General features: G+C 38.6%; 1 protein-coding gene across 11 annotated transcripts; it reads left to right on the top strand.

Moving 5' to 3' along the window:
* Positions 1–7,734: 7,734 nt before the first annotated feature.
* On the top strand, positions 7,735–222,876 carry LDB2 (LIM domain binding 2). Of its 11 annotated transcripts, none has more exons than XM_054065805.1 (9): positions 7,735–8,178; positions 83,861–83,963; positions 170,737–170,909; positions 176,066–176,188; positions 177,855–177,938; positions 211,438–211,561; positions 212,698–212,849; positions 218,791–218,936; positions 221,576–221,690. In XM_054065805.1, exons 1-8 carry the CDS (start codon positions 8,047–8,049, stop codon positions 218,896–218,898), a joined length of 999 nt encoding a protein of 332 aa, XP_053921780.1. In that variant the 5' UTR covers positions 7,735–8,046; the 3' UTR covers positions 218,899–218,936; positions 221,576–221,690. The 11 variants fall into 11 exon arrangements, with proteins under 11 accessions (XP_053921780.1, XP_053921779.1, XP_053921782.1 ...); XM_054065804.1 differs by having other exon boundaries at positions 7,737–8,178; positions 221,611–221,745; XM_054065807.1 differs by having other exon boundaries at positions 7,739–8,178; positions 212,701–212,849; positions 218,794–218,936; positions 221,611–221,745.
* Positions 222,877–243,793: the final 20,917 nt, after the last annotated feature.

The raw sequence follows: 243,793 nt of genomic DNA, 5'->3' as shown, positions 1-243,793 counted from the left end.
GCAGCCGTACAAGGCCTTGGCAAAATTCAAGTACGGCAGAGCGTGGTAACATTATAAATTATAAAATTTAAATCAGTAACATAGACTTAAATTTTAAAGGCCAAATTAAAAGAATATATTGTGACTACAAAATATGCGTACAGGTAACTGATTGCATTTTTTATGTTTTGAGTATACAGGCTACAACGGTGTAGAGAATACTTGCCATGGTAATATCCAGAATCTCAATGGATCATATTCAGCATGCTTTCATTTCCTGACAAGTTTTGGATTGTGTATTGTAACTGCAAAGGTTTATGCTTAAGATCAAATTCTTATAAACAATGAAGAATGAGTGAGAAACATGAGATAAAAGACACTGGAAAAACCTGTGTAGGAAATATTATTTTCCAACATACATTTCTTTCTGCTATCATTTGGGACTTGGTGTTAAAATCACTGAATGAATAAACCAGAGTGGCACTGCATGTTCTGTTGTAAGGCAAAACTTTAGTTCAAAGCAACAAGGTAAACACAGTGTAGGTTTTGGTAGGAACTTGGCTTAGTTATATGATAAAGACCTAAGTACAAGATCCAAATTACTGCCAAATTATTCTTACCTTGGCACCTGGCACAGAATTTCACCAGGCATCATTCCCTTTCACACCAGTTCTCCTATGTATGTGTCCATCACTTATTCTGCTTAATATGTAATGTCTATGCCATGCGGGATCCAAATATAAATCTGTAAGCCCTAATTTCCAGAGGTATAACTATATTTCTGCCATTGACTTCCCCATTCACTCATCTCTCTCTTACCTTCTCCACTGGTAAAACGGTGAGAGAGACCCATATGCAGGAAGTTGCACACTTTTGTGGTAGTGCTAATCACCATGGTCTCTATGAATGTTTAGAAAGTGCTTTGAAGATGAAAATCGCAAAAGAAGTGCAAGGGATGATTATTATAAGTTAATGAATATATTTCAACATGTATTTGATTGCCAGGTAATTCAGAAGGGAATCACCAACCCTCCCCTCTCTTCGATAAAGAAAAGTTGACAGTCAGCTAGTTGCTAATTAGCACTCAACTGAAATGCCTCCAAAGCTGAGTGCTCCCAGTTGAGTCCTTTAAAAAGTAAGCTTTCAACTAATTGAAATATGCTGAAAGTTGAGCAGTAGGTGAGGTGTGTAACAGGTAATTCAGTATGATGGAGGTGGGAATGTAGAAGGAATAGTAAGTTTTTCCAGGTAGGAACTAGAACTTTTAGCAGCAACTCTAGCCAAGATGAGAGGCTCTTTTTCATATTCACACATTTGTTCCCTTTCTGAGGCCCAGTTTGTAATCTGTCACAGGCAGGTTATGCAGCCATATATTTGTGAGGGCAATTGAGGGAGGAATTATTGCTTAAGGATTGTGTTGAACTCCAGTGTTGTTTATTTCTTACTATATTGAGAGGTGGTTATAATGATTCTTGCTTTGGTCTGGGATAGACTTAAAACTATTTGAACACATTGCTTAATATGTTAGAGCTGAGTGACTGTGCCACCTGCATTTAATTCAAGTTTTGCTCATCTGTAGGGGAAACCAGCGTATCAGAAAGCAGCTCAGACTCTTCAGATATTTACCTCTCTGCTGGTCTATCTGATTGTTTTCTGGAGTGTCAGTCTCTCGGACCACAGTCTGCTTCTACAGCCTCCTCCCACATTTCTTCGGATTTTTGTTTTCTGTGTCTCCCAAGGCTATAAACTGCAGTACGTCTTCTTTGCTGCTGAAGGCTGTTTTCTCCTTAGCCACTGGGAGATGGCTGCAAGAGGCAAGTGACAGGAATTTTATCCCTTTCTTTTCCCTGCTTCCCCACTCTGGATTCACCATCCTCAGCATCAGCTCTACAAGTAAAGAGGAAAACACACTTAGCTAAACTTGTTGAGCACTTTGGGTGAGGAATCTCAGTTGCTTCAAATAGCATGTATCAGCATCAGCCTCCAGTGATAATCCACCTCAAACTTCAGCAGCTTATGAGGGGTGAGGAGTGACACACGACACCACAGGTATGGATGATATGATGGAAAATAGGATATACAGAGTGGACGTTGAAATAACAAGACAGAAGTGTTCTTGAAGCTGCTGGATTCTGGAGAGCAGCCTTTGTGGTGTCCTCAGAGAAGCAGCAAAACCAAGTTATATAAAATCTCTTTGGCAGTTTACTAGTCTGGAAGATGATGTAGTTCTGTCAACGGGCAGGTGTTCTTTGGTATCCTAAAGCTATTGCAGCCCAGGGAGGCTCACCCTCAAGCTCTCATCCCAGCACCTCTGGAGCTATTTGCCTTGACAAGAGTTCTCTCTGGCATGGTCACAATACACTTTGTAGTTACACTGCACAGGTGTGGTGCAGGGTAGATGGAGGCCTCCCAAGTATACTGTCCACTCTGGGTGCCACAGCACAGCAAGGAGCAAAATGAAGCCTCTAGTACTTAAAGCGTAAGTCCTTTTTGAGCTGAAAAGGCAGACTCAGCTGCTGAGAGCTCCTCCAGACCAGTATCCCCCATGCATTAGGCAGAAAGGGAGGACACTTAAAAGACACTGAACACTGTTTTCTCATAGCTTAATCAGAGAGATTATAAGTCAGTTTGTCTGCTATATCTTGGCATGTTTACAGGGCTCGTGACTGTAACACCAAGATACGATTTGCACTGCTTTGGGTTTGTCTCATGTTTTCTTCCCCAGCTCCGTCTGCTGCAGGTGCTGTGCATCTACTGTATGGGTAAAACAGACAGTCTGTGTGGTCAGAGACGGGCAGGCTCCTCAAAGACAGCATTCAACTGATCACTCATAAAGTTACAAGGCAAAATCTAATATCCATTTTGATTGCAGACAAAGACATTGTGTACTCTGCAGAACTAAAAAAAAATTTAAAATCCCTTTTGTGTTATTATTTATTCAGAGGTACTTCTAGCATCACTGGTGAGTGCTGGAGCTGTAACTCCAATATACTAGCATTAAAAAGGTGAAGAGAATTCTTAGAATTGTCATATTTATAGAATTATCCTTATATGTAATTTATGCAGGGTAGATTTGAGTTTGCAAAACGCTTGAAGCATGTAAAAGATGTGAATCTTTCTTGTTCCACTGGCAACTCTGAAACAGAGTAGTTTTGATGGGCCCCACTAACAGATTTTTAAAAACTTTCCTGATAGAAATAATCATGCCAATTCTTAGTGAGAGAAAAGGACAATTATCCCAACAAAAAAAAGTAGCCTACATGGAAAAAGCCTGGGAGTCTGTACTGAGACTAGCAAATATTTTAAACAATGGATTCAACAGATTTGTTTAGCATTCTGTCCACAAATTGTCTGTGAAAGGACAGTGTTTTCTGGAATATGTTTTTTATTTCAATATATTAATATTTAATGCAAACATATTACCGCTTTTAGTTTTCTTATAAATTGCAAGCATCTGGTACAGTCTAGTCTATAGCTGTATTCAGCTCTGCAACCTGTCAAAGATCTGTGTTTGAGCTCAGCAACTGAGCGTATATTACAGATGATGGGGCTTTGCTGGTGGTTCTTCATTGTGCATCCCAACTTTTGATAAGAAAATTTAATTCAGTCACTCATGAGCATCCATGGGAAGATAGTTTTTTTCTTCTACCTGCAATCACTCCATCAAAAATCTTCTATGCTATCTGGCTTTCGTATAAATGAAGGACAGTTTGAAAAGGCAGCTTTGGGTTTTTTTAATCAAGAAATTAATGTTTACTTGAGTACTCTCAAGAAATCTCATTTCAAGAACCTCTTGTTTTTAGCTCTTCACTTGCTCTGTACCTTTAACTAAGATCAGTCTCTCCTTTCCTGTCTTTTCAACAGCCACAAACCACCTTAAATCTATCCCTATAAACCTGATTACTGACAGAGACTGAACAGTCAATGCATACCAGGGATAAATACAGCAATTATACCTATTTAGAGCTGTATCTCTCTTCTGCATTATTATTATTGTTATTATTACTATTATTACTAAGGGGTTATTAAAAATAGTGCAGCCTTCAGAGCTGCTTCGATTGTCAGCTTGGCCAATCGAGGACTGCCGTGGCGGTGCACACGCGGTGCTGTGTCACCGGGCTGTCAGTGCTGCGTGGTCGGGGTGGCAGTGGGCAGGCTGGGTGCTCTGCCACTGCAGTCCGCCTGAGAGCCCCTCTGCAGGGGCTACAGTAATAGTCACAACCAGAAGGCAGCACCCAACTGGGTGTGAGAGCATAAGAAGCAGAGACAGACAAATAAAATGCTCTGGTTCATCCATTCCCACTCCCTGCTTGTGTCCTGGAGGAAGTTTTGCTGTTGGTTTTTAGTCCTTCTGTCATAAGAACATCTCGACTGACTGTAGGCACTATGGGTTTCGTGCCGGTGGGCGCAGAGGAAGGGGACCCACTCTCTCCTGCTCCACCGAATCCACGGTTTCCCCTGAAATAAAGGGGAACTGCCCTCTGGAGCAGTCAAGAGCGGAGTCTTTGACTTAGATGGGTCCTTCTGTTTCTGCCCAGGAGGGGGCAATCCGGCACCCAGACATCAGCCGGCTCATTGCACCGAGTCTTGAGGCTCCGTGGGGCACCGGGGGCCGGTGTGGGTAGTGCCTGGCCAGAAGGACACGGAACAGGGCTCTGCCTCCGCTGCTGGCACACTTCTACCCATCTCCCCTTCAGTTCGGAATCACAGGCCCATGTCCTGGTGCCTCTCTGCTCTGGTCCGTCACCTCCGCTAACACCCGGGGGCAGCCCCCAGGGCTGGGGCCAGCTGAGCCTGGGTGGGTGATGCAGAGGTTTGAGGACTGGGTGACCCATGTGGTCTCACAGTCCTTCCTTCCTGGGCTCTGAAGGGTGGGGAAAGGTGCTCTGCTTCAAGACATGTTGGGATTCACACGTGTATGCCGTGTAAATGCAACTTGGCACACTGTTGTCTCATCTGCCTGCATGCATTCACAGGCACAGGGATATACTTGGTTTTAGATTTGGGAAGACTAAGTAGTCTCATCCTTTTGTCTTCCTCCACCTCTTTTCTCCTCTGCTCACATTAAATTCATTATCCAGACTAAGGAATTTATTGATTGTCCTAAGTCTTGTGCCAGTGTTTGCCTTTGACCCCAGAACTGCTTTGAGTCGCAGTGTGATGCTGGTGGTGCTGGTGGTGCAGGGGTTTGGAGCACCCTGGGCGGCAGGGCTGGCTGCACACCCCCTAATCATCACTCTTGGAGAGCATATGGAACTTTAAAGGCAGCAGATCCAAGTGGGAATCGAGATGACACTGTCAGGATCCCTGTAACTTTATTTTCCTTTGATTCTGCCTTCTGTTTTACTGTTCCGCACATCACACTGATATAGATGAAAACAGCAACTGGAAGTGCTGCCGGAGCCTGTAATTAGCAGGTTCCTACCCTGGGACTCAGTTCTTGCTGGTGGGCTCTAGGTGTGCGATAATTTGCCAGTTAATCAATGGGAATTATTAAAATATTACTGCATACTTTTGCTTTGCACTACACCCATACACAGAAGCTCTTATATGGGGTGTGAGGGGAGTATTGCGGCTTCCCAACCATGAAAGCAAATCTTACTGCTTGTTCACTTTCAGTACTCCGAGTTTGTATTTCTTTATTTTTAAAGCCACCTCTTCCTTTCTCCCCACCAAAATAAATAAATAAATAAAAAATATTATCACCATGTTTAGTTTCTTGAAACAGTGAATTTTAGCCTGGTCAAAAAGTACTTAAAACAGATATAGTTTTAAAGCTATGCAAAATTCCACCATTTTAATTACAAAAAGCAGCGTGTCCCTTCTTGGCTGAATGTTTTACTTTGGACTTGCTTTGTAAACAAAGTAAAATCCACAGTCTAGTGGGTCGATTTTCTTTTTTTTTTTTTTTTTAATTTAAGTAGGTGATACTTCAGCCATAAAATTGTGTGTATTAGTGCTGTAAATCTGTTATTTTTCTAGTTGTTTTCATTTTAGGCTTTAAGGTAGCCTTGCTGTAAGAGTACAAGGTAGACGTAGGGAAGTTTTCTCCTAGGTATGTACCCATTTTAGAAGCTTCTTGTAGAAGAAGCTGGTAGACCAGTGTCAATGTTAGCGCAGCACTATTGAGCCAAACATTGTACATGCTATTTATGAACTCAGCACCTCCTGTGATGATACTGGAGCAACAATCTAGCATTGCTACATAGCTGAGAAGCATTTAAAGAGAGAAGTGAAATACCCCATGTATTATCTGTTGGCTTTCTCTTTAGTGACAGAAGCTGTGAAAGTCCACAAAACAGCTCAATATGTCAGTTTTTATGGTAACTCTTATTCCATAAGAGCATACAGAAACAGTTTTGCTAAACAGAGACTGGTACATCAAGTTAATGATCCCAATCAGTGGTCAGCAGAATCCAATGACAAACTTTTGTGTCTTATCCTGAAAAGAGAACTCAGATTTTCCAGATTAAGACAAATGCCAGTGAAAAGTAGAATTTTTCAAATTTCTCTTGAGGTATTCCTACATTCAGTCATATCTGAATTAATTTTTTGGCAGCGGGTGAAGCCATATCATGCTTAGATATTTTTCGAGATTATTGCATGAATTTAGAGAACGTAATGGGGCGTGCCTTAATTTCCCCATCCATGAAATGGGCGATCCCGCAGCGTTCCTGCGAAGCACCCTGGCTGAGAACTGCTGTGGCTGCAGCTGATTGTTATTCTCCTAATCATGTTAGTTAACTAAATCTGCTCCTAGAGTGGTTCCATTTGCTTGAATGAATTTACATGAGAGATTAATTTAGTGCTGTTTATTGTTGGTTTTACATTTATTCTGTACTGTAAATAATGCCTGATACTTTACAGCTGTGTATAAAACCACAGCCTGTGCTTCAAGGGTGGGTTTTTTGGTACAGGTAACTGGGAGGCTCTCCTCTCAAACCTTGCCCTTTCCCTGGCACTGGACGAGCCCATTTTGTTTCCTCTCTATTTTTGAGGACTTTTCGTTCACGTGGTATCTGCTCCCAGCACTTTCCCGAGAGTACGGTTCAACAGATAAAGTTCATCCTTCACCTCCGAAGGGCGACTGCCTCCCCTCCTCCCTCGGACAGACCCTCTCCCCCCAGTTTTAGGTGTCTTTGCTGTGCAGCCTCCTCCGGCCGCTCCCGGATTTGTGCACAAGAATGATCCTGCACGCAGGGAGCTGCTCCCTACCTAGCTGGCGCCACCTTTAAGCCGGATAGCCGCTCGCCAACCGATCCGTTTGTTTATTCCTAACCCCAGCGGCTATTCGGGGGGTCTCCTTCTCCCACCCGGCTCTTTGTGTTTCTCCATTTCCCCGGGAGGTTTCCGTTCCCAGCATCTGCCCGCTCTCTATTGTGCGGGGATGCTTTCTTTGTGCAGGCTCCCGGCCATCCCGCCGCGGGGGCAGCGGAGATCCCCCCCAGTCGCTCCCTCCTCTCTCTCCCGTCCCCCCAAACTGTTGCTGCGGACCCCCTCAGCCCGGCAGGAGCGCTCGGAGCGGGCAGAGCTCGCCGGGGGCAGCCCCCGCTGCAAAGAGCCGGGCACGGCCGTGGCCTGTGTTTATGTATTTTGTAGTAATCACATTTCTGACATTGCCCCGGCGTGCTCCTCGCAGAGGGTGATTGGCTCAGGCAGCTTTTAAACCACCTATATGCTAACAAGCCTTGCTGCCAGGTTCCTGAGGGGTCCTGGCTGGGAAAAATTAAACCCAAACCTCAGACCTCTGTCAGGCAGAGAGGAAAATTATATTTTTTTGAACTGGCCCGCAGCGCGGACAGGAAATGACCCCTCCAGAAACTGCTGCTTTAAAAAGGAGCGGCGGTGCCTGAAGCTCCTCTCTCTCTCCGGAGCCCGAGCGCTCCCCCCCCTTCCCGCCCGTCTCCGCTATAGAGGCTCCCACGGCAGTTCCCAGCCAGTGCGGGCAGCCTGGATGTGTGTGTGTGTGCGCGCTGCTACTTTGTACTGTGAAGAACACACAGCCCATGTGCTCTGTATGGATGTTGATGATACTCTGTGTAGCTTGAATCTCTGCAAGCAGGCAAGATGTCCAGCACACCACATGACCCTTTCTATTCTTCTCCTTTTGGCCCATTTTATAGGAGACACACACCATACATGGTGCAACCAGAGTACCGAATATATGAAATGAACAAGAGGCTGCAGTCGCGGACAGAGGTAAGTCCCTCAGCCTTGTTTTCCTGTGCATGGACCGTGCTAGGTTTCAGCCCGAATTCCAGCTGAAGCGTCCCATTAGGCAGTACAGTATATGCAGGCATGAACCCTAATTAATTTAGTAGTTTAATTGGGTAATCCCTCATTACGTTTCCATGCAGAGCAACTCTTTGAGGAGATACCGGCTTAGGCTGAAATATTGAAATTACAGTGCTGCACTTCGGAATCGGTTATAATGCTGGTGTCAGGGAATTTCTTTGCCTTAGTGTGTTGTTTGCTCGGGGTCTGTCCTGCTGGCGTTTGCAGCTATAATATTGCAAGGTATCGCTTGAGCTTTTGCACAAAACTAATTCAGAAATGTTGCATTTTGAGGGGAAGAGATGGACCGTTCTCTGGTTTTGTTTTGTAAACTCATTAAAATGAAAAATAAATGATAACAGAAAACAGGAGCGAGTTTTAAAAACTTATTCCTAGGCTGCGCTTAAAGAACACATGTTCAAGACAGCCGACAAGAGAAATTAATGCTTACATTTAGAACACAGTCGCTTTTAGTGAGAGAGATGATCGGTTCACTACTTTATCATATAGCTGTCAAAAGTACCCGGTTAACGTAAACTACATGTACTGTTGGTTATTCTTTGTACAATGTTAGTGGTTAACACACCCTGGCTTCTACAACCAGATCAGCCATCACAAAGAATATGCTGAATGGGAAGGGGAAATAATTTTGTCACTTATAGGAAAAAAAAAATAGTGGAGTCTGTTGTTATTTACATGGTTAAGTAAAGCACGCTTCTTACTTTGCTAAAGTGAAAAGTGTGTGGACTGAGTCAAGCTGCATTTCTGCCCATGTGTCTGTGTTTGTGCTGCAAACATTCTTGGTGCTGCATTTTTTCATAGTAGTTTATTCGTGGTGCCCTGAAAACACTTTTTAAAGAGTATTGATCTTTTGCAATGAACACCTTCACATAGAGGTAAATTTCTGCCAAATGCATGCTATTAAATACGGTAAAGGATATCTGACTGATCCGTTTGTTGTATTATAATTCTTTAAGAGAACATGAGCTTATCATAAAATAAACCAAACATGCCTGAATTGTCAGCTAAGCCATGGAAAATCTATGACGTTTAATGTATATGGTACAGCTAACAAGATGTGACCTGCTTTCTGATTGGGTGATGGCTACGGGGTAACTGCTTTTCTAACACTGTTATCACTGCTAGTCTTAAAACATTTCTGTGGAGTAATTGGTAAATACACTTCGAGCTGGCTAAAAACTCTAGGCAGCTCACTGGTCCCAAAATCATGGCAACTGTTTGTCAGTTTTGCCCCAAGTTGGTCGTCGGAAAGGATCATTGTCTTTTGGGTAGAATGAGGAGGTTTGGGGCTTTATTCGCTACTCTTGTTTGTCAGTGTCTTGTTACTCAGTTCCTTACATTCCTGTACACACTAATGTGATAATTTCTAGACTTTTTCAAGTTAATTTTCAAGGAATCATTAAGTGATTCCTTCAGGTTTTCATTCACAAGCTGTTCTGAAAAGCTGTCAGCACTAATTTAGCCTTTTCAAGTATTATTTTTGTGGTACTTCTAATAATTGACCAGTTTCTCATTGCAGCTCCATTTCAAATGTTGCCTTAGGAAAGTTTTTGAGGCGCTTGGGAAAGAACTTCCTCCTCCTGTGTTGCTGAGGTGTGCTGAGCTAGACTTCTGCGCATTTAATTGCAGTTTTTGCTGTGCACATTCACGTGGATTGTTGTGGGCAAAAAGCAATAACCTACTCTTCCTCACTAGTACTGCCATAGATTCCAGCAGCTTTTTATTTTGACACACAGAGCTTAGTTAATGAAGGCCCTTATGCTCCAGCATTTCTTTTGTTTGCTTGGAGTAAAAAATACTTTTGCCTTGTGATAGTTCTCTTTTTTAATTTCCGAGCTGTGTGCGCTAAGTGTCATTGTTGGCTGAAATTTATTTTCTAGCTAGCTTCAGCTCATCTAATTTAATCTTTAATTAAAATGCATTCCTTAATAATAAAAAAAAATAGTTTCCTGGGACACTTGCAGTGACTATGCGTGGACAGCCTGCAAAGGGTCATGCTGGGCTTCTGGGGCGGGTTGGGAGTGGAAGTTTCACATTAATTTTACGCACTTCCAAACGTGTTTGGGATTGGTAGCTGAAGGCTTCTGGAGCATGTGTAGCTCGCTCTGAATATTTTGAATCCAGACCACTGGAGCCCTGTATATCATAGAAGGAATGTGCTTGTGCTGTGGGTCATACAGGCTTACTGCATGAACATTTCTCTTTAGGCAGTCTTTGGAATAACGTAGGCACTGGTCTCTGAAGGAGGCTGCTTGTACTCTGTGAGCCCCAGGGGTTAGGTGAGCACAAGCAGAGCAGCTTAAGAGGAAAGGAATTACAAAGAAACTCTCCGAAAGACTAGGGGTAACAAACTGGCAGATTCCACTTGGATCCCACTTCTGGAGAGAGCCAGTGGCAAGTGAGGGTGTGTTAAAAAAAGGGAACCTACAGCTCTGATCCCAAATATATCCTTGGAAAGCCTTTGGGATTTTTCTGTTACCCTACAAAAGAAAAATGTTCTTAATAATCCTTTAGAGCCTGATTCTCTGCTGTCCCTTGTAGCGGAGGAAGTTCCAAGGCAGAGCAAAACATACATAATTTAATTAACTTGTACAGAGGATGGATGGAGAGCCTATGAAGGGACTATGTGTGTGTCATGTCTATCTGTTTTCTCCCCTCCATCTGTACAGTCTGCTTTTATTATGAATTCTTGTAGCTGCTCTCCAGAGCTTGCAGGTAGGTGAGAAGTTATTCAAAGAAAAAAAGCAGTGAGCTGGTAGAGACTATTAGGGAATCCACCAGTAAATGTCATTTCTACTCCTCTCTCAGCAGCAGGGTCTATGGTATGGTGGGGGAGGTAGAAGTGTCCTTAAAGTGGCTCTGCTGTTGGGGTCCCTCCCTAAGAAATCTATGACTTCCGCTGTGGTTTGTGTCAGTGTTGGGTGGAAGGGAAAATAGTAGTTGGTGTGAAGGATGTGCTCAGTGTATTAAGCAGGCCAAATACAAAGTGATAAATAAAGATCATTTAGATGCAGTGTGGCTATTTTGTTCTTGTTTTCTTTTGGAAGGAATGGTAGTCACGAAAGTAGAGAATTAGCAGCTCTAGCCTGTGCTAGATCTGAAAACTTTTGCTCTCCAAACTTCTTTCAACTTTATGGGCTCCTCACGTAGAACCTACAACTGCCTTTTTAAATTCAGGGTCAGTCTTAGGCGAAGAATTCCAATCGCACCCAGGCAGGGGGTGGTTTTATGATGTAAGTACTGGCAGAAGTCCACCATCTAGCTAATTCTTATGTGATCTAAAGTAAATTAGGGAGTCTGAGTTACTAACTGGTGTTACAGGAACACCTTACCTTCCTTAAAAGTTGTTTAAAAAATTCTAATCTGGTAATACATTTTTCTAAATGGAAATTAATACATGCTTTCTTAATAATACTTTGGGAGTGTCTAGTGCCATTTTGTAATGCGTCAACAATCCTGATTTAAAGAATTAAAATGAGCATTTAAGCGTTTAATAATCTATGGCAGATATATAGATAAATCTTACTTCTATCATGGTTGATTAACTTTCTGGTTAAACAAAATGCAGCTGTTTCCTTGCTCTGTGTGTGGTTTTAAGGATTTCATTATCATTCACTCAAACTCAGTTTATCTTAATATTGTTATATCTGTGTTAGTTTAATGTTTCAAGAAAGCAATCCTATTGTGGCAGAATCAGCAGTTTCTAAAGTTCCAAGTAGCAATACATAACATAGGTAAATATTTTCTTGCTTTTTTCATAAAAATTTATGTTTTAAAAAAGTCTCTTTTCCTCTTGGATGTTGTAAATCCTTTTCTGTTCTAATTTTTAATAATTTGAAATTACACTTAAAAGAAAACAAAAGGTGATTATATCTTGTATATAATTATTTTCCGCTAAGATTACAGCGCGCTGTGGATAGATCACTTAGAGTTGTTGACAGTTTAAAGTTTGAGGCATTGCTTTATTGCCATTAATCAAATCTTTCACCTGTTTATTTAGTCACCTATATTGTTAGAACTTTTGCACAATATATTCACCTGTATCTCTTTCTGTCACTTAAAAAGATTATGCTTTACATCATCATTGTATGCAAAACACAGCTTTCCTTCTGGCTAAGACAGCAGTGTTTTAAGAGTGACTAGAGCAATTGATTAGTATTTGTTTTGAAGACAATCAGCTTAATCAAATCATATTAAACTCCTATTAAGCTATATAGTGAATTTAACAGAAGTAGAGATTTCATGATGGAAGAAAATGTAAAGAAAACTAAAAAGAAAATAGAGGAGAATGTTATGGTTGTTTAAAAGCTGCTAAGTCAACTGGAAGCTTACACAGATATTCATACTCACCTAAATATTTAAAGCAAATCAAAGCAAAACAAAATTTCAGTGGTTGAATGGAAGTCTCTTATTTTACTTCCTCACATTGCTATCAGATGAAATAATCTTTTCTTCTTCTTCTTCCTGATGCATTTTTAGTAGATTAGTCATAAAAATCTATGTTGTGACATCACATTTGTTCACATAGCAACTTAGTATCACAAACAGATCTCTCATATTGTGTACATAAGTCTTGAGTTTGTCCAATGATTTTGTTTTGTTGAGGGGAAAACATAGAAACTTCTGTCTTGAAATATTTTTAAGGAAATATTCTTTCACCCACAAATATACTAATACTGAGCAATTCTAGAAACACGATTAAAGGATTTTAAGAATGCTTATAAACAGTGCTTTGCTGAAACGAATAGGTCATTTTTAAAAGAAAATCCATGAACTTATTTAGTTAAACACTGATTTCAGAATGGATTCAAGGCTCTTTTCACTGATTGTCTTTTATTTCATCCCTTTAAAATATTTCAGTTGCAGCTGTTTTCAATTAAAATTGTTACAAACTAACAATTCTTACAAAGGGGGGGGGGGAGGCTACTTCCTTTCCGTGCTGATCCTTAGCTAATAATCAGGGATGTCTTGCTGCTTTGCCCCCTCTCCACCCCCCAAGTTATAACACAGAATGTAAACTGCACATTTACGGAACAGGGAGCTTTTGGGGGCAGGGGCTGGTGAAGGTAGAGAAAAGAGTCAGTGTGAAAGTGTAAAACTGGATCTTGTCTGCAAATCTCTGATGCTCACTAGATCATTTTCTATAAAGAAATCTTTTCAACCCTTCTTTTTTCTTTTTCATTCTTTACTCTTTGAAACATAAATTCACTTGAAAAAACCCTTGAACTCAGTCTTTCTCTGATGTAAACAAGATTTCCTATGCAGATCCAGTCTCAAAAATAGAAGCTTCTGGATGGTGAGAAGGAACAAAACAGAGATCCTAACAAGGTCCCAGTCCTGTGTTCTTTTTTAAGCTGGAGTTCTGCCTGCAGTAGGATTGCAAGATCAGATAAAAATTAAATCATTTGTTTTTGGTGTATACACTTTCTTTGTTTACAGAAAAAGAGTATGGGTAGATTGCTAAACTCATTGCAATATTTTTAGTTGGACTCCTCATTTCAAATGGTATTTTTTATGTATCATTTTGCCAAAAGTTGCATATCTGCTGTAAACAGGCATTCCAACTGTGCCGATACTTTGTTCGTTCTTTTCCTCCCCGAGAATAGCTTTCTTTCCTGCACTGTACTGTGTAAACAGGCCAGCATATATCCTCAGTTTTTCTGAGTGCTTTTTTAAAAAAGTTGTTTTGAAGCTCCTTGAAGCCTCAGAGGGGTTATCCTGGAGGAACGAGGTTGCCCCAAAGTGTCTGATGATTAGTCTCCAGAAAAGACTGTGATAGGGCAGGACAGGTTGGCCAGGTCTCAAGGGACTTATTTATTAGACAGAAATAACAGTGAAAGAAATCTCTCCAAACCTAGGGGAAATCTTCTCCATAGGTTTTTGTCTGTCTTTTCCCCAACACATTCTTTCTGTGTTTGGTTACTATTAGAAGTTAAGAGACAAAGTACTTTATGGTCAGAATACTGTTTCCATTTCTCTTACCTTGTGGTGGACAGCCATATCCTTCTAAACTAGGGCCTGTAAATTACTGATCTAAGCCAAACAGTACATTTGCTACTCCTGAGATAACGGGATCAACTGGAACCACCTGTGGACCTTAAGCCTCAGTATGAAAACAGTTGATGATTCTGAAGACAACTGTAGCAGTTTTCTGCCTTTTGAGGCTAGTGAAAACTCACTGGCCTGGAAAAATGAAGCCTCTGAAGAACTAAACGTGACCTAGGACTTCGTAGCTTTCTAAGCCTGTCACCTCTTCAGGACTCAAGAGTGTCGATTGTGTAGAGTCTTTGCAAGACCCGTAAGCTTTATAGTAGCAGTCTGTCCTCTCCATGAGACTTAAGTTGCCCTGGCACCACCTTGCTGTTTAAATACAGCATTGTCAAGGAGACATCATGATGAAGCTCTTGGCTGAGGTGGTGTGTTCTGTCTGCATCATACAGACTTGAAGCATGAAACTTGGGTGTAGCAGACATCTTATTTATGAATAATTCTGGTAACTGTAGCCAAAATATAAGTAGCAAACTAGAACTTCTTCCTAAGATCTTTCTGTTGTCAATATTCACATCCAGGTACCGGGCCAGGGTAGAGTCACAAACTCACAACTGACATTAGAAAGCTGTAACTTTTTGTAGGTATCTAAATGTACTTAAAATCTACCGCCTGGTTACCTGCAAACTATATAGATCTTTGCATCCTTCCAAGCAACTAATGAACTCAAACATTGCTGTACTATCTATCACGTGATCTGCAATACCTGCTAATAACCATCTTTCCTGATTCTAAGCGACAGAGTCGGCTTGCCAAGCCTAGGTAGCTGAGCAGACAGATTCAAATCTGTCTGTACCATTTGTGTATGTGTTGAAAAAGGGAAGAGGGAAATCTAATCCCTGGATATAGTTTTTCCATCACTTAGTCACGTACATCAGATTCAATATCTGTCCAGATCATGTCCATTTTACACAACTTCTAGCTGCAGACTAAAGCATCCTTCATGATCCAGAAGAATTGCATGGACTAGTTGGACAACCTAATCTGTTGCCTTCAGAAGGCAAGTGAAACACTGTTTATATAAAAGTGATCATATGTGCAACCCCATGATTAAGGCAGACCCAAGAACAGACCTAATCATAGATCCACTGTACTTATTATTCAAAAACTAAACACTTGGAAAAAACAACTGTGCCTGTTTGAATATTGCAATCTTATATCACCTGTGTGGGCAGTGGACTGTTTTTACTTCTCTTTTGGACTTGCAAAGATTTGGCTTTTCTAAATACATTTTTATTAGATTATCTCCTAAAGTATTAAATTGAGAAAATTGACTTCCATTACATTGTGCATTTAAGTTATTTCATGTCCAGTTGTGTAGTCATTAGCAGAAGACTGTATCCAATAAAGAGTTGCCGTCTGTCCTAGAGCAGGTTACAAAGAGATTTCTGAACTATTAATGACCACATAATACAAAATAAAAAGAAAAAAATCCTCAGAAAACAATAAACTTTTTTTGTTTACTGTTGTTTTACCTGAAGCACCCTTAGAATGCTTCATCACTGAGGAAGGTAGTCAGCAGCACCAGCATTCCTAACCATCTCCTCTTTTACGGACAGGCTAGAGATCCTCCAGGTTGTGATTGGCAAGGCAGGCATGAAACCTGCTTTGCCACTAGGCTTGCATCTAGCATAGTATTTTACAGTTGGAAGAAGGGAATATGAAATGTTTTGCATCTAGAATGCTGTTTTCTTCATGCAGTTTATTAAAGTCTCATTTGTGGAGGCAGTAGAGGAAGGACTTGCAACTGTCTGTTTTACTCTGTCCTTTAGACTAGACATATGGAGGAATTTCTTCACTGTGAGAGTGGTGAGGCATTGGAACAGGTTGCCCAGGGAGGTTGTGGATGCCCCATCCCTGGCGATGTTCAAGGCCAGGCTGGATGGGGCCTTGGGCAGCCTGACCTAGTGGGACATGTCCCTGCCCATAGCAGGGGCATTGGAACTGGATGATCTTTAAGGTCCCTTCCAATCCGAGTTATTCTGTGACTCATACTCTGATACTAACTCACCCTTTCAGTTGGTCTTTGTCTTCCTTAATTCTTGTATCCATTTTAAGTACCAAAAATGTTTCCATGTTACTCCATTTCACATCAGGATAATGTTATTGTGACTAGAAAGAGTAAGAACTGCTGTGAAATAGTTCCTTTAGAGTAAATGAAATTTCTTCTTGTTGAAGTTGTTCAGCTTCTTGGAGAGGGACACTCTTCCTTTTGGTACTCAGCTAGGATTTCTCTACCTTTCTTCTTTTCCATACGAAGATGTTAAAACATTGACAGGAGATAGATTCTGTAAATGCACTTGCAACAATGCCAATACAATAGCACTATCACTTCTACCTAGTCTTAATCACTGGAGTATCAGTTAACCCTTAGGGTAATTAGCTAATAATGTTGTTGATGTGATTTGAAGTATCATTTTAAGCAATTAGAAGTTCAGGTATAATGTGATGCAATTATGCGTTATATAGCGCATCTATCCATTTTACAGAGCAAAAAATTACCATATGTTTTGTGGGAAGCTTGGCACTTTGCACTGACTGGAGTCCTGCCTGTATTTCCGAACAGCATGCCTGTAAACTATGGTAATAACTCTTTGAAGGCCACACCTATGCATATTGCTGATTATATTAAAAAGCATAGGCCCATTTTAATGAATGTGTTGGCATGAGTAATGGGACATGAAAAGCCAATACACTGGGTAAAGGTTCATTACCTGAGTGCAACAAATACTACACACAAAAATTCTATGACTATTCACTTGTGTTTAGGCACAGCAAATTTGCTGTTATGCTCATGCTCTTTACGTGTTTCTGTGAATGTTAGATCAATGGAGTTTTATTCTTAAAAATAGTTGCAGAATGCAAATTTCAATTTGTTAAGCATTCTGGAAAGAAGTTGCTTATTTTATATGGGCTAAGCTGAGAGGCAGTGTTTTCTGGTCTGAGTTTCCAAAAACCTCACAGACAGAACCAGAACCTCTGATTGTTTTGTAGTGAGGACTGACTGGTGTATGAATGTAAAGCAAATTAATGGCAATGACTGGTGGCAGTAGGGAGAATTACATGTCAGTAAATATGGTGTAAATGCATATTTTTTTTCATGGAACAAAACCCTGCTTACCATACAGTTACTTTAGAAAGATGTAGTAAGAAGGACTTGGTGAAAAAATTCAAAGCTTCCTGGCATTTCAAGCTCTGGCTCTATCTGTACTCATCCAGTCAAGGATGTGAAATATTAACACACAATGTATGACCAGTCACAGCATATATTTTTAGGAGAATACTACATGCTTTCATGCTGCTTGTTGTGAAAGAGGAGCAAAAAATATATCCTAAATTTGAAACAACATCCATTCAAATAAGTTATTAATTTCTAGCAACTCTGTGCAAAACAAAGTGGAATTAATGAAATTTATTATTTGATGTGAATGATTAGCTCAGCTCTTTTCAATACCTCTTAACACTCTGTCAGGGTTAAAAATTCCAAGTAAAAAGATAGGTAAAGATGCTAGCACGTCAAGTACATCTCTTCTCTGACTATGCACTAATATTATTTAACAGCCACATCAAAAGCATCCTGAAGCAACTGAGTTACACCTTGACTGATTGTTTCATCCAAAGGGCCACACTCCTAAATAAGCAGGGTAGCAGGGAATTCTTCCTACGGTGTGGTGATAGCATTAGTATATAACCTGAAGCCAAAACCTGCATGTCTAGACTGACAAGAATCCTACTGATTGAGCCACTGTGACACTTTGTGGCTTATGAAGCAGCACAAGTGTCTTTTGAAAACTAACAGATAAAATCCAGAGGTTAATGGGTGTTGATAAATGCCCTCTCATATGACTATCAACAGAAATTTCTTTGCTGATGACTTTACTACCTTTTCAAGATACAGTTAGATTAAGTGGTAGTGTGCTTATTTCTGTTTCTGGTCCTTATATTATGTATTTTACTGTGAAGTGTCATAAGGTGGGGCATCCTTTTACGAAGTCTGAGCTGCTGCTTTTATCTCCAGTGCTCTGGTGTTTGCTCATCATTCAGATTACATAAAGAAGCACTGTTTTGGCTGCAATACAGAGTAAATATTTTATTTGCAACCATTAATTTGGTTAACCAAAAGAATGTTTGAAGAGGGTAAAGTATGTTTTGGTGCTGAGTATGTTCAATGAGTAGCAGAATTAAAAGTAACTAAGATGTGGTAAGCATTTGGCAATGGGCATGCAAGTCCATAAACTCCTGAATTTGGGGTTGAGTAGATCAGTGTTTCAGCTGTGGTTAAGTCATTAACTACAATGAAGCTTTGTTCTATTGAGAAATTATCAATAAACTTAAAACTGGGCCAATAATGCATGAAGTACAGAAGGAACTCTGCATCTGTAAAGGCTCAGGACCTCAGAGTACCTGACACTAGTCTCTTTATTGTCATTTGTTATGTCTTCAAACAGACGTGTCCATGTTTTCTTCCACGATTATCCTAAGCATTCGAAAGGAGTTTCCCATAAACTCATACATAATGTCCTGTTACACTTTCCTTGGTTCTGATACTTTCAAAAAGCTGGTAATAACTGAGCTGAAAAGATTGCCTTCTGTTGACAGATACTAACTTATTGCTGAATACACCCAGCTTACAATGCAAGGCGTCTGCATTCCTCTATTGTCCGTTATCTTTGGGTACATCCACAGTGTTGTCACTTAACATAATACGTGGACATACATTGAACTTGCTGGTATGGAAAGTAGTAACAGCACAGGACTCAGGGCATGCAACCTTATTTCATGCTAAGCTTTATGTTCTTAAAGTCGTGCTCATTCACAACTCTGCCTTCATGATGTGTACCACTATATTAAATATAAGATTCTTGGGGTTGGGACCACCTTCTCTGTTCTTGCACAGTGCTTGTACAGTGGGGTTCTGGTCTGCGTCTGCAGTTTATTTTTAATACTGTGCTGTGTATTGTAACTAATAAAGGTCTAAAAGTAGATAGTAATATTTAAAATACTTTCAAAACCAAACCTAAATATACCACATTAATTTTGATTTTGCAAATAAAAATGTTTTAACTGATATTACATTATTTACACACTACAAAGAATTATCTGACTAGAAAGTACCACAATACTGTAGGTTCTTGGAAGATGACTGTTTAATGTTATTAACACATTTTGTTACTTCTCAAATAATTCAGCACACCCATGCAAACCTACTGGCTTTGCCAAGAGAGAATAAATATATTTTAGGACAGCATTCTGCTGATTGATTTCTACATCTGATATTGTTATTGAGTCTATTACTTTTTTAGTGTGATTCTTCAGTAGTTTCACGTCAATCAAACAAGCTTATTCCAAGTCCGTCTTCTCTTAACAGTGGAAAAACTATCTTATCTTTAATTCCATAGGAAAAGCATATTCATCTCGATGGGAACTGGCACTGTGGAATATGTATCTTATTTCATGAGGATTTGAAGAGGGAATATTGTAAAGTCTTGTAATAAATAAGTTCTTGTAATAAATAAGTAGAGGTGAACCAGAGAGGTTGTTCGAGGGGAGAAAGGCAACACTTATTTTTATTTTCTTTCATTGTTTTCACTCTATTGATTTAATTAGCCAGTGAGAACAGACCCACTTTGAATATTAAAAAGACAAAATCAACTTCTCCCTCCCCCCTCCCCACGTCTGTTGCCTTTTGGAGACTACTTACAGTACCAGTACTACCCAGTGTGTAATGGATTTTGCTTTCTAAGAGACCTTGCCTGTATTTGCTTGCAATTAAACAAGATAGTTATAAATATTTTATTCTGTTTCTGAGGGAAAGGCAGTGTTTAAATCATAGATTTGAAAGAAACTGAACTACCTTAAGCAAAACTAAACCATTTTTGGTGTTTAGGTAGTCATGGTCTTGATACATTTCTGAATGATGATATAATAGCAATGTAGTAATGACTACCATATTCTAGAAATGTAAGTTGTTCCTGAACACTGCCTGGAGTGGGAAAGAGTGAAGTCCTGTGCAAGGTTGTGCATAGGTCTAGGAGCAGGAGAGCATAGATGGGCAAAACTACTGAAATGATCTCTGCTCTATTTCGTTACACTACTGCATTCTGCAGTATCAATTAGATGGGCTGAATTTCAATAAGGAAGTGAAGCAGTTCACTGCACCTCTGTTGGGTTAGGGCCACCCCTGACAGAAGCTAGAGCCTTCTTTCTTGATCATGGTCTAGAACATGAATATTAATGTCTCATTCACATCGCAGTATTGCAGGACTGAGGGATCCTCAGAGCCCATCCTGATTTGGGACCTTTCATCATCTGTGGACCCCAGAATTCCCATAGCTTTGTTTAATGTGACATCTAAACACAGCATCAAAAAAAGTGTGGATTTTTTCAATAGTGTTTTTCTCAGCATTTTTTTATAGGTATACACTTGCTACTTTATTAAAATATTTTTCCTGTTGAGAAGGAAGAAGTCTCCTAATTTTGATGAAGGTAGCTTTTTAGAAACACAATTTCCTATGTAATTGTCAATATCAATATTAAGAAATATATGAAACTATTAGGACCATGGGAACTTTGATAAACCCACCTGGTGTGCAAATTTTGTTATCAGAATAGCTGCACTAAGCTTGAGAACACTGAGTCTGATTATAAGAGTCAACTGAGAAACATAAATTAAGAGCTTAGCCCAGCAGTCTTTCCTTTCTTTAGAGATTGATGGCACACAGATGCACAATTGCAAATAACATAGTTTGTGGGCCAATGGTGCTGTTGTGGTTTAAAGAAAAAAATACAACTTTTTCCCTATCACAAGCTTCCTATGTTTATTTCAGCTTGATCAGGTAACTGCAGCTCCTCATCCTGGGGAAAGCTTTCCTGTCTATGTTAATGACGTGAGCATTTGGTCCTCTAGTTGAAGGTGACAGAGAAGGTGTAGAAGCTGATATGGCAAAAATTTGTACTGTGAAACCTACCTATCCTAATGGACCTAGCAATTTTAGGTGACTTCATTCTTAGAGATGAATTTCAGGCACCTTAAAAGGACTAGAAGGGCATATTTAGCTTCTAAGTGTTGTCCATGGTTGGCTATGTGATAAAACTGCATGTTCAGAGGCTTAGATTATGTTTGCACTTACTTCACAAATGCCAAAGGTGTAATAGAAAGCATTGTTAAGAACAAGCAGCACTCACTGTTAAGGAATATTGTGTAGCAAAACAAATAACAGAAAAGGGATGAAGTTATTCTCAGTCAGAAATTTAGCTGGAGAGAAATATATGGCCTATAAATTAACAGAACAGTAATATGATGTGTGAAGTACATCGTTTAGCTGAGCTTATCCACACACTTCTTGAAAGTGGACTCGGAAGCCTGCATTGTTAGCTGTATTAATAAATAACAAATTTTGCAAGATTTGTTGTTCGGTTTATTCATCATTTGGTTTTAATACCAATCAAAGCCAAATCCTAGACATTCATAGGTAGCATTTTTCAACGTTTTTCTACAGCAGCTGCTAGCCTCTACTGCTTTACTGGGAAGAGGAAAGGAGATGATTAAATGAAATTCATAGCCTTTTAGTGTCTGCTCAGCCTGCGACTGGCAGCATGTGAGGTTTGTGGCTGCTGACCCGGCAGGCTCACAGTATTTTTATGACGTCAAGTGCACATGTCGTGGGTTTGTGCAAGCTAAATATGGGCTTCAAGCTCTCCCCTCCCCAGCTGATTTCATTTAGGAGACTAAAGACTTCTCCAAGTAAAAATCAGAGTGAACGAACCAAGCCGCTCATTACAGTTACGAACTCGTGTGCTTGGCAGCATGGCCTCAGTTACTGGGCCCAGCAGATTTTTTTTTTAATTTTTTTTTTTTAATAGACCTGCTTTCTGTAGAGTGCTTTATTTGTTTGGTATAGTAAAAGATAACTTGCTGCTTTAGTAACTGAAAAATGGATATAGCTAGCAAATCCAAGTTCTGCTAAAATAAATAGCAAATTCTTCATTAGTTTCAACAGCACCAGCAAGTGTATATCAACCTCAAAGTATGGATTCCTTTAGTTATTTATTTGTATGAACCTTTGGAGTTCTTTTGCTAAGAAAGTGAGATTGAAATAATTATCTCTATAATGTTTTATATATATTGACAAAACTTTACTCTGTTACACACTCGGTTGTATTTAAAACTTGTGGGTGCATTTCAGGCCATAAAATAAGTTTTCAGAATAACAGCCACTTGTATTCATAGTTGTGTCCCATTCATCTACTTAATAATTTATTTATTTCTAGGAAATGCATTTGAAATTCCCAGACATCCAAAGCTTTTTCAGCATCAAAATGACCACTGATCTTAAAAAACTTCATCTACATCAGCACCAACTCAATCATTGACAAGGGCTAGAGGAAATGAAACATCTGGGATCTATTAAGATTTTTATTTATGCTTTTAAATATTGAAATGTGTATTGCTGCTTGCCTTTTACGCTTTGAGTATGAATCCATTAAAGAAAGCTCTCACAGCTCAGACAGTTGCATGGTGAAGTGTTTTGGGCTAGAAAGCTGGAACCCCACCGTGTAGTCGTAGAGGAATCACAGGGAAGGCGATGGCTGTGGTGAATGTTGGTTTATGTATTTATTTCAGTGATAGAAAGACTTTTCTAGCTTCTTCCCAAAGATAACGGGCTCTTCATTTCTCTTGTGGTTTCTCACTACAATGCTTCACCATTGCATGTAGCCGCTTTCTATGCTCTGCGCCTTTAGGTGCAACCTTGTTGGTGTCTTCAGTGAAAGTATGATGGCCTGAAGTTTTCTCACTACCACACTTTCAAGTAATCCCCTACTTAAAGCCTCATTGAAGGATACTGTTGGTTTGGGTTTTTTTTAATTTTTTTATTAGCTTGCCTTTGTAATCATGTAATATCTTTGGAGGAGGAAGGAGGCTGTTAGGTAAGTAGCCCAGGACTGGTCAGAAGTCATATGTGTTTTCACAAAGTCTGCTAATTCTCTTCAGCTCTTCTGTGCTCCTCCAGAGCCTGTGGAGAAAGCAGGGCAGGGGACAAAGGAATTAAAGCCTCTGAGATGCTCTGTCACCACAGTACTGGGTAGATTGTAAATACAGTGTTAAAAACAGACATTTGGGTAACAGACAGTACTGCTACTGGGCTTTTTGGGAGACCAGTTAAAGAAAGGTTGGAGTTGGAGTGCTGTCAAGTTTTCTGCAAGGCAGCCTCGTGCCAGGAAGGGAATGGTCTTGTCTGAACAAGGCAACTGTTCTGCTAAGGCTTAAATTTTCCACACCGCGATCTTAACGCACTTCTTTGCCTTGCTCCTCTTTCAGCCAATGCTTTTCATTTCTGAGCTAAAGAGTTGTGTTGGCTGGTCTCATTAATCAGGTACTTGAAGATGACTCATAGGGAAGGAGGAGACCCTGAAGGGGATCACGCTGCAGGAGCCTCCAGCAGAGGGGAGGCAGTGTGGCAGGGCTGCAGGTGCACAGATGCCTGGGTCGGCAGATGCACGGCACCTGGGTTTGCATTGGCATCAAAAGTAAAACTCGAAGGAATGGCTGGTTTTAACTATCAGCAGGTAACTATCCTATTCTCACTGGGACCAGTCACTAGAGGGGGTGAGATCTCCTATATTAACCTACAGTATTACAGGCATTTGGAAGGAAGATTGTAAATCCTATTTATAGCGGCTGGTGGAAAGAGGAGCTCGTTACCAAGTAGAGTCCTTCAGCTGAGGCAGAGTCCCTTCCATCCCTCAGAAACCCTCCTGTAGAATGTATTCAGGATTTTGGCTGTGGCTTGCTGATTTTACTGGAGACTGAACAGGATATCTGGGAAGAATGAATTGGAAACCATGTCATTTTAGGGGAAGTGGAAGGAAAAAAGGCTATTATTGCAGATAATCAGTATATTCGGTATATGCTTCCCACAGTGTGTTTTACCATGAATTTCCATTCTTTACTTTCGGGTTCAGGTGAATAATACAGTAAATGGTGAAAGTTAGCTTTAGGAAGGGAAAGGTTTTCGGAAGTGACTTGCCAGCAAATATGCTAGTCTGACTGCCCATGAACAGAATGGATATTTAAATACTATTTTTATAGACAGTACTAACCCAAAGGGAACTGTAAAGGCAGAAGGGTTTGCTGATGCAGCATACAGTGTCTTTAAAAGGACATTTTGAGATTTGTTGTGGTCTAATATGAAAGCTCAGGAATGGATAATACCCTATAGTGAAGATTATTTACTTAACATCTATTGCCTTGATAAGCTAAAATTTACATAGGATGCATGTGAAAACTTATACTGAAGTTAGAACTAGGTGAAGAGCTGATATGTTATTTATTAACAAATGTTCACTAGACTGCAAAGATTTGAATATCGTTCAGGATTTCCCTTTGGGTGTTGTTGCAACATACACATGAAAAAGTCAGACATGTTAGTAAAAACTTAAATACAAATGAAATTAGTTGAAGTTCCACCCAGAACCTCCGTTGCTGGTACAGGGAACTGCAATGAATATAGATGACTCCACCACAGATTATCATTCAAAATAGCAATGCTGTGTTTTTTTTCTTTTAGGTGACATTGCAAGAGATATATTTTTTTAACAAGATTAAATTAATGTATAGAAATGCACAATGTCGTAATAGCTAACAACCTAAACTTATGCTATGAATGAAGAAGCAGATTTATAGAGTCTTGGAGCTAGTTCATAGCATAGCAGTTCTGCAAAAGACTTTGCTCAACAATTAGGTGCAGCACTCTTACTAAATGTGTTTTAATCCACATATTGTCACTGAGGAATCGAGAAATAGCTAGCTTATTAAAGACAACGGCATACTTTTATGCAAATTTAATGCACTTGGCGGGTTTATCATGAAGAATGGTCAGGATGAGATAATTCCTGATGTATCTTTAATCTCTTCTGTGAAGATGTTTGTGTCTTGCAGGAAGTAGCCCCTTGAGAGCTCAAATCTTTAGAAGTATGTGGCAGATGGTGATATCTGCAGAGTCTCATTGTTTGAAGTTCCTCCAAACAATGCCTTCAGTTAGTGTGCCTGAGTTTTTGCAAGTTCTCTTGCTTCATCTTTCCTTTGGTGCACTCTTCTCTCCTCCATCATGTTGTGTCCCTGAACTGCTTCTCGTACTGGGAACATGCACCACGTCCTTACATCTTGTCTCTCTCTCCAATCCTGCCACATCTTTGCCTGTAAAGTTGTTCTTCTGCGAGGCATCTTGCATATTTTAAATGCAGTGGTTCACAACAGGAAAACAATGAAACAGGACAAATCTCTTGGAGAAGCCTATCTAACATTCATGCTTTGTGTTAAGTTTTTGAGTAAATCTTTAGAGCCAATATCAGCATCAGTGTTATGTTAACTATTTAATCAATTTTAATCAATTACCAGTATTAATTAGCCTAACTTCTCTGTAGTAGCAGGAAATGGTTAAGATTTAATCCTGCTGAAGGGAGTCTGAAGGAACTCACAAAATAATAAAAAAAAACCTGCTGCAAAGCTTTTGAAAATTAAAGCTTAATCTTCTGTAATACAGCTAATGACATAGATATAATAGAAAAGCATAAAATAATACAGGCTATAGATCTGAACAGTTGTGTATTTTCAAAACTGAATATTTTCACTTTTTTCAGTTAGCCTTGGTTGCTGAGGTTGAATGGGCTTTTTTGCTGAAATCAAGTACCAAATTTCATGTAAATTTTTATTCCTGTCATATTTTCTTTGTAAGTTCACATTTTAGAATCACTCTTCTTAGGTATTTCTGTTACCATCTTCACTGTATACAACCTTTTGTGTCATCATTGATAATATTTAGTAAGGCATACATAAATTTTTAGTGTCTAAGACTTTTTATCATTACTTCTGTCTCACATGCAATTTCCACAGCTTGATCCCTTTTAAATATCTGTATTTGTAATGGTTTCTCAATCATGGCCTACTGATTCCTACTAAAACAATAATAAATCATGTATTAATATTTCAAGTATTAGTTTCATGATTATTGTGCTCTTCATGAGTCTACTGTATGCTGTGTAACAAAGCATAGCTTCTATTAAGACTAAGACCTAAATATTTCTGCTTTTGTAACACTTTTACTGTTTAAACCATCCTGAAAGGGTTTTTTTCTTCTTATATATGTAGGAGCCATGGCTAACTGTGCTGTGATACTCAGTTGCTTTTAAAGGGTAGGGCCAATGAGCTGTGTATTCTTCAGGTGTTATTCAAGGAATATTCAGAGAAGTAATTATTTTCTCTGAGTAGTCAGGTATAGTGATAGGATGAGGGGTAATAGGTTTAAGCTGAAAGAGGGTACATTTAGATTAGATATTAGGAAGAATTTTTTTACTGTGTGGGTGGTGAGGCAGGTTGTCCAGAAAAGTTGCTCCCCATCCCTGGGGGTGTTCCAGACCAGGTTGGATGAGGCTTTGAGCAACCTGGCCTAGTGGAAGATGTCTGTGTCCAAGGCAGGGGCTTTGGAACTGGGTGATATTTAAGGTCCCTTCCAACTCAAACCATTCTATGATTCTAAAAACTCTTGGTTTTTTAGGTTGTTCTTGGAACTGTCAATTTATGACATTAACTAACCTATCCTTGGACTGTTGGCATTTTTTTATGAGGTGTCAGTAATTAAATGTTGAAGACACATTAGTACATCTTCATCAAAATATGGTTTAGTTCCTTGTTGTTACGATTTGCAAAATATTATTGTTTCGTATCACAATGTAGTTGTTTAAAAAAGTAAACCAGAAAATAAGCCCTGAAAAACAGTATCACTGACCTGACTTAGTTGTCTGTGATCTAGAAAGGGGTACTAAAGAATTGTAAAATCTCCTTGTTAAAATTCTGCTCATGAGTTAAGGAAAAGACGGCAGAGACTTCTCTGTCTCTGACATTCCCTTTGTTTCTGGTTATTGCTATAGCATGTCATTCCGGGGTGATTTATAGAATGACTTGGGATGATTCTAGATTTATAAGAATTCATTTCCAGAGCAACGAGAATTTTTTGCTTTTGGGATGGATAAGAAAGTCTGAAATGATAGTTACAATCTTTGATTTAAAATATATATACATTCTCCTACCTAATTGTTACTTTACAGTCTAGATCTACGAGGCCTGTCAAAAGACTTATTGCCCCTCCACAAATAATTCTTGCAGTTCTAATCAATATCCAATGAGCATTTTAATAATTGTGCCTTGTGCTATATTTTAATAAATTATGTGTCTGAATGTAAAGTTAGATTAACCCTCACTCAGAGTACCTGGCTGAAAAGCCACCTTTATATTTCTTTACCCCCACTGAACTGGAAAACCATTTGGATATACATATGAAATAATAAATATTTACCTGCTTACTGCCCCTCCCTTGAGCGCAGAGTTTTCTGGAGGAGTGTGGGACAGACGTTGCAGTCAGATCAGTGCATGCTTAAACCTTTGGCTCATGTGCTAGGAAGACTGAGCCACTACCTGTGACTTGCTGTGCCCTATTTCAGATAATATTAAAACTTAATGGACAAGACCACTGGAGGCAATTTGGCAATGACCAGTAGATTAGTTTGTTAAAATCTCACCTGTTTTCTGAACCAACTGTTTAAAATATTGCTGGGCCATCTGTGTCCCTCTCAATTGCTATCTTTTTTGTATGAGCCATGCTGCTTGTCTTTCATTTGTTGAGCAGCACTGTTTCTTCCTTATCCTGCTTTTAGACCCAGACCTCTTCAATGCCGTGTTCTAACATAACTCTTCTTGTGCCTGGGCTCTGCGAAGATTGTTAATAATATGATGCTGTGTTTTCACTAGTGATGTTCACTTGTACTATGCATCATTTCCTAGGTTTTCTGGAGCAGGTCCCCAAAGACCACTATACAAATAGTTCTGGATTTTCCAATTTTGTTAATTTTTTTGTAGATTTTTTTTTTTAATAATAGCAAAATAAAAAACTCCTTTTAGTATTATTCTGAAAATCATCATAATCAACATATATCCATACTGCAAATGAATATACAGTACGGTGGTATCAGTCAAGAATGTCCTGAACAGGACGTCCATTGCACACACTGTGAATCATAACCCAAATCTTTCATCTAGAGCATCTATTAACTTAGCTTATGAGTGGATGGCTATATACTGATCTTCAGAGCAGAAAAGCTGCTTAACTGGAGAGAAAAATAAATAGGAAAAAAGAAAAAAAAGTACTATGCTATCAAGGCTAAATGTTTTACTGATAGCTAATAACTGTCCACACAACTGATGCTACTTTTTAATCAATAATATGGACTGATAAAAAAAGAGGTTATGTATTCCATTGTGGAAACCTCAAAATATTTACTCAACTCTCTGTTAGCTTTTATAGTAGCAACCAATTTAGACTTGTATTGGCAAACTGTGAGCAAAGATGAAAGACTAAAATAGCTGTGAAGTTTCCTTTTTTGGTTGAAAAAAAGGAAAATTTTGTTAAAAAAGTAAATGAACACATTTTTAAATTGTAAGCATCATATAAGATAGCTTTATAAACTAGCCAGAGTCACCTCACTTACAGGAATACCAGCAAAGCTCTGAGAACAAAAGTAGATCCTAAAGCTAGCTTTAATTGTCCCGACTGTGTGGGCACAAACATGGAGATATGGTGCCATCTCTCCTGCATTGCCTGGCCAGCCTGTCTGGAAAACAGAGATCAGGAAAGTACAGATTGGCATAAACCCTCATGCTTGCTTCCTGGGAACACCATGAAAAAACAGATTCAAACTCTATAATACTGTGGGCCAGCTAGCAGAGTAAGGAAAATATTGGCAAAGTAACAGCTTTCGTTTTAGAACAGCCCAGAGGCTTTTATTTTTGTTAGGCAGTGAGAGTAAAGACAGTTGAAAGATGCTATTTAGATTAGTCAGCTTTGATGCTCTTTTTCTAATACTAAGGATTGCTTTAAGTAAATTATTTATTCTTTTTTTTTCTGTGGAGGAACCTCCCATAGGACTTAACAGATGGGTTAAGAATGGTCACCTGGTGATGATCAATAGAGTAACTCTTGTTTTTTCAGGAACATAATTAAGTGATGACTGCATACAATTGGCCTGTGTGACCATCAAGTTTATAAGAAGGCCAAGACTGATACACGATTTGAAATACATTATTTTATTGTTTTCCACGAGCTTTTAATACAGAGACGAGAAAGTGAAGGATAGACTCTACAAATGTGTGTGGTATCTTATAGCTGTGAAAGTAGACAATGTTACAGGACACCCTTGCGCCCCTCCAGCATATGAGAAAATAATATAAGTATGAAAGAAAGCAAAACATTGTAAACTTCTAGCATGGTTTGCAGCCAAAAAGTGGTAATTCTGCTTACTGAAATAGAACAGGCAGTGTGTTCTGAACAGGAGAATATTTCCAAAACGAGCAACTGAATACATTCTATAAAAAGTAAGGGTTTAGGTCCTGTGAATTTCTTGCAGTGGAATCCAATATCACTTCCGAGAGTGTAGAGCACTTGAAAATGCACAGTCTCAAAACCCTAGAAAATTCTGTTGTCACTTTTCCATCCACACTCCCCATCTGATTTTGTCTAAGATCTGTATTTTAAGTAAAAATAATACTGTCAGCTATATAAAAATAAAAAAGCAAGGAACCTGATTTCCTTTCCAGTAGCGCTATAAATGCAAGGAAAAAAAAAAGGTCTGATGTACCCGGTGATATACCCAGTGAAAATATATTAATCCTTTTTTTTTTCCCCCAAATCTGTTCATGGCAGATTTCTGGGAGGGAATTTTCTGGGACTGGTTGACCCGCAAGACTACTTCTAAGGGCTTCATAAAAACACGCGTGTGTTGTTTGGTCTTATTGTCATATTTTAAGCACTAGCTCCATTGTGCAGTGTCTGGATTACAAATAAACATTCATTGTTCTCTACTTGTGTCCTAATATGCAGGCTCAGAGTCCTCACCAGAGATCCATCAAAGTCCATTAGCTCTGATTGTAGCTTCTAAGTTTGTTTGCTAATTGATTAAAAAAAAAAAAAAAAAAGGAAAGAAAGAAAAGGAAAAAAAGGCCTGAGCTGAACTGCCAGACATTAATCTGTTTAAATTCTTAACGATAAGGAGTGCAACCTGCATAGAAACTCAGAATGAACATCGATAGACTGAATATATTCTCACATGTTAGCGCTCTCACAGGCTAGCATGTTGGAAGAGGCTTTGCAGTTTTGCACTGAATAAAATTTTATGGAAAAGCTGATCTCCTTAGATAATAAATGAAGGTAGTGGGTAAATTCCCCTGTTCTCCTTCCATCCATCCCCCATTCTGTTCCCATTCAAAAGGTTACATTTAGATGGAAAATTTAGCCCTCAGACATTCTCTTCGTGAATAATTTTTTTTTTTTTTGAATGATCGGTTTGAGATGGGGTTGTGTGCTGTGTTCTCATAAAGCCATGAAATGATTTACCCTTGAGAAGCTCTGCACTCACTCACAAGTCTCTTTTGGTGTCTGACCTTATTGTAAATCTGGGGCCTAAATGTTTGGATTTTTTTTTCTTCAGCCCAAATTGCTGCAGTGAAGATAACCTTTGCTATCGTTTTATTGTACTTCAGTTTTTAGAAGCTTTTCTCCTTTCTCTGCTTTCATGTTCACACAATTCATTGTTTCAGCTGCGATCAGCAAAAATAAGCATTGAGTTGGTTGACTGGATAACTGGAAGGAGCGAAGCTCTCAAAGCTAGCAGTCAGTCTTTGACATATGAATTACATGCTTCTTCCTTTAGCCTGTCCAATTGTTTTGGTGCCCCTCACGAGCTCTTAGATGGGCTGGCAAACCTCCCTCTTACAGTGAAAATTTTGCAGAATATCCTAGTCGAGGATCCTGTATTAACACTAACTACCATTGTATCTGAGCACTTCCCAAGTGTTAGAACAACAATGATATCTTTCTCTTCTTTCCCTGGTGGGGATGGAAACAGTTAGTTTGTTCTTTCCTCATAAGGGAATTTAAAAGGGGTCAGAGAGCCAGGATGGTTAACAATATGGTTTTGTACCTTAGCTGGATGGGTGGATTTCGTATCCATTGTTGCTTTTTTCCTGCTTTGCGATGGTTGCACGCTCACTTGGCAGCTTCTCTTCATAGTTGTTGGCACAACTCAGAAGAGGAAAGAAAGCCTCTAAGCGGCTGGTTTTAAAAGTGAGACTGGGAAGAGATGAGATGTTGCATGAAGCAGACTGATAAGGAAGAGGCTCAATGACATGGTCAGATAGAGGAGTCAGATCTCCTGAAAATAATTTATTGCAGTACCAAGAGGTCATGTATTTTTCTGTTATGAAGCCCCATAGGAACGGGCCGTGGTGCAGAGCACTATGTGAAAAGCCTGATAGCAAGGAAGAGGAGTTAGTTCTCACACAAACCAGTGGGGAGAGAGTCATGCACTGAACTGTATGGGCAAATGTGCATGGTGGAGGTCATATAGTTATAGCCAGACCCCAGATTTGGTTGCAGTTGGTTGCTGTCTCGTAACTACTTCTTCCAAAGACAGCAACTTTTAGTCTTCCTAGTAGGCAGGTCTTGCTGCCAAAAAGTTGCTCTGAAAATATTAATGGGGCAAAAAAATCTAAAAACTCCACTGCTGAGAATATGCTCTTGGCCAAAGGTTTGTTTTATTTATTTATTTAGCTTAAAAACATTTTAGCAGTTACAATGTACCCTTTGCATGAGAGCTCTGAGAGATTTCATCCTTTACTCCCCTAAGAGAGCCTTGATGGCAGAAGGGAAGTAGCAGAGGAAAGGCAGGGTGGTGCTGAGAGGCTCAGAGCCAGAGGACTGCAGGGCACAGGATGGATTTGTCTCATAAAGGCAGGATACGACATTGGCTCAAATGTGCTGATTGCACGGTCAGATCAGAGGAACATCACATTCTCAAGCATTGTTTTGTTAGGCTTTTCAGAGTGTGCGAAATGCAGGGGGGTTGCGTTTCTTCTTTAAGAAGGTATTTCTGTTCACTATGCATCTACCTTGACCCTCCATTCAAAGAGCAAGAGCAGAATGACTTAAGTGTAACAATGCAGCATTAGGCGTGAGGTTTACACAGCGGTCTGTAATTCTGTAGGTTTCTTAGCGCAGTGAGTATTTACAGTATGAGTTGCTGCCAGAACTACAGGTACATTGTTGCTAGAACAGTAGACAGCAGAGAGCTAAAAATACCAAGGGCCAAAATTTGCTATTGGGTTAAATCAGAGAACTGTGTTGTTTTTTTGAGGGACTGTCTTCTGTGTAACTGATTTAGCAGCATATGAGGGCCATGTGAGCCCTTTGTTTTCTCAGTTTTTGTAGTAAAGATTCGTTCAGATCTGCCTTTTTTTTTTTTTTTTTCTGGCCTTCCAGGCACTGGAAGCTCTTTCTTTCCCTCTTGTTTCTCCATTATTTTTTTTTTTTTAATCCTTCCTTGGTTTCTGTCACCTTTGGTTCACAAAAGCTGATGTCCTTAATAGCTGTCAATGCACAGGATGCCCCAGGGCTAGCTGGTGATTGATAGGTCCTTTACTGAACCCATGTTGTCTTCCTACATCCCCTTCCCTTTCCGTGTTTCATTTCCCTTTCCCCTTGACCACACAGGGGCATCCAAACTGGATGTCTTTGGCACTGCTTTGGCGTTAAAAATAATTTACGTGTTTTGGGAGTTCTGGAAAGAGAAAGAGGATGCTTGAGGGCTTTCATGTTCCTCTTATTTTCTGCTATAGTTTGAATTTCCTTGAATTCCCATGGGAAAGAGAACAACTTTCACAAAGAACAGCATTGCCAGACTCACTGAGAGTTAGATCTGGGGAACTTGAACAACTATTCCCCAATACTATGAAAGCAGCGGTCAGAATATCTCCTATAATCTCCTTCATCTTGCAATTCAGAGGTTTTGATTCAGACTGCAAAAGTGGTTAGTTCAATATCAAAAGAGATGAGAAAATGTAGGTATCCACCTCTTACTGGGCTTCTGAAGCTGCTAAAGAATGAAAAGTCTTCCTTCTTGCAGCTGCCCATACAGTGGTGTCATCTGTAACCTTTGCTGAGATTTGCACCATTCTGAAGAGCTCTGTCCAGAGTATGTTAGAGATATTTTTCTGTAGATATCTTCTGTATCAGTTTTGCTAGCTAGACTCAACTCCATTCTCCCATTTTCCTTTTGACTTTGGATTTGGTTCACATATTTGTTCTTCCATAAAGTGTAGCCAGAATGAAAGAGGCAATTCTTTCCACATCACTGTGTTGTCTCCCCTGCAATGACCGTAACAGCCTGGTTGGCTGGCAAAACCCCTCATCTGACAATCATTTGCAATTGTTTGATTTATGTTATTGTAACTGTCTAAACAGTTTCCACACCCCCAGACTTTGGTTATATTTTCTACATTTTCTGTTGAACAGTGCTCCATTTGAACTTGAAACTCCCTGGTGCTGATGAGACACACCTGGGAATGGAGAGTTTTTAAACCAGCCCTTTTCCACCTGCATAACTCTAAGTGATGGCATGAAAGAAATCGAAAACTGATTTATACAGCTTGAGAATACTTTGTTTAGAAATCTGTGTGTGGCTGTGATAGCGGAGAATTCTTATGGGAGTGGGAACTAACCTCTTCAGTATTTTGGGCAAAAGTGCAGAAAAAAAGGAATGTCTCTGTTTTGATGTGGTGGAAAACAGTGTTGGCCATTACTTGCTGACAAAGGTGCTGCCTTGATACTTTTGGCCTTTGGAGACCAAGAACTTAACATGACTTGGTTACGGGCAGTTACTTGCTACACTGAGTAACAAAATCTAGACAGCTTTTTCTTCCTATCTACATATTAGTTTTGGCTTAACAGTTCAGAAGGATGATCCAGAAAATAACTGTCATGCTTTAGTAATTTCAGCAAATGTTTGTTTTTCTTCACAGAATTCAGTGCAGACTGAAGCACATTCAAATAATAAATATAATTCCCTCACACATGCATGTGTTTTCTACAGCCTATTGTATTTATCAGCATGTGTATTTAAAATAACACTACACAGAAATGCTGGTCCAACCTTATTTTTTTGGGCATGATCCAGCTCAATGCATCTCCCTGTGGTGGTCTTTTCCTACACACCATTCCCACAGGACTTTCCTTTCTTGAGAGCTGTCATGTTACCTCCATAAATGTTAGGGTAAATTAGTCTCATAATCACTGAGCATTTTCCAGGTGAAGCAGCACCTGATCATTTGGATGTGGGGAAGATGCAGCAAAACCATTCCTGCTAGCCTGTAAATATTGTTTTATTAATCTTAATATTAATCTCCTAAAGCATACAAAGAACTGACGAAAATTCTGGGTGTATGGCTATTAAACACACCTGTCCTAGTCTGTATCAGAAGTTGATAAATGCTGATGCTACGCTTCATTGATTAAATAGGGAACGCATCGCTGTTCGACTGAAACAAGAAAAAGACCTGCCACACAGAACCACTTTGAATTCAGCTTTCTCCTCTAGGACTGAATGGCAGTTTTAGCAGATGGAGAGCTTAGACCAGCTCATGACTGAGCCTGTATACTCCTAACTCGCACAACATGGAATAACATACATCAGTTTAAATGCTTTGTGTTAGCAGTTTCCCTAATGTGCCTTACCTTGAATTTGTCGTAGGCTAACAGCATGTACCCAGTAAGTCGTCTGAGTGATGCATCATGCTAGATGGTGGTAACTCGTTTTCTGGCTCTGAACCCCAGGTAATGTAGCAAGAATGGCCTGTGCTTACAAGACTGGGTTTTGAAAACGAAGTTCCTTAAAGGCATTTCTTACAGACAATTCTGCTGTAAAAGCTCTCCAAGATGAAGGTTCCCTGGCACTATGATGAACAGAGGTTGGTTGACAAAAAACAAGAAATCATCTTTATGAAAGGTAACAATCTCTTAGATAAAAGCAGTGATTTGAAAACTGGAGAAAGAATAAACACACCTGATAACCATTGTTTTTCTTGTGGCCCTATTTTTCACTCATAAAGTTCAGTCTGAGATTCGTGACTGTAACTGATTTTTCCAAGTCTAACTCTTAGCTCCTCAAATACATATTGCATATACTGTATAAGTGCATATTTTATTCTAACTTTGTCTGGTTTTGGTTTTACCATCCCTTCAAATGAGAGAATGTGAGGGACATGATGTGGCATCCCCCATGTAATCCTGCCATGATCCTTTGTTAAGCAATCCAGAAAGTCAAAGAAAAAGCAGGAGGAAACTATTTTATAGAAATTTTATCCCAGTGGTGAATCTCAGATATCTCTACTTAGGTCTTCAGCCTGTTGATGAGATTTGAAGATGTGTTGCTCTTCATGTGTCTTGGCTTTTACCCTAGCCCTCTAGGCCACCTGTGGATCATGTTAATTGATTTTGTAAGTGTTCTGTTGTGGGTTGCTTTATTTATTTTTTTTTTAATCAGGCTACTTTAATTAAAAATATCTAATTCAGATTTAATAATGAAAGTATCAGCAGTAAGATTTAAATATCAGGGCCATAATATTCATACAGCACTGAAATACGGAATCTGTTCTCACTAACAAGGCAGTTTTTCACACATTAAAGGAGTATGTTGAATGTTGGGTCTGCTATATTCTTAAAAGTATTGGATCTCTCCCCTACTCAGAGCAGTAGTCCTCGTTATATATTACAATTCAACAGTAAAATATTGAAACGTATGTGGATTCTTCACACGCTTCAGTCCTACAAAACACCAAAAAAAATAAAGCTCATTTGGCCCTTTGAGCCTGAGACAATAACTCATCAATGCTGTTAAAAGAGAATGTGTCTTAAAGTGCTAACATATTTTTTTAGCTTTTTATATCGTGTACAAGTAATTGAGGGGAAGAAAAAACCAACACCATGCAAAATAACTGTATGCAACATGCACTGCCTATTCCTTCCCTGAGTGTTCTGAGGTAATGTATGCATCATCTATTTCTCTGCTGAGAGCTTGTGTAAAACCAATATGTCTATTAGGTTTCCATAAACTCTGTTTATACAGTTTCCTGGACTACTATAGGATGCATTTAATTCACTGATAAATACCTTGGCTCTTTCTAGTTAGACAGAACTCTGTGGTTCAGTAAAACTGAGATAATAAGACATATCTTGATTAAAAAGTGGAATAGTTGGTACTTAAAAAAACTATTTAGGAAAAATAAAATTGTATAAAATAGGATTTCTAGTGAAATACTAGGCAATACTGTACCAAAAGTTTCTTTAAAAAGCTGTATTACTGGGTGATTAGACTTTGTTTTTTAGAATTAGCAGTACTAAGTTGCTGGTGTATATTGATGCAGTTTTCAAAGTCAATAAATAGTGCATCAGCTCCTGCATGGAAAGAGGATGTTGCAGAAACAATTATGACATGATGCGATAACTCCTTCTTTAAAAAAAAATACATATATATATATATATAAAAGAAAGGGAAAAAGCAAAGCAGAACAATACTGTAGTGTTCTGGCCATCAGGAAACCGCAACAATGCTCCCACCTTTTTCCTGTGACTTACCCAGAGTTCCTTCCAGGCGACACAGATAACTGATAATGCTGCGGACTGGATCCTGTGCCAAACGAAAATAGAGTAATTATTTTTGTTAAAATTATATCTGATAAAATGGATCTTAACAACACCCATTCCACTCACCCTTTGCACCCTTTCTTTGAAGCTTTGAACACTGCATCGTTTCCTAGTGCAAGTGTTACTTCAGCAGCGGACAAGCACAAAAAATTATTTTACTTTGTAGATTCACATCTTATAAACTAACTGTGATTTAATAAGTTTATTCATCTCTGTTTCTACTGAAAAAAATCTTTGCAGTTACATTTTTATGATTCTCTGCGAATACTATTGAAAGTGGTTTTGACGTAGGGAAACTGTCTTATCTCACGGTATTTGAAATGCATATGTGGTCCTGTACATGTGAACATTTGACGTTGCAAGCATATCTTTATGGGAACCCCTCTATTCTCTATGGAGTGCAGCGTGGCTTAGGAGTTGGTTGCAGCACGAGACTGCAAAGAAGCTCTTTAGCTCCTGCTTTTTGGAGGGATGGGGCCTCTCTGGTGTGGATGAGTGATAGTGGGATCCATGGGGACTTGCTGTGGCTCCCATCAGCACACAGCAACAGATATCTCATACTCTCCTTACAAGTAGGGAACTGTTTATAGTCCCTTGTTTTTACCTTTGCTCACTCAGGGCATTTTGCAGGGTTATTTGTGCTTCAGCCTGTACGTAACAGCCAAGTTATTTTTTTCTGACTGGCTACTAATGAAGAACAAGTCAATTTATCCTCATCTGCTAAATCATAAATATAGAGAAAATAGAATAAAAATGTCACCACATGGAGATAGCTTTGCTTTCTTCCATTCCCTAAATCCTAGTTTATGTAAGCTGAGATAAACATTTATAAAAAATGCCGGGCACAGTAACCTTCTTTTTTAAACTATTTGGATTAGCTTGTGAGATCTAACTATTGACAACACAATTTGGCACCTAAATAGATTTACTCTGTAGAGCTACGTCTTCCACTAAGTTTTAAAACAAATGTGTTTTTTTTTAACTATGTAAGAAACAAACTTGTGAACCACCGAAAAGATAAATGATGTCAGAAGAAGGTTAATTTTCATAGGTATATGTTGTGATTAAAAAAAAAAGAAAACGCCTTACTTACAGGCCAAAACTGGGCCCCAGAAAAAATGGCATTATAGAATCCTAGAATAGTTAGGGTTGGAAGGGACCTTAAGGATCATCTAGTTCCAAACCTCCTGCCATGGGCAGGGACATCCGACTAGATCAGGCTGCCCAAGACCCCATCCAACCTGGCCTTGAACACCTCCAGGGATGGGACATCCACAACTTCCCTGGGCAACCTGTCTCACCACTCTCATGGTGAAGAAGTTCTTCCTATTATCTAGTCTAAATCTGCCCCTCTCCAGTTTATACCCATTCCCCCTCATCCTCTCACCATAAGCTACCCTCTCCAGCTTTCTTGTAGCCCCTTCAGGTACTGGAGGGTCGCTAAGATCTCCTCTGAGCCTTCTCTTCTCCAGGCTGAACAAGCCCAACTCTCTCAGCCTGTCCTAGTAGGGAAGGTGCACCAGCCTTCCGATCATCTTTGTAGCCCTCCTCTGGACCTGTGTTCCAACAGCTCCATCTCCTTCTTACATTGAGGATTCCAGAACTGGACATAGTATTCCATATGATGTCTTACAAGAGAGTAATAGAGGGGCAGAATCCCCTCCCTTGACCTGCTGGCCACGCTTCTTTTGATGCAGCCCAGGGCACAGTTGGCCTTCTGGGCTGTGAGTGCACATTGTCACCTCATGTTGAGCTTCTCATCAACCAGCACCCCCAAGTCCTTCTCTGCAGGGCTGCTCTCAATCACATCATCCCCCATAGTGTACTGAAAACCAGGATTGCCCCAACCCAGGTGCGGGACCTCACACTTGACCTTGTTGAACCTCGTGAGGGGACAGACAGGAGGAACTTCCATGGATTGAGTGGAGGTCTTCTGTGCATTCAAAACATGTGCAGGATGTGAACAGGTATCAATGCAGGTGTGCCTCTCTCAGAGGGGCTGATGCTGGTCACATTGAAATCAATGCCAAGGCTTCCCTGTATTTCAAAGGAAGAGGGTTAAAGCATCTATTATGTGCCTCAGAGCGTGTTCTCTGATGTGAGCGCCTTGTGCCATCTCAACCTCATAGTTGCTACTTCTGCTGTAGAGTGTGCAAATCAGGAGTTTGTATGATTTTTTTTCCCTAAAACAACATTTTATGATGTTTTTAATAATTAATTGTCAAAAACCACAACGAAAATAGATGGAGCAGTAAAGCAAATTTGCAAGCCATTGAAGTAAAGAGCTGCAAAGAGAAGCAACGCCTGTGTTCTACCTTCAGCTATCAGTATAAAACTCATCAAAGTAAACCAGTTTTATTTAGACATCTGGAAAATGTACTTTGACAAACATCCACTTGATGACTGTCAGTGTCTTATAAAGAGACTTTGATATCAAAGTTTCTCAGAAGCTGTCAGGGTAGATTGTATTTTTTTATGACAGAAGGATGTTTCTTAGCCATGATTTGTATTGTCTAGTTGATAGGGTTTTAGTATCTTAAAAAAGATTATTTTTATAAATGTTTTTGTATCTACTTCTGCAAAATAATGTGATATTAAGAACATATCTACACAAGTTAAGCAAACTAGAAAAGCAGAATCTGTGTTCTTGCTCCTTCCAGCACTGTTAATTGTTCTGTCTCTGAGCTTAATGGATAGCAACTTTAAGACTTTGAATTCACAGAGTTTAGGTAATCTATCAAAATCCCTTTTCAGGCAAATGAAGAGAATACGCTGATCAGGTACTTTGATACTGTTTCCTTGTATTTATATTACTAAAGTATATAAGAACAAGATAAAATACACTTGATTCTGCTTCATATTTTAGCCTTCCTACAAGTGGCTTTTCATCGGCCATATCCAGCATAATTCACTTTAAGTACAAGGCTGTTCAGGGGTGTAGGTATGACTGCAGAAATCCAAAGCATTTTTTTCCTCTTGGCTTTTTTTTTTTTTTTCTTAAAAGAAGAACAAACAGAAATGAGGTGTTGCTTGCAGTGTTACTGGAGATGCTGAATACATTAAAACAGGAAGATGAGAGGAATGCCTTGTGGGGACTTCTTGTAAACATGCAGCATGATTGCTTTTTATTGGAGAAGGCATTTCTGCGATGTTCTGTGCGGTGCTGCAGTGCCATAGATACATTAAAAATGATATGAAACCCTTAACTATTTAATTCTCATAGTCCATCTGAAAGCACTAAGTGATTATTTGCAGTTTATCCCAATGTGGAATCTGGTCTTGGGTCTCATGTAAGCGATCCCTGCAAGGGCCTGCTGGAGATGGAAATGCCCATGTTTGATGTGGCTGGCAAAACTTCTCTAGGAGATTAAGAGGAGGGCTGGCAAGGTTCTCCTGGGTAAAGAGAAAGCACTGCAACAGACGAGCAGTTTAAACTGTTTGGGGGAATAGTGGTGTAGTGGCTCCATGGCCACAAGGCTGCTCACACTGATTAATTTTAATCAGTGTGAGCACAAAATCTGGGAGCATAGTTACTTGTCAGCAGGGAATGGAGGATATTCATATAGGTGAATCAGAGCAAGGCACAAACCGAATTTTAGGTTTATATATACATTTCTAGGCTTTCTTTTTCAGCCTTACTTGGATAATTTGGTGTTTGCTTAAGTGTTGGTTTCTGCACCATTCTTTTTGTGGTACCACAAAAAGTAGTGTTTCTCGGTGTCCTCGCCCTGGGAGAGTGCATTGTTTGCAAAGAGACATTTTATAGGCAGACGAAACAAATCCAAGAGTCTTGAAACAGTTTGTTTAGGAAAGCAGGCTGTCTTGGGGTGGATATCCTGTATGGAGTCAGGAAGGTATAGGAGGGGATAGAAGATGCTGTGCTTGCAGGGGCTGTAGATCTAGAAAAGGATAACAAAGGTGGTGAAGGCGGGGGGAGTTAGTCTTTTGCTGTTTCTCACACATAGGCTATTTTTGTCTAACAAATACCAATCCTTCAGTATTATAAAGTCATCCTGCTAAGGAAATACCCTGGTTTCAAGTTTTTGTTTGCTGTAAAGCTTCAGAAAGTTTGGCCAACTCTACCTCATAATAAAGTGATCAGATTATTTCATTATTTACCTTCAGGATGGCTAAACAAGAATTCAATTCACTTGTAAAACACTACGCTGTTTCAGAGGAGTTGCTTGTGATACAGGTAATTACATGATTCCCTCATTTAAGGATGGCAGTTCAAAGCACCACAGGTATAAGACTCCTGGGACACAACTAGGATTGGCTACAGCCTATATATTGGACTAAGTGAATAAAAAGGAGGCTATTTCTGCATTTCTGTTTTTCTCAGATAGTTTTTCAAGTATCCTTCCATGTCAACCTCAGATGGTGCTGCAGGAGAACCAACTTCAGCTCTCAATCTGAGCCAAAGGGCAGCTGGAGTCTGCTTTTTCCTGGAGGCTAAAAGACTGTATGCTTGGTTGTCTCTGCTATTTCTTAGTTTATATGGATTTTTACAGGTTTGCACAATGCTTAGTCTAGGATTGCTTGAGGAAATGAAAAAGAATACTCGGTAAGTTAAAAATTAACTGGAACAAGGCAAAGTTAGGGGCTAGAGAATCACTGGAAATAAGCATATGCTGCTAAACTTTATCCTGAAAAGCAAGACTATGAGCTATTTTGAGTAGCAGGGAAAGTTTTTAAATCTGTAGGTAAGGTTCTGCAAAAATAGCTTGTGTCTTTGTGATATGAGTGTCCTGGATTATATTCTCTGGTTTCTTTCCATGAACACAAATGTTTGAGCTCACCACATTGTATTTCTAGCAAGGACTTCCTTTCAGCTGATTTGGGTAGGTTACTTTTCTTGACCTAGGGATGATGTTTTACCTCCTTATCTCCATGTCTTTCTTGAGGGAAGTGGCTGTCTCTGCTGGTGGTTTTATTTTTATTTAAAATATGACAGAGAGAGAACTAGTATCCTCATTTCCGTGTGTGTGTGTGTGTGTGTTTGTTTGGGTTTTTTCCCCAGAAATGATCTTAAGTTGTTTGTTTTGGCAAATGATTTCTGAGAAAGGATCTGTGAGATCAATTACTACTATTATATTAGCTTCCTCTAATTCATTTCTAGCCTCACTCCCACGTCACCTCCTTTCCCTGCTTTTCCTTGTCTTGACTGTTACCCCTCTGGTTTCCTTCAGGTTGGTTTTTTTTTCTGTTGCCTGTTATCTCTTTGTTGTCTTTTCAGTTATGATTTTTCATCCATCAGGTCATTGCTTTTCTATGCCAAGCCAAGAAACTGCAACAGTTTGCACCTACACTCACTTAGCCACACAGAGATTTAAATCTTTACATCTCTGACTGTTTTTCAGCCAGTTTTCACCTTCCTTTCCCTCTGTATGAACAGCCTATGTCTTTCCAAATTCTGATATTGGGATACTCTTTTTTTTTCCACCCCCACTTTTATGTTTAATTCCTAGGAGATAGGCAGAATTAGTAGAATAAAATGCTGGCTCCGCTGCATGCTCTTTGCTACAGAGCAGTGCCCACACTTTTCATCTCTGTGACTCATAATGTACGAAATTAGCACCTGCTAAGTTCGAAGAGCAGGGGAAATCTGCATTTCCCCAGAAGCACTGTTAGCAGATGTAAGCCACTGCTGTCACGAAAGATGGTGACTTTCTTCTTTGCCCACTCTCCCTTTCTTTTCCTATGCCAGAAGAAGCATTTGTGTAACTTTCCAGATTAGGGAAAGAATTCAGGTAAAGCAACTGGGAAAAACAGAAGGCTAATTTGATGATATTTTTTGTAGCAAATGCAAAGATTCACTTTAGTTGATTTGTTCCTCCTTTCTAAGGAATTTCCATTTTTCTCTTCATGGATTCTGTGATGATAGAGAGCACTTAAATCCCTTGATCACTGCCAGAGAAGATGTGCAAAATTTTGCGTTATAAAACCTGTCCAGGCTTTCCCATAGTAGCCAGAGACCTGCCAAAACATATAGATTCCCAGGGAATTTCCCAGGCCTCCAATGAAATTCCACATCAGCCACAAATCTGCTTTTACCACACACATTAAGAAGCAAACAAACAAAAAAGTTAATATCCCACAGAGGATTCCCAAGTGGAAACTATTTGTCTTAAGTGGAAGGTGAAAAACTTGATGTACCCAGAGTATTATATCTGCAACCGTAGCTTACTATGTAATCTTAAAAATATTTTAAAATGGAGAATAAAATTTACCATTTACCATGGTTGTTTACATCTATATGCAAAGCAATCTCTTTCTTTGAGTAAACTTTGAAAACTGTTATGCTTTCTAATAGTTAGAGATACGAAACAAGTTTGAGCATTATGTGTTTGTCATGCAGAAGATTGAAGCTTTGCAGCTGGTACAACTACAAATACTAAGGAATTCAAAGAGTTAAATTTTCAGTCTTTTGATTGAACTATATATATGCATATGCATGTATGTATATATGCATATGTATACACCCTTTCATAAATATAGCTAACACTATGTTTCTCTGCTAGATAAAGAAAATAACAGTCAAGCAGAGTGTAAGTAGTCTGTAATAATCTAAAATAAATCATCCAAGAAAGCTGAGGTGCCTGTATTTCATTCAAAGCTGCATAATTCTGCCCATTTCAGAATTATGGCATAAGAGAAATTTATATTTATCAGCACAGTTTTTTTTTTTTTAAAATTCAGACATATCTTTTACCATTTGAAACAACACATAATATTCTCCTCTGTTTAGAGATGCTTTCCTGAAAATGTAAGTCTGCTTCTAAATGCTAATTCAAGAGCCAGTTATACTTCAGATGAATTTTAACAAGCGTATGGATGGCATGTTTCTGTGAAATAAAATTCAGTGTAACTTTCCAGGGTACTTGCTCTGCCAAGAAGTATGTAATTTCTCATGCAAACTGTGTTTAATCGTTGGAGAGTGTCTTGTGTTTTCCAGTGGTAGAGATGGAAAAATATGCCAAAATCGGTTAGGATAGGTAATGTTATTTTGAGCTCAATCCCACATAGTGCTGAGTGTCTCCATCACTACTCCTTCCTTGTAGGAGACAGATAGGAGGGAGGCACAATGATGCCCAGTTTTCTTCTGTCCTACCTGTGACTGCAGCTGCAGTTGCAAAGCAAATGGATCACTTCAACCCCAGCTGGAGGTTATGCCGATTCAATCCTCTTTGCTCTCTAACTCCTCTCTGGAAAACCATTGCTCGTCATAAAAAGCATGGGGTTTGGTTTCAGCTGTTAGAAAGTGACCAGACTGACAGTTCAGTTGGCTGTAATGGTTGTGCGATGTCTCTGTGATGCTGAGCGGAGAGAGAGGGGGCTGAGTGAGGACGGGGAGAATGTGAAGAAATGAGAGAGGGCTGAATAGTGGTGCTAACTTGGGTCTGCTAATAGCCGGCTTGCTTGGTCAATTACCACTTAAGATGCCGATTCTTGTCAAAGTGGTCTCCCTACAGCTGTGCCCTCTCTTTAGTTGCAGTGGCAGGTTTTGAACCCCTCTAGGAATTTATTGCTAAAGAAACAGAAAGCTGCCCCAAACCAACCCAACAAATTTCCCCAGTGTTTCACCAAATCTGTCCCACAGAGGAGCCAGATGAACTCAAATGTGGGAGGTGGAAGACCTGCAAAGCCGGGAGAGGATGAGGTAGGAGGGGAAGGAGGCCAAGAGACTGCTCATTTTGACTCTATGAGCTGTTGAACAGGCTCAGCTATGCTGCTCAGCCACACTCTCTAAACGGGGTTTGTGGCACCTGAACACTGTCTAAGGAACCTCCCAGCCTAGCCACCAGGTTATGCAGGAGAAGAACCAGGAGCTGTAAATCCTGCCTGTGCTTTGGTCTGCAGGGAACAACTTCAGTTTGGGACTGTCAGCTTGACTGCTTCCTGGAGTAGCCATGTATCACTTTCTGGCTCCGGCATACTTGCTTATTTTTGTATAAAATGCTGGAGATGAGTTTCCTCAGATCTCTTGCTTACAGTGGGCAAATGGGGACAAAGCACTGCATCCATGCTTACTAAGTGGGGTGGGGTTGGAGGGGAGATTCAAGAGCACACATTGGGAAATAGGGCATTCACCTGGATCCAGCCCTGCTCCCAAGCACACAGTTCTGATTCACCCAAACAAATGTGGATGGCTACCCCTGAAACACATTTCTAGACTCCATTTATAATCACTGGAGAGAAACTCATTTGTATAGGAAAAAAAATTATCTCCTTCCGATGTCAACATCTAAAATAAATCAGATGAATTGCAGCCTCAGAGTATGTCTTTCTCTCCACTAACTAAAAGGACGGTAGAGAAGCAACTAGTGTGGGTGGCTACACCGATGGAGCCTGGTAGAGATAAATCTTACAAAAGGTAACTGAGGAATTCAGGAGTATTTTAAGAACAAAACTTCACAATTCTATTGCCTGGGTTTTCCTTTTGTCATCAAAGTAATTTAGTGGATCTAGGTCATGTTACCTTACAGGCTAGGACCTTTGTTTCCCAGAGTATAATGATTTTCATGTCTAAAAGTGCCCTCCATGTTAGACATTCTGATGGAATTTATAGCATAAAGCCTAGCATGGAGACAACATGAATGTTGGAGAATAATTGACTACAGACTTAAACAGTGAGCAGAATTTGTTTTGTGCAACTTTGTCAGCCTGAGCTTTTTTCATATCATTAAGATGCATACATAATTTAGATTGGGGAAAAAAAGCATATTGTAGCCACAAAGCTGGGAAAATGTTTGCAACATTTACCAAGTAATTTCCTTTGAAATATTGCAGCCTGATCCTGCCAAATTGAAAACTGATTTTAGTTTCCAGGCGGGAAAGATAATGGCTGACCAGAGAGCAGAAGCCTTTCAACCAATGAAATGTAGTCATAGCACACTGGGAGCAAGTTCTTCGCCTCCACACTGGTGTTTTACAGTATATTGGGTCATATACAGGTGGAAAGAGAGGAAGAATGGCTCCCTGCTATGCAAAAGGCTTGGCTGTATCCCTAAAAGGCACAGAACTGTTATTGTGCCGTTTTCTTACATAGTATCTGAATTTGCTTCTCATTTTATTTGCTCACTATATGGAAATTATAAGAGAATTAAAATATTGAAAAAGTGACCTTTGGAAAAAAAAAAAAAAAAAAAGAAAAGAAACATTACATAACTCTGTTCCCTTACCTGGCTGAGCTGCTGCACCCTTCCTAGATGGAAACCATCAAATTTCATAAGCATCAAGATACTTATTTTTCTAAAATTTGTGTAGTGACATGACTCTTAAAAGTCTGTAAGGGTTTCTTTTGACTGGAACATATCGAATAAATGTTAATTTGTCTGTAGAAAGAAACATTTTACTTTGTTAAAAATATATCCATATAATAGGTGTAGCCATGATCCGGAAGGGTTGGTATCAGGGATTGTGGCATATGTGAAAGATCTACATATCCAGATAAGACTGGCAAGTAAAGACTCCTCTCACCTCCACAGATTATCCAGAGGCAAAGGCATCTGCTGTGATGCATGGTGACACTGTGATAGAATCCCATCAATGTTATTCTAAAATTCAGAATTTAGGTCTAAAATAAACATTTTTATTTTTCATTGAAACAGTAATAGCTTAGTAAAAGTGAGCTGGGAGTTTTAAGGAAGAGGGAGATTGTTATTACAAGTATCTGAATACAATCAATACATGAACAACTGATCAAATCTCAATATGCTGTATTTATATATCACAGTGTCATAGACTGCAGTCCCCTTCAATCAAATACGTGTAGCTTTATTGTGACTGATGTACTAACTGTAATGAAACAACAGGTGAAAACTGCAGTAATTTAATTAATTAAACCTCAGGCTTTAATTTTTCCTATATTTGAGTCAAAGTTTCAGAAAAAATAACAGAAAAATGATGTTTGTTATTGGAAGTTGCTCTTGCATAGCAGCTTTGTTTTATTTATCATTTTTTTATTATTATTTTCTAAGCTTCACAAAGTGCTTTGATTCTGATTTAGTTAATGTTCAGCCTATTCATAAGGGTAAAATTACTCGGGTTGCTTTATTGCTGTAACGGAGGTCTAGAGAAATTTAAATTGAGAAGTAGTCTAATGCACCTCTGTAGAATATTAGCTGCCTCACTTCTGAATGCTTTGCTATCGTGTGCAGAACATGGCACTTAAGTGGCTTTTGGGGCTCAATGCATCTATGCAAGTGTTTTTCCTTGCCGTCTTCTAATACAACAAAAGACACTTGAAGCCTCTTCTTGGGGCTTATTTCTATTGCTAACTTAAATATAAAGAGACTGAAGTCCACCACAATGTGCCTGTAGGCTTTTATTCAAAGGTAGACATTGTGATGATTTTCAATGAAAAATTCTGTTGCTGAGGAATTGTTGAAGTGGGAAATTATTGAAGTGGAGGTTTGTAAAAATCTATTGTTCAAGACAGAGGCAAGTTTAAATTAAACGAAATTAATTTTGCAACTTGTTGTAGATTGAAATTGTTTATAAGCATCTATTAGCCAGGCAGGGAAAAAGTTTATGCTGTGCTTTAGCCAGCTGATTCTACGGTGCTAATGTTGAACTGCAGCTAATGAATTATCTAAGGAATATGCTCTATGAACATTTGCAAGCATTATATATTGAGATGCGTTTGATACACTGTTCATTGAGCAACTCTGAAGAGTAATAGTAATACTAATAATAGGAGCCTATTTGCAGACAGTTGTAAGCAGGAGAAATGGCTAAATGCTTCAGTTAAATTATTGCATATTTTTTCTTGTCATACTATGCGGTAACATTTAAAAGTATAATGCATTTTAGTAATGGGTAGGATTGGGGTTTTTTTGTGTATTACTTCCTTTGGCCAGGTTATTCTCTTCCATTAGCCCATTCTCAGTGGTTTATTTTTTTATCAAGTCCATCCAGTGATCGTAGGCTGAATTCAAACTTAGCTTTCCTATGCTGTCCAAGCGATGAAATAGTGTCTTTTTACGGACACTTTTCCAGCAGATCTACCAGTGGAGGATTTTGTTGCTTTTTTATTGAAATTCTTCCTGGAGGTTTGGTAACAGCTGTGCTGAGTATCAAAGCTGGAGATGGATATGAATTTCCTTTATGTGTTTTTCAGAGGATTTCTAACCCTACTTTCTGACTGTTAATATTATAAGATACCTTAACAAATATTCTGATTGTTTCAAAGATTCAATCATACTATGGATAATATTAAGTTCGACTAAAATTACATCAGTTTTGTAGTTTGAATATGAGACTGCACCCCACTAAGCTTTCCTATTTGTATTTAACTTATCTATTACTTTCTGCAGAGAAAGATATTTAAGCTTGTAGAAAACTGTCTTCTCTTAGCTGTTTATAACAAACTGATTAATGTAATATATTACAAATAATGTGGTATTTGGGCTTTTTAAAAAATTAAAGGAGTTCATGTCAGACTTTATAAAAATGCTGAAGACACAAAATATATTCAGATACATTAATCTAAAAGCAGAGGAATATTGTGCGTTAGAGTGAAGCACGAGGAATTTTAGTGTATGCAATGGATATTGCCACTTGCATAACAATTCACCTCCCTCTGTTGGTAGTGAATATTCATATTCCCATAGTAGGGCTCTTTGTATTTACTGTTCTGCTGAAGTGCACAATGGCATCCAAGCCCTCTAGCGTTTTATCAGAGCAGACGTGTCAGTTGCAATGTTATTCTAAGCCTTAGTAAACTGAACAAGCTGAGATGAACTATACTTTTATACCTCTCCTAAAACTCCTTAAAATGTAAATATAACATGATATTGACTCCTATATAACTTTGTCATTTTCTAAAATCATTTATACTGTCTTGACTTGAAACAGTAAGTGAAGGCAGGGAGAAGGGAGAGAAAGTAGTTCTTTGGACCCCGAGCAGAGTATATTTGTAGTCCAGAAAGCAAACTCCAAGAATAGCATGCAAGAAAGAATTATTACACACAAAACATTATTCAAGATGTATGTGGTTCCATTTAAGGGTTCAATTTATTGTATAACTGGAGTACAAACTTTCTAATAGCCATCACTGCCTGCCTGTAGAAGCACAGCATGTAGCTGGGCTATAGACTACTTATAGAATAAGTAATCAGCATGGTTCCTGACAATCTTCTCTGCTCTGGCTACCCTTGTTTTCATGGCCCTTCCCTTGCTACCTATACCATCCTTCCTACCTGTGCTCCCCCTCAGGTCTTCCTGCTCTTCCTGCACTTTTCACGTGCTGCGTTCCTTACAGTTCAGCCCTGGAGCTGCTAAACCCATCCAGGCTGGCAGCTGCATCTTTCCCAGGAGAGCTGCCCTCAACTCCTGCTCTAACAGCCCCTTTTCCCGTGGGTTATAGGTTCTTTCCTTCTCTCCCTCCCTCCCCTCCTTTGCCTTCTCACTCCGGCAGCTCATTGCTGTAGCAGGTTAGGTACCTTGCTTCTGCAGTGTGTGTGTGTGCAAACAGTGCTTTAAAGTGATCAGGCAGTGTAATTACGCAAAACTGTACTTCAGAAGCACCAAGTGAGTTTCCTCTTCATCTTGGTGGGAAAAGAGGAAACGGCCATCAGACCTCACACTTCAGCATGCCAGAGTCGTATGACTCCTCTCGCTGCTCTTCACTGCCTCTCTAATCAAGGTGCTTTTTCCAAATCACAGTTTATGCTTTGGCAAACCCTTATCAGCCTCCAGTGCACTGCAAGGACTGGGAATACAAAGATGGAAATAACAACTTGCGGTTTTGATGGGTTGTTGTGTGCTGTGCTGACAGTGTACCTGCAGGAGCAGGGCTGGTGACTACGAAATCGGAGCCAGGTAATAGAAAGGGGTTTTTTAACAGTGCTGGAAAGGGCTGAGCCTTCCATGTGCTTGAGCAGGAGATGCTCAGTCCCCTGGCAGCAGCTCCATGGCTGTGGGGCTGCCAGCCCAACTTCATGGTTTGCTAAAGGCTCCTCAGGGTGCCTCAGGAGAGGGATTCAGAGCCTGCACACAGACCACACTGGGCAGCATAAGGGAACTACTTGACCGCTTTTGTCTGCTGCCGTTATTATGTGTTAATATTCCCAAATGCACAAAGGCAGAGGTTTTGTTCTCAGATTATAAGGTGACTTTTGTGCACCATCTGTATTGTCCAGAAATAGGCCATCAGCGTGCTCTGACTGCAGCCTTCTTTTACAGGTGGGCCATACTTATCCAGGTAATTTTTTCCTAATGAAAACCTCATTGTCACAGGTTTCTGTCAGGGAAGGGGACATAGGAACGGGACATCGTATTGCAGTTGGATTTCTTTGGTTTTGGGTGTTGCAACTGTGGTCCTGTTGGGTGTCCTTTTTTGCTAGCGTAGTGGTCATACGGGATTTACAGCACTGCCTTTACTTAGCAAGTGTCATCAATAAAGATCATTTTAATAATTCTCTTTTTATGATCTTTTTCGTTTTCAGTGTGATGGGATTATGTTTGCTATTTGATTTTATTGCAGTCTCTATAATTTGAATCTGATATTTGTTACTTTGTTACAGGATTCAGGGGTCACAGTATTTTATAAATATAAATGACTTATGACTTGAAACACTTGAGTGGGACACTGTAACTTTTCATTTTGTATTTTGGAAAACAGATTTTCATTATTTTGTCAGGCAAACTTTAAGCTAAAATGCCTTTGCCAGTAAATGAACTTACCTCAGCTGGAAGATCTAAAGTGCTTTGAGTGAGCCAACTGCAGTGCTTTGCTTTGTGCATCCTACACAGGCAATACTTCCACCACAAATAATGATTCTCAGAACCACCTTTTTGTGGAGGTTTTTCTTTGCCCTAGTTGCGTCAGCAGGTATTATATAAGAACTCATTTTACGGATGTATATGTATGTGTAGACATGGTGTAGGGATGAAGTATGTTTCCCATGGCACCAGCTGCCTCTGATGCAAGAGGAGAGGAATGCAATTATTTCTGTGGAAGTCTGTACATATTTGCCCAAATTTATAAATGTTTACAAGTAACTGGTCTTCACATAAGCAGGGCCCTCAGGGAGTGCTAGGCCCCCATCTGCTGGAGAGTTTTATGTCAATTCTAGTGAGTTTTAGGTTATTTTCCCTGCATTTTTCTCTAAGAATTATCATCACTTGGCTTTCTTACTTAAATGTTGATAGTGCCTGGAGAGGCAAAGGCCTGATTGTTTAGAGTACTCTATGTACATATGGTGAGAGACAGTTCTTCTCCCAACAAGTTTTCTATCTAAATAAACAAGGTTAACAGGGCTGGAAAGAAGCAGTAACTCCCTGTTTCACAGAAGAAGCACCAGAAAGTGAGAGGAGTTGAGCCCTGAGCACCAATCCTGACAGGAACCAAAATGCTTGCTCCTGGCAAGGGCAGAGGTTTTTGGAAAACATTTTCAAGTTGAAAACAGTTGGAAATGTACTTCAAGATACATAAACATTGCAATCTGCTTGTATAGCTACAGAGGAATGGCACAGAACTTGGCATCCCAAAGGTTGTGGGGACTAACGGCTTCTAGCTCCTTTTATGCCCTTTTGAGGATATTCTGTGGCCTCCTGAGTAAGTTCGGTATCTTAATTTGCAGCTCTTCTGTGTTGGAGCACTGCCTAGAGTTGTGCCTTTGACTGGAGTCTCTCAACTGCACTTACACAGCAAAACTCTTGATGTAACCGAACTCTGACTGTAAAGTGGTCCCTTCCTTAGTGGTTTTGAGGAGCCTGAGAAGGTAGTGGAAACTTCTGCCTGGTGTTTGCAGGGAAGGCTTGCTTGAGGAGCTTCTCATGTGGCTGGCAGCAAAACAAATAGGGACTCTTTCTAGGATGCAACTTGTCCTCTATGCGCTGATAATAGGGATGTAGGAAGGTGAGATAGGAGGATGTAACCAAGATGTTGGAAACAGTCAGGCTTATATAGAAATTCCCTCTTTGCCTCATCTTTTCCCCAGCATGGCCACTGCAGAAAGCAGCAGTGGGAGTGCTCCTGGAACCTGCCTTGCAGTTCCTGCCAGCCATCTCATGGCAGTGTGTTCCAGAGACTAGAGTAAGACTAATTGCACACTTGAATTTCTCAACCATCTTTAAGGGCACCTCTAATTATGAATGCATAACAGATTACAGTTAAAAATTGTTAAAAGCATGGGAAAAGAAATTCACACGTGAAATTGTAACATTCATAGTGTTTAAAAACAGACATTTGTCATCAACAGGGAAGTGTTTAAGGAGATGAATCTTTTATTATCATTTCCGCCTCTCCTGGCTAAGAATAGGAATGAATGAAGAGGGAGAGAAGGGTTCTGGTTCTGTAGAGAAAAAGCCTCTATGTCCAGTGAAGACAGCATTCCCAGGGGAAAAGTGTCCAGGTTTTGTGATTCTTTGGGAAATCTGCTGCTTCTCTGTGAGCTCCAAGAAATCCTTGACAGATCTGCCCAAAGAAACTAGTGTGAAGCTGGGCCCAGGTTGTGCCAGCAAAGAGCAGTTAGACTTTATCACACGATGTTATTTGAAGAGACCATCAGGGTTCTAAATACAGATGCGTGGTTATAACACTGGACTGATTTGCAGGAAAAATTAACTGTATTTGGGTAGAATCCCATTTATTGCTGCAAATGGAATTTGAAAGTGAATTCATAGGATTCCTCTGTAGTCCTGCTTTCATTTTGTGACCCGATGTGGTGTAGAAAGGATCAAATAATCTCTATATTAAAAAGCAACAACAACAACCATAGAAAGGTCTTTGGTTTCTTCAAAAGAAGAAAGGCAGTCTTGCCATAAGTTCAGTAAACTGCATTTATAGTGCTTATGCCCACAGATTTAGCTTATGACAGGGAAATGTGCTATGTTTAAATACCCAGAAGGAGTCTGGAAGACAGATTTGTCCTGATAGCTTGTCATTTACCAAAATGGGTTGTGATAATTGGACACAGGAGACACTTGCAGATCAGCTTTTAGTGACAGTGCTGATAGTTACTGAGAACATAAAATATCTCATGGTGGAGCTTCAATGCCTTTTTTCTGATCAGACCAGGTGACTTCCCCAGCAAACACCATATGCAGTATTGCCAACTGCATTTTATCAAGATATTGTCAGTTCAATCCCTTTCCCATTCTTTAAAATATTGTAGAACTACGCACATTAAAATTTGCAGAATATTAATGAAATTGGACAAGTGTAAGTCAGGGATGGATAAACCCATCCTTCTGAGGTTGCTTTTGGCTCTGGTGGCTCTGGCCTCAAGTGCAGCAGGCATATTAATTACCTTCCAGGTCTAAACCTGTTTCCCCAAACATTGCTAATCTTTATCAATGTTTTAGGCACTCTTTTGGTATTTCGTGCCATAGGGCTGAATGCCACTCTGGTGGAGTGGAACAAGATGAAAAAGAAAATATCTTCTTCAGAGAGTGAAAAATCACAATTAATCTTAAACAGAACTTTTTGGTTTGCATTGCTTTTAGGTATCACTTGCTGCAAGTACCTTTTTATTTAGTTTATGCTTTTGAAAAAATGTGTTATCTTTTTCTAGGGCACTGTAGACAACTATGGTATAATGGTAGAAATCTCAGGAAAAGGTTGTATGTAATTCTGACTTCTCCGACTATACTCCTGCCCATCATGCAACTTATAAGGATTGGGCTTTTTTTACTGTTTTTCACATGCTTGAATGCCACATCTTAGATGCAGGATACTTATATCCTTGCTCTGCACTGACTTTCCGGCACTTCTAACTAGTCCCTTTCCTGCTTCTCGCATAGGATACACAAAACTGCCTGCAATGGTTGCCTAGATGGCTTAGTGGTAGTAATTGGCTGCCTGAAGAGCAGCTGAAAATGATATTCAGATGAAGGTAAATTGCCAGCTAAATATTGAATTGAGCAATATATGACGAGACCCCATGTGTTTTTTTATTATTAATCTCATCAGGAGGTTCTAGAGAACAATACCAATAATTAGACAGCCTCCTAACCCCACAAACCAGAACCTATTAGTTATATTACCCTTTTCAGTGTATTTTATTAATAACTTCCTATTGTCCTCATCATAATATATGATATGAGAAGGATTGCTGGATCATAATGAAGGTATTGTATAAATTTAATGGTACAATTTGACTGAGCAGATTAAAAAATTACTTATTCAGACCTAAAACAGTACTCAGTACATAATTGTGTGTGATATGAAAGGTAACTTTCTGTTTCTGAAATGAGACCTTGGATCAATGAATGCTGGAAATACTTGAGAACTTGCTTTGCTGCCCTTCTGTTTATGTTGTTAACCTCGATATAAGATAATCAGGCTTTTATGTTATCTTCACATCTGCTGCTTCCAAGACAAATGACCTGAATGCAGAAAAAATATGATGTTATAATATATTAGAAAGAGTTTATAACGATAAGAAATTAGGGTAGTAGCTAGCCTCCAATGAAGGTTCTTTTTGAGGAAAGGATCACTGCATGGGAGAGCTGTTAAGATCTGCTAAAGCAAATGGAATTTAGGCATGTGCCTAAAGTTAAATATATACCTAGGTGTTAATATTTATCAATATCAGAAAGTTTGTTGACATTTTTGACTGAGTCAAGAGAAAAGCTTTGAGTGTGTGTCATGTGACTTATGGCTTCAGTAAACTGTATGCTGCAATGGCGTCATTTTACCCATAAGTTATTAGGAATAAAAGATCCAAGGATTCAGTAGCACAGACTGCTCAAGTTCTCAAGCAAGCACTGACACTTAATAAATGCAGAGATTTAACTTTAAAGCATATTACTAAAAATGTCTTAATTTAAAATATGTTGCTGTGTGCTAGAAATGATTTCTCTGACTGTACATAGAATTTTAGAATCATTTGGGTTGGAAGGGATCTTAAAGATCATCCACTAGATCAGGCCACCCAAGGCGCCTGTACATTTGTTCTTTGTATCAGTACCAGGTTGGGTCCATGCTTTGAACTGATAAATAATTACATAGAAAGTTGTTGGTTTTTCCTCTAGCTATTAAGCTGATTACTGGCTAGTGTAGGTCTGGTTTGAAGTGAAGTGCCATCTCAAGCAACCGTCCTTAAAGTAGGCTAGACACTGAGACTGTCTGTTTTACTATTGTCCCCTCAAATCCTCACCACAAGCCACAAATTGTCCTTTCAGGAAAGCATAGCAAGCTGAAGACTATGGTAATCTGCAGTGCGTAGGCAAAAGCACTTTTTAGAGGGGCGTGCAAACATTGCTGTCAATACACACAAAGGCAATTAAACCTTCAAACAGAGAAAGTAAACCAAAGAAGGTAATATTGAATGGCTAGTATGATCCGTCAGTATTTAAACTTGAGGTTGAAATCCCATCCCTAGCATTTCTCCTACAGATATGCTTGGGTAAATATGTAAAAGAGAAAACCCTGCTTTCCCTCTTAGTTATGTTCAGTTTTGAATTTCTTCTTCTGTGTTTGCCCCCAAATAATCCAACTCTGATAAGGTTAACATTATCATCTTTTCCAAACTTTTGAGGAGGAAAGGCTATACTGAAGACCAGTTTTTCAAAGCTTTAGGGCTTGCTTTCTTTTCTTGTTTGTTTTCTTTGGGTTGTTGATTTTGCTTACAAAAGTATTGTTTTTCCATGTATCTAAGATGCTGAAAGCCAGGCTAGTGGGTCTCTGAGATATCTGATAGACATTAAAAAAACATTTTAAACTGTATTTATTACTCTGTGTAGGATGCAAGGCTAATGGAATGAATCAATAATAGTCTGCTTACACGCGCTGTTTTGTTTACCTAGTTCTGCATAAGTATGAATGGAAACTTTACTTATTGTTTATCTAATGATTAATTAACCAGCTGTATTAGTTCAGCGTATTGATTTTACTCTAGCAGTAAACTTGATAAATCTATTTAATTGCCTTATTTTTTTTGTTTGTAGATAATAAAATTAAAAGCCATGGCTGAGACATTCAGCTGCCAATGCACACACCTATGCCAGCTCCAAATGCACACACCTATACAAATCCAATAATAATTCTCCAAATAAATACTCCAAATGTCCTAATGAAAAATAGTGCAGGTGAAAGTTGGCAGCCACAATTAACTGTCCTGTAACTACTTTAAATTGAGTTAAAGATGTGCAGAACCACGGGAGGGTAGAGAATGGGGATGAATGATAAGAGCCTATGCAGGCTTTGCCTGAAGTTAGTAAGTCAGAGTTTTGCCATATACTTCTGTGAGTAAGCATTGTTCCTGGGGTGTAAATGGTGAAGAAAAGTGTGTTTGGAACAATGCTGGCTAGGAATGATGTCCTGCTGCTCATTTAGATCATGAAGTGTTTGTCAATATTAACAATTAGTGGGCTAAAGATTCCATTGACCACATGACAGGAGTCAATAGACACACTACTTGTTAGTTATTTACCACTGAGTGTATTAAAGCCTATGGATTCACCATAAATCCTTTAAAGCTATCCTGCTATGATCCTTGCCACAACATGCATTGACACATCAATAAATCCTTTTGACAAGGGCGATATGTGAAAATCAATATGAGTTTATCAGCTATTTCCATGTAGTCTTTTCTACAAAGGTTTAAAGATCTTTTCCCAAAGCTGTGTAACTGACATGTGTAGGGACAGATCTTGTATCAAATAGTGACCTTGATTAATGCCGTTCACTCAAAGAATATTGTAAATCCTGTACGAGGGATCTAAAACCATTTCTGATGAAATCCACTGTTTGGCAAGTACTTTTCAAAGCTTTTACTGAAAGTGTTGGGTTTTTTCATGACAGTGAATGAAGTTTCTGTATGTGCACAGAATGAGTTAGGGTTGGTTATTTTTTCTCAAGGAAAAAGAAGTTTCTTCTGCCTGATAAAAAATTGCCAGGTGTTTCGTTTCCACTCAGCTGTTTTCTGCAATGTAAGGACATCACCAAAGGCTGTGAGGTGTTATTCTGCTATACAAACTTTATTGCATTATAAAAATAGATGTAAAACATATATGTGTGGTGCAAAAGTGTACTATTTAGGCAGAGTACAACATTTTTTTTTTTTAGCTGATTCTTACTTAGTGCTTGAGGAACTTCGAGCTGATCCCATCTGATTTTAACTGTTCAGCAATCTCGTAAAAATCTAGGCTCCTTAGGCTTCTGGTTATCGATTATGTTTCATGTCTAAGTAACAGTTTATTTAGATTTTTACAATGTTTTCTTCTATGTGCATTTTCTTCCAGATGTATGCAATAGTTTTATCCTGGAGTTGTATGCATGGCTTTTTTTACCAGCAAGTTCTGATTGTCCTGGAGGATGTAATAGCCTTGGGGACTAATGGAAAAAAAAGAAATCTCCCTAAGCATATCTGATGCAAAACATAAGCAGAAAATAATATCTACATTAGTGACATTAATTGTTGTTCTTTTTAGATTAAACTTTTGTCCCCCTTTCTTGCACAACAAATGAACAGCTTGAATTCCAAAGTAGGCAAAATATTGAATTAGTTCTGTATCTTGCATTCAGGGGCATGTAAGTCATGCAGCAGCTTAAAAACCATCTCAAACCACACAGCAAGGAAAGGATAAGGAAGCCTATTACATGGCTCTTTGGGAGTACCTCTGCCAAAGTCAGCTTTGATAGAAGCAAACCCAACTCCCACGTCAGTCAGAGGAAGCTGGCGTTGCTAATGTTCTGTCTCTTTCATATAACTTTTCCTGTGAAAGCTGAATGTATTGCATATTACAGTTCAGTGCAAATATTTCCTGTAAAGTTTTCTGCAGATACTGACCCTAAAGGAGGGAATACCTTGTGATGGTTTTAAATGAACTCATGCAAAAAGATAACTGTAACACTCATGGTGGGAGATTCTGTCTCTCAATTTCTCCCTGCCCCATGCTATGCAATATTTTACTGTAAAAATCTTGCCTACGACCTCCACTTTAAAATCTCAATTATTCTGCCATGCATACAATAAAACACTACACATTGTGTTATCTGCCTTTCTTTCTCCCCTTTATTTTCCTCACCTCTCCTTCATTTCTTCTTTATGTTGTTGCCTCTGGTGAATCTCTAAGTACTGATAAATGTAGTGTATTAAATGGCAGTAAAATACGGGGAAAATTGTTTAACCATACCTTTATTACCATACCTTGTTTATGGTAATAAAGATATTTACGTGGCATCCCCTTTCTGGTTTAGATACAAGAACTGTCCTTAAAACTAATTAATGATTTTTTCACTTTTTGTAAAGGATTTGTTAAATGCCTTCTCTCTCTCTGTCTCTGTCTGTCTGTCTGTCTCTCTCTCTCCTTTAAAAAGTAAACTCAGTTTTCACTCAGAACTGCTCTTTCCAATTAGAGTAGTCTAGATTTCTCAGTGCACAAACTGGATGGGCTTCTGGTATGTGCTGCAGGGACTGCAAGCTGAAAAGAGAGTGAAGTATGAAGGAAAGAGTGGAATAAAATCCACATAAACAACTGAAGAACAATGATCCCTGAATGAAAAACAAGGTAGAGTAGCCTCAGGCAACAGACAACCCAAGTTCCAGCTGACCTTGGCAGTGTGACAGGGTCTTTATGTAAGGACAGAATCCTCCAGCAATTTCATTGGTTTTGACCCACTGTCAGCCTTGCATCTATTGTTATTTTACATCTTCTTTTTTTATTTTTTTTGGTTTTTTCTTTTTTTGGTTCTGCTCAAGTATATTTATTGCTTGAGTGTATTTGCTATGGCTGATAGAAGGAAACTCTTGAAGTATGCCTGAGTCTCTCAGATTCCAGTGGACTGATGAAATTCAGGCCCGTTGATTTTTGTTTTGTTTTGTTTTGTTTTGTTTTGTTTCGAAACTCTTGAGCCAGGGTTGAATTTTGAGCATAACAGCGGTCTTACTTTTCATTTTGGCATAGTTGTGGAGTATATCTTTCTCCGTGTCTGCTGTGGATGTGCTGTTAAACTAACAGCAGAGGATAGAAAGGCAGCCACTGCACGCATGTCAGTTGGCAGCAACAAGACCTTAGGCATGAACAGATTTGTTGAGGCAGCTTTCCCAGACTATTCAGTAAAGGCAACCAATTCTGAGCCTTGTGTACTGTGAGCTGATGGGGTCTATTAAATATCCTCACATAAAACATACCAGAGGCCAGTGTACAGGAAAGAAAGGAGCATTCATTTAGAGACTCAAGTCCAAAACTGTCAACAGTTCTATCTCACCAAGGCTGCTTGTTTGACTGTTTGTTTGTAAAAGGCGTGTGAATGCATCTTCCTTTCAAATTGTAGTCTCCATGATTTTTTAATTGTATAATAATTTTGCCATATCTGACTGTAACAAATGACTGTAACCATGCTCCTGCACCCACAGCTGGTACATGTGGGTGAAACTCTGGCTGGCTTAGAGAGGAAGATTGCTTGGTGGTGGGTTTGTTAGAGGCTAGGATGTACCCTCTGCACCTGTCTTGTTGTATGGGAAGAGCTATTAAAAGTGACAATGTATCAATAAGATCCAAAGGCTTGGGAGCTAAGCTGTACAAGATAAAAACGTGTTACCACTGATTGATATTTTAGAAGTTCTAAATGTTAATATTACTTAAGAGAAAGAATTGCAAGTTTTAATTGATGATTGTGAAAGGATCATTTCTACTATTTGAAGCATTTTGTGTATATCTTCATTTAAGACTGATCAACTAATTTCCAATGTTTTTATTTTTAAAATAATGATTTCTGTATCTAAAGCACATTACTAAAAGTAGTGTTAATTTGTAATGCAGCTGACAATAAAATAAAGGGGTCTTCTGGTTGCATAGTTGAAAAAGACTGTGGTCGTATGACTAGAGTGATAAATTATTACATGGACCTCTGTGTGCTGCTTTCAAAAGCAGAAATTTTGTCAGTTTTCTGGTGATTGCACCAGAGGAGGTTTAGTGGAAGAAATCTGTACAAAAAAAAATCCTATAGGAAGTATTGCTGCACGACCATGAGGTCTCCTTGGAAAACAGTTGTCCCTATAGTTGACAATTTGGGTTAGGAGCAAAGTTAGACGTTTGAGCAAACAAACAAATGGCAGGGAGGAAGGGAGAGGATTTCAGAGGTAAGAATTTGGTAGTTAGGAAGATGTTTTTATTCCTTCCTCCAATCTGACCTGATTTCTTTGCTTTAGTCATTTCATTGTTTTACGTGAACAGTGAGGTAGCATGTTTGTTAAATAAGTTTAGCACTGTTTTAGCAAGAAAAGATTTTATTTCAGTAGAAAGAATATATAAATCGTTTTAGAGCATTGTAAATCCATATCCACTTGGAGATACTTGAAGTCTGACTGTTCTGTGTAGATATTTAACTGGATTAATGATAAAATATAAAAGCATACCAAAGTCTGTTAGCTGGGGAAGCAACAAGCACATTTTGGTTTCAGCTTCAGTTGTTGTGTGACAAAATCAAACCATTTATTTTTCAGTTTGTGCCTTGCGTAGTGGCTACAATGGAATATTTTACTTCTTTCCAAGTATATGATGGTAGGGTGCCAAAACACTCAAAGTTTTTTTCTTCTAGAGGTATTATTTCCTCAGCTTCTAAAGAGAATAGATTTATTTTTTTTTTTTAGGAAAAAAACCCAAACCCAACCAACACCAAATGTCTTGCGGAAGCTTAGGCTGTGTAGTCAGCCAACCTATTATATGTGATAGCTCCTGGGAATTTTTGAATTCCTGGGATCCACACATCCTTTCCATACTGTGTCTGAGACCTGGGCCTGTGCTGGAGGTGGGTTGGAAGACAAAGGGCTTGCTTTTAAAGATGTCTCAGCATGCGTTTTGGCCGAGGTCCTCTCAGGAGTCTCAAAGAAACTTGGCAGGTGAAATGCAGCAGTCCTTTGCAAAGTTGTTTCCTCATGTTTGAACAGTTCTGAAGGCCAGTGCTGAGGAGGGACAACTGCCAATCACTCCTAAACTCTTTCCAGCCCTTTTGGGGAGAAACTGATGTCATGATTCATCTTTGCATGAGGCAGTGCTCATATTTCCCTGCTGTTTTATGCCTCAGCACAGGAGGAGGTACTTTGTTTTCTCTCCCCTTGTGCTTGCTCCTTGCAGTCCCATGCAGGGCTAAATACAATTTGGCCCATGGCAGAGAATTGGAATCCATTTGCTTGCTCTTCTACAGCTTTCAAGGCTTGCCAGCAGTACTGTAGGAAGCCTGGAAACAATTAAAGCGTTATTCTATCCTGAAACTTGTCTCTGCAAAAATGCTATTCTAGGCTCCCCCCAAAAAAAGAGGAAAAAAAAAAAAAAAGAGAAATTAAATCCCTGCTTTACCCACCCAGCAGACTCCTCATGCTCTGAGCACCCAACCTGGATTCTCTCTGCAATCTGAGAAAATAAGATTCTTTAAATGTGATTTAGCACTGGTGGTATGCACCATTGGTAAAAGGAGTCAAACCCAGAGAATGGCTCTGCTGTGTTTGAGCTTACAGTTCTTTTCTGCTGAAGAAATTGAAGCTACTTGACAGCAAATTCGCAGTGCAAGACTATTTTTAAAGGTTATTATATTGACTGGTTCACAGGGAAAGCTGAGTACTGTAAATTGGGTTGGGAAATGGGGGTTCCTCCATGCAGAAGTTTCATCACCTGTATTGTAGTGTCATTTATTCAGCCTGCAGAGTAACTTCCTATGTTTCAAATAGAAGTCACAGACCAGTTCTCTTCTAAGCAAGCCCTCTTACGGCTGCTTGTATCACCCCTGCTCTTGGTTCCACAGGAGTAAGCCCCTGGAGAATTGAATGATTTGTCTCTATAAAATTCATTCAAGTTCACTGCAAACTTCCCTTTAGAAGCTTTTGTACACTCAGAGGAAAAGGATATGGCACATAGCTTGGCTTTACCTTTAGGCTAGTGGCAGAGAAGTTGTGCTCTGATGAAAAGGTTGCCGTGCCATAGCAGATGTCCTGATGTGAAGAAGATCTGCAAGAATGCTGGATTAAAACCAGAATGTTTATTAGTGCTCAGATCTTGTAAACTGATGAGTAGCTTTTTCTGTTTACATTTCTGTTGCATTTTAAACTGTCTTTTAAGGTTAGTAAGTCACAATTTAAACACAGCTGTTTTCCCAATTTTTTAAAAATCTATCCTAATATAGCTGTTAAAAAAAAAATTGTGGATAATTGCAAACAAAAAGAATTGGAGGGTTTTATTTGTTACCGTCATTGCCAAAGCCAATGTTCTCATTACTTCTAGTTTTGAAGGTCCTTTAGGCCCATGACAAAAAAGATTTTTTCAATTTGATGACATCTTGCAAAATAAAATAATGCACTTTTAAACTAATGTGCAGTGAAATGATTGCCAAAATCTAGCACAGAAGGCTATGCTTTCATTATATCAGAAGCATCAGTAATCACATCTTTTATACTACATTTTATGATCTTTGGTGGTGTAATAGATGAGTTTTTACATAAAGGTTGCCTAAGATTGTCCACGATAACTCCCTATTTGCACTTGTGACAACTTTGCCAGACTTTAACCATTTGATATCCTCGTGGGGCAAAGCTTTCCGTGCTGAGTTTCTTCTCAATTGAATCTGTTTGGGAAAATTTCAGCAAAAATGATTCAAACATTGCCAGGCATTAGGCAAGGGGAAAATATATTTGTTTTGAACACACTGAAAAGTCCTGGCAAACCTTACTCTGAATTGCTATAGATTCCCTTCCCTCCCTCTATCCCACATCCTTTTGTTTTGGAATAAGGATCTGAAATTTGGCAGGAGGATAATCTTTGTCTTATAGCATTTTTATGAAAAGCATCTCACTGAATGAAGTAATAAATCTTTGAGAAGGTTTAGTGAAAGCAGGCAGAAGAGTAGAATTAGCTGAGGAAATAAATAGTGCTATCTCTGGTTAATGCCATTAGAAAGTAATGGAGGAAAGCAAGGAGGAAAGGGATGTGAACAGCAAAAGAGTTAATCGGGGATGAGACACCAAGATGAAACTGGAAAAAAAAAGAGAGTTATGGGATTTGGTATTTCCTACACAAAAAATCAGGACTTGGAATTACCCTTTGCAGAAGAAAAGATTTATGAGAAGGAGGGGTCAAATGCCCACTATCCTGCCAGAAGCAGCACATGGTTTTAGAGTGAAACTGAGAAAAGACCAAACACTTTTTACTGTTTTATCAGCTCATCGTGAACAGGAGGTTGTGCCTAGAGCACTGCATTCAGGAATTACCGATGCACTGTGCCTCCACTAATGCACCTAATATGTTTTAAAATTTGTTTATGCTTGTGACTTCTGTGAAGCCCAGCAGCAATGCGTTCTGCAGCTTGTGCATTGTATGAAAAATTACTTCCTCTTACTGGGCTTAATTTTATTAGATGTCCCCGGATTTTTTTTTGTAATTTATTTATTACAACAATGATTATTATACTGAATAATCGTTCCCTAATCACAAGCAAAGCCCAGAACTTCTGTAACTTGCAAACCTCTGTTGTACCCATCCCATTTACCTCTTTTCTGAGCTGAAAGCATGTGGTTGGCCTTTTTTATCACTACATATCATTAAACGAATATTTCTGTGGAATTATCCATAATGGTCCCGAGATTTTTGTGCCGGCTGATAATAGCTAGGGTCCATTGTGGTTTAGATCTAATTAGGATTGTTTTTCCTAATATGCATTACTTTGCATTCATCAATACCCTCTGCTGTTTTATTGTTGTTGTTTAGTATTTCAAGCCTCCCACAACTCTTTGCATTCAGATCAGCTAGCCAGAGTGACTCTCCATGCCTGGCTAACTTTTTCATGTTGTTATTCATCTTCTTTTCCAACTCCTACAAGACCATACCTAACATCTTATGTCCTTGGGAGATGGGCTAGTAGGTTTCCTCTTTTGTGGAAGCTCACCAATTATTTCTATCCTTTGTTTGCTATCTTTTAATGATTTATTAACCACGTACTTGGTTTCCCTTTATTAAAACAGAGATAAAAAATGTCTAACTTTTTTGAAAATCATCAGTGCCAACACCGGAGAAGCAGAAAGTCAGTTTGCCTATGAAACTTTAACGAGCATCTTTTAGCTTATAATAAATTCTCTAATTGACTGGTCATGCAGTATTTTATCACCTGATTCCTGCCTTCTTCAGTGCACAGCATGGCCCTCTAATGGGAATGAATCAGGGTAGGATGGGGGGAAAAGACTGTTTTCTGGAGAATATTTGTTCCAGAACTTAGCAACTGTACTGTGAAATAAACAGGGGATAAAACGTCCAGTGGTTAAGGTGATCAAGCTCCAAGCTAAAGAACGGGTTGCATTTTAACTTCATGCATCTTACTTCAATGGTACTCATGGTCAAATAACACACAGATTCGCATAGGCACCAAGGCCTTTGCCTGGCTGTTTAAAGCAGGCTACAATAATTTTGAAAGAGATTGAGCAGTTTTGGCATTCTGTAAGAATAAATTCTGGATGGAAGAAGACACACAGATATATGGACAGATAGATCTATGCCCATAAGATTGTTCTTCTAAGTGTAATTCAGAATTACGTTATTAGTGTTACTGTTAGAAAATATCTTTGTCTTCAGGCAGCAGAAGAACCACTGCCCAGTATGGTACAGAACAATTGCTTGCAAATGATTAGGCTTAAATGTTTGCAAAATAATATCTAAACTCTCAAGACAACTCTGGTGTTTCTAAATCAACACCAGCTGTTCCTGTTTATGCAATACTTTGTAAAAATAAAAGAATAAAATAGAATCTGATATGACAGCTAATATACTAAGATTCAGCTTTCTGTGAAAACAAACCAGGCCATTAAAAAATGTGGGGTTATCTTAGATAGTTTAATAGAGTCAACTGGTCTCATAATAATAAATGTAACCATCTTTCTCAAATGCCTTTAGGCATATGGCAGGTACTTGGCAAAGAGACTGCTAAAGCTGAGGTGTCAGAGAGGTTTGCTTGCTCTCCCCCTGGAAGGAACAAAGAGGAACCTCTCATAGGCAGCACCTGTCAAGAATTTCTGAGCCATGTCAGGCTCAAGTTTGCCTGAAGTGCCAAATTCTGATTTCTGTCACACATATTCTGTCACAGAAATAGAAGAGCTTCTCTGAAGTCACTGGGGTTTGCTTTAGCACAACTGCCCTCAGAACACAGCCCCAGATCTCTCTTATGAGCTGGGTGTGTAGTTGGAGCATTACTCCTTGCATAATAACAAGCTCTTGGGCTGTGTATTTTAGTGATTATTTCTCATGCTCAGAGTGGCCTAGATGATGCAGTTAGTTAAAACCAGTTAAGTGAGAGAAAAAAACCCAAGATTTAGTTATTTCGGAGCAAGGTGTTTGGCACCCAAAACAGAATAAAACCACAGGCTTATTCCATGTAAATTGTAGGGTGAAAGCCAAGGACCTTGGAGTAGTTTCAAACAAGCCATTTGTTAAACTCAAGGTCGAGCTCATGATGGGATGGCCTTTAAAAGGCGAGATTATTCTTTGCTTTGTGGTGAAAGATGAGCACCTCCCCAGAGGCAGGATTCACCCAGATACAGCTGCCCTCCCCAGTCCCTGAGGGTAAGAACCTAAAATTTTCTTAAAAAAACAGGCGCAGAAAACAGTTTTGTTTTCCCTCTTAAATGTGTCTGGAAGAGGTAATAGGAGCTGCATCTCCACCTTTGCTAGTGGTTTTGTTTGTACTTGGTTTGACACTTTTGATGCAAATCATCTGCGTGTCTTCGGTTAATGTATGTTGGGTCATGTCGCAAAGAAGTTCTGGAATGTGTGAACTGGACCTTAAAGTCTGACTGCTTGGCATTCAGCCTGTGAGATTAATCTCAAGCTCATTGAAATTAAACCTTTCTCTCCTCCTCGCTTGCCCCCCCAAATCCATGTATCGCTGTGATTAGATCATCAGCACCAGCTGTTGTGCAGGTTGCTAATGCTGATGTGACTAGAGACCTTCTATGTGAAAAGCTATTGGTTAGCCTCCAGAAATACAAGATCTGTATCTCTTAGAGGCATTTGTTTCCCATAGCTTCAGAGTAGAGTTCCTTCTTGGCCCTGAAAATTTGTGTTCCCTTCTAAAAACAGAGCCTCAAGAGAGCATGTAGAAAGGGATAAATGCTTCTGGAAATTAGAGTACCCTCTGGGTGCTGAAGAAAACAGTTTTGAATCTCTGCAGGCTGCAGATAGACTTGAATTTGGGGCTTCTTGGTAAATACATTATTGATGAGGTTGTCGAGTAGGAATTTTCTCCTCTTTTCCTGTACTGGCCCAGACACTCAGGGGCTTCTGTGCTGTCTGGCACTTGCCAAACCTCATTGTGGCTGTTTAGGGAGGAAAAGTCTTGGGCAGGACAAAGCTGAAATCCAGCTGGTTTAGGATCACTTGGTGTGGACATGGCAGTGTTTTCAGAGAGGGGGATATTGCATTGTGGAGGCTTTTTTATTAAAAGCAAGAATGGGAGTGGACTTCAGGTGACCTAGTCTGTTTTAGGTGATAAAGGCATGCTTTGGTTCTGGCTTCTTATTATTTCTAGATGAGTTTTTCATTCATGGAACGTTGCTCAAAAGCACAGCATATTTTTTCTCATAAATTCATACATTTACTGACCGCTTTTGGAAATTGCTCAAATACATCTTATATCTCTCTGTTTGTTGTTCATGAACTGTTTGTAACAAATTTCCTATCTCTATTCAGTTTTCCTGTTCTTGCTTTATTGTTGATGTGACGGATGGTCACCTTTACTCATCATTTCCTAGTGTTTTTTTAAGCAAACAGAAATCCCAATTGAGTGGCAGACTAAATACTTGCAATAGTGAGTTGTCATGTTGTTTTTTCTATTCTTTAATTCTGCCACTCATTTTTCATAAGCTACCTCTGTCTCTGCTGGAAATGAATTTAATTAAATCAAAAATTGATTTTTCTTTTGATGAGTGCATATATCTTGGCAACCTGCCCCTAAACTCATTGTTCACACACATTTGTATGAACTAAACTTTGGTTGCAGAAATCTACATAAACAAATGAAAATGAGATCAGATTTGTAATCTGAAAAATTGCCTACAGAAAGATTTTTACGTTATTCAGCAATGACTTCCTTTGACTGTTACACCACAGACTGATAGTACTTACCAGTGCAGTGGTAGGACAAGGCATTAAACTGAGTACTTGAGGACTGGGATGTACTCTCTCCAGCTGGATTTTGTGGGCCTTTCCTTGACAGAATTGTTCTCAGAATATTTACTATTCAAAAGCCACTTTTATTTCTAAAGAGTACATAGCAATAAGTGTATACAAAAGACTACCAGAATTTTTTGAGGGTGGGGTTCAGGTAATGTTTGTGGCAGTGATTTAGAGCTAATAAAATGAGCTGGATTAAATAAAAAAAATATGCAATCCTGTTAACAGAAGCTTGGCTCCATCAAGGAGCAGGAGAGCTCACCTCGGAAGGGAGTTTTTACATATTTCTCTGCAAAGAAATACTGTGATCAGTGCTTACCAGAAGCCCAGCACCTTCAGGGTGCCTCTTTCTGAAGAGGCGTACAGATGGCCTTCCTGTTTACCAAGTTTTGTGCAACATTTGGAAAGTAAAGACATGAAACTGAAATTTTAACTTTCCTGTTTGGAGATTTTCTGGGACATGCCATTTCAGTGGCAGAATCCACTAAATACAATACATTATTTCGCAACTCTATTTTTAGCTTATTTATTTATGACTTGGCAGACTCCTAGTCAAGAGGGGATAACCCTGGCCCTAGTGATAAGTTTTAACAACTGCATGTTTATGCACCGGTAAGTATCAGGAGGTCAGTTATAAAAACCTGTCAGTTTCTATTACTTCTCTGCTGACTTTCTATCAAAGCATGAAGAAAGGGGAGCTGCCATCTTTCTCTTTGTACTAGTGGGTGGTATGTCATGAATTAGATAAAGTGAACTTGATTTTTTTCTTATATTGGTACAAAATGCTCTGCCTTTGAGAATTGGATCAAAAAGAAAAAAATTTCCGGCTATTTATTCTATCACTGAAGTAGGTGAAAGCAGTGGAAATAACGTACAAACCATATTTCTTCTGAGCCCTTTTAAAAACGCACTGGCAGTGCTCTCAGATGCTTGAGATATCTAGTGTTGAATTCTGATCAGGTCTCCCCAAAGCAGATCTGTTTGGATATTAATGAACCGTTAATTTTTAAGTCATATGCAACAGGGAATAGTGAAACTTGCATCGTCTTTAATATGTTCAGGTCACTTTCTTTTGATACCAGTACTCAAATCAAAGAAGCTGAATGAGAAAAGATAATATCAAAGATGATCACAGTTTCTTCTGCTCCAAACGACAGATTTGCACTCTGTTTAACACCTTGCTTCGACGTGAGCTTCCAGTTATCTGATATTGATGGCCATGTGAATGAATATACGCAACTGAAGTAGGCAAGTCACTCAGTGCTTCTATGCAAAGCAGTACCGTTCTCTGAAGGATCATGAAGTTGGCTGAAATATCATCCTCTTGAATAAGAAAAAGAGCCTGGAGTTCCTTTTATTCCCTTGCTCATGTGTAAATGTGTTTTGTCACACTCTGGCCTCTTTCTGGAACGTTGGCTACATCAGGATAGGCTCCCGTTCTTAAGAATCATAGAATCATAGAATCACTAGGTTGGAGAGGACCCACTGGATCATCTAGTCCAACCATTCCTAACACTCCCTTAAACCATGTCCCTAAGCACTTCATCTGCCTGTTCCTTAAACACCTCCATGGAAGAAAAAGAAAAAAAAGAAAAAGAAGAAAAAAGAGCACACTTTAATATCTTTCTAGAGGACCTGAAAGCTTTGGTTTCAAGTTAATTTTTTGATAGGACAAGCTACAGAGCGTGCAGTTTACAGCAGAAGGATAGAGGACCTAGTTATCCTAAGCTTGTAGCAAGAAAGTAGATACTGAGGACTGACAATTTCAAATGATAAGCTACAAGATCTGTCTCTCTGCTCCCAGCATTACGCCACAAAGAACAGACACTTCTGCATCTCACCTGGGGTAGACTTTGTAGATCAGGAAGATATCCAGATTTATTTTGATCATTATTTACATGTGAAATATTGTTTTTTAATATTGAAAAATGATGATTAGTAATTTCCTTAGGGGTATTTACAGTAACAGTAGTCACAATGAACAAATTGTATACTTCCTTCTCTTTATTTCATCATGGGGTATGTCACTTTTGGATTTTTATCTCTAACATCAATTCTTAGAGCTGTAGTTACTTCATACAGTACCACCTTTTCACTTTACATTTCTTAGGAGATGTTTATTATGCCTGAGTGCTGTGCTTGTTGTCATAAGAACATTGCGGAACATCATATCTCCTTTGAAGTTTGCAAGACACTGCTGCTGATGGTGCAGTAGGTTAGATATTTCCCTCCAGCTTCTTAATTGGGAGACTTATCCTGTACAATGTAGACACTTCTGTTTTCGCATCTCATCCTGACCACCGGGTTTTGGTGGTATTTGTCAACTGAATACCCTTAGGATTGTATGTTTGCATCACATGGTATAATACAGTTGAAAATATTCAGTATCTGTGCAGTTTCTAGGCTGTTTTCCATGGGCAGTTTGGTATTGCTTCGTTGGTTGCTACTAATGAGTATTTGGAATATCATCAGAGGGATGAGGAAAATATTGACTGCATAATCCTGCTTGTGGCCTCTTCAGATCAAGGTGTGTGAGTATTTTCAGGGGCTTGAGGGGGAAGATGCTTTGATTCTGTACTTGATGAGTCCATTGAGACTTTAGGACGCAAAGACTTGCGATCATCAGCTGTACTGGAGAGTGTTGAATGAAGTCAGCCCAGACCTGACCCCTGCCAGATATTGAGCCTTACTGAACCAGAACATTCACAGGAGTCTGAACAAGGAGATGCATAATACAAAGCATTTTTGATCTTCAGTACACTCTTTCATCCTTGCTGATATGCTGAGAGATACATGGTGGGCTCTGTGCTGACCTGGCAGTTTTTAATGGGCCTCTTGCAGTTTTCAGACCTCACATGTTGTGGAGGTTATGAAAAGTGCGCATTCATTCTAGAGTGCTTCAGACCAGGGATAACTTAATAAACGATTTTAAAAGGCAGATGACCTAATCTAGAAGACACTATTACAGGAGCTGAGAATATCAACAAAAAGTAAGCGTATGCACATCTGTATCAGTGCTTCCGCTTGTAGAAAAAACTCCAAATCACAAAATGGAGCTAAGAAGGCACAAGGGAGTAAAAAGAAGGAATTTGTTCTAGAGCAGAGAGGTGGTCTTTCAGTGTGGCATACAGAAATCAGATATAAAAGTCAAACTGATTTTGGAGGAACTGATTTGGAGAAGGAGAATCCAAAGATGTTTGAACAGTCAGCACCTGAACCCAGTACCCTCAGAAGAGGATCTGTGAGATTTTGATATCTTCTTTATTTGAGGACCTAGAGAGAGATCCAGATGTTTTGTAGGCTCTGAGAAGGCACAAGGGAATAAAAAGAAGTAATTTGTTCTAGAGCAGAGCGGTGATTAAATATAGTGCACAGAAATATGATAACATCTCACAGTGATTGTCACTATTTTGGTAGAAACCAAGCTGCTTGGTGTGGGTCCATATATTCTGGGCTGAGCTTGACATAATCTTCTGCTAGTCTAAAAAGACATTAGCACTGAATCTTTCCTGATTTTCTGTTTCAGTTTCAGATGACAGCTCCTCTGGCAGTCACACATTCCCAGAAATGGAACAGTGTAGTTTCTTGGCTTTGTCAAGGGTACTGCTGCCTTCTCAGGATCTTTAGTAGTCTTAACACAAGTCTTCCCAGAAAGCTCTGAAACTGTAGATGGTCTGGGTTTACGGCACTCTTGAGGAACATACAGTGCGTAAAAAAAAAAATAATCAGAAAAACCCAAGCCAAAACAAAAAAAAAACCAACCAAACAAAAAAGGGTTCTGAGCAAAATCATTCCTTCTTTTAGCTAGAAGTATACAGCTGTAGCCAAACAAACATCCCAAGCCCCCACACTGTATGTTTTTGTTAAGACATGAGGATTTAGGTCTTTGAAAACAAGCCTGAGCTGCCCAAGGAGTGCATTCCTTTACATAGCTTCTTTCAGTTATTTTGCTCTTCAGCAATTTGGTGCATGATTCGTCATGTTATGCAAAAATTTTTTCTTTCTTAAAATAGTTTCCTGTGTGTTTCAGCTTTCTCCCAGACTTCATGTTCTTTGTGGTTTTAGAGGCTGTATCAACACTGATGTTTTTGTTTACGTGATGGATATCTGCTGTGTCTGTAAGTCCTGTTCCTTAAAGAAGTTGGAGGAGAAATAAAGTGCTTCTCCCAAGGCTCTGCTTGCTCTTTGTCAGAAGGTGTTTTCACATGGAAGGAAATGAGGGAAAAAATGTATATCAGCAGTTCTAGGTGTCACTCATTCGGCTCTCAGACCAATGTCAAAGTTAAAAATCAGAACGACCATTAGTCACTTTTCACAATAAAACTTGTCAGCTGGCATGAACACACCAAGAAATTCCATAGAAATTCCAAGCAAGTTTACAAGATTTCCACAAATTTTCAAAATTGTCACATGCATATATACATATTATATTGCTCTATGTCCTACAAATTTAGACTACATTTTGAAAACATTAGAAAATAGAGAAGGCCAAATGCAATCTATCAAAAGGTAAGAAATCTCAAGTGAATCAGTTTTACTGCTGATCTAACAGGTCCATAGAGTCTGAAGTGATAGGTTGTAGTTCATAGAAGGCTACTGCTGTGATGAAAAGATGTTTAAAATTTCATTAGATGTTTATGGACCTACGGCTGAGGCCTCAGTGGATTATCATATACAACAGAAATATTCTTTTTTTCAGAGGATTAAAAGCTGACCTATTATAGTCTTTCGACTAGATCATATCAGGTCTCAGATACGAGGGTGACCTTAGTGGGTGATTTCCCTGATGTACGTAGTTCACACTTGGCCTTGCTTACTTTGTTTAAATTTAGATTTATACATTTTTAATGTTTAAGCAGTAGGGGAGCTAGAAACTAGACATTTTTGGTAAATAATTGCTCATGTTGCTACTAGTTGACTGACAGCAAATGAGATCCTACAAGGATTTTTTATACGTTTTGGTGGTAGTGATACAGCTAAGTGGCCACTTGGTAGGTGAGAGCTTTGTTTGTCTAGCGTTTTAGCATAATCATTAAATCACAGCTTTCTCTAATTGCTTCAACTGGAGCCAAACTCAGTTGGACAGGATTCTGTAGCAAATGGAATTCTGTCACATTCAATATCAGTGTTTGCTTTATTAAATAGCATTTCTCCGGGGACCTGCATAGACTTATGGAGTTTTTAATTTGTTACAGTATGTAATAGCTGGCTTCTGTGAAGGAATTGTTCACCAAACTGCATTCTTATTATCACTACTGATGCCTTTTTACTTTAAATGAAGTTGACAAGATAAGATATGCCGTTTAGAAGAAAGCTGTACTTACTTTGCTCAGTGCAGAACGAGTTTTGAAAGGGAGCTCTTCTTGGCATGCATAAATTCTCCCGTTTCTTTTGAAGTGAAAATTTGAAGTTAATAATTAAAACAAACACACAAACCTACTCTGTTATCACAACCTCTCGGTTTTCCAAATGTGTGCTTCATTCTCTATTTCTTTTGGTGCCTTTAAGGACAGGAATGAAATATCCTTTGATTTACAACCTTAACACCCTTGTCAGTGATCTTTTACGCTGTTATACAATACTATAGCAGCAATAACAGTAAAAGTTTTGGTTCTAAGTTTTTGGGGTTTTTTTTCAATGTAAGCAGGTGATTCATGTATCTCCATTTGAATCAGAATCTTAATTTTTAAATATAAAAAATCAGTTTAAGGAGTTCACTAGTCTGTACTTCTCACCTTCAAAACTTGTAAACCATGGTGTACATTGAGAACCTGTGACTCTCCTAAGCCCAACCCATTCTTGCTTTGTTGGAGCAAAGCAGACTCCTAATTATTGCTCTTTCATTAATAAGTCTTGGCTGTCACATGTCCTTCAGTAAGTGTTGCATGCTTGAAAAGGATAGTCCTACAAAATGGAGACACGGAGCAACCTGTTGATCTGGTGGTAGCTGAAAAATACATGAGAAACGGCAATATTTAATATGTGTTTTCTTGACTAAGAATTTGCTTGTACTTCGGACTTCTGAGGATGTAGGAAAATCCATTTGAACAATTCTTCCTGTAGTTCAATTTTATTTTGTACAGGAATTTTTTCTCCAAATACAGGCTGAGAAAAAATACAAGACCTGAAGACCTTTATTGGCAACTATGGCTAGCTAGGGAGTGAAATTAGGAAGCCAGGCAGATAATCACATCTTCTTCATTTAAAAGATTTCATACTGGCAGAAATCTTTAAGCAGCGCTCCAACTTCTGTCTGCTAGTCGGAGCTTTTTATATGAAACAGCAGGAATCTGGCAGTCTGGAGAGCTTTAAGCGTTGCGAGCAAAAAACTTGAACATCATTTATATGTTTTCCTGCCAAGACTAAAAATCTAGACAAAGTAGATACGGTTGTTTCACCAAGCTTTTCACTTATATTTGTCCTTCACTACATAAGCTCCCAAAACCTCAACCAGTTTTTTTCCTGAATTTTAAATTCTTGGTAGTGCATTGGATAGGATTTATCTTACCTACCTTTATTTCTGTAAAAGTTACATGGCTAGACTGAACCATTCTCTAGGCTTCCTCTACAGTCAGTGAAGAGACAAATATCTTCAGGAGGCTTTTTACCGCATATGAATTTAGACAAGTGTCTTGGGGTGAAATGAATCCCAGCCTTGTTGTCACCCTCCAACTTTGATTCAGCCAATGTAACAAATTCCTTTTCCATGCCGGGATTTGGAGCTTTGATCACAATATTCCAACATCTGATTTCCACTGAATTTAATGGAAAAATAATACCTAAGTCTTTTAATTAGCTTTGAAAATCTCAGCCTTAATGTTTGATTAAGTTTTAATGTACATCAGTTTGTGTATAAAAAATTGCAAGCATTAAATTTAGCTGGACTATTTTCTAACACCTAAGCATCTGACAGTTTCATCTGGTCAGTGGCCCAAATGGCCAATACAGATGACACTAATTATTCTGTAGTGTTGAAAACTGGACCAAGTAAGTAGAGTCTAAAATATGGACTTAATAACTTAGTGTCTCAGTGCTACCTTTTTTTTGTGTCTCTCTCAAGTATGGTTTAGATTCTGAAATACGCATTCAGCACAGATAATATTTGTGGATACAGTGACATTGCCAGTTAACAAAAGTGGCTGTGGTTACTAATCCTAATAAGTACAGAACGTATACAGAAATTAACTTGAAATGTACTTTTGTTGTACTAAAGAAGGAATCCCTTAAAAAACATCACAGGAGTGGGACTTCTGAGATGAATAAAAAAATGTGAACGAAGTTTTAAGGGAAGTAATTTGCAGGTGACTATATCTGTTTTATGAAACAATTTATTAATTCCCACAGTGGTGGTTTTATGTTGTTTATGTAGCAAAGTTCTAATGGTTTTTTTAACTAATAACACATAACAAAGAACTTTCTTTTGTGCTTTACTGTTGCTTCTTACCGAAATTTCTGTGAAGTGCTGTAATAGGCACTTCAAGTGCCGTAGTGTGATACCTCTGCACTATCTGGTATTATATAGTGCTGTTACAATTTTATTTGGGTGATACCTGAACACCCAGAACCAGAGTTATTTTATTAAGCACTTAAATGCTGCCAACAATATGTAATTTAAAGAGTAGATATGCCTGTAAATAGTAACTAAAGAGGGTGATTTCTTTTTGAATATTTTCTCTCTTTCTGACTAGTTATTGCTAAATTAAGCTTTTGTGCATGAGATTACCTGTCATCTAAAGGAGATGGGACATACAGTGCACTGGATCTTTTCCACTTCATGTACCTTCCCAAGAAATAACAGCTCCTTCGTTAGACAGAGCTGTCCAACATTGTGATATGCTCTTACCTGGTTTGCAATGCTTAATAGGAAGTCATAATTTTTAATTAATTTGACTTGCAGGCTAACAAATGTATACTTGGATGCCAGTCCAGCAAAGCATTTTAGCATATCCTTAATTTTAAATTTTAATTTTAAAATTTCTTGCCGAGTCTTAGACTTTTCTCCAAGTCTTGTAGGGTAGAGGATGTGTGTCATATAGAGATCAAACTCCTAACATAAATGTCTTGTCAACCCATATAATCTTAGTTTATGATAAAATCAACTCTTCATTGCTGCATTACTTAGTTCTGTCAGTGTTTGATACTTCCCCAAGGAGCTGGAGCACAAGTAGAATCGTAGAATGGTTTGAGTTGGAAGGGACCATAAACATCATCTAATTCCAATGCCCCTGCCATGGGCAGGGACACCTTCCACTAGATCAGGCTGCCAAGTAGAAGAGTGATTTGTCTCACTTGAGTTTTCCTTCCCTATCTGTGCCACTAGACTGCACTAGACTTGCACAAGAATAAGGTATGAGAGATAAAAGAGTGTGTTTTCTTAACTCACCTGAAGTTTAGATTGTAGCTGTTAGGAGGCAGGAACTCCTGAAGGTCCCCGCTTTGTACTTGTCTCTAATAAGCATTGTGCTTTTGTGAGACTTCAGTGAACAGAGGTGGTGAGTGTCCAATGTGGAATGGAGGTATCAAGGACTGCCTTCATCATGTTCCCATTGTGCTATTTCAATGCTGTCAGTAGTAATTTTAATTTCACTGTAATAAGCGATATCATTTGTGTTCACTAAATTTTAGGGCCTTGGGAGGTGGTGCAGTTGGGTAGATAGACCCAGAGAGACTCTTTTACTAAAATTGCTGGGAAAAAGACTTTTTTCTCTGTGCCCTGGTGAAATACAAGGTTTGATGCTTTATTCACTGATGGCAATACTAGTTAACGCCTTTTCATTGGGATAGATGGCATAGTAGCTTCCATTTACTCATATAGATGGAAGTAAACAAAGTAAGAAAGAAACCAGGTCAAAATGCCAGAATAAAATATGAACATTCACATGACTGATGGTAGTACAATAGATAATAGACACACTTACTATTCCATCTCTATAAACCATTCTCAAAGGCTGAGGCTGTGAGGTATTCTGTGGCAGAACAGAGAAGTGTAACTGTGGTTCATTTTTGATAAACACAGAACTCAAGTCTGTGATTTGTCTGCAATGATCATGGATGGAGAATACTACTAAGGAAATCCGTTACCATTACCAGGCAGCCAGAGACATCCACATGCCTACTGAAAAGAGGGCTCAAATGTAAAACGACTTTGAATATGGATTTATCATGCACTGTATATGTACCAAGTCCAAACAGATACTATGCTGTAGGTTGAAGTATCTATTTCTGTTAACATCTGCAAATGATTTAGTTGTTAATGCCCAGTCTTTTTGTTCGCACAGCCACAGAGAACAAGTGCAATCTTATCCCATATACTTATAAAGGGCAAAGAGCATCTTCTGCTAGTTATTGATAATATTGCTGTGAAATATTAAGGGTGATGCCATGGTGGCTATAAGGAATTGGCTGTGGAACATGTCTTGAGCTCAGATTCATTCCTTCCCCCCCCCTTCCCACTTTATGCTATCCATTCTTGTGCACAGATTCCCAGAGTGGAAATAATGAATTCAAATTAAAGAAGCAGGTGAAATGACACATTTAATAAATTAACTCTTTCTACTCTGTACAGCTTAAAATGCAGCATTAAATTCTGCAATCTGTATGTGCTGCAGGTGAATAGTTAAACATGCAGAGTGAGTATTTAAGGATTCATTTCTCTTTTGTCCACAAGCTGCAGTAAAATTTAAACAACAGCAAATAATAGGTTTGAGACCTGGCATTCTTCTTTGATTCTATTATTAGACTGAAACAGACAGCTTTCTCTCATCCTTTCCTGACAACTTAAGTTAGAAATTCTCTGTAATTTTTAGGACTCCAATTTTTAATGAATATCCAACTTGATATACATGTAGCTTATGTGTAGACAGAAAAATTGGGTGCCTTAGGAGGAACGGAATAACTATACTTTCATAGTTGTGTGTAGACCGGTCTTACTGTTTGTTAGTCTGGTGAGCAGTTTCCACAACTTCTCTAACAAAAACTCTCTAGTTTGGGCATATTATAGTGGTCAAATAACAAGCAAGAGGTCAACCATCCTTCTAACATAAAAAAAATATTTCTGTTCCTCGTGTCAGTGTCAACGCGTTTCAGTAAATCTGAACCCATGGTTTAATTGCCCAGTGTGGACTTGCTGTTTGAGAATCTAAGATGCAATCACAAAGCAGTATATCTGCAAAGCTGAGTTATATGGCCAGTATCATTACAGCATAATTGTTTTGCTGTAGTGATGCTGATTCCCACATCTCTGGGTTCAGAATACATAAGAAAATGGCATGAATCAATTTGCATATTTTACGATGCCTCCTTCTTTTTCTGTTTCTCCTCTCATTTTTGTCTGAAATCAAATATTTAATGATTGATGTTCTCAGTTCTTCATTCACAAAATGAGCTGTTGTTGCTTTTTTTGCCTTTCTGTATTTTTTTGCCTTATATTGTAGTGGTAGCCAAAAGAATAGGATCCTTGATATATTAAGAATTTTTAGTCAGTGTGTAAGAGTAGCATTCCCTGTAATTCCATTGGTTTCTTAAAAGTTACTACAGATTTACTTGAGACGCAGAGATGTTGCCCCTATTTTGCACCTGAGTCGGTCTCTCTGAGGTGGTATTGCTCTGGGGATTTATTGCATGTCTATGTTTTGCCTTTCAATAAAACAGAAACTTGGTGTTGTTTCTTTACTGTACAAACAAAGATAACTTCCAACGTGGAATGAAAACAATAATTTAATTATTAAGTAAGCTGAAGAAACTGATATGTTTTGCACATTGAGCAGAGTTTTGGCAAGAAGTTGCAAGTATATAATGGAACAGAAAACTACTTGTGACCAAAGCCAAGTCTTAAAATCTTCCTGCCAGTTTTACTACATATTGTTTGAGAGATGGCATCCTGCCACACTAGTAAGTGAAATAATAGCAAGCAACACCATTAAAACTGTGGCTGTGTTAAATAACAAATGGAAGGAATAGAGTTGGGCATTCCTGGTAGGAGGAGGGGAGCTAAAGGTTCTGTAAAATCCCATTACCTGCAAGATTAAAGGTATTTTTAGTGCCATGTAAAACACGTCTTATGCTTAAGGTAAAATAAATAAGCTAGAATAACGAATGCAAAAGCAATGGGAATGGTCCTTACAAACCAGCCTTGGGCAACCAGATTGGTCCTCTTTTTCAGGTGGTTTTAATAACTGCATAAGGTACCACATATTTCTAACAAACGTGCTCTGTGTGTAAGATAAGTATGCATCTTCTTGTACTTACATGAGAACAGACAACAATATGACAATATGGTTTCTAACCCATACACTGTATAACAGTTTTCCACTCATTCACTCTTTTCATACCCTTCCCAATGAAATCAATTTAAGACTCAGAATATCATTATTCCATATGGAATTTATATAAATAGCAAAAACCCCTTATCCAGGGTCATAAAATGACTTTTATATTGCAGGGCCAGACCTACAGATCAATACTCAAATGTCCAAATGCATAAAATTAAGATATATGGATCCCTGTTAATTTGTAACCCTTGTGAAATTTATATCAGGACCTTAAATATGTTGGGTAGACACAAGACAAGTCTAATTTAAAGCTAATGGGGAAAGTTACTGGTTTCTTGTATTCAGACTTCTTTTTTAATGTTCTGTCAATGTACTCTGAGTATAAACATTAGTGTCAGAATTTTTTTATACCTATGGGTTTCTTAATTTGCAATGGCTTTGCAGTTTTTACAGGTGTGTTTAACGGCAAAATGTTACACTGAACTGCATTTTAAAAGCCTGAGTGTAGTTTGATGTGCTGGGAAAGGGAGGAGGGGAGGAATACTATTCTTTCCTTGGGGTGACAGCAGTTTTCTCACTTCAAAGAATATGAGAAGCATGTATGTTGCCAACAGGAGTGTGGATGTATAGAGTTCTGAATAGAGTGACAATAGGGAAAGGTTGCAGGTGCCAAAGAAAAATGTTGAGTTCCCAAGGGCGCCATCTCTTTTTAGTTTTTCTTTACCCAATGCCAAACCACATGGGTTGATGTTTAAAATTCAGTTTGTCCCTGATGAATAATTATATATATATATATATATATAAAGGTCCCATTTCAGAATAGATGTTTGCTATGTGTATTCTGAATTCCATTTATTTTTTTCCATTACCCTGTTTTTAATATACTGTTTACACCTCTTATATGTGTGCAGCCAAAAGCAATGTAAGGGTAAAACCAAACATCTGCTTCTGACCAGGTACGAGTTGTGTTGCTGCCAAGATGGGGCAGCTTTGCCTGGGGCTCATAGGCCATGGGACCTCTGCATCCGTTCTTCCTTGGAACACAGTAACCATGCTCTGTGGAATTTCTCCATGGAAGTTCTGCTCCCCTCTGCAGAATACCAGCCTTAGAAATTTGTAACAGGATTTAAACCACATAACCCTCAAAGGCAGCAAACTGAGCTGATTATTGCTTCTATGCTTGGTAGCCACCAAGGACAAGTGAGCACTCTTCTTTATAGTAACCTTTTCATATGTTTGAAAACCTTCATGTTCCCTGTGAGCTGCTTCTGTCTTAGACTAAACATAACTAGATCCTTCTGCCTTGCTTCTAATGAGTCTTTTGTAGTTGCTTGGATTGTTTCTTTGCTTGTGTCTTTAAACTCAAGTGATTCCTATTGTTCTTAGCAAAATTAGAGAATGAGTGGCCCAGACCTGGCCGTAGTACTCCAGAATTGGACCAGCTATTCTAGTTGAAGTTGTTACAGAGGTGTTCTCGCCATCAGCCCAGATGTGCTTGCTGCCCAGAGGGGTCATGCAGCAATCTTGATGGTAGGGAGAGAAGGGGAAGAATGTTACCTCGCACCCTGGAGCCTCTCTAAGCTCCACTGCCCAACTTAGTTCAAGAACTTTCCTAGAAGAAGCACTGCACAGGCCCACTAAAAAACTGTAAATAATACTCTGGAAGAGGGGCCGTTTGCAGTGTGCCTGCCATCCAGAGAAGAAGAGGACCAGAGCCCAAGTGATGTCCTTGCACTTTTCTCTTTCTCTCTCGGTTTTCTCCCTTTTCTATCTTTCTGTCTTTTCCCTTAACACAGACTTAGCAAGCCAATGCCCATCTTATCCCTAAGAATGCTTGTACAAATAAATTCCTTGTTTTGACCAATCGCTTGGCATAATTTTTGAACTCGTCTAGCCTGGTGGGTACTAAGCCCTAAATTTTATGAGGAGACCCAGGGTCTTACCCCAGCGTCCAGGCTGGGTCACGACAGGTGTCTTTCCTGGAGTGGAAGGGAATTTTATTTCAGAAATTTTCCTTATTTGAAAGAGCAACAGGTGGCTGACATATTTGCTTTATGATCTGGAACATTTTCTACAATACTGCTTATCTAGTTATACTCCATTTTGTATTTGTGGATTTGTCACTTCACTTTATTGAATTTCATCTTCATTTCAGATAATTTCTGCAATCTATCAAAACAATTTTGAATTCCAATTCTGCCTTGCAAGGTACCTGCATCCTCTCTTGAGTGTGGTTTCATATACTGACTTTGAACATGAACTCCGTTCTGCCTTCCAAGTCATTAAACAAAAATAAAGGAATCTGGAGAAAATGCCATAGGCTTAGTTGGCCTTGTATTCTAGTTGCAAGATCTATTTAGGTTCAGCAATCACCATCAGAGGCGAGTAGAAAAGCCTCATTTGTCTTGTAGACTCTTAATCATGTAAGTGCGTATGGTGTAAAGAAGAACCCAGCTTGACTCTCACGTCACACAGTGAACGTGTGGGACTATTAGATGGAGGGGGAAAAAGAATATCATTGTACTTAAAATCTGATTACATTTGCCAAAGAAATCAGAGTCAGGAAAAATTACCGAAACCCTAGGATTCCATTTACTTGGAGACCCTATTCAGAGCTGAGCCATGCTTCAAATTGCAAATAATACCAGGGGTGGAGGGAATCAGGGGGAACAATGGCAGTTGTGGCAAAAGGCGTTTGCTGCTTAGGTAGCTGGCTACAGCACCATGGCATCTTCACTTCTGACCCAACTCTGGGCTGTCTCTGCCCTCTTCTTTCCTTTCACCCATTCCTTAAGTTTATTTTAATACAAAATATTTTAAAGTAATTTTTTTTTTTATTATGTTTAGGCCATTATTTCAATATTTGAGTGTGTGAGTGCACTACGTGAAAGGAAGGTTGCCATGGTAATTTCTCATTATTGTTGAATAGAAAAATAATTACTCTGGCAAAATCCCCCGTAACCTGTCAGAGCATAAGTTAAAGATGCCTGGGGGCAGCCTTTCCTTCCACCATCCCCTTTTTTTGCAGGAAAAAGGGGGTGAATTTATTATTTTTTTTCTCCTCATAATAACTGGATCCTTTTTCAGCTTGGCTAGGGGACACCTCATTTTGTTTTCTTCACCATTTGGCTGTTAGAGTAGTTGGGCCCACCTGTGACAAGGGTGGAGCAGAGAATTAATCAGCAGAGTGTATCCAGGCTTGATAGGCTATTTATGTATTCTATTAATGTTTGGGGGGATTTCTGTGGGTGGGGGTGAGGTGTTGCCTTTTCTATTTTTCCTTCTTTATGACATAAAATATGAAATAGCTTATGGTAAGACCTTGGACAGTATTCAAATTGTGACAGAGTCTGGATATTTCATCTGTCCAGGGAGGGAATCCTCAGTAATTCCGTCTCAACATTTTCCTTGCCTTCAGACTTCTTGGAAGCAAGAGTAAGTGCAAATATGTGTGGTTTTGAGGTGAGGCCCTGGAATTTCCCTGTTTTCTTTGTCTTCCCCATGTGCATTTGCATCCTGACTATGTGATGCTCCCCTTCTGTTTCTCATGTCGTCGGATGTTGTGTGGGTAGCTCCAGTGACACTCAACTACTGAGTTAACAAGAGCTGCAGATGTGGTATGTGACATCGCTTAAATCCTTCCCTCTCCTTATCCTTCCCTATCACAAGCATGTCTGGAAGATCCCAGTTGAGCAATACTGCAGCTACTCTTTTGGTAAATGGCAGAGCATGGTAGCTCGTAATTACTTGTTGGGCAACATACTCTTGTGTAGGCTTGTAATATCACTCCCCAGGCTGCCCCAACTGAAAGGTCACTACGCAGAGGTGTGTTCTTAGAAGATGGTTGCTGGGCTTCTGTTGAACACTTGTACACATATTCTGTACTTAACGTTGTGGTTACTTGGCTATTCATTGCAGTGGTGCTTGCGTGTGGAAACACTCCTCAGGTTTATGCCAGCAAAGAGGAAAGAGCAGCAGCTCTCTGTGACAACAGATTTCTAAAACATGAGGATGGTTTTGATACCTCTTTGTGTTGATTGAATTTTGAGCAAGTACTACAGGGCCATGCTGGTTGTTGTCCTGCTGCTGCTGCTGCTGAGCGGGATGCCTCTTGGCAAGGAAGATGAATTACAGGCTCCGACCCATCCAAGAAATCTCTTGGGGGTCTCTGGTAGGAGCTGGAATGCTAAAATTTGTCCTTACCTTGTCCCCATTGGACAGCTGGCAAAAACCAAAGTAAAGTTATAAGGCAGGAAAGGTACCCTGCTCAGCTGTTTGGAGTGAAATCTAATAGTAACATCTTTGGGAAAAAAACGAGCAGAACTAAAAAGCCCAGATGCTTATTTCTCTGCATGTGTACCTATAGTAAATATGATAGGTACATGTTTTGTCTTAAGTTGGCATTTAATCTCGGGGCTTTTTTCCTTGTGCAGGCAACACATGTTTTCTGGCTTAGTTAGATATTGCTTAGGCATTAAGAGATACTCAGAGAGGTGCTATGCTGAATGAACCTGGCCTTGTACACTGGGAAGGCAGCTGCTGCGAGTCGGATAGAGTGGCTCTCAGGAGTGTGGCTGGGGCATCTTCAGAAGTGCATTTCCAGCTTTGTTGCTGATCCTGTGTGCTGCAGGTGATTTAAATTTCAGGGTCTCAATGGAGCAGAAGAGACTATACCAAACATTTCAAATCCAGCTCTTAAATATATCCATAGCTTTTGAATGAAACAATTCGTGGATTCTATTGTTGCCTAACTTCTGTGACAACCCTTGCAAGCTGGACCGCTTGCACGCATGCTAAGCATTGAGGTTTGGTTGCCTGTTGTTGATCATTCAGGTCTGAAAATGCCTAGCTCAATTGCCAAAGCCAACAGACCACCTATAATGGTCTATTGATACATTCTTTACATTATATGCTATATTGATAATTGCTGTGTTCCAGCTCTGTGTGTTACTGCAAGTCAAAGTATGCACAAGTCACCTTAAAATATCGTTTTCACTTGATGTACCACACTAAAAAGTACAAATTTCTCAGAACAATTACATTTAAGTAACTAGCCGGTATTTAAGTAACCAACGGTAGCTTTGTATTTATATTAAATGCATTTGAGTGGAATGGCTATTATATTTAGTTTCTAAATAACTTTCTTGTCATCTCATGCTGATAATCGGGTTATATAGCATTATAGAATAAAGTACTGTGTTTTTTTTTTTTTATTAGGACCAAGCATTTGAGATCCAAAGCCCAGAAAAAGGTGGGGGGAAAGTCATGATAGCTTTATTTGCAACTGATTTAAATAAGCATTTTTAACATTTAAAGTAACATATATATTGATGAGAATGAATTTTTTTAATGTGCTTGAGGAAAGACAGTTTATGGTATAATAAACTAAACATTTTAGTTTTTCCTTAAATTAGAACTAAAACCTTATCTAGGAAAATTAGTTTGAAATATTACATAGACATCTACACCCCAAAATTACAGGTGAAGATGCATGAACTCTGTGATCTTGTCGAATTTCTTTTACAAAGGATGATCATATTTTCATTTTGCCTCCTGTTAAGTGAATGATCTGTTGCTTCCTAGGATAGTGACAACCTCTGGTGGGATGCCTTTGCAACTGAATTTTTTGAAGATGATGCAACCTTAACCCTTTCATTTTGTTTGGAAGATGGACCAAAGCGATACAGTAAGAGATATACTTTTTGTTCTAATTTTAAGCCAGAGTTTCTAAACAGAGTTTATCTGTAAGACACAGGTGCAACCCTGGCGATGAGAGTCACTTGTTTGTATTCAGTGACTAACAAGCTCCATTGAAGAATTGCATGCATTGGGAATCCTTTTTTTTGTGGAATTCCTCTGAATTTTGTTACATGAAAATAAATTATTTCCTAATGGATTAGGGCAAATAATACAATATAATCTTTGGAATTTTTAATTAATTTGCTTTGGCTGTGCTTGCACTCCTTGCTAATTTGATTTCTGCAAATATTCAAGTGTTGAGTCTTGTGGGCAAAAACTGTTCACAGAAAAGGGAACTTTGTAGCAAATTTCAGTATTGTTGCTGGAAGGGCTTCCAGATTTCAATGGGACTAGAATAAAAAGTACCAAAAGCTATACCCTTGTTCGCGTATATAATCATTATTCTGCCACGATTCTGTGTGGATCTATGCTGTTTGCATGCATTAAGGACCTGCCCTGGGTACTGTCTGAACAGCAATAGAAGCTTAGAATATTCTCAATCAAGCACTAAATGTAAGCTTGAATAAAGGTGAAGCAGTGAATAAATCTAGTGGCATTGGTATCCATTGCCCACATACACTAAGCAGGAAAAAAGTGTAAAATACATCGAACAAATAGTTTGAAGTGAATAATTCATTCAGCTTTAGCACTAAGCAACAAAGGGTTGAGTAAGCATTTAACAACTGCATTGCCAATTGTTTCGCTGCATTCGGAGTGACCCCTGCTTGACAGTGACAGCTTGTTGCTCTCTGCTTTATGTTCTAAATCTTACGAGGTTCTTCTTTTTTCCCCTGGGAGTGACTGATTGTCAGCGTATCACTCATATACTTCTAATTCCTTTTATGAATTATCTCAGGTATTTATTTGACAAGTATTGCCTTCTCCTGGAGAAAAAAATAACAGCCGCTTTGAATGTATGTTCTGGGATTAGTGTTGACAGAATTACAGTTTCTTGCCTTTCAAAGCAAGTGATAACTCTGTAAAGGTCCTCAAATTACAGCCTATAGCAATGTTGGTAACAGCTGATCTGTCCTGATTAGGTTGAGTCGACTTGTCAGATATCAGATTTGCTAGTTGTGTTATCAGTCCAGAAGGCACAGATACATCAGCAAAAAAGCAATTAATGTCCAGTTAGATCAGAAGAAGCTGTGTTTCTGGAAAACAGTGCTCTATATGAAAGAATTTGTCAGAGAGTAAAATATTCCTGTTGTCACAAATGCTTGATAATGGTTGTGCTATCTGTAACTGGGACAGTTTGGTATGGTGGAATACTGTGTTAGTGTTGCTGCTGATAAGCGTAATTGAAAGGTCAAATTACAGTTTTTAAAAGCCACTAATAAACTGTTTAATTCCTCTGGTTTTAATTTCTGACCTCTGCACAAACTGTTCTTGCTTTTGATGTTGTTATTCACAGCACCTGGAATTAAAGCTCAGCACACAGGACTCTTCCTGTTCGTTCATTTACATAATCTGAACTACAATACTAGTGATTCTTTCTGATGTGAGCAGTATTCCAGTTTAGTGATACTGTAGAGAGCATGCTTGAGCTGTTCCAATCTGGGACTTCCATTGTCACCTGAGCAGGCTTTTGATTGTCTAAGTCCTTCCTCAGGGATACCTCCAGGGTTTCTTGGGGATGGCACAAAGTGGAGGTTGTGTGTTAAGAGAAACCCTCTCTTCCTGCCAGGGAAGTTTGTGTCCAGAAACACGTCTGCAGTTGAAAACAGTGGTTTGGTCCCCTTTGGGTGCAAGAATTAGCAGAGAACTGGTTCTACCTGCAGCAGATCCAAGCTAAGCAGAGACATCTGATCAAGGTCTCTAGTTTGCCCACCCAAGACGTGTGCTTCCTCCTTTACAACTATGGAGGGTCTTGGCATCTCCCAAAGACCATCATGCATCATGTCACCCATTACTTTTATTCCAAGTGACAAGTGAAATCACTGATCAGTGCGGTAGGGCTCCTGTTAGATGAGCCAGAGCGGCAGCATCAAGCATGGAGTTTTGGAAGAGATGGAACAAGTGTCTGGTCTCCATCTGTACTGTCCCCAGTGAGACACCTGCCTTCTCACTCAGTGTGCGCACTCTTTCATATACAGTAGGCATTAAAAGCATTGGAACTGTCTGACAGGAAAGAGAAAAGACAAATAATTTATTCCTGTTCTTGCAGGCACAAACGGTAATGGAGGGAACCAAGATTAGGCCCTAGAAAAGAGAAACGGGCATCCTTTGAGAAGCCGTTTATAGAGTTGAAAGTGATGAAAGATGCCAACCTCTTACCTTTGCTCCAGGATTCAGCTCAAAATTGCCTGTGTTTGTCTTACTGCAGCCTGTGAGAGGTTTACTTACGTTTCTGACACTGATTGTGGATGCCACTTCGTTTTCTTTCCTTTGGGCAAAGGCTTCCCTCTTTTGGTAACTAGCATATTCTCTTCTAGAGCAAATAAATTCCAGAAAAAGTCTTGAGGTGAGGAGGGAAGGACAATTATTTTTTTGTTGTCCATGGCCACAACTTTTCTCTGGGTTATGGCAATTCCCAGTCCTTTTCCCAAGGGGAACACAGTGTTTTGCCCCAGGTTCCTTCCTCAAACCCCGCAAGAGCATTGTGAAAGGCTACTAGGAATTTGCATATTTTCTTCCACTCTTCTCTAATCTTAACTGCAGTCCCTAAACCCTTCTGGGGACTTCTTTGCCTTGCTTGTTTGAAACTTTTCTTTTCCATAGGTTTCCTATGGCACCCTTTTTTCCAGCTGGCTTTCTTTTACCTGGACAGCCCAATCTCATGGCCAGTGCTAATGTTCAGAGTACATAAATCAGGCATGTAAATCATTGTTTGTGTAAGCATAAGATTTTTTACAAAATACTACTTTTACTTGCCTCCCATTTCTTTTAACTTTCAATATACAATTCTGTCCAAGAAACTGTAAGTGTTGTAAACAATTTTTTTTTTAGACTCAGAATACTAAGCTGCTTATTTAATTTCATGGCCCCAAACTGAAGCTTTATGAAAAATGCCAAATATTTTTAGGTCTGCCTTTCACATTATCATGTTTCACAACATTCCTCTCTGTACTGAGAAAAGCAGTTTTCTTCCCTTTCCTGTTCTCATTGTTGGGTCTGCAAGGTTTCTCCTTGCCTAGCATCTCTGAGATTCTTTAATTTGTAGGGGAAAAATAGATATGGGTCAAAGTGGGATTTTAAGTCACTGGGTTATACATATATCAGTGCTATGTACTGATATTCAAGTTAGCTTGTAATATGCCTGTATATCTGTATGGCGCAGCATGTAAAGATACTTACTTATGCCCTGGGAAGAGTAGAGGTCTGTTAGTTCAGTGATCCACCAGTGCTAATTAATTTGATTGCCAGGTTTGTTAGACCTAGACCAGTTATCTTAGCAGAACATTATTCTACCTTGGACAGATGTGTGTTTGAAAGCTTAGCTCAACTTTTCAGGCAGAGATTCTGTGTCAATTACTGCTGTACCCATCTTTCCAGTTCTTCCTGTCTTTCTTCAGTGTTTTATTTCATCAGTATTTTATTTCTGTAGATGTAAGAACTTTACCTTCTGCAATTCTGTCTCCCTGGTACAGCATTCCAGAAAGAAGATGCTATTCATGAATATTCATGAAATTTCAAATGTCCACTGAAAATGTATCTTTTTCTCCTGCTTGCTTATACCCCTTAGCTAGGGTCTGCTATTACCTATAAGCCCTACCTGTGTTATTAAATTCTATGTTTAAATGAAGTTTTAATGAGAAACAGTAGAGTAAATAAAGATATATTTTAATATAACAAAGGAGTAAACTTCTCATTTTTCTCTAGTCTGATTTTTTGGCTACAGTGAGATGGAGAGAAAGCTCACGAGTTCCAATGCCTAAAGTCAGGGAAAGATCCCTAAACACAGCAGAGATGCTACCTGTTTTAAACTGCTTTGAATTGTATTCAAGCAAAACTTAAGAAGTAAACACGTGAAACTAATTTTGCAGTGAGAGGGAAAAGGAATTAGCTTTAATTTATTATGCCCTGGCTTATTGGGCAAAGAAATAAAGAGGATTTAAACAAAACCAAAAAAAAAAGGAAATATGCCTAATGGAGCAGACTTTTTTTCTTCCTGGTTGTGGATAAAACATATTCGTTTCCTGTTAAGAACCTTCTATCCCTGTAAAAGAGTAAATACTAGACTCTGATCCATTGTTGCCCAGGTTCTTTGTTTCTTAGAGACAAAATATTTCCTGAACAGATAAGAGAAACAAGTTTGATTGACAGGTCTTAGCAGAGTCTCATCAGCTGCTGTGCTGACAGCCTGGTGATGCGCACTGTGCTGATGTGGTAGGGACTGACAGGTGATTGACAGCCCAAGACTGTGGAGACAGGAAAGATGAAGCATGCTCAGTAAGAATAATGTGCAGTGTTTATGCAGTACTGCAGAGAATAGGAGCTAGAAAGTTAACTCTTTCAGAGCAAAGTGCCAATGTGATGCATAATGGATGCCATTGCCAACGTACAGAAAATTAGAGCTTGTGTACATTTCACTAAATGCTTTCTGTTCGTGGAGGAGCTACATACTGTGAGGAAGCGAGAGTATGAGTTATCACATTTCTAGCTATAGAAAAATTTCATATATGGTAGATATGGAGTCCTCAAAATGGATTTATTTAAGCCTATAGATATAGAATGTATTGAGAACTTCAGGGACTTTTTATGGGCGTCCATCACCCAATTTTATATGCCATTGCGTAATGTTATACAGCAGAAATTTCATAAGGAACAAGTTGAGCTTTTTTACTCTGCATATCCCTAGAAAAATATAGTGATTTCAGTTTTATTGTTGCTCTGAATCTGTAGCTGATAATTGAGTATGCATTTGTGCTATAATTGCTATTGCAGTTTGTGTTTGGAATGTACAATATAACTGTATCGTGCTTTGCATTCATGCACTTATTGTTCATTTTCTCTGTTTGGTGCATGAACAGTGCTTGATTTTTCTCCATTTCTTGATTTTTTGATGACTGGAATGTTAGAGGTTCAGTTTTCTGGGCAATATTTTCACAGTACTTTGGACCAAAATGGAAAAATCATCAGCTTTAAAGTACTCTATGTGCCTTTAGAATATATTATATAGGGGTTATCTTGGACTTTCCTACAAATTATTTAGTGAATACACAGGTAGTGAGCTGCAACAGATTTGTTCTGCCTTTGTCCCTGTTGATAGCCTGTGCGATACAAGTAACTTTACAGCCCTTTTATGGGGTAACTTCAACAGGTATAATGGTGAAAAGCTATGGTTGGTGGGTATTTCTTAAAAGCAGGGAACGTAGTTTGGGAATAAATAAGGATATGTCTTTGCCACACATTCCTCACTTGTTAACTATTGTCAAAAAGATGGTTTTGAGAGGCTGGCATGCTTCATTATGACCCCAGGTTTCTGTAAAACTGTTGTCTGGCTTCTCTCACATAACTCTTACAAAGAAAATTAAACTTGCCAAGAGAAATAGATTGTAGTGTTTCCAGGAACATGCTCTTTCCTTTTATTTAATTTTTTTCCATAGAAATCCCAGTCATTAAACATGATTTGAGCATTCAGGTACAACACTGTAAATTGGCCTACCTTAGTGAGAAAGATTATTCTGTCTTCATCCCTATATGCCACTCTCTTAGTTTGGGGTTTTTTTTCAAAGTTTCTTGGCAGTTAATGTTTTATAATTGATAATTACTTCTTAAAGTTGATGTTTTAAAGAGTTCTCAATCCATTTTATATATGCTGTATTAAAACTTTATATTACTAATTTTTAGTAAGAATATCAGCAATGCACTAGTAAGTCAATGCATTACAAGCGTCTTAAGTGTATTACACCTCTGCACTTATCTTTGTCACCCAAACTTCTGTAAGCTCATCAAAGAATAAAATGAGATTTGTTTGACAAGACCTGTTTTACATAAACCTATGTTGACTGGCATTAATTACATCTCTCTCACTTCAGTCTTCATCAGTTAAAGACTGTATAATTTTTTTCACTGTCTGGATTGATATTGAGCAAGTGTATTATGTTATACACTTACCTGACTGTATAGTGTCCCTTCTTAAATACCAGCACAACAGTTGTGTGGGGTTTTTTTTTTTAATTCATTGCTATTTCATAACACCACGTAGAAATGTGCAAAAGAAACTCTTAGAATTGCTAATTTTAAAACATTGACTCCTAATACATGCTATTTAACGTCATTCTTAGCTGCTGATGGATTAAGAAGCACTTGCCATTTCAAGTTCAACATTCTTTCCAAAAGCTGAACAAAAAAGCTTTTTATAAATTGTTGTTAACAAATTTTCTGTTTCCAAATTCTGTTAATTTTTAATAAATTTCAAGGTCTCGCGTATTTTCCCTAGTCCATACAGTCACATTTTTTTCACTGTCACCTTCAGCATCTTGTTCTAGTAGTCTGTGTTTCATAATGAGTTTTTACAGATTTCTTTTTTTCTTTGTTTTTACATTCTGTATTCATCGTAATTATCAGGGTTGGTTTTTTTTTTTTTCCCTTCTGGTTATTGCCTTATTTTTTCTACTAACTTTTTTTGACAATGTTATTTTCTTTCTCACAGTATAGTTGTGGGTTTTGTGTGTCTTATCAAGTCTGTTTAACAGATTCTTGATTTTCATGCATAGTTTTTATCCGTATTTTGTCCCACTCAGTTGAGCTTTGATGAATCGAGCATACTGAAGCACCAGCTCTATCTCTCCTATTGACTGGGATTGCCTTTTATTTGTCTGTACAGAGCGTATATTTTAGATGGCATTTGTACAGAAACATGTGGTCTGACAGTAGAGTGTCCAGAGGAAAGCAAAAGTCTTGAAAATAAGACTTTCTAAGAAAAATGAAAGCGTTTGAGTTAGATTGCAGAAGACAAGACATGGGGAAAAAGGACAGGGAGAAAAGGGACATAATAATAGGATATATCAAGAAAAGACATGTGGTCTGTTTCCGTATCCATGATGAAAAGGAGAGGAGATACTGGCCTTAAATTGCATTCAAAAAGTGCATTGAGAGGTTAGTTCCTACCGATAAGAAATACAAGGTGCTGGAACAGATTCCGGGGGCGGGGGCAGGCTGTGGAGCCTCATACCAGCCAAGGGGCTGTGTCTGACCTGCATCTCTGATTCCCTGGAGTAACAAGTACCAGCTTTCAGCCCTTTGTTCAGTTCAGGCTCGGCCATCACAAGTCCTAGAATGATTTTCTCATCTTGGGTGCTAAACTTTTTGTGATTAAAACCACCTTACTATTTCTCGTTTTTAGCAATATGAATAATGTTTTTCTAGTACTGTTGGCTATGCAAGACTTCCCACATAAATCTTCCACCATTTTCCTTCAGAACCTTCATTTTTCTTTTTTCCATGTTACTGACAGGTACTGAAGGAACAATTCCTTCTAGTTCCTGGTTTGCCATTAGCAGATCGGAATTAGGCCTTCACCTCTACTCGCTGTAGGCTTGTTAGTTAGCATAATCTCCCTGTGCTTATGAGTTATCAACACCTTTAAAAAACAAAAGCTGTATTTCATAATATTGCAGAGTGTCAGATGTGCAACATGTGTGTGCCTGCATATACATACATGCACAACCTTGTGTAGATACTCCATGGAAAGGTTTACTGTGAAAACTGTCCTATGAACCTCTTTTTCAAATATCTTATGAATGAATACAAGATTTCAGATATCTTACCAACGAGTACATCAACTCTTTTCTGCTTGTTACTAAGCGTGTTACACAAATCAATGTCATGCGAGAATCACAGCGATGCGTGGGCTTTTCCCCTGCCCAATAAAATGAGCAAATACAAATGGCTGGCTTTTGTTCACCCATTTTGTCCAAATTATGCAATGATCAATGCTTTCTTTCTGCTGGGGACAATGTTAATAAAATGCTGGAAACTCATGCAAAATAATGGAAGTTAATAGCTTTTATGCCAAAATGTTAAACAACTTTTCACTTTGCATTGTGTGATGGCAGTTGAGAAAAATTGGTCAGTACTTTTCTATTTTGGTGAATAACTTGCAGACAGATCAGTGTTTGGCTTCAAATGGCTTCAGTACATTAAATGTAGATCGTGAAGTTTTTAAAAATTGAGAAATAACAATGTTGCTATAGTGAAAAATATTTCTATTATGAGATACAGTTGTTATTACTTCAGCTTTTAAAATTATCAAGTTATTTTTAAGATGGTCAGTTAATATATATTAGGTTCTTGCAGAAAAGTCTTCTAACATACTTACAGAGTTCCTGTAAGAAACAAGACTCAGTCTGAATATTCATCCAAAACTAGAATTATATGTATCTTTCTCTTAGTAGCTAGGAAATATTTTTCTTCCACATTTTCATTTCTTTTGTTACACTTATATTGTTTCTTTTGCAGAAGTGAAACACCCCACTCTGTGAGTACCTAATCAGTGTCATAAAAAACTGGAAACCTTGTGTCAGAGTATATTTTCATATTGTCACCTCAGTTCTAGACCAAAGAGAGGCATTTAACTAATTTTAGTAGTTTTACATCCAACTAGTATAAACTATAATGCTTTGAAGCGTATGGATTGCCTGAAGGTATGAGTAACTAATTTTCTTTTATAGAGCACTAAATAACTAAACAGTGGACAGGCAGACTTTTTTTTAGGTGAATCAGAATATCAATTCCTAATGGGTCTGGGAGCTTTATGTATAATACTATAACAACAATAATTGGAAAGTTGTATATTGCACATATATGCTTAACACTGCAGGTAATGGTGTTACAGATCTCACAGCTCTAGGACACTGGCAGGACAAGGCTTGCAGATGGTCTCCTTTAAGTTAAGATAGTAAACAAATTTGCTGCAGAATACCTTTACTCACAAATTTAATCTTGCAGATGTGTATGAACATGCATTCTAATATAGTGTTTGCTTTATTACACAAATACACATGTTGTTTACTGCACAAATAAAATTTTAATAAAATTTTGACGTTGTATTGTAGTGATGCAGTAGTGCTGTTCCATATGATGCAGTTTATTTTTAGGCACTAGGTTTTTACTGTAGTGCTATATTTTAAAATGGCTTAGAAGAATACAATATGCGACATTACCAAAATTATGGAATCTTTATAGAAATATATTTAAACTGGGTCAGCTGCAGCACCGTGATTAGTAGAAATAGAGGCAAAAGCTGACTCTGGACACAGAGATACTGTTCCCAATTCCATATTGGAAGTTTCCTTGAATTAATGAAGTCATGATTTTTTTAAAAAATCTGCTGTGTGAGAGAAGGCTAAGATATTATACAGTGGCTATCATTCTTTATCATATTGAATTCAGTGCTCCAAATTATATTGCCTTTAAAATGTTGCTGACATTTTGCTGCTCCACTATTCTGATCCATGCAGGTTTCATACCATATTATTTTAAGTTCATTCTGGTGCATATAGCGGTGTAAGCAGTACCTTGCATTTCTTGTTTCTTCTCTCCTTGTTTTCTCAAAGAAGTGAGTTCTGTGGAGTATTGTTCAGGATTTTTCAAGAAAAATGCAGCCAATATGTTGTTACTGTTAAAAGTTTAAATCAGAGAGGACAGTTTATAGGACTATGTATTGGATTTGGAAGAGAATTATTGAGTTTTATTATATTCCTTTGGCTTTGTGAAGTTCGAACTACGCTTTTACTGAACTACTGGGAATGTCCTGTCTCCTAAAGATCACTGGTGCCCAGCTCTGCCCACGCAGAAAGAACTGCGAATCTAGGTGCAGCATTTTAGAGCTGCTCTTTTTTTGAAGGTTCTTGGCTCCAAATCGTTGAAAGTAAGTGTTGGTGCCTTAATTTTGTATTGTATAGGAAAGCGAAGAGAAGGAGTACAGGCTAGCTCGGGTGGACTAGAGATTGCTTGGGCTGCTGACAAGATAATGCTGCACTATACAGAGTTACCTGCAACCTTGTAGTTTCACTGTGCGAGTCTGTTTCATTGCTGTCACCAACTCAAGATGTGTGGATCATCATTCAACGGTTGAGAGAAGTGTATTGCTCAAGTGCGCTATCCCGTGCAACTTAGCACTGGACAAGAGTCGAGGTGATGTCACTTCCATATATCTACTCCAGAATGAATTGCCTGCTCATAAGAGTGTTCCTTCAGCCAAAGGGGCTTCTGCCTTGCTTGCAGTGTCTTGAAAGTGCTATTCCTTCATTATCAGTGTTGTCTTTTTTATTCAGCTTGAAGCAGCTGCTTTTCATCTGTGAAAATTGGGCTAATCTTAGAAGTTTACCATTTTGGATATAACAGAGGAATGTGTGCAGAGAAGCACTAGTGGACAGCTACTTTTTCAGCAGCAGCTTTTGAGTCAACATCATCTGTACAGCTCAACAAGTGCCTGAAAGTAGATGTTCACCATGTTGTTGTATCTTTTAAAAATCCATTACTGCTCCTATCTCCATTTGGGTATGAAAAAAAGCTTTTATATACAATTTTATCTAGTCCAGAAATATTAGAATATTGTGTAATTCAATTTTATTTTTTTTCTTTAATGTCTAGACCTGAATTAATAGGGCATTACTTTTCATCCTGATATCAATCTTGTTCCTTTCATTCAGGTCCAAATTCTTTTGTAGTACATGATTTAATTTACTAAAATGAGGTAAAATGAAACCCTGGTCTGGGGAGCATTAAACTGGCATATTTTTTGGTGGTGCATGTGAAAGCAGCCGCCTGCTGTATAACTGGTTTTGTTTCCCTCCCCTCTTCTAGTTGCTCAGAGACTTTAAAACTTTTTTGACCCTCAAGATCCAATAATCTATATTTGTTCCTCTCTATCCCTTCTCCTGACCTCATCCCCTGCCTTTCAGCCTTAAGGAAAATCAGTACATCCATTATTAAATGAGATTAAAGAGATTAAAAATACACTTTTCTTTTATAACATCAAGTCTCTATGGCTTTTTCTTTTTAAGCGATCCTGAACTCAAACCAGCTTGGTATTCCCTAACTGAGGGTCAGTGCTTTCTTTTGTGGCAAATTAGCTTTGATTTGACAGCTATTTTTGTTTCAAGATTGTATGCACACCAGCTTTTCTGCTGAGGCTTGGCTCTTAGGGACAGTTGCACATGCATGGCTGGCTATGCATCAAATACCCTTTGGATTCTGTAATCCAAAGGGATGCTCCAGGTCACAGTTGTTTAATAAAAGAACAGGAAAAAAGTCCAGGCAAAGACATGTTGAACCAGAACATGGCCTTGCACCAAGAAAATGTTTATCAAGTTGGAAAACAAAGGAGTATCTGCCCTTCCCAGAGTGTTTCTCTTCAATATTCTGGCTTTCTTCATCATGCATGCACAACAAAATTGAACTGGTCAGTCGGTTAGAGGATATTTTATACTGAGAGAAAGGTTCAACTTTGCTTAGTAAACTGTGCGTGACCTGTAATGTGAATTTGTGTACAATTAAAGAACCATATCATTATTGTAGGGAGAAGGTGCTTGAATAAATAGAAGGGAAAAGTCTGGACAAGATATTCCAACTTGGTGATCCAGCATCTCCAACCATCTTCAGAAAGGTAGAGTTTGTATTGTTAGCACTGCCAGGGGCAGCTTGCTGATTAATCTGTTGTGCCTGTAGCTGGAGGCTACATCGACATTAGTGAGCAGTGCATTGCAGTAGGAGAGGATCTGAAGAGCAAACCAGCTGATGTTGAGGACATGACATCCACACGACACATGTTTTGCAGAGGTTTACTTTGGACTAGGTCCAGTTGTGTCTAGTGGTCTTAATGTCTTTTAGTGGCTGGCATAGAATCATGGAATACTTTGGGTTGGAAGGGATGTTAAAAACCATTCAGTTCCAACACTCCTGCCATGGGCAGGGATAACTTCCACTAGATAAGGCTGCTCAAAGCCTCATCGAACCTGGTCTTGAACACCTCCAGGGATGGGGTATCTACTACTTCTCTGGGCAACCTATTCCAGTGCCTTACCACCCTCACAGGAAAAACTTTATTCCTAATATCTAATCTAAACCTACCCTCTTTTAGCTTGAAACTGTTTCCCCTTGTCCTGTCACTGCACTTTCTGATAAAGAGCCCCTCCCAACTTTCCTGTAAGCATCCTTTAAGTACTGGAAGGCTGGAATAAGCTCTCCTTGGAGCCTTCTCTTCTCTAGGCTAAACAAGTCCAACTCTCTCAGTCCGTCCTCAGATGGGAGGTGCTCCAGCCCTTTGATCATCTTTATGTCCCTCCTCTGGACTCACTCTAACACATCCATGTCCTTCCTGTGCTGTGGACTCCACAACTCAATGCTGGACTTCAGGTGGGGTCTGATGAGAGCCGAGTAGAGGGCAAAATCATACAATCGTAGAATCTTAGAATAGTTTATGTTGGAAGGGACGTTGAAGATCATCTAGTTCCAAACCCCCTGCCATGGGCAGGGACATCCCACTAGATCATGCTGCCCAGTCACCTCCCTTGACCTGCCAGTCATACTTCTTTTGATGCAGCCCGGGATACGGTTGGCTTTCTTGGCTTCAAGCATGTGTTGACAGCTCATGTTGATCTTCTTATCCACCAACACACCCAAGTCTTTCTCTTCAGGACTACTCTCAATCCATTCTCCACCAAGCCTGTAATTGTGCTTGGAATTGCTCTGACACAGGTGCAGGACCTTGCACTTGGCCTTGTTGAACTTCCTGAGGCGAGCCCAGACCCACCTCTGAAGCCTGTCAAGACATGCATCAGGTGAATTCCACCTGATTCCTCTCTGGAGAAGGGAATCTAGTTTGTGAGCTTGGAGATCTCACCACAGCGCAGGCCAAAGCTGGGTAATTCAACCACTGACTTTGGAAAAGTGGCCCTTAACTGGGTTAAAAAGTGAGAGTGACTTTAGCTCTGGAGCTCACCCTATGTGATAATGCCTTCATTAGGCATCCTGCCAGATGCCACACGTGGCATCCTGGGTAAAAAAAGTTGCTTTAATATTACTTTTGATATAAATTATAGCATAGAGGGAATAACACCTTGCTCTTCTCCCTTGCTTCCAACAAAAGACTTGTTAGTCCTGGAGGGGTCTATTCTACATATCTAGCACTGATTGCGTTCGTGTGATAATGCTTTTTTCTTGTCTGACAGCAACTCTTCTCCAAGCTCCTGCTTGATTTATTTTCTTCTACAAATGTGTAGAAGGTAAACTATTCAGCATGCTGCCTAATACTCTTTCAATTATTTTAGTCTTTCTGCAGCCTTGCTCCTCAGCTATGTTTCTGCCCCTCCATGCTGCAATTTTGTCTGCTTCAGACTCACTTCCCCCATGTTGGGTCAACCAGTTAGCTCCAGCTGACAGTCCTAGAGTGCTGTATGAAAACGTCATCACTTAGGGAATGCGGTCGTGCATGTTCTTGGCATACTTTAAAAGCTAGTCTTACATCCCAAAATGCCTTCTTCTGAAGCTTCTTCCCCCAGCATCAATTCTCTCTAATAATAACAAAGATAAAAGGCCTACTTAGAATCTGATGCTGAGATTCTACAGTGTAGAGCTCAGATATAATAAATATAACTTCAGTTGCTTCTAGCAATAATTTTTTCAAAAGAATGTAACCAATATGTCAGTAGAAATATTGTGGGCTGCCATGACTTCAAAGTAGTATTAATGCACTGGTATGTCTCTTGGTTGGTATGTCTCTTGGTTGTAGAAAGGTGCACACATATATCTAGATTGCAATAAATTTGTATACTATTGCATTCATTTGTGCAAATATATATGATTGTGTAATTACAGTCTACACTATTGCAGTGCAGATACACAGGGAGGCAGGGTTAAGATTGTGCTGTCGGCTTCAATCCTGGGGTATTTCAGTTTACTGCAATGCAACAGTAGCTTTTTATTTGAAGCTTTTGCTGCTACTGCTAGAATTAGGATCAATGCCTCCTTCTCTTTGGCAAGTCACTGCTATCTTAAATCCAGATATGTGGACCTGGTCCTTCTGATCAGTGCATTGGTCACCTGCAGCACATGAAAAAGGTATTAGAAATTGAAGTAATGTCTATGGGGGGAATATTAGGTGATACAGAAAATGGCAGTGTAGCTTATCAGCAGAAGTGGTCAGCAACACCTGTGACAGAAGTACACAGAGCAGAGCATCTCCTGGACCTGGACACCACTAGCACATCTTGCTAAGGAAAAGTGAAGTTGTGTCCAGTGAGACAGTTAGTAAGGACGTGCCCTCTCCTCGCCTTCATCGTTACAGAGCTACTTCTTCTGGAAATAAAGGACTGACGCAGCATTTAGACCTCCCTCTAGAAAGGAAGAGATGTCACTATTTGATTTTTGCTAATTTGTGCAATGTATCATGAGCTACTCATTTAATTCTATTTAAGTTGAATAATTGTTTAAAGGCATTTTAATATCTACTGAAAACGCTAGTTATTTTTCAGAGACAATAAACAAAAAGTATTATTTACAGAGAACCTCTTAAAGCCATTTTTAAACAAAGCTTTAATGGGATAATACTGGTATGTGAGAGTTTTCTGGCTTGTACGTCTTTCTAATTGTGTATTCCACTTCTGTCACTTCTTTTTTAAAGTAAGGGTTATTGCAATTGCACAGCATTTTTAATTTGTCCTGATGAAACTGATACATCTACTCACCAGACCGTGACACATTTCTCTAGACCTGTTGATAGGATCTAAACCATACTACTTCTGTGTGCATTGAATTTGCAAGAAAAGTCAGCAGGATTGAAAGGGACAACCATGAGTCCTTTACCATGAAGTTTTGAAACCGTTTTAATGTTGGAGAAAAAAGAGTTGGGAGCCTGGATCAGACAGCTGTGTTACGACAGCATGTACAGCTTTTCATGTACACATTACACCCAATTTTCATTCTCCCTAAAGGACATTAGAGATTACTTTTTCTGGAAGCTTTTCAAAAGCTTGTGTCTTTCTCTTTCCCTTCTTTATACAATCATAGTTATACTCTAATTTTTTTACTCTGTTACTTTATGAAAGATGCTATTTGACATGTCTAGCTAGTTAAGTTATTGAGAAAGAAACAATGAGAAAATAACATCTTAATATACCCATTATATTCAAGTCAACAATGCTTGGACAAAGCATTGCGTTTGTTTTATACTCATATGCCTTACCCATGCAACAATAAGGCAAAGGGGCAAAGACCAAAGTTTTCAGAGGTGGAGAATGCTTGCAGTCATTTTTACAAGTTTTCATGTAAACTTCTTATTAATATATCCATGGCTGTCTTTATATACAACCATTTAAGGAAAAGAAAAATCACAGTTAAAACCATCTTGCTACCTATTTAGTGTCTCAGCATCAGTTATGAAACTTATTTGTGAAAGTTAAACTTTTGCTTTTTCATAAAATAATTATTAGTGTTTCCAGGTTTCAGGCACAGTCGATGGTAAAATGTCATGCATATCTAACCTTCCTATTTGAAAAGCAGTCTAGAAAAGATAGAATTTGGTTAATTACATATGAGGAAACTTACTACTTCAGACAATGGGGCTGAACGTATTTTATGGAATATATTAAAATGTGTGTTCTTCTAAAACAAAGATAGGCCAAAACATTACTAATTATGAGAGTCTTTGTGCAGGTTCACAGCAGTGCAGCAGTTCTTTTTCATTCAATAATTACCTTGTTCAGCTAGTATCCACCTAGCTCTGTATCTTTTAAAGAAAAATAATCTTCTCATTAATTCATGGCACATCTCCAGCACTTTTCACCAAAATATGGGTCTGGAAATTTAACTGAGTTTTAGATTTTCCAGACTGAAGTGAGCAGCTCCTTCTCAATTATTTGTCTCTCTCTTTTTCCATTCCTTATCTCTACTATTATACTTCAAATTATGCTGTACTTAGTTGCCTGTGCTTGAATGAATTCTGCCTAGTGCTACATAAATGGAAAGAACTCCTTGTCTCAGTACAAACCAAAAAATATGTGATTTTTTTTTTCACCTCTCCGTTTCCCCTCTAACTTTGTTTGTTAAAGTTTAAAAAAAAAAAAAAAAGAAAGACCTATACCACGTTTTTAACTACTCACATATTTTTCAGCTAGAGAGAGACATGATTCCTGTTCCAGGGGTGGCAGGTAACACAGGAATCCTTTAACAAAACATATGAAAGTTTCCTTGGATGATGTGAGAGTTACATTTTCTTCTTTTTCTTCCTCAGGAAGAAATCTAACTTCCAGTTTCACATCTTAGATGCTTCATGCTCATTGAGAATAGCAACGATCAGGTTTATTCCATTGCTGAACTAGTTTAAATATAGACATCTACAAAGACAGCAATAATGAATCGCAGCTAATGTCCTGTTTATTCTTACAGAGCTTTTGTATAGATTCCTTTGCTGTCAGTGAAGATGCTTTTATGATTTCTGTAATGTATTTCTCTTTCAAAACAGCAGAGAACCTTTCATCTGTCTGCCATCATTACTATTTACAATTGCAGCAGCACTAAAGATGATCTTCCTCAAGTTTCCAATCCACAGTATTTTCTCAGGTGCTTCAAAACTGCCAGAAGTTGTTTCAGGGATAATGCATTTAATATAGACTATTAAATCTGATGCCTTGAATTCCTCAAGATATGTTAGGACTGACACGGGCTCTTATTTATTTTCCCACAGACCACACGAGAGAATCCTTTTATTTGAAATCAACCCAATTTTATTCATTGCCAAAAGTGTAGTGAAAATCAGTTCAGGATGGCAGAAAAGTCATAAGATGCCTTGTTAAAGGTATATCTTATCAGAGTCCTCCACCCAGTACTTTAGACATGCTGCAGAGTAGGAGTCTGATTTTGCACTTAAAGAATTAAAAAAGAAAAAAAAGAAAGGCATGAGGAGTGGGTAATGGTGTTTCAAAGTCCTCTTTTGCTTTTACTTAACACGACATCTTAAATAGTTCTTTTTTGACTTTGTATGTCAGTTGAGTGCCCAATTCCCTCATACGCTTTCACATCCTGACCTTGTGCATAATCTGGGAACATGAAAGTGGGAGAGGGCAGGAAGGGGCTCTGGCCTGTTGGATCCCCCCTGTGAAGGACTCATTACCCTTACCAACTCCTGAGCTGTCAGTGCATAGTACCATGCTATGTGACATCCAGAAGTGCCTCTTTGCAGCCTCTGGGATGACCGTAATTCCCATAAGTCTGGAAGCTGAATTTGGTCTAGCAACTGCTTCTTACCTTTTCATAGGAAGAACCAACCCTTTTTCCAGTTCTGGAACATTTACAGGCATGTGTTGAATCTGCCTTCCTTTCACCATGCACTTTTATGCTTATAGTTCCAAGGATCTCTTAAAGGCTTTGGAAATACTGATCCATCCCACCCAACTGAGCCATCTGTTAGAAGGTATCTGGATTTGTCTGGTTTGGGGTTTGGGGATTTTTTTTCTAATTTCAGTCAAAGTAAGAAATCTCCTACAAGATTCAGTGTCGACCTTCCTTCCCTGTTCAAATAGCAATGCATCGTTATGCAGAATTTTACTGAGGACCACCTGCCTTTCATTTGAAGTTTGGTTAGACTGTACTATTTCTTTTAAGGCATTCATCAGTGTTATGTCTCTCTGTATTTGGGTGTCTGAGCTCCTCCAAGCTCCTTGTTACCTTCTACTTCATCCCCTACTCTCCAGTGCGTGAAAAGAGTCAGCAGGGGTCCTACCACAAGAGCAAATTCTTCTAGCTGGAGATGTGACATCACTGCTGAGGTTGGCTGGGGAAACAGGACCTGAGATCCTGAGGGGCACTTGGTGCAGTGGACAATAAAGGATTGTAAGAGGTTTTAATGTCTGCCAGTAGGGTAAACACTGGAATAGGAGGTAGGAGAACAATAGATCCCAAATATTTATTTTTGTGCGTTCATTTCTAAGATATACTTGAGGCTTGGTATTTGGCTTATAGCAGATGTGCAGGGAAACCTAGTATCTGAAAAACACAGTGATCCTTCCCAGACTGTTGTGGATTTTTATTTTTTTTTTAGAGTAAACATGGGGTTTTTAAGTAAGGTGGATTTTTTTCTTAATATCACTTTTGAGTATTCTGAGGTCTTATCTCTTGTGAAACGCAGCACAGTAAGCTGCATGGGTAGTATTCTAAAAACTGAAAATAATGAGTCCAAGGTGAATTGTCTTGCTCTAGTTATATACAGATGCCAGGAAGAAAATAAAATCTTCTGAGTTATTATTCCTAAACTTTCACTACAAAATCAGATTTTTTTTCTTTAGACCACCTTTCCTAGACTTTGTACAAGATGCTGCCTAGTTAAAAAAATGTTTCTGTAGTTAATCAATTTTTTAACAATCATTTACTTCACTTATTTTTCTGCTGTTGCCACAGTTTGCCTCGTTTCAGAGAGAAGGCACTGAAACGGCATAGAAACCGCTCTTTTCTCACAATCTGGAAAATGGCCAAATACCACGTTAAGTTACGTATCATTCTATAAGATCCAATGTGATTTTAAGATGAGAGTCAATGAGGTCTAGCTATGTAACCAAAAGCTTGAAAGCCTGCATGATCTAAGCTGGACCTCTTGTGAGTTGTGTATCACCATAAAACAAAATGCAGATATTCTTATTTTGCTCGAAGTGTTACTTGTTATCTGAGAAGAATTCACAGAACTTGCATAGGAAAAACCTCTCTTCCACATTGGCATCATTAATCCTGCATTTTCTACAGCAAAATACAAATTAATTTTATGTAGCGCAGAGCTAAAAATCAAAGGTAATAAAACCTTGCAGGTTACTTCTAATCTTCTACAGTGTGTCTGACTGCATCACATTATCAGTGGAAAAAAGACAGTTTCCATTTCAGCACACAGTGTTTTTCAGCTTTTTATCATATAGGCTCTTGTTTTTATGAGGAAAATTACCATGCTCTCATCTACTTTGTCTCTACCACTTTTATCATCCTGGAAGTGAAAAATTCTGTACCTAGTGATTCCTGTCAAGTAGCTGTTCTGAGTATTTGTGCTTTTAAATACTTTTCTAGTGTGATTTTTCTTCTTTAATTCATAACTGAAAGCTACTGTAGATAATACTGTTTAAACGATGCATTGTATGTGCTAAATAAAACTGCTGCCTTCTGGTATGATTTGTGACTGAAATTGCACCTCAACAAATGGAGAAGTTCTAAGGGATGCAGCTAGCCAAGGATCAAAATCGTGCCTACTGTGATTGTGACAGTTAATTCAGGTAAGATTTGTTCTATTGGACAAGTTCAGATGCTTTCTTTGATTGCCTGTCCTAAACACTGCCACACATGAGAGACAGGTATCCAACAGCACAAACTGACTTTCTGCATACACAGGTGCTGGGACCTTCCAGGCTCAACCAGAGAGTTATTGTCTGCACAAGACTTTCTAGTTGACCATCTTGCAAATGGAAGTCCGTCCACAACTTAGATAGAATTAGACGATGTGAATTTCGGTCATCATGTTTTCAGTGAAGTATCTGTCTGCTTGTGAAACCGGTCCTTCTTACATTTGTTCTTGTTCTTGTACCTGCATTTCTTGTTACTGAGGAATGCTATAGTGTTAGCCTGTGAGGATAACGAACATGGACAACAGCTTTCAACAACAGAGTCCTAGAATATGGTCTAGAACAAGTATTTAAGGCCTTACATTTTCAAAATTACCAAACACCTTATTTTCCACAAAGTCAATGAAAATTAGCTTGCCTGGTTGCGGAGTGGATTGTCATAGGCACGCAGAGGAGGTAAAGGCTGCGTGCATGTCACAAGCCAGTGTGAGCTTAGGTGGCTGATACCACTAGTGCAGTTGAAAATTAATATCAAGGCACCTTTTAAGAGTAGTAAATCTGCACAAATAGCCAACATTTTCACTCGCTAAGTTTTTAACATCCAGGATAACTTTGGGCTGTATTTCTAAGTTTCTTAGAGGTGAGAGAGCCTCTTAGAGGCAGAAGGTAATGCTACTGATTCTCCATTATTAAATGTCTGATAGTAAAGGAAAATGCTTGTTGAATCACATGGCAATTGTGCATTGGATTTGTGAGGCTAACTTGTTAGTGATTTATAGCTATTTCATTTTGGACAGGAAAGGAAACCTGTTAGGTTCCTGTGAAAGACTGAGCCTCATCCATACCACTTCTTCAGTCGTATTATTTTGCGTAGTAGTGACAGTCTGTGTAGACTGCATCATCTTGTCTATGCCTATCATTTGTCTTGTAACTGTTAGGCATCATATAAATACATGGCTAAGGAAACATAATTGAATGAATTATACAATAATTTTATTAGCTGACACAAAAATCAACTTCTACACTTTTTTCCCTTAGAGAAATACCATGACATTTCTGTAGATGTGAATTAAAAATGCCATATAGATACGGCCTGGACTTCTGAACTCTGTTGAAAATTGAATACATATAGCTGTCAAAAACAGTAGCAAAAAACTAGGCAGTGAAGAGGCAGATCTGTCATTCAGACTGATTGGGCTTACATACATTCACCACTTTCTGTATCTTGCACTATGCAGTATTTGATTGTCCAGACGGCTTTTATCAACCGTTGAACTGACAGAAGTCCATTGAAAATTGCCCTAACGGTGTGTGAATTACCTTGCTATGATTCCTCAGACACTCAAGAGCAGCTGTTAAAGGCTGAATCCACTAGTCTCTGTGCTTATGTCAGACTAAGCAGGTGTTACTTCTATTTTTATTTCTTTTATCTAATTATTCATTTAACAGAAATTGTCAAATAAAAGTCCTTGGCAATTTTTTTCAGCTAAAGAGAGAAGAATTTGTTGGAATGCAGTGTTTATTCCTTCCCTAAAGTCATTTTGTTTCCATTCCTTTAAAATACATATCCATGTTTCACTAAGCTTAGTTTTCTCAAATAGCTAATTTGTCCTGCTTCCAAAGTCCTTGCTTTATGTATTGTAATGTCAAAAAAAAAAACCCCAAAAAAACCAAAAAAGCAAAAAGACAAAAAGAATTGGAGAAAATTGAAATGCAAGGACCTTATTTTCAGAAGGAAGTTCTACAGGTGTAAATTGGTTCAATGAGTTGGGTAGATTTTATGTTGATATTTCATATTTCCCAAACTTCTGTAGCTACTTTTGAGGCGCTGTTCCTGCTGTTTACTAGCACTTAAAAATTTACAGAGCAAAGACTTTTTTGAGTTAGTAGATTCATCTCTGTTTCTTTGTCCTTTCCTGTTTTCAAGACCAGCTACTCTCTGGCAGCGATTGTTTTGTTACCACTCCCTGCTCCCTACCACATAAGTTGCCTACTGCCTTTGTGTAGCAGGTGAGGTTCTTAACTGGCAGTTAATTTGATAGAAACTAGGCAGCGTAATGCGTGTGGTGTGTTGCACAGGGCATGAAATGCAGTGTTTGACACAGGGACCACAGCCAGGAATGTTAAGACTCTGTGCTCAAGCCTTTTTCAAGCACCTTTTTCTGATCTGCAGCACTCAGAAATCTGTGTAGTAAATTACATGCTGTATTTCTGCTCCTTATTCTTTGCATATGTGTGTGTATGTATATATTTTCAAGAGTCTAAATTCATGACTCATGTCTGCAGTTTTATATATAAAGCAAAGTCTTTGAATGGACAAAGTTTTAATGTGTACAATGTTAAGAGGGACATTTAAACCTCTCAGAACTGCTCACATTGTTAAGACAAACTTTCTAATCTTTGACTCAAGTCTGTAACAAATTAGGTTGAAATCAGGGAATGTAATGGGTAATAATGTAATCTTTTGAGAAGAATTTCATTCTATAGACCGAATTTTAAGAGGCGGGACCTGAATCTGATCTCATGTTAGTGTCCCAGTGCTGTCATTCATTGGTTTGGGTGAGTTACAAGACTGCTTTTTGGAACGTGTCAAATAAGTATTAATCCTTCAATGCCTGAATCTAAGCTTGAGTGTCTAGAGTGGATGTAGATATATCATTTGGATATGTCTAAATTAGATAATGAAAGCTTCTTTGTTCTTCTGGCACAATTGACAAGAATCTGGAACTGGAGAGCATCTCAGTTGATATCTGGAATCCCAAACATATCCCAGTGCCTGCTAGGAGAGCTCAGATGTAAGTTTAGCATCTGTGACCACTTCTCTTGTTCTGGGTTGCACATGGGGTTCTGGGTTATCTACAAAGAAATGGCAAAAGCATCTACATGCTATCAAACCAGGTACTGTGGTTCATTTTGCGAGGTCTCTGAAATAGATTATGTGAGTGCAAATATTTGTCAGAACTTGTCTTGGCTATTCACTGATTTTAAACAATTCGACGACTATCATGCTGCTTCCCTAGGTGCTAAAAATCAATGATAATGCCAGACTACTTTGTTCATTGTTATTTTAGAAAATCCCTAATCAAAACAAGTATAAATGCTGATGTGTGCTCAGTGGTGGAGTTTTGTGTGTTCCTTGGAAAGATGATATTCCCCGGAGAGAGAGGAAAGGATTAGAAATGATAACCACTTTTTAAATACATCAGCTTGCTCATGTGTGTGGTGTTTTTTATCAGCTTTACAGCAAAAGCTTCATTTGATTTGTGCAGGGATGTGGATAATAAGGAGAGAGGCCAGCGAGCTGATTTTTATAGTCTGTTTGTAGCTTAAACAAAGATCTGGGATTTTGCGGATAAAGATCAACTGAAATACAGCAGATTATGCAGCTTTGTTTTCTTTCAAAGATTTTTTTAATTTTCCCACACACAGCCTGGTTTTCATGTGTCCACTCTACGTGAAAACAGGGAGTTTTAAAGCAGAATTTGTGGCAGAACTTCATCAAATCCTGCTCCTTGACTGTGGCCAATTCTTTGTATTCAGAAATGTGCCCTGCTTAGTCACTGTTGCATTTGTGATAGACAGGATTTGAACTTAGACCACCATGATATTAGCAAGCACAGTTCTTGCTGCTAAAGTGCCACAGTTCTGTATAAAATCCTTGAATTCAAACAAGAGGTGGAAAACGCTGCTGTCTTCACTGGAGGGTGAATGTAAGTTGGTGGCATGGCTCCAGTTTTTTCTGTGACACAGTTAGAAAGCTTGTCTTGCCTCCTGTAAAGGAGTGGAACACAGCGCTGCCAACAGATTTCTCAGTGCAGGCAGAAGTAGTACTTTCCCTTTTTTTTCCATTTAATTTCTTGTTAGCATTGTATACTTCATGCTTAAGTTAAGATCACTTGAATGCAATGTGGCTTCTGGATGCTGAAAGTCAAAAGGAGAATTGCTATTGAAGCCCAGCACTGCAGCTTCTCCACAGAGTCTGTGGTTCACAGCTTGCTTTCTTGTGAAGCTGAACAAGATGCCTTCACAACAGAGCTGGGACCTCCTGCATTGCTCGTTAGCTAGAAGTGTAAAGAACCAGATTATAAAAAAGCATCACAAAGATGCTCTGTGTGAAAGTATCCGCATTATTATCAAATGCACTGCAGAAAGATAGGCAAGTGCAAGGCAGAGCAGCAGGACAACACATCGTTTTAGCAGTACTGCTCATTTTCTTATTCTGATGAAATTTTTTGTCCAGTGATGGAAGAAATGGATGATTTTAAAATGCATTTTTAGCTTAGTCTTGAATTTAGCTTCTTTCAGAACCTGAGATAGAGATGTTGATCACATTTATTTTTTTAAATGCCAAAGGAAAATCATGTTTCCCTGCAACACTCGGAAAGCAACTACTATTTCATCCACTGGTACATGACCACCTGGAAGTTCGATTGACTAAGAATTCACTAAATAAAGCTGAATCTGGAGGGAATATTTCCACTGCAGAGAAAGCTGCAAGGTGTAACTCAACAACTTTCTTGCAGGCAGTTTGATATAGTGGGCAGAGCTCTGACACAGCTCCAGTGGGAGCACAGGAAGACATGGGTCTCAACTCTTGTAATTTGTAAAACAATTGAAGCAATGCTTTTGACTTATGTGTTTTAATTTTTCTGATACATCATTTATATACTTTACATTTGCAATGAGCTATCGTTTTCTTTTTCGTCCCTTTTAAGCAGGAAACAGCAAATTGAAAGAAGGTGGTACAGACAAAAGGAAGCATTCTTAAATAAACTAGAGCTACTTGTAGGAAGATTGAACTAGCTGTCAGTGACTTAGAACAGCTAAGGGATGGGATTTGATTTTGCTCTTAATAGCTAGAGTGTCCCTCGTTTTAGAAGACTACTAGATATTTTCAGCTTATGCTTGCAAATTTGCCCTCTTTGCTGTAGTCATATCATACCTCATGTACAACTGACACCTTGATGAGAGATTTCTGAGGATGGCTCAACCTGAGCGATCAATTGCTACATATTCAATTTGCAAAGCACTTCTGGTTTTTAGTGAGGTTAGGATGCTGTCTGAGTTTTCCAGTACTAAGGGTCAGAGCCTGACACTAGTTCTCATATTAGCTAGTACCTAATCCTGTATCAGCTTCAGTGGGGATGAATGTTGAATGCAGTATTATTAAACACAAGTTAAGGTAGCTGGTGTTATCCTCAAAAGAATGCATACACATCAACATATAATAGATATGGTTAAAAAACCAACACATTTTATAAAACCATTGGCAACACATGAAAAGGAAAATCACAGGAAATAATATTCAGAGCTTTCAGAAAAACAACTGTTAAGACCCTGACTTCCAAGTCATCAATAAGCACGTTGTATTTTGTGGTGTGCCTTTGAATGGTACCAGGCTGTGAGTTTAGATCATGTTCAGTTCTCTTGCAGGTGTCTGACCACAATACACAGTTCTGAATGACCTGCTTTTTATTTTGCTGATTCTGAAAGGACTGAAGTAGTGGGGCTGCTGTTGAGGGACTGCCAGCCAACTGTCACCCTTAATTATATCTGGCCTTCTTCAGCTTTAGTAGGGTAAAGTCACAAAGTCCCTTTAAGTGTCTTTTTTGCTCTACAGGAAATGTCATCTTTAAGGGGTAGTAGAGTATCTATCATGAAATGTTCAGTTATGGGGCAAAACATTGCTAAGGGAGGTAAATTGGGTCTCTGGGAAGCAGATGAAATAGAAAGCAAGTTAAGAGCCTCTGATATAAATGAAAGAATTAGTAGCAAAAGGATAATTGTGATTGTGTGAGACAAACCCTGTGTTGCTGTGACTTTCATACAGCTGGCCATTGAAATTCAAGGTCAGTTTGTGCTGTATACATAAAGGCATATTTTGAGCGCTTGATACAAAGGGAAAAACTTCCAGTGAGACTGGTTCCATCAGGACAGGCTGCAGTACCAGATTAAACAGGGGTTGTTATGGCTGCATTCATATCATAGGACCTGAAGCAGAGGTGTGCTGCGCAGCTCAGTGTTTCCTTTCCTGTTTGTGATGAGCATTGGCCAGTGCAAGCTTTTAAACTGTCCCTGCCACACAGGGTGAGGAACCCCCTGCTCCATCCCTGTGACATGAAGTCTTTAGGTCAGCACCAGGGGGAATTAATTACTGGAGATAGAGCCTTGCTCCTAGCCAGAAGGTCCCCACATAGCTAGGTCCCACTTTTTAAGAAGTGGGTTCCCTTGGCTTAGCTCAGCATGTTGACTTTATTAGAGGCCTTTGAAGGGACCTGTGTGGCTCCTGCCAGTGGAATAGGCACTCTGCATCTCTAGCCCCTGCTTTGTCACAGGCCAGAAGCAGAAAATGTTCCAGAGTTGGGTAGCAGTAGAAATCCTCAGTCCTCTGCATTTCCCAGGTGCTGCTTCCAAGAGTGCCAGTCAGCAGGAAATAATTTCTGTGTCTTGCTGTCTTGTTTCGTGCGTTCCATTGATCTGCTCAGCACTTCAGAAATAGTGGAAACATGACCTTTCCCATGAATTTTTAACATAAGGGCCCTTATCTTGCAAACTCGTCTGCCTCTGCACACCCTAGAGGACTAACGTCGGAGCAGCTTGCTAGGGTAACAACGTTTGTTAGCAGAGATCACCCTGATTCTGGCAGAACTGAAGCTTAAATACTCTCTGATTCTTTTAGAAATGTCCAACATTTTTAGGATCTTTCTGTTTTAAATGTATTGAGCAGAATCAAATTTGTGACCTGTGCTTTAAATTAACTTTCTTGACCATATAGCAGTAATTTCAACCTGTCTTTCTTAGTCTATAAAGTTAGTTTTTAATGTTTCAGTTTACAATTTGGAATAAGATTTTATGGCATTCTATTATTGTACATCAATTTGACAAGATTCTGCTATTAAAGTTAAATGATTTAACACACATTTATAGCTGGAAACATTCTCTGTTATTGTGAGTTTGTTTAGCAACAAATACAAGCAGAAATAAGCAAATTTTATCTGTTGTTAAAATAGTCTGTCATTGTTAAACAGATTTTCTATTATACATGTATTATTTACTATTATTTGAATTAAAAAGGACAATTTATTTACATTACAGGCTGTAAATTTAATTTCCTGTTAAACAGTTAAATTACAGCATTTGTGAAGCTAAGCTGCCAGTAATTTGACCATGAATGTATGTGATTTTTTCCTTGAATGCTTTACACAAATCATTATGAGAATGCACACTTTACAAGAATTCAGAGAGGGAGTGCAATTTGAGCTCTCCTAATTTTTATCTGAAAATCTATCCATTTTCTGCATTAGAAAGTGAGATGCAATAATGTATTCAGAGTGATAGAACAAGGGATTCTGTTGGCTTTCAGCATCTAACACCCTTCTTAATGCTTCTAAGTTTTGATCCTTTAAGATATCATCTTGAAAAATCATTGTGAAGGAAAGCTACTATAATGCATGTGATACAATGTATCTGGTATCTGCTTTCATGCATTTTTTTTTAACTGCCCTTTTTTCAAGTACTTTAAACTCATACATATTTTTCAACTGGTTTCCATAGTCAACAGTTACTACTGACAGCAATTTTCATATAATCCACCAAGCTCTGGGTCCTACAAGGTGTTGGTGGCTCTGGTTCTGATCTCACATGGGTAACGTAAGCTTTACCCTGAGCAGGCATCTCTTTCCCTACCAACTTAGTGCAGTGCCAGCAGGGCTCACATCTGGCTCCTGGATTTGGGGAGGGAGCAGCCTAGTAGCAAAATATCTGACTTCAAACTGGAGGACTTGAGTTCGAATTTGCTGGCATACACTTCTGCATGGCAGAAGGTGCTGTCATGTATGTGTTTTGCCGTGTAAACTGCATAAACCATAACTTTGGTGGTGTACAGAAAGGATACAGATAGTAAAACCAGCCTGTCCACCGACAGGACTAGTTAGGAGGCAGCCTCTGTTTTTGAAAGGTAAGTAAGAAGCTGTAGGTTATTAGTGGGGCATTGCTGTTGCTGAGTGTTTTTTTTTCAATTGCTTTCTGTTACTGTGGCATGTACAGAATGTGCACATGATGTACCACTTTGACACTTAATTTAAGCAGAGACCTTAAAAGATGCTTATGGCTTTCAGTTAATTTGGCACAGGCTGTACAAACCTACTTAAAGTGATCCATTTGTTCCTTCTGAAGCATAGGTACTTAAAATTTGTATTTGCCAGGCTTAGCTATGCATTCTGGATCTTGCCTTTCTTTAGTTTTTCTACTGCTGGTTAATTCTGTCCCTGCCTACGTAGGGACTGTCTCCTCTTCTGTATCTGTACTGTGATGCTCTTTCTTCAGCTTCATTGGAACGGAAGAGTCACAATTTGTCTTATATAAAACTGACCAAACAAGAAAATATTTTAGAATTTGATAGCAGAGACCAAAGAGAATTTTATCCTCATCAGTAAAAGAGAAACTGAATTGCTTGTGCAAGCACAGTTGGAATGATTACAATTGCACTCTTTTCTCTATGTCAGCTCCTCTACCCACCTTCTTACTATATCAAAGGTCTCTAACAAAAATCTCATTGTGACTTTCCATTTTCTTTAAGGTCTCCTTCTGTATCCATCACCTCTTACACTGCTGTATACTTGACAAACCAGAACAGCACATGTCTTTACTGTGCTGTCATGTGCAAGAAGCAAATTAAAGTGTTTTGTGACTCTCACAGCTAGTTTCATTTCTTTATGATGTGGTAGAGTGTGTTTGCACAAGCTGTGCTGACAGATAGGATGGAGAATGTATACCTGCCTTGAACAATATAGTCTTATCAAATATTGATTGGCTGTGGTTTTGAGTTAGATTTTCTCCCGAAGAGAGTGATTTAGTCAACGATAAACGTATTACGTGTGTTCTTCACATCTCTTTTGAGAAAATTTCCATGCAAAGCAGAATGGTATTAGAGAGGCACCAGCTTGGACAGATGGTCATCAGTGTGGCTCTGGCTATATGTTCCTCATGTGCACCACTGCCCCATCATCTGGTTTATTTGTAGTTGGCAGAGTCACAAGGAAGACCTTTGTGAGTACAGGCATGGGCAGCTGGCATGAACCAGTCGTTCAAGATGAACAAGCTCCTTTCTAAAGTCTGTGAAAATCCTTACCTGAAGCAGTAAGAGGTCAGGATGTATCTGTTTTAAAACCAAGAAAGCTTCTCATTTGAGTCATGCAAGCATATTTGCTTGGTGCTTCTTGTTCTTTTGCTCTGTATTATTGAGTTGCACATATTGAGTTCTTTGCCTCACGGTAGCATGCCATTCTGTAAAAGGTCAGTATATAATGATACAGCAGTTTGTACTTGACGACATATTTCACACTAGATTTTTTTCTCCTAAGCATTTCTGAAAAATATCACACAGTTTTTAAGCACTTCTGAGCTGAATTTGAACAAGCTGCCGCTAGGAATTCACCATTGCACTGCTCACCCATCCCTAACCTTGAAATGTTTAAGAATAAATAAATAAACGGATTAGCATAAAATAATATAGTAACCCACTGAATTTATTTAGTTTAATTTATGCTAATCATGGCATATTGGTGCTCTGACAGATAAAATAAAGCTGGTGAAGAAGATTGCGTCGAGGAAGCTATGACAATTAACCCTAGAAATTATCACTCTGAAAGTGGGTTCAGCTTTGCCATTGAAAAGAACCAGTCCAGCAGATTCTGTTAACTGTCAATAGTAAGATGGATTTGGTATTTTTAAGGAAGTGTATATTTAATTTTTTCTTTATATACATACACACGTACATATGTATGTTCTTAGGGATTTTTATATTCCTGTAGATATTAGAAGTTAAAATATTTCAAAAGATGACAATGTAATTTAATGCAGGAGTGAATTCAGGTTATTTTGTATAAGTGTTTAATTATTTCTGGCTTATAATTCTAATTATGTTTTTTTCGTGTTATATAATATGCCATTTTAGGTATATAACTGTGCATAATACAGAATTTAATATTAGCTTAGGCTTTCAGTTACATCAGAAGCAATAAAAATGATCAAGGAGAAAAGATGGTAATCTCTACTGCTGTTGATCAGAGAAGTATAGATGGACTGTATGAGGTTGCATCTGTTAAAATTGTACCTTGGGTTTGGCTACTAGAGGAAACATCCAGCCCACAAAAATAAATAAAATTATTATCATAAACAAACAACTATCTCAGGGCTCCTAGCCTGCTCTAGTTCCTGTGTGTACTGATTTGCTTTAAGATGTAAATTAACTTCTTTGGTTTCTGACTTACAAATTTGCATAGCACCCAATGGAAGCAGAATTTTAGTTGTGACTTTTTTTCCACACAAAATGAGAGATTGAGATGGGGGAGGATGTAAAAAAAAAGTTTCCTTCTTCACCTTAGACTACCTTTTATAAAATAAATGTTAGACAGGATATAAATGCAAGCAGTGTTTGAAAAGGCAAGAAATTATTACTGTTATCTAGGTTGGGTTTAGGATTTTTGTTGTTTTGATTTGCTTTTTAAGGTGTAGAATCACAGGTTTAAAGGCTATGGCAAGGATTTTCCATAGAAGATGTCTTGATTAGATTTTAATTTTATTTAGGACATAAGTAGATGACCTGGTTTTCAGTATTGTGTGGCACCAAGGCCCATCAGGACTGCAGGATGCCCACCGTTTTCAGAATCCATCCATTTGTTTCACTGCTTCTTTTTATGCCTTTAAATAATGTTGTCCTGAATCTTAAATCAGTTCTCTCCTCCTGGTTACTGCCTGCAATGTCTGAACAAATGGTGGGAACTGAGCAAGTGGATGGTTCTACACAGGGAAGAGTAAAACTGATAATGTGCAACTTGTGCCACGAACACAAAATAAACATGAAACTAAAGCTCATTTTCTCAAATGCCTTTTGTTTGCTGTTATTATTTGAAGCAGAGGTCACTTGCAAATTTCCATGTGCAATTACAATCTCTCCTACAGATTGCATTACATGTTAAACTTGCATAATAGTTTTCATCCAAACTTCTTGTTTTCAGTCACTTATAAGCTGCCAGAGTTTTCACTTCAGGTTTAAGAATGCTCCCGCTGCATACCTGCCTGGAAATCCTGTTTGTGAGACTGAATGAGATTTGAGCCATTTTCTAATATGGACTGAGTTAAAACATACTTTTCACCTTTTACAGAGAATATTTGTGGATTCTAACAGCTTGTTCGGCTGTAGGTAGAAGCTTGAAATTTGGCATGGAAATAGCTTTCATGAAGAAGAAGTGCTGTTGCTTTTTCTGGAGTAAATTGCATTTGATTTGACTGAGCTGTAAGCCTTTGAGCAAGTGAAAAAAAAAAAAATTCTTCTCTGAGCTTACAGAGTGTGCAGTGGAGGAAACGCTCTGTGCATACAGTTACTTTACTGAAAGTGTGGAGTATAGTGCAATATGCTTCCGAAAATGGATGGAGGCACCCGAGGCTGGGGCTTTATAAGGTATAAGGGGCACATCAGAAGAGCTTTCATTTTTTAAGGAGGAAGCCAAAGTCTCCCTCGTCTCCTAAATGCCTGGAGATCTCCCAGCCGATGCTCATACCACAAGCAAGTGTATTTTCTACACACACATAGTCATGTAGCCTAGACCCAAGCAAGCAAAAGAAGGAAAAGACTTTGGACAAGTGTTTTTAACCTCTTGTGGAGTTCACATGACATTATGGTTGCACTATAGAGAATGCAGCAGGCTTATCATGCCATATACGCTGTGATCCAGGTAGCAGGGTCTATCCAACCTGTCACTTGCCATGCCTTCTGCCTCAGTTTCTTCAGTTCTAACTAGTATCAATCTGTATTTAAATCTTTTAAAATCAGTACTCAGGTACATTGGATAGTTACACTTTCCTTCAAGTTTGTTTTTTTTTCCAGCCGTCTTTCCAAGGCCAACATATTCCACACAATCTTTGAGCAAAAGTTAATTTTTTTTTTTTTTTTTTTTTTTTTTTTGTAGATTTCCCATAAGGTCTCTACAGTCTTGTCTAAAGCTCAAATTGGTCCTCTGGACTTGATGTCCCAGGACAGTGACACGTTCCTTCCTGACTAGCTTTTGCTGCCTGGGCTTTCCTGAGCTCTGGCAGCTTCTGCCCCAGCTCCAGCTCCGCTGCCTTTCTCAGTGACTAAGCCCTGAGCTTCCTTTCATGTGCAGCTGTGTCACCTGGCTGTCGCCTCAATTCCAGCACCCATGAAGCAGACAAAATTGTTGAACACCCAATATACACTGAAAAGGCTAGCTCCGTGACAGTCCTGAGCACTTTCCACTGTGCAGTTTTACTGTCTAAAGAACGACCCAGTTATAACTCCTCTGACAGGTACTGATCGAGGCTCAGACACAGTCTCCCCCAAACACCCCTCCATCAATCCCGACTTGACTTCCTGCCCCCAAACACAGGTACAGAAATTAGGCCAGCACTCAGAGAGCAAAGCAGTTTCTCATTGGCATGCAGTGACGTGAACAAAACCTTCCACTGGGACCTTCTTTCCCAGAGCTTCCTCACCAAAGGGTGTGGGTGGAGACTGGAGTGCCATACCAGGACTAGATCCATCATAGATCTACCTGTTGTAGAAGGATGTTGATGTGATTTTTTTATTTTCTTTGGGTTTATTACAAAACTGTTTTCTACAGAAATGCTGCCAAATAGACACATCATTCACGCTTGCTCAGGGCTGCCTTGTTGGCCTGTCCAGCTCTGTCAGAGCCAGTAACACTGACCCTTTGGACTTGGTCCCTTGAGAGATTTCAGAGAAGGGATGCATTTCTTCCTTACAGCTCTAGCTGCCAGGCTTCCCTAGTAAAGCCTGACACAATATCAAAGCTAACTCATTCACTAATAAATGAATTTTGTTATTAACTGGTTAACCTAGGGCAGACCATATGGAAAAAAATGTTTAATATGACAGTGGGACGTTCTCATTTTAAAACATCAAAAGATGGTATAGAGTTGACTGTTGTAAAATGTCTCTAATATTATTTGAAAATAAAACATCCTCTGGAATTATATCATACACATGTGAGGACTAAGAGCTGGTAATTTTGGTACCTCCTTGCTTTTTTATGCTTGACTGGTATATTCTTACCATTCTCCTAGCTGCCTCGTGTATGGAAGACAGCATGACACAAAATGGTAATGGGGTGCTGTCCGCTGAAATGGTGAGCTGGATCCTCAGCCTTAAATCTGATTCTAGCAAAAGTATGGGATGCCACTTTCAGCTTTAAAAAAAAAAAAAGAAAAATTTCCAAAGTTAAAACATCTCCAGCAATGTGCTGCAAGGAAAAATGCCTAATTAAATTGCCCAAACCATTTCAGCCCCAGAGCTTGAAAATGTCAGTAAATAAATAATTGGCTGTGCAAAGATTACTCTTTTCTGTTAATAGAGCATAGGAGAGAAGCAACAAAGCCACTAGGGCTTCCTTCTTTGATCCATAGCAGGTAATAAAAACACAGACAATACCATCAAAATGAAAAAAAAAGAAAAAAGACATTTTCTTTCATAGCTGTCAGTCCTCTCCTTGCTTTGGATGGGAGAAAGGCAGGTTTTCACTCGTGCATGCTTGAAATTCAGCCTTGTTTGCAGTATAATTGTATAAATGGCACTTTATTAAAAGCTAACTGTTATTTGCAGACTTTAACTTAAACACAGACACGTACAGGGATAGATGTGAAATCAATATAACTCTTCAAGTATTGCAGACAACATTTTCAAAGGCAACTCTTAGGAGTGTAGCAAGCGATTTACTGATAAGGTTGCTCTGCTGATCTGTTTGTTGCTGATTTGTTATACCTTGTCCATTAACATGACTGCAAAATGGAAATGAGAGCTTGGTTTGATTCTGCTGTAGGACTTTTACTTCATCCTCTGAAAAACCGAGACCAGCATATTTGAACATTTGAACAAGAGAACTCCTAATGCCTAATGTGAACACGTGATGTATTTTTACACAAAAAGTAATGTATATTTCAGATTATTTTTTTAATTCTTGTACTGTGCTAAAAATCTTGATTTATTTTGGAATTATTAGGTGCATACAAAACTAGTAGCTTGTAAGGAGAGTAATGAAATGCTGGGTTAGTGATTGCCTTTAACTGCTTCTTACTTTATATGGATTCTGATGAAATCATAAATGAATTCTGTAGTATCAGTAGTATTTACTTTGTATTACATGGACTGAAGTGAACATAGTAGCCATGAAACAGAGTTCCAGTATTTCCTTATTGGCCCCATCTTACTACATTAGTTTTCTAGCTTACCTGGTTCTGAGTACTGTCTACTAGGTGAATGTCATTCATCTCTGAGACATTATCTTGATGTCAAATGTGACTTAGGCTTTGAGGTTGATGGGATGATAAGTAGCCCACTGTTTCCCCCTGTGAGAGATAATGTCTGAACCAACCTGCCTTTTTACATCCAAAGGTCATGTCCAGTTGAGAGAGCAACATGTACAAATGGGATTTTAGGTTCAAATTACCTTTTTCCCCTGAAAGTACAGGGGGGTTGTGACACAATAAATATGCATTTTTTTTCTTCAATCTCACCTGTTCCTATGACTATTCAAGCAACTTAAAGAAATTTACACAGCTTTAGCCTAGATATGCTTGTCTCTTTAATTAGATCCTTCCCCCAAAAAGCACAAGTCAGTCAAAATAAGAAAAAAACCCACAAGCATAGACTGGACAAATGTCTTTATATATATAGTCACTGTGATGAGTGCAGTAGAACTCCTATATGATTTGAGGACAACAGATGGAAAGGCTTTAGAATTTTTTTTTCTGAAGAGCTTTTGAAACGAATTCAAAGATGATATATTTTTGCCCATATTTTATATTTAGTATTTTAGGTTTCTCATTTTACTACCTACTCTAGAGATCTGAAAAAATAAACTAAATTATGAAAATATGAAAATATACATACTGCTGAAAATGTAATGGTAAAAATTATTATCACTTTCTGATCTGTATTGTGAAAATATTATTTTTTTAATTGTGTCAGTTGATGAGTAGGCACCGTATTTTGGATCAACATGAGTTTTAGCAGTTGGGGTATCAATTTTCCCAAGGAAATAGACTGTTTATGGTGGTATCACTTCCAGATCTCTAACTGCTGTTACTGTGACACTGTGTAGTGACACTAGTGACCAACAGTCTTATGGATATAGATTCTAGATGCACTGAGGCTTTATATGCAGTTTGAAGGGAGAGGGAGGGAGGAGGAAGAGGAGACAAGGCTGTACAATGCTTCATGACTAGCTTAAGGGATATTAAATCGACCTTAAATCCTTGCCAACCAGTTCGATGGATAGTGCACTGTTTCTAAAATTTGCAAGTCAAAGGGAGACAGGCCTAAATTCTTTCCACTATGAAACCCCCACAGTCCTCTGTCTTTCAGGCAGAAGCAAAAAGGAATGGAAAATTCCAAACTAACGAGCACTTCATTTTTTTTTTTCTGCAGTGCTGTGCTTAGAAAAATTGCACTCTTTTTTTTTTTTTCTGAGGCAAAGAAGTAAAATTAAAGTTGTATGACTGTTATAAATATTACATGTTCAGGGTATCAAGAGTACCTGTAGTTCTCTGGTTTCTGAGGGTGTTTTTGAATTAACCCTTTTATAGATGCTGGGTGTTGGGGGATAACATTCACACTTAGTCAAATCTTACACTGTCTATTAAGGAAAAAGTACCCTATCTTAAAGGTGCACTCATTGGAGTAGTAATTTGTGGTATTTTTATGTACACTAGTTTGCATGTCTGTTTTGTAGAAGTGAATTGTAGAGCTTTGAGAGAAATAATGACTTGGCCAAGTTTGCCTGGCAAATCAGAGATGGAGTAAGAAATGAAACCTAGTATCTTCTTTGCAGATATTGTGATGCTTCACAATTCCTTCAGTTTTGACTATTGGAGATAAGTCAATGTAGACATCGGTTCCATACTAAATACATATGTATTCAGCAGCAGAAAGCTTCAGGAACTGGTAAACTTTTACAGAATTTCTCAAAGGCTGAGACAAGTTTAGATTGGATATTAGAAAAAATATTCATTAGTGAAAGAGTGGTTAAGCATTGGGACAGGCTGCCCAGAGAAATGGTGGAATCACCATCCCCAGAGGTGTTCAAAAATCATGTAGATGTGGCATTTCAGGACGAGGTTTAGTAAGCATGGTGGTGCTGGGCTGACAGTTGGACTTTATGATCTCAGTCTTTTCTGTCCTTGATGATTTTATGATTCTATGTATGCTGTCCTGTTTAACTGACATGGTTCAGAAGAACTTCTGACTGGTCCTTTGTAAGGAGTAATGTAAGACAGGGGGAAATTGGAGCTGCCAGATTCCTTGGCTGAGATGTCCTAAATCTGAAAGATCCATACAGGCAGGAACGGAGCATTCAGGAAAGCAGGATCTTCTACTGATGCAGTCAAGAAATGCACGGTGCAGTGCACTGACGTTCAGGCAGAAGAAGCCGCCTAGAATTCACTTTATCATGAACTTCCCTTTAGCTTAGTATTGCTCTTGCAGGGGATGAGTTGCTCCCAGATCTGCTTCTCACATGGTTAAAGCTCATGTGTAGCTTTCTGCTGGGTCTTGTATCAGCAGCAGAGAGAATCTCTGTGCCCTCATTTCACATATTTGCAACATCTTTCTACATAAAATCTATCTGTAATGTTACGCATACTGTCCAGAGTATGATACTTAAGAACTTAACTTCCATCCTAAGCCAAAGTCAATAAGAATGCTGTCCAATTATATTTCTTCTTGTGATATGGTGGATAATGTTTTAAAGCTGCTTCACTTCTGCTTCTTCATTGACTCTGGTGAATTTATTCATTGGGTCAAACCTGCTTTTCCCTCTCATCATAATATCCCAATCACACACCCTAGCATTTCTCTCTACCTGCCTCCTAGTCTTCATTTTGCAAGCAGCTCACAGGCAGTAATAATGATGTCCTTCCTTTTCCTTCATAATCTTTAGCTGTCTTTGGGCTTGTTAATGTTCCCGTAATTTAGGTAAATGCTACCCTATTTAAATAAATAAATTTACGTTAAGTAGCTTGTCAGGTATTAGCATAGACAAGACACCTCTAAAATAATTGTTCTATGCATTAGTGCTTCAGGAGTGGATCTTTCCTTTGTATGACATTATGAGACTGTTTTTGGGGAAATGAATGCCAACTCGTATATTCATTACTCTCTCTTTACTGCAGAAGGATTTGGTGATCTTCGAGAAAATGTACCATTTTGGATAAATATAAATAGCTTTACTAATTGTGTCACAGACAAGAACAATTATTTGAAAAGATGTTAAATTTCATATTTAATTTATGTGGCAGTTCTTAAACATTCCCCAACATGCCTGTCTCTTTAAAGTATTAACTTGCTTTAAAGCTATTTTTGCCTCTGACCACTGTCTGATGAGAAATTCACATGTGCTAAATATACCCATGATAATAATCTTATTTTCAGTCCTGCACTAAAAATCCTGATGGCCTGAAAGGGATTTGAGTCCTCAGTGTAGCTTCCTTTCCATTTTTCTAGTGAATTTCAGTAGAAATAAATGGTTTGGATGCTAAGCATTAAATACAGCTGTAACATTTTTACCAATCATTTTGTCAATGTAACACTAATATAACAATAATAATATGTCAATATAATAATAATAATAATAGTAATAATAATAATAATAATAATGTTTTTCTCACAGAGGACTCTTAGATTTTAAGTGACTAGAGAAAGAGGTTGGGAGAAATTAATTCCTCACACATATAATACAGCTCCAGATCCAGCATAATATTATCTATGTGATAAATCCGGGACAGAAAGGTGTGTTGCAGAATTGTTGAGAGGTTCAACCAAACTTTGCTTTCATTTTCAGGTCTCTGGGCTACTACTTAAAATACAGACCCTTGCAAACCTCTGATCAGTATACAAGCATCATTCTTACCTTGAACTCAGTGAGATTATTGCGAAGTCACCTCATAAAGAGCGGATATTGGAATCCAGATTTCTTCTGGAACAAATCTAAATGCCTAATCTAAATTTTCAGTGGCTATTTTGGCATGTTTAGGGCATATGAAGTGTGCCATATTTTGGTAGCTAGATCACAGCTTGATTAGAACTCTCCTGTTGTTCCTATGTTAGTCCTTTATCTGAAAAAAAACCACCAAAAAAAAAGAAATTCTAGTTCTTGCATCCAGGAGTCTCTGGTTTATCTCATGTAGATGATAGAAACTGCTTAGGTACAGCTACGCTGTTACTAAATGCTTAGCTTCTCTGCTGTAATGTCCTGCAGAAAAAAAAAGAGCACCCCAATACATGGTGCTTTATTGCTCTGGAAGTCTATATGTAGCCGACAGGTAGCAATGTCTGTATTTCTATCTGTCTCTGCCTGAGCTGGTCTACACAGAAGGCAACAGAACAGCATCCTTGGCATCCACCAGACATTTCTGTGAGCTGAAACAAGAAAGCTGTAATGAGATTCTGAAGGCTGTTGATGCAAAAAATTACTAAAAAGAAAATTACTAAACACAGTATCCCAAGATTTAAGAATCTGGGCATAATTTTTGGAAAAAAGTGGAGGGGAATAAATGTAGATGTTATAACAACAGTGGTTTTATTCCTGCATTTTTTTTCTAATTAAGGCAATCTGGCACATTGGGATTGTTTCTGAGAGTGAAAGCAATGGGGAATATCTTGGCCAGTGTCTAGACAATACAAGACACTGGTTTTGTGAGGTCAAAAAAAGCTAGGAATTGATTTAATGAACTTACTTTTCCAGAAAAAAAAAGTTCTTTCTCAAATGTTAAACTAGCACGGCCAAAACTAACAGCTAATATGTGATAGATCGCTCTCCAAAATAGCATAAGCTTTAAATAACATAATAGTTTTTTAATTTTGTCACTTGATTTCAAATACTTTGGGTGTGTGCTGGTTCAGTTTTGATTTTCTTCTGCAACCACTGGATCTATAAGCATTTTCTTTTTATCACGTGAAGCCTGATTCTTTTTCCCGGACCTGCTATTAAAGAAAGTCATCAGCTATCATTAGACTTTCAGTAAAATTATGAGCTAATTGTTTATGGCAGACTGTGTTCTTCAGGGCAATATCAATGAGCCACAGAGATGCTTATCCCCCACAGGCCACCATTTCTGACTCCCATGAGATGAAGATTGATAGCAGTCATGCAGAGCATGAATTTTACTAGAAAACTGAAACAGCAAAAGTGTATTTGCAGCGTATATATCAGATTTAGATGGAGAACATTAAAAATCAAAACAATGATCAAAACCGAAACTCTTAATTTATTTTAATTTTACATTTGAGCTCAGACTAAAGCATTTGTTACTTTGAAGCTTAATAAAGACAATGCCTATAGGATCCTTTTCTACTGTGATTAAATTTGAGGTTTGTGAGCAGTTCCTACACTTAATATCTGTGACGATCTCCACTATTGCATGGTTATTCATGGTGGTAGTTCTTGAAAATTTGGATGAAGTTAGGGTAGTATTTGTAAATTCAGGTGCTTCAAAACAATTCTAGCAACTGTGGAAGTTACATAATAATGAGTTTTATTGACTATTTAGCCATGAAATTAAATAATTCCATTTAAAAATAATAATAGTTTTAATTACTTTTTCATATCAGAAGATATAGATAGATAAATAAGTCTTTTTGGTAACATTCTGAATAAAAGCATAATTTTAGTGAGCAAGTGAACATTTTCCTTCCTTCAGAAAACCACAATGCATATTTATTCTTATAATTTGAAAACACATTTCTTCAACAAATATGTGACTTAGGTTAAGAAGAGAGTAAGGTTATAGCTGTCTCTTGGTGTTTTATACTCAAGTGATGTTAGTTATGTAACAAGAAAAATTAGAAATGTGGCAAAGAACTACATGGAATTCTGCTTTACAGAAGTAACTTTTATTTGGTAAATCTCTTCTGTTTTCTATATGTTAGATGAAAACAAATGACATTTATCTTTGGTTTCTTTATGGTACACTCCATTACCTCACATGAAGGTTTCTTGGAATTTAGCAGTATCAACGAATGTTTGAGCACGAAATCAATCTGTAGCCTAAACTAATGCCATGGGTTTTTTTTCATCTTGAAGTTGCTTTCATGTTCGAGTGGAATTTGATTATTTATTTATAGAAAAAAATTCTGATTATTTGCCTGATTCATGGATGTACAAAAGTTGTTTTGTTTCAGTACTTGGGGACTAATTACCCTCCTAGCATGGTGTGAACCTTTAAATATGATGAGGTTGTAATACTTGTGCTTCTTATCTAGCTCAGTTTACCAACTTTGAGGATTGTCATCCTAAGGGAGAGGAAAATGACCCTTTTAAACCAAATATTGACATACAGTGAAACAGAAATATTTAGGTTGCTAGAGTTGTCTGAAGGCCATCTGCTGCAAACTTTTTCTCAAAGCAAGGCTTACATCAAAGCTAGGAGGTATTTAGAAAGATGTAAGTCTAGGATCTGGTCAGTAACAAAAAACCTAATCATATTATTTTATTTTAAAACCTACTTATTTTATTTTATTTTTTAAAAATTATTTAAATTTCCTTTCTAAAGGAAAACAAGTGACAATTCATACAGAAATGGAGTAGTGGGTCTTTAAAGCACAGACTGTATTGTATAACAGAGTCTGGATTATCTCAGTCATAGCTCAGTGAAATCCCATCATTTTGTATGTATAGTTTGCTAGACTGGTGATAGGATTAATACTTTAGCTTGCTGCACATGCTAAAAGATCTAGAAGGAAAACACACCATTCCTTTTAGTTTTACAGATAAATAATCTGAAAGCTTGCAGATCTCTCCAGCCAGAGACAGAAATCTAGCTGATACATCCAACTTTTATCCACTTGTTTGGAAAAAAACTTTTCTTTCTGCTTGACTGTCCTGCCTGTGCATGCAAAAATACATGCTTCTCCTATAGCTTGAAATAAAATCTCAGATTTTTGTTTCTTCACTGCTGTCTACTAAATGTAATAGGTAATTGGTTATTTTTCCATCTAGTTCTTTGTTCATATAGAAGCTATATAACTTGTTTGAACTTTGGAAATCCGTGTTCAGAAATTGAGACTGCATGTAAGAAACAAGTTGACCGAGTTTTTGGCAGAACAGGGCAGGGCTGAAAAAGAAATCAAATTGAGTTTACTGGTCTGACAACATGAACGACTCTTCTGCAGTGAACACCAATGTTTTGCAGTAAAGTTTTACCTTAATATTTCAATTGAAATCATAGAATTGAATGAGTGTTTTAGATTTCAACCACGCTCAGACTTGGATTTCTTTGCATTTCTCCTCAGAAGCATTGTAGATAGGAAGCTGTGAGAGCAGTTATTCATCTCTTTTGGCCTCAGTGGTCACTTTGCATTGTTTTATGTTTGTTAACTTTTGCAGAGCAACCCCAAAAAAGGAAGGGTGATAGAGAGTTCATGATGGTGATCTAAGAACATACAAATCACAGGGCATTTAGGCCCTGGAGACCAGCTGTGTTAACTGTATACTGACTGTTCCTCCTCATTCTCTTCTGCCTCTAATGGTGCCACGTGTTTCTGTAGAACTGAGCTCCAGTTCATTGCCATCAGATCTTCAGAAACACCAGAGTGAGTCTTCCCCTTCCCTGAGTACTGAAGGCGAATGGGAACATAATACGGACCATGGAATTTGGCAGATGAGGCTTTTCCCAAATGTGTGTGAAAAGTCAAACACATGTATATCAATCATGTGGAATGTTTTATTACTATTGATAGATACACACATACACCAAATTTCCCCTTCACAAGAAGTTCAGGCTTCATTGAACCCCTAGAGGATTCACCATCTGAAAAAGGAGGAAAACACGGATAACAGAAAAAGAACTCAAACAGGAAAGAGGAAAAAACAGGCTGGAGTTGCTCCCACAGCAGTGTATAAGCGCTTCCAAAATGTCACTAAGTTATTCTCATAAAGCAGCTTAGCTGTAGGTTTTGGCACTCTTGTAATGTTTTTGTGTGAGAGAGCAAGAAAGAGATTCTAGTGAGACTGGTCATTTTTTGTTGTTTGGTCATTCCCTATCTAATATTTGGAATATTCATCTGCCTCTTTCTACATTTAAGAAACTTGTCAATGCTTTCATCTACCTCACCAAAGCCCTGGGAAGGAGGAGTGTTTCATTCCCTCAATGAACCTTATCTCAGCTGGGAACACCTCTCCTCCTCTGTCTGTGTTTCTTTGTTCAACTTTGTGTCTACGTATCTTTCAGCATGTTTTTAAGGCCAGGAAGCTCAGCAACAGGAGAATCACGTCTGCACTTATATGCATAGTTTAAAGGAATTACAGCACAGAATGGTTTACAGATCTTTTCTAAAAGGCAGTATTTTGAGGCATGCACAGTCTTTTTTTTTTTTTTAAAGAACAAGCAAAGAGCTGTAGTAATTACCTTCAGTCAGCATAAACCTCAGTGTTCATTGCTGTCACAGAATAGAAAAATATTTCTTCTTTGTATTTCTGGATGCAATGTTTTCCACTTTTAACTGCAGTATAAAAGGACAATGATTTTCTTCTCCTCCCCCAGAAGAGTGAGAGATGAATGTTTAATTAAAGCCAGAATTTGTAATGTTCACAGAACACTTTTTTTCCCCGTAAGTGTCTCCGCTGATATGGATACCATTTGTAGCTCATCTCCATATGTCCTTACTATCTGCTAACAACAGAGCCCTGCTGCAGTTGCTGCATAAGCAGTTTTTGCTTTTTTAATAAGGAGAAGGGAAGTCTTGTGGTTCATCCCAGTGGTGCAGTTTAAGAGAGAAACAAGAAATGAGGCAAACAAGGGCAAAGACAAGATTCTTTTAACCCTCTGATTGCTTTTGCCACATTGCATAATTTACATTGGTGACAGGAATTTTGGCAGTGTGTCTGGTGCACCTCGGTCCCCCTCACTGCCAAAAGATATCAACTGGATGCTGTCAATTGACTTTTACCTGGACATTTTTTCTTGCATTTTTTGTTATAGCTCGTTATCTGTTTCAACTACTGGCTCGCTCAGATTGTTGCAGCACGTCTGAAAGAAGGAGGTGAAATAGCAAACTGTTCAAATGGGATCTGCTCAGCGGGGCGCTAGTGAGAGAAAAACTGCTGAAGCTAAAAAGAAAAGTTGTGGGGGAAAGCAGTGGAGAATGAAGACCACGATACCAACAGCCTCCTATTTTAAACCCTCTATAGAAATCAGTAATTGGTTTCATTGACTTTTGCCTGTGTAAAGCAATTATAAAAGAGACAATCCCATTGTTTGTAAAGGAGCTCTTTGCTGCAGCTTATGCATGGAGTGCTTTTCCATAGTCTCCTGCATCTTTCAAAAATGGGTGGGATTCTCAGCGCTGTGTTTTTAAGGCGGATTTGCCTGGCAGATGCTGCACTGACCTGCACACTTTGCATCCTAATAGCCAATTTAATTGCCCTTCTCCAATGCCAATGAAATGACATACAGAAAAGCAGTACAATGTTTCCAGGCATAAAATCCAAACCACACAGAGGGGTGGGATATAGGAAAAGGTGTGATGTTCATATTAAATCACTAATTCCAGTAAAAATGAAATATCGGGGAGGGAGGGTTCTGTGATTGCAAACATACTGCAGGAGTGGAGCTGCTGTAGTAGCTTTCATTTATGGAGCAGTGAAATGTAGGAATGGTAATAGCTCGGGTTTATATAGTGCCTTTCATCACAAAGGTTCCAGAGGTGATTTACAAACTTAAACTGTTACATAGATGACACTTATAAAACAAAACACAATTGCTGTTTTCCGAGTAATGGTCTGAAAAGCTACAGATTGCATTAGCGCTACTGAAATTATTTGGGCAATTATTGAAGAATAGATAGATTCTTTTTATTTTTGTGGCATAAAAATGGGATCACAGTGGCCAGCTTATGAGAGACCTGTGACAGCTGGTTAAATATGCCCAGAAAAGCACACTCTTTTGACACAGAAACTTAAGGAGTGTTTAGCGAATCTAGTATAATCACCATCATCCCATGGAAAGAAAAGTGTATAAGGGCTCCTGATCTCAGTAGAGTGGCATGGGTCTTTCAAGAAGCCTTGACTTTTACATTTCCTGCATAGGTATGCCTGTCCAGGCTTCTGCAGAGGAGCAGTCTCTGCTGAATTTGCAGCTCCACTTGTGCTGCCTTTGGATTCCCTTCCAGGTTTCCAGCCCACATGCTGGTGCTGCCTATGATATTTAAATGTTATTTATGAGAAAATACACTGAGGGTGTGCTGTATGAAGAGTTAATATAGGTGGATCTGATACCTCTAGGAGCCATCATAATTTTTGTCACTCATTACCCCTCAGATTGTGATTGCTGAAGTGATCTGTGCTGGCCCAGCTAGAAGGCAGGAGGCAGGAGCAACTGCTGTACAAACTGCAGCTCTTTTGTCAAACTCTCATGACGCAAAGTGTTATCCCGAGTGCCCATTACTGCCTGTTACAGGTGAAGTTACAGCACAACTCTTGCCAGCATAGATGTATGTATTGACTCATTTGTCTATAAACTGAGCTAAAACACTCTTTAACATTTTCTCTGCAGGAAGATGTTGCTGTTGTTGGTAAAGCTGAAAATCACACATCGTTTGGTACAGACTGAAAGCAGATGTAGGTGAAAAGAGGTTCAAATGACTATTAATCCTTCACTACTAATTCCATACTAATCATGAGAAAGTGGTGCTGACACACTGTGCAAACTGTGCTTCAGCACTATGCCTGTGTTTCTGCGCAATTATCACCGCACAGTATTAAAAGGAGGTTGCATTCATTGGTGCTTTCAACAAGACTTGCATTTCACAGTCTGTAGGAATTGTATAAAATAGCTCCTGCAAACTGTTAGTGTGAAGTGCTTGGAGATATTTAAGAGATAGACAGAGGAGCTATATGCTTTTTGTTTCAGCAACAGATTTAGTCCAACAAGCTTTTTTTGGGGGTGTATCTATTTTTATTTTTGCTTTCTTATTATCCTGATTCATTCCAGCTATTCCATGCAGTTTATTTTTACTTAAAAAAAAAAAAAAAAAGTTGCAAATGTAATGTATTCTAAGCATTTAGGATGGAAGGAATGTATCTTGCTGGCTATACGGAGTACTAACAAAGTAGGCATTAAAAAAATGTAAAAAATTTCTACTGAAAGATGTGAGAGCTTTACATTAAGCAGAGTGCTGGCAAAGCTTTGTGTGGTTTGGTAGCTATGTGACTTCTATACAATTTAGTCTGGAAAACGCAAGCCTTAAAACTTTCTCTAGCAATCTGAAAATATTTGTGTGTGTCCTGTGCTTATTCCAGTACAATATGAAGGGTAATTCTAAATGTAACTACAGTAATACAAACTGATCTACATGATGGGATTTGTAGATTAAAGCCTAATTAGGGCAAGTAGCTCATGGAAGCTTCATCCAGAGTGCAGCTGCTCTCCCCAAAAATGCACCGTAGAGTGACTTGTAACAGTCTTTTACCAAGCAGTTCTGTATTTGTAGCTGTTTATCAAAAAAAAGCATTGGTCCCGCATTTATTTGTTGATTGTATTAAAAGTGAAGGAAAGAAACACTGAAAGAAATCAGTGCTGCAGGGTTGGTTTTTGGTGTGAAATAGGGAATTTGCTCAGGAATATAAAAATCAAAATAATCAACTACATGCAATCCTTCTTTACAAATCCCTGTACAAAACTGAAAGCTATTCTTAATTCTTCCCTAGAAGATCAAATTCTCTGCCCTGGACTCGTTGCTTTTTGAGCTAGCTAGACTATCAGGAGACCATGCTTCTATTCTATTTTAATTTATCTTATAATCTTATGTATTCTATTATTGTTTTTGTTCATATTTTAATAAGTTTATTTATTTTATATGAAATATAAATTGATGAGACAAAATAGTACAATAATATACTTTAATATATTCACATTTTATCAATTTTGGATCAGTATACCCATTCAATACCCATTCAACAGGTTAAATTTAAGCCTCTGCATGATACATCACTAAAGTGTAATTTGACTGTTCTTGTTCAGTTTTTGTTCACTACTTCATTGATATCAACAACAGTGTTATTAGACATGCAAACTCAGAAAGAATTCACTAGAACAAAGAGGAAGTTTGAAGGTATGACCTAACCTATAAAAGGTTGGGTTTGCTTGCACCAGAAATGCCAGCAGAAGAAGGAGCTGTTACACCAATGATGGAAACTGTGTGCAGCTCTATCCAGCTGAAATTACAGAGGAAGGTAACAAAGACATAATGTGACAACGCAAATTAGATTTTAGCAAACTGGACAAAACTAGCACCTTACTCTCAATTTTTCTTACTCTCAATTTTTCTTACAAGATTTCCAGTGTCCCCAGTGGTCAGAATTTTAGATTTATTTCTTGTAAGAAGACTGGCATGTCCAGGAGCAACATGTGAATTAGAAGAAGAGAACACGGGAAAAATAAGCCAGACAGGAAAAAAAATCCCAATGCAAAATAAAATAAAAAAACCCTAGAAGCACTTTATTTTCTGTAAGGAGAAGATAAAGGTGTGTGCATAGAAAACCAAACCAAATTCTGTGTGTAGATCTGAGAAATGTTCCACTGTTTTATGAGAATTCATTGTTGATCGAAAAGAGGGAATCAAGCAATTATCTTCTTTGAATGAATTCTGTAATGTGTATTTTATTAGGGTTCCTTATACTTTTCAACTTTATGAATGCCATCCTTCTCTGCTAAGCTTGCTGTGACTCCCAGGAGGGAAGGTCCTGTGCAGGACCGAGGGCTGCTGCGGCTGAGGGGGCTGCAGTAAGATCCCACTGCTGTATCGCTTCAGCACAAACATTTCTCTTCAGCAAGCATCTCAGCAGAAAGTGCTGATTTTGAGAAAAAGAAATGTTTATGTCTGTTTTGCTGATTGCCAGTTTTTGTGGGAAGGCAGGGCCCCTTGGAGATTGCACACCAGGCTGTGCTGTTACCTGCTTGTGCTTAGTTAGCAGCAAACTGAGGCAGAGCTGGGAGAGAGCTCAGCCTTTGCCGGGAGTGGTTCTGGGGGAAAAGAATCTGTTCACTGATGCAGAAAGTCTCTTCTTATGCAAAGTACCTCTGGCTCATTCAGTCTTGTTTCCCAAACTGACTGTAGACTCTTCTGCATCAGTTTGGGCAGGAGCAAGGAGGCTGCTACGTGGCTCTGCATCGCCTGGCTGCAGCTCCCAGTGGCAGAGTGCCCATGGGGGCATCTCCCGGGGGACAAGGCCTCGCTCCATGTGGCTTTGCTGGAGGTCAGCCCTCCCTGGCCACTGGCACTGCTGGCACCATTGCCTGCTGCAGCACCCACCATCAGCATGACCCTGCCACTTTCCCACCACACTGCACTCCCTTATCTCCACAAAAGCTGATCCACTTATGTGGGTGCCCCCAGTCTCCTCACTTGGACAATGCAGGGATTAGAGTACAAGTGTGTTTCTTCTTCCTTTCTCTCTGCTTGGTTGTATAGCCCGCTACTGAGGACAGGCAGTGGCTGCCAAATTGCATCCTACATCTGTTCGTTTCAAAACGCGCCTTTGTTAGGTGCAAACGAAGGCCTCATTATTGGCTGTAAGTGTATAGTCACTTAGGAAAATAAGCTGATAAGTAAACATCTGAGTGAACAAATTGGTGATTTGCATCTACTTGTTCCCTGAATGTGTTCACAAGAGGCAAGAAAGAGAGCCAATGTCTCCAAATACATCCACGTGGCATTTCCCCGCAATATACTTTTTCAGATGGACTGTCTGGCTTTTGCAGCCAGGCAATACAGAGCAAAGTCTGGAGAGAGGAGAGATAAATGTGTTGGATTTAGTAACATGGAGGACCGTGGTAAAGGTACAAAGATTACTTTCCTTCCAGAATGCTTCTGATTTACTCTTAAAGACAAAATTCAGCGGATGGAGAACTTTTTATTTCTGAAGAAAAGCAGCTCACTAATTCAGGTCTGCAAGTAGAACTTCTGCTTCTTGTGATAGTAAATCTCTGGGCTCTCCATTTCTACAAAATTTCTATTTTTCTGTTCAGTAGACTGAAGTTTAGATTCAGGAACAGTATAGAATTAGAGGCGAATAAACTGTTAGAGAAACTCTTAAGTCAGATTGACTTAAATGGTGAGGTGTTGCCAAGGAAGTTAATATAGGTAGCTGTAGGGGAATGCTGATCAACTGATTTATTCACCTCTGTTTGTTCTAAGCAAAAACATATGTCTAAGGGTGCTTTCAAAATAGAACAAAAAGCTAAAAAGAAACAAGTTTCCTTTAAACTTTTGTTGTCCTTTCTCTATATATTTTTCATATAGAGATAAAACAGTACAAAGACATGAACACACAGCATAAATGTCTTTTAAAGTATCTTTCTAATTCTGCATTGACATTAATTTAAAAATAACCTTGAATTCCAGGTTATGTGGTCCCACAGCAGTAAGGCAGAATGTGGCACTATGTTTCTGCTTGCCTTGGTCACTGCTGACCATCCTTGCCCACTAGGTTATGCCTAGTTTATTATAAATGATTTTCTGTAAATTAGACTAGCCTGTATTTGGACAAAGATAACTTAAGAGCCTAAGATCTAAGCTGAGTTTAGATGATTATAAACTGTAAATGCACATTTCCCAGGCACATAGTCCCACGTTAAAAGGATGACTTTTTAGTGTTAGCCCTCTCCTTTATGGAATCCAGTTTCACCCTGACGTGCAGATTTGATGAGAATCTGTTAGTGTTATAAAGGAATTTCATCCAATTTTCATTCTTCAAAAAAACTCTCAGGAATGGAACAAACCCAAAATTTCAGACAAATGTGCGTGACACACAAGCATACTAGGAACACTTAGAAATATGCAAGAACCTTGTAACTGAGTGGGTATGGACAAATAACCACTTGCCTCCAGTTGTATGAAAGGGAGAGAAGTGATGAGCATGGTCTCGATGAGAACTGCAGCCAACAGTGAAAAATAGAAGGTTAGACTAAATATTACAGGAGAGCATCACATGGCCCTACAGTGTTCTTCACTGAGAAGTGGTAAATAAAACGTTTGTATTGGATTAAAAAATAAGTAAATAAGGGTTTGGGAAAAGTTACAGAAGTGTACCCCAGGGAATGATTATACATGGTTTCAGGGGACGACCAAATAATATGTTCATTCTTGTCTCAGTTATTCACCTTCATATCAGCCAAAAAATCTTAGAGTCTCAGTGTATATAGGTGACAGAAATGAAATCCCATAGTCTGTCTTTCTCTCAACTAAGGCACTCACTGTTAACTGTGATACACTCTGAAGAAAAGACTTTACCCATTAGGCACATAAATCCTAGTGAACATAAAGATTCCCCAGTTGCTCTCTGATGGAGAATTTGGGTGTAACCAGAATCAAAGTTACCTTTGAAATCCTAAAGCAAAGATGCCTGTTTGTTAGCACAGGAGACACTGCTCAGAGTTTCTGATGAACTGGGAGTTAACTGAAAATCTGAAAAGCCCTTGTTGCACGTGCAACTTCTGATCATGAACTTGTTTTATCTGTGACTAGAAACTACAGCAGCAGCCAATAATATCTACATTTAATACTTAAAAAACTAAATACCTTGACTGTAAAAACATAAAAAAATTCTGAAAAGTCTCTGATAGACAACATGTAGATTCATCTTTAAAAAACAAATACAGAATAAAGGGAAAATGTGAAAGTCGAAGCAGTGAATTTAAATGCATTAAAAAAAATGCATGCAGTGGATAAGAGAAGCTAAAGAAATGAATGAGATAGAAGTAGAAATAGAATTAAAGTAGTAAGAAAGATTTTAAAGGATATTAGGAGTAAAAATCAGCTTAATCCAAGAACAGGTCCATTGCAATATGCAGAATGTAAAATCAAATAACACAGAAAAGTCAGGAATGTTCAATTAATAATTTTGTTCAATGTTTGAAGAGAAGTAGAAAATGATATGGTGGATGAAATGAGAAGTTTACCATCTGAAGTGAAAGAAAATGTGAAATAATATCTGTTATAATTAAATGCTATGGAAACAAAAAGCACAGAGAATGTACAATTAGAAACCTTAAAGGAATTATCCAAGAAGCAGAAAGAGACAAATCACTTGATGATTAAGAACTAACTTTAGGACTGGACTGGACGTGGATAATTACCTGTGGAAGATATGCTTGATGGAAGCTTAGGTATCACAAACAAATGCACATAGGGGTCCAGTGGGTAAAAGTTCAACTTAAGAAAATTCAGCCTTGAAGGAGACAGATTTTCCTTGTATTAAGGTAATTTAGCATGGGAACAGCTCACCAGGGAAGGTGGCAGACTCTAAAATGAAACAAGATAACTCTTAAAAGAGTTGCATCTCTGAAAAATTCTGTCCTGTGTGTAGATGAGGCCAGACTAGATGATTAGAGCAGTCCCTTTTGGCCTCAGAGTGTATAAATTATAAATTAAACTTGAACTAATTTAGAAAGTGATGTTTCAACCCAAACCAGAAACTAATTTACTGTCTCCTGCGTTAGATTCTTCCCTCTTATGATGTATCCAGCATATCTGCTGTTGATTTTTATTAATTAATGGCACACGTTTCTAATGTGGTCTGTTTTGTGGCCAGAGAGTACTTAGGTTTCCTTTTGTGTTGCTCTGGTATATACACACATAATGAATGGTATGTTAAATAGGAGTGTAAAAGAACTTACAAGTGGCACAACAGGTGAGCACAACAGCCAAATTGAAGGGGGCTGAGGGATAGTGCAATACCAAGGAGAACTGAAGCGTTCATATGGAATATAATAAGGATGTCATCTGTCCAGACAGACATGCCTGAATGTACTGTGGAGGCTTGTCGTCGAGACTGGCCACCATAGCAAAAGGCTCAGAAGTAGAATTAAAAGTGACAAGGAGAAAATTTTATTTAATTGTCAAAGAATCAGGCTCAACAGAGGAAAGTACTGCCATCCTGCAAATACAGAGAGCACGTACACAGAATCCAGGCCTACGTAAATATAAATATTTCCAATGTCCTTGTTTTAGAGGATGTTTAATTTAAGGATGTTGGCATCCTTAGAGAAGCTGAACTGAGTCATTAAAATTACTCCTTTAAAACCCTACCTAGAAATGTATACTTCTGTTCTGTAACAGATGCTTGCAAAGATATCTGAGCAGTAATGGATGTGTTATCACCAGCTCCAAGGACAGATGGGGGTACCTCTCCTGCCATCTAAAGTAGATTTAGAATGGGTATGCAGTGAGAACCGCTGCTTGAACTAAGTGAGTTTTTAGATTGAGAAGAGTTGTATTGCATCCTTCCCAATCACTTGGAAGGGCAGAGTGTATCTAAACCCTGTGAAAGATGCCCTGTTTTCAAATTCTCAGTGGCTTCCTGCACTTTACTGGGTACTTCTCACATGTTTGTACACTGTTCTAAAAGAGTCTAGATAATTATTTTTGAAGGATAAAGATAGTAGCAAACAAAAATGAGCCAGATAAGCATCCCTGAAAAACTTTAATACTTGGAATCTCTTACATACAGATATACATATACGTAAAATCATATATAATGTGTATTATATACTATTTATTTACTTATTTGTTGACTTCTGTAGCTAGCTGAACTGACTATGCTAGATAACTAACAATGATTCCAGTATTTCTGGGAAAGCATCTTTGAATGGAGAAAATAATCTTAGACTATGTGCAGTGGTTTGCATGTTGATGCCTTTGTCTATAGCTGCACGTGGACAAAGTATATGAAACGTGATAACGAGCTTCAAACATTTATGTGTCATCTTTATCTCAGATGGCATTTAACATGTATATGGTTATATACTACCGTATATGGTGCTCTTACCTACAGCTCTTCCTGGAGATTGTTAAGAAGGAGAGGCAGTGATTTGCTAATATGTTCTTATATAGAAGTACTGTGCAGAAGTATGCTGTGCAAACTGAAATGTAGATCATTTGAAAAGCAGATTTTGTCCAGTTATTTCAATGGGCAACAGACCAGGCTGATACCATTCGTTATCATTCCTTTTAAAGTCCCAGCAGTCGTTTCTGAAGAGTTTTACAAACAACAGCAGAAGACCATATGTATTTCCCAGCAACTAGTTGCAGTCATTCACTAAAGTACTGCAGTTGTCTGAGGGAGAGCAAAGGTCCTCGTAGTATAAGGCAAGACAGGCACCAATGGGATTTTCCATGCACTGAAATCCTAAGTGTAGTTTTTTTGGTGGCTGCATAAGTCATTTTGTATTAACATCATGTCTCCTTGGCACAGGATGAAAGAGTAAAAAAAAAAAGAAAAAGGTACTTAATACATTTCTCAGGGCCCGTTGGTTTTTGCATTGTCATCTGTATACCTGCCTGCCTCTCTGGGTCTCTAGTTATCAGTCGTAGTGTAGCCTTCCTAGAATGCTGTGTGTATTTATCATTTGAGCTGCTTTTTCAGTTTACTTTTTTTTTTTTTTCTGTAGAAATTTAATGAATGTATAGTGCAAGCTGAAGTGTTTCTAATGTATCCACAATTTGGAATTCAGGTGCATTAATTGAAGCTGGCGATGCTATTTCTTGCCCAGTCAGTTACTTTTCTGGGATAATTTTAGTTTTCCTAAAAATTGAACAGTTGCAAACCCAATACAAATGTTATATAATTTTAATGTATCATTACTTAAGAAAGCAGAACTATTGATTGCAAAACATAAGTGACTACAAATAGTTCCTTTTGTTTCTTAGTGTGTTTGGCCTCACCATCTCAATTCTTAGACAGCAACACTTTTTCTTCTTCTAGGCATATTTCATATTGTATTACTGAAATGTACAGCTGTGTTTAGTAGCTCCATCCTCACACATTTAAGAATATCTGTGCCTGATTTTTTTGAGACTGTGCCAGTATTCCAAATGGCTTCTCTTTTGTTTTTGAGAAGTTAAAGCCCAATTTTGGCATTTATCAGTTCTGAAGTTATGTTTGGCTTCAACAGCTTTTTATCTAAGATTCATCATCTGAAATAACCCACAGTAATTGCAAGAATTTGTCAGAATACTGCCGATCACCTCCTGCACGTGTATGTGTGAGAGAGGCATGGGGCAGGACACGAAGAAGCTCGTGTGTATATGCGAAAGCTGCCCAGGGAGCACTCTCCGGCTGCTCCCCGTGCTGTGCGGTGTCATCAGCAACCCACCTCATCGGCTTCCTGCTCTTCAATCCGTCTGTATGGCCCCTAGTTGCTTGTTGTTCAAGCTGTGTGTCACAGCCAGTCACAACAGTTACTTCAAGCAAATTTTCACACTCTTTGGCTCAAACTGCTGGCAACATTCCTAAAGACTCTGAGGAAATAATTCCACAAAGTGGCATAAATTAATGTGACTAATTAACATGATGTTAATTATTTGTAAATTGTGTGTTTGGATACTCATTACTTGAGAGGCATATGTTACATTCAATGTTTACTGAAACAAGTGACTGCTAATCGCATCTCCTGAGTGTTCCTTTCACAACAGTCAGCAAATAGAGGCTTCTCTAAAAATAAAAATTGTGTCCTAAGGGAATGCGTGAACTATAGCATGCAGCGAAATGAGGAACTAGAGTAGAGAGCTACCTTCGTGTTGGCCTGCAAAATGCATTGGGATGAGTGTTGTAGGTAGTAACTGCTTTCATTTTGCACGTAAGTCAGGATGTATGTGGTATATTAGCAGAATGTATTTAAATTATCCTTTTACGAGCCTGTGGAAAAACTAAATGGAGCTCATGTAATTAAAAGTTGTGCATAAGGACAAGACCTCAGTTTAGCATTGAAAAACCAACACTAGCTTGGTTGTTTTCTAACTTTTGAGTTCCTGATGTGATGCGGGAAGCATCCTCCTGTATCAGCAGCCATAGAAGAACAACACTTGAGTGGTAAGTGCAAGGAGGACATGAATAAGAAACGCTCAGTAACCTGCGACTTTCTCAGCACGAAAGCCTCATACAGTAGTTTACAAGCTGTCCACAGATAACTGCTGCAACTGTACCTAGTAGCAGGCAAAGCTAAATGTTATACTTGAGCCAGCACATGTTCTCACATGCTCTGGAGGGCATCAACAGATCACACTGGTACCCATCATTTTAGGATGCTTTTGTGATGAAAGAGTTTAATGACAGCACTAAAGGAGTATAACAGGGAAATGCATTAAGTCCAGTGTTGTGGTACCACAGGCTGCCACATCATATAACCCCTTTATTGAATTGGTCAAGCTCCATTATTTAGGATTTTTTTTCTCATTACTGCTGCCAGAAAGTTATTTTAGAATACAAGGCAGTAATGCTTAGAAACTCTTTTGTAATTTCTAGATTACATTTCTTCATGATTGCTTAGAGCTATTTTTTGTCACATCAACATTCTCTTTTAGATTAAATAGTTCTTTTACCTGCTCCATGTTTCCCCCAATTTCATTTACATCACATCTTTCAAAGTGCAAGTCCATGGAAGCTTAATTACTTTAAATGCTGTGTTATTTCCCTGCCACAGCAGCTCCCTAAACTTACTCATTACCTGACAGCACATACACTAATGATGGTGCAAAGGAGAGGGAGAGACCATGTGGCTGGAACAGAAAGACAGTAAGAGAAATATAGATGTATAGAAAAAAGGACAGGCATATGGTATCTGTGAGTTATATCAGTTCCATCTGCTGTAGTACAACACCTACAGCAAGCCAACTGTGTCCTGGTCTGCAGCAAAAGAAGGGTAACCAGCAGGTCGAGGGAGGTGATGCTTCCCCTCAACTCCACTCTCATGAGACTTCATGTAGAGTACTGCGCTGAGCTCTGGAGTCCTCAGTGCAGAAAGGACATGGATCTGTTAGAGCAAGTCCAGAGGAGGGACACAAAGATGGTCAGAGGGCTGGAGCACCTTCCATATGAGGACAGGCTGAGAGAGTTGGCATTGTTCAGCCTAAAGAGAAGGCGTCGGAGAGACCTTATAGCACCTTTCCAGTACTTAAAGGGGACCTACAGGAAAAGTGAGGAGGGGCTCTTTATCAGGGAGCGCAGTGACAGGACAAGGGGGAACAGTTTTAATATGAACGAGGGTAGATTTAGGTTAGACATTAGGAAGAAGTTTTTATTGTGTGAGTAGTGAGGCATAGGTTGCCAAAAAAAGCTGTGCATGTCCCATCCCTAGAGATGTCCAAGGCCAGGTTAGATGAGGCTTTGAGCGACCTCATCTAGTGGAAAATGTCCCTGCCCGTAGCAGGGGCAGTGGAACTGGCCCCTTCCAACCCAAACCATTCTATGAGTCTGATTTTGTTCAAATATTCTTGAAATAAAAAAAAAAATAAAAATCCCATTTTCTACAATTTTAAACCAAATAAGTACTGTCTTGAGAACTTCTGGAATCTTTTGCTGCATAGAATAAGTCTTCATTTCTTGAACTATGTAGTTAGCAGCTACAGAAAACTGTCTTAAACGTGTACTTACGCAGCCAGATGTGAAGAGGAGAGCATGGAGAGTAGAGGCAGAACATGTGGTGGCTAAGATGACTGATCTAATGGCCTCTGATGTATTTTATTTTGTGAAAAGTTCAGATTTTTGAGAAGTGGATTTTCAGTCACAGTAACAACCATATGCTGGATACTAGGGAAACCTTTGCATTTTATCCTTTCTTTTCATCCTACCACACTTCCTATTCTTGCTTCAATGCATCAAGACATTTGAGCTTCCAAGAAAAAAAAAGGTTTTGACTTTTTTTTTTTTTTTTTTAACGTAGACAAATAACATGTTTCCCTAACATCCTTTTTCTTTTGGAAAGACAGAAACTACTTTCAATGCAATTTAAAAAATAAAATTTCATCTGAGACAAACATCTAGCCTGGAAAATTTCAGCTAAATAATTACAGCTTGGCAAAGACATAAGCAGCTGAAACCAACATATTATATTAAAAAATATTAAGCAAACTTAACCAAAGCTCTTGTCTATAATAAAATAGTACACAGGCATACATATGTATATAGTGTGCTATTTTCTTATACATGTAATGAATAATGCAGTTCATTATTTTTGGAACTCAGTCATTTGCATCACTCTTTCAAGCCAGCTCCTGAATTCAATGGGGCTCATTGTATATGTAAAGTTTAATACATGCATAACTCTTTTGCAGGATCATATTCTACAATATTAATGTGGTATTCACATTATGAATTTACCTGCCTGAAAATCCAGAATATTTTAATATATGGCTGCACACATACTGGCAATTAAATTACAAACCCTAGCGTTCTGTATTTTCATGCTTTCTTTGTGTAAAACAGTTGTATTATACTGTAAAAAGACAATGTATAACTTTTTTTTCTCAAAAATAAATTGTTGTGGCTTTTTAGTCTCTCTTTTTTTTCTTCTTCTTCTTGAAAAGGAAGGGAAGATACATTCAAATGCAGATTTTACATTTTGCTTGTTTAGGGAGTATTTTGAAAGTTAAGTGCATGAATACTCTACTGGCAAAAGTGGGATGGAATACCAGTTGCTCTTGTACTGAGAGGCAGATGCTCAGCAGTCTGGTTTTGGGCCTTTGTTGACTTAGCTGCACTTTAACACAGAGCCTTCCACAGGCAGATACTGAGAAAGGCTGTTTTGTGGCCAAGAATCTGATCTGACTCTCTAGAATGTTAAGTTAAAGGGAAAACTCAGTTCTGTGCAAGGGTGGGCAGCTGAGGCTGAGACTTGGTTCTGAATTTACACAGAATACAACAGCAAAGTTATTTTCAGAAAGCTACAACTTCCAGCCACGTTTCAAAAGAAACTTAGAACAGCTTTATTATGACACAGTTCATAGTGGCTCAGAGTTCTCCACACAAAGCATTTTCAGATAAGTGGAAATAGGTGAGTACTGGGAAAAGTTTTTGTTCTATAAAAGCAAAAATGCATTTTTTTTAGATTTTGCAGCCATGCTGAAATTGCATTAAGATTTTGGAAAAGAGAAACAAAAACTTAAAGAATGATATAAACATAATGACTCACAGTATGCCTTTAAGCTGTGAAGTCTCTTTAAGATAAAAATCTTTATACGTCTCTTCCTCGATTGAAATATATTTCTTAACATTTATGTATTTCTTACACATTTCTGATATTGGTCAGACAACAACAAAAAAGTAGGATAAATCAAGATATTTTTACAAGAAAACAAATTACTGATTTTCTAAAAATTAAAACAATAATGATGAGATCTCGATCAAGTATCTGTTTCAGCCAGGCAATTGCTAGCTGACTCAGATAGCAATTGAATCAATTACGCTGGTTAGGCCACCTTTAAAAAGGTGAGAATATGTGCTGGCTGGTCCTGTCTTGTGTGCTCTGCTCAGTCATGTGAAACCGAGCCACTACTTACAGTAAAACTACACAAAACAAAGTTGGAATAGCAGAGAAGGTAAATAACAGTACTTGCTAATCCCACAGATTTCACTGGGACTTCAACCAGAGCCCAAACACCAAGACACGACAATAAATCCAGTTTTCTTTCTGAATTCCTCCAATCTCCAAATGACATTTTGAAATATCCCTAAAGAAATTAATTTGAGATCTTCAAGAATCCTACGTATATCGTGAAAATTGTTACCAAAGCTACTGCAGTCCCAGACTGCACTAAGGAGATTTGGTATCAAATGTTTCTGAATTATTTTGCACTGTTGAAATCGTTTAAGACACAGAACTTCTGCAGCATTTTGTAGGGGATAATTTAAGTTTCAAAACTGCTTCCTGATTTTATTTCACTTTCTTGATACTTTGTGTTAATTTAAACTTCTATTTTATATCTGTTTTAATTTTTTTTTTAATCCTTTGGCATTTTTTAGAAATGTTCAGCCTCATAGAAACTTAGGCTGAAACATAGCTATAAATTTAGCACATATGTACAGTCGCATCCAAGCCATAAGAATTATGAAGATGCAAATCCCCCCTCTCCGAAATTCAGGAATTGGATTTTTATTAAAAAATCATTGCAACTATATATCAAGGAAAATTATCAAAACTTAACAGTAGCGAGTTTCAATGTATATTTTAATGGATTCCAAAAACTGATTTGCCTTCTGGGATCACTGCTGCCATCTCAAGTCCAAAAGGTGTTTTCTGAAATGAAAAACCATGGGACTGCAGTTTCAGGAGTATCTTTGGGTGTTGGCAGAAGGCTGTCTGCACTGGGAAGAGACCCCAAGATAACATGATTTAATGGAGCAAGGAGAAGCTTCAGGAGGCTGCTCGGTTTTTTTTGTTTTGTTTTGTTTTGTTTTAATTAAAGGTTAATTTTGTTTGTGGGACAGAAATGGAAGTCTCTAAAATTATCAGTATTTCTCTGGCTGGGCCAAGTGAACAACATCTGTATCTTGTGGAGTTAAAATCTTTATGTCGGCACCTTGGGTTACATCCTAATTTCCTACTGGCAAAAATTTTCCCAATATACTAGACGTTTTTAGCTTAAGCATATATTTATTCACAAAAATAGCCAACTAAGGTGAAGTTAAACTGCAGACATATGACTTGTTCTGTATACATCACCTTTCTTTTAGGACTGTTTCTATTCGTAGGTCATATCCTTGGGAATATGCCTGTCCCTTCATGTGAAACTAGAAAGCTTTGTCTTGATATATCCGTAAAGGACATATCAAGATGTTCCTCCCTTCTCTGCCTTGTGTGTGACACACAGGACAGATGCACCCAGCAGCCTCTCTGGTTTCATGTGACAAGACACAGGTCCAGCCATTGTTAGGACACCTACTGGTACTGTGCATCTCAAAGATGATGAGTTTCAGGTATGTAACCTTCCCAGAACAAAAAAAATACCACAGCATCTCTACGTTAAAATTCAACTTGTTCAAAAAGTCACAGGAAGTTCAGATCTTGGCTGTATTCTTAAAAAATACAATGACGTTCTGTTATCCATTTTAAGACTTTTGTTATAATATTGTCACAATTTGTCTATCCGTTATTTAGCCATCTCTAATAGAGAGATGTGACTTAAAAGTGCAACAGTGATGTTTCTGGCTTGATTTATAGTCCATTCTTCTCCCTAGCTTTCTGGCGTGGGATTTCTATTGTTGTCTATTGTTAAATCTCAGCATAATGGATACTGCAGCTGCAGTGGACAGCTGTAATTTTTACTGACTTCTGTCTTGGTATATGACTTAGTTATGCAGTTCAGTACTCAGCCCATGTGTTTTGAAAATGGTTTTAAATAACATAAGTGTATATATTGTTTAATTAACAATAGCCAATGTTTATTCTTTTGAACTTCACACTGTTGAAAAAGAAACAAAACATGTCTGTTCTGAATTTAATATTGGCATTCCCTATGTGCTTAATGAGGGAATTTGTAGGACAGCTGTTTTGGATGTATACAAAACCTAAACCCTAGGCAGAGTGTTTAATTTTTGAAACTATGTTTAACTTTAAAGCCTCTTGAAAGGTGAAATAGTCAGAGAACACTGAAGGAGTCACATGATCTTACTGCAAAGACCACAGGAATATGGTATCTATTAGCCAGGATCCTTAGTACCTAACACCATGTTTTTGTGTTTGATATAGAGTCTCTTGCCATCACTTACTAAGTCACTCCTTTTTTTCCCTGCACAAAAGCCTCAGAAAGTAACTTCATCATCCCTGAGCTGAAATTGAATTGGTATCCCAGCTTTTCACTGCAATGTTCCAACACATTCAACTTGTCATCTTGTATGTTGGATCTTGTCCATATAATGACACCTGATACCTTGTAGGATTGAGCAAGAATTGCATGCTGCTGTTATTGGGGTTTGTACTTAACAACAGGTAACACATGCTTACATGTAGCTTGCTCAAAAAGCTGAATATTTTCCTCCAAACAAGTTTTACTGTGAGAACACTTGTAAACACATGCTACCCCCATGTCACTTGTCTGTGGAACAAGAGAATAGGGAAGCTGATATACTTGCACACACTGAAATGGGGCAGTGTGCCCAAGAAACATCCAAAATTTAGCTATGTGCATGAAACCCCTTGGGAAGAGGCATCCCTGCAAAGTAAGACAAAGACATCACCCAACAGTTCGGTCTCTCTACTTTGTACTTGGTATGCCAGTGAACATTCCATAATCTCATAAACTAATCTAGATTACTGAATGATTTTCAGGTGAAAAGGCCACTGCTAACTACAGTTAAATATTTAAATAGTAAGTCCTCCATCACATTAGGTACAAATCTGTTTTCTGTCAACATTCAGTATTCCAATCTAGGATTCAAAAAAGAAATATCAGTTAATCGTGAATCTATTGCCAGGCTGTATGAGCCTCTCTAATGTGTAATTTCAGGAAAATTGCCACAGGGCTAATGTGAATCCAGCACTGAAGCATGTAACACTCTCCATGAGATTCAGTGTGATAGAAAAGTGGAAATAAAACCTTCAGTCATTCCAGAGGAGGTACATTACTGTACTTGTTGGCCTTTTTTAATACCATTTGATATCTTGTAAATGCATAAGAGTATTGAGGATTACTAATTTGTTTTTCTTGTGTTGCAACAGGAAGGCAGGTGGTTTTCTAGCTCTTCTCCAATGGAAAGCCAGTTTCGTGGCAGCAGTGCTGTTTTAATTGAGGAACTACTGTTCGTATTTCCACATTTTTTATTACAATAGTTATTTAACACTGTCTTTACAGCCTCACTGATAATTGATAAGTCAGGAAGGATGCTAGTTACAATCTGTTTATTAAAATTGGAAGGCTTTGGTTTGCATTGCAAGAATTCTGATCAACTGTCTTTGCATGGTCAGAAGGGACACTGCATACTTACGGCAGTATTCAGCTTCTGACTATCAGGGTCAAATTATGTACTGGATTTGGAACATTTTTCATATATACAATTAAAACGTTTTGTCTTTGCAGAACAGGATTTGTCGCTATGGCTCAATCTCAGTTTACTGTTCCATTTGAAGTAGTTTGATTTTTAGCCAATTTAATTCAGAAACTATCACTGTATTTAAAAAAACAAGCAAACCAAAACAAAAAAAAAAAACAAAACACAACTTGTTCTGGAAAACCTTCTTGTCTAATTGTGTTTTATATGACTATTATAAGTAACGTAATACCACAAGTAATATTTCTCGCAGATACCCCAGGAATGGTATTATTTGTTTATTTCTTCTTTTTATGTTTACTTTTTGCACCTGTGTGCTATTGATTTTCCTGTTAACATTTTATTAGTAGATGCCCCATCTCTGAAAACATTCAATACCAGGTTGATGAGGCTCCAAGCTACCTGATCTAGTTGAAGTTGTTCCTGCTAACTGCACAGGAGGTGGACTAGATGACCTTCATCATCCCTTCCAATCCAGACCATTCTATGATTCTATTTAATTTTGTACTCTCTTGTAGAATAACTTTCCATTGCAAGAAGTACCTTACATAAAAGATCGAATATTGTGCTATGTATTTCACTCATTAAAGAATCAGTAAGCTGTTTTCTGTATTGTAAGTAGCTTGTTCAAAGTAGGAACTTGCAAATTCAATAGTGAGAAGTCTTCAGTCTGTTTTTTTTTCTGTTTCCCTGGATATAAAAGGAGCAGCTGGGTGGAATCTGTCTGCCTTATTAAACAGCATCCCAGTTGGAACTACGTTTGGACTTGCCAAAATATGCAGACTGTAGATTCTACTTTAGCTTTTACATTAATTCATTCCATAGGTTATGTACAGGTATATATTGCTATTTTTCTATGTATGATTTTATATGAGTGTATTTTTGAGTATTCAAATGAAAACCTAATAAATGGGAAGGAATGTTAGATTTTTCAACAGAAGGATGTAAAACTCAAGGCCTGAATTCTGAGTTTTAAACTCCTCCGGGAGAAATGAAAACCATGTAAAAATACTTTTGGTGATGGTTACAATGTGTATGTTCACATAATATACAGGAAGGTAAAAGCAGTGTATAAGTATTTTCCAAAGAGCTCTGTAGGGTAATTTGGCAAATTAGATGCAAGTAATTTATTTTATTTAAATTACATAGCTATTTCTCACATAGCTCAGAAAGAAAATGGAAGTTAGAGAGAGTATGTTGAATTTTACATGGCTTAGAGTATCTGAAGAGCTTTCTGTTTAGCTGGTGTCTTCAACTTATAAGTACAAGGTATTCCTTGACTGAGTGCCAAATATAAAATGCTGAGAGAGCTATTTGACATATTGGCTTGTTTTATGTACTTTTTTGAAAACTGATTTTTAAAGATTTTTCTTTTGTTTTGTAATCAAGATTTCTTAGTGATGATATTTGGAATACATTTGTGTAGGTATACACAGACACACACTCTTGGGCTTATGTATAAAATAATGAGATAATGCTTTATAAAATATTGAGGTATTTATGCTTAAATATTAGTTACAGATTCATTATGCTGTTTGACATAATTGTATTTGTATGTTTAAACCATGAATAATTCTTCTTCCATAGCAAACTAACACTATCTTTTTAAAAGAATTAAACAGTGTAAAAATAGTAGTAGTAGTAAACCAGAAGTTCACCTGTAATTCCTGTTGTAATAGATGAAACTCCTGCAATAATGAACTCTGTTATTTTTTCTTTATCCATAATGAGAAACATTTGAGCCTGTCTGCATTTACTCTCCTGCTCAAAACCATATAGAGAAGAGGTTTAATCCCACAGTCATGCGATGTACTGCTCTAGAAAATTAGGTAGAATCTAGTTCATCACATAGACAAAACATGAGTTGGTCATATTCAGCTGTACCTTTGATGTATCTTGTATATTGCTATTGATGTATAACATTTTAACAGAATATAAGAGAAGTTATTGTAGTAATCCAGGAAATGGCTAATTTACCTCAGTTTTTTTCAGTTGTGCCTGCCAATGTACTTGGCATCTGACCTTAAAACTTTCACTTCTGATATAGAAAATGTAGGGGAAAATGGAATCTGCCTTATAGTCTGGCTGATAGCTTCCTTCAGAAAACAATAGTTTTCATCTTTTAATTACTATAATCTAATCATTCTCCAGATGATGTATTTTTTTTTTCATTTTGCTGCTCTTTTTGTCTGTAATCAGGTCCTTGATTTTTTCTTGTTGGATAAAATGTGTGGTGAGGTTTTTTCCCCACCATTCCTCCTGTTAATTCTAATTTTGCCTTCTGGATGTTACAGTGTATTGCAGAAGATCTTGATTAATATCAATAATTGAATAATCTCTGAGGTGGCTACACCATTTTGCAGTGTTCTGTGATGATTCTTAAAAATAAGAGTAAATTTAGTGCAGTGATGATGTAGGAACCCATTAATCATGATGAATAGGTCATATTTAAATTGTAGAAACATTTTACATTTCAGGTTTATATTAACAAAGTCCACAGTGAAGGAAATAAATTCAAAACCTGCTCTTCAAGCCCAGAAGTGTGTGTCTCAGTCTCACCTGAGGAGAGAAGGAAGCAGCTGCAGAAAGTAATTCTATTCATGTGATAGACTGACATTGCACCAGAGGAAAAGGGTCATCACTCCTGAACATTAAATAGTCTTTTAAACATCCTACAGCCATATCTCTGTAAGTGATTTGGAGCTAAGGCTGCAGAACTGACCTTAATGTAATATTCTGGGAGGGAACTGGCATTGCTAGTGGTGATAGGTTTGTCGTAATTCTTGGCAGTATTTCCAACCTTTTGGCTGAAGTAGCCTATAGAGGCCCTTTGGGAAGTGTTTGGTGGTCCCTGTCCGGTAGTCTGGCTATAGATGTGGTTTTTCTGTGATTCAGGTAAAGCAGGAATCTACCATATGGCAGGCACATGGCTGTCACATATGCCTCTTAAGCATGGGACACGTGGCCCCCATCATGTCACGAAGGGCATGAGCACTCCCAGCATGTGATGGATGGGAGGCTGTGGAGTCCCAGAGAACATGAGAAAGCAGCGAGGCAATTCCAGCAGGCACAGCTGGCCTCTGGGCTGGGACTGGGCAATCTTCCGTTCAGAGCCTCCTTTCAAAGTAGAGAGCATACTGCCGTATTTGCTACTTGTGCTTTCTTTCAATGTGATGTTTAAAGCTCAGGCAAGCCTCAGCATTACAGTCTGGTCAGGTGCTTCTTTCTGCTGCGGGTGGGCATGTTAACTTAGTTATGGGCTCTCAGAAACTTCTTTTTTATCAGTTTACAGTGATTGCCTCCTGGGTGAGTGTGGTTCCCCAGTAAAGACCTAAAATGCTCCAGGAAAAATTTGGTCCAGTGGCACAGAACATCTTCCAAAACTCTTTCTACAGCCACGTATTAACTAGTGAATTTAGGCTAATGGCTACAGATCTTCCAACAATGTCGACTTACTTTTTAGAAAGAACAAGCTCAATAATCCTGCTAGAACACAATTGTAATCAGTCTCTAATCAAGTCTCTAACCGGCCTGGAAAATGTGTTATCTGTTTCAGGAACAGAAATTAATCTATTTGTCATTTTTTATTTTTCTGCCTAGCACTTAGAATAGCTTTTTCTTGCTATGCTCCCTCTTCTGTGAGAAGCCTGATACGTTCGCACAGGTCTCTGCTTTTCCACTTCTTTTCCAGTATTTTGAAGTGCATGAACACTTAGTTTGTTAATAAATACTGATAGACAGTTCTGTTCAAAGCAGAAGTTCTTATATGAATGTTTATTTCTTGCAACACATATTCTAAGGCTCTATATCAAATCTACGTGATAAATTATCCTTTTTCTTACAACCGTTGTAGATCACTGCTGGTTAATAGCTGATTTTTTAGTGCTTTAGTTAATTTCTTCCATATAAGTTGTGTTTATTTCATGGGTTACTCTGAAATAAAATTTCTTTAATGGCAGTTTTCTTAAGAGGTAATTTACTACCATCTCATTTGGTATAACTTTTAAATTAGTTTTACACAATCACTATGTAAGAACATCCAAACAAATGCAACACAGATTTATCAAAATTATTATCCTGAACTACACTGATACCTGGATACCGAAAATGTAGCAGATCTGATATTATTCGGAGTTCAGCATTTGGTGCAGGATCACACATGGGATATTATTAGTACAGTTCAATAAGGTGGATGTTAGTAGAGGTATTGCAGGATGGAATGGAGCTGAATAAAAAACAGATGACAATGGGTTATTTTAGATGGAGGACTGTCACACTAGAAGGAAGATATCAGCAGAATTTTTCAAGGATCAATCTAGAGGACTTGACTTACTTAACATTTTAATTAATGATGTTGGCACAGAACATAGAAGTAGAGGAATAGAATTTGGTAGTGGCAAAACATTATGAAGCATCATTAATATAAAGGATGATCAGAAAATTATATAGGAAAAATATTCTGACCTTGAGGACTCAAGTAATAGAAATGAGATGAAATTTAAGAGTACAGGTGGCACTTAAGGGCTGCTAAAAAAGAATTTCTGCTAGAGACTTATCAGTTGAAAATGACAGAGGAGGCAAAAGACCTGTGTGTAGCAATCAGTCATAGAATAACTATGAGTCACTGATGTGATACAGATGTGAAGAAAGTGATGTGATCCTAGAAAGTATTCAATGAGATATTTCCTGCGGAGACAGGAAAATGTTAATGTTGTAGCAGCACTGGAGAGCTCACTTTTGAAAAACAAGCCGCTCATTTTGAAGGAAGATTAAATCCAAGTGGAGCAAGCATTAGGAAGGGTCATAAGGATGATTAGAATGATACAGAAGCTTAGGCTGTGCAGAGAAAGTAAAAGGTTGTGGCTTCTTTAGTCCAATAGGATACGGTGGATAAGAGACTGGATTACTGTCCCCATACTCTTCAGGGAAGAAAACAGCAGCATGGGCGAAAAATGGCACTTGACACTAAAACAAATGGATATGAGTGAATATAGGCTGGAAATTAGAGGAGTGTTTTAGTCATCAGATCAATGTGGTCTGAATCAGTAGTAGCAGTGGGGGAAGAAGTAGACCTGTTTTTAGACAGAGCTCAGTAAACTTGTGTTAAAGATTGTGTGATATGATTTGCTGGGTCAGTAGGGGACTAAATCTGCAGATTTATGAGTTCTTATGTTCTTGGTTGCTGTTAATCACCTGTGTATGCATCATATGTAGCACAGCTTGCTTAGACCGTGTAGGTTATTTATTCCAAGATGCAATGTTTCTTTGAGACATATCCTCATTTACTCCAAAACAAAAAGTACTCAGATTGAGAATAATTATTAGAGTTACTTTAGAAAGCTGGATTGTATTCTTAAAAAAAAAAAAAAAAAAAAAAAAATTATTTCCATTTATATTAATGTTACATTACATAATTTTGGCAAAGGAAACACAGAATTGGTGTAAATAAAGCTCCTGGGATGCTAAGAGAATGTAAAACACTTTAATACCAGTGAAACTTAGGTCTTCTTTGCTGACATGATTGCAAATCTTGAAAATATGAAAAGTATAGTGTCTGTTCTATCAATTGTATATTCATTTCCACTGGAACAGTGTGGTAGTATGTTTTACTGAAATAAGAGGTTGAATTTGGCTCAGAATATAAAAAAGACCCCTTGGAAGCTACAGGCTGTGCCACCTAAATTCCACCAGCAGAAATTCAGACATTTCCAGTATATCATTTCCAGAAGGACAACAATACATTTCCTATTGGCAACAATACATAAGAAACAACTATACAGTGAAGTTTTCTGTGGAAAATATTTGTAATAGGCAAAATTATTTTCTGATTTTAGAAAATAAAAATAAATTAAAAATATATGCAATAGAAGACAGGAGCTGTGCCAAACAAAGCAAGTCCAAATCATCTAATTTGAACTGTGAAGTGGATCTTCACATTGCTCCCCCGCAGTAATGGATGTTGGGCATTGGTGGTAGTGATGTATGTCTTAATACAACACTATAAATGACAAAAGTTATTTTTAAAAGAAAGTAGAAGAAAATTCTTAAGGGAGAGCAACTTGGATTTGCCTGACTCACACTACTTCTTTGAAAAATATTTTAGTATTACAATTGCAGAACCCTCTGTGCTCTCTTCAGCACAAAATATCCGCTGCTTTACCATTACGGACATTGCAGAAGGTTGTGCATAGGGTTCTGTAGAAATAGTTCTTCCAGAATAAACATCCTTTTTGAAGAAAGTAGGAAAAAAAAAAATGCAGTACACTCACATGTTGCTAAGCAGCAAAAAGGATATATGTCAAGAACCATCTATGTCTTTTGTATTACTACACTTCCTTTCTTCACGCCTTCATCACACAAGCTGTTATGATTCTTATGTATCCATATATGGAGAGAAGATGACACAGAAGCTAGCTTTCCCTTCATTTCCTTTTATAAAGATCTAATGTTAACGATAGGTCCCTTGTGGGTCTAAGGTGGTTGAGACATTACTAGTTTCATGTCAGTCCAGGGCTTGACGCATTTCCGGTGTAGCTGATTTATTCATTGCTCGATGCATAAATGAGCATGAAGGTTTTTGGTCCTGGATTACTTTCAGAAATGAAGGGAAAATCTTACCAAAAGGGAGATTATTAATGTTAGAAATAAAATTGGCCTTTCTAGGCTGTGAGAAGGTCAGCAGTATTCTGCTGCTTTGTGTCTTGGATGGTTAAGACTTACAAAATGGGGACTGCCAGAAAAAAAAAAAAAAGAAAAAGAGGTTATTTGAAAACATTACCAAGCAGGAGTTTTGAGATGGCTTGCACTGACCACTAATTTATGTTGTTGACCCTGTCTCTTATTTGCCTGAGTAGTTGCTTCCTAGCAAATTTTACCTGGAATAGCATGAAGGTCTCCCTCTTGCTCTCCCACAAACATTTATTTGTGTGAGTAGTCTCAGTGATATGTATAAAGTGTCTTCTATTAAAGACCTTTTGCTAATTGACTATATTTTTTGCAAGAATGTATTTTATGGTAATCACATTCCATGGTTTTAAAAGCATTTATGTACTGTGAAACAATTACAGAGCACTTTCTGGACACACTGTCTTCCTGCTAACAAATGTCTCCTGAAATGAGAAAGAGCTTTTCTTAATTTAAAATTCCAGTGTTGGGATTATTTTTTATTATTACAGCTATTTAGTGATCTCTTCCAAGTACTTTTGTATTTTCAAGGTCAAAATATTTTTAAAAGACTAATGGTACCCAAATTTCTTTTCACTTGTGTCAGAGCAACTGTGATGAAGTAATTGAAGTGTTCTTCAAGTTGGCATTGGAACAACAAATAATGCATCAGTCAGGATGCATCAGTCAGGGCATATGCCTTTTTCCCTATGTGCCCTATGACTATATGACTAATAAAATGCCTTTTTTTTATTGTGTGTGGTCCAGCTTCAGAATAATAATCATCCTTGAAGATTAAATTAGTGAAAAATCAATTTAGCAATCAAATTTTTCAGCCATAGTGGGTGGCTGAGTTAAGAAAGTATTATAAGCAGAGTATAATTTGTTCAGTCATGTAGTCAGTTGTTGAATTTCTTATTCGGCCGTCAATTATGGCAGAACGGTTAGCTGAAATTATAATAGCTGCAAACCGCACTGTTAGAGCACAGTCACATATGGAAACAGCTGTAGTTGTTTAAAAAATCACCATCTCTGCTGTTTGCTACTGCTCTTCCTCTGGAGGCGACTGACCTCGGAAGGGGGCTTTTGTGATGTGTTCTCTTCTCAAGTCACCTCCCACCATCACCAAGCCCTCTTTTGGAGGAGGAGCCATCACGAGGGCCCTTGTGGTGTGTCCCCATGGGCTTGTAACTCGCAGCAGGATTACAGCAAGCAGCTAAGGATGGTCACGTCTTGTATTGCTCTCGCTTTGCCTACCACATGGGTTTGCCTATGAGTACAAGCCTTTGCTCACATGAAGAAGTCATCCTTAACCCCTTTCATGGTGATACGTTTATAACACCATGCTTCATACCTGCATGAAAAGAGAGATAAGATTTACCTGAATAATCCCTAACACCTACTGTGACTGCTCTTGGAATGTTGCTGATATAAGTACTTCCATACTATTTACTGTCCTACAATTATCCTTGTATCAAACTGTGTATAGGTTAGGAACTTGGCTGTAAGAGCAGTATCTTCGGAGAGAGAATTTGCAGGAGGCTTTCTGTTTCAGTTTCCTATGTGTTCAGTATCCATCTTTTCAACGTGAGTGAAAATAATTAATTGCTTCTTGATGAAGTGATTCCCTCTATTTTACTTTGTGCCATAGGACATTATAGAAGACATGGGAGAGGTTTGGAAATTTATCTCAAGATTTTCAAGGGAATGCAATGATACGTTAGGGAAGACTTTGGTGATTATCATGACCTTATGATTCCATTTTAGGACTCACCTTCTCACAGAAAAGCAGTGACATAATAATGCGGACCAAGTCTTTCCTTTTGTTCATGGTACAAGGTTTTTTTAGTACTGACCATCTTTCTCACAGAGCATTATTTGTTCACTTAAATATTGAGGGGAAAAGATAGTTCTCTGGAAGTTTATCTGTTGAAATATTTCCAGCTACCCTGTTGTTAACCATTTATTAGTAGGCACATGTATGGAATATACCATAAACAAATGCCAAGAAAGATCCCATAAAAACTTATTTTGTGCCTTGAAAGGGAGTATTGGGCTCAGATGTGCTCCAGCACTGCACCTCTACTGTGTCTTTTTAGTAGTTTTACATGTAGGCGTTTGCTATTAGGTGTTTGCTATTGTTAAAAGTGACAGCTACATCCCCCTCTTTAGGCAAGCCTTTAAAAATTAAGTGTGATTTACATGTGGTTTGCATATTTTAATTCATAATTTGCATATGCTAATTGACAGTAGGTTGCAGTGACAAATGGTATTGTATGTAGTCAGCCTGAATTGTGAAGAAATATAGGAAAGTTTGTCTGCTCAAAGGCAGGGTATCTCAGCAAAGACTAACTGCTGTTGACTGATGCTTGGGGGGTGGTGGTGGGGCTGGTGGCGTTCCTTATTGCATGCTTCAAAACTGTAAGTAAATAAACACTGCATTTCTGAAACCTTTTCATGTGATGAGGATCTTAACTTTACCAGCAAAGTCATATATGAAGTAAAAGTCTTTTGTAACCATGCAGAGCAGTCAGGGAGTAGAACTGTGGTGTAGAGTGAAGCAGGTTAACACACCACTTTGTAGTGTGGACTGTCATGCTGTGGAAAACGGCAATGCTGCTGCATGAAATTAATTTTTGCGGATTTCCAAGAACACGCAAGATCAGTGGGATATTCAAAAATATGTATTGGAAGAAACATCCAAGTTTTTGCTCAAAAAGGTGTTAGATAGGAAAGGGCACAGTATGGAATAACTTCTTTAATGATATTTAGGTTGCTGAATATTGCAACATTTGACCCATACTGGAACAATCTTATAAAGGGAGCCCACTGGGATCCTTCCACTCTGTAGAAGACACACTGGCATCAGTTTATGTATTTTCTAGGCCACTAGGTTTCGAACAAAAGCAGTTTTATAAAACTACTGTCAGAGATGCATTGAGAAAAAAACGATGAAAAAGACAAAAAGAAACTCTGTATCATGTTCCATTACAGTGACACCAATGTGGTATCAATGATAGGGATCATCCATCTTGCAGTAGTGTATTCCTATGGCTAGCAGATATGCAAGCAGCTGATAACTCTTTCCTTCACCATTAATAACATTGCCAGCAGTACGGTTTTTATTCAGTGTTCCAGCAAGACTCCTGCTTAGTATCACATTTAATAAAAACAACATAGTGGTTCATGGTAAATCTAGGATAATGATTCATAGGTGGATAGGTAGTTGGAAGAATCCTACATAATTGTCATCTCACTGTGCACATTCAGAAACATCCATTGAAGGTCACCCTCTTAGGACTGGTTTGCAGACTTGGCAGAGGGCACTGATATATTTGAGCTACAGAGAGTGAGTCCAGAAGAGGACCACGATGATCAGAGGGCTGCAGCACCTCCCACTTGAGAAGAGGATGAGACAGCTGGGCTCATTTAGCATAGAGAAGAGAAGGCTTCAGGGAGACCTTATCCCAGCCTTCCAGTACTTAAAGGGGGCCCGTAGGAAAGCTGGGGAAGGGCTTTTTATCAGGCAGTGCAGTGATAGGATGAGGGGAAACAGTTTTAATCTGAAAGAGGGTAGATTTAGATTAGATATTAGGAAGACATTTTTTATTGTGAGGGTGGTGAGGCACTGGAACAGGTCGCCTACGTAAATCGTGGATGCCTCATCCCTGGAGTTGTTCAAGGCCAGGTTTCATGAGGCTTCAAGCAACCTCATCTAGTGGAAAGTGTCCCTTCCTATGGCAGGGATGTTGGAACTGGATGGCCTTTGAGGTCCTTTCCAACCCAAACCATCCTATGATTTGCCTTAGATATGTTAACCCAACGTACAATGGTCGGTATAGTGACTATGCTGTATGGGAAGGAATTGGTTATTCCACATCAGCCAGCTAGTTATGTAAAGGTTTTGTATTTCACATTAATCAATAGAAAATATACCAATATATTCCTAATTTCTGGAATCGCCGGGGAGAAAAAAAAGACACCCACAACGTAGATGTTGTCTCTTATTCTTCTGATATTGGAATGTAAACATAGAGGTTTCTTTTTAAAAACTAAGGATTTTTCTTGGTTTCTGATGGCATTTCGGTTAAAATTTACTCCTTGTTAAGTAAACACCACTTTTTTGACACTGTTACGAATGTCTTTCCTCAAGTGTAACTTGTAACTCTAATGCAGTAAACAAAAATGTTGTTTTGTTAGTAGTGCCATTTGCTCTTAAGTCTTCTCACAGTTGTATGAAAACCTGTGTTCTGAAATTCAACCATTCCCATCACCTTTTGTGAGATTCTGCAGCTTTGGGTGCATTTATCACCACTCAGAACATACGGAGCACCGATAACTTAACAAACAAGTGGCAAACACAAATATTTCCATGGAAAGGTTTTGGGTGACCTTCTTGTGAATGACTTCCATATGAGTACCCCTTTGAAGGACACGGAATGGAGGAGACGGTTTAGGACATAAGAGTGTAAAATGTGGATGGGATGATATAAAAGTGATGAAACTTGGAGAGGAAACAGCAGGTGGAAATAACAGAGGAAGAGCAAAAGTTCAGCTCCCCTACACAGCATCCCCACGCAGAGCAAAGGCTTCCTATGAAGTTGCCTCTTTGGGGGCGTAGCCTGCCATCTGCCTCAGGAGTGGCAGATTTTCAGGAGGAATTAAAGGTGAGGAATGTCACTCAGAGTCACTGCTTGCGACTACTCTGCACACCACCCCATGGGAATAGCTCTGGGAGATCAAACTCATGCTGCTTTGCCAGCACAGTGTGCGTATGTTTAGAAGCTCATTTTCCACACAGAACGATATTGCGTAAGTGCGTAGGCATAGAGGATTAGCCTGAAGAAATTCAGAATCACTTTGCTAAATGTTTATTGCTCATGGAGTGGGCATATTATGTAGACACAAAGCACATACTGTAAAAGCAGGTGGATATTTTCTTCTTTCAGAAGTATAGGTCCCAATATACTGATAGGAGTTTCATCTGCAGTAACAGGTGAGATGCAGTTGTGTGATGTGGCAAAACCACCACATGCGTCTGCTCTGCAGTTACATGACATGCATTGTGTTGTACTATGCAGTTGGCCTGGGCACCTACTGGGCACAAAGCCCGGGGGAGAAGAGCCTTTAGTATCACATTGGTTGCTGTGAATTGTTTACCATGCAAATTGTGTATATTCAAATATTTAATTAGTTATTTATAAGTTCCAAGCCATAGCTCAGAGCATCAGAGTGATTTCACTCTTCGAATGGCAAGCAAAATAGCCATCCCCTTTTAAGAAACACATGTCTCCGAGGTTCTTACAAAGGCAAGAAACAATAAGAATTTCAGGCTGAAAAGCCTGCAAGAATAAACTCCCTCACATGATTTTTAGCACTTCCTAACTCTAACCATATGTGAGGTATGCAAGAATAACCTTTTAATTTATATTTCTGCTATTCTAGGAATAAGAGGATAGGAGGGGTGTGGCTAAAGTAGTGTATGGAATACTGGAGTACTAATCCAAAAAAATGTTAGATGTCATGTTCAGTCCAAGGTTTGTGCGGAGGTCTGGCAACTGCTCTTATTTGTCTGAATTGCTTTCTTTATGCCTCCCCATGGGTAATTTTTCTTCCTTTTCTATTTTGTAGCAAAATGACATTTTAGTTTTGAATTAGTCTATAATTTTGCTGGAAAAAAATACAGAATTCAGTTTGTATTAGTGAGTAGTTGCAGAGCAAAGCCAATTGTTTTATGAGGTGTTCAAGTCGCACACAATGTGCTTTACTGACATGATCCATACACACAGGGAGGAGAAACAGTGCAGCTACCTGTCCTGCATCAGTACAGCACTCCTCCTCTGCCCTTTCCTCCTTTCCTCTTACATGGCTAACTTCATAAAAATGAGCATAATTTTCTTCAAGTCTTCGTATGGTTATGCAAGCAAAATTCCAGCTGTTTAAGTGGAGATCCATGAGGGACCAGGATTTGTCCTTGAATAATATCTGAAGTAAGATCAGGATTAACAGGGGGAAAATAATTTAAAAATATTAATGTATGAGTGTAGTGAAGTAAGACCGACCTTCAGCAGGTTTTTTCAACGGTTATGGTAAAAAAATTATTTTGTAGGAGTGTTACTTTCTATTACTCTTCTATGTAATGGATGTCCACAAAATAATAATCTTGCACTGGCATTTTCTGCTTTTTGTTCTAGCACCTTATTTATTTGTCGTATAACAAAAGGATGAATTAGTTCCTACCAAACTTACTATTATATGGTGTTAGGCTTTGTAAACAAGTCAGCTAGCTATTCACTACAGTAATCAGTCCACAAATTTGTTTCCAGATCCTGAGCTGAGTCTTCGATGCCAATGTTAAAAAATATATTCAGTTGTAAAATATGTACAAATTATTTGAAAGCTAGGGGGATGTTTCAAATGTGTATGCACACAGCATCATATTTGCATGTTTACATTAAAAGGTGGAGTATCCTTTTTTTCTGTTCAGAGTCCTGTTTGATTATAGCAAGTGTGAAAGATACCACATTAAATTGGCTTTCTCACATAGATGATTTCTGTACATTTTACAAATTTGGTAGATTTTGAAAAATGTATTTAATTTGTCAAAGAATTTTGAATTAGGTAGTCATATTCATGATATTCATAACCCTGAGTTATTGTTCTGGATCGTTCTCCCTGATGGCAACCAAAATGCTTATTGGCAGTGTTGCACTGTAACCCTATCAACACCACCAAAACATAAATGATATTCCTAAACTTTTAGAGAAGACCTTCCCACCCTGAATTTCTTCCGTTCTGTAAGCAAACATTCCAAAATAGATGTTTTATATGTTTCCAGTCTTGGATCATAAAGTTTGTATGTGTTTTTCAGTAATTAAATTAAAAGTTGTTAAGTTGATACTTGGAGCATGGGATTCCTTGTGATCTCATTGTATTTGAATGTTAATAACTATTTGTAGCCATGATGTCCATGTGTAATTGAATGCAACCACCACCTTTGTAACTTTCCACCTGTTCATTTTTGGAAGCAGGTACAATGGATCAGGGCAAGGATCGTGTCACACATCCTTTTGTTCCCTATTTTATTCTTAGGTTTATAGTTTGGCGGTTGTCAGGCACAGGTGTTGATGTGGGTGGGCATTTGGGTTCATCCTGTGTGGTAGTGGTTTTACCTTCAGGAGGTCCCTGAAGCTGTCCTGATTGTGGCAGTTCAGCACAGTCACAGGAATTGCATCTTACCTGTAGTGGTTCTACAAATCACAGTGAATTGTAGTAGCAAACGTATATCAAGAAGATGATGCAATGGCTTTCTGTGAAAGGTGGAAAACAATGTATCATAGAGCTAAGAGGACAGAAAACATAGGAAGAGGCTATTTCCACTTCAGGATGGATTTGTTACAGCACTTATTACTCATGTTACCTTTTACAAGTTAAGAGCTTGTTTCAAGGGTAATAAACAAGCAATTTTTAAAAGCAACAAAATATTATAAAATGATAGAATATTTTCCTAATTATTTTGTCTAGAGTATTGAATACCTTTTTACTTTCTCTGCAGTTAGCTTCCATGAGCTTGAAAGAGAAAGAAAGTGGAAAAGCAAGCTTTGCTGCAGAAAAAAAGAAATCAAAGCCAGCCACCAATGGCTTTTTGAAAAAAAAGAGTGTTCTGGTTGTTATAAAACATTTATATAACCGACAGCTGATATTATCCACTGGTGAGATATTGTTCATACATCTACAGCATGAAATTACTAGAAAAATCATGCTGGTTATCAATCCATGTTCTCAATGCAGTTTGAGGGTTTTGAGAATGCTGTGTGTATCTTTTATCATATCACCATAACCTCTAACCTCCCACCAGTTCTCCAGACACAATTCTCACTGCGTTATGTCCCCTTTGATGCACATACCAACACCTTTCACCTCTGATTTTTTCACTTAACCGTGGACCATGCTGTGATGCTTGACTTACAGTGCTTTAGCATGGAGTCCTGTGTTCAGAGAAGGGACTGTCTTTCTCCTTCACGTCACCTACCTGTGGGCTTCAGTCTTGCCATGAAAAGAATATATATGGCAGATGCTTCTATGAGTCTGTTCTGCTCACACACCGAGCTGACCAGATGCTGTGGCCATTTTCATCTGGCTTGGAGCCCAAACAAATATATCCTGCCTCTTCACGGGGTTTACTTGCTCAGACGTGATGCCACACTATGTAAACATGTAGTTTTTGGGTTACTTGCAGTGTTAGCAGAGTAAGTTGGTGTCTGCCTACAATACGTTTTATAGACATGTTCATGGCTATGTTTACACTGAACTAGGCACAGCAAAGGAGTAGCTTTAACTAAGTTAAACTAGCTGCCGTAAGTTCTGTTAGTAGCCTTCTCTCAGCAGAGCGGAGTTTTAGGAGAGCTGCAGAAAACATTGGAGGAGGAAGATAAATTCTGCCTGAGCTGAGACCTGTGGAGTCCAGGCAGCCTGATCCTCAGGCTTCTCATCAGGAATGGTGTCTTCAGACTCTTATGAGGCTTCTCATCAGGCATTGTGGTGGTGACGTGAGGTGCTACTCTGCCAGACACCAACTGGTCTGAAACAAAAAATAAGATTTGTCAGAGTTGCAGCTAATGAAAGGTGTGTATTGCTGATGCTTTTGCCTGGATGTAAATCAGGAGCTTTAGATGTGAAAAAGCTATGCACTACACACGGTACCGTCTCAATCACTCACAGCTTCTCTTTTAATGTTTCTAAAGGTGAAAGGGACCTATGCATTATTCAGATCAGTACTTTGTCAGTTGTTTATTCTCCTTCATATAGTCTGTAAATGTTTAATAGTATCTCTAGAATACATGTAAGACCTTGGTGAGGGGTGGGGAGGTGTGTCCTGCCTCAGCTTCCCATCTCAGTGTGGTTCAGAGAAGAGAGTGGAGACCAGAAACTGTTAGAATTACATTTGTAGACATTTGTCTTCAGAACAATTTTGTACGGCAAATGTAGCACAACAGATCTTCCTATACACTTTTTGTGGGAATAGCCTGAATATTTATACAATCGGGGGAAGGGGAGAGGGAGGAAGATGCCCAGTATAATGGCCAAATTCTTTGCAGGTGGTAATTGGTGTGGTTCCAGTGACTTGCTTAATTTCTGTGGAACTGCTTGAATTCAGATCAACAAGAGATTAGTTGAGTCGATTGCTGTGAAATGTGTGAGTTGGTTAGTTAACCCATCAACAGCACAAACGTGCTACAGAAAAGCAGACAGACATTTTCTGCAGCATCTTAAACTTTGGGTTTGAACCCTCTGTCTAGCATCTGCCCAGACCAACCTGTGTACTTACATAAAAGAATTGTGGCAGTATGTGAGGGTATGGCAAACATCACTTTGTCTTGATGTCATTTTGCTTGTGCTTTTAAATAATTTTTGTTTCATGCCGTGTTTAATATTCTGCTAGGTCAGATGAGGTCAGGGGTCAGGAGTGTGCTTGATTTAATACAACTGGATGGTTTGCCTGTTTTTCTTCTGTTCCTTTTGGTGTCCTGTCATTTGAATTTCATGTTTTTGCCTTTATTTCTTAAGACGACTTTTCTGGGTATCATTTTCTGTGCTGTGTTGGTCCTTTATGCTGGTACAGATTGCATTTGTTCATCTAAAATGCCTGTCCTGCACAATTTCCATCATTTTTATGGTCTTACATTTTGTCATTTTCTGCTTGAGTTTGGTTGTGGTTTGTCATACAGCTGTGAATAACCTCTCTGGCTTGCCTTAAAAACTTTCTTCTTTGCAGTTGTTGAGCAAAGTTAACTGAAATACTCTTTCTTCAAATAAAATGATTAGCACAGACAAAAGTGTGAGTGGCTGTATAGTGCAACCAGACAAACCATTTGTTCTGGCTTTATTTGCATTCAGAGTGCAGATTTTTTAATGCAAATATAAGTATTCTCTTTGTTAAAATTTTTGTTAGAATATTAAAGTAGATCTTTATTGGACAGTGATGGGTCTGATTTCTGAAATGTGGAAGTTTTACAGTTAAAACTAGAGTTTCCTCATATAAGGTATGTGTATGTAAAAGGAATATTGGTAACCCCTCTCAAATCCTTCTCCCCTCCAGCCTAAAAAAAAAGGCTCAGACCATAGGCTTCCTCAGAAATTTGCCTCCCATGAGAAATTCTGAACTCTTCAATGTGAGCTAAGTGTCTGACTTGCTCTATACTACTGGAAACCTAATTCAATTGTTTATATAACAAATTCTATGGGCTCTGTGTTTTCATTTTGTGATCATTTAGAAGACTCCGTGAGTTCTTAGAGTGTTTTCACTGGATAGAGTGCAAAATCTTAAAGCTTGAAGCTGGTACAGAACTGTGCAGGGCCAGTGCTCTGCTATTTGTGCTTAAATTTGAGGTGCTGGTTATGAGACCTGCAGGAAAGCAGTTGGGAGTTCAGGTTAACTGTGATCCAGCAACGTGCCATTGTGGCAAAGAATCCAACTGCCTCCTGGGCTGCATTAGTGGCAGTTTGAGGGAGGTAGTCCTGCCCTCAGTGCTGGTGGAGTAGGGCTCCAGTCTGGACTCACCATTTAGAAGTCAGACGTGGACGTACTGGAGCAAGTGCAGAGTACGGCCGTGAATATGATTAAGGTCTTGGAGGATCTGCTGTTCGAGGGGAGGCTGAGAGAGCTGAGACTGTGCAGACAAGATAAGGAACATCTTAACAATGTGTGTAAATATATGATGGGAACAGAGTAAAGAAGGCAAAGCCAGACTCTTCTCAGTGTTGCCCAGTGAAATGCAAGAGGTGCTGAACACAAAGTGCAACACATAAAATTCCATTTAAATGTTAAGTGAAAGCATTTTCCTTGAAGGATGGTCAAGCCCTGGCACAGGTTTCCTAGAGAAGTCATGAAGTCTCTGTCCTTGGAGATATTCAAAACCAGTCTGGACACAGTCCTGGGCAACTCACTGCAGGTTACCCTGCTCTGAGTGAAGGTTTAGACCAGGCGATCTCCAGAGGTTCCATCCGAGCCCAGCTGCCATCCTGTGAAAAGGATTTTGGACTGTGCCACTTGCTGTCCACATCCCCTGGTCCACACTGTCTTAGCCTGAGGCTGAAATACTTGAGATCTGAAGACTGATTTTTGTAGAGAGCAATTCTTTAAAGACTGGTGGTGCGCTGTCAGTGTAATAAGGAAAGAGTTGGGAAGAAATGTTATTGTAATAGGTAGGCTGGCTGAACCTTAGTGAAAAACTTGTGCTTATGCAGTTTAGCCTTTAATGAGACATATAGAGCTTTTCATACTTGTTTCTGAGTATTTTTACCAAAATTATTTACAGCAAAATATTGTCTCTCTTCAGAGAGAGGATGGATTTAGGACTGAGTTGCAGATTATGTGTTCATGAGAATAAGGGTCATAATGTGTAGAGAGTTAACTTGAGGTCTCATTGTCATGAAGTTTCAGTTACTCGTTCTTGACTCAAGTGTGTTTTAGAGGGTTGAAGTGCTAGTTACAGACTTTGAAGAAAAGGAAATACACTGTCACCTGTCAAAATTATACAGGCAAATCCTCACCAGGGTAAAATGTTATTAGAAGACACTTATTGAAGAAAAGGCAGAGTCAAACCTAACACAATGATTGAATTATGCAGGATAGAAGGAACTGGAGAGGGAAACCTTGACATTTACGATTTTACAAGCTTTAGTATTTTGGGTTAGATCTTTCAACTGTAGACAACAGCATTGATATAAAATAAATAACTGCAGATACCAGGGAAGTATTGTGGATCAAAACAAAAAACCCCTTGTGTTCTGCATGTGGGAAAGATTCAAATCACTCAGCCACAGTGCTGAATCCATGTTACTCACTCCACTTTGCAGTTTTGTTACAAAACTGAGAAAAAAAGGCAAAATAGTTGGAATCCTTTAGTTTACCTAATTTCCATGAAGTGCTAAGTAGATCATTAAAGATAAAAACAAAATTGTAAGGACGTGGAAAGAATGTATGTGCATCTATTTTCACTCCTGTAAAAGCTGCATTTCATTAGCATTGTGGAGATAGTACTTCCAATGTCTTCCAAACTTAATGGAGTTTAAAATCTATAGTATCTGTAGATTATACAGATGTTTTCTGAATGTTTATATACAAAGTAGTAAATTACTCGTATACTACTATTAATAGTATACTAGAATACTACATTATATTACTATTATTGCTGCTGTTGTAATAGAATTTAAATCATAAATTTTCATTTTACTTAATAGTTAATTTGCATAAATAAATAGAAATTTGTTGTAAGTGGAAATTAGTCATAAATTATAATTTTTATTCCATAAGAAGTCTAAATGATAGTAACCTGATCTTACCCATTAGATAGGGAGAAAAAAAAGGACACATCTGTGTATACCAGATTCTACCTGGGATACATGTGGGTGGTTTAATTGATATGGCCCACACATTGCTGAGACAGAATTTGGACTTATTAGGATGTCTTTTTACTGCCTTTCACGCCTTACTATCAAATCTGACAGTAGCTTTTCCTGGAAATTGACAGATTCCTGTTGTTTGGGTTTGAATCCACTCACCAGATAAGGTCTTAAAAAGGTGGAGGGGCATTCCCAGGAGCAGCCTGCCTCACAACTCTTACAGAGAGCAAGTCACAGTATGGAAGTAGAGCTTTACTGTTGTCCAGCATTATGGAGGGATTCCCTCTCACCACATCCCACCCAGATGGACCATGTCTGGGAGGAAACACACTTGATGTGCTCTTTCCTTGGGACAGATTTAAGCAAATAAAAGTGTAGGCCAAATAACAGGAATGACATCACTGCGTAACTCTATGTAGTTTTTCTCTGTGTGTACCGATGTGCTTATTTCAGTTGCAAAAACATACGTAAATGAACACGCCAGGCTCTGGTGCACACAGATGTCAATTATCTATGCCCAAAGAGTCAATTAACAATTAACAGAAAGCTCAGGCTTTCTCCAGCAGCGTTCAGGAAAGTTCACTTGCAGTCAGTGAGAAGTCCTCTCCTGGCTTGCCTAGCCCTTACATCAGGCTGAGGGAGAGTTAGTTGTAGCATCTCCATTTAATCACCAAGATCCAACAGTGATAATCTCTCAAGCAAGAGACTCTCATGGTCTGCCTAGAGCTATACAGGACAGCTTAACATTTTGTGTTGGGAGCCAAAAGAACCCACAGCCCCAACCAGTAGAGCTTCTCAAGCCCATCTATAGCATGTTGAGATAATCAGCTGCAGGCTGCACTAGAGCTCCCAGACAGAGGTCCTTTAAGCTACAGGCACAGGGTGTTTTCTTCATTTTGTTGCTGATTCTGTGCAACTTCTAAAGCCTTTTTATATTTTATGTTTTTATATCTGTGTCTGTTTTATTACTCATTTTATATTCTAGCTCTAATTGAAGACATAGGACTTGACAGGACTCAGAGCTGCAAAAACCAGCCTGGAAGCAATAAAACCAATTTTTTTATTTCACTGATTAACACTTCCTTTGTTCCACTTCTCTACCAACTTGGCAGTTATCTTACATGGTGTATATTTGTATGCTAAATCCAAGCGTCTGCCCCTGAGAGCTTCTACTGTAAATGCAACACATGAGCAGTTCAGTAAGCAAGGAGGGGTTTGCTATCGAGCCCTGCTTCTGCAAAGAGGTCATGAACCGTCATTCTGTAGAGAGGGCACTGAGATTTTGCAGCCTGTCTTTGGGACACAAAGAGAGGAAGCGTTCTGTTCCTAGCCCACAAATAATATCAATTTCCTCTGAACTAGAAAAATATGTTTACTTTCTGTTTTATTCAAATTTTCTTTGGGAAAAACAAGCACCAAACAACGGTACCATCACCACCACATGGTGTCTGATGGTACCACAATTATATTACAAACTTTTTTAACTGGCCTTCTGCCCATAGCGGGTCTGAGGCTTGCAAAACCCCTGAATTTTGCAAGTTATGGCCATTCTCACCTAGGTATCATTGGACTTTTTGGCTCAATTTGGGATGGAAAAGTGTTTTTAGATTTAAACACGTTCCTGAGAGAAGAACATATTTTACACTCAGACAAACATATGTAAAAGGGGAAATAAATTAAAGGACAGCATGAAAATGATTGCCAGGACCGGGGTGACAGAGGGGCACCCTAAGTATTATCGTTGCATGCCCAGGCCAAAAAGCAGGAGCATGACCTAAGTGCCTCCTTCTCTGAGAGGCAGGCCTTGGGCCATTTAATGTGTCAAATGGTTTCATTCTTTTATTTAGAACTCCCTGGGAATTGATACTTAAGAAATTATATATAATATAACTGTTACTGACCTATAATGCTTCGTGCCTATGTTCATAGACAGAATTAATTGATTTGTGGACTGCTCATATATGGGGGAGTGTCACAAACCTACCTATCCCACTTCAATTTTAAAATTGTACTTAGATCTCTGATCCATCAGAAGAGTATACAGAATCACATGTACCCAAGCTGTTAAATCACTGAATAGGTTAAAAGGTACGTCATCCAGCAGATGACAGCATTATATGTTGTGAAAAATAGTCACTTCAGATATGTCTCACTTGTAGACATTTTCATATAAATAACTAGTACCTGTTGCTAAATCCAGATGATCTTTGTCAGTTTGCTTTGCTGTCTAGGGATTTGCTAGTACAAATGAAGCAAATGGTAAGGGGCAGTGCCTGCTTCTCGTGGGAATTACTGCATCCTCAGATACTCACCTGGGGATGAGGGATGCTGCCCAGGACAAAATGATAATCTAAAGCAGCATTCCAGTGATCTGAAATTAATTCATGAATGCTGAGGGGCAGGTGAGTTTTACTTCTAGTATGTCTAGTATCTTACAGTGCATGCTGTCACATTTTGCACTATAAAAAGATCTTTTCTGGGTAATGTGACTGTAAGAGCCTGTTAGTAATTGTATACATGCAGGTGTGAGCCTGTATCTGCTTTCCTGAGCCTGAACATCAGCATCTGGAGTCATGGCTATTCTAATGTATTCTTGCAGGCAGATGATCAAACATCTATAATTAATATTGTTTGATGAGTCCCATTAAAAGGCTTCTTTCTACTTATTCATAGTTTTGCCAGACATGACTGAATAAAGCTAAAATTGGTTTTGCTTTTAGCTAAGTCTTTTTTATTTAAGCCAAAAAGGATTTCTTCTTTCCCCTAGAATGGAAAATTCTTGGTTTGTCCATGTTACAAAAGTCTTGCAAATTTGTTTTTCAAATGCCCAAGAATCTGTACACTCTGGAGTAGGGTTTCTCACCTTTGATGTGGAAGTTTCCCTTTTGTCCTCTTTGTGAAAATCTGACCAAATTTAGCAAATTTATAAATCTTTGGTTGGGAAAAAAAAGAAAATGCCCAGTGTAAAGTAATCAGTGAAGGCTTTATTAGAGTTTGAGAGCTAAAATTTCCAAAGATTTGCTTTCCCAGGAACATGGTAAGGCTTCTCAAAGAAGCCCAGTGGAGCTACTCACATGCCAACTGTAAAGACTAACTAGACATGTCACGTCTCAGGGCTATGTAGACTCATGGACATTTCCACTGCAAAGCCCACAGGGAAGGGCCAGCTGGTGCTACACGTGACAGGAGGAAACCCTTCCTTCTCCTGTGCACTTGACAGATGCACCCAGGATCCAGGTGGCCCTGCAAAGGAAGCAATTCAACCTGGATGTAAAGAAAATAAGAGGGAAGAGAAGGAAAAGGGAAAAGAAAACAAACAAAAAAACAAAGAGAAGGGAATAATTCCAGGCAAGGTGACATTGATGTGGGAGAGAGGAGAGAAATAGTAACTGGGAGATGGGAGATGAAAGGAGATGGATGATGGTTAATTATGGGAGATTTGGAAGTCAATGAGAAAAACAAAGGAAACCGGGAGCTGTTTGGCTGAGTGGGAGGCACAGAGGGAAGAGGTCCTCTCACCTGGTCCCTGGCTAGATGAGAAGCTGAAGGAATTAAGGAAAGAGAGATGACATTCAGCTGGAGAAAGAATCTGCTGTTAGGAAGAGGCAAAGTGGGGAAATGAGAGACAGAGTCTTGGGGAGGGGGGACACGACATCAAGATCTAGAAAGAGGGCTTAGACTGCTGAGGCAAGGAGCCTAGAACAAGGAGCTGGGCAGCCTGCCTGGAAGGACACCTGTAAAGTGTGCTTGAAACTGGTGTTTCGGTGAGCGGTGGAGAACAGGGGGACTGTGACTAGATGGCCGCGCTGTAGCTTGTAGAAGGAAAGTAAGGAAATTGAGTGGGTTTGGGGTTAATAATCCTACTTGAGCAAGTGAAAAATAGTGTGCAGGGTGGGAGAGAGAAGGAAAGACAAGAAGATGCTGAGTGTTGAACGGTGAACTTGGAAGATAACTGATTCAAAGAAATCAGCCATGAGGTGAGAAAATGGAGGTCGGTGGGCAAAGAGATTGCAGAAGTGTTAAAAGAGCAACAGTTGGGTAGGAGACAGGAGCAGAGGGAGATACAGTTGCAGGGAATGCCACAGGACATAGGCAGAAAGCCTTGCGGTATCGGGCAAGGAATCCCCTGAGAAGCTGGAAGGAAAATCTGCCTGGCAGCCCCACCCTGGAGCAGGGGTGCTCTCAAGATGCTCCTTGGGCTCCGACACTTGGGAAAAGAAGTTACGGAGGCTCCCCATGCTCTGATTGGTGCTGCAAACACTCGCTCTCAGAATTCCTGTTGTTAAGATCTGTGTGCTGGCTCTGAAGGTGTCCATATGATGCTTCTTTAGGGAAGTATAAGAAATGTGTCGTGTAGGAGGGATGAGCCTTACAAAAGCATGCACAGAGATATAATCTTGAAAGTGCTATAGACTAAAAGTCAGGCTCTAAAACATGAAGAAATTCCAGTAGTGGTAGCATGTAAAGCTTCATTCAACTCTGTTGGTGTGATTAGATATTACACCGTATGATAAATAGACCGTACTTGCTACTATTTTCTGTGACTGGCTTTGGGGAATTGCAGACCCAAGAACAAGCTTAGTGTACAGCTTGCTCTATGCCCTCCACAGTGTGAGTTCGTATTTCTGATGCAAGGATGGCAAAACTTCATTGATTTGTCCCATAGTCCTGCCTTCACATTTCTTTGAACCCTCTTAGAAAGGAGCTCCCAGCTGATTTCTCTGCCAGTGTCGCTAAAATTCTGTTGAGAAGTACAGTGACAGATACAGGTGGAGTGTGTACATCTGCACCTGAGCGTGTCCATCTACTTCAAGAAAGGAAAAGGGCATTTGCCACATTCACATTTCCATGCCTAAGGAAGGAATGTCTGCATGCAGCAGAGCTGGGGATGCACAGACATAGGTGCTTGGACGCTTCTACGTACAGTTATATTTTGGAGGAGAAAAAATCAAGGAAAAGCCCTTTGCACATTAAATGCACAAAATTTGTGATGGTCCCTAGACTTTATAAGAGCTCATTCCACAGCCTATTTTTTTTCTTAGAAATACTGTCTCCTGCACAAATAAGCTTTGCTACCACCGTAGAGCATTTCACGTTTACCCTAGAAATGAAACAATCTTTTTTAGCCTTTGAGTGCTTCAGGAAGAGAACCAAAACCTTGAACCTGTTTCACGGAAGATGGTGAGCTGAGGACAGGCCTGCTTATTAATATGGGTTTCCATTAATGTTTCTTCTGGAGCTGAATATTAGCTGTCATCATTTGTGGAGAACATTTACATTAGCTATTTTCAATTTTACAGACAGACAGGGTCTGCATGTGCATCTGCCATTGAAAATCAGGTTCCATGGGGCATATCCTTGTGTGCACCTCTGTTACTCTTCATCCTTTTGCTACCCCACTTCGTTTTTCACAACAGCATATCCCTATGTGGCAAACATAGATAGTGCTTACGAGGAAAAGTAACAAGAATAAGGTATTTAATGTATTTCTAGCCTTCTTTAATATGTTGTAGCTGTGAATACAAGGCAGAAAGTAAGACTATATGACATGCTGCTTTGGGAACGGTCTATAAAATGCAGTTAAAATAGTTTCAAGATATTTATGGAGTGCGTAAGTCATGTGAATACAGGTTTATCACAATCAGTAGGAATGCTGGATTTTCATATCACACATTCGCTGCTTAGGATGATTAGCAGGAAATTTAATTTGCAGTAATTAGCCTTAGGGGAGCAAGAAATTAACTTGATGGGTAAATTTCACGTTTTTACTATGTACCATGCCAACATGGAAAAATTTGAATTAAAGCCTGAGCTGCGTTCTATGCCAATACACTGGACTTCAGTTTTTCTAAATTAAATTAAAAGACTGCAGAAAATTAAAATATGTATGGTGAGTGGGTGGCATTCCTTAGGAGTTAGAGTTGTAGAATAATTGTTCAACATATTCATTGAGTTGTCAGCCACTTCCAGAGAGCGTGGTATATTTTTGTACCTTAAATTACGTTAATATCTAATATTACAGCAAAAGCTTTAACAAGTTCTAATTTTCTATCTTTGTATATTTTTGTTACGTAATGTGCATTGTGACTGCACATGCAATATTCCATGTTGTAACACACAGAGCAGAAACAGTTTTCACAGAACTACTGTGAAAATGCCATACTTTTCAATTTACAACACCCACTTGCAAATACATTTTTAGGGTCAGGAGACTTTGTTCGTATACTGGCAAAATTCCTATGAAAATAACTTTTTTAGAAATTACTCTCAAAACTAAGCAGCAAGTGAGGGAGGCATGAGTCACCACAGAATCCTAATAGATAAAAAAGAATGAGGAACTAATAATCTCTAATACTGCCTGTTGATGGGGACTTTTCCATCTCATTCTTCCAAAACACAGTTTAGGTCTTTAGGTGTTTACCCTTTGTAAAAAGGAGGCAATTTTCATGCATCCACCACTCAGAATCACAGTGGATTGATTAATGCATGCAAAGCAATGAATCATTCAGAATGGAAGTATTGTCTATTATAAACTGAAGTGTTCTGTCAAACAAGGCTTGTGGTTGCATCCAAATTTATCTGTAAAAAAGGAGATGGAAAACATCAGTTTCATATGAGGTAATTGCCTTTGATGTCAGTGCTTCTGCTAGTTTGAGGATCCGAAATACTGCCAGATGCTCACTACTACTATTAAGTATTTGAAATGAGACCTTGTAGTACTTACCTGAAATGGCTGTTGAAGTGAGTTGTGTCTTCAGTGAGAGTTTTGCCTGAGTAAGTACTGCAGAACTGGGTAACTGGAGTTCCTAATTTGGGGGTTAAGTTGTTCATATGAGCTAGTTCAGGCGTCTGCTCAGACTTGCTAGCCTATGATATAAATACATCTGGTCTAAAGAGAGACCTCGGATAGGCCTGTGGGTAGTCATACATTGTGTAATGTATATTGTTTTGCATTCTGAGTTCTTCTTCAGGCACCAGGACCCTGTTTTCTCAGCAGTAGCCCTCCTCTTCCATCAAGAGTATGTGTGCATGTGTGTGTGAGGGTGTATGGATGGGTATATCTAAACATACATGTGCCCACACGCAGATAGACATACATATATATGCAATACCCTATAGAAATGTGCTTTGCCTTTTTGAGTGTATGAGTGTATTTCTGTAAATGCTCACAATTTGTATTTATACATTTGTGAGTAATACTCAACTTTCAGTCATAATTGACACCATGTGGCTTTCAGTATAATAATTACTTTGGGACAAAAAGCCTTGCAGATGGTTTCAAGAGTGACTCTAAGTCACCATCAATGTAAAAAGACTAAATGATGAGCCCACTCCCTCTGAACGGAGTTAGCCATTTTCATTGATTTCAGTGGGAGCAGGCACAACTTCATTTCTGCAGCAGACAGAGAATGTTTATTGTATTCATTAAATGAAAGTTTGATTTCATTGTACTTAAAATTATTCATGTTCTGTTATCAAATGGTTTGAGATTTTATAACTTAGAGCATTTGCTGAATTGTGCTTTGTATTTTCCTCACAGCAATTGGAAGGACCCTCATTCCTCGTTACTTTAGCACTGTCTTTGAAGGAGGTGTAACAGACCTGTATTACATTCTCAAGCACTCAAAAGAGTCATACCACAACTCATCCATCACAGTGGACTGTGATCAATGCACCATGGTCACTCAGCATGGAAAACCCATGTTTACCAAGGTAACAGGGAAGACTCAGTAAAGCATGTTGCTGGTTTGGATTTTTTATTGTTTGGGGGTTTTTTTTTGTTTTGTTTTGTTTTTCTTTTTCAGTGTGTATAAGGGTGAAAAATATTGGCTGTTACATTTTTCTGGTAGGCTGAGATTATTTCTAATACTGAAAACCCTTGAAGCCATTTAATTACTATTTTCTATATTCATTACGTGACTGGAAAATTCTGTGGGCATCCTCTGCAGTTCTCCCAGAAAGATTGCAAGAGGAGCATATAATGCCAGGTTGCCAGAACAATCAGTTATACATGAATTAAATTCAACCTGCCCATCTTCTTTTCTTTGGGTGGTATTTTAAAGCGATGATGGGATTTCACATTGCTGGTACCTACCACTTGGGATGGTATGCTTTACAGTTGATACTTACCCATCCAAGTCCTAAAAATCTCTAGGAAAACAGTAATTGAATACAGTAGGATGCCAGTCCAAAGAGCAGTGAAATCAGTGGAAGAAGTCAATTGATTTAAACATGCTTTGGATCAGGCAGTTAGTGAGTATTCAATATTTGTAATTGATAGAGAATTATCTTCATGCATTAGTCACTTTTAGTCCTGTAATTATACCGAGTTCCATATGTTTATAAAAGCACTACCAAAAAGGTGGAAAATACAAATTAAACCAAAATTTTCTTATACTAAAAAAAAAAAAAAAAATTGATTTGCAAAGTGGAAGTATACCTGTTCATGAATTAACAGGAAATGATGAATTTCCATCTTGTACCTGTTCATCTGTATGAATTTTAGCCTCTGCTTGGAGAAAAACATGAAAGGAGAAGGGGCAGCAGGAAGAGATAACCAACCCACATCTCCCTTGGCCTGCAGGACTGCAAAAGTTTTAGAGTCAAAAAAGGCACTGGCTGTTGACAGCCTGGTGACCGCGGTCCACACGGTTTTAGCTGTGGAAACTTATGCTGTTTTAGCATATGCGTTCCATCCTTTAGTAGTGTCTTCCCTGCTTTCTTCATGAATCTTGGAATGGGGCTCAAAGAAGAGGGAGAGGAGGTTGCTGGTGTGCAGATCACCGATGAGCTGGGAGGTGCATATTTACTGGTGCGGTTGTTCCAGCTCTCCCACTCCAGCCCCCCTATGACTTACCCAGATGCAAACAGTGAGAAAGAGATGCAATGAGACCAGATATTCCTAGGTAGCACCTCTGCCACCTCACTGCTCACGAGAAGTTGTGCATTCTGGACACGTACTAAGGACTTGACCAAGGTATACAGTAGCTGCTTTTTTGTGGGACTCCCTAAAGTGATTTCTGTGTCATTTCCCTTTGTGTTAGCTTTAATGCTATAGCAAATAAGAAGGTTTATTTTACTGGATCAATAAATACAACATGCTTGTCTCAATTCAATTAGTTTATTTTTACTCATCACGGCAGCACATCACAGTGTTGCTGCCTTGGAAAGGAGGCTATTATCCAGCAGACCAAAGACAGACTAGCAGCAGAGACCAGGCTGGGTGCACACTTCATGTGACGGGGCCGTAGACACGTCCCGTAGTACTATCTTCTTGCTTGCAGTGAGCCTCTTTGACTGCACTGCAGCCCAGGCAGAACATGGACTGCTGCAGCCCTGATGTTTCTCTTGCAGATTCCAATATAAACCTCTCTATCCTGATAGAAAAGTTCAAGTGGGGATGTGATTTGTATTATAGGAGAAAATTAAGGATTTTTAATGGCTGTATTTTTAAAATATTACTGTGTTAGTAATAGCAAATTTGAAATAAAGCATGGTAGTCTGTGGAATAAGGGACAAAATAAGATTACTCTCTCAGAAATAAATCAGAGCCAAATGTTGTCTCAGCTGTGTGTGTGTGACTTCTAGCAGAGATACTGAGGGCATAGATCTACTCAAAGTTGAACTTCTAACTCTCACTGCTTCGGTGGTGGAGCAAAGGAGATCCCTTATAACAAGCGGCACTCCAACAGGCTGTGTACCTGCTTACATCGTGTCTAAGTTTGATCCAGTGAAACTAGCACTGAAGGTTCTTTTAATGCAAAAATACAACCTAACTTTATTTGTTAATAGCTGTTTTGGTTTCACAAACAAGGTGTAAGCTACAAAATCACTAACTTCCAATATAATGGGCAGAAAGAGTTCTCGTCATGTACTGTATGAGGAATCCACAGGTGCATTTTAGTCATTCCAATATTTTTCTAGTTAAAGGAACTTACTACATACTGCGGTATTGGCTGAATATATAAAGAGGCATTTCCAATTTTTTTCAAACAAACATGGCTAGAGCATGCCTAACAGTGATAGTCTGGCTCGTCTTTAGAGGGCAGGAGGTCCTTGTAAAGTGTCACACACTTAAAAATCGTTTTGTCAAAATGCAAATAAATACTATAAATATATTAATACAGTTCAATAGGATGAATTAAATGTGGTAAAAGAAGAGACTGAAGCATGAGTACCATGTTTGTTTGCCTGGCAGATGCTTCATTTTTTTTCACCAAGTAAAGGAAATCTTTAGGAGTCCTTCTAAGTCTCTGTTCTCACCATGTTTACTGACACTCCAACTTTAGGTGTAGTCAACTGTTTTTCTGCAGTTAGCGATATTTATATTTCCAGATAGATTGGGAGAGACAAGCTTTGCCTGTGGCACTAGAGCAGTGAGCACCCCATGTTCGAACTGTTCTCTTCCTGCACCCGCAGTGGGTCCACCGTCTGGTTTTGATAGGTGAAACCCTTGAAACTCAGTCATTTTAATCCTTATTAACAATCTCGGGCATTTCTCAGCTTTGTATAAGCTTTAGGTTTCTCTACAAGCACAGGGTCACGTTTGAGATATGGTGATTAATAAAAGAGTAAGAGTTTTAAAAGGTACCTGGTGTTAGGGGAGTGAGACTCTGAGCAATAAGGCAAAGGAGCAAAGTGGGTTTTCATCAGTGCAAGCAGTTGAAATTCCTACAATTAATAAGTGCAGTGAAGGGGTTAAAAATCTATTGGTTAGTTTGAGAAATGTTCTTTTTTAGTTTTTTCCTGGCCTAGTCTAGAGCAACCACGTGATATACTGAATGCCTGCCAGCCTCTTTCTTGTTGATCCTCCGGAGACCATCTGTGCTGGGGGCATTGATTAGAGTGTGTCTGCTGGGATTACATCTTTTCTGTTGCCATGCCAACTAATCAGCTGATTTTGGTTACCACAGAAACAAAATGTCAGAGCTCACAGTACGGTAACACGAATTCAGCACAACAGAAAATGTTTTCTTAATTGGAGACCCTTTTGATTTTTTGGGTTCTATGTAAAAGGCAGCTTTAAAAAAAAAAAAAAGGCCTATTTAAAATAAGAACTCTGCTGATTTTATTGATTAAATGCAGTGTGTAAAATTCTGGTCTACATAAGGAAATTAAATTCCTTTATAAGATGTATAAATTTTTACCACTGTGATATGAGGTATGTGCTTCAGTTTTTCCATTAAAGTTTATTAATGCTAGTGCATAAAATGAAGTTTTGAGCTTAAAAGAAAAAACATTTGAGAAGCCACAGGTATTATTATAAAAAAATATTTTAAACTGGATATATTTTCATGTTAACTGGTCAGTAATCAAGTTCTTTGGCCTCAACACAGTACTGTTAATATAAAATGTTTTTCTTCTTGTATGAATCCTTATGTGTATACCCCTGTGTAATTTCTTATGTTGGTGCAAGTTATGTGAAAATCAAAATCAGGGTCAAATGATAAAAAAAGCCACACTAGAATTTTGAAGGCATCACTAAGGTATTTTGGAAAGGGCAGATGAAAACCTGTTGCAAGATTCTCTTCTGAAGGTCTACAGTAATTTATCTATATAGTATGCCTGTTAAAATTACTTATGTGTTTTTGGAGAAACAAGCAGGAGGAAAAACTATGATGACATTAAGTTAACTTTTAACCAGAAAAGCCACACATTGCCCAAGTGGGAACTAGCCAGATCTGAGTCAGGGCTTGTAAAAAGGCTAGACAGAATCTAGGATGGCTAGTTATTCAATCAAATATTAGTTATATCAAGATTAAAGTTGCAGGAACCTTTTGTTTTGAAAGCCATTACACCCTGTTTCCACAATATCTCTGTATCCTTCACTTACAAGTTGACTTTTAGTAGGAGTTATAAGTCTAAACATCCAATTTAAAGGAAAAAAAGTCAACAACAGCGAAAGTTTGCTTTTCAGATCATGCATTATTTGTAGTACTCCAGTGGGAATACCATGCTGGGCAGGTATTATGTTTTGCACCTTAAAGACCACCACAACCACAGAATTTTTTCCACTTTAAGATGTGGACAGTTATTTTACTTTGCTTTTCCAGGTAGTAACCACTTTCTGCATTTACTCCTTCCGTATTTGCTCTTCTTTCTCATACAAGACCCTCACAAAGCTGCATGAGCCACTCTGTGTGGGAGCAGCTCTGTTGTCCATGACTACACTCTCTCCTCTGTTCCGATGGCTCTCCAACCTGCTGTGTCAATGCAGCTCCTGCAAGCTAACGGCAGATGCCTCATCTGGCTTTCATTGGAAGAGGGGATTGATACAAGTAGATAAGAAATGAAGGAAAAATAGAAATGGGATAAAATGCCTGGAAAAGCAAGAACACTTTGAAAAGACAAGAAGGAAAAAAGTAGGAAAGAAAATCAGATTTGGCCACAGATATTCAGTGCACTGTGTCCTCCAACTGGACATGGAAGGAAGGTTTAGATGCCAAACTACTGTAAGGACAGGGCAACATAAAACAGGTTGGGAATGACTGGTTCAGCAACTTGACATCAAGTGTGTGCAGTGGCACCACAGCCACCTCCACTGCGAAGTTCAGTCATTAATTAGCAGCAGCGAACGACGAGGGAAAGAGAATTGATGCAATAAACAAGATTTAGCGCACACAATATTCTATGTTTGTAAAATGCTATAAAGTCTATAGTGATATAAGTTACTGTCCCTGCAGTAAGGCCTATGAAGTCATTTTCCCACATTCCTTTTTTGTCCCCAAGGTAAAGAAAAACAATTAATCTACCAGAGATGAAAAATAGAATACTGCTCTGATATTTTTGGATGTCGTTTAATCGATGATACAATACCATTGAAAATAAAATTCCTGGGAATTTATTTCATGCATTTTATTGTATTCTAGGTATGCACAGAAGGACGTCTTATCTTGGAGTTTACTTTTGATGATCTTATGAGAATAAAAACATGGCACTTTACTATTAGACAGTACAGAGAATTAGTCCCACGCAGCATTCTAGCCATGCATGTAAGTAATCCTTTTTGCACTTGACCTAATGCAAAGAGATGAGATCAGGTTTATGAAGAACTCCAGCAAATTTCTCACTCAAGGCAATTAAGTATAAATATTTTGTTTTGCCTGCAACTACATCCATTTACAAGTTCTTTCATCACTCTCTTGTTTCTCAGTGCTCTATTGTTGCCACTGTTGCTATGTTTTTATTTTGGTTTAGCACATAATTTTCCTGTGAATCCCATTTGGTGGTCTGCATGATGTGGGTCCAAAATCTGTTCTTATTGATATGAACTACACTAAAGTGAGTGAATTTTCATCATTGTATGTACAAATTATGTTTAGTCTTTAAATGAAATAGAGTCACGTTACCCTTGCATGAGACATAAAATGAGTAAGTACCATATATTTAGTTAGAAATCTTTAGAGTTTTAATACAGATCTTTTTTTTTACATTTCAAGACTTTTCTTTGGCGATTTAATAGAAACACACACAATAGAACATTAAAATATTAAATATTCTACACTTTGAAGTAAAAATATTATAAGGTAAATCGATGCAGAGAAACAAAGGACAGAATCTTATTGCCACTTTCAGTTCTGCACTACACAATTGTTCTGCACTAAAAATTATTCTGACTAGTAGTGCTTCATGTGCAAAATTAATTGCAGGACTGTGCTTCTACAGAGGGTAAGAACACAGGCCTCAGTATGTGCCTGTATTTTGACATCGAGTTACTTAGGTATCTACAGATAAAGATATATTCTTAGTGAGGAATTTTAAATAACTTAAGAAGCCTGGACTTCTTTGAAAATGCTATTATAGACCTGAAAAAAATGCCCTCGAAAACCTACTGCAACCCCATCCCCTGCCTGCCCCAGGGTTATCTTTTATTTTAGAGGGCTGATATTCTGAACTCCTCAACAGTGTCCCATTAAGGGACAAAGAGGATTGCCATGAGCAACATTATGTATTAAGGGGGCTGCTGCAATTCAAAGAGAGTAGGAACAGGCTAGTCAGCAACCAGCAGGTGTTAATTTTAGTAATGAGATTGATCTCATTTTAAAGGGGAGGTTGATCTCACAGGTAAAATGCCTGACTAGGGTCAGAGGAGGACTGTACTTGCTTTTTCCTTGTTTAATTCTGGGAAAATAATTTAGATCAGAAGAGTTCTCCAGCCTGTTCTAAATGCCACTTATGTGATCAGTTCTGCTGAAGATGGATTGATGACTTCTCTCTGCTTCAGTTTGTTATCCACAAAAACAGAGCAATACCTTCTTTATTCCTGCCTTCTGTTTAATCTCCCGGGACTTTCAGCCAGCAAATGGAAGGCTCAAAGTGTCCTCTGATCCCTCACGAAGCTCTTTGTTGGCTCTTGGGCTCTGCTCATTTGCACCCTTGGGTGTGACCAGATCTCCTAGGTCTATCTTTTGAATGGGCAGGGAGAGAAGGAAGATATTGGAAAACAGTCTTTATTCTGCTCCAGTTTCATAAGGTTTTACATTTTTCTATGCAAACAGTACTCTGTAGCTCATCATATAAATTTAGCATCAATGTGTAATTTTTCCATAGGAGTGGTACCTCTCTTCAGAAAACACTCCTTGCACTCCACCAAGCACATAGAGAAAACAAACACACAAAAAAGCAAATTGAAAGTTCTTTTTTTCCTCTGTTGTTTAGGCACAAGACCCTCAGGTGCTGGAGCAGCTGTCCAAAAACATCACTCGAATGGGTCTGACAAACTTCACCCTCAACTACCTCAGGGTAAGCATACCATAGCTGATGATTATTGTGAGCATTTTTTAAAAGTTACTGTTAGCTTTGAGTCAAGGTAATGAGAGCAGAGCCTGTGTTGGTCAGGTAAGAAATGGACCTTCCTCTTAATGAGGACACGGAGACTGTAATAAAGATGTAGCTGCTAACAATGCGCCATTAGCAAGGATAAAAATTTCATCATGGAGTTGAAGTAATGTGTGCGTAGCCTCTGTTTTTAATAATTTTTCTTCTTAGGTTTGAATAATGGCTTTATTTTTTTGTAATCAAGGAATTCTCCACCATTCCTCTTCTCTGCTTCACTGTTCCTGAGAAAATAGCAGCTGGTTCTTGTTAAGAGCTGCCTGTCTCCTTCAGCTCTGTGACCTCCCCATCTATCCCAGGCAGAAGCAGGGCTGAGTGAAAGCTCAGCTCCAGCCCTGTTTGCAGCAATCCCCCAAAGCAGTCCTCACTTCACTTGCCTCTGGGAGCCTGAGTTCCCTCCTCAGCCTCGCACTGAGTCGAGTGGGTTTTTTTATGATTAAATAATGCATTTGTTCCCATTGCTTTTTGACCCTCAAAGTGCATTCAAAGTTTGGAAGTTTATTTTTATTTTTTAAAGTATTCCCTGGTGTGGGCTTACAATGCATACAGTGAAGTACAGGTTTGTAGAGTTCATATTTCAAGGTTAAAATTCAGATTTTTCTTACTTCTAGACATGCCTCAGTAGATAAAATGAGGCAAATAATGATACAGCAAGCTAACAATATCTGATTTTATTCCTTTTAATTGTATGAGTAATTATTCAAGATGCTTTTTTAGATAACAAGAACACTCTAGAAAATGCAATTATCTTCACCTTAAGGTACAGCAGTACCTGATAGTCTCTGTTTTAGTTGCACTTCATTTGGATTTGTGATCCTTACAATACCTTCTCTATGGATGGAGTCCTACCCTTTTGGGAGTGTTTTGAACTCAAAAGAGGACTTTGTGCAGGACTGTGATGTGTAGTGAGGTCTCTGTCACTGTATCCCTACAGCTCATAGACAGCTTGTAGTTGTCCGTACTCTTCTAATATGATAAGTCATTGTTGATTGTTACTTATGTGGTAGTAGCATAAAAGTTACTGTTTGAGTTATAGTTATGCTGGGCAGGTCTGCTGTAGCATAACCGAAAGAAGAATATGGCATAAAACCTCAGAGGAATGATAAATTGCATTAGAATTTTTCTGTGTATAAATACAAGAATAATATGTCTGCGCTGCTTGTATTCTATCCTTACAGTTAGTTTAGTCTCTGCTTTGGCATAGAGGGTGACTGTTGCTCTTCGGCAATATCCCTGAAGCCCCACTGTCATCTCATTGTGAGGCATCCTAGAGCACATTCTCTAGAAATCCCCACTGAGGACTCCTCCTCAGCCAAGTTACACCCTCATGGCAAACTGAACTGCCTTAGGTAGGCTTTTCCCATGTTTTCTTTCCAAATTATTACATGGTACAAGGTATTGCTCCTCTTTTGAGGCTTTTGATCTCTTTAGGACAACCGAACTCACCAGGAAGCACTTAAGTGGCCCACACTGTCTGCAGTGCTCAGTGCCCAAATCCACGAGACTCGGAGAACTGTGCTGAATTTGCAGCGCTATCTCCATCACCAACCCCTTCTGGGTCCTTTGTGGCATATTCTATAATTGCTGAATGTGACAATGCAAATGAGAAAGGCAGGGTCCCTGTTAGGACGCAGCTGGCATCAGGCACCTATGCTGCTCCCACCGTCAGCATCAAAAAAAAAGAGAGGAAGAGGGGGAGGGAGAAAAACATCCTCAGAACAAGAAAACTGGGATCAAGACAAGCACTAGGGAGATGAGCAGTGAAGTGGAAGGGGATGAAAAGACGAAGTCTTACTTTTTTTCCTCTTCCAGATTACTTTTGTAAGCTTAACAGACAGCGTTAGGTCTCTGGGTGCAAAGCTTCCTCTGTCTCCCGCTGTGGTGATTCCAAAAGGATATTTTTTATTTTTTTTTTTTTCCCAAGCCAGTCTTTGCATCTCTCTTTCTTGCAGTGAGGAATTGATCATTCTGCTTTTTTCTTCAGATGTTCAGCTCATCATGGGAGCTTGTATTACATGATATATTTCCTTTTTGATTTACTTCTTTCCCAATTACTTCCTCCTGTTAATTTTAACGTGACAATCTTTTCTGAACTCAGGATTTTAAAATTATGCACTAAAAATGTGGCAAATGCACTCTTGGTTTAAGGTGTTTTGTTTTGTGGTTGTTGTTTTTTCAAGTCAGCATTTTATGGTATTTTATTCAGTCTTCCCAGTATATAGTAATTAGCAGTGTTGCATGGATTTGAATAAGGATTTGAAAATAAGCATAAAAATTATTTTCTTTTTTTTTTTTCTGCTGCACACATTAAAGGCATGTGATGCTCACAAGTGAAAACTTCACTGACGGCCAGAATTAATCATTTTTATTGTCCAATGAGCGCACAGCAGCAAGCTGTGCTGCAGTCTTTTTAAAGAATTTAAACCTGGGTTTCAGATGGTCATGATATAAAGGTACAGCCTGGTTTTTTTTTACACTCTAGACATCACAAAATGCTAAATCACTGCTAGTTGGGATAATTACAGTCTCTGGCATGTAAACCTCTGTTCCAGACTGCCACATGCCTGAAGAGCCATAGCTTTGGATGCGTGCCCTGGTTTCTCTTCATTCGCTCTGAGTAAAGCTGTCCAGCATAGAAGAACATTGATTTTTGTAAATCACATTTAATACAAATTTAAAATATATCTTCTTGGAACCTGGAAATGAAATGTTTTGTCCTGTGTCACTTGCCAAATATTCTTGCTCCCCATTTTCTCTGGCTCTGTATAAAATCATAGGTTTCCTTTCTTTCTAGTTATTAGTTTTGTTCCAGCATAATTGATTACCTCATCAGTGGGGTCAGCATACTTTGCTGTAGCTGCTGACTAGGAGTTGAATGGGCTGTCTTAGAAATAATGAGCCAAACATTGTAGGTTTTAAATTAATATCAAGCTTTTTAAAATGTAATTTCTCATCAAGTCATCAAATAGTAGATATTACAAACTATCAGTTAATAAGGCCAAGACCTATATCCTAGTCTCAGTCAGTATGAGACCAGGAGCAAAGAGGAATCCTGTACAGAGTTTGAAGATGGAGGTAATACTCAGAAGAACAGTTTCCACCAAGGTTCAATAATTTATTCCACACACATTATCTTCTTTTTTTTTTCCTATGCAGTTTTCTAGTTGCTCAGCTATTTCACTTAGATCTTCAGTGTCTAATGGATTTGAATGTGTTCTGAAAACAGTAGATTTTTATACCAGCAGCAGTATTCACAATTTGGAGCTCAAATGTTTCTTGCTGCCTTCTATAAAATGAGATTATAAAAGAAACCATCCCCTACTCCCAATTAGACAGGGCTACCTGGCCTGAGCCTTGAAATAAAGTTGTATCTTGCCCAGCAGGTTTTCAAAATTTGTCTCTGCTTTCTCACACAGTGTGGGTTGGAGAAATTTCTTAGAGCTCTTCCCCAGGTGTAGCTGCTGCATCCTTCCCATGCAGTGGAAATGCTCTGGTAGACAGTTCATTGGTGTTAATGGAGCAGAATCTGCGCTTTACAAAGTGAGAGTTAGTGTTGCAGAGCCCTCCCACTCTGCATCAGGAGAGGTATCCAGGCAGGGGAATGCACACTCCCATTTCCACTTACATTCTGTATGGCTGTATTAACCAAGACTTATCTGAGCTACAGATTATCCAATTGGTTTGTTTTGTGCATAAACCAATAATGAAGTGTTACTATTGCAACACAACACAGAGGACAATACTTTCTGAATCCCCAGTTTCACTAATTTAGTTCCTCACCAGACACTTTTGGGTTTCTTCTGCTAGGAGGATAACATGAATTATTTAATGGGGCACAGTTTTCTAAAGGCAATACTTGCATTGCAATCAAAACCCATTTGTATGTATACCATTGTGTATGCTCAATTTTCTTTTGCTCATGCAAAATAGACATGCATGCAACAACTTCCTTTGATGTGCAGGGAAATTTGCTTCTTTAAATACAGTTTCATGGATGGAAAGGCTGTTCTGCTCTCAGTGTGTAACGGTTTGTGGTAGCTCTCTAGTCAATATTTTACAGCTGTTTGTGTATCTTCAGTGAAGAAGGAGAAAGATTTCCTACAAGCATGTTAAGGACCTAAAGTCAGGTACTTGGGGAAAAGAAATGCTGTATTTATTGTCAACCATGCAAGATGAATTAATTTCTCTTTGTGAGTTACATTGTGTCGTCATCTTCTAGCTACATGATCACGCATTGCGTTTCCCACAGGTGCCCTCATGCATGCAGCGCACAGGATGACTCGCACCCACTTTTAGCAAGCGCTCCAGTGACGCTCATTTCCTCGTAGGCTTTTCTGCAGTGTCATTCCAGTCTCTTAACTGCAAATGTTAATGGCTGCATTGCACCTCCCAGCTGAAGTGTCATTGTGGCACATATGCCATTGAAGCACACAGAGGAGCACCGGGACGTTCAGAGGTGTTAGCTAAAGGGAGGTGGCTATTCTAATAAAGCAAGGACCTGGGATTCCATCTTATCCCATATACTAATAACACAACTATTGCCATTGGATGCAGTCTGTTGTCTCAGGCTAACTGTATAGTTGATAAAGGAACAGATGATGTTGCTGGGAACACACTGGTGAAAATGCTTTTCCCATGACTTAGCACCACATTAAAGCTCAGGGGCAGGGGCAATTTGTTAAAGCAGCACCAGGTCATTTAAAACTCATCCCTTCTTGGTCTCAGTTCCCTGCTTCATGCTTCTGCCATGTTTCCGTGTCTTCTGTAGGTAGGAATGAAGTCCTACACACAGCAACTTCATTTACTTTATGCTGCGCCCTGAATAGGGTGGCGTTAGGGAAATGGAATATATGATCATGTAGCAAAATGTAGCACTCAAAGGAAGGGGTTTGGATCATTGAATCTTTCTGGAGCTTTTCCTATGAAAGCTGTCAAAATTTTAAAGAAGCCTCATATCTGGAGATGCTGAAAGCAGGCAAAAAATTTTGGAGACTTTATTCCTATAAGCGATGGAATTTTTCAACTTAAACTGATTCAGCTTGGGCAGCTTACCTCAGGAAAATACAGTGAAAATCAGATGGTTCTCACAAAAGTATTTAGATTACTACATCTGGCTATCTGCAACCTATTTGCACCAACTATAATTAGCTGATTCTGCCAAGGTTTTCTGGTAATGTAATTTCTTAGCATTTACATTAGTAGTGATCACAGTGCTTTCTGTTCCTCTCTTTTATGCATCTAATGCTTTATAGACAGTGTTATATGTTACTTTCAGAATAATAAATGAGAAGAAATGCGTTCTTTGCAACAGCTCACAAGTCAAATCTTAGCCTTTCACTTTATAAAATAAGACACAACATTACAGAACAGTTATATGAAGAGTTATTCCATCATAAGCAGGAAAGATCAGAGAAAACTAGGCAGCAAAATTTTTAGAAAAGATAGGGTCAGGACAGAGTGGGTGGGACAAGGGAGCAGGGATGCGAGAGTTGCGGAAGATAGGACAGGTAGAGAATGAAGAAGCAGTTTAGAAATGTTCTGAAGAGAAGATGGAAATTGAAGCAATCTCTGGATAGGACACGGAAAGATAATATATTATCAACAATAGTGGTGGTATACTTTTTGCTCATTGATCTCTAAGCAGTTTATTAAAACAAGTGAAGTGGTTTATAGGTGGCAAAATTGTGGCATATGAGAAGCAAAAAAAAAAAAAGATGGAGCAAGCCTAATAGCATCTGAAAAAAACTGATGGCAATTTTAAACCAAACTTTGGAGAGTACAGTGAGCTGCTGCAATAGTGACCGTTTCTGCTTCTTAAGGCTCAGAAGCAGATTTTAATGTCTGTGAATAGCAGGAATTTCAGAAGTTAGTGAAAAATGGAGAATGGGAACAGAGTGCAAGTGATTAGAGAACAAATTGGGTTTTTAGCAGAAATGGCAAATTTTACTGGTATCCTGGAGATGGTAATCGGCAGTCTTCACACAAAGGGCGCTACCAGGTTCGTGAGTATCAGTTAAGGAGGAAGATGTATTGTGTATGAGCACAAGCCAGCTACTCTGCCCACTGGACATACAGACCATATGACCTTTGAAATAAAATTAAGGTCTGGACTAATGAGAATGGAAAGCTGATAATCAGTGAAGTTAGTCCTTGAAGCATCCATGAGAAAGAAATCTGAATAAAGTTAGGTTGCAGCAGTTTAAAAATAAAAAAAAGTCAGAAGGGTAAAAGGGAGAAAAAGTGAGACAAAGACAAAGCACTAGCTATGTAAAAAACAAGCTACAAGATTTGAACTAATAATATTATTTCAGAAAAGAAAAAAGGTGAAGAAAAAAAAGTCCAAGAACACAGCCACAGGCTCTCTTTTTAGAAGACCAAATTAAAGCTTGGACTTGTATGCAGTGCAGTCATAAATAATAATAACTATTAATTAAGTTTAGGAATGAGAGCTGCAGAGGCACAATTTGTATGAAGGCCTGAAAGTGCCAAAACCAGCTTCTTGTTCAAAGCAATGAAAACAGCAAAAATTTTAATTAGTTGTTTAATATTGAATATCCATGGGTGTTTGGTGCAAATTGTTATTCAGAGAGGGGTGGGTGCTCAGAAGAGGTCAAGAAATAGGCTTTAATGCAAAGCTGGTGGTTCAGATCTTTGTTCTTGGAAGCAGTTATTTTAGAACCTGAAGTATTCATTGTGGAAAGCTTATGGCAGCCCTGTGGTCTGCTCTTGATTTGGAAATTGAATCCTATACCCCCCTGCCTTGTGTTTTAATCTTCAGAAAGATTATTTAATGAGTCTGTTTATTGTGATATTACAAGCAACTAGGTCATATAATCTTTTCCATTAATTTTCTATACGTAGTTAACTCTACTGCTTAGCCTGCTGGTCCCTTCTCCTTCTTCTGCCACTTTCTTTAGGTAAAACAGCATTACTTCTTACCTATCTCTGCTGGAGAGATCTTGTTTGATGCATCTCAAGATCACATTTGTCTTTTCAATGTCTACATATGTTGGAGGTTTGCTTTGAGCTCTTGAGTTTGATCTTGTTTCTAGGATGTTCCTGAAAAGCTCTTATCTTTCTTATATGGTGCCCTGATCCTTGTCTGTATGAAGGATGCCTCCCCACTTTTTCATTCAGTCTGTCTATATACTTCCACTTTTTCTGCTCAAACCTCACCACTTAATATTCACAACAGAAACCCTAAAACCCAAAACCTAACTCTAAACAGCAAAATAGAGTGAGCATTTCAGAAGAGAATAATAGTCCTGGGTTTCTGTGGTTTTTAGAGACTGGCACACACAAAACTAAATTTCTCTTCTGGTTGCCTCCCTTGTATTGCTGCAAGCACTATCAAGCTGGGTCAGGAGACTAATCTGGTATAAAAAATTATCTAGTCCTTTCCACCCAAATGATGAACATCCACAACAGCTCCCTGAGTTCTACTTGTGGTGTGCAAGGAAGAGAGCAGCAGTATGAATTCATATCAGCTGACATCTGTCTTGAAGTTGGACCCCATCCCCAAATTTACCAGCACTGAAAGCTGAAGACAAGAAAGTTCTGGAGAATACTACAGATCATAAGCTGTAAATTTCCCTTTCTTACTTCTGGATCTGAGAACATTGTAGCAGTTGTGTCTGATCTGTTATGGGCTCACACTGCTATAAATTTATTCACTTCAGTAGAGTGACTACTGAGTTTCAACAGTACAATTTAGAGCAGACTTTTGCTCATACCAGATTACCATAATTTATGAAACTTGAATTGAAAACAAAATAAGCAGAAAGGGAAAAGCTTGATTTATTGCACTGGTTCTGAGTGAAAAACAATTCAATCTATATGCGTACATATGGATATAAATGGAACACACATTTCTGTAGGTACTCTGTGAGCCCTGCTCTAGTAATTTACTGATTAATTGCAAATATTTTCCATTTGTACTAAACTATTAGTAAACTTCAGCAAAATTTTTCACTACTGTATGTACACATATATTAATATTGGTGCCCATCTGGTGGTCATTAATGTGTAAATCTGCGCGTTGCTTTTGACTTGTAAGCATACCTTCCATTCATGTTAAAGGAAATATCAACAAATGTATCAAATTATGAAACAGGAGCCCATGATGTTATGTTTACCTTGTCTAAAGAGGACACATAGGATCTAATGTGAAGAATCTACAGTTAGTGCCGATGTGCAGAGGTGCTGAACCAGACCTCTTATGGTGCGGGCGTGAAGCTTATGAGCAGAGGCGAGGCAGAAGATATTATCAAAATGATAACACAGGTTTCCATCTGAATTGTGTGATTTATGATATTGTGTTCTGCACAGCTAGAAGGCTGTGCTATGTTTAATATTCCTCTTTTCTCCAAATCACTTCCATAACCCTGTGCCTTTACCTTTTCCAGTCGTTGCTGCCTCACCATTAGTTTACAATAAAGCAGTTTGTTAATCAAAGATCCAGTACATCATCCATTAAAGTCAATGTGTATATCTCCTTTGATCCAAATGTCATCTCATAGTTTTTCATTTATTCGGAGGTCTTTTATACCCATAAAATCCAATTTATTGAAATTAATTTCTCTATTCCCTCGGGCAATTTTAGCCATGAAAATGCCATGCTTCATGAACAACAACAACAACAACTGGTTGTTTTATTGCGTGAGGGTTTTTTGTGTTGTTTTGGAGTTTTGTGACAAAAGAAAATTAACTTGATTTAGCCTCAGATTATACTTCTTAGGTGAGTCCAAAGGAGCAAATATTAACTTGGGGATCTGATTTGAAGAAAGTATTTAGGACTAGGGAAGAATGAAGGAATACAAAAGAATAGTGCTTTCATAGCAAGACAGAGGATTTTCTCATTTTATTAGTCATTCAGGCAAAACTTAGAGCTGATTTAATTAAAAGACTGTGCACCATTTCTACCCAAGATAAGATGATTTTACTAAAGTAAGTATGAAGCACATGGAAAAAAAAGCCCACAACTGTATTCCTTAGCCTAAATTTCATAGCATCTCATTTACAAAGGAGGATTGGACCCAGCTGCGCTGGATCAAAACTTCCAAGGGAAGCACAAGCACTGTCTTACCAAAGTTGTGTTGGTGATTCATCAGAAACCACAATACTCTCCAGAGAAGGTCTTGTCTCAGTTCAGTGCTTTGCTACACCACCTTCATCAGGTGTATTACCATACTATATACCACAACATAATGTAGATCCCAAGTCTACCAGAAGGCAGGAGTTTCTTTCTAGAGACTTTCCAATCAGAGCAAAGAAATATAAAATGGAATAATCTGATAGTGCTATTCAAGGGGAAGAAGTAAAATTTCAGTTTTCTAAACACTGGACCTTTCTACTGATTAAGATTTTGACAAGATGTATTAGAGCTATGGTGTCACTTGAAATATTATAGTCTATTTTAATAGCATGTCTCTGTTTTTCATAAGTCTTCCAATAATGTGATGGTATTCCAATGTATCCTTGGATGCCTTACTGATTTTCTTTGCCAGTGAGTGAGACGAAATGTTCAGCCATACAAAGGAGAGAATATCATATATTCTATTGCTAAGTGCCCTTGAACAATGTAATTTTTAAAATGAATTAATTTTATGAAAATAATTGCAATAAGAAACAGAACATGAACTACGGCTTGCTCATTATGACAACTAACAGTGTAAGGAGAATGAAAAACGATTCAGAACAAAATGTATATTCTTGGAGTGTTTCAATGTTATCTCCAAAATCATATTCATTACTCTTCTTGTTTCTTTTGTGCACCTTCTTTATGGCTAATGGTATCTTGACGACCATGTGGTCTCTTTCTTTCTCATCTTTTTCAAATCCTTTCCTGTTTAGTATAAGGATGGGTTGGTTCCTATAGCCTTATTTTGTAATTTAGATTCCTACTGTGGGCCACTTTGCTACCTAAAGTAAGTTTCCTGTTGCTATAAAAAAACACTAAAGAAAAATTCTGCTTTCAATTGCATAAGTATACAAACTTGAATAAAATCTCAAATCAGTGGCCTTTGTCCGTAGTGATGTTAAGTGGGTGCAAACTTTTTTCTCTGGTATTTATATATTTCATTACCTTTAGAAATACAATGTACAAATACTATCAGATTAATCAGTGAATTTCACAGCAGCAAAGGATATGTGGACACTGGCATATTCTGACCTCCAAGACTTGCTTCCAGGCCTCTGCCAATCAGCCTGGTTCTGCTGAGGCCACAGGGAGCAGCCATGCACTGCTCGAGACTGGAGTACAAACCCAGTTAAGAGGGAAAAGGCTGCCTACCTTCTAGACACACACAAAAAAAAAAGGACCACAAAAGCTTCAGGAGCTTTCTTTTTCTTTGACTACTGCAGCAAGGATTAGAAATACATGAAGAAAGAGGAAAAGCAGCAGAAATGAAATCTACCTGCATAAGCCAAAGCACTGTAGCCCCGCAAGGGATTGAATATGATGGTGTCTATGAAGATGCTCTCACTTCCTTTCTTACGCTGTCCTCCCACATTCCTTGGACCAAATTCTGCTAAAGACCATTTCCTTGGAGAGGATAGAAAATGAGAAAAATCATAGGAAAGGTCAAATTTTGAAAGAAAATACCTTTTTGATGCTGAATGGTTTGGAGTGATGTTTTAGGCTTTTCTCTCTCCATTTCCTCTAAGTAAAATTAAAGAAGAAAGCAGCATTTTTTGACACTTGTTATGAAGGCAGTTATTGGTCCTCGATAATGCCTTTATTTGAATGGAAGTTGTGGCTGCTTAGTACTTCTTGAGATGGATATATCATGCCGGCTTTTACAAACCTAAGGGAGCTTACATTTTTAACTTGAGTGTTTAATTTCATTGTTTAAAGTTCTGTTCTTTTATAGTTTCTGTCTGGACAGGAATTTGATTAGAAAGAACTGCAGAGAATATCAACTGCAAAAGCATTGTTGATTTCAGTGGAATTATAAAAAAATCAGGCCAAAACAGGGAAAAAAAACTTAGAGGAAAAGTACATGCATTTAATATTCTTCAATCTTGCTTTGAAAAATCTTTTAAAATATGAGCTGCTGAGATTTTGCTCACATTCATTTCTTTTGGTCACATAAACATATGCTTTCGCAAACTATTAATATAGCTCACCTTTGCTCAGCTTCCTACCAGTAAGGCTGGAATTAAGTTCTTGAGATAATATCTGAGTCTAGTTATGGATACAGTCCAAACATCTATTCTTCTATATGTGTAATCATGGAAGGTGATGTATATGAAGGTGAAAACAACCATTTGTCATCACAATCTAGTTTAAAGATGATCTGTGCCTTGGGAATAAGGCAATATGGGCAGTTTTCCTTCTCATTAGCTGCTTTACTCATATCTGCAGGGGCTGCCAGAAACATGCATTTAATAACACTCAGCTCTCTATTTTTTTAATAAATAAAGCTGTATGAATTTATAGAATATCATAGAAATTGTGATTGTGCAGAAAACGCCTTTGGTGATGAACAATTCAACCTCCCTCTTGGGAGTGCTCAAAAAAATTAAACAAAACCTAGAAGGGATTACTCTGAGATGACTTTTTTGGGGTTTTGCTTATTACATAGGTATTTTTACATGAATACAAAGTTCTGTGTTTTCCTCAATTTCAGTTGGAAAAAAACCCAAACTATTTTAGTTGGCCATTTTAGGCAGTGTGTTACTGAAGCAATGGGAAAGTCCAGGGAGTGCGTCTGTGGTTGGTTATCAGTATTAAACACCTTGAATAAATTGTGTAGCATCAGGAAAACCAGATGGCATTAGCCATCCAAAAAGTACAAGAAAATGCATTGCCTGCAGGCTCATGCAGCTATTATAACAGAAATAATTATGAAAAGGGGAAAAAAGTTCATCCATGTACATTTACTAAAGTATGTCCATGGCATCATTGAAAAAGTGCCTGGAAGTTCTAGCTTAGTAAAGCCATATCCTCTTAATGTCTTTTGTTATGCCTTCTCATATTTTATGTGAACTCTGAAAATCTAGATTTACTCGCATTCCCATCATCGTAGTATCTGATGGTTTTTTTTCAATTTCTAATTTTTTTCTGGCAGTATTGTTATAAAAGCCATCATACCTATTGCACGGGTGGGGAGCTTTAGGATGTTCAGAAGAACATAAAGCCATTGTCAGACTAAGGGGCTTCACTACAGCCTTCAATTAGAGGCTTATCTGTGACTGGAGTTCACTGCTTTGGACACCACTGGCAGTTGTGTCGCGCCAGTTTCAGCCAGCCATTCTTTTGTTTATTTTTACAGTGCAGCATTGTAGTTGGTAAGTGAAGCCTGACATTATCTGGTATTCCAGAGTGCTTGCCCAGAAATCTTGACATGCTCGGTCAATGTCCTCCTTAATCTGAAGGAGTTTAAACCCCATGTGCTGATGCATACCAAGAACAAGCTAAAAACCAAAAAAAATTTACTGTGTTCTGCAAATAACCTGTTGAAGTTGGACCAGGAGGGTCAGAGCAGGAGAGCCAGGAGGGTATGGCTCCCTGGGTCAGAAAGGAGAGTACAAGAAGTAGACAGATTGTCTCAGGTGATAGGGAGTGTGGCTGACTAAGAATGAAGACTTCTATGCTAAACTCTTTGCTCTCGAGGATTCAGGCTTTTTTGTCAAAAAGATTCTGAGCAGCAGGTTGGAGTGAAGTGGTTGCTCTTCTACGCAATCAACTTGTACTTCTGTGTACATAGCTGTCCCTGGCCTCTCAAATAATTCTTGGGCACAGTTCAGGAGGTGGTGCGATACCGATTCCATTGCTGGAAGGAAACTTGTATGTGGTATCCTGCCTTAGTGCATGAGAAGGCTTAATATTATGAAGGTGGGACATTCCCTGTCAGTTGGCCTCTTTGCCAAAGAAGTGCCCTGGCATATTTAGTTTACTAGGGTTGCTGTGGCTTCAGGGGGCTTAAGCACACTATTTTGTTGATTCTGAATTGTTTGAGTGTGTGCCAGGCTCACCTCAACCAGGGCAGGTGAAACACGAGTGCCTCAGCAGGACTCTTGTGGCTCATTCTTGGAGCTGAATTGTTAAATGTAGGTAATGTAGGTACTTTGTATCCTTTTTTTTTTTTTCTCATTTTGCATTTATTGGGTTGACCATGGGCACAGATCATGAATGAGCTTGAAGACTAGGTCTCCTAAATTTTTGCCTGATATCATTACCATCATTTCATTCCTTTTTTTCTGTATTAACAGAAACATATGCTTGTGTGCACCTATTCTTTCTGTCACAGGAAAATGCTACTATTGTTCTTCTGCGTACTGGGATCTGCGTACTCTGTCAGCTAGTGGGAGAAATGGCAGTCTCTTTTTGCCCCCCTCCGTATACCCTTCTAGTAGTGAGAAAAATACCTTTACTTGCCTCTCTGGCCAGCTGTCTAGACTGGAGGCAGGCATGTAATGGCCAGACATCCTGAATACCGTGGAGAACCTGTAACACTTGGAAGTATGCGTCTGGATCCACAAAAGAGGGCTAAAATCTGAAAAAAAATGCCAGCTCCTTCTTGAATACCTCTGGTACTTGCGTGCCTGTTGGAGTAAAGTAAGAATTTACTGTTTGATTACTTTTGTTAGTGCTGCAAAGTCATGCAGCTTGCAAAGATTAGAGAGGTTCCTCCTTTCTGAGTCACACTTTACAACAGAATTGTTAAGCGCTGAGTGCAGTGTTTTATTGTGGTGATGTATGAGACAGAAGCAACACAGTTTGACTTTCAAACTTCAAGCAAGAGTTTGCAGTACTAGCAATTAAGAAAAAGATATTTATACAGGTAAACTGCAAGTCTTATCTGGAAATCACTACGAGGTAATAATCTTGGGACCTTATGACGTTATTTTACCAAGACACAAATGAAGTATAACAGCCGTTTAAGGACCTTGTTGTGTGAAACTTCATAAATCTAGTAATAGATCAGCTGGGTTTTTTTTAAAAGGAGGGAAGGAAGAGTATTTATTTCCTCCCATAGGAGCTGCTACAAAGCTATTTTCCTTATCAGTAGAACACCTTTTTCCTGAATGTTATCTCTTTGACATTTGTTCTGTATAACCTAATGAGGGCAGGTGGAACACCATGGGAATGAGTTATTGTTGATTTGATATAATTTTAACTGTTGTTTCAAGCCTGCACATGGAGTTGGTATTTTGAGCCTTCATTTTACTTATTGGTGACCTTGGGCTATTTTATAGTAAATAAGAAGGGGGGGAAAAAGTAGTGCTTCTTGTTACTGCTAGGCTGTTAGGTGGCTCAAAGTCTTAACTAGAGAATTTGACAGAGTTACTCTATATTTTTTTTTCTGTGAGCATTGGAGTGTGTTGCTTGGTCTCCCCACATAAAGTGGTTGAGAGCATGGATTATTCTCTGAATTTTTTTTTAGACCTTTTACGGGGTTTGATCTTCCTCAGAGTGGATGCAGCACTGTGCACACAGTAAACCCCAGTGATCAGGACAGAAGCTTGTGCATCCTCAGCTATGCCCACGCTTCTCCTGTGGCCAGACTGTTTTAATTTTGCCTTCTTGACACTAAACAAATAAGTATGGGAGAGACCTGAATGTTACAATTGATCACCTTAGAAAGTGAAGATTTAACCTTATCTGTGCCCAAATGCAGCTTCTTCCCATCCTGGAATGAACCCAAAGGTGTGTTAAACTCTGGATCAGACAGAATACAAGGTTGTAGAGTATCAAGGGTCAGGGAACATTTCGACACAGTCACTTGAATCTTAAATGGATTAATGTCCATGGTCTGTTTACATGTCCCTAGTGCTTTTCATGGGACTATAATACCAAACCCTGGATGAAGATGAATTCCTGGTGCTGCTACTCTGACAGTGCCTATCACAATAAAATACAAAACTGCTTTAGGTGGGCCTGACAGGTAAATGACCATTCTTTGGAATTACTGCAGGAAAACAGTTCTTTTATAAACCACTTTCTTCTCTTCGTCATACTTGGCTGCTGGGAAAACTAGAAGAGTCATACATAGATAAAAAGAAATGGAAATAAAATATAATACAAAATGTAGTTTTCTCTGATATCATCTATCCTGGCTTCTGGCTAAAGAAATTTTGTCCCCAGCTGTTACATCATCTTACTTATGCATCCCAGCCATGGTGAAGTAAGCGCAATCCCCAAGTGTTCTTCCAAGCCTGGACTCGAGAACCACAAGCTTCCACAGTACCATCAGTTTCTGCTCCAGAATGACCCTTTCTGGGGAGTTCAGATAATCAGCAGTAATTAGAGCTAAAGTAAGATAGCTTTCCTTTAAAAAGCCAGCAAGAATCTGACTCAGAATGCAGTCCTAAAAATGTCTTTGTCTATCACCAAACAGAAAATCTTCTCCAATTACTTTCAGAAACCCACACATGAATTGGCCGTCTGTACCAATTTCTTAAGCAGCATTTGTGCCACATCACCAGTTTCAGCCACACATTTCTCCCCACATGTTGCTTGTTCCCGTGGATACTTTTTGGACAGATCTGTTCCCCCATCTGGTTTGCTGTTCTGCCACACAAATAGCTGTGCTCACACAACAGTGGGGACAGCATGGTACTGTTTAAACTGGTATTGCCACCTAAGAAACAGCCTTAGTGTAGTGTCCTTTGGATCCTGTCTCTTAATGAAGCTTCCACATGGTTTCTTCCGGTCTTGCTTTCTGGGAGAGGTGGAGAAGGGAGGGAAGGCAGCCAATTAGTATTAACATCTCTGAAACAAAATTTTTCTGAAGTAATAGCTTATTCAATATTTGATGGATCATTCAATCAGAGGTTATACAATTGCCTACAAATACTTGCAGTCTTCTTGCTTCTCAACGAGAGAAGAGTTTAACTCATTTCTCAAGTCAGCCACAGATTGCTGAAGTGTTGGGAAAAGTGGGGAACACCTAGTGAATATAAAAATATTGCCATCATTTTTCATGTTCTCCCAAATGTTCACTTCATGGTGCATATAAATACCATTTTGCTTCCCAGAACACCAAGACTAGGGTTCTTCTACAGTCTACACAAATATTTAAAAGCTTAAAAACAAGGGGTCTGGAAGAGCGTATTCCTGCTAAAGCTTTGCTGGCCTGTGATGTCTGCAGACTAATTTTTGATCAATTGACTTACGCCATGATGATCTCATACTTTTCCTCAATCTCAGAATATTTTTAATTATTGGAAATCTCTGGCTCCAGCTGTGGTTTATACCTTGTGTCATCTCTTAGGCTTCAGGAACTCTCTGAGCGAGAGTTTCCATCTTTCGGTGAAGCTAACTGAAGAGCTCTCCAAGCTGTACAATTCTTCATCATCAGCTCCCAGAATGAAGACCCTTGGGAAGAACAACATAAATCAAATAACATAGGCAAGGACACAATGCAGACAATTCACAATAATAAAGTAGCAGCATTAGTCTCAAAACAGCAGTTCAAAGGAGCATAGGATTACGCAAATACTGTGTATGCCAGTTCATTTGCACCATCTGCTGAACCAAGTATAAGAAGGGGAAAGGATAGTAGACACATGGGACTGTGTGTTGAAATATATTTGGGAAAAGAAAATTGTTTCAGAAAGCTATGAAAACAAAAATCTGGGTGCTTACAAGTCTGTGGCCAGGAGAGGGAAGGAAGAATGATGTCATTTCGTAGACTTTAGAGATTTTATTTTTTCATTTGCCATTTTTAGGAGTGGGGAAGATTGTGGGGCTTGGTATTATCTACTCTGGAGTCTAGTTCAGACTCAGATGGGGATTGCTATTTAACTATAGGAAACACAAGTGTGGAAATGATTATGCAAAGAAAAAGAAGGATAGGTTTTTCCAGCATGCTTGGATGCTGTGAGTACCTGCAAAAAGGACTTGAACACAATCACCAGGATACGGCCACAAACTGACTGTGTTTTTGATGGTTTAGACAATATAGCTATTTAGTAGGAATATGTTGTGTTGATCAGAGCAGGTGATAGGCATTTGGATCCTTTCAGCTGATCTTTGGATCAATAATATTCTGAGGATGCTCTCCTGTAAAATATGATCAAAAGCTGAGAAACTTGGTTGCTCAGATACTATTGTGAGGTATGTGTATTAGTCAAAAGACGGTATTGGATTTACACATTGTCAAACATAGGAACAGTAATATCTGGGGGGAAGGAGGGAGTGTCCCAGTATTCCAGTAAGTCTGTGAAGTGCTGGTGCATCTCTGAAGTGTCATATGGTCTGTTAGCATATACCAACCCATTTAGACCACTGAAAAGATGTGTTTATTTTTCTTCAACAAGACTGCTTAAATATTAAAAGTTACAGGTTTTCCCTTATAATACAGATTTCTATAAGAGACATACCTGAATTGTTACTTATTAAATTGATAATAATTACACTTAACAATCTGTGTTGTGGAATATAATGGCTGTGAAAGTCAAAAGGCATTTGCACAGAAGTTTAACTTGATGATAAATGGTTTCCTATGTGAGATGACACACTGCTGCAAATACTGTCCCATCTTTGAAGACTTGAAAAAAATCTTGTTTAGCTGCAGGGGAAAAAAAAGAGGAAGAGATTTTTCTGTGTCCTTTACTTTGGCACATAATTGGAAAATATTTTGGAATGTGATTGTAAAAATTAGAAGGATCCCTTAAAATGCAGTAAAAAGTAGTAGTTATTTAGGAAGTTTAATTTTGAGTGCTTATAATATCAGAACACCTCAAAATTACTTATAAAAGCATCATCGATTCATACATAGATAGTGTTAAAGAACACAAGGCATCAGCAGAGAATCCAGGCAGACGTGTATATCATAGGTTGTTATATTTTACTGTATTACTTCCAAACTGAGCCCAGTGGCTTCCATTTCACTGAGACATGACTGGTGTTTGGCAAAAGCAGAAAGTATCCTCACAGTACATGTTTCAAATTATGGAACTATTAGTTTCCTTATTATATAGACGGGACACAGAGTAGTTCAGGCAACTGTTGGAAGGCCTTTCTGGATGTCACATGGTCTACTAAGAGGCTATTTTCTCAGGAAAGGAAAAAAACCAACCCACCACAGGAGCTCAGGGTCTCAGTAACTCCTTCCCCATAAAAGTGACTTCTCCTGACACTAGTGGTGATAATGAGAATTTGACGATTGTCCTGTGACTTGTGTGATATTTTCAGTCCGAGCTGGAACACATTAAAAAGCTATTTTGAAGGTAGAGGATACATTACTATGATCACACTAGCAGAAAAGTTCGAAATCTGTCCTTGCTCTCTAAAAGCCTTGAACTGCCTGAGGAAAACTGATGTGTTAGTATAGGAAAAATTACCCAAACCGTGTGCCAGATGTGGCATTCACAATGCCTTGCTCATGCAAGAAGATGTAAATTGTAAATTTTGTTCATAATAAAATATCAGAAGCCAAATCACAATAGTTGCTGTGGTCAGAGCTTCCAGAAACAGATACCATATCTTGTGAGCTTCTGGAGACATCATGGCTATATTCATAAGTAAAATATGGACAGTGCTATCTGCAAGCAATCACAGATTTTGGCTTCCCAATCCAGAAACATAGGTATGTCCAATTGGTCCAGTGGAAAACACCATGGAAAATAAACAGACATCCCAGTCACCAGACCTGTAGCTATCATCAGGTAAACAATGTCCTGGGCACAAATCTCACTGGCAGTGTTTCTGCTCATTAACCAAACAAAGATACAGCGCTGTGTTGAGATGGCATATAAATATCCATCCAGGTGAGCTGTTAGCACGTTTCCTCAGAGAGTTTATCCCCTGCCACCTCACTCACTCCCAGACAGTGTCTTGGCACTGTTTTCAGAGCAGCCTGAGGGAGGGATGCTTTCCAGTAAGAAGAGTGTCTGGGACAACCCTCTGCTGGGAGCAGGTAGAGCGTAGCTGTCTGTCACAGCACTGCTCTGCCACACACCCTGAAGGCTGGAGAATGAACCTCACCAGTTTTATTTGAGAGCATAAATGTGTCCATGAGTCTGTGGTTCTGTACCCATTAGTACCAGATCTTTGTGTGCTGAATGACTAAGCTGTAGAAACGTGGCCTGATAAGATGGAAGCAAAATTACATTTCGGTTATGTTAACAGAGCATCCACTGTGGAATTTTGACTTTGTTCTTTGTGCTGAGCAATACCTGATGCTGGAATGGAACTGTGAGATGATTCCTTGCATAACATGAAGCATGACAATACAAAAGTAATCCGTCAAATGTTTTTGAAAAATTTTAACTGGTCAAGTTAATTTCTGCAAGCACAGTGCTCTGCATCACTGGTACCCAGGAGCTTTAATGCCAGGGTTGCTGTGCTGCTGAAGCACAATCTTAGTTGCACAGTTAACAGCATTGAGAGCAGTGCTGCAGTGCGGTTGGTAGCACTGATACACACGAAGAAGACTTTTTTCAATATTTCTGTAATTAAGAACTTTAAATGAATGGATGCATTTAAAGACTTGCCAGAAAATACTTTTCCTTTTCTGCTGACAGCTCAGTTAGTTATCTTAGTAGTTTGTGAATTAAGTAATTTGACAACCATTGAAAAGTTTTCTTTTTGTGAAACAATTGTATGTTCTTGCTCTCTTCTTTTTCCATTACACCTCTATAACTAACCCAGATATTCAAATCAGACATATCAAGACAGGCAGTGAGACTAGACAGCAGCCTCACCAAGCAGTGCATGATGATGCTGGTGCATCTCAGTAACTGCTGCAGTATGCACTTGTAAGAGACCGGAGAGGGAAAAAGAGAAGCAAGGAAAGGGTTAAGAAGATTGTTTTTTTCCTATTTGTTTTTTAGCTCAGTTCTTTATATACATGGAGAAAGAGGGAGCATGGATCTTAGCTATTTCATGCCACAGAAGATTAGCGCAGAGGAGGTCAAGTTGAGGTACAGCATCATGTGTTATAAGGCAGCTGAATAATCTGATATCTAATTTATTAAGATACCAGGCAAATTGCTCCATCTGATCTTTCTAACTGTGTAGCCACTGTTGGTTTGGTATTTCTCATCTTTCTGTCTATGGTGTGCTGCAGTGCAGGGGTGTGTGTGTGAAGAGGCTGGGTTGTCCCCATCTGGCCACAGCCGCTGTGTCAGGGCACTTTTCCCTAAGAGAGGGAATGTTAAATTTGTTTCCTCATGGACTAGCTCCACAGCACCAACAGACAACCTAGCACTGGTGTGAGCGGGTGGTGTCAGGCAATGCTATCACTGCACATGGTGCCCCCACGGTGCTGCAAGTTGCAGTCGTTCTGGAAAGCAGGGACAGTGGGGGCTGGTGTGTTATACCTCCATCTGACCATCAGATCTACCCACCTTAAATCCCAGCTCTGTTTTACGTATAGATCCTGACACAACAGCTCAAGTACACTGTGTCAGTCAGAGGAAAACTATTGATTTTGCTGTACCTGAATAGAATTCTTAACAGGAAAACAAACCTTATGTTGGTGTTTGGGTTTTTTTTTTTTCATCTTTTGACTTCTGTGCGTGGGTTTCTGTACTCACTATATCATATTTGATCCATGTGAAGTATAGAGTTATAGCTTAATTTTTAAGATGAGCATGGCCCAGGCTCCAATTCCAGCACCACTAAATAATTTTGTCCTTGTTTTATTGCCCTTATTTAATTGAAGTGCAAAGTAAGAATTTCCTTCCTACCTAAAAATCAGAGAATCAGATGGGCAGCTATTACATTTTTCTGGGGCAATTTTTGGGAACCATACCCTACTACATCAGCATTACTAAAAAGATGCAAAATGTACATTATCTGCAGTTCTCTGGACCAAGGGCTACTAGCCTGATCCAAGTGTATCCTTATTTGTTTTGAAGCTGTTGCTGTGAATTAAGTTTATTAAAACAACATTTTAATAATAGGTGTAGTATACATTCGTTGTGTTGCTGATTACATTGTTATGAAAACAGCTTAAGTGTCATTAACACACAAATTATCAATGCTTAAAAGCATTGTTGCCTGTTGGTGATAGTACAGCTTCACTAGTGGATGATCTATGACTGCAAGCATTAAATACTCTCTACTTTAAAGTCATTGATCCCTACTTTCTTCAAATACATTTAATTAAAAAGTTCCACTTTCCAGTAATTGCTGTTTTTATATAACCCTGAAGTGGAGTTTTATTGAGGCACAAGGTCTTTTATATAAACATCCATCTGTCCACAGCATAACAGTGCTGGGACAAGTTTGGTGGATTGGTGAGAAATAGAGATTACAGAAGACTCTGTGTCCCTGTAAGAACTGTTCGCTTTTGTCCTCTGTGTAGCATGTCTGGAGGATTTTTGGTTTCACAATTTTAGTACCAAACAAGGGAATTGCAGAGTCAATAGGAGAGAAGATCATGAAACAATGGGTTTAGTGTTGAGTGGAATTGCTTTATTAGTTTATAAAGAAAAGCTCTCTCCTTATTCCTTTATTTCCTATGTCAAACTCTGCACTGCAAGGTATCATCTGCTTCTTATATTGTTCCTTTCTATTTGAACGCAGAATTAAGCAAACCTTGCTTGCATATATAAAAATACATATATATATGCTTCGGGCTGTGAGATATCACTAATAAAATAGAAAATATGTTGATATTAATAAGGTTAGCATTCAAAAAGTATGAAATAAATACATGGAAATTTGTCAGCTTATAAATCATTCCATTGTAAGTGGTGTTTTTACTTTCATTGCTCTAAACATCTAACCACAGTTCATTGGCTAAAGGCCAAGCTAGCTTTTGCGTTGGCACATTACCATGCAGTGTAGTTCTGTACTTCTTTTCCATTTATTAATGCTGCAGACTTCCTACAATTTAGGCTAAAAATAGATCTGGTTATGTGAAAAACACTGCATTTGTGCTTGAGCTGCAGTATAGAAACAAGAGGATTTTATATGGACGGGGAAAGAGATTCATGACACAGAAGAGCTAGCTGCTTATACTCTGGAAAAAGCTTTCTTTTTGCATAGTTGTAAATAAGATTAGAGTTGCTATGTACACATTAGTCTGAAGGATGAATCATAGTTGTGCTATTGCCTCGGTATGTATGAATCTTCATGTGTATCTGTTATATGAAGAAAAGCTGATTTCTTGTACAAATAAACCTGGAAACAGCACAATGCACAAAAGTGAATTTGTAAAATCCAAGGCAAAGGTGATGTTTTGTTTTTCAGTATGAAGGGTGGCTTCATCTGTGGCACATATTTTCAAGTATGCTCAAAAGAATATATATTAAACTAAAAACTCAGCCACTCAGCCATTCAATTTTTAGACTTGCATTTTGGCCAGTCATACCCTCTCCTTTTGTTCTGCATTCAGTATCTTTAGGGCAGCATTTGCTGTCTCCAGACCACTTCATAATGAAAGCATTCCTAAACTTATTTCCAAGTTGTAATACAGCTGCACAGTGAATTGTCAGCATTCAAATGCAGTCCCTACGCTCTTGATCTTTTTTATAATGCTGTGATTTGTTTTGGATCAGCAGTAGTTTGAATAAGACAAACAACTTACCAGATTCCATCTGAACCTAAGGGAGCTGCCAGGGACACAGGTGAAGAGTGATAGTGGATGCATTTCATAGTCAAAATGAAAAGCAGAAAAACTGATAAGGTCTTATTGTTGCACAAATAGAAAACGCTAACAGTTTGCATATCAGAAATATCAGGTGTTAGGATTTGACTCAGAACTGCTGAATACTAGCTTGTTTGCCTTTGGAGAAATAAGAGAGGAAGGAAATGTCATGCAGCAACATCCCGCATGATAGCGATGGGAGATGGCAAATAGGGAAACAGACCTTTCCAATGCCATTTCCTAAAGATACTGTTTAGACATGCTGTAGTGCTGGATTATTAAGGAATTCTGATGATTAAATATCTGCACTTGGCAAAGAATAAGAAAGGAATGATCCCTCTTTGATGTGCACAACAGCCTCCAAAATCACCCTTCTTTTGTTCTTAACTCAGTACACACTGTACTTACTGTGTAAGAAATGGTGACTGTGTTAGGAGCACAGGCAATAATAATGGAATGAGAATAAATTGTAAGCTCTATGATTTTTTCACTCTCTAGAGAAAATGAAATTAAGAAAGCTTTTAAATGTCATGTGCTTTGCACCAGGCCACCAAAACAGAGTGAGGTGAAATAGCAGCTATTGGGTTTGATTCATAACCTATAATTGGGTATAGGAAAGGAGAGATTAGTTCACAGGACAAGGCTCAAGTGAAAAATATTTGTGCTTAGTTCCTCCTCTTAGTTACTATAGACCAGCCTTAACCCCCACATAATGATGGAACTCCATCCAAATCCAGCATACACTGAAATCAATGAATCTGTTCCGATTTACATTAAAATTTAATTTTGTCCTGACAAGCTCGCTGAAATTGATACTCGGTGCAATATCAGCTGCAGTATAAAGGATCATATCGTGCAGTCAACATGATGCACTTTGCAATATGATTTAACACTAATGTTAAACTAAATTACAAAGATAAATTTTATGATCTCTCTTAAAATCATTTAAGAGCTTAATTTTGCTCTGAGATGTGTAAGACACAAATCTTGCCTATTGATCATGGAATATACAGATAGTTGTGAGAGAAGAATCACACCATATGATGGGCTGTATGACACTTTTCATTATGATGCAGGCTTGTGATTTGATGTATCGATCCTTTTCTGCAGTTAGGATCTCTGTTCGAGAAGGCTCAAGCAGGTAGACCTCATTGCAGAAAACAACAAGCAATCGATATACCATGGATGAGGCCAGATTGCACCAGGAGGTCCATAAGGAGGAGTTAGATGTTGAATTATTTAGACTCTGAGTTTTCATGGCCTTCAGAACTATGCCCATCAAGAGGAAGATGAGACTCCTCCTGCAAGTCCTTTTATTTTCATTAGCTGAGCAACAGCAACCGGATGCACTTTGCCCCTATCTTTGGGATTTCAGAAATATCTGCTTGTGTTATTTAAACCAACTGCCTTTATTTTGCCTGATTAGTCATCAGGGTAAAAGTAAAGGAATCAGATAACTTTCACTGTTCACTTTGTTGTAGGTAGTAGGAAGAGGCATGAGCTTAGCTGATGCAAACAGTATTTAAAGTTCATAAGACTTGTGTGATGCTGTTGAAAGAAGAGTTTGTTCAAAATTTCTCCTCATTGTATAGAGGGTAAATAGGAAAAAAATGATTTACCGAAAGGACATTCTTTTAATGGCTGGATAATGAGAGGAAGAGTGAACAATTTAAAGTTGCAAAGTTCTTGCAAAGAGTCAAAACATAGAAATCTACTAAAAAAAAACAGTGTTAAAACTTCAAAGAGAGAGGCAAAAATACAAACAATAGAGCTCCTTTCTAAATCCAGAAACTATAGATCTACATAGAAAAATAAAGCCAAATCACAAGGAAAGTAAAAAGAGCTATTTTTTTAAAAATCTGAGGAGAGAGGGTTATCAAATAGTTACCACAATAGCTGGGAGGCCTGAAACAATTTTTTTGATGCTTAAGAGTATTGTGAAACAGAATTCCTTCCTGCGCATGCCGTAATGGTGAGCATAGTGCCAAAGTGATAACTAAATAAGGCAGATGTCAAGCTCATCTCTACAAATTCAACTGCAGCACGAGTGCTTCCCCTCAGATGGGGAAAGGAGAGCACATCTGTCCAGTTCAGCATTCATTACACAGCATCTCAAAAGTGCTTCACACCACTCATTACGTATAAACTGAATATGTCACTAAAGATGCTCATGTCCAGCATAAGGAATGCTTAGTTTGGTACAATATGAATGCTGAGGAGGCCCTCAAATTAGGTTCTCCTGGTGTGTGTGTGTGTGCGCTCAGCTGCCTGCAAAGTGTTTTAGGAGCAGTTCTGTAAGAATGAGGGTGTTTACAGCAATGGTTTTCTGGTTACAGCGGTGTTGAACCTGGAGCCCTTTCACAAGTATAGTCACACTGCAGAGAGTGAGAAGCCCAAAGTCCCTGGTGGGATGCAGGGGAGGAGGGAGAAGCTTTTCAAATTTAGCGTCCTTGCCTACGAGGTGCACAGGTTTAATGCTGTCACTAATGCCATCACACAAAAGGGGAGAAGTAATGGCCACAACAGGTAGGAAAGTTTCTATAATCACCTGCGTGGAAGAGAGGGCACTGGTGGAAGCTGTTAGCTAGCTGATATGTTAAAAATGGAAAAGGGAAGGAGAGAGAGAAATAAATTAAATTGGGGCCCAACACACTAACAAGAGTTAGCTGAAGGACTTGGTGATAGCTGTGCTAAGAACTGTTTATCTTTCCTATCCATCCACTCATAGTATTTGCCTGGAAAAACACCTTTTTTTATTTTTTTAAGCTTAGCCCTACCTGAAATGAATGCCGCTTCTTTCCGTTCTCACTGTTGCTTGGAATTGAAATGGCTGCAGATACAGAGCAGTGTAAAAACATGATGAGCTATGTAGCTTGGGAGCAATTGAGCAGCTGAATACTGCATTATTGAGAAATCATTTGCTACCTCTGGGTGTTAGTGGGAAACTGGAGAGTCCTACACTGGCATGCAAGGCAGAGCATAGGATGAAAAAACATTTCTGAGTGCTGAGTATTTACTAGTGAATTCAGCATGGAGCTTCAGTAGTTGCGTGTCATCCCACTGCATCTTGCAGGGTTTGCAACACACAGGAAAGAAATAGGAAATTTCATGAGCCTTGTGGCAGAGTTAATTCATATTGTTTCCTAAATAACCAAATTATCAATGAAATGAATGACATTTTGCTTAATGTGTGGCAGGCAATCTGCATAGCAAAACAGACGTAGTTTCAAGTGACAACACGTGAGAACCATTTAAATATATATCAGTAGTCCTCAAGGGACTTGTAGATAGCTACATGAAATTGTTGTTTTCATGTACATACCTTACTGTTGCCAAATTACTCCTGGCTTAGTATTTTTCCTCTTATCTAGTTGAGATAGGAATCTCTTCAGGATAAGGGGCTCAGTAGTTTGTAAAATACCTGTGCATATCTCTGGCATTGTATAAATAACAAATAATAAGCTGTAGATGCTAATGATCATTAATATTGCAAGTGTTAAGCTGGTAATTCTTATTTCTAGCTTCTTAGGTGATTGCAAGTATAAATATTTCTTGACTTAGCATGGTGAGTAGTCACAAAACATGGAATCTTCTCCAGTGCAAAGTGATGGCCATTAAGTAAATCCCAGACCAAGTAAATCTCAGGTTATGGAATTTGTCCCAGAATCTGCTCTTGCAATGGTATTGTGCTGCAGAATGAGTTTCTGCATTTTTTAAATGTGACAAAAAATATCCACTCCATATGGTTTTGGAGATGTACTTAAAATATGAGCCAAGTTCAAGCTGATGCAGTGCTGTCTTGCTGAGCCCTGAACTAGTCTAAAACAATTTGTGATATGTGATCACATTCATCTCAAAAAGCTTTTAATTCAATGCCTAAAGAAGGAAATTTTAATGACAGTTTTAAAACCTTTTCAGTACTATCTGTTTAAAGCAAATGTTTTTAATTTAGGAGTAAAACCAGTAAATGTCCCTATACAATATTTCCAAGCAGTTTCCGCCTCCTTCTGGACACCAAAAGCTCATATTGTTCCCTACCTATGTTGCAAAATTAGGGACTTCAATCTGCTTATACACTGCCAATTTAAAAATCTTTGGCACAGAAGGAATTGGGAATACAGAGCGAACAGTAGTCGTGGTAAAGAAGTCAGGGATTACTCTGTGGTATTGGACTACTTAAGCTATTGGGGTTAAGAGCTGCCTTTTCATTCTGTCCCAGAGATCATCTAAGGTTTCACTAAAATAAATGAGCCTGTGGAGACTGGGTTTTGAATAGCCAGGTTGCGATAACTACTTTTGTAATTCAAATTGAAGTGGTTTCTGAATTTGCTTCTTGCTAAACTTAGTACTGCAAAAAATCAAAATTGATCATTATTTATTCTATGTATATCATTACATGGGATGGACAACGAACATTTCCCATTCATCTCCACATCTCAACAGGAGTGTACAATGGCTCTTCAAAAAGTGAAAACAGGTTGCAGACTCGTATGTTAATTGAGAACCTCAAAGCCACTTATTTTGGCTTAAAGATTATCATACAGAGAAGGAGCATGGATATAGTTGATCCATTGAAACACATAGATAGAAGAGATTTATATTTGAGTTGACACACTGGGCAAGAACTTAGAACAAAGCAAAAGCAATCCCCTCCAGAAAAACAAGTCTGTAAAAAAAACCCTCATTTCTTTTAGTTCATAAAAAAACCCCAAAACATTTCTCATTATATCTCCATGTTTTTAATGGAAAACAAAGATGTTTTTTAAGATTAAAATGTTCCATATTCACATGTGATTCTTAAAAAATGCAAGCTATTTTGAGCAGTGAATTGCACGCCGGCCAGTGAAAGAAGCAGCAATATGTTCCTAGGAAATTTTCATTCCTCCCTCTGTTCTGCAGAGGAATGATACTTACATTAATTTTGAAAAACAAGCAGGAGCAGAGACATCTAAACTCAGCTATAAGCCTTCCCCATTTCTAACACCAAAGAATGAATCGAATTGAGGACTGCAGTAAAACATTACTGTTTCAGTGCCATACTGCTGGGAGTGTGGAACACTTGTACAAGGCTTTGACATCACTCCTGGAAGGCAGATTTTGAGGTATAGCTCTTTCACATGGGCTGAAAAAATATCCATAATGCATCCCCTTCCTCATCACAGATGTATCAGTACTGTATCGTGGACCTTTGGAAATACATGTCTTTGGATGTCCATAAAGCAGCGTGCAGAGAGCTTTCAGTTCTTTGCAGAAATCCTGCCCCACTGAAGTGAGCAGGATCTTTCTCAGGGAAATGCATCGGGGCTGCAATTTCACCAGCAACATTAACTGGAACTGTTCTCTCTAGAGCACGTGAGGGTATGCAGAGGGAAGACTGCATTTCAGTATGGAAATAAAATGTCTTGGTGTTCAGGTTTGTTAATAGCTCAGAATCAATGTGGAGGATAAAAAAAAAAAATGAGCTTTAAAAGAAAGCACTGAACCCTTTCAAGACTGCGCACTGTATTCCAGATATACCTTCACTGTCAACATCCCACCTGAACATTAGACAGTGACTAATACTCCCGTTCAAATGGGGGTTTGTCACTTTTAGGAAGGGTTGTAAATCTCTGTAAGCTCTAACTATGCAACAGTTCCTATCATTCCTATCAAGTGATTAATACAGGCATTCACCCAGGAGAAGTTTCAATCATCACAGTTAAAATTGAATTTCAGTAAAACTTTGGGAAAGATGCTCATCAAATTCCTTGCAGGTTTCATTCAGAAAAACTTTTGTTGTCCAATAATATATTAACATTTTTAAGTGTCATCTGCATGAAAATTTTCAATAATTCCTTTTTTTCAATTGTTGTTAGTGAAACTTTTGCTTATATAGACAGAATTGGTAATCATGGGAAGTACAGTTCTCAAAACTTGTTTCTGGACTTTGGGACTCATTGGCTGCTCAGCACTTACTAACTAGATACTCTTCCTTCTTCTGAAACTGGTCAAGTGTTGCAAATCTTGAGCCCCACTGAATTCTCTTTAAAATGTAAAAGGCATTGAAAGATGGAAATGTTGCAGTTCTGTTGTGCTCCTAGCATGTGAGCAGGAGACTGTTAGCTGGGTTAGCTCTGCCACCTGCAGCTCAGAGGTGGCAGGACTGCAACGCCTTCACCAACAGTCTAATAAAACTATTACTGGAAATGTAAAACATTTCATAGAGATTGAGGAGGATAACTGCTAAAATAAATTAGCAATAGAATACATAACTTATGGTATGCAAAAGTAAGGTAAAAGCTTTCATATGGGTCTTTCTGCTAATCTTCACTGCTATAAGAATACATGTCTATCCTCAGAACAGAATAGAAACTCATTGTTAGAACAAAAATCACGAAGTTAAATCCATTCTTGGTGTGATTGGAGTGATCTTCGAGATGAATCTGACCACTTACTTATAAAAACCAATGTTGGCTCTGCTGATAAGTGAAGTATTACAGGAAATTACGTGTGGAGGTGTATTCTTAGAACTCTCCGATGCCTGTCTGCAGTGCCTCCAGTGTCTCCTCATATAACTCCCTTCTTAAAACACAGTGTTTATTGAAACCTACAAATGCTAGTCTTCTTTAAAAAAAAAAGGCATTAAAAAATAAAATAAATCAAGTCTTTCCAGATGTGTTTTACTAAGGGAAAAAAAAAAGTGCTTTATTATGTTCCCTACTTTCACTTCCCTGAGCCCTAAGGGTATAACATTACCATTTTCTCAAGTTGGATCCAAGCCCTGTAATTGATGAATTGTCCATAGGATCCATATGGAATTCTAGCAAAATTACTGGCACTCTATAGAGCAGCAAAATGTGTGCATGTCTCCCAGTGTGTGCTAGGCACCCACAAATATAAACTTTTTATGCCAATTATTTCTTTGGCTGCAAAGCACTGTGTTCATCTCTAGTGCTGGATCCAACTCAGCTATCCACACTGAAATGGTGATGATTCCACAGTAATGGTCAGAACATCATTGTGGGGAGTTCAAATAAGAAAACATATTTAGAAACCAATTCTCATAAAATAGGGTTACTAAGCCTCATGTGAAGTTCATTCAATATGTTTTAGTCCAACAGAGGGAAAGTATATAAAATCTATTATGATACATATCATTCCAAATATATTTTAAAAGCTAAAAGAAGCATAATTTTTCTTTTAACTTTGTGCTTCGCTCGGCTGCTTATACGCTTAAGACACCTTCTAGTGCCTGAAACATCTGCTTGGAGCCTTGTGTCCTTTTGGGACAGCAGAAGAGATTGAGTGGATCAGACCCAGCATAACCTAGGACATTTCAGCTGGTGCTAGACAGCTTTGTAGAGGCAAATGAGTCCCACCTTTTGTGTTGTCTAAATGTGCAGCTTAGCAGTGTCTAACCATCTTGTCAATCATTTCCATTAAAGGTTCTGGATTCCTATTATTTCTGTGGTCATACATCATCACTGCACTAAACTCTTTAAGTATTTAGGTTATTTTCCTGTGTGACTGATTCTGAGCTATGCAGAAAATGCTTGTAGAAGAGATTGGTTCATTGGTGTTCCAAATACTATTTGTATACAGTATGGAATACTGTAAAGACTTGCATATTTTAATATTATCTAATGCTTGAAAAGATAGCAAAATTGTTGTTTTGAAAAGGAGTCTCGGAGAGTCGGATTAGGAGATCTGTAAGGAATATGCCGTCTAAGTGTCAGGCTTCTTCTATATAGCATGTAAAACATTTAGTTAGCTTTGTTTTAAGAAGTCAATTTGTAAAATGAGGCAGTCAAACCCGTCTTTGAGTTACCATGCTTACTGGCAGTTAAAGACAGCAGGTAGTTTTGGCCAACCTAGCTCTTAAATACATCTTGTCCTCATATTTTTAATCTAGGTTTCTGCAAAAAACAAGCTTCTGATTGTCACTGACAGGTGTAAGATAATTGGACCATGATCTTTTCCTCTTTCATGGATTTAGTTTTGAATCATTTTCAATTTCAAGTAGGTCTCAAAGGTCACTGAAAAAGACCATGAGATTTAATATCAGTCATTGTTAATCCACTTCAGTTTACATTTGTGCCCAATTCACGAGCTAGACTCATTTAAAATGGACTTGTCACTATAGAGTGTGATACTCTCCAATTATTTAGGTATCCAAAGCTGACCTTACATTTGCAGTCTTTAGAGGGAGAAATTGTTTGAGAATTCCCTGATTCCAGAACCAGAAAGGGAACTCATAGAATCATAGAATTGCAGAATAGTTTGGAAGGGACCTTAAAGATCATCTAGTTCCAATCCCCCTGCCGTGGGCAGGGACACCTCCCACTAGATCAGCCGCAACTTCCCTGGGCAACCTGAGCCAGTGCCTCACCACTCTCATGGTGAAGAAATTCTTCCTTATATCTAGTCTAAATCTGCCCCTCTCCAGTTTATACCCATTCATGCATTTCCATAAAGCTCCTAAATACCCAAGTGATGAGACTGTCTGATGTCCTAGTGCAGAGGTCCCTGTGCTAGTCATTTTGAGTCCATGCATGTGAGGTCAGTCAGACATTGCTACATTTTGATTCCGCATCCCATTTTAATCTTGTGTGTGGAACACGAGAGATTATAGATAGGATTAGCAGTCAAGATATCTGCAGACAGCAGGGACTGCATAGTTCTCCTCAGTGTGCATTAGTGTTAGTGCACAATAGGAAACATCTTTGCCAGATGATAAAGAAGAAACATTCTCTTTGTTGCCAACAATAAATATATGGAGGAGTAAATGTGTCACGTGTAAAGTGCCCCTAAGGAAATCTTGAAATACCCTACATATATATTTACATACTTTAAGTCCCAGAAGCAGTTGAGCTATGTGAGTGTAGTGCTCTGCCCAGGCAAGCTAGTTTGTTAAGAAATATCACAGCTATGTTTTCCATGTTAGTTGCTATCTGCTTATAATGAGACAATTTAGGCAGCTCTGCCAGAAACCCAGACTTTTGAGAACCAAAGCAATGGTGTCAATTACGGTCGCAAATCTCTCTCACAGAAACACACATGAAACCTGAGCAAGTGCCTGCAGGTTTCAGAATAAATTGACTAAGAACTCAAAATACAACACCTCTTTCACAGCATAAACTGAATCCTGCGAATACTTTAGGATCTGATACTCTCAAATTTTGGTAGAATATTGAATCAGATGAAAATCTGAGCCCAAAGTGCACAGTCTGATAGCAACTCTGTCTATTAGATTACCTTGAAGATACTTATCTGCAAAAATATATGTAAAAACTCTATGGAAGAGAAAGTCAGTGAAGCAACTACAGATTCAATTTTTGCAGTTCGAAAAGAATAATTCCTTAAGCTGAAGCTCTTCATTATCCCTGCTGCTTTATGTTGTCTCTGTTTTAGCTGCTGTTAATGAAAGACTCATCAAAAGGCAGTGCCTATACAGAATAATATTTAAATGCTGCATTAATCACTTAGTCCTTATGGCAGTTCCCTTTCAGCTATTTTTTCTGCATACTTGGCATCTCAATTTACATGAATGAGAGTGGGGTTCACATGGGGAGAATGGAGCAAATATTGATTGACTGTGTAGCCCAGAGAGAAGAATTGCCTCATGTCATATCTTTGTTAAAGTCTGGAAGGAAAATATTTCCTGCTGAAGTAAACTCAAGCAAGACCTGCTAAAATTAAGTAAAGAACTCAAAACAAGACTTGACATAAGTTACACCTTTCTGCAGTTGTCATTCTAGCTTCTAAAATTTTGACCACCTTTGCCTTACTTCTGTTAGTAAAAAAAGCCAAACCTTTCCCTTCTTCTAAATGCAGTTCTGCTTTGAAAAGTGACTAAAAATGGCATGTAGGCTCCATGCGTATTCTGTGACACCTACGTCCTTATCAAATGTGCTCAGTTAGCAAGTGAGGATCCTTTTCCTCCTATGTGCCAGCCCTGCAAATTTCAGGTGGAACCTAGGGGTTAACCTGTATTTTTTCTTCTCATGTAGGGTGACCATAACCAAAGATACTGCAAGTGAATGTAAACCCTCAATTACACATGTGCAATTCAGTAGTCCTCTATGGCTTTGTGTAAGGTTTAACCAACTGGAAATGATTCTGTGGTGATAAACAGGAGGCAACAGAAATCAGCATGCTGTGTTCTTTGTGCTAGATCTGCAGTGCTAGCAGAAGCCAAAACCAGTGAACAGTGGTTTTAATTATCAAGTGAACAGGTAGAAAATATCTAAGACTCTATTTGAAAAAATGTGTTTGTGTGAAATTCCATGTTTTCAGAAATCTTCAGCTTTGACATAACAGATCATTCAAGCTGACAAGGAAAATAAATGCTTTTCTTTCTTGGACATGTAATTTATGTGATGGGAAGAGAATGCATAGACCTTATAACAAGAGAGGAACAAAATTATTTGAATGATTTTGCATGCAATAGCAAGATAAAAGATCACGTTTACAACCCTCTTCATTGTGGAGTGCAGCAGGCCAGAAGATCACTGTGTGTACATTTTGCTGTGTGGGAAGATAAGCCACTATGGGCATTTTATTAGTTATTAACTCATCTTCGCAGCTTTTGCAGTCCTGCATGAAAATTTTCTGCTCCTCTGTAATCTGGAAGACCATAGTTGAAGTTTATCCGTTTTATTTAAAAAAAACAGTTAAGGTAGCAAATAAAGAATAAAATTTTTCTTTATTAAGAGTCTTGATCCTGCAATCCCAGTGTGATTAAACTGAGCTGTACATGGCATACTCTCTTAGCAAGGGTGAAAAAAACCCATAAATATACTTCTGAGCTATGTAAATACTGATCCACTGAGTCTTTGCTTGGATGAAATCATTTTATTCTGACTTTTTTCTTCCAGTTGTGTGTAATACTGGAGCCAATGCAGGAACTGATGTCAAGACATAAAACTTACAATCTAAGTCCTCGAGATTGCTTGAAGACTTGCTTGTTTCAAAAATGGCAGAGAATGGTGGCCCCACCAGGTATGTTTCCTTTTAAATATTTTACTTATTTTATAGTTAAATTAATATAGAAACAATGGGAAAATTTACTGCAAATTTACTTTCAAAGGAAAGTAATAAGAATTAGCACTGTACCAAAAGTAAGCCTGAAAATTATTCTGATGTTTTATGATTTCAGCCTGACCCAGCTGATTTATAGATGTGCACATTCAGATGGTTTCACTATGACTAGGATATAATTTAGTACAAAAATATGTGTAGATGGAATGCAAAATGCCTACTGGCTCCATTAGAATTCATCGTTTGTGTAATTCAGCTTCCTGCTGTGACTCTGAAATTACAGCTACAATTCATAATTAATTGTGTTTGAGACTAATGTAATGTTATTTACAGGCCTGAACCTAATCTCCTTCCCCTTGCACCTCAAAATAATGATTCTTTCTTCAAGTTAATAAAGATTTGTGTATCTAAGACTATTCACATGGGTGCCCAGGCCAAATTTTGAAAAGTACAATTGCCTCTCTGTTCTTTTCCAATTTAAGAAAAGTTATGTAATAGTCGTGATTCAGTCTGAGTTTGGACAACTTGCGAAGAAATGGCATTCAGCACACTGTAAAGTGTTCTCTTGGAAGTGGCAGTTTTAAAGATGAAGCCCCCATCAGAGCCAGAAGGAACTGAAACGGTAGTTGCTTATATGCTGTATGGATGGCAGCAGCAGAGTAGAAAGGTACCTTTAGCCTTCGTCTCTGGATGGGTGAGCTGAGGCTGTACACTACATCAGAATAAGACCTGGATTTTTGTTTAAGCACTGTTGCTTGCTCTGTGAACTTCAGCAAGTTATGTGGTAACTTTGAGAATCATTAACAGTTATGATACTTGCTTTGGTAAAATGCTTTCAAATATCTTTATAGATAAAGCTGGAAGAATAAACTTCATTAGTCCTTTATACAAAATTGAAAGTAGATTTCCTTGGTTTGGGTCTGATTATTATTTTATGGTTCGTATATTAAATCTACTACTGCTAGTAGTACTAATGCTAGTAAACGTAGAAATTTAAAACTAGATGAGAAGATGTTACAGCGTGTCTGCTTATGGTTCATTAAAGTACAGGCTTTGCAATATCTGCATTTGCTTTTCTTCTTACCATTTTATTGCAGCAGAACCCACAAGACAACCGACAACCAAACGGAGAAAAAGGAAAAACTCTACCAGCAGCACTTCCAACAGCAGCGCTGGGAACAATGCAAATAGTACCAACAGCAAGAAAAAGTCAGCTGCTGCAAACCTGAGTCTATCAAGTCAGGTACCTGTAAGTCTCACTTTCCTTTTAGGCCTGAATCACTTACAGTGCTATAATTCTTTCCTTGCATTGTAAAGAAGGTGCATTCTTGAGCCTAAACTATCACAGGCAAAAGGCAATCTTGTACAGTGTGCTGTGGAAGCTGGGGAATTAGTGGAGAGATGTGAAGAACCATTCTGCAGTGCAGCTCTAATGAATGACCCTCAAATAGGGGTACCCTGAGGACCAGATGTGATTTTTGTAAGGCCTGGGCCAACTCCCCTTCTTGTCAGTGAGTCTTTCCACTGGTGTTGGGACTCAGACTGGGTGTCGTGTATTTAGTTATGAGTCTTGCAGACTACCATCTGCCAGGTGCTAAGTGAGGATGAGTCCCTGTGGAACAAGACAGCTGTACCTGAACAGCTTGCTGGTCTCTCTACATTAGTACCTTATCTCTAGTTGGTGTCGGGTTCAGATGCTTCAGTGGAACAGGTTATGAATTAACTTACCTGTTGAAGTTATCCTTTTTTTTTAACCACTCCATTTGCAGAGGGTAGGTCCCCTGGGATATGGTTCTCGGCTTATCAACTTTGCTAGTTCTAAGTGTTGACATCCTAATTATAAAGGAAAATACGAAGTCATTTCCAGAACTGTACCAGCCCTTTCATAACATCAGGTTTATTGCCTTACTCACAATATAGGGACAGTCAGACCCCAAATTGTGACAAAGTTTGCCTTAGCCAATAAGGAGACAGTTTATGCATTTTAAAGCTAGGGAAATTAATTTGATATTGTAGGGACTATAAAGTGTTATCTTGGGAATGACATCCAGGGATTTTTATTGAATTTCTGATCAGCAGATAGGAAAGGGCTAGGTTTCCTCTGAAGTGTGGCAAAGAATATAGGCCTTTTGTTAGCAAAAAGCAGGCACTTTCTAGGAAGCTAGGAAGCTTGAATACCCAGATAAAAAAGAGGACTAGACTAACACCAGTGAAATGAAATGGAGATTTTTGTTTAGTAATTGCAAGCGTTCAGCGATCCACTAGCTTACAGAAGTTTTGGGCTTCAGTACATTAAACTCATATTTTCTCCTTGTCATATTAAAATCTTCACGTGGCTTGCAACCCTGGAGTCAGATTCTTTCCCTAATATAGGCATCTCTGGGTTCTTCTGGCAGCACAAAGCACTCGGAAGGCCAGCTACCTGATCCCCTGGTGGCAGGGGCCACTCTGCCTCACTGACTGTGTCTGCCAGAAACCCCCTTTGATCAATGAACCATATTTAAGAAAAGAACAACAATTAGGTCCAAAACTGAGCAACCACCTAGTTCCCTGCTGTCTCCAACTTTAAAAGACAGTAAAATCACTTTATCTTGGCTGCTCCCTGCTCTGAGTTCAGTTCAGTAGGACCAGAATCTGACCTCCTGCAACTCTTCAGCCTCCTTTTCCCCGGAGAGATGACTTTTATTGGCTTCAGTGGTAGCCATGTATACTCAGATGTCTGAGTGTAATTCAGCCCTCTGATAGTTACCCGTCACCCCCACTGATATTCAAACTGACTTCAGATACTGAAAAGCTATTCCTGACAGATGAAGTAGTCAAGGCTACTCTTCCTGATGGAGACATAATGATGAAGTTTATCACGGTATGAGGGATGGATTTGTAGTCTTCATTGATTTTCAGAATTCTGCATAGCCAATATTTATCAGGATTTTTTGCTTTCTGTACAGAGTAACAAGATGGTCCAAACTTTTTGGTATGGAAAATCAGGTTCCATTTTTAGGACTCTTCTTTCCCTTTGCACAGTGGAAAATACTTAGCTGTTCAGTTTGACATACTAACAGCTCTTCCCATCATCCCCACAGCAAAGATAGCAAACCAGATGGAATTGATGGTTAGGCCACCCTGTAGAGTAGACAGAACTCAAAATAATTTTAGCAATAGGATATTTTGGTGTAAAACTATTCAACACTTTTCAGTTAAATAGAGAGATGTTACCATGTTTCTTCAAAATTATGTATTCTTTGAAGTGGGCCTTATTACAGGCATGCATTGCTTTCTGAAGTTACCTGCAGGTAGCAGTAACTTTCTTTCTGTTTCTCTTTACCTTAAAGTGGATCAGTCTTTAGTTAATGTTTGATTTCCCTTATATGTGATAGAAGACAAGATATCCTCAAAGACAATTTGGCTTTTTTCAACTAATTGAAAGCTTCATTTGGCCATAGAGCTTTCTGGCTATGAGACTTTTATACTCAGTAAAAAAACCCCAAAACTACTAAACTCATTCATTTTCAGTATTAAAAGCATTTTTCCTCTTGTTATTAGAGAAGAGGAATGAATCATTGCATCTTCTGTCCAGATAACTCACATAAACAGAGCTGGTTTCAGTTCCTTTTTGACCATCGTCCTCTCTGGAGAACTCTAACAGTGAGCTCATATCCATACTCAACCTGGACTAACATAAGTCATGTACTCCAACTTTCCTTTTTTCTCCTGTGATTTCTTCCCATCCAGCAAAGACAGACAGCCTGTCCACCATAAAATAATCTTAACTCTTAATTTCCTCTCACTTTTACAATCCAATGTTGGTCTTTCTTTGATAGTAAATTAATGGTGCTCAGAAAATGTTTCCTCAGCCTCTCCCCTGTGTAAAGTTTCTTGGTTTAGAACATTAGTAATTATTTGGTTTTGCTCCTACAGAAGTGCTGTGTGCGCTCCAGCAAATGTGTAAACTTAACATATCCCTCAACCAAATTTCTCACCCTCACAATAACTTCTGTTTCTTTAACGAGGTCTTCATGTCCGTAGGGGCAAATTTTCTATGTTCAGGACAGTGACTGGAAAGCAGCTGGAGTACTATCAGCTATGACAAATCTTGAAACTTAGAGAAATTTGTCATTTTCCCTATAACCCCTTCCAGATACTCAGATAAATACACAGGGCTAAGCAAACCTTCATCAATGAGTTGAAACAGTACTGGTCAAGTACACGTCTTTCTTCAGTAATAGAAGGTTGTGCCATTTCCTCTACCTGCTCATTTTCTGATCAGTTCTTCAGGCAGGGACAGTGCTAACAATACAGAGTCAAGCCCAGAAAGTGAAAAAATGTGGTTGTATTTCTATGCATGGGTCAGATCAGCACTGCACCCTGAAGTTCAGTTGCAGAAGCCTAATCCATCAGTATCATTTGTGCCTTTTGTGTTATCTTAGATTTATTAGCATTTCAACTGTGCTGTTACATTCTGATACATCTTTAATAACAGTCTTCAAAAGCATCTTAAGGATCTCTGCCAGTGATTGGGTATGCATCTTCCCTCGTATCAGTAATTTGAAAAGCATCAGTCTCAGTCTGTCCTCCTATCTCTATTTTTCATACTTTCTAAACCCTGCTAAATAGAATACAAAGTTTTGCCCTTTTGACGTTCACTTCCTGTCTATTGCACTCATTTTCCTTTATAATGTAGTTTCTGTGATTCTGTTAGTTCTCATACTACTGGCTGCAGATCTTCGGCACCTCCTCTTGTAAAAATGACTCTTCCTGCCCAAGTCCCTTGTTTAACACCTTTCTTAAATAGTATATATTTCCTACATTCTTCAAACAAATCTAGTTAGCCAACGTGCTACACGATTGCACTGTACAACTCATGCCTAGGTCGGTCTATCACTTGTCCAGTGATTCTTTTTCTTGAATCTGTAAGTGCTGAGACAACACACTGTGATCTGTTGGAAGCAGAACCAAGTGCTGTTAAAGTCTCTCCAACAGCACAAATAGAAAAGCATTTTTCTCAACAGAATTTTTCTTCTCTCAGACTCTCACTGGTGCAGGCTCCAGTGATTTCCGCAGATTTATCGGCTTTTTTCAATACATAAAGAAAGTTGACAGAATGGGGACCCAGAAATTGTGGTCTATTCAGCTGTCTTAGTTTCAGCAGATGACAGTCATTTGAACTCTTCTTCGATTTGTTCATGTTTTCGATCACGTCTGATCTTCGGAAGAAACGTTAACCCATTGTGCAGAAACTGGAATAACCAATTTCCACTTTCATTCAAACAAAGAGCAAAGATGGGCAAGACTCCTCCTGCAAGGTTGATAGAAAACCTGCCTTTCTAATGTTAGCTTTCCTACAATTTTAAAGAAATTAGTTATCTAATTTGAGTGTGTCACTGTCTTAACACTTATACAGCACTAATTTCCTTTAATCTTTGAAGCTAGATGCAGTGTTTTCCCAAGTCTTTGCTCAGTTTTCAAGCCTCTTTACCAATTGAAATCGTAGTCCTTTGCATTTTTCATATTCTTCTGTTTCAAATAAGACTTTCTTGCAAGCCTGGGCCCTCATCCATAGAGCAGTGACTTGTACATTCTGATGTGTGGATTACAGGTATATTGCAAGATCATCAGAAGAGGTTCATACAGCCATGTCACTTAGATATTGCTTTCTATTAAGTTTAGTAAAAAATTTGCACATTGATCCATTTTGATCTATTTGAATTTGGAAATTTCACAATGAAACACAACTCTCACAGACTGAAAACCATGGCTCTGTGCTGCTCCCAGTCATAACTGTAGAAATTAGTAGACAGATTTTGCTTTCATTTACTGATGAAGATCCTGTTGAGTGTAATACTTTAACCTTGAACCCAGTGAAATATCATTTGTGTTGGAAAGAACAAAACATCGCTACATGCCACTAAGTAAATCAAACGTTCTTTGTTACATCCAGAGTCTTAATTAGAGACTCTGCATTCTGTGAGTTACAAACCTCAATAATCTCTCTTTCTCTTTGTAGTTCTCTGTAAGCTTCTCAAAAGCCAAATCCATAAATAAACCTGCTAAGGTGTAAGGGAGCAATACAGTCTCTTATGTGTTTTGGATATGGAGTATGTTTAGGTGGTTTGTAGTGGATGTAGTAGTATCAGAGGTACAATTCCAGGGACAGCAGGTTAGTGTCAAAAGATTCCCGTGTCTCAGAACTGTGTGGTTCATAATCAGACAGTGACCATTATGAATGGTCAGCAATGGCTCTCTCATTAATAATTTTTTTGTGGCAAGGAGATAACGAGACAATTACTAAAGTAATGACCACTAGCACAGTTGTGTAAAAAGAAAGGAAGGAAGGAAGGAGGAGGTACCTGTCTTCTTCTGACTTAGCACTCACAAGTATGCTTGCTGCTAAAAGTAGTGCAGCTTTCAGTTCTTGGAGTATGAGGCTTGCTTGAACAGTATACTTAATAGTTTCAGACATTTGTAATTGTTTCTAGCTTGTGAAGCACTGTTTGTCACCTTCCGGGGACTGTGACACCTGAGCTATGAACTAATCACAGTAACACACCAAGTGGGGCTACGTATTAACAGCAGGAAAGGTGGCAGGCATCGGGATGGAGAATTGTACATGGCCTACCACATATTTTTATCTCCAGACTCCAGTAAGACCTTGTTTAGCCATTGTATTATCTTTAAAATCACAGGTTAAAAAGTTTAGTTACATAACTGGGCACAGCAGACCTAAACTTTGAGGCTAGTATAAAAAGATGGAGCTTGAGAAATGACCGATCTGTTAAATAGAAGTACTTGCATTTAAGTTATGTATGAAGTGATCTCTATGTATAGTATATATGTATCAATTTAAGCTTGGATGGCAATTAGGGTTACTTCAGGATGAAAGGTATGATATACATGAAACTGCTTTTGTGGTTATATTATTAAATAACACTTTTCTATCATATTATGTAAAACATCCACTGCTTTATTTACGGTGCTTCACTGCAACCATATTTTACTATGATGAGACATTCCTTTACCAAAAATGTTGTTTCTAATCACGGAGTAAATTAATAAGATTGAGTGACTACAGTCTAAAACTTTTTTAAACTAATCTAGCTAAATATGTACTACCATAACTAGGCCATAGCAGTGTGTGCTGCCATGCAAGAGACTAGGGTTTAATTCTTGGATTCTGCTTCTCACTCCATGAGCAGGAGCTAGGAGCACTCCAGAGCTGCAGCCTCAACCCTGGGAGGGATGGAGCCTTGTGTCATTCAACAGCAGTGACCCCCACTGGCCAATTTAAGGAGAAGCATTGAGGGGCTCTAAAAGGAGTCACTTCCAGTCCTCCTCAGAGGTTGGTGGTCATTGCACGGGATCTAGTGAGTGGAGGTTCAATGGGGTGCACTCGGTGGGGTCTTCAGCTTTCAGTCTGAGGAGCAGAATCCTCTCTGGGGAGGAACCAGCATGTGCGCTTCCTGAGACACTATTTTTGCCTGATATAACTATAAATGGCAGAATTGTCAAGAATATACATATTATTTTTTTTAAAATGTCCTCTGACTAATGCTGTGATATCTATCTTTTAAATAGAAGGAGGGACAACTCCACTAACCTCAATATAATTATAGTTTAATTCCCAGAGCAAGAGAGGGAGATACTTAATAGCATGGAGAGAAATATAAGTGCAAACTGTCCTCTCAGTGGGTGTCGTTATATTAAAGGGATAATATTTGCAGAGAACCTGAGAAATCAGAGCTGGAAATAAAAGGTCATTCAGTGTCACCCCACTGATGCATGAATGCTTCCTACCACAAGCTGAGATTTTTCCCAGCCCAGCATCGGGTGACCCGAGCAGCAAAGCTAGCACCGTTCCTGTGGGGTCATTGATCCTCAGTCTGCAGTTCTCGGTAACAGGATTATTGTCTTAGCAAAGGGGGTTACTTATTTATTTACTTAATGTCACCTTAGTAACCTAGTTTACATCTCATCAGATTGGCTTAAAGCAATCCTCTTCCTTTTAGCACTTGCAGCTGTTAAGCATATTTACCCCTCCCAGTCATTTGGTGGATGTAATACATATTTAATTCTTACATGTGGCCTCCCCAGCCAGCTGTTCTAGCCCCATAGTTATTTTTTAGGTGCTTCTCTAAGTCTCATCCAAGTTGCCAACCTCTTGCTGGTATGGCAACAGGAAGAACTTGAGGTCCATACTCAAGAGCATTGGAGTAAGAGGAACCGTTGCCACCTCAGTCTGTGATTCTGTATTCCCGTCACTGTGGTCCCTTTTGCCTGCCGTATCATGCTGCACGCTCAAACCCAACTTGCTGTTCTCTGCCAGGTCTTTCTTGTCATTAATGCTCTCGCAATACAATGGGGTCAGGTCTGATTCAGCAGTGCACACTATACATTGTCTGTTGTTTAGAGGGACGAAATACATGAGGATAAACTTTTGGTTATACACCTTTGAGTTTTAAACTTCTATGTTGCAAAGCTGTGTATGAGTTTTATTTAACCAGATATTTTATGAATACAGAGAATAATAGAATATAGACAATATAAAGAAGAAATCATGTAACAGTTTCCATCTATTCACAAAATTTTAATGTAGCACAGGCTGAAAATGTGATATAGCATTCTTCTGTAGCATGTCAGCCTTTGCTGAGGGATATCAAGAAACAGTGTAAATATTTACAGGCAATAATTTGTATTGTTTCATGATGAAGGAAGCACAAAAAGAAACATTATTGAATGCAATCATTTGTCTTCTGTTTGCTTTTAACAAATGCTTGTACCTTCATCAGAAGAAACAGATCTTTAAAACATGAATCTGTTGTTCGCTAAGATTCTTAGAGGGGCTTGTTAAATCAGCAGGTACAAAGCTAGACATCTGGAATTACTGCACTTTTACCAAATGCTAGCTGATGCTCTGCCACCTGAGCTGCATGAAAAGATGCATCCCGCATACTTCTTTCACGGTTAGCGCAGCGGCCTGATTCTCCATTGAACAGAGAGAACGAGAGAGCTCTCTGGCTTTGCACTTTTGCTTTCCAATCTCAAGTTTGCACCTTTCTATCCCAGGCTGGTTAGGTTTTTTTGCAGTAAATGTGTGATGCACTGGAGTACAGTAGGTGGTTTACTTGTTTTCATGGAAGGACAATTTGTACTTAAAGCAGTGATTAGATGAATTCTTTCTTTCTTGCATGCTTCGGCTTCTGATGACTACTAGCTTCATCAGTGTAATTATAATTAGCACTCTTCATCTTCCTTTTATGGTACCAGCTGGACAGATTGGTCCTCTTACTGCACAGATTGGCGGCAGGGTTGCCTACATGGAGTTAGGTGACAGGCACCATGAAATAACAGATGGTAAATTCAGGGCTTGTTGGCAATCAGCAGGTTTTTGCTAATGACTTAATTAGCTATGCAAATTGTCAAATCAGTGTGAACATTGTTTTTATCAAAAACTTTACCTAAATTAATTACCATAATTAAGTAGCAGAATGTCAAGTATATTGGATGCGAAAAAGGGCTTGGCTGGCTATGGATAAGAGAGTTACCATCTTCATTAGAGTGCTGTGCTACACATTTGAGAAGTCTGAGGATAAGCAGTGTGGTTTCTTTTAAACTACTTTTAAAATATGCATATCACCGAGTTGCAACTGAGATGCACCCTGGTGCCTTTCCAAATAAAATGGCTTGGGAAAGAATTACTGGATAAAGGCTAAGACAGTTTTGTAGCCTGCTTACTTGCTTAATTTAATGCACAATTTCCAGTCTACCTGCTTTTGGGTTCTGGGGTTTCTGAGATCCAGAGCCATGAGCATGCAGCTAGAGATGTGTCATAGTTTTTCTTTTAAATTAGAAATAAAGTGTAAGCCTTTCTCCTGGTTCCTGCTATGCAGGAACTTTTAACTCTGTTGTTCAAATATCACAAAGACAAGAGATGCAAATTCTCTAACATAATTTTTTTAAGTTGATTTTTTCTCTCTCAAGGTTTCCATATAACAAATATTGGGTGCTGTTCACAGGATGTGATGGTGGTAGGAGAACCAACTCTGATGGGAGGCGAATTTGGGGATGAAGACGAAAGGCTTATCACTAGATTAGAGAATACACAATATGATGCAGCAAATGGCATGGATGATGAAGAAGATTTCAACAATTCACCTGCACTGGGAAATAACAGCCCATGGAACAGCAAACCTCCTGCTAATCAGGAGACTAAATCTGAAAACCCCACACCACAAGCTTCCCAATAGGTTATTCTGCAGCATTATCCACTGCGACTTATGTCAGTGGGTTATTAATTCACAGCATTATTTAAAATAAAATTTAAAAAGATACCTTTTAATGGATACAGTATCTATTTCTAAACTAAAGCTATCTGATTTTTTTTAATTAAGGAAAATTCTTGTATAAGCTTCCATATACATTTCTTGGAAGCGTTCACATACAACATGATACTGGCACTGACCTCAATTAATATAACTGAAAATTAAATAGCATCTTATGGCAAATTTCAGACAATGCATTTTATTGGAAGGGGCTGGTTTTTTTCCTCATCGAACAATGGCCATATTTTAACAAGTCATCAGTGCTCAGGATCTCAGTAACGTAACTATGTAAAACTTTTTACAAGTGTAATATATTTTCTGCTTTTCAACTTGCACCTGAAATTTCTTGTTTCAGAAAAAAATCAGCTTTTAAGGAAAAGTAATTTAAAGTAACTTTTGTTCTTTCTTTAACTTTTCTTCATTGGTTAATCATTTAAAGGATCCAGCATTTTTAATTTACATTTAGTTGATGCTGGTAGATACTCTTTCCATCATTTATTAAAAATGCTGAAACAAGAAATGTCTTTTTTTCATCAAAGACATGAGAAATATTTTTATGTGGAAAAAGACACCCAGTCCTATGAGAGTTTATGCTTTGTAAAATTGCTGTTGATCCAGATATTTTAAAGCCATGTAATCCATTAACTTTGTGGGCAGCTTAATAAATCTAAAACTTTTGTGTTCTTATTATTGTATCTGATTTGGCTTTGTTGTTATTTCTTTTTATAGTATATTTCTTGTACAATATTTTTGTAAAGTCCTCAAACTATTTTTTGGTTTACTTTTTTTTTTATTCCGGTGTATTTATGTGAAGCTTTATAAAAGTAACTAATTTTTTCATTTACATATTAATATGTTCAATTCATCATGTAAAAACACAGTGAGTCAGTGTGTTATATAATACAACTGTATTTTATGTATGCTTTGCCAATAAGTGTGCCAATAAACTGTGTTAAGAAATGTGCTTTTATATAGTGCATTTACAGCTCCTTCCATGCAAAAGACACACACCCATTTGCAGGATCATGCACTAGGAATTTTTGGAATTAGTGTTTCACTGAATTACAATATTTTTTCAGCAAAAAGGGAAGTCTACAGTTTAGGTGTGAATCATTTACAGGGCGATTTGGTTAGATGCTTTTTTTTTTGACATTAATGATGTGTAACACAACAGGTCGATAACAGCAGCGAAAAAAGCCAAACACAAGGGAGTGCAGGGCATCCAGCAAGTGCACCTCCGTTCTGAACTTTGCATCACTTGCCTCCCAGGGTTGGGGCTTATCAGAACAAGGATTTCCACCCTGCTGAATTCTGTCTGCTAGTTTTACACCAAGTCCCTCAGCTGGGCCTGAGAGGTTTAAAAACTTCTTCTTTCTTCCCTTTGCTATCAAATTAGTTGCTCACAGGAGCAAGCAAATTCTCTGGACTGGTACAGCTGCTCTGAATACAGCCTAGTGTGTGGAGACTCTTGGCTGAGCTGGGAGGTGCAGAAGCACTTGCCTGCATCCCAAGGCAGCTGAGAAGCCCTGCAAGGTGCACCCTGCTGGTGGCAAGTACTCACAGGGAGAATTACCAACACAGAGACAGTGAAGCTATGGGATCTTGCCTTTCGTGCAGGAGTATGATGTTTTTCTCTTGACTGAAACTGTACTTTTAATATTACTGTCATTATAAAAGCACCTGAAAAACTCCTGGGTTGGTTTCCTAAGTGTACCCAGAAACCACTCTAGGGAAATGTATCTCTCAAGTGTCTATACGTATCATTTCAGCATGTTTTTTCTGGATGTGATTCCACTAAATAGTTTTGAAACCACCATTGCAGAAGAATTACATGGAAAAGCACCCTGTCTGGCCACTGGGTTGTTCGGTAGGAGGCAGTTCCCTTATTGCCTGAAGAATGAACCTCTGATGAGGGTTCTGTTTTCCTGCAAGAAAGATCCTCATTTAGTGAATTTTGGCACCTAAGATAGGCCTTGCAGGAAGCTAGCCTGAGTGACACAAAAGCAAATCTACTGCAGGATAGAGTTTAAGCCTAACTAACAAACATGGACTGAGTGTATCTGCATTGTTAGACATGCTACTCCCTCATAACACTTGCAGGATGTAGTAAATAGTAAATCTATAATTCAGTGACTATATCAGCCCTGATTTTTCTGTGTAAATAATTACATTCACAATGTATTCCATTAAGGGATCACTGGCTCCTATATAGCTGCTATAACATTACAATTACACACTGTAATTCTAATGTTCAAAAACACTAATCATTCATACTACATTTCCATGAGTACACTCTAAAAGGCGTTCCTTATTATTAATCTTTCAAGACTGGCACTAATATTTCAATTTTTAAAAGATTTATGATGCCATATTACTCCTGTTGTTTCAGTAAATAAACATAGGAATGCTTGAAAAATGGGTAACAGGCTCCTTAGAGTGCTGTCCTTGGATTAATCTGGAAGGACACTTTCTTCATATCTCTTCAAAAGCCCCTTCTACAAGCTATCAATCCACCCTATTGTGGTTAGGGTGAATAACAAATGGAAGTAGCTGATTTTATTTATTCTCTTACTTATTCATAAAATAAAATGTTCAAATGTTCCAGCTCAATGAAGCCGTTTGAGATGTACAGCAGCTGACCACACAGTCTCAGCATTTCTACTTCCTCTATCCCCATGCCCTAGGATGCTGCATGGGCTATTCTTACCATGTTTCAAATTCCATGGTATTCTCATCAAGACAAAGCCTGTGATCCTATGTCTTCCCGCGTGCCCTGTCCTCAGGAACACCCCCTACAGGTAGAGAATTAAGGTACAGCAATTGCATTCAGTACTGGATTTTATGCCTTTTGGTTGTGGGTTGCAGCTTTTGTGCACTCTGTGACCACCTGATGCAGAGAAGTGAAAAAGGTGAATAAAGATCACAGGTGAGATGAAGTGACATGTTCCTGAGAGCTGAGGTTGCTGCCTGAAGAATGAAAGCTTGAAACCAACAATTAATTTTACTGTAATCTAATCTCTCCACCTACAAGAACACTGTATCTCTCTTAGACTTTGGAAGGAAATAATGTTGTTGACACGTTCTTCTGGGCAGCCCTGCAATTATTAAAAGCAGGAAGGAAATTTATCTCATGTTGCTGAAATACTTTTAAAGAGAAAGTTTTTGTTTGTTTTAGCTAAATAGAGGGAAACACCAGCCCTGAGAAGTACCCTCGCAAATCAGAGGGAGGAAATTCCAGGAGTTTACTTAGAAAAGCAGAATCGTATATTTAGTACGGTGACTGAGTAAGAACACTGATAAAGAAGCTGGTTGCTGTTACAAAGGACTTGGACGATGCAAGAATCATAAGCACTGGTGTTTTGGTTATTCTTTGAATTGCTTTGTTTTGGAATTGTTTTTTTTTTCTTGGTCTTGGGTCAGCAAAGTTCCCTTCTCAGGGAGCTTCCAACTCATGACTTACCAGCTGGTCTCACCAGCTGCCCCTCGTGAGATTTCCATTCTTAAAGCTCCTTCTTTCTCTCTTTTCACAACAAGCAAGGATAAGCATTATTTGTAGCCTGACAGAAAGAAACTGCCCTTAGGTCTTGTCATCTTTGCATCAGTATGTATGAATGTAATAAAGAAGTAGGGTAATTCAATTTTGAAGGGACTTTGGGAGATATAGCTATCATTTGTATGCTCACCGCATCATAGGGCGTTGTGAAAATCAGAAGCGACTAATTTCTAACCTTGATCCTGGAAAAGGTACTACTCTCACACATTGGGGAAGCGTAACCAACTTGCATCCCTGCGGGACAAAGCAAAAGTACCCATTACCAGAGAGCTGCCAAGGAGAATCAGTCTTGAAGTGCGCAGAAAGAGATGGGGGTAGATGGGATCGAAACTGCTGAACGGAAAGACAAATACTAAGCATTACTAGGTTTTCTCTACATCAGGTTGGAGAGGGGTTCCTTACCCAGACTTTCCTGCAGAATACCATTAAAGGCACCTAAATAATAGAAACAGACGTAAGAACAGACTAAATTTTACAATTTCATGGCCTCCATGAAAATCCCATTTTAGCAAAGACAGGCTGAAAGAGAAAACATGAATGAAACACAGTTTGTGCCTAATATATCCTGGAGAAACTGCTAATGGAAATTGAATAGTCCTGAAAATATTTCGTGAGACTGCAACTCTGATCAAGTAGGCCAATGGTGATATATTGCACATCTAAATTAAAGCTGCCCTGGGGCACAAGTAACCCCTGCAGCTGGTTTTACTGTGTAGGACTGGATGATTTGTATGGGTTTTTTCTAGCTCTTTGACAGCGTATTTTTATACAAGGCTAAGGTCTGAATCTTCTACTGCGTAAGAGGAGTTACTGAATATTTAACATCTCTTAGAACTGATGTTACTTTAGCATATCATTGTGCTGCTGTTAGGAAATCTTGTGGTACCCCAGCAGTGCAAAATGGCAGATGGTACCTTTAGATAGGGTCACTTACGGAAGTCTCTAAATTTATAGACCATGCTGCTGTGTTTCATCAGAAAATATTAATTTCCACTGAATGTCCACAGTATTAAAATCTGTTCTAATTTAGCATGTTATTTTGACAGCATCTAGTGAGAGTTCTTCCAGAGGGAGAGGCTTTATTAGGATCAGTGATGGAGCAATCTAACTGTAGGAGTGTTTCTTCCATAACACTGTGAGTGACTTCTGAAATAAAGGAACTAAATCCCTTACATCAAAAAATAACTATAATGGGTCTATAGGCAGTCTTAATCCATAAGCACGTTTTAAAACACCATTGTGCACGAAAGACAACATCAGAGAATAATACACTTGGGCACACTTGTGCCCAAAAATTTTATAAGAAGCATCTAGCCACAACAGAGCCCAGACACTCCATTTCCCCAAGAAACCATCAAATTTACAAGAAGCAGGTTGAGATTGTTAAGCTTTAGTTTGGGTAAGTTACTAAGTGCAACCCTGATAACTGAAGTGGTAAATGCCATCACTGCATATTAGCAGGGGAATGTGCCTCACTTGAACCCAGATAAATACCCATCCAGTGTGCCTCCATTTCTGTTGGACACCCAAACGTAAGAGCCTGTAGGCCTGTGCTCATAACTAGAGTCCAAAGTTCTTCAGGTTGTTTTTCTTTTCTTTCTGTGTGTGCTTGTGGGAATTTTATGAGGGTGGGGATTTTTTTTTAACATTTGTACTGTGATCCATGACAAAAATACTTCTCAGATGTCCAAGATCTTACCAGTTAGAAGGTGGCATGCAGAGCAGTCATTATGGGGGTGCGCGTGTGAGAGTGTATGTGTGTGTGTATAGGGAACAGTATTTTATATTATGCTAAAAGGAATTTCGTCTGTCCTCTGGAGATCCTCAAGCTGTATATTGCCTGGTTTAATTAATAGCTTTGTCTCAACAACTCTGAATTCATCTGAGATAGCATGTACAATTTTGTATTGAACAGCTTAGTATATACATTATATACATTAGTATAAGGCTAATGTGTCCTTTGCAAGTGCATTAGGAGATGTTTTAGCAAATATTTGATATGAAGCAGACGTTTAACTCTCCTTATCACATTTGACTGCAACTCCCATTTCACCACATAGTTTCTTCCTCCCTGAGTGATCTCTTGGGGGGTCCGAGTACAGGAAAAGCTTTTAAGAACTGCGTTTGGTACTTACCGATGCTTAGTTGAGGGTTTTTTTCCCATTCAATTTTCTTTCATCTCTTTATGATAGCTTATGAAAACTTGTTTGCCATTTTGCCCAAAGATTTTAACTCTCTATCTTCTTCTGGCTATGAGTAGAACAAAACACAGGACTCACTTGTACTCACACAGACAAACTCATTAAAACCAATGGGAGTTGTTCCTGGGTTGCCAAGACAGAGCAAATTCAGCAGATCGAAGGTGTGAAATGTAGGAACTGGGAGGGACACCAGGGCTTGTGTCTGTCTTTGACTGCAAATTACATTTTGAAAGGGAATTTTCAGCTGTTTTCTTTGAAATTTTCCCTCCAGGTTAAACTCATGCTCCAAAGTGTGATAACAAAAGGTGAGCAATGAAACTGCTATCTTTTCATACAAGTTTTTCAGTAGCTCTATGGCTGTCTCTGTGGTTAAATCACCAGCTCCTCTGATGTGAATCAGGTGTGAAGTGCTACAGGAGCTGGATTTATAGGAGCTGGGCTCACAGCTAAGGTGTCCCTGGGCAGTGATCAAGAACCTTTATTGTAGCTCCTGAGGTCTGCAGGAGCAATGCAATTTCATTTTTGCCTATTGCAGCTGTCTCCTCTCTTTGCCTTTGTGTCAACAGGGATGGAGAGTTTCAAGTTGGCTTTGTCTAGCAAACTTCCAAGTTTTGCTGTTATTTCAGCCTAAGGGCTCAGAAAAATATGACCAAAATCAGCCTTCTTTCTCCCAGAAAATGTATTATTTTTAAATATACTCCCTTCTGGTTTTTTTGGTTTTGAAGTCAGAATTCCCTTGAGAAGGGCCTAACTCACAAATTTCTTGCAGCAGGATTTGGCTTTACAGTAGATGCCGGCTGCATTCCTACGAGGGGGTGGAAAATAATACTAATGGGCAGTTTATAATGAGTGATTGAACAGTGGCACTCCACAGGGAGGCAACATTTTTAAGCTCAAGACTATGTAATAGTGGGATGTGGGCTTTTAAAATGGAAACAGAGTTGTCAAGTCTTACGATTTTATTGTGAGATCTGCTGCAAATCCAGTTCTCAAGTAAGGAGGGAAACTGATGGGGAAGGAAGGAGTAGTCTGTAGAGTAACAGCCTTTAAACAATCTGACACTTCAGAAAGTGGCAATCTACAAGATGACAGTTTCTAAGAAAAGCCCATATACTGGGGAAGAAAATTGCAATCAGCAAGGAAGGAAACCTTCCAGAGACGGGCTTCATGCAGGCACTTCCCGTACCACGGTGGGCACATAGCTGCAAGGTTAAGGCTTGAAGGGGAAATGGAAAATTTATTTTATTTTTATTTATTTTATACATTCTTTTTAATTCATCTATGATAATGCAATTCAGGGCCAAAACTATTTTTCTTTCTTAACTGTAACAATTTCCTTTTGTTAACAGATGGATTCATCTGAAATAATCACTGAGGTAAAATAAAAAAACACATGGACAGTCCTACCTTGAAACCAGTAGAGCCGCTTTGTCATATTAAAAGCCTGGCTGCAGTCACAGCTCTTCCAGGACTGTCATACCCATCCACCTACACCTCACACTCTACCCAAGCACCTTGCAATCTCCTCCAGGCCTGTGCCTGCTTGGAGATAAGGTTTGTGGCCATTTGACTTTCATTGCAAATCGCCTGCCTACATGACTGTAGGCCGTGGTGAAATGCATGGGACAGATGTACAAAAATAATGATCCTCAAAAATAGGGATTTTTTAAATTGTATTTTATTAAACCAGAACCTTTTTTTTTTCGGTTTGAATACATTTTTCCTTCCAGGTAGTGACATTTTAACTTACACTTCAATATTTTTTTTTCCAGATTTGATTTTTGTGCAGATACAAGCACTAGAAATTTGGTTTTGATTTAAAAAGAATGGATAAAAAGTGCTGGAGTTAAAAGTCAAATATCAAATAATAGTACCTCTGATCCAGCTGGGAGTGGGCTGATCACGTTCCCATCTCAAGGCTCTTGAGCATGCCATGATGCTGCAGAGTGAATTACACAGATCGTGTCCTGCTCAGCTCCCTACAGAAATATGCTTGTAAATGTTGCAGAGAGGTAGCCTGAAGGACATATGAATGATATAGATCACCCAAAGCATCAGTTATTCCACCTTTCTTCCCTCCTCCCTTCCCCAATTACCTTCAATATTTGAAAACAGACTAATCCAGGAGAGCCGCATGAAAAAAAAAGACAACATAAAGAGTTGTCAACCCTGGCTTTTCAGCTACACTGCGCACCTCAAGATGCCCTTCAGGCAGCTGGTGCTTTACATACAACCAGAACAACCCTGACAGTAACCTGGCCTTTGTCTACCTGGGTAGCTTTATCACTTTTTCTCTGAATAAGGCGCAGCAAGTAGGACTGAGTCCTTCTCTGTGGTGATGAAAGAGACACACATCTTACAGTTTTCTCTAAGGATACTCTTTTAATCAGCATGGTATACAGAAGTCAAATTAAGAAAATACACTTTCTCCTCTCTTTTAAGCAGATTTGTACAGCTCTTTGGTTCCCAAACTAAGAAGACAAACAGGATATTTTGTTTTGTCTGTTTCACACCCACACTTTTATTCCCAGGTGGGTTTTTCCAGATTTTTGCTCAGAGCACCTGATCTTCTAATCATGTTCATTCGGATATGCTTGGTATCAGCTTCATGTTTTATCTTAGTCCCAATTAATCTTCCATATACTTTGCGTGGCTCCCACACTTCTCCCTTTTTCTTCTTCCTAAAAAGACTCCTCAGTTTCCTAAAAATTCTCACAAAAGAACTATGTTGAGGCCCTCATTTTCTGTACAAGTATAAAAGGCTTCAGAGCTCAGCTGGCCTCCTGGCACACCCGCTGATCCTCATGGGATCATGCAGTGCCCTGGTGAGGACCACAGCACACGCAGCCTCTGCAGCACTGGCTGTCCATCTGTTCACTGCCGTGGGCCATGCTCCATTGGCTGGTGCTTCCCCATCACCTCAGTATCCACAGTTCTGAAGCCACTCAGCCTTTTACACGACCCAAGACACTTGTATGTCTCAACGTTAGTGAGTCTTGAGTGGAGCTGGGCCAATTTGGGTCCCTTTATTAGCAGTATTAAATTCCATTGTGCAGGTATTTCCACAGCTGTGAGTTATTCAACATAAACTCCTACTGAAGTAGAGAATAGGCTGCAAATAGCCCACTGGGGAACAATTTCTTAAGTCCTAGTCATCCAGCAAATTCCTTTATTCTCAGTTTTTATAGTAGGATTATTCGATGTGGAGGATATGTCCAGGTTATAAGATATTTGATTATTTATAGCAGATATCTTGTGGCACGAGCTCCATTTTAAAATGGACTAGGAATATTTGAACTAGACAGATGTGATGTTAATTTCCAAGTGTAACTTCATTTTCAGTGGAGCCTGTGCTGTTGCTTGCACTCCTGAGAGTATCACTTTTCTGGTAATTTTTCAAATGCCCAGTTGTTTTCCTACTAAGCCCACCTCAGCCTGTGATTTCTCTATTTCCCATATCTTTCCTTGATGATTATTGCTATTTCTTAGTGAAACATTTCCCTTCCCATACCATCAAACGAATGCCCCTCCACTTTCCACTCTTCATCATTCCTTGAGATATGCTTTCAGTTCTCTGGAAGCCTCGAGTGCAGATGTCACCTGATTTAAACCCCTCATTAAAACACCTCATATCCCACTGAAGGGAAACTTCTTCTTCTGCCCTGCCATCTGCCTGAGCCACCAGCCTGCCCTTTGCACTGCAAATGTATTTAGAGGAAATAAACATTTTTTCCAATGCTACCGTGTTAGCCTAAGGACAGATAGCCCCTTACACAACTCTTGTTCGTGTCTTCAAACCAGGTTATTAGCACAGTACAGTTCAGTCCCTTTTTGAAGCTGCTGTTACCTTCTGCCTCCTCAGCCCCTGTTTGCTATTTAAAACACTTTGAACTGATCCACCGACTTCATCAAGGGACCCTATTTCTTGAACCAAGGGGGTTGTTGAAGAGCAGCTCCAGACTCAGCTTCTCTGCCACCTTTTTGCCTTCCTAAAAGTGATCCCGTTAGGCAGCATTTCTGCCTGCGTATTTCAGAGAAGCACATCAGTGCAAGGCTGGCTCGGGTGCCCATGCAACAGGATGGTTGGTGTGCTGGAGCAGTAGCCAGGCAGTGAAGTTATAGCAAATGCTGTGCCTCTGTATCTGCAGCTCTGTCTGCCCCCTTCCTCTGCGTGATGGAGAGACCGCTTCTGCAATGTATATTCATGAGATTATCCCATACTGTACTGAGCCATTGAAGTGCATTGCCTACAACTAAGGTCCTTTATATATATGTGTGTGTGTGTGTGTGTGTGTGTGTTTGGATTTTTTTAAAATCCCATACACTTGTGGCAGCACACTGGTGTAGTTTCAAATTGTTGTGCATGTTTTTTATTTGTGTGGCTTTCATTGATTTTTTTTTAATAGAAACTTTGTAGCAAATCTTCTTAGTACCACTTAATAGTGCTGGGATTTCGTTCCTATCATGCCTACGTTTTTTTTGCAGACTATTCAGCCAGCAATATTCAGAGCCTTTCTTAATGCCCTCCATCTCCTTTGCACCGCTGAGAAGGAGCCAGCCATCCACCAAACAGCTGTAAAAAGGCTGCACGCATTTTGTGTAGTGACAGGCACATATGTTTTTAGTGAAGAGTTTATTTGCCAGAAGAAAAGTAGTTTAAAAACTCAGGTCAACTTTTGGTGAATCACTCTGAACTAATAAATATAAGAGGTGAGGACAGAAAGATATCAGAAGTGCAGAAAATGTTCCTATCAATTTTTCTGAAACAAATCAGCTCTGTTTAGTTGGGTTAGGCCACGCCTGTTGCCAGAAGGGAAAAAAATTAAAGCGAGAGAAGGGGAATAGGGGAAACAGATTTTCAGATTCTCTCTCCCCAAATCCAACATCTAAGTCAGAGGTGTTTAATAAATCCATTTCCTTTGGTGCTCTCTTCTCTCCTGCCCCAGTCCTTGCCCCAGATCTCCCCATCTCCTATATCAAAGCTCCTGTTTCCACACCCAACTATTACAATATTCCACATCCCTCAGCACGAATCTGCCTAGGTCTCAGCTGGAGAAACCCCACCTCTGCCACCCCACACCTCTCTTTCTAAAGCTCTGCATGAAACAACCTCTGCCCCAAGCTCCTCAAACGCAAGCACCTCCACAAACTTCCACGAGCTGCCTTTGTGCTGCAGACATCCTAGACAGGTACTTGGTCTTCCCTGTGGGCTGTTGCTGCCCACTACGCCCATCTTTACTTCCTGAAAAAGCCTATAACTGTGCTCCAGTAACAAGCAAAAGACCCCAGAAGATGCTGCAATCACCAGTAGTAGAGAGTCTTGTCCTAGCCGGTCTCCAAGGGCAGGAGATAAGAATTATGGTGAGGGAAAATCTGAGGTATAGAACCTCTTCTTTAGGTTGCATTCACAAGAGACTGAAATGTCACTTTTAACTTGACAAAAATGTTGCCCTTAACACTTATTTAAGATATAAAAGAGCTGGATTCAGCCCTCAGCCTCCCGTGTTACACAAGGGTTCCACTGAAGAGAGGGTGATCTTATCTCCTGTTGAAGAGCAAAGACATTTGCAACAATACCAAGGCCAGAGGACAGTGAGCAGTTCTAGAGGATGCTGGCGCCCTCCACAGAAACTTAGTCCATGTCCAGTTGCAGGATTTGCCCTTGGCTTTTGTACCACCAGAAAACGCTATCTTGTTTGTTATTCAGGTGCCACTGGGATCATGTTGGCTTCCATTTACTGTCCCCTGTTGATCTCAAGTTCAGTTTTTGTTAGACTGAACAAAGAAGCAAATGCCAGTGAACTGGGCATGATTCTTTCAAGCACTCTAAGAAATTTAGGTTGAATGCTGAGTCAAAACCACAATTACTTAGTTTAGTTTCTTTTCATTTAGTAAATTAGGAAACATCACTACGAAGAGACCTCCAGACATGCGTCCCTGCCATGGAAGGAAGAGGTCATTTTGGTGCCAGGGGAGTTGTCCCAGCCATGCAAAGAAGAGGGAATCTAAAGAACCCCATGTAATGAGGTGGCAGTTTCCCACTGGGGTAGGTAATTCTGCTAATTTTAGTGAAATGAAAAGCTGTGAGGCTCAAAGATCCTGATGTTAACCTTCTACCACCAGACTGAACCATTGTTCTGGCTTTTCAAGCACAGTGAGTTCAGCCTCAGCAGTCCCTGGCAACCAGTGCAGATATTTCAGTGGTCCTTCTTCACAGGCATGGCAAATGGAGTTTTGAAGAGATTTATGGATGAACGTATTGAGTTGCATTGCATACTTGAAGATGATAGAAACAAATATCAGTGTAATGGACCACAGCCTGATTTTACAGCATCAGTGAGGATAACACTTCCCAGAGTCACAGTCTATGTCAGAGGGGTGCCTGTCCCTTCTCCCTTCCCCTGCCTCCCACACAACTTTGTACTTTCTAGGCCAGCTACAAAGCTCCAGTCCTTGTAGCCTTGCAGGCTGGAGATCCCCAACTTGAGCAGATCTCATTGTTCAACATTGTTCAGATCTCATCACTGACTTGCAAAATGAACACACCTGTAGTCTAACTGCTGGTCATTTAGCAAATGACCTCATTTAGAAACTAACCCCCTCAGTCCAATTATCCCTCTTCTTCAGCCACATGTCCTTATGTAGCAGCACTGCTCATTTATATGCTAATTTTACTAAGTCTACTTCAAAGGGGAGAATTGTTTGTTAAAAATCTTACACTCCAGTCTCAGTTCAGACCATCTCATTATTTACCTGCAAATTTAGGGATATATGGGTAAAAGCTCTGTTCTTTTATGATCTATTGTCTAGGTGATCAAAGGAAACCATTCAATATGAAGATCAAAAAGAGTCTGGCTCCCAGGAGCCCTGCAGCTGGTTCTGCCAACTCCCGAAGTCCACAACCTCTGTTATAAGTAAAGACTGACTTTACTATTAAATAACTTCTGATTACAAATTGGAGGAAAAAAATACCCTTCACAATCATAGTTTCTTTACTAATGTGTTAATGAAACTAGATTTCATATCGATATTATCTCAATTATTAGTCAAGGAATAATCACTATGTATATAGTGTCTCTATTAATAAGCCTCAGATAATGAAAAATATCCCACAGACATAACTAATACCGCTTGATAAATTTCTGGTGGCCCACAGCTAACCCAGATTTTCATTTTTATATAAATATATTGCTCAAAGGATTTTTAAAACAGGAAATCAGACACAAAAGTGTTTACTGTCTAGGGAAGGCAAAAGCAATGACTGTAGGTTGAAGTATCAAACTGGGACACCTCATGTCCCAGTCTGTTAGGGAATTATGTCAGCAGGGTAACACGATGTGAATAATGAACCTATGCTTTTCAGGGCTGACACAATTCCTCAGCCTAAGGAATTTAAAGAACCATGATTTGTAGAAATCCTACTCTTCTAGGAAAGATAACCCAAAGAATTTTTCAGCTTCACCACAAATAAACTTTAAATACTCTAGAGCTTTCTTTAGAAAAATAATGTGAGAAATAAAAAAGTATAGACTTTCAGGCTTTAATCTTCCCTTTAAAGCCAACACATTGTCATTCAATATAGTGCATGTCTTTTTCACGCTGCAAAAGGCAATAAACAACAGGCTGAGCCCTGAAGTATATTTGGGGGCTCTGCAAGGGGAGAATGAGGATATTTGACTTTGGAGATAACAAAATGCGCTTTTTTTTCTAACAGACTCACTTGATACATTTCTGAAAATACACAGAATTCTAAAAATCTTAAGCTACCACTAGAGAAGAAAAGCCTTCAGCACTGCTAAGAAAGGCATTTTTCTTGTGCAATAGCTGGTTTGTGTGATTTTGTATGTTGCACTCTTTCCTATCAGTCAGTAGAAAATGAATACCTCAGCAGGTCTTGGGTGACTTTTAGTGCTGTTCTTATTCGGAGCAGATCTAAAGCTGATGTTTTGACCAGTTGTTAGTATTAAAGGTCTGATGGCACTTTACAGGAGGGTTGGAGTGTAAGTCTTGGTGCCCTGGCCAAATTCCAGCATGGGTAATTAAATTCTGTCCATCTAAACTTCCCCCTGTGACTTTAGTTGGCTCAGGTATTCTTAATTTCCTGTCTTAAAATGTTCCATAGTGTTGCGGCAGTGCTGTTAAATACTTGCCAAGTTTCACCTCAGCAATGTGTGAGATGATTCATACCTTACAGATCTGCACATAACTGCACATCGGTACAGACTACGAGAGCTGGAGGAGAGGGAGAGTGGAAATGACAAGATGTCATAATGACTGTTTCCTCCATTCATTTTCTAATGTTGTGATGCTTCAGAAAAAAAATTAAAATCTCTCTATTTGTTAATGAAATAAGTTCCTCACCCTCTCAACCCTTCCATTTCTTACATGCCCAGCAGAGAAGAGAGCAGCTGAACAGATGTTTGTGGGGATAAATTAAAACCCAAATCCCCGACTATGCCAGCACGTGAAGAAAACCAAGGTCTAGATTTGAACTACTTTCCTTCCTCATCTCCACAACAGGGAGAAGCACAGTTTTAACTTTTCGTGCTCCAAAGCTTTGAGAAATTTCATTTCCAAATCTAAGCTTTATGCCCTGAAATCTTTCCTACGATAGTTTTTCTTCTTAAAATGTAGCAACAAAGCACCAAAACAGTGCTGACAGTGAGATGAGACCAAGTGAATGTGTACTTCAAGTTCCTCCCTGTTTTGTCCTTCAATAGCAGTTTAAAGGCTAAACAAAGTCTAAACTACACACACCCACAACATAGAAACAAAATACAGCCTCAAAAAAGGCCTTGTTCAGTATGATATATGCAAATGTCTGTTATTTGACACTCCTTCATTGTTATCTGCCCCATTTCCTCCCTTAGTTCACTTCAGCATTGCAAAAGTTCTCGATCCAGTCTGGATGCGGGAGGACAGCTTAAAGTATTCAGTCTTTCACCAAAAATAAGTTAGAAGGGGAAGCTGTCTTCATCAGGGAAGAGACAGAGATTTTCCTATTAGCTGATTCAGCCCACCCAAAAATCCATGGAATCACCCCTCCCAGAGATGTTTGCCTGAAGCCATTTGTTGGGTAAGAAATGGTGGAAAGCAAAGCTTAACTTCAGCAACTCAGTTTGCTCCCTGAGGTGGGAGGAATATTCCTACCATTTTAACACAAACAACATGTAATATGCCTGCCTTGTGGTACACCTCATGCATTTCTCATGAGGTAGCAAAGCCAGGATCATAACAAATTGGTGAGATTTCATTCTCGTATAAATTTCTGAAAACTCTCAGTAGCTGTTAAAGTCCCTCCACTGACTTCCGCAGTATCCAGTAGAACAATCTCTTTTGCAAGAATAGGAGAAGAAGCTGAAATGCATAACTGCTCAATACTCTTGTTTTTATGGCTTTCTCCCACAAGCCTTGCTTCAGAAATGGATAGCTGTGTAGCTCACAGTGGGAGCTTTGTCTGCTCAAGAGCTCAGTGAGTTACTGTCTGGATTACAGTTGCTTAACTGCCCAGTCTGCAATTCTGCGTTAGTGAGGGGTAATGGGCAGACTTGTAAACTTTTTTAAATAAGGAAAAGAGCTCTCTTAGAAAGGGAAAGAAAATATACACTAGGTTTTGTTAATGAAAAATGCAGAGCAGTAAAAAGAGGGAAAAATTAATGCAACTTGGGGATAGAAGTTTCTTGAAAAGGCACATCTTTAACTGATCAGAAAGCTCTGGAGGGTTTGTCGAAAATTTTTAGTCTAAGCAACAAAATCTGTGCCTCTTGTTTTCTGGCACAAAGCCAGTTTTCTAGTCTCAAGATTTCCTGAAATTTGATCAGTTAGGGCCTGATCCCGGAAACCTAGAAGGGGCTGAGTTCCCAGGAACCACTGTGCAGTACCCTGAAAAAAAAAGTATTTCCACCACCCTGAATAAAAGCAAAGTCAAGCACTTTCTTAATTAAGATAATCTTTGGCTATATAAAGCCATGAAGTGGTGAAAAACATGATGTAGGAATTCCCAGGAAGTGAAGCTCTGTTTGAAAGTCAAGAGTTTCCACTCTGTCCTCCATGACTGCAGGTGGACATCATTTTCATGAACTGCCCTGATCCTGCTGCCCTTATATGTATAAAATTCCCACTTCAATCAATGGGATCTGTACATACTTAAGAGCTACTGAGTTGGGCTCATAAATGTCTGTCACTGATTGTACAACACATCGGCACTCTTAGAGCTGATTACAGGAACAGACATGTCAACAGTAGATGAGACCTTTGCAGAAATAGGATAATGACACCATGTCAATATTTTCCTAATGTGTGAATAAGTGCTGTGAGGGACAGGGCACACAATATTCAAGAAACTGAAGTGTGAGAGACAATTGAGAAAGCTTGCTGAATTCTTATCTAAACACAGAAAGGAATTATTAAATATTAAATCAAATTATTAATATTAGAATATAATATGTTAACATGACACTTCACCTTCTGTAAAGCAGCCTGTTACCACTTGCCCTTGATATATAATCATGAACTAAATAAACGGTTTTCTGTTACTGCTTTCCAGTATAGAATAAAAGGGACGGAAAAGATTTCTTTTTCTCAGAGAGAGAAATTCCAGAACAAGATTGTGTGATGTGGTTACTGGAGGGAGCAGTAGCAGGGGTATATGTATGGATGGCTTGGCCTTGGCTGTGTGTGGGGATAGATGTGTTAAGCCACCCAGAAACCTTCCAGTCCTTGGGCTCTCTAGCTCCATCTCTTTCCTTTGCAAGAAGTGAAGCACTGCTATTTTTCTTCTCTCTTATTCCTTGTTAAATATGACTCAGAAGCAGCTATAATTCTTAATTTTTAAGACTGTAAATTGATGAAAGTCTAATCAATTTAGAAGATATATTTACTTAGTTTAAGTGGAAACAGAAACTTTCATCATTTAGGTGGATGGATGCTTCTGAAGAGGCTACTTTGTTGTCTGGGATCACCTGAGGATCCTACAGACATTTTATCCTTGTCCTTTCACTACCAAACTCAGTGTAAGAATTTATAGGAGCACTCCAGAGAGGATAGAAGAAGGGACACTGTGGTCAGACATGTACATAGGGTAAGTCTTGCCTTGTCATAAGCTTCTCCTTGCCAGTTGACTTGACTTACAGCTGCTTTGTATCAGCTTACAGGGCAGGAGATCTTGCTGATTTTCTTACTAAGAAAAAAATTGCATGTTAATTAATTTCTTTTCCGAGTATTGTTTTTTTATTGAGGGATAGGTTTCCAATTTTCTCCAGTCTAGTAAAGGGACAGTAGTTCTTGCTTGCATCATTTTTCCCCTTTAGCTTGAGATGGATACGTGATGTAGGAACATGAATTTACTACCAGTTTGATGTTGCCGTTTGTCTTCCCAACAGCCCTGCGTCCTCATAGTCTTTCTTCTGGCACCTCTTGGGTAAGCCACTGTCACAGTACATAGGTTCCCTAAAGACATCAGCGGGTAGCAGTGCCAGTTGTCTGAGTCACCTTGGTTATGCCTATGGTCTTGGTTATGCCTATGGCAGATGCTAATTTGTGTTCTGTCCCGAGGAGATATTTAGGAAGTCCTTTTATAGACAATGTATTAAGAACCAGAAAATAAATGTAGACAAAGTTGACAAAGCTAGTATTTAAGCCAGACCTCCAGGAGAAATAAAAGGAGACTCAAGGTTGGAACTACTCTTTGCAGACTCTGGATCAGACCAACCTGCCTGAGTTTGTGAGTGTGGAAGGACGGAGTGAAAATACCTAAACATGCTTTTGCAATGGGTAGGCCCAGCTCAGATGTTGGCTAGTCAGAAAGAAAAGGAAGGAGAAGCTTCATGATTCAAAAAAGGACCCCAGACCTCCCAGCAGGACACGTACTGCTTGGTAGACTTGGATGACCTACATTGATTTCAGGACATAAGCATATAGGATCAGCTGTTTAGTGAAAATGTAGGAGGCCTTTGAAGTGCTTGGAGTGGGCGCCTGATTTCTTAAACTCAGGGCCAGGAAGCTCTGGGGAATCTGGAAGTCCCAGCAATCACGCAGGGCATATCTCAGTCATTCCCATGCCAAATTAGTGATGATTTCTGATGATTTCTGGGTTATACTAGGAAACTGGTCACATGTCAGTGGTGTCTATAACATAACAATGTGACTTTCATATCTGTGTTTTACTGTTGAATTTGTAATTCTGTAAAGTACTTCAGTGCTTGTGAAATCTATCGCATGAATTAATAAATAATATTAGCTTGGAAACCGCAGTACATTCTGCTTCAAATCCCAGAGGACTCTAATCTATGTTGTGAGAATATATTTCTATATTCCCTTTCTTGGGATGTCAAAGATACATTTTTCCAAAACATTTGAACAACTTGACTGAGACCCAGGGGGAAATTGTGGATGCTTTGTGATGGAATAATGAGTCAGAAAGTTTTCTTGCCAGGGACTGAGAAATGCCTGACCTCATTTCTGAGAACACTGCATGCAAGGGAAAGATTTTGTCCTTAGTGGAATTCTAAATGTTTCTTGTAGACTGCTGAGCATAAGACGACAGCATCACTGTTCAAAAAACCCTAAGAATTTGTGATCATAGAAAAATACATGTTTAAAATCTGAATACTGTAATTAAAATCTTCATTTTGGACTAATTTTAGGTGTCAGAAGAATATAAGAGTGAAGACTTTCTGATTGAATATATAACTTTGACCTAAGCTGCAGCCTTGTATACATAGCTTTGTCTTCCAAATCATAAGCCTGGGAAAACTGTTGGGGATCCAGACATTTGCACCAAAGCAGAATTAGTCATATCTATTGCATTTCTGACAAATATTTGTCTAATTCCTTCTTACAGGCCTCCAACACTGAAGATGCCCCAGACAATCTATTGCCAATGTCTAATCTGAGTAGTGTTTCCTCCAAATGTAAACCCAGTGCTTCTCAGCTGCTGTACTATAGTTGTAAAGAACAACAAGCACGTATTAGCCCTGTGGCTATGTGGAACAAGTTTTACTGAACTGCTGGCAATTAAAATTTGGGGCACTTGAAGTTTGTTTTTCTAGTCCCTGGGTCTGTAATCAACATTTATGTTCCATAAGAAGAATTACTCCTGGACCTAAGTAAAATTTTACATATAATTGCCAATTTTTTACCATTTTCTTCTGCAAAGGATGTCTAATAATTTAGGCACACATCCTGTGGCCAGCAGCTATTCTTTGGGTGGCAGATCCAGCAAATTCCCCAGTGGATGCATGCAGCTCTCTGCTTTGCTTTTTTTGCTTTGCTTTGCTTTGCTTTGAGGTTTACCTCAGTAAGTCCATAAACAATTTCATTCACTGAATTCAGAGTTTGACTGCCACCTTACCTCAGTACCTGATCATCAGACAAACACACACAAGTGTGTATAAATATCTATGGAAAAGCTACCAAAGCTGACAGCTTACAAAAGTTTTCTTTATGGTAATTGTATCAATTTATGGCGGTCTATAAAGGAAGCTCTGAAATCCACAAATTTTTTTTGTATTTTTTTTTTTTTTTTAGGCAGTGGGTACCACTGTTTTTAATGAAAATGAGTTCTTTTATCCTGGAGACTAACATAACTCCTGGACCTGGAATTTGAACCCTATCTCTCTAGACTGCCAGAGCATTCTCATTTTTCATTCCCACTGAGAACAGAGCTACAGCACATTTCCTAATTTCTATCATATGTTAGTGTGTTTCATAAAATACAATTCCCCTTTTTTTTTAAAAAAAAAAAATCAAATAAACCACATTGCAATGAATAGACGTTTTTCACTTTTTTACCTTACCTGATCAACTCATTTAAGAAACCGGTAGTTATTTTCACTAGAGCTAGAATTTGTAAGACTTCAGTCCAAAATGTGACTTTTTTATATCTTATTAAATTTCATGTGGGTTATGCAGAAAATAAATTACATGCAACTGTACTACATAAGTACCATTGCTATATTTTTTTTTTTCACTGAGCAATTTCTGAAAGCAGTATAAATCACAGGCTAAATTCTGCTGCCCTTCCTCCAGCCTCACTGAGCCAAAATCCCATTAAAGTTAACTTTGAGATTTGGCCCCATGACTGGATGAGTATGGGAAAGCCTGTAATTTATAAGGCTATATCCAGTCTATTATACTTCTGGAAAATGTGCAAAGATAGATTTTTAAGAGACTTTTCTCTCTAAGTTCCTAAAAAAGCCAGAGTAATTTCAGGGAGGCAATCTGATAGACAGTTTTGCATGAATATTTATATAACTAATAACAGAGCCAATATTTCTAAGTATTTTCTAAGAATATTCAGTCAAGTAAAACAGTGAATCTGTCTTGGCTGTTTGTCTTCTTTCTATTTACTTTATTTGAATATCCCTGCAGAGGAGTTCACAGGCAGAAGTGCTGGAGGATAATGACACTATTCACAAGGTGGATTTAAACTTGTAGTTCAGAGCAGTTTTATCAGAAATGTCTCCTAATTTGTGAATAGAAATAATGATATGAGGCAAGTGATGTTCAGAAAGATCTTACATTTTTAATTTTGAATAGCGAGTCTTTCAAATGTAAACAATCTACAGGTGATCTTCAGAGAACCTATTGAAAGAGTAATTTCCCATAATCCAAGAAAATTGTAAAGTATCTTCAGAAAATATGCAAACAGAGAAAGGTTAAATCAGTTAAGTAGGTTATTTACTACAAAATACTCATTCAGCCGTGGAGACTAACCCCAAACAGATGTACGCTGTTCTGATATACACTTGTGGTCTATTTGAAGATAAATAGAAAAAATACATGTTTAAAATCTGAATACTGTAATTAAAATCTTCTCAATATCAAATAAATACTCTTCAAAATGCTTCTTCCGATCTCCAGTCATTATGATGAACATGTGCAGTGCAGAATTAAGCACTGCAAATATACTCATCTTAAAGGTCAGGACCTGAATAGGAAGCCTGTAGTGCAAGTTCTTCATTAAACAGCTTGAGTTTTGATGAGTAGGATAAAAACAGCCCAATATAAATTTGAGGACTGCCCTGGAAGTTATTTCGATTGAACCCAGGGTCCCTACTCCGAAGTCCTGACAGGCTTTTCCCCAGCAGGGCATCTTACATCTGGTTGAGTTCCCATTGGTGGGCAGACATTGGACAGGTGAGGATCTTCAGTTAATCTCCTCCTCATTGTTGTGAGCAAGTAATGAAAGAAAATATGGGGAAAAGTATCACTTAAGTCCATTTATCTCCCTACTACAGCCCACCAGCAAGGGAGAAGATACTAAAGCTTTTCTGTCTGAAAGAACAGTGTAGACACATTTACTGGACATGCAGAAAAGCTGGCATTGATTAATAGTCTCTTGGATCCATTAAAAGTAAAGCATTGTATAGATTTTAGAAACCAAAGGCTATTCATGCAGCATTCATTAAGTACAAGGCTGCTACTGCTTTATTCATGGAAGTTTAACTTTCTTGTGTGTTTAAACTGCTTGCATGTGTATGTGTAAATCTTATACTATAATGTGCACAGGGTCTGCAATTGTTTTGATACCCATAACTTGTCAGACGCAGCTCGTTATTACAGTTTACAAGCATTTATACATTTGATTGATGTTGATACGTTCTGATTAAATTTACTGCTGATTAGTTGATCATCACTTTGAACAACAAGAAATTATATTCCACTGTTTTTATTACACTGATTGACATTCAGTTTATCAACCATGGCACCAATGGGAATTACCAGAGCTAATGGATTTCTAATTAGGATATATTAATTACATAGATGTAAGGAAATTCAACCGTTTTCTGTCTCTTTTATTGTAAGAAAAGCAAACATGAAACTATGACAAGGAAACATTCAGATCTTACAGTAGTCCTTAAGTTCTACACAAGTCCATTGACCTTATACATTAGATTGATCTGCCTGTATAATGGATCTTTACTTCTAAGGGCTTTTCTTCTGATTCTGACTGAAGATTTGAAGAACTGCATCTTTTTTCATTTAAGTTTAATGCACTTTTTCTTCATCAAAAAATAATTGCTAGTGGGAGAAATAATTGTTTGGGGTCTATGATGTAAAACTTCCTATCTTCTGGCATAAGAAAAAGATGATTTTAAATAACACTGTTATTGGTTTTCAA

Source organism: Cuculus canorus, chromosome 4 (assembly GCF_017976375.1).
Source record: "Cuculus canorus isolate bCucCan1 chromosome 4, bCucCan1.pri, whole genome shotgun sequence".
In the NCBI taxonomy this organism is placed as follows: domain Eukaryota; kingdom Metazoa; phylum Chordata; class Aves; order Cuculiformes; family Cuculidae; genus Cuculus; species Cuculus canorus.
This window is presented reverse-complemented; position numbering and strand designations above follow the sequence as displayed.

Coding starts and splice junctions, on each gene's coding strand:
- LDB2 (XM_009570199.2), top strand. CDS start 8,047: ATGTCCAGCACACCACATGACCCTTTCTATTCTTCTCCTTTTGGCCCA. Junction 83,964..170,736: donor AGATGGACCAAAGCGATACA/GTAAGAGATATA, acceptor TTTTCCTCACAG/CAATTGGAAGGACCCTCATT. Junction 212,850..221,610: donor GTCTATCAAGTCAGGTACCT/GTAAGTCTCACT, acceptor TGCTGTTCACAG/GATGTGATGGTGGTAGGAGA.